We start from the raw sequence: 241,202 nt of genomic DNA on the forward strand, positions 1-241,202 counted from the left end.
TTCCACAACTGGGACAGAGCTTCACCTGTGTAAACTGAAGTAGTGCCATGAGCATCACTGCTAGATTGGCAGAATGCCTTTCTAAGAGGGCTCAGATTAATGGACCTATGGCCAAGTGATTTTTACAGAATAGGAACATATCCACTTCCACATTTAAAAAGTCTGTTTGACTTCTCTGCTGGTCCCCTTTGGGAAAGGAGCTGCCCTATTTTTAAAGAGATCTTTTTATCCTTACCATGCGCTTCAGAATTCTTGGGCAAGATCCCAGCTAGTTCCTGAAGTTTAGCCAGTCTTTAGTCTAATTCTTTGATCATTGGTGGCATTCTCTCAACATCTCTGGTGATTTTGTCTCTCTCCAGGATCTCGGTGTATCTTGCTGATGCTGCAAGATGTCTTCATTCTTTATTTTTACTCTGGAAATTTGTCTGTTCCTTGACTTCGTTAGGGTTCCCCCCTTCCCACAAACCCATTATTCTTTTGAAGAAAATTTTCTGTTCCTTTGTGTTCTTTTTTAATATATTCTCTGAAGTTTTTCTTCCTTCACTTGGTTTATCTGCTATTTCTCCACCCACCTATTTTCTCAGTAAAGAAAGAGGTTCACAGATGGGCAAACAACATGATTGGAGGGCCTTCAATAAAGAAGATGAGATCTGTTTAGAGAGAAGACAAGAAAGGAGATGATTTAGAGTCATACAAAAACAAATGACTTGTACAGAGAAGATATACCAGGAATCCCTATATAACTGCTCTCAAAACACTGGAACAATTTGATGACAGTGAAAGGTAGCAATTTAAAAGCTGCGAAAGGGTGGTTTTTCATCTGTTTTGTTGTCATTTGTTTCTGCAATAGCTAATTAACCTGCAGAACTCACTGCCACAAAGGTAGCACCGAGGCTAAGAGCGCAGAGTGACTGCATGTATAGGGATAGTGTCTATATGTCTAAATGTTAGACATTTACAGGGATGGATCGAATTTCCAGTTATGTTAAGGTAAAAAAAAATATGAAGGGTATAAACTCTCATGCTTTGGGGCACAAACTAGCCACTATTTGATGGGGGCTCAAGAAATTTCTCCTATGATCAAGTTATTCACTCTGAAGTTTCCTGTGTTTTTCCTTGATGCATATGACAGTGGCCATGGTACCATGCAGACCATGGGCAGCTTTGAGTGAAATGCTATATTGTGCTATTATACATGTGCAGATTGCATAAGATTATTAGCAGGAGTAGGTAGGTGTATTATAATATCACACAAAGGCCCCCATTGTGCAGGATCACATTGTGCTGAGTGTTGTGCAGACACCTGCCTTTATCCCATAACAAGCACCACCCCTTTGACCAGCAGGCTGGATTGCCTCTTCACGGGGCTCACAGCAGTGCACCTCCATCACTTGCAGCTTATTCCAAATGCAGCAGCACGTTTGTCCATTGTGTTGAGGTATAACACTCATATTGCACCTGCCCTGTGTTATTTACCCCACTTGCCTCTGGAGAATGACACAGAGATTTTAAGTAGGATCTGAAAAGCTAACAGTGTCCATCTGCCCAGGGCCTGCCTGCATTTGAGACCTCCTCCTTGAAGAGAAGGTGTGCTCCAGTGCCACCCGCCTTTTCATGGATGCCACTGTCATGTCTCTGATTGGAAGATGCTTGTACATTTGTTGGGATGGACTGTAGCATCTTCCACCCTCAGCGTGCCCAACATCCATTTCTCCCCTTTCAGTTAAGCCTACCAATTTAAATTATGCAAAGCTGGTAGGCTCCTTTTAATTAGCTTGACCCAATATTTATTACCTTTCCAGCCTCACATTTTCCTCCACCCCTTCTTGCATGTAGACCCCCTTGGTTCATGTTATCACTTTGCACTTTAAGACTGTGATTTTCAGTTATATTTGTATTAGGTTTTTGTTATTCTGCACAATGCCTCAAGCATTTGAGGGAGGAAGGGAACACTTTATAAACAAAACCCCTCCTTCTCAAGGACTAGCTGCATCAGTTATATTCTGCTAGCGAACAGGGAATGTTTGAGATGTATATTTTGACATGGATAAAGATTACCAATAATCCACTGTCAGGCTGGGCCCAGCAGCCTTATAAAGAGGCTAAATTGCACATAATGCCATATTGGGTTGGACACATGAAGCAAGATTCTTTGGCCTGGTTGAGTTGTGCTTAGCAGTGGATGGGGGGTGGGGGGGTTCTGAAAGTGGCTTTAATCCACCGTAGCTATCCCCAGATCCTGAAGTTTGCTTTAACTCTCATCATGGATCACAACAGCAGCTGAGGATAGTCAGAGACAGAACTGGCTCTAACTTTTTTGCTGCCCCAAGCAAAAAAAGAGTTCCTTAATGCTGCCCCACCCTGCCCTAATGCTGTGCCACCTCGCCAAAACTCCCCACCCCACCGAAACAAAAACAACAACAAAAAACCTCGAGCGCCACCCCGCCACCCCAAGATTGGCTGCCCCTTACAAGGTGCCGCCCCAAGCACATGCTTGGCCGGCTGGTGCCTGGAGCCAGCCCGGGTCAGAGAGCAGAGGCACCCCGCACCTATCCTTTCCCCCAGGAATGATCATTTGATTGGGGGAAAGTGGTTGCACAGAGCCCCTTTACTAGCGGTAGGACACTTGGAGGTTTCCTTTATGGTAGCCAGTCAAGCCAGTTCTCCATCTGCTTTGCACTGTGAGAGTAGCACAAGGCAACTGAGTGGGACCCAGACGTTTGGCTGATGTATCTTAGAAGACTAGTTGGACAGTGAATCTACTGGATCATATTTAATTTAAAATCCACTATATTTAAATACCAGGATTAGCGGAATATTAAAGTGAAAAATATTGAAGTGAAACATAAAAACTATATTTATTTGGAAAGAGGATTAATTTGTTTTAAGTTTTTATTTTATTTTAATTAGTCAATACCTTGTATAGATCCCTTTATTCCTTTCCGGAGAGAGCTGATGCCTGAAGCTAAATTGCAACAAATACATATGTAATGAGAAGTTTATTTAAAAATCAAGTCATAGCTTAATTAGGCTTCAGACCACAAATCTCTCTCATTCCAGGTCAACAGAAGGACCCCAAGCAAGAAAAACAGAAACTGATTCCAAAACCATCTGCACCCGTATGATCTGCTGTTTCACTGCCTGTTCCTGACAATGCTAATTACATCTCTCTATTAATTCCTCTAACAGCATAAATGTTTCTGCCAGGTCAGATGATCAGCCTCAGTAGCAACAGGAAAAAATCAGAGAGAGCCCTTTATGGTTTTCCACAACCAAGAAGTGACACTGAAGTCAGACATAAAAACATTACTCCTACAGCTACATCCTTAGCTATAATTTAGGATATATTGAGCTGACACACAGTATTAATCCAAAAATCTAAGACCTATTAAAGAGCACTGACAGAGAGCAATACCTTTAAAAATGGTGTCAGAACACGATCATTTAAAAGTTACAGAACTGACATCTCAGTTTGCCTCATGCAGAGCTACTTCATAGAAGATGAACCAGAGTTATACGGTTTCGAGCATGGGACTGATCCCAAGGCAAGTTTGTAATTGGCTTCAGTGGGAACAGAATCATTCTCCATACACACTGGTCTTTTTCCTTTTCCATGTAATGTTTTAAGGATCTGATCCAAAGCTCATTGAATCAACGTGAGTCTTTCCACTGACACCGTTAGGTTTGGGTCAGTCCTGAGGCAAACATACTGGGATACTGAACTGGGACATTTACCATTATTTATAGAAGCCCGCAAGCTTAAACAAAACGTGGGTCAAAGCCTGCTGTCTGTTCCATCAGTGTGAACATAGAGACATCCACTGTAGTCAGTAGCACTGCTCTGGATTTCCACCAGGGTAAGAGAGCACAATTTTAACATTTTATATAAAATATCATTTACCTGTGGCTAAATGTTGTCCTCAGATATGGACCTACGTTTCCCAATCAAGTCAATGGGGTTCACGTCCCTGTGTCCAAATTCTGCCCTTACACATGCTCAGGCTCACCAAGGGTTAAAGTCATCCCCATGTGGAGGACTAACACAAGCACTAGGCAGCACTTAAGCCTGGTTCTGTGAACTTAAGTGGTGCACAGGCCTTGTATTAGCACAAGCATGAACTTCACCCCCAAGAACTCCAACTCCCCTCACTTCCTTGCAGTATTGAAGGGTAAGTTCTCAGGGGATAACCGATACTGTAAGGTTGCTCACCCAGGGAGGGTCTTCACCTGGGTTTGTGCCTTCCTGTCTCAATCACAGCAGAGAGGTTTTATTCAGTGTAAAAGTCTCCCCCCACTGTGTAGGCCTGCAAAAAGATGTGTTTTCCCTTAAAAAACATCGTAAGGAGAAATGAACAGTTTTTTCCCAGGAATTTTCTCCAGTTTGAAGCTTTGAGGGTCTAACTGGGAGGATGGTGTTACCCTCAGAATTAAGCGGAGTTGTCGAGGGCCAGTTCCACCTTGGGTATGTCACGCTGGAGTGAGACAGCACTCGTGATATTGTCAACTGTAATTAAGTGTCAAGATACAATATATTGCTAGCAAAAGACTGGCCCTAGTAATGAGAACTCATCCCTTGAGCTGGTGTAAACAGGCCTAGTCCCATTAAGTTCAATGGCCTGACAGCAGATAAGGATCTGGCCCTTGAGATCTACATGGCATCACAAAGCTGATTTTACCAGAGTTGGGCAGCCTCAAGGCTGTTTGACAAGGATTACAAGGCATATTCCTCCAATTAGGGACCAATGAGCCCCCCCATGCCCCGCCCCCCGCCTGATACAGCAAATCTCTCCCTGCTAGCCATTGTCCTACGCAAAGAATCCATGCAGCCCACTGAACAGCTCATGTTCCTAATTAAGTACTAGACAGCTGAAATCGATGAAGACAGGATACATCCTTGCCCTGTCTTCTCTCAAAGCAGAAAGAAAGTGCATGGTTCATTTATTTGCCCTTTTGCTCTAAATTAAGATTTGTTTTATTGGCCTGACAAAATGTAAACTGTTCAGTTTAAATTACTTTCAAGTTACCCAGTGCAGCACAAGCCCAGGAGGAAAAGCTACATTTAAGACAGTAGTTTCTGGTCCATTTTCTTCACTGTTCCTGTTTTGATCACTCTCCACAGAAAACGGTAGGGAAGAGGGCTGTAATCTCTAAAAGGAGTTCTAGTACCAATGCTGTCTAGTCTGTGTGTGACATTCTGGCTCATGTGAAGTCAATGGCAATATTCCTATTGACTACAATAGGGCCAGGGTTGATCCTGTGTATTTAAGTGCCCTCTCCTGTGTATTTAAGTACTCCTCTCCTGTGTATTTAAGTGCCCTCTCAACATAATTCCTAACCCTTAACCCTTTGCTGGCTAGTGAGTTCAATTTACGAACAACAGAAAACAAATTAAAACCTGCACTGTTCTGGGTGCCTTATTAGTTTTACTAATAAAATAAAGATCTTGTGGAGTCTGGCAAATCATTCCAGTTTATTCTGGTTATTAGTTTTGGGGTACGAAGATAGAAATCAGAGACGATGTGTTTGCATTAGAGAAGGTAAACTGGCAATTTCTGTGCACCCCCACTCTTAGACGAACAATACAAAAATAATTTAACTGAAGATGAAAAGCAACACAATAGAAAAAAACCTGGAAAACATACTATTTTGCAAAAGCCCTATAGTTAACCTCTGGGATTCACTGCCACAAAGAGATCATGGAAGCCAAGAGCATAGAAAGACTCCAAAAAGGCTGGGCATTTACATGGAAAATGATGAGACTATGATAATTACATTAGATGGGGTAAATAAAACCGAGGGAACATAAACCCTAAAGGCCAGATTTTGAAAAGGCGGTGCCTAAAGATACAGATAGGAGCCAGGAGACTTCCAAAGCACCTAACTATCACGGAAATCAAAAGGAACTGGGTGCCTAGGTGTTTTTGGAAATCCAAAGCTTACCCCCATTCTTCAGCATTTAAAAACCTGTCTAAATCTGGCCCTAAGGGTTTGGAATGGGGGTGACGAGAGAAGACATTTTTTTCTTGCACAGGTTATTCAGTAATTGTCTATAATGGGGTTTCTTGAACCTTCCTGTGAAATATCAGGTGCTGATCAGTGTCAGAGCCAGGATACTGAGCTAGATGGACCATGGATCTGGCTTTCACAGCTAAGGGGGCAGATTCAGGTAGTGGTTCTACCCTTTCACTTTTCTTTATCGCTATTATTATAAAATGATCAGATAACAGTCATTCCCATTGGCCGGATATCGTGGCAGCAGAGGTACTGCTGGATATGAGTAGGTGTTAGCTGATCGTCGACATGCAGCGTTCTCATTTGTCACCAATAACAGAATGTGCTTCTGTTTCATGCTCCTGGGGAGAAAATAAAGAGGTTTCACTGTGGATAGTGTGAACATTCAGCCCATATATTCTTGTCAAGAATGAAGACAATTCTGTCCTGACTCAGACTAGGAGCTTTTCAGTAGAAAGAGGAGCAAATTGCAGTGAATTGGATCCACAAGCACCAATTCCACTTAGCATTTCAGAAGAGCCATTTTCTCCTATCTTACATCTTTACATCACCAGTTTAATGGTATTACCTGCTTGCTCTGGTAGACAACCTCCCCTCTCTCCCTGTTAATAGAGGCACATCACTGGCTTAACAGGATATTAAAGCACAGGCCTTTTGCCTCTGGAAACAGGAGCCCAAATCCAATACAGGCTCCGAGTGATAGTGACTTTGGTCATCCCCAGAGGCACTTGTGATACCGACAAGACCACTGAGCAGTCCCACATGATTGACAATCTCTGAAGAGGGGAGATGACTGGGGCTGATGCAGCTCAGGACTGGGAAGCTTTAGTACAACTGTGAGCTTCATGTTAAGCACTCAGCTCCCACTGATTTCAATATCACTCAGGGTGTGACAGGAGCAAGATCTGGGTCGGGTTAGTGAGGGACTCAGTGCTATTGTCCTGGTCACCCATTTGCAAGCTGTCCCGAGTTCTCAAGTGAAGCACGAAGGCCTCGAACCTGCAAACTCTTAACCTGAAGCATGGAAGTAATTCCATAGATTTAGTTAGGGCCCCTCATGTTGGTAAAGTTAAGCCTGGGTGTGTATTTGCAGGATCAAGGCCTAAACTCGGATTTGATGCCATTCGTTTCCAGTAGCATTTTGAGTGGCTGCCGACTAAAAAGCCGTGTTTTCTTTCAAAAGGAAATAATATTTGCATGATTAAGCAGGCAGCTATAATAGGCTTTAACCCGAACCATTTTAAATGCTTTTTTTTTGAAATCTCCACAAGAAAAAGGAAGCACTTGCTGCTTTACGGACCCTGGAGAGTAATTAACTCTGTTCATTAGTGCACAGAAATACATGTGCATCTTAACAACAATTCATACCAGAGTTCTGTGCCTACATGTGGCTGTGAACTGCTAGCAAGTCCCTGTGTAATTGTTCTCTGCACTAGCGCAGAGCTTCTGAGCCTATATTAAGTGCTAGCACAAATCCAGGTCAAGTACTGCATGTTATGCAATTATGTTAATTGTTATTATTATGTTAATTGTCAAATTTAAAGAGCAGCCAGCTCATTCTGGCCTCAGAGCTTGAACAGTGTCCAGCGGCTGGCTCAGATAAAAAGCAGGCAAGTGGTTACCACAGTTCCCTGAAATACGGGCCAAAGCCCATGAAGTCAGTGGAAGGGAGTCACGTTGACTTCATTGGTCTTTGGATCAGGACCACCAGTCAACTGTCTGTAATACATGGCTATAGCAGAGGCTGCGTCCCTGTTTATGACCTTGGGAACCTCTTGCCCAGTAGCCTTGCCCAAGGACAGAAATTCCCATTCAGTTAGCACTTATGCTGCAGCATTAAAATGAAATCCTAATTCTAGCTGCACTTCACCGCCACTTGGAAAAATTTAGATAGAAGATAGACAAAAACCAGAGAAAATCGTGCTCACCTAACAGTGCTCAATGCTAAAGCTTGCAAGGATGGATCAGGAGACTTTGGGTATGTCTATACTGGCATGGGAGGTGTAATTTCCAGCTCAAGGAGACAATCCCACATTGGTGCAGATCAAGCTAGCACACTAAAAACAGAAGTGTAGCCACAGTGGCACAAACAGTGGGTGGGGCTAGGCACCCAAGTACATGCCTGAGGTCTTGGATGGGGTTGCAGTATGGCAGTTAGCCGGTCCCACCATTCAGACCACTGTGGCTACATTCTATTTTTAGCATGCTGGCTTGATCGGCACTAGTGTGGGTAAGCTGGAGGTCACACCTTCCAGCTCCACCGTAGACATACCCTTAGTGACAAAGTTAAAGATGGCTGTTCTCAGTGTTAGGAGCAGCCTCCAGTTCTCAATCCATTGCGCACTGCCAGTGAGTCTGATTCTTGTGCTGAAATGAACATTCACCACTCATTGTTGCAGTGCCTGTCCAGCACCACTGATTAAAGACTGCAGGATTTGATAGAACATTTATAAAGATCTCTCTTGGAACTCTAAATCTCTGGAGCCATGATTGTTTATTATTTTAGTGGTTTTAGCCAACAGCAAGAGACACCGGATGCTTGTTCAATAATAATAATAAAAAAACAGGTCTTACTTCAGTGCAAGGCACTAAAATAAGAAACAACTTATCAGCCTTCCCTTTCCTTTGTTACACATTTAACAGCAGAGCAGCTTTCTTTACTCAATAGCTCCCCTGTAATGCCCAGGTTGTTAAATTCTGCAACTGGGCAAACTCTGCAGGTGATGAAAGATGCAACCAGACATGGTCAGAGATGCTTTTCATCTCCCCGTTCAGTGAGTTTGGTTTTCAGGAGGAAGGGCAGGGAACACAGAGCCTCCAGCAAGTTGGGAACGAACACTACAGAAGGGACAAAGGTTGGCTTTGTTTCTTCACCCACAGATTCAGAATAGGAGTGGAAACATCCTTTCCAGCAATGCTAGTGTTCAGAGCTCTAGAATATGGGACATGGAATTGTAACAACCACGAACCAAGGTTACAAGGAAGGATAGGATGGTCTTGTAGTTTAGGTTCTCACTAGACTAGGACATAGGAGAGCTGGCTTCTGCTGGGACTTTCAGAAAGTCACTTAATATTTCTGTTAAACTGTAAAATGGAGAAAATATTACTTCCTTTCTCCCAACCTTAGTCTACTTAGGAAGAGACAGTCCCTGCCCTGAGTAACTGACAGTCCCTGTATGTCCAGTGCTTAGCACACTGAGGGCCTGTACACCTCTGGTGCCTCCGGGCATGACAATATTACAAATAAAGATTCCATAAGCATTTCTGAAGAGATAGCTATAGAAATAGAGACACTGATATGCGCCTACCTGATGGGGGTGTTGTAAGGATAAATCCATTACTGTGCGTGCCATGGGCAGATACTATAGGGCTGGGTGCGATAGAAAAGTCCACAAGTAAAACAGGCACCAAGAAATATTTATTTTATAGCAAGTAGTTTGGGCAGAAAAGCTGTAAATTCCTAGAGGTGAGGGGAGGAGTTACTCCAAGGGATGGTACCTCATTCGTGCCAGTCTCACACCCTGTACACACCGGCGTACATGGGGAGAGCCGGATTGCTCAAGAGCAGCGTGACAACGGAAGAGTGAGGGGTAGGGGAAAGAGAAGGCTTCCCCCTGCCAGCCCACCCCGGGAGGTGAGGGCTGTAGGAGAGGGGGAGACGTGGCCAGCCTGGGGCAGTCGGAGCATTAAAATGTCTCCTCCCCAGAGTATCTGAGTCCTGTGGGAGACTGAAATGCCGTTTGCTGCGAGATCCTGGAGGGACTGGCCGGAGATGCGTTAAACGTGAGACAGCGAAGAGTTGATCCCCTGTTCCCGGGAGTTCAGCACCACAGACAGCTCCCACCCAGCCGCGCGTTCCGGCGGCAGCGGGACCAGTCCAGGACCAAGGACAGATCCCAGCGCAGGGTCACCCTCGCCAGGCACAGCTCGTTCCCTGGGGGGGCAGCTTCGCAGGGAGCGCGGCGCCAACGGAGGCAATTATTATCTTCGGGAACTTAAAACAATAACTACATACGAAGGGCTTGTCCCCTCCCCCCAGAAAGAAAGGTTCGTCCTCATCCGAGGGAAAATAAATAAATACAAATAAAATTATTAATAATAATAACAATAACGTGGGGGGGAGGGGGAATGGCTGAAAACTGAATCCCCCAAGAGAGTTTACCGCAGAATGTTTGGGTTCCAGTTTCTGATTTTTTCCTTGGAAGCCCAGAAAAGTTTGACCCGGATGGAAGTTTTCAAAGCTTGAGTTGAAATATTTCCGTGAAAAGAAAATCCCACCAGTCCTAGTGGGGCTGGAATGGCCCCCTGTGCCGATGGAGCCGTCCAAATGGAGAAGAAAGGCTTTTAGCAGTAAGGGGCTGTCCATCTCCTCAAGCCCAGAGCGGCAGGACTAAAGGTTAAGTGGAGGAGGGTTATTTCCGAGACACACACACAGATTTTATACTAGCTTCTCCCTGTTTCTCCAGGGGGCATGAATCAGTGTTCATGTCCTGCTCCCTGTCAGTCCCAGCCTGGGCCAGGGAAGCTAATGATCCAACCAGTGAACCAAATTCAGTTATGAATCCTGGTCACATGCTCCTGGAGGCACCTTGTGCACATGCTAAGAAGCACAGGGAACATGTGGGGGCGGGCATGCTGGGGCAAGTGCCCCCCTCCGATTTCTGCTTGACCTGCCAGGGTGGTGAGAGGGAGAGGGGCTCTATCCTTCTTCCACCATGCCTGCTCTTCGGCACAGTGGGCCCCTGTCTCTGGCAGCCAGGCCCAAGAAGGGAGTGGAAGGGGTGGGCCCAGCTGCTTCTCAAGCTGGCTGCACCAGGTAGCTGCTCTGTGCAGAGCAATGGCTGCCTGTGAGAACCTGCCTGGGAAGGTGGTGCTTCCATTCCCCACCTGGACCCAGCTGCCAGGAACAGGGGCCCAGCGAGCCAGAGCCCTCTCCCCTCCCCTCCCTGCTTGCTCTGCCCCTGTCTCAGGCACCCACGACGGGGTGGAGGGCGGAAGCTGGGGAACAGAGCAGCAACCCTGAGCAGCCACCTTCAGCCCCATGAGAAGTGCTCTCTCCTGCTCTCCGTCTGGCCCAGCTGCCAGGGACAGGGGCTGGATTGTGCAGGGAGGGAGGTGCAGCAGGAGGACAGAGCCCCCACCTTGCAGGTAACTGGTGGATTGTGGCCATCCCAGGCAAAGCTCAGGATGGAGGTCACTGGGGAAGGCACCAGGAGCAGGTTCCCTGGCCTCTGCTCAGCCTGGACTGGGCCGGCCCCAGCCAGGCCCAGGGGCACATGTTCCCCACTCCTGTGGCCCCAGCTCCCAGGAACCGGTGGGATGGGCTGCCCTGGCCCAGGGAGGTGGGGCTGGAAGTTCTTCCCAAAGGAGGCATGTGGAGTGGTCATATGCCCCCCCTTTACATTGTATTTCCCCCTTCCCCAGTATCAATGCCTCTCCTCCCCACAGAGGGGCATCAAGCACAAGAGACCCTTCCCTCTCACAGCCTCAGAGTGAGGGGTTCAGTTAAGCCTGCAAAGTACAATGCTGCCCCCTAGTGACTAATTAGCCTGAATGTTGTTATTCATCACAACACAGTTCCAATAGAACGTTGATAATTTTTTTTAATTTCCCAGGTGGCAGCAGTGTGCTGTGTGCGGCACAAGGCAAATGAATACCGATGGACACTCTCAAACCCTAGACACTTGCAAGCTAAGTGACATGAAGATACAGAAATGAAGGTAGAAGGGTAGCTGTGTGTGGATGAGGTAAAAGAGGTTTCATGTATAGTTTTTCAGAATGTGATGAAATGTGAACGAGTGATGTGATTGCAGTCCAGATTTCTGCTGCATTTGCTTCCATTTGAATTATTTTGCTCTGATCTATTTTTCATACGTTTCTGAACTGACACGACATATATTTGCATTAAATGGTATAAAAATCACAGCTCTTAGTGGAATATGACTCCTTGTTTCAGCACTCCAGGGCTTCTCTGTCCAGCTCTATCATCTCTTAGTTCACTTCTAAGCCCTTTTGAGAGCTCATTTGCAGCACAGCCAGAAAGTGCTTTTTTTGTGGTTTGAATCCCCTTTCTGCATGGAGCCTAATTTAAACACCTTTGTGGCACCAACCCAGATAGCTTCATGCACTTAATTTCAACCTGGTGATCTGGCATTTTAGTGTTTAATATTAAACACATGCCAGGAGTGAAGCTGTGCATGACCTATGCCTTTGGAGACTTCAGACCCAAAGCATGGAGAGAAGACAGACAGCCTGTTTAATGTACAATCTGTGAACTAAGTTTCCTATGTTCACCCATCCATGAGCACATAGGTTAGAAAGAAGGGAAGCCCTGTGCTCTACAAGCCTGTCCAGGAGCCTGAGCAAGGTCATATATGGACAGGAGATCATGCACTTCCCTCCTCCGTCCAAAACTACTCAGTCCTCCCTGCTGCCCATCTCTCATTCCTCTAGGTAACAGAAGACCCAACTTCCACCCGTTCCAGTTTCCAAGCCATAAGACACCCTCCCATACATTCCTATCACATAAGGCTCAGTTCTTCTTCCAGTGACAAAACCCTTTAACCCTTCCTCACTGCTAAGTCCCCCTCCTTTCCTTCTAGCCGATGAAATCATTTGGACCTTCTCACTTTCCATCTCCCTGAGGCCCTGCCTAACTTATTCACCACCTAGTGAATCCCAGCACTATCCCTGCTCTGGACCATTGCCCAAGCAGAGGTGCATCAGCGATGAAAGGAGCAGTCAGCACTTTCATTTCATTGAAGGAGCATATTGGGAATTTTGTCACATATCTTACTGTAGGCAGTGGGTGTAGCACCACCTATACATAAGGATGCCTGACACTTCCCCATTATAAGACCTGGTTTCTAATAACTCCACCTTTACGTAGCACTCTAGATTGTTGCTTCACAAGGGAGAGGAGATGCCACACTGGTCAAAGTGGCTGTAGCAGACACTCCCACAAGCCATAGATCTCTTTTTGGGAGGAAAAAGTTTAAGTTAATAAAATGGAAGAGATTTGGAAAACTCATTTACCTTGAGTAGATCTTTTCAATAAGTGTGTCTGGCTGAAAGGGGGAGATCTGAGGTACATCTAGAAAATAAGGGAATTTTAACATCAGCAGCATCTGGAATGGAGGATTTGTTTATCTGCTTTTCATTCTTCTACCTCAAGGTGTGCAATAAAAAAGCTCAGTCACAGGCCCTAGACCTCTGAGAGTGCCAACTTTCGGTGCAGTAAAGAAGAGCAGAAACACTGACATTATGCCATCATTAGGTTTCAGAATTAACACCAGATTGCAATCAATGTGGCAGCTCACATGTGAGCTATTCTTTCTGGCCGCCTTCTCACACTGCTGCATCAGTTTATACTTTGGCTCATGTTTTCAAAAGTTCTCTACAACCATAAAGGATGGAAATAGGAAGCGTTTTCTATTTTAAATGAAAGTTTAGATTCTAGAATATGGGTTGGTGGGAAGGAACAGCAGGTGCAGAATAATAGTGGGCCCTGCTTAAAGGAATGAAATGTGATATAGGTAGGATATACTGCCAGGTGGTGTGTTTAGCACTTCTCCAATTAGAAGAGAAAACTCCTTTGTGTTCTGTTTTGTTTTGGGGTTGTTGTTCTGGTTTTGAAAGAGGATTTTCTGGCTAATGCATCTAATTCAGAAAGTACTGACATTGCATTTCATACTTCCCACTAACAGATACAGCCCTAGATTTCTAGAATTCGATACTTTTCTTGTGGAATTTGAGTTACTTCTTTGGTGCACCAGAATGAACTCAACATGTAATTTCTGCACTATACTAACAACCCAAGTCTCCAGTGGAGTGGGTAAGTGTGACAGTCTGTACCCTTATGTTCACCATTTCTGCAAGACGATGATCATTTCTGTACAAAGTATGCTTTGTGAGGTATCGTTTGCAAGCTCAGAATCTGCTGATCATCAAATAAAATACGAGTGGCAACACTGTATGTAAAGTTACAAGATTCTACTGCATAACATTCCTGAGACATGTTCCAAGTTTAGAAAGCAGGCACAAGCCAGCTCCTCACAGGCAAAAGGCAAATTGATGCCTCAGCCCGTTGTCAACAAAATCACATGGCCTCTCCTTCCGTGGCAGGAAGAAAGGTATGAGTGAGAAATCTACATTTTGACAAACAGCTGGGGTTTCCTGTCTCCTCGGACCTTCTGTTTCCTGAATCTGAGCTGAAGATGAATTCTTGCAAAAGAGAAATGGCTATAAGAGGAGAAGGCAAATTCCCCAAAGGTTTTCTTTCTCCCGTCCTCTCTGCTAATGGCATCAATAATACCTGAAGGACAAGGAAAGGAGCATTAGGGACAGGAGAAGAGGTCCTGGTTGAAAGGCATCCAGCCAGTAAGACTTAAAAAAGCATGTGATGAGAGAAAGCTTTGCTTTTAATTCATTTAGCCTGGTCAGTTAGGTATTAGTTGCATTTTACCTTTTATTTCTTTGTAACCAGTTCTGACTTTTATGTCTCCTTACTTGTGATCACTTAAGATCTTTCCTTCTGTAGTCCATAAATGTGTTCTATCTAAACCAGTGTGTTCGGATTGAAGTGTTTGGGAAACTCCATTTGGGAGGACAGGATTTGTGCATAGCATTTTCTACTGATGAATGACGGACTTCGTATGAGCTTGTATTGTCCAGGAGGGCGCTGGAAAGTGCAAGACACATTCCTGGAGGAAAGTCTGGGACTGGGAGTTTGCTGGTGTTGCCTTGTAGTGTAATTCATGAGTGGCTGGCATAGCACTCATATAATATAACTGGGAGTGATTTGCATGCTGGAGGCTGGGTGTGAGCAAGCCAGGAGCGGTTGCTCTCACAGTGAAGCAGTTTAAAAGGTGTCCCAGCTTGAAGAAGTGAGGGGAAAGAGCAGTTCAGGCAGTACCTGGGGAATGTCACAATAAGGAAGAATTTTCATAAGGACAGTTGTTGTGCAGGGCTGCAACCAGATTATTAACCCAGCATCGGGCAATAGCTGGAGTTCTAGTGCATGTAGGTGTACAGGCATTAATATCCCTCTAAATAGTGGGGAGACCTCTCGTGGGTCTCCCTGTCTTCTCTAACAGAAGTATATATTTGTAGCTAGGTGTAGTATATAGTTAGTAAACACATGGTTGTTTGGAACCCAACTGTGTTCATGTGGTTTCCTCTTATTTTTAATGTTGTGTTGAGAGCAAAGACAACAGCGAGGCACTAATACTATTGCGGTTAATGTGGTTTAAGTAGAGTCAGTCCCTAGACTGTGTCCTCTACCTTTGGTTACAGAGCAGGAGACAGAGATGTTCCTGTGCAATATTGTTACAATGAAGTTCTGAACACTTAAGATACAGGGAGAGATACACGACTAGAGCAGGCCAGGAAATTATCCCTCCTGCACAAACAATGATGCAAAAACAGAAATTCTCATTTTTTGTTGATTTTTTTTTATGTTTTCACCAAAATAAAGCCCCTCAAACATTCAGCTCCTGAACATGGAAAATTTCAATATTTTTATGAAAACCCCAACAATTGTGATGAAAACAGAAATTTATGGAAAAAATTCTATCTGCTCAAAAAGCCATTTTCCATCAACGAAGCTTTTTGATAGAAGATTTATGACCATTCTGTCTCTGCAGATACTCCTCCCTTCCTTGCTAGGTGGGCCCCTCCTCTGCTCAGCTCTCCTGCTTCTCAGAGCAGCATCCCACAGTTGAGAAAGCTGAAGCCCTCCTGGTGACACCATGTGTGGAGCCAGGCATTCACCTCCATTCACTTCTCACATTGTAATCTCTAGGCAAATTTGATGACTGGTCTGCTAGAGTATAAGTGAAAGCAGAGTCCAGCCCATTAAGAATATAGCGAAGAAAGCTTATTTTTAGTGGCTCTGTTGACTTTTAGTACATTTGCCTTCTCCCTATATTGAGTCTGAGCCTACTAGGTCTAAGCAGCCTCTGCACTGGGTGCCTTCAACTCCCACAGACTAACAGGAATTGAAGGTGCTGATGCTGAGCACCCAACAGGATCAGGCCCATAATGCTAGGTTTCTTGGGGGTTATTAAATCTAAAACCATCCACCCACTTTGTCTCTCGTTTTAGGCATTGGGTAACCCCGGTAACTTGTGCTTTGGGGGCACTTTGAGATGTTCCATTCTGGGAGGGGTGCAGGAGTTAAGAATTAGACTGACTGGACGGTGAAATAGAAACATCAGACAGATCTGGTTTCCTCTGAATAAAGGCGGTTGAAATGATACATTCTAAAAAACCCACCCCCACAGAAGGAGACCATTCAGCTGCCACAGGTTCTGAAGGAAGTGAAACAGTCAAGAGAAAGGAAGTCTGAGACGAAATCCATTTGTCAGTATGTTTTAGATTCAAGAAAACACAGATCCCTGCCTTCATTGAGACTGCACCGGAGATGCTGACAGCTACCTTCAGTCCACATTCTCTGTCTGAAGAGAGAACCGGGACCATGAGGAGTTTTCTTGTCTGGACTTGGATTCTTCTCCCAGGTAAGACGGGATTCTTTATGTCAATAGAAATAGACTCAAGAGGCAGACCTGCTCCCACTGGGGCAATAGGAGCTGTGGCTGCTATGCGTTTCTGCAGTCAGGTCCCCTACCCAAGTGCCTGACATTAGGCATAGGTTTGAACAGATGACAGGAGAGAATGTCCTAGTTTAAAGCCAGCCTGCAGGGATCCCCATGGACTTGGAGAAAATGTCCTACCTAAAAGGCAAAACAGTTCAATGCTGCAGTGGGCTGAAGTGATTTAGAAGATCTCACAAACCAGGGCCTTTAGTACCACAGTTTCGCCATTAAGACAGGGGAAGGAATTACCTCCCACAAGTTTAATAATTGTACCCTTCCCTGCCACCAATGGGTCCGGAGGATTGTCCTCTAACTTCCCTTAACACATTTTCCTCTCCTCCCTCAACCCCATGCGGCAAGTTGGTTGGAGAAGGAATTTCACTGCAGTCAAGTGCTCTGCAGGTGGTAGTAACATCCCCAGTGCAGTCACTTCCAAGTGGGATGCAGACTGGTTATGCACCTATTTTTGGTTTACTTGCTTTTTAAATAGCATTGTAAGGTTGAGTTTTCAATGTCGCATATGTGACACAGGAGAACAAGTGGCACTGAAAGGCACTGGGACCTGGGCTCCTAAGTCAATTAGACACATCTGACAAATCTGACCAATGCAGCGAGTATTTCTATCTGAAAAAGGCACAAAAGGAGAACAATGCCATGATTTGTTGGGGACGGGTAGGGCAGGGAGGAGATAAGAAAAGAGCCAAGACACACTTACTGTGTGTAAAACTACTGCAGCCATCATTCAGATGCACCAGGGGACTCTCACAAGCAAACACCTTATTAGTCTCAATGGAAATCTCTTAGAGGTTGGCTTGGGTACCGTACTGGGAAGCGGTGACCTGCAGGTTGATGGTGGTAGCTGAACACCATTGCATACTAATGTGTAAAGCAGTCATTTGATCACAGAGATGACTGACAAGTATGATGCCCATTGCCAAGCATCAGGTGCCCAACAGAGTTTGTTTCATACTCAGTTTAGTTTCCTACTTCCTATGTAACATAGGTCCTTGTGACCTTGCCTGCTCCCTCCATCCATTCCAAAGGTTAACTAGAGCAGCAGTGGGTTCCCCTCCCTGATCAGAAGTGCTGCTAATGCCATAGTTTAGCTGATCTCAGCAATGTCAACTTGAAGGAGGCTCTCCAATACCCTGCCCAGCACAGGAGTGTCTGAGCATATGATAGGAGATAAAGCATATAGAAGATTTTCATACTCTCCTAAACTGGTTAGTCATTCTCCCCCCTGCCTCCCATACAATAAAGTTGTGGGAAAGCGAAGTCAGGGAATCCTCTGTGGCATTCTCAGGTTCACTGTCCTAGATGAGCAGGCGTTGTGTTTTAGAAGGATACTAACAAAAAAAGCAGAATGGGAATATTTTTATGTTTCTCTTTGGCTTTGGCTTTATGTGGGGCTGGGAAGACGAGGTGAGGTCCCAGATGATTCCATCTCCCCACTACCCCACACTGGGAACAAATTGTCTTACGCCTATTGGCTATTCATCATAATCTTAAGGCCCACCTCCTGCATTACCATAGCATGTGTTTCTCAGATGCGGCCAACATGGCTGCATGTGGCCACCAGGAGCTTTTTGTGCAGTCACAGCCTCCTGGGTGTTGTCAGAGGTGTTGTCAGATGCTACTGGTGTGGTGCTCTGTTCTCTCCTTGTTGGTATCACTCGGCTGCGTGCGTGTGTTCCCTCTGTGTGCTGTCCCAGATCTGCGCAGATAACTGACACAGCAGACCCGAAGAGAACCCCCAATGACCACAGAGTCTAGTAAGGTACAAAGGCACGTCGGCCAGGTTTATTGCTGTATTGGATACAGTAGTAGTTCTCCGCAGATTACTTAGTCTACCGAGCATACTACGAATATGTATCCACGGTCAATGGACTTGGCTCAGTCAGTGGCGGGATTTTCCACTGCCCCCCCGCCCCCCCGGCCGGACAAAGACATCGTCCCAGGGATACATTCTTATACACAGGTACAAACAAGTTACACATCACTCCTGACGTATTGAGGTGCAGCCCTTCTACGTAGCAAGGTACAACCCCTTTATGTAGTAAGGTGCCGCCTCTCACTTTGTACATGTTGGTTTGAACAAAACAACTCTATCCATCATATTACCCTTTTGCCCCTGTCATTGGGATGGGTCAGTCTGTTCCTTGTTATCTGTGTGGAATGTGCAAGTATGTGAATGTTCTGATCTCTAGTGTTCAGTACCTTTTAGGTACGTATCTTCTTGCAGCATCAGCCCTTTCCTTGCCAGCTTCTGTGAGCAGGGCCTGCCTCTGGCTTACAGCTTCACTTTGCTTTATGTTAGCAAAGTCTTGGCCATTATTTTAGTTCAGGCCTCAGGCCTCATACTGGGCCTTTATCAGGGCCTTCACTTACTACACTGGGCGGTGACTGGATGAGAGGGAGGGGGACGAAAGCAGTGTTAACAAATGTACAGATATCACTTTTCACGGAAACAGACTTACTAGCTAGCAAGCCCTAAAAAAAGCAACCACCCAAACAACAAAAGACAAGAACATGCAAAGCACCTGTTTTGTTTCTATTCTATTTAGGTCCAGTAAAGAATAGAGACAACTGTACATTATTTTTATCATTGAGTCTACAATAAAAACCTACCTAAATGAATGACAATGATTTGAACATGGATATGTGAATATTTATTTATTTTTCCTAAAGTTAATTAAAGTATGTGAGGAAAAAGCATCAGAACGGCCACCACTGAATTGGTGGCTGCACTCAGAGGCCACCAAAATATTTCTTGTGAAACCTGTCCTCCCTATGAGGCAGGAAAGCACCATTATTCCCAAAGGAACTGAAGCAGAGAGAGATGAAGAAACTTGCCCAGGGTCAATACACAGTCTGTGGCAGACTGGGGATTTGGATCCAGATCTCCTAAGGGCCAGACTATCAGCTTTCACCACCTTAGATCCACCCAAAAGCAGCTGTCTTCTTCCACACAGGACTATCCATGCACAAAAGGTTGATATTGCTAACTAGTTCTGAACTGTCTCTCTTTGTCACTGGTTTTTGCTCAGGAGGAAAGCAATGAAAGCAATTCTGTCTTTTGCAGGCTGTTGGGCTCTGACCAGCCCTAGGGAGGTGAGCGGCCCCTTGGGAGGGTCGGTGTCTGTGCAGTGTCAGTACAATGAGAGGTACCAGAACAATACAAAATACTGGTGCAGAGGAAAAGAGTGGTTATTCTGCTCCATAGCTGTTCAGATCATCAGTGCAGAGGCCGAGGTGAAGCAGGGCAGAGTCTCTATCCAAGACAATCGCATACAGTGCACGTTCATTGTGACTATGGAGAGCCTGGAACTGGGCGACCAGGATGTTTACTGGTGTGGAATAGAGATGGTCGGCCTTGACCAGATGTTTGCTGTCAACGTGTCTGTTTTCCCAGGTAAGTCCTTTAAGTGTGTGACATGTTGTGCCAGTCACCCAACACTGTGAGCAGCATGGCTGCTGCTAAGCTAGGAGTCAGCGCCCTGGCACACCAGCTTGTCTGCCCAAGCAGCACACTCCTGAGGACTCTGCCAGTCCAAACCTCGCTTGACAGGTAACAAAAAGTGAACCGCAATTACCGAGTTCCCAGGGTTCTTTGCAGCCACCAGGCCCTCTCACTGGACACTCACAGTAAAGTTATTGCCTTTGCTGGCTCCAAAGAGACAGAACACGCACTAGCCTGTTAGTTTAACTGAGGATTTCACCTCTCAGTTTAATACACAGCTCTGAGCTGGTTTTATAATAAAACCAGAGTAGCTTTGTTAACAAAGAGCAGATATGTAGGCGATATAAGGAAGAACAGAAGACACAAGTCACACAAAACAAAAACAAGCTTTCCAGTGACTGAAACTTAATTCAGCAAGTTGCAATCTTGGTCTAAGCAGGTTTCTCATCTATAGTCAGTTCCCAGAGACATCAACCCCCTTGGGTTAAGGATCCACGTTTGTCCCATTATCAGAGCTCTGGCCTCGTGTCCCATGAGTGATGGATGCCAAAATGGCTTTCTGCTTATATTTCCCAAAGTCTATAGTCTCTGTTTCAAGTGATAGGAAGGCAACCCAGGGGTGCAAGCTCCATCCACATTCATGATTGTTAAGCTGTCTCTGCCCCTACTCAGTCACTCGTTAAGCTTGATGGTACATTGTTTACCTTATATGTAGATGTACTTTCCATTGTCATCTGCGGTATCACCTAGCTTAGTTCAGATTGGAGACACAACCAACATTTCTTGTCTGGGACAGGCTGGGCTTATGCACGGGTTGCAAACCACTTTTTAAGAACACATTTTCCAGCACGTGTCTATAGTTCTTTATACACTGCCCATACCTCCAGCACGCAATAATATCAACGAGCAGCTTGTTACCAGTTTGCATAGGATACTATATATGCCACTGTTCAGAGAGAGATTCTGACAACAGCGTGTTGGGGCAATGAGTGATGAGAGTTAGGAGGAAGCTGCCTGTATGGTTATGTTATTTCAAAATGGTCCATAATGAGGTTTCTTGCACCTTTTTCTGAAGCAACAGAGGGAAGGGGAGGAGAAGCCAGGACCTATCTGCTCACTTCTTGGCCAATAATGCAGGATGAGGCATTTAAACACCATGTGCTCATATCAGAATAGTTCTGTCTCATTTCCTACCTCTCTGCCATCATTGATCCCTGCAGAGGAAACCAAGCCTTGCTCACTCTCCCCAGTCCCTCAATATTGTTGGAGTTCCCCCCAAACCTCTTCCACTTAGCTCCCTAAGAACTCAGTCAGACTCCTGTCTCATCCCTCAGGTTCCTTTTTTTGATATATAGCAAAGCTACGTTATCTCACTGGGGGCCATCAGCAGTTGAAGTAGGATACAGAATTACAGCTACTGTGTTAAAACACCACCACACCACCTTTCTCCACTTGGAATAGCCCAGCCACCATGAAGGCAGGTGCTGGCTCAAACAGGAAATCAATGAACAAGGGCTTGGTAATACAGCTCTGTCTGCTTTCATCTGCAGCTGTTCCTACCTCACCACTGACAACACCAAAAAAGGACGTGACCGTTGCCACCTCCCCATGGACTGTTCCTGAAGTGGAAAAATCCACCTCCTCCTTTAACAGTAATCATGCTCCTGCCGGGTGAGTGCCCAGACTCATGCTAGAGGCACTGTGAGGTCTCCTTGCACCAACTCTAGGGCAGGTTTGGGATTTCTACACTGTGCTCGAAGTCCAGGCCACAATCCCTACAGAGGCCAAGGATTTAAGTCAAACTCACGCAGATGGTGGATTCTAGAACTCTCAGGTCTCTGCACATCAGAGGCATTGAATACAAGGATTTTTAGCTGAGTTCACAAGTTGAGACAGGGGCATTTATCATCTAAGTCAGAGCCAGACAGTCCTGCTGTTCTACAGTCCTTTCTGTCATGCAAACTATTTTCTGCCATGGAAGGTGAATTCCATTGCATTATACTGTATTAAACCTGCACTTGCAAACAAAAAGAAAGCAAAACCACCCCCACACACTCACCACTCTTCCAGTCTGACGGTCCAATTTTAAAGTGCTAGCACTGCATCTCCCCTCACATCTGACCTGCAGGACCCTTGCTATTCTATTGAGCTTTCCAGTCAGGCAGGCAGGAAGATACACTGTACATGTCAATCACATGACAGAATAGCTGATATTTTCATCTTGAAGTTGTTATCCATTGTTTCCTTCACACTGCAGCAGAAGCAGTTTACAAACCCCAGCTCTGGAAGGGGTTTGTGACATTAAATTCTGTGTGATTGTCTCTAATTTTTTTAATCAGACAAAGCAAAAATTCATGGCAAAAGATGCAGTGCAAGTCTCTAACTGAATAACATCTCACACTTTTCTTTCACAGATTTCCAAGCACTTTACAAAGGAGGTCAGTATCATTAACACCATTTTATAGATGGGGAAACTGAGGCATGAGAGGTGACATGGGTCACCCAGCAGACCAGTGGCAGAGCCAGGAATAGAACCCAGGTCTCCTGAGGATGGGGCTAGTGCTCTAACCACTAGGTAACACTGCCATCCCTAAACAGAACAGGGGTTTACCCTTGCTCAGCTGAAAATAATCTGAGAGTTTTAACTTGATCATTTAATTAAATCAATTTAATCAATAAAGAGAGTTTGTTTTTAAAATGCCAACCACAGTGGCCCTGTTAGGTCACTACAATCACACTCACTGCTGTCACACTCTGTAGGTTTTTGCTGAGCTCAGACCTTTGTTAGGCACTATGCTGAGGCAAGCAAACTCATGTCTCTGGTTACCTGGGCCTTGATCCTCAGATAAATTTAGGTGTTTAACACTCATTCAGGTCAGGGGGAGTTAGTCATCTAAATGTCTTTAAAGACCTAGGCCCTAGCACATGTTTAAACCCAGCTGTGCAGAGAGGAAAGCTGGAACTGCTTTAGATTGCCAAATTTTCCTTTGCAGAATGGTTTCTGTTTATTCAGTTTGATGCTGAAATCCAACGTCACAAGGTGTCAGACTCAGCTCTGCAACTGACTCAATGTGCTTCTTTGACGCAAGTCACTGTACTTGTGCCTCAGTTTCCCAGTTGTAAAAAACAAATAGGAGTTGGCTAATACTTACCCACCCCTTCCAACAACTTGAGAGGGGAGCAAGACCGAAGCAGATTGTGAAGAACTTCAAAAAGATCTCACAAAACTAAGTGATTGGGCAACAAAATGGCAAATGAAATTTAATGTGGATAAATGTAAAGTAATGCACATTGGAAAAAATAACCCCAACTATACATACAATATGATGAGGGTTAATTTAGCCACAATGAGTCAGGAAAAAGATCTTGGCGTCATCGTGGATAGTTCTCTGAAGATGTCCATGCAGTGTGCAGAGGCGGTCAAAAAAGCGAACAGGATGTTCGGAATCATTAAAAAGGGAATAGAGATAAGATAGAGAATATCTTATTGCCCTTATTTAAATCCATGGTACACCCACATCTCGAATACTGTGTACAGATGTGGTCTCCTCACCTCAAAAAAGATATTCTAGCATTAGAAAAGGTTCAGAAAAGGGCAACTAAAATGATTAGGGCTTTGGAGAGGGTCCCATGAGAGGAAAGATTAAAGAGGCTAGGCCTCTTCAGCTTGGAAAAGAGGCAACTAAGGAGGGATATGATAGAGGTATATAAAATCACGAGTGATGTAGAGAAAGTGGATAAGGAAAAGTTATTTACTTATTCCCATAATACAAGAACTAGGGGTCACCAAATGAAATTAATAGGTATTTGTTAATAAATGGAAGTTCTTCACACAGCGCACAGTCAACTTGTGGAACTCCTTGCCTGAGGAGGCTGAGAAGGCTGGAACTATAATGATGTTTAAAAGGGAACTAGATAAATTCATGGTGGCTAAGTCCATAAATGGCTATTAGCCAGGAAGGGTAAAGAATGGTGTCCCTAGCCTCTGTTCATCAGAGGATGGAGATGGATGGCAGGAGAGAGATCACTTGATCATTACTTGTTAGCTTCACTCCCTCTGGGGCACCTGGCATTGGCCACTGTCGGTAGACAGATACTGAGCTAGATGGACCTTTGGTCTGACACAGTACGGCCGTTCTTATGTTCAAGAGCTACATCTACTCTTTATATAACAAAGTCTGACCATTAAGAGTAGAAATAAACATTCTCTTCTCCTTCGCCTAGTATACCAAACCTCATCCTCTACATCCTGATCCCATCCATGTTGCTGGTTCTGCTTTTGATTTTGTTCATTGCTGTAAAGTTTAGAAGAGCATTGCAGAGGAGGAGAAAAGGTAAAAATTCTCTGATCAATTTTGCTAGTAAGTATCACTTCATTCTCCAGATGGTGCAGCCCAATTATTTTGCTTCCTTCCTAAGGACCATACTGTCCCTGTCACCAAAATAACAGCACAAGAGAGATACTCTGTAAATTCCCATGTACTTAGTCAGTTACTCCATGCAGCAGGTCACGTGGCCATTCAAACTGGCAGATCCCCACAGCACGCCCAGCCCCAACCACAATGATGGAGCAGGTACCTAGCTCATGCTAGATACAGCAGCCGGCTAGTTAAAAAGCAAACAAGCCAGTTGTATTTGACCAAGTAGAAATCAGTTAAATAAGATTCATTAACACTCAGCATAAGAAACACAGAAATAAATTCCCCTTGATTACCTGATTTCATCAGCTGCTCCTAAGAACTGCTCCTCTGGCCTGTAGTGATTCCCAGCTTTTCCTGCAAAGCTATCCATCCACAAGCCCCATGCTGCCTCAGGTTCTGGTAGTCCTGTGACTTTCAATCTGCTGCAGCTGGGCTTGCCAAGTTCTAATGGATGCTAATAACAGGGAAACAGCTGACATAGTCTTTTCCTCTCAGCCAGAGGGGAGTGCAATTGCTGCCTCAGCAAAAAGAACTGAACCAAAGCTGCACCAGTTTAACTTAAAATTGGGTCAAGAAATGATTGAGCTAAACTGGAGAAAAGTCTTTGTAGACATTTATTTTATTCTTTATTTATAAGGCTGCTGGTGTGTGGAGACCGTGGCCTATCATGCTGGCAACTACTGTCACAGAGTTTCCTGGTCCTCCCCTGTCTATCAGAACCCATCTCTTGTCCCTCGTTTTCTACTTAGGGTCTCCTTGTTCTGTGTTTGTAGAGCACCTAGCACAGTGGGGGTCCTCTAGACACTACAATAATACAAATAACACAATCAAAGAACTGGAAGGGACCTTGACAGGTCACCTAGTCCAGTCCCCTGCACTCATGGCAGGACTAAGTATTATCTAGATCATCCCTTTTTATACAGAGATATACCTATCTCAGAGCTGGAAGGAACCTCAAAAGGTCATTGAGTCCCAGCCCCTGCCTTCACTAGCAGGACTAAGGGCTGATTTTGCCCCAGATCCCTCAGTGGCCCCCTCAAGAACTAAGCTCACAACCCTGGGTTAGCAGGCTAATGCTCAAACCACTGATCTCCTTCTCCCCCACAACAGGGGCTTGTTGAACCTGCTCTTAAAATTCTCCAATGATGGAGACTCCACAACCTCCCTGGCCAATTTATTCCAGTGCTTAACCACCCTGACAGTTAGGAAGTTTTTCCTAATGTCCAACCTAAACCTCCCTTGCTGCAATTTAAGCCCATTGCTTCTTGCCCCATCCTCAGAGGTTAAGAACAACAATTTTTCTTCCTCCTCCTTTTACATACTTGAAAACTGTTATCATGTCCCCTCTCAGTCTTCTCTTTTCCAGACTAAACAACCCCAATTTTTCGATCTTCCCTCATAGGTCATGTTTTCTAGACTTTTAATCATTTTTGTTGCTCTTCTCTGGACTCTCTCCAATTTGTCCACATGATCATCCTTCCTCAAATGTGGCATCAAGAACTGGGTACAATATTCCAGTTGAGGCCTAATCAGCACGGAGTAGAGCTTAAGAATTACTTCTCGTATCTTGCTTACAACACTCCCGCTAATACGTACCAGAATGATGTTTGCTTTTTTTGCCACAGCATTACACTGTTGATTCATATTTAGTTTGTGGTCCACTATGACCCTCAGATCCCTTTCCACACTACGCCTTCCTAGACAGTCATTTCTCATTTTGTATATGTGCAACTGATTCTTCCTTCCTAAGATGACTGCCTGTAATTCTCTGGATTGTCCGTATTTCCCTTTTATGGATTGGCATGATATTTGCCCTTTTCTAGACTTCTGGAATCTCTCCTGTCTTCCATGACTTTTCAAAGATAATGCTAATGACTCAGATATCTCCTCAGTCAGCTCCTTGAGTATTCTCAGATGCATTTCATCAGGCCCTGGTGACTTGAAGTCATCTAATATGTCTAGTAATTTTTAACTTGTTCTTTCCCCATTTTAGTCTCTTCTGATCATACCTCATTTTCACTGGCATTCACTGGTGGAGGTCCAATCAGCACTAACCTTCTTGGTGAAAACCGAAACAAAGAAGTCATTAAGCACCTCTGTCATTTCGACAATGATTTATTCATTTCAGTTTAAGAGTGGCTTATATGGATTTGATTTAAACCAGTTTCGTATTCACTTAAGCTAAACTGAAGCAAGTCATTCTCATACTGAAATACAAGTCTACCCAGAGTTCTGCCCTGGTTTATCTAAATCAGGTTTTGAACAGATTTAATTTAAACCAGAGCAATTTTTGCATGTAAATGAAGTCTAGAAGACCACATTTTATTGGACAATGCTAATCTTCCCTCTCAGCTTCATCTGAGCTGCAGCCACACTGCACTGTTAGCCCCCTATGTGGGGGTACAGCACAGGGTTCTCTTTTTTTTCTAATTCTGGGACGAGATCAGCAGGAACGCTGCAGCAGCCAGTTAGAGACAGAGATACGTTACTGACCTTTCACACCCCTCCATCTGTAGCTCTCTGTCTCTCTCTCATTTGCATGCTGCATGAAAGATGAATTCTCAAAGCAGAAAGGCCCAGATCCTCAAAGGGACTTAGGTTTCTAACAAATTAGGAGCCTAAATAACTTCAAGACTCTGCGCCAAACTGCTAATCCTGAAAGGGAAACAGTCCCCAGAGACTTGGAGAGCTCTAAAAAGACACTGGGGATGTCTCTCCTTGCCAGACACATCCACAGAGCCCTAACCTCATGGTGCTGGTGATGAAAGGCTTCCTGAGCCATGGGAACAGGAGTGTAGCCCACCAAGGAGCTGACTCTACCACCTTCCCTGGGTGCTGCAAAGCACTAGGGATCTGTGCACCACTTACAGAGCTGATCCAGAGGGCTGGGTCTGTGTTTGTCCTCAAAAGCTGACCTGGTTCATTTAGATCTACAAAGCTGGGTCCACGTGACACAGGACGGTTCCCCAGTGAGTTACAGACACACACAGTCCAATGATTGACAAATTCCTTTTCAAAAGCTCCCAGATGGAAACTGTAGTAATACTCGGTCCTAGGAAGGCTTTGCTTCCCTGATATTGCATCTAGGGTGCCGGATACTACCACAGCAAGTGCCTTAGAAAGGCCTAGCCATTAATAAAAATAGCTTTACAGCAGCTTGATACATTTCCTGTTTCTGATTCTTTCAGCCCTTGAGGACACACCAGGACAAAAGGATAAGAACGCCTATCTCTATAACCCGGTAAGATAGGCTGTCGGGTTGGTGGTGATGAGCACAGTACAATAACTTATATAGGATAGAATAGTGTTTTGTCAGAATGGTCAGTGGTTCTCTGAGATTAGAGTATTTCACACATTACTGAGCACCTGAAAAGGTGACACACCACCACCATTCACTTAGTGCTACTAAAATCCGTCCTAGGAAAGGTATAACTTCATAGGCTAGAGTCAATCTACACTAGCACAGAAGGTGTCTCCCTCCCTCTGGCAGCTGATTCACATAAGAAGTTAAGCACGTGCTACTACTACCAGCCACAGGAGTTACTATTGTAGCTCAGTGTGACACTTCCCAGCAGTACCCAGAATTGTGGGGGCACCTCGCTACCCCCTGCCCTTAGCATGAGGAAGCCCTGTCTGTGCCTGTCGTGGGGCAGCTCCCCAATCCACCAGCCAGAGGCAACATAATCCCTCCCCTCTAGGCCCCACAGGCCTTACTATTCCGCTACAGGTTAGCGGTAGGTACACCCCAAACCTTGAACCCTCCAAGCATCTCCCTGGAGTGTCCAACCCCTGATTCGCTGGAGACTTGTGCTCTCAGATTCACCATTTCCAAAGCACATCCCACCCCAGCTGGCCAGTTCCCCCTCAGGTCACCGCTCCACTGAACAAACAGGGCTTAGAGATGTTTAGTTAACAAAGCAGAGAAATTCAAGGAACAGCAAATGGAGGTATTGGAAACAAATGGTTACATATAAAACAAAATCCTAACACATTCTGGAGCTTAGACTTAATGAACAAGCTACTCTCATGTCTTGTAGAGTGTTGCTCACCCTAAATCTGTACAGCACCTTACACTCAGGTTGACTGTGTTCCCCTTTCATGAGACAAGCGCGCTGTCAGTTTGCCTCCCAGGTGAAGGATCCAGTGTGTCACTTTGTATTCCAAGAGACAATATTTTGTCTTTATTCATAAACAGGACACTCCTCTCCCCCGGCTGTTTGTTTATTCCTGTAGATTTCCTTGCTTGTAGACCTCACAGTTTCTCAGTCCTCCCCAGCTCTGGGTGTAAATGGGCACACAGTGTGCAGCATACGATATACAGTATCCAAATGGACAGACAAGGCGATAGGTGTCTATTACCTCCTGCCTGCAAGAAGCATCTCTGAGGTGTGTCACCCGCTGGTGATCTGCCTTAATTCCAAGAGTTTAAGAACATAATTTCTGTATAAATTATGAGATATACCAATCTCATTGAGCAGGAAGGGACCCTGAAAGGTCATTGAGTCTGGCCTCCTGCCTTCACTAGCAGGATCAAGTACTGATTTTTGCTCCAGATCTCTACTTGGCCCCCTCAAGGACTGAGCTTACAACCCTGGGTTTAGCAGGCCAATGCTCCAACCACTGAGCTATCCCTCCCCCCTAAAGACACATAGCTCCTTAAATATTATCCACATGCACATTTTGCAATGATTGAGGACCAATGGACAACAGGTGCCCAGCAGAGATGGCACATGCCATCCGTCAATGAAGTATCTTGCATATATCTGACCCAGGGGATCCTTGTAAACCCTCTGCACCACTGGTGCCCTCTGGAACTTGGCACCAGAGTTCCTTGGGTCGCATTCACCTCAGAGATTTGTGCTTTAAGCAGGAAATTCCCAGCCCTGCTGATTAACCGGTGTGAAGGGGGAGGGGTCATTATTTAGACTCAGACAGAAAGGGCACCATTTTTAACATGGCTGCAGCTTAGGGCAGTACAGGGAAGGAGTCACTTCCTGCCAACTCCACCCCTCTAGCTCCTTAGTGTGGCATTTTGGTCAGAGGGATCCCTTGGAGTTTCCTGTTTGCTCTGAGCACCTCCTATGTCTGTTTCAGAATCCTGGGCACAACTCTCCCTTCAGTGCATCAGATCCTGCTGCCACGGGCCAGATGGCAATCTATATGAACGAGCAACACCTGCCCAGCTCAGCCGATCTGGCGTCTGACTATGAAAACATGATCCCGCAGAGGAGTCAGGTAGGAAGGAAACCCAGTGACAGCACACTGCTGCTGGAGGGTATACTCCCCCGTTCTGAGACTCCCTCACGTCCAGGCCTGGAGGACACTGTTCCAAAAGGGAATCTGCTCCAGTCCTGGGGCAAAACCTTCCCTCTTCCTCTTTCTTACCAATAACCGCCCCGTTCAACAGCAGCAACTCGTGAACCCTTCAGCAAGGCACAACCTAATTAAAGCCAGGGGTCACTTGGAGGAATCAGCTGTGGTTTGCAAGGTTCTTGTCTTTTGCCTGGTCCTTCTCCAAGTTATTCCATCTCCTCTTCTTGTTGTTTCTTCTCTCTGATTCATGGTGTCCTTATTTCAGGTTTCAGGACAGAGAAAAGCAGTTTTTTCTGGCCCACAGAACTGCTCAGCCACAGATCAGCAGGACACCTACGTCAATATGTACTCAGTCACACCCCGTCCCCCCATGATTTGTCATCAAGCAAAGTGTGGGAGAAAAGCTGCAGGCTGAAGCCCTTCCTACTCACAGGATATTTAGCAGCTCATCCTTATTTTCCTGCTGTCCCATGAAATCTTCCAGACTGGCATTCCCTCTGCCCTCCTTCAGCTGAGCAATCTGACAGCAGCAAGATGTGGTGGGGAGGTCCCATTTCCAGCACGATTGTCTTCAGAAATGTACCGGGGGCCAACAGCTACTACAAAGTACTTCTCCTTTCCTGGACATCAGCTTGAAACAGCACAAAGTCTTGGTGGCTCCGGTTCCTCAAGGGCTGGAGGTATTCCTCTGGTGCTCGTTGTGGCATCTCTTTGCTGCACCACCACATAATTGCTCATAAAACTCACTTGGTGCAAAGGAGCTTGGTTCTGGGGTCAGAACCTTAGGATGATGAGACAACTCTTTAGCTGGAGGTGATGTGGGGAACAGGGCCTCAGGGAGGCTGAGGAACAGAAGCTTGGTGAGATGAGGGTGTGGAAATAACAATGGGAAGACGAGGCAGAAGGAAACAGCTTTGTCCTTCATTTCTCCAGCCAGCGTGGAGTTAATTGTGCTGGAATATTTTTACCCCCAATCCCGTGTTAGCACAGTGGCTTAGAACAAGAAGGGCACATGGATTCCCGCATTTTATATAGGTTATAGTGAAAAGATTGAGAGCCCATTCCCAGATGTTCTTTTTGGACATCTTCCTCTTTGATCCTAAAAACCCCGTGGGACACATCTAAAGAATCTGGACACCAGACCATTATCATTCGGGAGTGTAGGAACAGGAGTGTTGTATGAAAGACACGAGAGATAATGGTCCCACTCTACCTGGCACTGGTTAGCCCCGAGCTGGACATTGTGTCCAGTTCTGGGGGCTACGCTTTAGGAAAGAGGTGGACAAGCTGGAGAGAGTCCAAAGAGCAACAAAAATGATAAAAGGTTTAGAAAAATCTCACCTCAGAGGAAAGATTAAAACCACTAGGTGTCGTTAGTTGTGAGGAAAAAAAAGCAGGTGAGGAATCAAACTTCAAATACGTTAAGGGCTGTTATAAAAAGTATAGAAATCAGTTGTTCTCCATGTCCACTGAAGGCAGGACAAGAAATAAATGGGCTTAATCTGGAGCAAGAGAGATTAAGTTTAGCCTGTCTACACTGGGGGGTGGGGGGGGGGAGTGTAGACATACCCTTAGATAGTAGGAAACTATACGGATAGTTAAGAAGTGGACTAGGTTACCAAGGGGGGCTGTGGAATCCTCAGCATTGGAAGTTTTTAAGAACAGGTTGGACAAAAACCTGTTAGGGATGGTCTAGGTTTACTTGGTCCTGTCTCAGTGCAGGGCTTGATGACTTCTCAAGGTGTCTTCCAGCCCTACATTTCTATGACTCTATGTTACAAGGACTATAATTTGATTTGCTGGGCATGCAGCAAGAGTCACCTGTTGAATAAGGTTTGTGGAGCAGATTGAGGGCATGTTTCCAGAACAATAAAGGAGTAGAAAGGAATGTTTGCAGTTGGCTAGCTGGACAGCCAGGTTGGGTTTGCTGAGCTGATTTTTTTGTTCCTGTTTGAATGTTTGCTTTTAAATGCAGCTGGAGATGTTATGCGGTAACATTTGTTAAGTGTCTAGAGCCTTTGCAGAGGTGTCTTTTTTTATTAAACTCTAAATAAACAAGAACCACACAGCCAGTTGTCAACACACTTGAGTGGCATGGCTAAGCATTTCTGCGGGTTCATGTCAATGGCCAGACTTTGGGAGAGGAGTTCAATGCCTGGAGAGGATTTAATCTTCAGCTAATTTGCAATCATTAGGCATCAGTGTTATCCTGATGTTGCACTGGCGATCTAGACATTGCTTCAGGCCATGGGAGTGCAGCGAAGGATGCTCATGGGGGTAAAGCCCAGCACTGGGAGTCAAGAGAGCTGGGTGCTCTGCCCCGGGTGACTGAGACAGCCAAAAGTGACCTTTCTGGGCTTCATTTCCCACCATGAAAAATAGAGAGAGCACTTCCCTACCTCACAGGGGTGCTGGTAGGCTAAATTCCATCAGGTTTGTGAAGAGCAGTGAGATCCTCAGAAGCTGCTTAGAGGAGAAGACAGCACAGCACTGCTCTTGCTAAGCTGCAAGGTGAAGGTTTTGAAAGATGAAATGGTGAAAACTCCAGGCTCCCACACTTAGGAGCAGGTGGGAGCTCCTGCCCATTTGCTCAAAGGAATGAACTGTGCTTCTTCTGGGTGGTTAGAGGTGGAGGCCTATAGCCTCCTCTCACCTTCAGGCTCCATTCAGTGAGAAGTCAGGCCCCTATCCTGCACCCACTGCTGTCAAATAGCAGTTTTGTCGATGCCTATGATGAGAGCAGGCTCCAGGCCGATGCAGAGCTTGCACTGCCACTGGGTTCCTACAGCGACACAACCTGTAGACAAAAGCTAAGTAAATTCAGCCCCCTGCCTAGTGCAAAGGCAGGTGCAATGAACTAAAACCACCCACCTGACTACGAAGAACAGACTGAAAGCTGCGAAGGGCTGCAGCTGAGAGATAAGGAACTGGGCACCGAGTTCTCTGGATTTCACTTTGGACCCTTAGAGCAGAATGAGGGACCCAGAACTAGTGAGATTCTCCTGCTGGAAGGATTTCACAGCCTGCAGAGGGGCTATGCTGCTGCTGCTGTTTTAACACATTTTCTCCTTTAGTCTGCAAAACCCCGCGTGAACCTGGGATGTGGGTGCTAGAGACAGGAGAGGATGAGGAACTGGGGACTCTAGTCCTTTGCTTCCCCAGGAAAACAGGCATTGAGTTTATTGAAAGGAAGCAGATTCAAGGCACGTTGCAAACCAGAAAACTTGGGCTGCAGTTCATGACAAAACATGACATTAACGTGTAATATGAGTAAAGTTAAGCATCTGCATAAGTCTCTGCAGGATCAGGGCCTTCATTTCTTCAATTTTACTACCAGCCCTCCCACACTTCTAGCATCATACAGCAAACACCCTGTGAGAACAGGCCAGGCCGGGCGAGTGCAGTATGGAGACGCTAATGACTCTTGTCAGGAAATAGCTATGACAGGTGCTCTACCCCACAGCCTGTCCCCAGCACACACAGCCCTGGGATACAGTGTTCAAACAGCAGCCAACCATCACCATTTCCTGAACGTGAAAGTTTGAGCTGAAGAGAAACCAGCAAAAATAGCAACATTCAAAAGTTCACTAAGTGCATCATGGGATTATTTTGTTTCCAGTCCCATGACTTCCCATAGCCCTGATGCTGTCATGCCAGTATAGTTGGTTATTACTTTATAAAAAGCAGCTGAATTTCACTGAAACTGACAATACTACCACAACAACTAAAATAGCAGCCACCTCGCACCCTTCTGCACATACTGTACAAGCCTTCTTGGAAGGAAACAGGGTCCTGATCTCTCAGCTATTTCTTCATTTCAGTACTGGACAACATGACTCAGGTTATCAGTGTAGAATGCAGGGATGTGCTTGCGCCTTCTAATGCCCAGAAGCAGGATTGTTTGGAGAGAGAGTCACTTGCAGTGAGTCTCCTACTGAGAACCAGAGCAATAACGAGGATCCTGATAATGAATGAGCTGCTGTTTCCAGGTGAGCCTGAAATGGACACTGGGTGTGAGTGGAACTGGAAGGAATTAAGTTCCCCCTTCAGGTTCTTCTTGCTTCTAGGATTGGTGGGTATTATTAGGAAGAAGACTTTGAGGACTTCAGGAAATAGGGCATGTAAGACTCATTAAAAGATTTAAAAACTGGCTAAATGATAGATCTCAAAGCAAAATTATTGGCAAAGGCTCATTGTGATGGGTTCTCCCCTGGATTTGGGGTACCACTGAGCTCCCCAACCCACCAGCCTGGGCTCCCACTCCCCCCGTAATGCCGTGACAAGCTGCAGACATGCTCCTGGTCTGACACTTTTACCAGCACACAGGTAGGGCCACATCCAGCTGCAGCTTCACACAGATGCTGAGATCAGCTGTATACGAGAAGGCTCAGCTAAGGAACTGCCCAGTTACACCCCCTTTGAAAGGTAAACCCAAAATTATACCATCTTGCACTGCACAGGGAACTCCTACAAAAGGAGAAGATGTCTGATGCTGCAGAGGTGTTTAATCTAACGGTCAAAGGCTTGATGAGATCCAATAGCTGGAAGTTGAACCTAGACAAATTGAACTTGGAAATAAGGTACAGATTTTTAACAGTGATGATAATCAACTATTGAAACAACCTAGTCATTGGAGTGAGGGCTTTAAACCAGAACGGATCTCCCTCTAAAACAGTGGCTCTCAACCTTTCCTGACTACTGTACCCCTTTCAGGAGTCTGATTTGTCTTGCGTATCCCAAGTTACACCTCATTTAAAAACTACTTGCTTACAAAATCAGACATAAAAATATAAAAGTGTCCCAGCACACTATTCCTGACAAATTACTGACTTTCTCATTTGTATCATATAATTATAAAATAAATCAATTGGAATATAAATATTGTACATACATTTCAGTCTATAGTATATAGAGCAGTATAAAGAGGCCATTGTCTCTATGAAATTTTAATTTGTACCGACTTTGCTAGTGCTTTTTATGTAGCCTGTTGTAAAACTAGGCAAATATCTAGATGAATGGCTGTACCCCCTGGAAAGCTTTTGCATATCTCCTTGGGTACATGTACCCCTGGATGAGAACCACTGCTCTAAAAAGTATGCCCTCATTCAACCAGAAGTTACTTGGCTGGATGCAGGAATCACTGGGTGAAATCCTCTGACCTGTGCTGTGCAAGAGCTCAGAGTAGATGATCCCCAGGGTCCTTTCTGAACTCAAAATGTATGCATCGGTAAGATTCTCATCTTACTTAGCTAGGTGTATATAAGCAGAGTCAGGATGAGTGCTACCCTGACATCTGGTGGTGAATTGTAGAGAGTGTGGAAAGAATTTCAAAAATTTCAAAGAGTGTGGAAAGAGATTTCGAGTATTTGCATTGGCATCCACCCCCCACTTCGCATAAGTCCACAGCAGACTGGGATGATTATTTTCACAGCTCTGGGATCCCCAATTTCTTTGTTATTGGGGCAGGAGGAAAAAAAAGTTTGTCACCCTGATTGTGTGAATGGGGAGCTGTGGGACTGCTTTGTGACAGAGATGACTCAACCTCAGTTGGGTGGTACTTGCTAAACATGGGACATGGGTTCCAAAACCCCATGAATGGAGAGAGGTTGGGGATTGGTGTGTGTGTGTGCGCGCGCCTGATGGGTATGGGCCCCTTTTGAGGGCCTGGAACACCAATTGCTCATCCTCCTCTCTCCAATGTTAAAGAGTAGAGCTAATTTTGATTCCATTAGGAGTCCATCTAGAGACTGCTGAGCTGAATTCATGTTGGGCCAATGGTGCACCAGCACCAGGGCTCCCCTACTAAGAGCTGAAATCACTGAAGGGGCTGAGCTGAGATCACTGAGTGCTGTGTTAAGCAGGGGGGGAGCCTGAAGACCTATCGTTAAGCAGCTGGCAGAGCGGAGCAGTTTGCAGCGTGTTGGAGCAGCCCATGGAACAGTGAATGGAGTGAAGTGGTTTGCAGGGACAGCTGGAGGAGCGGCACAGCTGCTGTGGTGGAGTGGGTTGTGGTGAAGGCTGCAGCAAAACTCCACGGAAAGGTGCCCGTTAACATCCTGTGTGGACTCCCCAGCCATTTCCACCCAGGCTGGGGGAGTAAAACTCTGCAGATAAACTCTTGAATTCTGGGGTGGCACTGACCAGAGACTTTTGGGTTGTTGGACTTTGGGGTAAGACCTTAAGGGGAAAAGGACATTGCCAGATGTACTTGGAGGTGGGTTTTGTTTATGGTTTGTGTTATAATCCTGTTTATGGTGTTTCTCCAATGGAATGCCGCATTGTTTCCTTCCTTTATTAAAAGGATTTTGCTACACTCAGACTCCGTGCTTGCGAGAGGGGAAGTATTGCCTCCTAGAGGTGCCCAGGAGGGTGTGGTATGTAAGTGTCCCAGGTCACTGGGTGGGGGCTTGAGCCGGTTATGCATGGTGTTATTAAAACGGAACCCCTGGATACTGAACCCGGCCCTTGTTGCGGCCAACTCAGAGGGGCAGAAGGGTTACATGTAAATCTGGACTCCACTTTTAAAATCTGGACTCTGCTCCAACCGCTGAGACAGAGACCAACACCTACAAAATCTTCACCAAGCATTCTCAAAAACTACAATACTTGCAAAAGGAAGTAAGGAAACAGATCAACAGAGCCAGACGTGTACCCAGAAGCCTCCTACTGCAAGACAAATCCAAAAAAGAAACCAAGAGAACTCCATTGGCCATCACATACAGTCCCCAGCTAAAACCCCTCCAACACATCATCAGGGACCTACAACCCATTTTGGACAATGATCCCTCGCTTTCACAGGCCTTGGGTGGCAGGCCAGTCCTCGCCCACAGACAACCTGCCAACCTGAAGCATATTCTCACCAGTAACTGCCCACTGCACCATAGTAACTCTAACTCAGGAACCAATCCATGCAACAAACCTTGATGCCAACCCTGCCCACATATCTACACCAGCGACACCATCACAGGACCTAACCAGATCAGCCACGCCATCACCGGTTCATTCACCTGCACATCCACTGATGTAATATATGCCATCATATGGCAGCAATGCCCTTCTGTTATGTACATTGGCCAAACTGGACAATCTCTACGGAAAAGGATAAATGGACACAAATCAGATATTAGGAATGGCAATATACAAAAACCTGTAGGAGAATACTTCAATCCCCCTGGAAACACAATAGCAGATCTAAAGGTAGCCATCCTGCAGCAAAAAAAAACTTCAGGACCAGACTTCAAAGAGAAACTGCCAAGCTCCAGTTCATCTGCAAATTTGACATCATCAGCTCAGGATTAAACAAAGACTGTGAATGGCTTGCCAACTACAAAAGCAGTTTCTCCTCCCTTGGTTTCCACACCTCAACTGCTAGAAGAGGGCCTCATCCTCCCTGACTGAACTAACCTCGCTATCTCTAGCCTGCTTCTTGCTTGCATATATATACTGTGACTAAGTTCCTTCTCTACCTTGGTGGGTCCTGCGCTTATTGGCAGATTTGCTCACCTCAGTGATCTTCCCCACAGTCTGGATCAACTCCTCCTGTGTCTGATCAGGAGTCGAGAGGTTTGGGGGGAACCCGGGCCCGCCCTCTACTCTGGGTTCCAGCCCAGGACCCTGTGGATTGCAGCTCTTTATAGTGCCTCTTGTAAAAGCTGCATGACAGCTACAATTCCCTGGGCTACTTCCCCATGGCCTCCTCCAAACACCTTCTTTATCCTCACCACAGGACCTTCCTCCTGGTGTCTGATAATGCTTGTACTCCTTAGTCCTCCAGCAGCACAGCCTCTCACTCTCAGCTCCTTGTGCCTCTTGCTCCCAGCTCCTCACACACACTTCCTCTCCTCTGGCTCCTCCTCGCCTGACTGGAGTGAGCTCCTTTTTAAACCCAGGTGCCCTGATTAGCCTGCCTTGATTGGCTGCAGGTGATCTAATCAGCCTGTCTGTCTTCATTGGTTCTAGCAAGTTCCTGACTACTCTAGTGCAGTCCCTGCTCTGGTCACTTAGGGAACAGAAAACTACTCACTCAGTGACAAGTATATTTGCCCTCTACCAGACTCCTGCACCCCATTGGCCTGGGTCTGTCACAATACCTGCCCCTGGAAATTTCCACTACATGCATACGACGAAGCAGGTATTCACCCACGAAAGCTCATGCTCCAATACGCCTGTTTGTCTATAAGGTGCCACAGGACTCTTTGCTGCTTTTACAGATCCAGACTAACACAGCTACTCCTCTGATACTTGAAACCATTAGTTGCAACACCTAAAAGCTCAGAAATGTGTTTACTTATTATTATTAAGGATTTGGGAAACCACAACCTCCCACCAGTTCTTGGAAACTGTTTTTTGATGATTTGTTTGGGGGGCAGAGGAGAGATTATATACAGGATACATTTTATAATTTAGCTCTGCACAGCTGAATATTTAAAAGTCTGACTAACTAGTCATTTCCTGCCTCCACAGGAAGTCTTTCTCTATTGTCTGTAGACAGCTAGATTAGACAGATAACCTGACCGCATATTGCTAGTACAGGGCAGAAGGCATTTTTCCAAGTGAGGAAATAAAGCCTCTGACCTGGGGAGAAAAGTCTAATCCACAGTGACACCTCAGGCTCATAGATCAACTAGCAGCAGCAATTCCAGCATTGCATTTGCTCACAGTTTCCTTTGCCAGCTCTACAGCTCCCCCGAAGCCGCAGTTTCATCTCTTCACTGCCTCCTCAGCCTCTATATAGAAGGTCTTTCCATGTTCAAATTGCCTTTTGCCTGTGTAGGCAGGAAGCCAGAACCAGCCTTGCACTGACTTATGTAAGGAAGGATAATCCTGCAACCAAACTGCAGAAAATCCTCCCTTCTGAACAGTCAGGAAGTGAAGGTGGCTCCTTGCTACAATCCTGCTGGGGAGCTGATGGGAGGCAGGGGTTGAGGTGAATTCTCTGCCTCTGTTGGTGTCAGCTCCTCTCTCGCTTGCCAGGGAGAACTTATCCCCGAGCCTCACACCACCACCTCTGACCAGGACAGGTGAAATTCTGTGCTCTGCCTCCAGGAGGTGCAGCCCAGGGGTGGGGTGGCAAAGATGACTTTAAGCAACCATTGCATCCCCAGATTCTAAGGTGACCTTTCACCCCTGCTTCCAGGCACTAGAATACACCAATAGCCAGGAGGGTCACAAGGGAAATTGGAGACAGGAAAGAATGCTCAGCTTTGAAGAGACAAGGACTCTGGTCTGGGGAACAGGTCTTTGCCTTAGAATGTGCTTAAAATCATCCTAAAGGTCCAGAGAAAAGACCACAAGGAAGAAACTTAAGGGAGCAGAACCCCTACTGTGGACATGATTTTCACTGGTGCAGCAGATCTACACTAGCAGTTTGTATGATGCCAACTCCTGTGATTTTATCACAAGTGTCATGATATTTAGTGCTTGTCTTTAAGCACCTAGCTCCTGGAGCCATGTGATTACTAGAGAATCTCAGCTTTGCTTTAAAAGAAAAGTATGTTTTTAGTCCTTATGGTTGTGGAGAAAAGTTTGAAACAATCACAGACGTGCCTCATAAAGGTCCTAAGCCAGAAGACAAAAACAAAGATCCCAAAAGGTGTTGTTTCTTAAAAAAACATGTGATTTTTGAATGCTTGAAGTTGGCAGTCCTGGGTTTGCACCAGTTCAGCTGCAATCACTGTAGCTATGTCCGCCGCTAAACTGCAGTGTAGACAAAGTCTTAGCATGGCACTCAGAAAAACCTTTCAGAAACCTTCAAATTATGGGAACTGTGGCCCAGCTTTTCTCTTATAGATATGACACTTCCTTTAATCATGCTTCTCCTTTTTTAAAAAAAAGAAGCAAACACCAATCATCGGAGAATGCAGGTTGGGCAACTTCTTTCTACAGTGAAAAAGCAGCCTTTTCCGAGGGACGTGGGATGGCTGACACATCTAGAAACTTGACATCATAGAACTGGTCAGTGAGTCTTATCATTTCATTTTCAACTCTCACAAAAGGAAGAGGGTCCCTGCGATCTCCTGGAGAACCCAGATCTACCAGAGGAGAGATTCACCCACCAAGGGAACCAGGACCATGAGGATTTTTTCTGTTTTACTTTGGATTCTTTTCCCAGGTGAGAATGACATGGTTTTTTGTGGCTCACTAGAAATACAATTATCAGAGGGGTAGCCGTGTTAGTCTGGATCTGTTAAAGCAGCAAAGAGTCCTGTGGCACCTTATAGACTAACAGACATTTTGGAGCATGAGCTTTCGTGGGTGAATACCCACTTTGTCGGTGCATCCGATGAAGTGGGTATTCACCCATGAAAGCTCATGCTCCAAAATGTCTGTTAGTCTATAAGGTGCCACAGGACTCTTTGCTGCTTTTAGAAATACAATGTAAATATTGGGTTTGCACGGGGTTTGCCAGCTTTACCAACAGAGCTTGAAAGTCTCAGCTGTGCTCTTGCTGTGGTTCTAACTCACCCAGGAGATAGAACTTACAAAGTGGGCAGGACAGTAAAGATTTCAGCACAGAAGCTGTGTCTGTGGGGAGAAAGTTTTCTATGAAGACAAAACAAGGACATTTCAGCTGAAAAGGAGAATTTTTCAGAACCTTCTCAGCACAGCTGGACAAAGAACAGCAAACAATATTCATTACAATTATTTGATGAAAACATTGCCAGCATTTGCAGCCAATATTATTTGCAACAAATATTGAGGCTAAAAATGTAGCCAGATTCTAAAAGGGATTGGAGATTTAGATGGATATTGAGAATATGCAGTTATCAAAATTAGCATCAACCAAAATTTTGAACAAGAAAAGAAAGCACACACTTCTGGGCTTAAGGCGATGTCTAGCTATTCCAGATCAGGAAGAGACTGGTGTGGGGGGCAGATTGTCCCACATCTGCACACTGCAGGTTCTCACACTTTTCTCTTAAGCGCATGTCCCTGGCCACTGTTGGAGACAGAATACTGGATGTTGGCTCTCATCCAGTGTGGTTATTCCAATGTTCCTATAAGATGAATTCCAGCTATGAACATATGAAAACAAGACGTTATAATTAAAGTCATGTTGTAACCTTGACCATATGGGGCACTACCCATGTGATAGTTCTAACTAATTCTATAGGGTGTGATTATTTCTAGCTATAGAAAATGGGTTTGGTCACTGTAGAGTCTGAACATCTTTCAAAGAATGTTTGCAAAAGTGCACCAAATAGTACAGTTTGGAACTTTTCAGACTTTCTATGAGACAACATCACACTGTGGATGAGTTCTGCAGTAGGTGTGGCATCCCAACCTGGTACATTTTGCGGCATCACATTATAGTAGGAACTAGCTGAATCAGTGTGTAGGTAATAGTGCACTGCTTCCCCCTGCCTGGTTATTGAGGACATTCAGCACCAGTGGCTAAAGTTCCTGGTGTGTGATCATTTATCTATGTAGCACGCGCACGTGCACGCACACGCACACACACACACACACACACACAAAATGGAATAGTTATTGAAAGGGCCTATAGCCAGAAAAGGGCCCTAAAGAGATAAGAGCTGGGAAAGATTGATCAGTCACTGATGAGACAAGGCCTCTGGTTTGGGGAACAGGACTTCACCACAATATGGAGCTAAGAACAAACTGAAGCTCCAGGGTGAGGGCCACCAGGAGTGAGCTCACGGGAGCAAACCCCTAATGTAGACACGGTTTGCACTGGTGCACCCTGTCTACATTAGGTGATTGCGGTGTTGCTATTTATTGCAGTTTTATTGCAATTCTCTCAATAGTTGGTGTTTTTTCTTAACACTCCAGTTCCTAGATACCTGTGATTTGGGGAGAGTTTCAGCTTTCATTTAAAAAATGTTTCTATCTGTCATAGTTGTAGAGAAAAAGCTTGAAAACATGATCCAAGTGCAACCTAAAGACTCAAAATCTAAAAGGCAAAGAAAAACAAACACACATTAATTACTTTAAAAAAAAACAACCTTCATGACTTTTAAGCCAATCTCATTATTGAGGCAGGGGGGATGTTGACTCATGACTTTTGATTACACTTGGGTATATCTATACTTAAATTGTTATTGTGTCACAGCTATGCCGCTGTAGCACTTCACTATAGACACTGCCTATGCCAACGGGAGGAACCCTCACATTGGTGCAGGTAATCCACCTCCCTAAGAGGTGGTGTCTAGGTTGACAGAAGAATTCTTCCATTGACCTAGCTCTGTCTACACAGGGGACGAGGTTCGCATAGCTACTTCTCTCAGGGTGTGGATTTTTCATACTCCTGAGCGGTGTAGCTATGCCAATGTATGTTCCCAGTGTAGACTAGTCCTGAGGGTTGGAAATACTGAAGATATTAACCATCTGCAACAGTTAAATATTGCAGCTTTTACTCCAAAAGTTCCCACCACACGTGCATGGAATGAAAGACCTGACTCACCATATCTCACACCTTGTGTAGTCATTTACATCAATGCAAAGTGGCTGTCAAATGTGACAATCTCAGAATGGCAGCATTTTACACTCGCTTTGCATTGGTGGAAATGACTAGAGGAGGTGCCGGGCAATGGTGAATTGAGTCCCCATTCTTCATAGGTTAGGAGGTTCTTTTGTGTGTCTCTCTACAACAAAAGGGATTTCAGACTAGAGGGCGTCAGACAGTCAGGTTTATGCCTCCTGAAAGTTTCAAATGTTCAATGTACTCTTTCTGAACTAGATACAGGCCCCCTAAATAGCCCTCAAATACTTTTTTAAATGGGGGAAAATGTATTTTCAAAATGACTGAACTAAAAATCGCTGATGAGATTTTGCACAAAAAACATCGTCTCTGGTCTCACACAAACCCAGGAAAATTTTGGCTGAAGAGGAAAATTATTCAGAACATTATCAGCAGAGACAGTTAAATAATGGAAAACCTTATTCACTGATAACTACTCGACGAAAAGATAGCCAGAATTTGTGACAAATATTCACAACAAACTATTTGACTGGCTCTGGTGACAAGCATGCAAAAATAGGATGGGATAAGGTAAGCCATACTGAAACCTTGATATAAGGGACACCATCAAGTATTTGATGTAATTAGTTTTCTAGGCTGTGTTTTGTCTACCTAGTTGCTGATATGGCCCTTACCGTCAAAGTATCTTTCAAGCAACTTTCAAAGGCTGCTTTTTCAAATTAAATAAATAAATAACTGTAACAAAAGTGAACCAAACAATACCAAAGTAGGGCCTAATCCTAGAAACACTTCCACATACTTAATTTGAAAAACATGATTGATCCTACTGATTTACTCTAAGCATGAGTGCCAATGAAACCAAAAGGAGTTCTCCTGCACTTAAAAGGAAGCACATGGGTCAATATTTGCAGGATAGAGGGGTGGCACTTTTCTCACCCCTTGTCTAGACTGGCTTTGATAGGTATTATGTTAGATCAAGCTAGCGAGCTCTTTTTAACTAACACCTTCCAAACTGTATTTTAGAAAGTGCTAAGCTAGTCAGATATACATTGCTGAGATGTATGCATGTTGGAGCATCACAGTGGAGCATTGGGGGAGGCGGAGAAAGAGGGGAAGAACCCCCAAACTATGAACCTGAAATGGAAAACCAAAACAAAATGACATCTTAGATGAAAATGAAAAAAAGAGAGTTTCATTTTGAAAAGTCAGTTTGAAATTGAACTTGTCTTTCAATGTTCAATTTTCCCACACGGAAAATCCAAATATTGTTTTGAAATAGAATTTTTCCTGCCCCATTCACCTGCTCCCACGCAGCCCCGGTGGGGAGGGGCAATTGCTCTTGGTCCCTTTGCACAGATTTAAAAAGTCAGGTTTTGGGACAGGTGAACCTGGAAGCTGCAGACTCTGATCCCCCTGTCCGCCCTGCAAAATGCTGAAGCATCACTCTTCCTCCCCTGCATCCCCGGGCACATGAGGGCAGGTCACCTGGGCCTCACTGTCTCTGTTCCTCGCAGGCTGCTGGGCGGTGACGGGCCCCGGGGCAGTACACGGCCCCGCGGGCGGGTCGGTGGCTGTGCGGTGCCGGTACTGGGCGGGCTATGAGGATTATCCAAAGTTCTGGTGCCGGGAAGGAGGCTTGATAGGTTTGTTCTGTTCTGGTGGGCTTCACATCGTCGAGACCGATGGGTCGGAGGTGGAGGTGACACGGGGCAGAGTCTCCGTCCGAGACGAACGCACCCAGCGCACATTCACCGTGACCGTGGAGAACCTGACACTGGCAGATGCTGGCACGTACCACTGCGGGGTAGAAAGAACTGGGCCTGATCTCAGGGACACTGTGGAACTCACCGTCTCCCCAGGTAAATCCCAGCGCTGCCCCCTAGCAGTGTCGGGGCTGCCGGGGTCGGGGCAGGGCCGGGGGGCACTGGGCCGGGAAAGGGGGGCAGGTGTCTAGACCGGCAGATCTGCTGTAACCCGGGTGGGGCCAAATGCCGCAGCCCGCTCTGCGCAGGGCCCAGCCTGGGGCTGCAAGGGGCCGGAGGGCGGGGGCTGCTCCCAGACCTGCCATCGAGCCCCTCTGCGGCTCCCCGCAGCGCCTTTTGCCCAGCACTGCCTGGCCTCTTCCCAGTGCCGCGACGCTAATCACCCCGCTACTGAGAACCCCGCAGGCTGGGCTCCATGCTCCCCAGTGGCTGCCAGGCCCTCTCACTGGACACTCACAGAAAAGTTATTGCCTTTGTTGGCTCCAAAGAGACAGAACATGTGCCAGCCTGTTAGTTTAGCTGAGGATTTCACCTCTCAGTTTGATACACAACCCTTATTTGTAATAAAACCAGAGCAGCTTTATTAACAAAAAGCAGATATGTAGGCGATATAAGGAAGAACAGAAGACACAAGTCACACAAAACAAAAACACGCTTTCTAGCGACTGAAACTTAATTCAGCAAGTTGCAATCTTGGTCTAAGCAGGTTTCTCATCTATAGTCAGTTCCCAGAGACATCAGCCCCCTTGGGTGAAGGAGCCACCTTTGTCCCATTACCAGAGCTCTGGCCTCTTGTGTCCCATGAGTGACGGATGCCAAAATGGCTTTCTGCTTATATTTCCCAAAGTCTATAGTCTCTGTTTCAAGTGGTAGGAAGGCATCCATCCCTGGGGGTGCAGGCTCCATCCACACTCATGATTGTTGGATTGCTGTCTCCACCCTCTGCCCCCAGCAGTCCCTTGTTAAGCTTGATGGTGCATTGTTTTCCTTATATGTAGATGTATTTTCCATTGTCCTCTGAGGTATCACCTAGCTTAGTTCAGATTGGAGACACAACCAACATTTCTTTGTCTGGGACAGGCCGGGTTTATGCACGAGTTGCAAACCACCTTTGAAGAACATATTTTCCAGCACGTCTATAGTTCTTTATACACTGCCCATACCTCCAGCACGCAATAATATTAATGAGCAGCTTGTTACCAGTTTGCGTAGGATACTATATATGAAACTGTTCAGAGACAGATTCTAGCAACAGTGTGTTGGGGCAATGAGTGTGTCTTGCCTGACATGAATTATGGCCTGTGGTGCCCTGTGCCAGATGGCATTGAGGGGCTCCCTGGGTCACAAGTGGCTCTTGTCTTGTCTTGACCAAGGGCACGTATTTGGTGAATAGAGGGGGTCTTATCCAGACATGAACTATCCAACTCTGCTAATCTTCCGTCACCCCCTTCACAACCTTGAGAAACTCCCGCTTGTTTCCTAGGTTTTCCCACACAACTGTCTGATTTCCCCCCCATCCCGTCCCCCATGCAGGAGAAAGAATTAATGCTGGAGCATGCAGCCTCACATTACATCTTCCAGTTCTTACTCGGGCAAAACTCCCATAGAAATTCATGCAGAGTATGCCTGAGTGAGGACTGTGGAATCAGATGAACAGTTAGACCCAGGATCAAGACTGGCCCAGAGAGGTGGGACGGAGGTGAGATAAGCGAGTAGTTTTAAATGCCACTGATTTGAAAAGCTTTGTGCAAAGTAAGGGGGGTAAAAAGAGACTTTGCTATGAATGACAGGGTCATTATTCATGAATATTTGGCTGTCTCCTGGACACTTACAACAAAAGTCATCAATCCTAAAAAAGTGTCATGACTTTTAACAGCGATGCTTGTTAGTCCCAGAAGTCACATTTTACAGGAATTCTTCACTATTTGTTATTAGCTAGTCTCACATTGACAATTGTTAAAGTCATCCACTGAGGGTATGTCTACATCTAAAATTTTGCAGCGCTGGTTGTTACAGCTGTATTAGTACAGCTGTATAGGACCAGCGCTGCAGAGTGGCCACACTTACAGCAACCAGCGCTGCAAGTGGTGTTAGATGTGGCCACACTGCAGTGCTGTTGGGCGGCTTCAAGGGGGGTTCGGGGAACGCGAGAGCAAACCGGGGAAGGAGACCAGCTTCGCCGCGGTTTGCTCTCACGTTCCCCGAACCACCCTGCAAACCGCAGGAAAGGAGACCTGCTTGCTCGGGGTTCGGGGAACGCAAGAGCAAACCGGGGAAGGAGACCAGCTTGATTACCAGAGGCTTCCTCAGGTATGCTGGGATACCTGCTTATTCCACGGAGGTCAAGAAAAGCGCTGGTAAGTGTCTACACTTGATTACCAGCGCTGGATCACCAGCGCTGGATCCTCTACACCCGAGACAAAACGGGAGTACGGCCAGCGCTGCAAACAGGGAGTTGCAGCGCTGGTGATGCCCTGCAGATGTGTACACCTCCTAAGTTGCAGCGCTGTAACCCCCTCACCAGCGCTGCAACTTTGTGATGTAGACAAGCCCTGAGAAGGTAGGACCGAGATATTCCTGAGCTCTGTGTTAGGTAGGTTATAAAATAAATAGAGGTGGCCATTCAGCCCTACAGTGATCAGTGCAATTTCTGCCAGTGGGTGTCAGAATGGAGTGAAGAAGAACATGAACTGAGATGTAGGTGCAGAGGGAAAGAGAGGAGAAGCCAGGGCCTGTCTGCAGGAATTTCCTTTCACCATAGTATCTTTTCCCTCAGTGAAAGCTTGTCTGGTTTTTCATTGCTAACCCTATTCCTTGAGCAGTGACTAAGAAATGGACCATAATAAAATACTCCAGCGCTCTAAGATACAGCAAAGAGGAGAGAAGAGACAGCAAAATCATCAGGAGAACAATGCATTTTAAAGGCAACAAATCTATGTCTGATAAGAGGGGAATGTAGTCTCCATAATGCATAATTAACCCATGGAACTCACTATCACAAGGCATTGAGGTTGAGAGTCTAGCAGGATTCAACCTTCTTATGGATAATTAAGTCATCGAGTAGCAGCCGTGTTAGTCTATATCTGCAAAAAGAACAGGAGTACTTGTGGCACCTTAAAGACTAACAAATTTATTTGAGCATAAGCTTTCGTGGTCTACCGCCTATATCTATAGGATGCATAGAATGGAAAATATAGCGAGGAGATATATATACATATACAGAGAGCATGAAAAAGTGGGAGTTGTCCTACCAACTCTAAGAGGCTAATGAAGTAAGAGAAAAAAAGCTTTTGTAGTGACAATCAAGATAGCCCAGTACAGACAGTTGGACAAGAAGTGTGAGAATACTTAAAATGGGGAAATAGATTCAATGTGTGGAATGGCTCAAACATTGAATCTATTTCCTCATGTTAAGTATTTTCACACCTCTTGTCCAACTGTCTGTACTGGGCTATCTTGATTGTCACTACAAAAGTTTTTTCTCTTAATTAGCTTCTTAGAGTTGGTAGGACAACTCCCACATTTTCATGCTGTGTGTGTGTGTATCTATCTATATCTATATCTCTATATATCCATTATGTCACTGGGGGCCATCAGCAGTTGAAGTAGGAATATGTCTACACTACCTGCTGGATCAGCGGGTAGCAATCGTTTTATTGGGGATCGATATATCACGTTGCATCTAGACTCGATATATCGATCCCCAAACGTGCTCCCGTCGACTCCGGATCTTCACCAGGGTGAGCAGCAGTAGCGGAGTCAATAGGGGGAGCCGCGGCTGTGCATCCCGTGCCGTGAGGACAGGAGGTAAGTCGAAATAAGATACTTCGACTTCAGCTACACTATTCCCGTAGCTGAAGTTGCATATCTTACATCGACCCTCGCCCCCTAGTGTAGACCAGGCCTAGGATACAGAATTACAGCTACTGTGTTAACACAACACCACACTGCCTTTCTCCGCTTGGAATAGCCTAGCTAGTACACACGTCAAGGAGCTTTAATAGCCCAGCCACCATGAAGACAGGTGCCGGCTCGAACACGAAATCAATGAACAAGGGCTTGGTAATACAGCTCTGTTTGCTTTCATTTGAAGCTGTTCCTACCTCACCACCGATGACACCAGAAAAGGACCTGACTGTTGCCACCTCCTCATGGACTCTTCCTGAAGTAGATGTTCTTGTCGGGTGAGTGCCCAAACTCATGCTAGAGGCACTGTGAGGTCTCCTTTCACCAACTCTAGGGCAGGTTTGGGGTTTCTACACTGTGCTCAAAGTCCAGGCTACAATCCCTACAGAGGCCAAGGCTTTAAGTCAAACTCACGCAGATGGAGGATTCTAGAACTCTCAGGTCTCTGCACATCAGAGGCATTGAAGAAAAGGATTTTTAGCTGAGTTCATGAGTTGAGACAGGGGCATTTATCATCTAAGTCAGAGCCAGACAGTCCTGCTGTTCTACAGTCCTTTCTGTCCTGCAAACTATTTTCTGCCCTGGAAGGTGAATTCCATTGCATTATACTGTATCGCACTCACTGCTGTCGCACTCTTTAGGTTTTTGCTGAGCTCAGACCTTTGTTAGGCACTATACTGAAGCCAGCAAACTCATGTCTCCGGTCACCTGGGCCCAGATCCTCTGATATATTTAGGTGCTTAATGCTCATTGAGGTCAGGGGGAGTTAGACATCTAAATGTCTTTAAAGACCTAGGCCCTAGCACACGTTTAAACCCAGCTGTGCAGAGAGGAAAGCTGGAACTGCTTTAGATTGCCAAATTTTCCTTTGCTGAATGGTTTCTGTTTATTCAGTTTGATGCTGAAATCCAACGTCACAAGGTGTCAGACTCAGCTCTGCAACTGACTCAATGTGCTTCTTTGACGCAAGTCACTGTACTTGTGCCTCAGTTTCCCAGTTGTAAAAAACAAATAGGGGTTGGCTAATACTTACCCACCCCTTCCAACAACTTGAGAGGGGAGCAAGATCTATGTCTAATCTTTATATAACAAAGTGTGACCGTTAAGAGTAGAAACAAACATTCTCTTCTCTTTTGCCTAGTATACCAAACCTTGACCTCTACATCCTGATCCCATCCATCCTGCTGGTTCTACTTTTGATTTTGTTCATTGCTGTAAAGTTTAAAAGAGCATCGCAGAGGAGGAGAAAAGGTAAAAATTCTCTGATCAGTTTTGCAAGTAAGTATCACTTCATTCTCCAGATGGTGCAGCCCAATTATTTTGCTTCCTTCCTAAGGACCATACTGTCCCTGTCACCAAAATAACAGCACAAAACAGACACTCTATAAATTCCTATGTACTTAGTCAGTTACTCCATGCAGCAGGTCACATGGCCATTCAAACTGGCAGATCCCCACGGCACACCCAGCCCCAGCCACAGTGATGGAGCAGGTACCTAGCTCAGGCTCGATACAGCAGCAGGCTAGTTAAAAAGCAAACAAGCCAGTTGTATTTGACCAAGTAGAAATCAGTTAAATAAGATTCATTAACACTCAGCAAAAGAAACACAGAAATAAACTCCTCTTGATTTCATCAGCTGCTCGTAAGAACTGCTCCTCTGGCCTGTAGGGATTCTCAGTTTTTCCTGCAAAGCTATCTACCCACAAGCCCCATGCTGTCTCAGGTTCTGGTAATCCTGTGACTTTCAAGCTGGGCTTGCCAGGGTCTGATGGGTACTAATAACAGGGAAACAGTTGACAAAGTCTTTTCCTCCTTCCCCTCTGCCAGAAGGGGTGCAATCACTGCCTCAGCAAAAAGAGTAAACCAAACAAAGCTGCACCAGTTTATCTTAAAATTGGGTCAAGAAATGATTGAGCTAAACTGGAGCAAAGTCTCTGTAGACATTTATTTTATTCTTTATTTATAAGGCTGCTGGTGTGTGGAGACCGTGGCCTACCATGTCGGCAACTATTGTCAGAGTTTCCTGGTGCTCCCCTGTCTATCAGAACCCATCTGTTGTCCCTCGTCTTCTACTTAGATTGTACTTTGGGTCTCCTTGTTCTGTGTTTGTAGAGCACCTAGCACAGCAGGGGTCCTCAGCCATGACTGGCGCTTCTAGACCCTACAATAATACAAATAACACAATCATAGAACCAGAGAATTGGAAGGGGCCTGAAGAGGTCATCTAGTTCAGTCCCCTGCACTCATGGCGAGACTAAAGATTATCTAAACCATCCCTGACAGATGTTCGTCTAACCTGCTCTTAGAAACCTCCAATGATGAAGACTCCACCACCTCCCTAGGCAATTTATTCCAGTGCTTAACCACACTCACAGTTAGGAATTTTTTCCTAATGCCCAACCTAAACCAACATTGCTGCAATTTAAGCCCATTGCGTCTTGCTCTGTCCTCAGAGGTTAAGAACAATAATTTTTCTTCCTCCTCCTTTTAACAACCTTTTTCTTACTTGAAAACTGGTATCATGTCCCCTCTCAGTCTTCTCTTTTCCAGACTAAACAAACCCATTTTTTTTCAATCTTCCCTCATAGATCATGTTCTCTAGACCTTTAATCATTTTTGTCACTTTTCTCTGGACTCTCTCCAATTTGTCCACATGATTATCCTTCCACTAATCTGGCATCAAGAACCAGACACTACATTCCAATCAAGGCCTAATCAGCACAGAGTAGAGCAAAAGAATTACTTCTTGTGTCTTGCTTACAACACTCCTGCTAATACATCCCAGAATGATGTTTGCTTTTTTTGCAACAGCGTTACAGTGTTGACTCATAATTAGGTTGTGGTGCACTATGACCCTCAGCTCCCTTTCCGCTGTACGCCTTCCTAGACAGTCATTTCTCATTTTGTATGAGTATAGTTGATCCCAGAATGATGTTTGCTTTTTTTGCAACAGCATTATGCTGTTGACTCATATTTAGGCTGTGGTCCTCTATGACCCTCAGATCCCTTTCCGCAGGACGCCTTCCTAGACAGTCATTTCTCATTTTGTATGTGTGCAACTGATTCTTCCTTCCTAAGTGGAGTAGTTTGCATTTGTCCTTATTGAATTTCATCCTATTTACTTCAGACCATTTCTCCAATTTGTCCAGATCTTTTTGAATTTTAATCCTATTCTCCAAAGCACTTGCAGCCCCTCCCAGCTTGGTATCATCTGCAAACTTTATGTGTACTTTCTATGCCATTATCTAAATCATTGATGAAGATATTGAACAGAACCAGACCCAGAACTGATCCTTGTGGGACCCCACTTGTTATGCCCTTCCAGCATGACTGTGAACCACTGATAACTACTCTCTGGGAACTTCTTTTCCAACTAGTTTTGCACCCACTGTGACAGACCCAGGCTAGTGTGGTACAGGAGTCTGATAGAGGGCAAATATGCTAGTCACTGGCTTAGTAGTTTTCTGTTCTCTGAGTGACTAGAGCAGGGGCTGCACTGGAGTAATCAGGAACCTGCTAGAACCAATTAAGGCAGACAGGCTGATTAGATCACCTGCAGCCAATCAAGTCAGGCTAATCAGGGCACCTGGGTTTAAAAAGGAGCTCACTCCAGTCAGGGAGGGGAAAGCTAGAGGAGAGGAAGTGCGTGTGAGGAGCTGGGAGCAAGAGGCACAAGGAGCTGAGAGTGAGAGGCTGTGCTGCTGGAGGACTAAGGAGTACAAGTGTTATCAGACTCCAGGAGAAAGGTCCTGTGGTGAGGATAAAGAAAGTGTTTGGAGGAGGCCATGGGGAAGTAGCCCAGGGAGTTGTAGCTGTCATGCAGCTGTTACAGGAGGCACTATAGACAGCTACAATCCACAGGGCCCTGGGCTGGAACCTGGATTAGAGGGCGGGCCTGGGTTCCCCCCAAACCTCCCAACTGCTGATCAGACACAGGAAGAGTTGATCCAGACTGTGGGGAAGATCACTGAGGTGAGCAAATCTGCCAATAAGCGCAGGACCCACCAAGGTAGAGGAGGAACTTTGTCACATCACTTTATAGTAGCTCCATCTAGGTTGCATTTCCCTAGTTTGTTTATGAGAAGGTCATGTGAGACACTATCAAAACCTTTACTAAAGTCAAGATATACCACATCTACCACTTTCCCCCATACACAAGGCTTGTTTCCCTGTCAAAGAAAGCTATCAGGTTGGTTTGACATGATTTGTTTTTGACAATTCCATGTTGACTGTTACTTATCACCTTATTATTTTCTAGATGTTTGCAAATTGATTGCTTAATTATTTGCTCCATTATCTTTCCGAGTTCAGAAGTTAAGATGACTGCCTGTAATTCGCTGAATTGTCTTTATTTCCCTTTTTATAGATTGGCACAATATTTGCCCTTTTCCAGTCTTCTGGAATCTCTCCTGTCTTCCATGACTTTTCGAAGAAAATTTCTAATGACTCAGATATCTCCTCAGTCAGCTCCTTGAGTGTTCTCGGATGCATTTCATCAGGCCCTGGTGACTTGAAGTCATCTAATTTGTCTAGTAATTTTTAACTTGTTCTTTCCCCATTTTAGTCTCTTCTGATCGTACCTCATTTTCACTGGCATTCACTGGTAGATGTCCAATCAGCACTAACCTTCTTAGTGAAAACCGAAACAAAGAAGTCATTAAGCACCTCTGTCATTTCCACATTTTCCACAATGATTTATTCATTTCAGTTTAAGTGCGGCTTATATGGATTTAATTTAAGCCAGTTTCGTATTCACTTAAACTAAACTAAAGCAAGTCATTCTCATACTGAAATACGAGTCTACCCAGAGGTCTGCCCTGGTTTATCTAAATCAGGTTTTGAACTGATTTAATTTAAACCAGAGCAATTTTTGCATGTAAATGAAGTCTAGAAGACCACATTTTATTGGACAATGCTAATCTTCCCTCTCAGCTTCATCTGAGCTGCAGCCACACTGCACTGTTAGCCCCTATGTGGGGGTACAGCACAGGGTTCTCTTTTTTTCTAATTCTGGGATGAGATCAGCAGGAACGCTGCAGCAGCCAGTTAGAGACAGAAAAATGTTACTGACCTTTCACCCCCACTCCCCATCTGTAGCTCTCTGTCTCTCTCATTTGCATGCTGCATGAAAGATGAATTCTCAAAGCAGAAAACTCCAGATCCTCAAAGGAATTAGATTTCTAACAAATTAGGAGCCTAAATAACTTCAAGACTCTGCGCCAAACTGCTAATCCTGAAAGGGAAACAGTCCCCAGAGACTTGGAGAGCTCTAAAAAGACTCTGGGGATGTCTCTCCTTGCCAGACACATCCACAGAGCCCTAACCTCATGGTGTTGGTGATGAAAGGCTTCCTGAGCCATGGGAGTAGGAGTATAGCCCACCAAGGAGCTGATGCTACCACCTTCCCTGGGTGCTGCAAAGCACTAGGGATCTGTGCACCACTTGTAGAGCTGATCCAGAGGGCTGGGTTTGTGTTTGTCCTCAAAAGCTGACCTGGTTCATTTAGATCTACAAAGCAGGGTCCACGTGACACAGGACAATCCCCCACTGAGTTACATACACATACAGTCCAATGATTGACAAATTCCTTTTCAAAAGCTCCCAGATGGAGACTGTAGTAATACTCGGTCCTAGGAAGGCTTTGCTTCCCTGACATTGCATCTAGGGTGCAGGTAAGATGACCAGACAGCAAACGTAAAAAATCAGGACGGGGGTATGGGGTAATAGGAGACTATATTAAATAAAAAGATCCAAAAATTGGGACTGTTTCTATAAAATCGGGACATCTGGTCACCCTAGGTGCAGGATACTATCACAACAAGAGCCTTAGAAAGGCCTAGCCAAAAATAAAAATAACTTTACAGCAGCTTGATCTATTTCCTGTTTCTGATTCTTTCAGCCCTTGAGGACACACCAGGACAAAAGGATAAGAACGCCTATCTCTATAACCCGGTAAGATAGGCTGTCGGGTAGCTGGTGATGAGCACAGTACAATAACTTATACAGAATAGAATAGTGGATTGTCAGTGGCTCTCTGAGATTAGAGTATTTCACACATTACTGAGCACCTGAAAAGGTGACATACCATCACCATTCACTTAGTGCTACTAAAATCCATCCTAGGAAAGGTATAATGTCATAGGCTAGAGTCAATCTACACTAGCACAGGAGGTGTCTCTCTCCCTCTAGTGGCTGGTTCACATAAGAAGTTAAGCACATGCTACCACTACCAGCCACGGGAATTATTATTGTAGCTCAGTGTGACACTTCCCAGCAGTACCCAGAATTGTGGGGCATCTCGCTAACCCCTGCCCTTAGCATGAGGTAGGCCTGTCTGTGCCTGTCATGGGGCAGCTCCCCAATCAACCAGCCACAGGCAACACAATCCCTCCCCTCTAGGCCCCACAGGCCTTGCTATTCCGCTACAGGTTAGCAGTAGGTACACCCCAAACCTTGAACCCTCCAAGCATCTCCCTGGAGTGTCCAACCCCTGATTCGCTGGAGACTTCTGCTCACAGATTTGCCACTTCCAAAGAACATCCCACCCCAGCTGGCCAGTTCCCCCTCAGGTCACCGCTCCATTGAACAAACAGGGCTTAGAGACGTTTAGTTAACAAAGCAGAGAAATTCAAAGAACAGCAAACGGAGGTTTACAAGGGTTAGCCGGGGCTCGACCCGCTCTGGGGCGGTGGGGAGTCAACCCCCCTCACTACAGCAGATATTGAAAACAAACGGTTACATATAAAACAAAATCCTAACGCAGTCTGGAGCCTAGATTTAATGAACAAGCTGCTCTCATATCTCGTAGAGTGTTGCTCACCCTAAATCTGTACAGCACCTTACACTCAGGTTGGCTGTTTTCCCCTTTCATGAGACAAGCGCACTGTCAGTTTGCCTCCCAGGTGAAGGATCCAATGTATCACTTTGTACTCCAAGGGACAATCTTTTGTCTTTATTCATAAACAGGACACTCCTCTCCCCCGGCTGTTTGTTTATTCCTGTAGATTTCCTTGCTTGTAGACTTCACAGTTTCTCAGTCCTCCCCAGCTCTGGGTGTAAATGGGCACACAGTGTGCAGCATATGATACATAGTATCCAAATTGACACACAGGAAGATAGGTATCTATTACCTCCTGCCTGCAAGAAACATCTCTGAGGTGTGTCACCTGCTGGTGACCTGCCTTAATTCCAAGACCTTAAGAACAATTTCTGTATAGATACATAACTCCTTAAATATTATCCACACGCACAATTTTGCAATGATTGAGGACCAATGGGCAACTGGAGTTCAGCAGAGATGTCACATGTCATCCGTCAGTGAAGTATCTTGCATATATCTAACCCAGGGGATCCTTGTAAACCCTCTGTAAACCCCAGTGCCCTCTGGAACTTGGCACCAGAGTTCCTTGGGTCACACTCACCTCAGAGAAACTTGTGCTTTTAGCAGGAAGTTTCCAGCCCTGCTGATTAACTGGTGTGAAGGGGGAGGGGTCATTATTTAGACTCAGACAGAAAGGGCGCCATTTTTAACATGGCTGCAGCTTAGGGCAGTACAGGGAAGGAGTCACTTCCTGCCAACTCCACCGCTCTAGCTCCTTAGTGTGGCATTTTGGTAAGAGGGATCCCTTGGAGTTTCCTGTTTGCTCCGAGCACCTCCCATGTCTGTTTCAGAATCCTGGGCACAAGCCTCCCTTCAGTGTATCGGATCCTACTGCCACAGGCCAGCTGGCAATCTATATGAATGAGCAACACCTGCCCAGCTCAGCCGATCCGGCGTCCGAGTATGAGAGCATGATCCCGCAGAGGAGTCAGGTAGGAAGGAAACCCAGTGACAGCACACTGCTGCTGGAGGTTGTACTCCCCCATCCTGAGACTCCCTCACGTCCAGGCCTGGAGGACACTGTTCCAAAAGGGAATCTGCTCCAGTTCAGGGGCAAAACCTTCCCTCTTCCTCTTTCTTACCAATAACCAGCCCTGTTCAGTAGCAGCATCTCATGAACCCTTCACCCAGGCACAACCTAATTAAAGCCAGGATTCACTTGGAGGAATCAGCTGTGGTTTGCAAGGTGCTTGTCTTCTGCCTGGGCCTGCTCCAAGTTACTCCAGCTTCTCTTCTTGTCGTTTCTTCTCTCTGATTCATGGTGTCCTTATTTCAGGTTTCAGGACAGAGAAAAGCAGTTTTTTCTGGTCCACAGGACTGCTCAGCCACAGATCAGCAGGACACCTACGTCACTATGTACTCAGTCACACCCCGTCCCCCCATGATTTGTCATCATGCAAAGTGTGGGAGAAAAGCTGCAGGCTGAAGCCCTTCCTATTCACTGGATATTTAGCAGCTCATCCTTATTTTCCTACTGTTCCATGAAACTTCCAGACTGGCATTCCCTCTGCCCTCCTTCAGCTGAGCAATCTGACAGCAGCAAGATGTGGTGGGGAGGTCCCACTTCCAGCACGATTGTCTTCAGAAATGTACTGGCTACTACAAAGTACTTCTCCTTTCCTGAACATTAGCTTGAAACTGCACAAAGTCTTGGTGGCTCCAGTTCCTGAAGGGCCGGAGGTATTCCTCTGGTGCTCGTTGTGGCATCTCTCTGCTGCAGCGCCACATAATTGCTCATAAAACTCACTTGGTACAAAGGAGCTTGGTTCTGGGGTCAGAACCTCAGGCTGATGAGGCAACTCTTTGGCTGGAGGTGATATGGGGAACAGAGCCTCAGGGAGGGTGCGGAAATAACAATGGGAAGACAAGGCAGAAGGAAACAGCTTTGTCCTTCATTCCCCCGGCCAGCGTGGAGTTAATTGTGATGGAATCTTTTTACCCCCAATCCCATGTTACCACAGTGGCTGAGAAGAAGAAGGGCACATGGATTCCCCCATTTTATACAGGTTATAATGAAAAGATTGAGAGCCCATTCCCAGATGTTCTTTTTGGACATCTTCGTCTTTGATCCTAACTACCCCGTGGGACACATGTAAAGAATTTGAACACAAGACCAATATCATTCTAGAGTGTAGGAACAGAAGTGTTGTATGAAAGACACGAGAGATAATGGTCTCACCCTAGACTTTCTAGCCTCATCTCCACCATGTGCACCACTAGGGTTCCTCGTACCATCCACCCCCTAGCACCTCCAGTAACCCCACATTGAGTCATGATGCTGGAGTGGTGGGGAGTCGGGAATTGGCTCCTTCTCTCTATTTTGCCCACAGGAGCTCCACTCTTCTTTAAACTCTGTCGCCCAACACCTCCATGATAACCCTCCTCCCTGCACAGCTCCCACCAGATCTGCTCGGCTGCGCCAATATTACCAGCTCTCATGGTTTTACTGCAAGTCTCACAATGTTCGCTGCTTTGTTCAAAGCCTCAACTCCTGGATTCTTGGGATGATGGGAGAATCTCAGCTTTCCTTAGAAAAGAAACAATATGTTTCTAGCCCACCCCACAGCAGAGAAAAAATTGAAAGGTGACCCAAGTGCACCCTTAGGTTTCAAAAAGTGGAAGATTGAAAAAAGAACCCCAAAGGCATCTTTAAATGAACAAAAACTCTTGAGATTTTAAAACCAATCTCATGGTTGCTGAGGCCCTACACATGATTTTTGAATGCTTGAGGGGGAGGGACAATATCAGTGCTGCCTTATAGAAATAATTAGTGATGTAGATACACAGAGAGCTGAAGCCTCAGTGGATATGTCTACACCAGTGGTTCTCAACCTATTTACCACTGTGGGCCTCATATTCAGCTCTCTGTGTGCTATGTGGGCCACATCCACACAATATATATACTACTTGTATGGCCCTAAGGATCAGGGGTGGGGCTGACTTGGGAGGCAGAGGGGAACCACCCCCAGCACTCACCGGTGGCATGGCTGAGGCCTGGCTACTGCACTCTCCTTTGCCAGTGAGTGCAGGCACGGCTCTGCTGCAGTTCTCAGGGGAGCAGAGGAAGGGGAGTGGCGGACCAGGGGCAGAGGCTTTGGCGAAGGAGTGGAGTGGGGGCAGGGCTGGTGTGGCACAGGAAGAGGTGGGGCTTGGGCTGGAGCAGCTGCATACTTTGTTTATGGGTAGGGACAGCCCTGCTGAGGATGTCAGATGGGCCACAGCTGATTGGGCCAGAAGCAGCCTGTGGGCCACGGGTTGAGAACCACTGGTCTCCACTGCAATTAAAAACCGTGCCAGCTGACTTGGGCTCGCATGGCTCAGGCTAAGGGTCTGTTTAGCTGCACTGTGGGTGTTCAGGCTTGGGCTAGAGCAGGAGCCAGGGTTCCAGGACCCTGCAAGGTGGGAGGGTCCCAGAGCTCAGGCTACAGCATGAGCCCACATGTTTATACCATAATTACACAGCCCCATAGCTATGCTCCTTAGCCCGAGTCACCTAGCACAGGCCAGCCACAGCAGCACTGACCATCAGGAAAATGGCACCCTAGGCAAACTTGTATTTTGCACCCTTTGAGTTGAAGTATGTAGTAGTGTTAGAGAACATTTCAAAAATAAAGCTGCAATCTCAAAAGTTTTTATAATTTACCAAAAAAAACACAAAAGAGGAAATGACACAAAAAATGATTCAATTGCATTCAATTTTATTCAAATAATGAACTATGTAAGTGTAGACGTGTGGGCTCACCCCTGCAGTGCCTCCTGCTGGTTGTCCTCAGGAATTAGCTCAGTTCCAGCTCCAGAGCACCCTCTTCAGGCCGGTGAGCCACCTGTCCTCTGGCCCCCATGTCCCTCCCTAGACCCAGTGCCCTTTTACCTGCCCCTAGCAGTCAACCCTCAGTCTTAGGGTCTCCCCTCCTCAGGGAACCCCCACCCACCGTTCCCACCTCACCACAGTATCAGGCTATTGCCAGTCATTGTCTAGCCCCTGCGCCCTGGGGCAGACTGCAGTATCAGCCTACTCATCACTGGCAGGGAGGGTTTGGACCTGCTGTCTTAACCTACTCCTGGGCTGCCCTCTGCAACCCCCAGTAACTGTTGGCCTTATGCTACGCTGCAACCTGGGGCTTTCCAGGCTAGAGCTCCCCAGCACTCTGCCTTTCCCCAGCCCTGCTTCACTCAGGTACTTTGTGTCTAGCTCCCTGCAGCCAGACCCATCTCCCTCTACAGGCAGAGGGAGCCTGCTGGGCTTCTGGCTCCCAGCCTCTTATAGGGGCCAGCTGGGCCTGATTGGAGCATGGGCACAGCCGAGCCTACTTCCCCCAATCAGCCCAGGCTTCTTGCCCCAGCCACAGCCCTCTTCTGGGCTGTTTTAAGCCCTTCAGGGCAGGAGCAGGGGACCACCCTGCTACAGTAAGTCATAAAAACTATAGCTAAGTGACACATAAACTAAATATTAAATTAAATTAAACACTAAAGAAATGAATAACAAATAAAATATTTTGTTCATCAAGAGTCTAAGATTCAGAAGGCAAAACCCACGTACCTTTGCTGCTGATATTGCTGGGGATAGGTCTATATTTTTAGCCAAAGCACTCTTGATAGACAGGGTGGCCAGTGAAGATAGCCTGTCGTCTCCCATGGTCAATTGCAAATATGTTTTTATGAGCTTCAACTTCAAGGAGCTCCATTCATTGCTCACCACTGATACAGGCATGGCTAACAGGATCATAGTGGGGGGTCAGAGTGGATCACAAGCTAAATATGACTCAACAGTGTAACGCTGCTGAAAAATTACCAAACATCATTCTGAGATGTATTAGCAGAAGTGTTGTAATTAAGACACAAGAAGTAATTCTTCCTCTCTACTCTGCGCTGATTAGGCCTCAACTGGAGCATTGTGTCCAGTTCTGGGTGTCACATTTCAGGAAAGATATGGACAAATTGGAGAAATTCCAGAGAAGAGCAACAAAAATGATTAAAGGTGTAGAAAACATGACCTATGAGGGAAGATTGAAAAAATTGGGTTTGTTTAGTCTGGAGAAGAGAAGACTGAGGTGGGACATGATGAGAGTTTTCAAACACATAAATAGTTGTTACAGGGATCTTCTTAACCTCTGAGGATAGGACAAGAATCAATGGGCTTAAATTGAAGCTAAGGCAGTTTAGGTTGGACATTAGGAAAAACTTCCTCTCAGAGTGGTTAAGTACTGGAATAAATTGCCTAGGAAGGTAGTGGAATCTCCATCATTGGGGATTTTTAAGAGCATGTTGGACAAACACCTGTCAGGAATGATCTAGATAATACTTAGTCCTGCCTTGAGTGCAGGGGACTGGACTAGATGACCTCTCGAGGTCCTTTCCAGTTCTGTGAATCTATGATTTCTATGATCCTGAGCGCTATCAATCTGTTTGGGAAATTGCCATGAAGTTGATTGTTGTAAATAAATTGCAGAACTTCCTGAGGAGCGCTACAATCCATTGGAAGCAGACTTTTGAGATAGCAAAGTTCTTTGTAGAGGTTGACGCCATTAATGCCAGAACTCCTTCCATATGTCAACACACCATGAAGGTCTCTACAGTGCTTCATCAAAGTTTCTTTATCAGGGAGTCTGGTCAGGTTTATAGAAAGCCCCAAAGGTTCACATATTTATTCATTTGCTCAAACCGTTCTTCCAGAGACACTTGCACAGTGTCTAAAAGCTGGTTGAAAAATTCAATTTTGAACTTGACTTCTGGATTGTTAACTGTTCCATCTTCACATTCATAGCTGAACTGAAGCTTTTTACGATGGACATGTCGGGCTTATGTGAACATTACATCAACATCAAGATTTTCAGCTATTTCCTTAGCTGTTGTCAGAGCTCCTTCGTACCCGACTTCCCTGTATTTTATAATATAGTTATGACAGGCATTTAGCAAGTTTGTGGCTGCAACAGTGCCAATGTTTTTCTTGCTTTGCATGCTTTTGCTCACCACAGTGACTTGAAAAAGGATATCATACCACACCACAATAGAGACAAGAAAGTTGAATTCAGTAAGATGACATGTCAGGCTGAATGCCTCATGACGGACACCAGCAGGTACTTGCTCTAACTCAGCCAATGCGATGAGGGCATCGTAAACTTCAGCTGTTTGATATCGAACAGCTTTAATGCCAGTAATTCTGCACTCTCAGCATGTTTCAAATACTGGCTTCACAGTGGTATTGACGTGATCTGTGAGAATCGTCCAAAGATGAATTGAGGCAGAGAACAGAACATAGATCCTTTGCAGAATGCCGAAGAGGGACATGGACTCCACTGAAGATACTGCAGCATCCCGCACCACAAGACTGAGTGAGTGGCATCCACATGGAATGAAAAATGCTCTTGGGTTTTAATTAAGGATTCTTGCCTGTACACTCTTGGTTTTCCCCTTCATGTTTGCACCATTGTCATAACCCTGGTCTCGGCAGTCTAGGATATTAATGTCAGAGTCCTTCAGAGTAGTGAGTATAGTATCAGTTAGTCCTTTCTGAGAGGACTCGTCCACTGTTTTAAAACCAATAAAGTGCTCCTGACTTGTCATTTTGCCATCCAAAGTATCAAGGAACCTAACAGTGCAAGACATCTTTTCAGAATGGCTCACGTCTGAAGAGCAGTCCAATATCTCGGAGTAGTACTTGGCACTCCTTAACTCATAGACTCATAGACTCTAGGACTGGAAGGGACCTCGAGAGGTCATTGAGTCCAGTCCCCTGCCCTCATGGCAGGACCAAATACTGTCTAGACCATCCCTGATAGACATTTATCTAACCTACTCTTAAATATCTCCAGCGATGGAGATTCCACAACTTCCCTAGGCAATCTATTCCAGTGTTTAACTACCCTGACAGTTAGGAACTTTTTCCTAATGTCCAACCTAAATCTCCCTTGCTGCAGTTTAAGTCCATTGCTTCTTGTTCTACCATTGGAGGCCAAGGTGAACAAGTTTTCTCCCTCCTCCTGATGATACCCTTTTAGATACCTGAAAACTGCTATCAGGTCCCCTCTCAGTCTTCTCTTTTCCAAACTAAACAAACCCAATTCCTTCAGCCTTCCTTCATAGGTCATGTTCTCAAGACCTTTAATCATTCTTGTTGCTCTTCTCTGGACCCTCTCCAATTTCTCCACATCTTTCTTGAAATGCGGTGCCCAGAAGTGGACACAATACTCCAGTTGAGGCCTAACCAGCGCAGAGTAAAGCGGAAGAATGACTTCTCGTGTCTTGTTTACAACACACCTGTTAATGCATCCCAGAATCATGTTTGCTTTTTTTGCAACAGTATCACACTGTTCACTCATATTAAGCTTGTGGTCCACTATGACCCCTAGATCTCTTTCTGCCATACTCCTTCCTAGACAGTCTCTTCCCATTCTGTATGTGTGAAACTGATTGTTCCTTCCTAAGTGGAGCACTTTGCATTTATCTTTATTGAACTTCATCCTGTTTACCTCAGACCATTTCTCCAATTTGTCCAGATCATTTTGAATTTTGACCCTGTCCTCCAGAGCAGTTGCAATCCCTCCCAGTTTGGTATCGTCCGCAAACTTAATAATACTTAATAATGGTACTTTCTATGCCAACATCTAAATCGTTGATGAAGATATTGAACAGAACCGGTCCCAAAACAGACCCCTGTGGAACCCCACTTGTTATACCTTTCCAGCAGGATTGGGAGCCATTAACAACTACTCTCTGAGTACGGTTATCCAGCCAGTTATGCACCCACCTTATAGTAGCCCCATCTAAATTGTACTTTCCTAGCTTATCTATAAGAATATCATGCGAAACTGTATCAAATGCCTTACTAAAGTCTAGGTATATCACATCCACCGCTTCTCCCTTATCCACAAGGCTCGTTATCCTATCAAAGAACGCTATCAGATTAGTTTGACACGATTTGTTCTTTACAAATCCATGCTGGCTATTCCCTATCACCTTACCACCTTCCAAGTGTTTGCAGATGATTTCTTTGATTACCTGTTCCATTATCTTCCCTGGCACAGAAGTTAAACTAACTGGTCTGTAGTTTCCTGGGTTGTTTTTATTTCCCTTTTTATAGATGGGCACTATATTTGCCCCCTTCCAGTCTTCTGGAATCTCCCCCGTCTCCCATGATTTCCCAAAGATAATAGCTAGAGGCTCAGATACCTCCTCTATTAACTCCTTGAGTATTCTAGGATGCATTTCATCAGGCCCTGGTGACTTGCAGGCATCTAACTTTTCTAAGTGATTTTTTACTTGCTCTTTCCTTATTTTCTCTTCTAAACCTACCCTCTTCCCGTAAGCATTCACAATACTAGACATTCCTTCAGACTTCTCAGTGAAGACCGAAACAAAGAAGTCATTAAGCATCTCTGCCATTTCCAAGTCTCCCGTTACTGTTACCCCCTCCTCATTGAGCAGTGGGCCTACCCTGTCCTTAGTCTTCCTCTTGCTTCTAATGTATTGATAAAAAGTCTTCTTGTTTCCCTTTATTCCCATAGCTAGTTTGAGTTCATTTTGTGCCTTTGCTTTTCTAATCTTGCCTCTGCATTCCTGTGTTATTTGCCTATATTCATCCTTCGTGATCTGACCTAGTTTCCATTTTTTATATGCCGCCTTTTTATTTTGTAGGTCACGCAAGATCTCAAGGGTAAGCCAAGGTGGTCTTTTGCCACATTTTCTATCTTTCCTAACCATCGGAATAACTTGCTTTTGGGCCCTTAATAGCGTCCCTTTGAAAAACTGCCAACTTTCCTCAGTTGTTTTTCCCCTCAGTCTTAATTCCCATGGGACCTTGCCTATCAGCTCTCTGAGCTTACCAAAATCCGCCTTCCTGAAATCCATTGTCTCTATTCTGCTGTACTCCTTTCTACCCTTCCTTAGAATTGCAAATTCTATGATTTCATGATCACTTTCACCCAAGCTTCCTTCTACTTTTAAATTCTCAACAAGTTCCTCCCTATTGGTTAAAATCAAGTCTAGAACAGCTTCCCCCCTAGTAGCTTTTTCAACTTTCTGAAATAAAAAGTTGTCTGCAATGCAGTCCAGGAACTTATTGGATAGTCTGTGCCCCGCGGTGTTATTTTCCCAACATATATCTGGATAGTTGAAGTCCCCCATCACCACCAAATCTTGGGCTTTGGATGATTTTGTTAGTTGTTTGAAAAAAGCCTCATCCACCTCTTCCGCCTGATTAGGTGGCCTGTAGTAGACTCCCAGCACGACATCACCTGTGTTTTTTACCCCTTTTAGCCTAACCCAGAGACTCTCCACCCTTCCGTCTCCTATGTCCATCTCCACCTCAGTCCAAGTGTGTACATTTTTAATATATAAGGCAACACCTCCTCCCTTTTTCCCGTCTATCCTTCCTGAGCAAACTATACCCATCCACACCAACATTCCAGTCGTGTGTATTATCCCACCAAGTTTCAGTAATGCCAATAATGTCATAGTTGTATTTATTTATTAGCACTTCCAGTTCTTCCTGCTTATTACCCATACTTCTTGCATTTGTATAAAGGCATCTAAGATACTGGTTTGATCTTGCCTCCCAGCTTTGCCCTGACCCTCCTTCCTCTCTGCTATTATAGCCCGTGCTCCCTCCTGTTTCCAACCCATCTCCCAGGTCTTGTTCCCCACTTACCTGTGGGCTTTGCTCACCTGTCCCCGTCGAACCTAGTTTAAAGCCCTCCTTACTAGGTTAGCCAGTCTGTGCGCAAATAAGGCCTTTCCCCGCTTCGAAAGGTGAACGCCATCTGTTCCTAGCAGTCCTTCCTCAAATAGCATCCCGTGGTCGAGGAAGCCAAAGCCCTCCTGGCGACACCATCTTCGCAGCCAGGCATTCACCTCCACGATGCATCTGTTTCTGCCCGGACCCCTACCTTCAACAGGAAGAATTGAAGAGAATACCACCTGCGCTCCAAACTCCTTAACCCGTACTCCCAGAGCCCTGTAGTCACTCTTGATCTGCTCAGTGTCACACCTCGCAGTATCATTTGTGCCCACATGGATGAGTAGCGTGGGGTAGTAGTCAGAAGGCCGGATAATCCTCGACAATGCCTCTGTAACATCTCGGATACGGGCCCCTGGCAGGCAGCATACCTCCCGGGATGAACGGTCAGGGCAACAGATGGGTGTCTCCGTCCCCCTCAGCAGAGAGTCTCCAACCACCACTACCCTACGTTTCTTATCAGTGGTGGCAGCAGACCTCCCAGCCTTAGGGGTACGAGGCTTCACCCCCTTAACTGTTGGGGGTGATTTCTTCTCTCCTGTATCAAGAAGAGCATAACGGTTATCTTTTACCACAGCAGGAGGGTTCGCAGCAGCGGTGGAGCACTGCCTGCTGCTAGAAGTAACCAGCTGGCTGTGTCCACCCTGAGCCTCCTCCTCCACTGGTGTGTCAGATACACCCTGAGGCATCTCCTCCTTCACTGGAGTGTCAGTAGTCCTGTCAACTGGGACAGCACCATCAGCTGTCTCCACATGGATACTGTCCAGGAATTGCTCATGGACATAGATGTTCCTCAGCCTGGCCACCTCCTCCTGTAGCTCTCCCACCTGCTGCCTGAGAGATTCCACCAGCAGGCACCTTTCACATTGGATGCCACCCCCAGCCTGGATATCAGTAAGTGAAAATTGCAAATTACAGTGTTTGCAAGCCCACACCAGAGTCTGGGTAAAAGCATCCATGCTTTGGTGCTCTGTCTGGCTACAGGCGCAGGTGGAGGAGACAGAAGCAGTGCTGGCACAGGTGTTGCGGGTCCTCCTCACCATTGTAAGCCTCCCTCTGTCAAACACTCTCAAATTCCTGTCTACAGCTCCCTATCCGCTCCTCTCTGCTGTAAACAGAAAGGTTTACACCTTACATCTTCTTTTTAGCTACTGACGACATTTTGTTTTCTTCCAAGTTTCCTGAAATACAACCCTCCTCCCCTACACACACATTTTTCACACTATGACACATCACATGATTTGGGCAAAAAACCTTTTAATAACGTCTTGCAGCCCTTTCTTCACCAACAATTCAATTATCTCACTCTGGATTGTTTTTCTGCAGCAGTGATCCGTCACCTCCCTGGAAAGTATGCGGCGGAAATGTCCCTTCATTACTTCGTTGTACTTTCCTAGTAACTCCACCAAACCCAGGAAGTTCCTGTTGTTCCCGTGGAGAGCCTGTCAGATAACCTCAGAAAGCCACATTATTTTTAGAAAGATAAACTATTATAGTCATGAGTCTCTTTATAACGTTCTCCCACTGTTTTGTCTCTTGTTTAATCACACGTTGAAGCTCCCTGTCAATGCAATTATTCTGTTTTAACCTTTGTTCTGTGTTCACCCACGTTCGGAAGGAATTGAAATGACTATGGACTTTTCATAACACATGAGAATCTAGATGTATGCTTCCAATCGTTTGACCCTCTCAAATACTAGGAATGATTTTGGATTCAAGTCAAGGATCTTGCAGCAGAAACAGAAAGCCATGTCAGTGGATTCTGGGTAAATCTGCCAGCGCTGCTTCAGAACTTCACCATTTTCAAGCATAAAAACTTCATAGAAAAATGGCAATTCTACTTATTCAGAGGAAAGTCCATGTCCTTTACTTTTGGTGGACCGTTGGTCACTAACAGATCTCAAATTCTAGGCGTTAGATTGGACTATAAAGCAGGACCAGAAATGGCATCACCAGCACCTCTAGTGGGAATTGTTTAATCTCTATCACTAGTTGAATCAGTATTATTCTTGTCTAGATAAAGAATTTCATTTTGTTTGGGTCTCTTTGTTTCTCTTGCAATGATTCTTGAATGTTGAATTGTGGATGACCTATGCATTTCTGCTCTGATGTCTCCACTGTGACCATCTCGCTACTACTGCACGGGTTGCTGTTTACAGATTTCAAGTATTTTTTCATTGCGTCTGCATCTTTCTTCATTGCAGTCATTCTCTCTGCTTTTGGTTCCTGTTCTGTGCACCTTACATCTTCTTTTTAGCTACTGACGACATTTTGTTTTCTTCCAAGTTTGCTGAAATACAACCCTCCTCCCCTACACACACATTTTTCACACTATGACACATCACATGATTTGGGCAAAAAAAATTCAACTTCAATATGCTATACAGAACAACAGATCTTTCTGGTTTTCAGATATTTATTTTGTACATCTTGACATGTGATATTGACACTTAGTGGGTTTTGCTGTTTTGTTGTGGTCATGTTGGTACCCGGATGTGAGAACCACAAGCTTGAACTCTTTGATCATGTGGTTTTTGAATGTTTGAAGTTGGCAGTCCTGGGTTTGCACCAGTTCAGTTCTAATCTATGTCAGCCACTAAACCACAGTATAGACAAAGTCTTAGCATGGGACTCAGAAAAACCTTTCAGAAACCTTCAAATTATGGGAACTGTGGCCCAGCTTTTCTCTCAGTGATCGTCACATTTTCTTTAATTATGCTTCTCCTTTTTTAAAAAAGAAGCAAACACCAATCACCGGAGAATGTAGGTTGAGTAACTTCTTTCTATGGTCAAACAGCAGCCTTTTCAAAGGGAAGTGGGGCAGCTGCCCCAGCTAGACACTACACACCATACAACTGGTCAGTGAGACTTGGGGTTTCATTTTCAACTCTCACAAAAGGAAGAGTGTCCCTGCAATCTCCTGGAGAACCCAGATTTTCCAAAGGAGAGATTCACCTGCTGAGGGAACCAAGACAATGAGGATTTTCTCGGTTTTGCTTTGGATTCTTTTCCCAGGTGAGAGTGACATGGTTTTTTTGTGGCTCACTAGAAATACAATGCAAGTATTGGGTTTGCATAGGGTTTGCCAGCTTCACCAACAGAGCTTGAAAGTCTCAGCTATGCTCTTGCTGTGGTTCTAACTCACCCAGGAGATGGAACTTACAAAGTGGGCAGGTCAGTAAAGATTTCAGCACAGAATCTGTGTCAGTGGAGAAAGTTTTCTATGAAGACAAAATAAGGGAAATTTCAGCTGAGAAGGAGAATTTTCCAGAACGTTCTCAGCACAGCTGGACAAAGAACAGAAAACAATATTCATTACAATTATTTGATGAAAACATTGCCAGCATTTGCAACCACTGCAGGGTTCTCACACTTCTCTCTCAGCTCTGGTCACTGTTGGAGACAGAATACTGGACGCTGGGTCTCATCCAGTCTGGTTATTCCAATGTTCCTATAAGATGAACTCTAGCCATGAACATATGAAAACAGGAAGTTATCATAAAAGTCATGGTGTAAGCTTGACCATATGGGGCACTACCCATGTGTTAGTTATAACTAATTCTGTAGGGTGTGATTATTTCTAGCTATAGAAAATGGGTTTGATCACTGTAGAGTCTGAGCATCTTTCAAAGAATGTTTGTTGCGGGGAGCCACGGGCCCTTTAAATCACCACCGGCGCTCCGGTCGCTGGGCTCGGGCAGGGATTTAAAGGGGCCAGAGTTCTAGCTGCTGTGGGGAGTCACGGGCCCTTTAGAGTGCTGCCCGAGCCCTGCCACCCCAGGGTAGTAGTGGCAGGACTCTCGCAGTGCCCTGGGCCCTTTAATTTGCCTCTGAGCCCTGGGGCTCCCAGCCACCTCTGCAGCAATTTAATAGCCCTGGGGCTCCCAGCTGCCTCTTCCAGCTGAGGCCACATCCCCGCTCAGGATGCTGGCGTAGCGTAAGTCCTTTAAGTTACTTTTACCCCAGCAGGAACTTGCCGAATCAGTGTTTATGCCTCCTGAAAGTTTCAAATGTTCAATGTACTCTTTCTGAATTAGAGGCCCCCTAAATAGCCCCCAAATACTTTTTTTAAATGGGGGAAAATGTATTTTTAAAATGACTTAACTAAAAATTGCTGATGAGATTTTGCACAAAAAGATCATCTCTGGTCTCACACAAAGCCAGGATAATTTTGGCTGAAGAGGAAAATGATTCAGAACATTATCAGCAGAGACAGTTAAATAATGGAAAACCTTATTCACTAATAACTACTTGATTAAAAAAATTGCCAGAATTTGTAACAAATATTATTCACAACACACTGTTTGACCAGCTCTGGTGATGAGCATGTGAAAATAAGATGGGATAGTGGAAGCCCTACTGAAACTTTGATAGAAGGGACACCATCAAGTATCTGATGCAATTTATTTTCTAGGCTGTGTTTTGTATACCTAGTTGCTAATATGGCCCTTATCGTCAAAGTATCTTTCAAGCAACTTTCAAAGGCTGCTTTTTAAAAACAAATAAATAAATAATAACTGTAACAAAAGTGAACCAAACAATACCAATGTAGGGCCTAATCCTAGAAACACTTCCACATACTTAATTTGAAAAACATGATTGATCCCACTGATTTACTCTAAGCATGAGTGCCAATGAAACCAAAAGGAGTTCTCCTGCACTTAAAAGGAAGCATATGGGTCAATATTTGCAGGATAGAGGGGTGGCACTTTTCTCACCCCTTGTCTAGACTAGCATTTATAGATATTATGTTAGATCAAGTTAGCTAGCTCTATTTAACTAACACCTTCCAAACTGTATTTTAAAAAGTGCTTAACTAGTCAGGTTTATATTGTTGGGATAGCCCAGCATGGTGCACGTTGGAGCATCACAGTGGAGCAGAAAGGGGGTGGGGAGAACCCCCCAAATATGAACCTGAAATGGAAAACCAAAACAAAATTACATTTTAGGTGAAAATGAAAAAAGAAAGTTTCATTTTGAAAAGTCAGCTTGAAATTGAACTTGTTTTTCAATGTTCAAGTTTTCTCACACAGAAAATCCAATATTGTTTTGAAACAGTAAAAGTTTCTACCGGCAAATATATTAGTCGAAAATATAATTGACACCTACATTCACTCTAAGCATCTCTGCACTGCCGGAGTGGTGCAAAGGGCCTGCATGTAAATAAGAATCAAGCCTAATTTTGAGCCCCTTTTATAGTTAATTAACCTGCTGAGATCAGCCCAGCCCCCACACTGCCCATTCCCCCCCCCCCCCCCGCAATTCACCTGCTCCCGCGCAGCCCCAGGGGAGAGACACTATTGCTCTTGGTCCCTTTGCACAGTTTTAAAAAGTCAGGTTTTGGGACAGGTGAACCTAGAAGCTGCAGACTCTGACCCCCCTGGTCGCCCCGCAAAATGCTGCAGCATCGCCCACAGCTCCCCCCGCCCCTGGGCACGTAGGATCATGTCATTGCTCGTGGCAGACAGAAGGGCGCCCCGGGTCTCACTGTCTCTGTCCCTGGCAGGCTGCTGGGCGGTGACGGGGCCCGGGGCAGTGCGCGGCCCCCCGGGCGGGTCGGTGGCTGTGCCGTGCCGGTACCGGGCGGGCTATGAGGATTATCCGAAGTTCTGGTGCCGGGAAGGCGGCTTGTTCTGTTCCAGCTGGTTTCACGTCGTTCAGACCGATGGGTCGGAGGCGGAGGTGACGCGGGGCAGAGTCTCCATCCGAGACGATCGCACCCAGCGCACATTCACCGTGACCGTGGAGAACCTGACACCGGCAGACGCCGGGACGTACCTCTGCGGGGTAGGGAGAACTGGGTTTGAGCTCAGGGACGCCGTGGAACTCACCGTCTCCCCAGGTAAATCCCAGCGCTGGCCCCTGGCAGTGTCAGGGCTGCCGCCCGGGGCAGGGCCAGGGGGCACTGGGCGGGGGAAGGGCGGCAGGTGTCTAGCCCGGCAGATCTGCTGTAACCCGGGCGGGGCCAAACGCCGCAGCCTGCTCTGCGCACGGCCTGGCCTGGGGCTGTGACGGGTCGGGCGGTGAGGGCTGCTCCCAGACCGGCCATCGAGCCCCTCCGCGGCTCCCTGCAGCGCCCTTTGCTCAGCACCGCCCGGCCCCTGCCCAGAGCCGCGGCGCTAATCACCCCGCTACTGAGACCCCAGGCCGGGCTCCACGCTCCCCAGTGGCTGCATGAGCCCGAGCAAGGGCGGAGGCAACCCCAGGCAGGGGCTAGGCGCCTCCCCGACAGGCGGGAGGGAGGGGGAGGAGGAGAGACGCGGGGCCCAGGGGTGTAGAAGGACCAGAGGAGGGGGAGCTGCCAGACTCGAGACACCTCCCCCCTGCACTGCAGACAGGGGCAGCTCTAGGCACCAGCTAAACAAGCAGCTGTCTAGGGTGGCAAAATGTATGGGGCGGCATAATGCTGGGGCCCCAGCTCATCCTGAGCGCCCCGGGGGGCGGTAAGCAGCCTGTTCTGCCGTCGAGTGCAGCGGGGCAGGGAGCCGGCTAAGTGGGGAACGTGTCCCCGCAGCAATCCCACGGGCAGCGGCCACCCCCGACCCCTCAGGCGGGAGCCGGGAGCGTGGCCCTGCCCCGGCTGCAAAGGACAGGCCGCTCCCCCTCGGCTTCCCCCCGCCGCTGCAAGCCGAGGAGCAGCCCGTCCTCTGCAGCCGGGGCAGGGCCCACTACCAGCTCCCGCCTGGAGGGTGGCCGCTGACCGCGGGAGAGGGAGCCAGTAGCGCGGCCCTTCCCTGGCTGCAGAGGATGGGCCGCTCCTCCTCGGCTTCTCCCGGCCTCTGCCGCCTCCTCCTCCTCTCCTCTGCCCCGCCTCCTGCCAGGGGAGGGGAGAGGGGAGCAGAGCGGCAGCCCGGGCTGAGCCCAGCTGGTGCCAGGGCCAAGGCGAAGACCAAGGATGAGCGGGGCTGGGATCCAGCAGCAGCCCCCAACCCCTGACTCTGGGAGCGGTGCTGACTGGAGCTGAATCTGCCTCAGGCCAGATCCACAGCAAGGTAAGATAAGAGTTGGGCCGGGGGGAAGGGTTTGTTAAAATTACACTAGTAGGAAATTGTTTTGTTTCACTAACTACAAATTCTTTGTTTTCTTTTTTTTTTAATTTTAAACAGTCAAAACAAAACTGCGAAGTACAAACATGTAAAAGCAAAAAAAAAAAAAAAAAAGCCAGAGGTGTGGCAGCCAAAAATTCTTTTGCTTGGGGCAGCAAAAAACCTAAAGCCGGCCCTGACTATAGATATCAGTGTCCCACATATTTTCGGGGGGGGGAAGGGGGAGGGGGTGTGGATAGTGTGAGGTCGATGATGTCCTGAAATATCCCTTTCCTTGAGTTTTAACTGCCTGTGGTTTGTAAGGGCGGTGACAGGTAAGTCATTCTCTGGCCCTTGGTGATTCTAACTGGTTTCTGAAAGGAAGGTTTTACACATTTATTTTTTTCTCATGTGATTGGATGAAGACAGAGTGGTGTGTTCTTTTGTTTAAATAACTGAGGTGGGATCCATCACTAGGGCAGGGGAGGCAAACTTTTTGCCCTGAAGACCATATTGGGGTTCCAAAACTGTATGGAGGTCTGGGTAGGGAAGGCTGTGCCTCCCCAAACAGCCTGGCCCCCACCCCCTATCCACCCCTTCCCACTTCCTGCCCCCCTTAGAACTCCCACTCATCCAACCCCCTTTGCTCCTTGTCCCCTGACTGCTCCCACCAGAGCGCTGGTGGGTGGTGAGCTGAGGCTGTGGGGAAGGGGGGACAGCAGGGGAGGGGCCAGGGGCTAACATCCCCAGCCAGGAGGTGAAGGGCTGGGCAGGAGAGTCCCACAGGCCAGATGTGGCCCTTGGGCCATAGTTCTAGACTATTAAATTAATGGAGAGAGTGATGCTGGCCCAGCTAACAATGGAGTCTCCAGATGGACCTGCCTCATTTAAAGCACACCCAACGAGTGTGTACATTCACAATCTGGCAAAGCTAGCCACAGAAGTTAGCCAGAATTAGAGGGAAGATAACGTGCTTAGTCCTTAGGAGCAATCCATCCTACACAACGTTACTGCCGGCAGCAAACAAAAGCTTGGACTGGAATGTGGGCCAGGATTAAGAGTGAAGGTTCTGGGACAGCAATAGATTCAATAATGATCAGATTTATGTCAAACATTTCAGGTTGGGTTGATTTGTAGAGTAGACTGGATCTCTGGTTTTCTCTACAGCTAATTCTTCCCCAAACCTGACTGCAAGGACACCACAAGCAAAAAAGCAGCCAGATTCGCCTGCACGGTGAGTGCCATTACCTTTGTGGCATGTCGCTCTCATCACTTCTCCTGGTGCCCTAGCAAGATCCATCTCCACAGGCACAAAGAATAGTGACCTCATTGGTGATAACATCCCACAGAAAAATGAATGTTGCTTTTATCAGCAAGAACTTATCCAGTGAGGCTGGATTCACGTGAAGGAAAATGGCAATTCTAGATGCAGAGTAGCACTGGACAGGGATTGTCTGGATCCAGTCACATCAGACTGTACAACAGGATGAATGAATCCCCAAGTAGGTGCTGTGGTTCCCTGTTAGGGTAGGGTGCTGAGGCTCTGTGTGTTGCATCTTTTACAATGAAACTCTGTGCACATCTTCAGCCTGAGAGCAACCCTGGAATGTTTTAGTGGGAGGAGTCTGGTCAAATTTACAGAGCTTTAGAGTTTCTATTTTATTTCAACTGCACAGATTCCAACCCATCATCCTCTGTTTCCTGCTCCTGGGCTTATCGAAAGGTCTCCTCTTGCTGTGCATAGTCTCTGCTGGGATCTGGATGAGCATACGCTACAGGAGGAGCCACAGGGAGATGGTGCCAGACAGACAAGATGAGAGCATCTAACATTCCCACTACAGGGTGACACGCTCCATGGGAATGTTCTCAGTCTTCTCTTGAACACCAAGGGCTCAATCATAGCTTTACTGTGAGCAGAGTAAGGGGCAGGGAGTTGTTGCATTCCCCCTGGAGCACCCTGGGAGGCAGATTATTGCTGCCCAAGTTACATTGTCCCTTCTGTTCTCCTCCCCGCCCCGTCCATTCCCCACCCCCCAGCTTCAGGGATGGAGCAAACTGCCAGGTCTATAACCGATGCGGAGAACTTGCAGTGGTGAATCAGATCAGCTACACTACCAGGTTCATTGAGGAGGTGGAGCCAATGATCCACCCAGTCCCCAACCTTTACCTTCTACCTGTCCTGTGCTCTGCTGCATCTGCTTCCTCTCCTACATGGATACCTAAGTTGCACCCCTTAATGGCTCTCTGGTGTACTAGCAGGGCCATGATTTGACCAAAACCTTTACATAGAAGTGTGATGAGTCTGTGTGTGAATAGGGAGACATCCTCGCTGCTCTGTAGCCCTGGTCAGGAATTCCTAGGATCAGACTCACCCTGCGATGGCTATGAACAAAAAACTCCCAGCATGAAGTGTTTCTCCTCCAGTCACCGGTGGTGTCATTGTTTTCCTTGCAGCGCATGAACTGCCTCTTTGCTAGTTCTTAGAAGCAGATCGGCAGCAGCAGCAGGAGGATTCATTTTCCAGCTTTGCACAAAGTATCCCACACCATGATTTTCTTCTCATGTCAAATGAAGCTATTTCCCTCACGTTCTCAGAGGATGAAGTCTGCTGGAGGTGACTGTCTCTATGTTTCCCAGGCCAGGGTATCTAGGTTCTTATCAGAGTGTTGGAGAGCCCAGGGCCAAATTCATACCTGGTGTAAGCAAATGTAACTCCACTGAAGTCCCAGAGCCAAACACAGGGTCAGAGTCAGCAGTGACAGAGGCAGCCCCTGCGTCAGCTGGGCTCTAAATAGTCACAGTGACCTCAGGTGAAATGTGGGAGCTGCCAGCAGGTGTTCTCCAGAAGGGATCCTGTAGGTGGAATTCCCTTTCTCCCTTGATCCAGAGTATCCCCGACCTATTGACACTGCAAAGGCCATCTCATTTACCAGGCTCCTGAGGAGATGGGGTACTAAGAACTAGGATTTGTGCATTGAGGCTCGGGATCACACTAATGGTATCACATTTTTTTCTAAATCAAAGACATTTATGAAAGAAAACAGACAATTGCGCAGGGAGACAGACTTCGACACAGCCTGAGTCCCAGCTTGTCTGCTGCGAACCCAGCCCCACACCCTCTGGGACAATGTACCGTTCACACAGACACCTACTGGATGAATGATGTAACTGCAAGCACACGTTGTCAAATATTCTTTTCAACCCCTTCCTAGATTTAGGGAGGTTGCTGTGTTTATTTTTGTCTGTACTAGTTTGTTTGTATGTTTAGTTTTCGGCAAATGCACCTGGAGCCCTGGATAGAATTTTTTATGTTTGAGATAATGTGAAATAGTCCATGTATTTATTTACTTAAATTACTGGAACATTAGTGTGACCAAAATTGTTACACATTGAATTTTAGTTGTGGAAGAATAACAGTCTTTCATGCTTGTTCTGGTTGCAAAATGTCAGAGGCAGTTCATTCTAAAGCAATATTGCAAGGGGAAGAGTTCACAATGGCAAGTCTCCCAAAAGATAGACAATTAAGGCAAGCATTTACACCTTGTGTTACAGTAATGATCAACAACTGCATTTTGTTTATACATATTCCTTCCTGATATCACTTTTCTCAGCAGTTCCTTCTACAGTATGCGTTCCATTCGTATCTAACACAAGGTCAAAACAACCTCTCTTATCGTTCTTTTCCATTCGCCCAGGCCCTGCCTGGAAGTCTCGCGTTATTAGCTGTTAGAGTTAGCCTGACTCTTGCTCTTCCTCAAAGACTAAGATGTCTATGCTTTCCCCCACCCCCACTTCCACCCTCCCCCCTTTTGTGCTTCTAGCACAACTATCAATCTTAAACCTTCATGTTCATCAAACTTTGTATTTCTGATTCTAGATCAAATAGTTCAACCTTATGGGTTTCATGGGATGCAACAACAATGCATGGTTAATATGAACATAGAAGGTGTTAGTATTATTACATCTTTTACAACATCAGTAACAATCCTAAGCTAAACAGCAATAAAAACATTAACATTCCCATGGTAATAATATGATAGGGTTATTGTACAATTTTAGTCACAAAGTACTACATAAAGTAAACACTCTATAAACTGTATGAAAGGCATTTTTTAATTTGATATATATATTTTGAAGCATATGAATTTGCCCTTGTAATTCAGAGATTCTCTGAATCTCCGGTAGCAGCAAAAGCAAATTTTGAAACCGATCAGATACTAAAGTAATCTAAGAACTGGAATTTGTGCATTAAGGCTCGGGATCACGCTAATGTTATCACATTTTTTCCTAAATTAAAGACATTTATGAAAGAAAACAGACACAACTGTGCAGGGAGACAGACTTCCACACAGCTTGAGTCCCAGCTTGTCTGCTTGTTTACCCAGCCCCACACCCTTTCTGGGACAATGTACTGTTCACACAGTCACCTACTGGATGAATGATGTAACTGCAAGCACACATATTACTGTTGAATATTCTTTTTAACCCCTTCCTAGATTTGGGGAAGCTGTTGTGTTTATTTTTGTTTGTACTAGATTGCTTGTTTGTACTAGTTTGTTTGCTGTGACCATCTCGCTACTACTGTACAGGTTACTGTTAACAGATTTCAAGTATTTTTTCATTGTGTCTGCATCTTTCTTCATTGCCGTTGTTCTCTAAGCTTTTCTTTTCCTGTTCTGTGCACCTGACATCTTCTTTTTAGGTACCAGCAACACTGTTTCTTTCCAAATTTCCTGAAATATAAAAAACTCGGCATTTCTCACACTATGTAACATCACATGATTGGGCAAAAACAATTTCAGCTTCAATATGCTACACAGAACAACAGATCTGTCTGGACAGAACTTGTCTTTGATCTGCTCTAGCCAGCTGGTTTAATAAAATGCCATGAGAAAGGATCATTTATGGCTAGGCTTTCCTTCTTGCCCATCTGTTACTGCAGAATTAAACTGCATAAAGATTTATTTTACAAATCCAAAAACACGAGTAATTTTTTTTTAAAGGAGGTAAGTGATCTAAAGCAGAAGTTCTCTCCCTCCAGCATTCCAGTAAAAGAGGACGGACTCTGAATCATCTGCTACAGGGATTTCCACTCTCCATAGCCATGGAATTGGAGTCTTGAGAGATTAGGGGACAACGCGCATTCTTGGGGCACATGAAGGAAGCTGCTCAGTCCTTTGCAGGGCCGGCTCTCGTCTCTGCCCCTTGCAAAGGGACCTATCAATATCAGTCCTTGGCAAAGCACTTCCTTTAAGAGCTACATGGGGAATGGGTTATTTTAGATTAAACATTTACCCTAAGAGATGATGCGCAGAAGGAAGACGCAATTTCTGAATGGCATCAGATTGTGAAATGAAACACAGCAGGTAAAACAATTGGGTGGGTCACTCACCCATTGGTGGGGTTCTTCCTCCCCAATCTGAGCTGCTCTGCAGAACCACTGGCAGCTCCCTTAGCTTCTGACCCAGCTGCACTTGCCCCTTATGCCTGGTGCTTGGCCTGCAGCTCAAGGCAGGCTCTGTGCTGTCGGAGGCTGCATCTTGCCCAAGCCCATGGCCCTTCTGCAGCCCTCTGGTCACTTCTGACTCAGGGGGGCCAGTTCAGATTTTGGTGCGGATAGGGGAAGCAACTTTCGCCATGGTTCCAGGGGATACTTAGGCACCTGAAAACTCTAGGGTATTTTTGCGGATAATTTAGAAATTAGCTGTTGATTTCACTGTACACACCCAAATCCACAAATATTTCCATCAGTAATAATTACATTATTTACAACTAGGGAAAGCAAGAAAAATGCTGCTTGAGAACTTGTTAGAGTCAAAATTCAGTAACACAAACTTCTGAATTGGGCTTGTTACAAATGGACTAGTGAATGAGTAGTTAAATCAACAAATCCTTTCTAGTTTTAGGATATTTGTTTTGTATATCTTGACACTTAGTGGTTTTTGCTGTTTTGTTGTAGTCATGTTGGTACTTGGATATGACAGCCACATGCCTGAACACTTTGATCATGTGATTTTTGAATGCTTGAAGTTGGCAGGCCTGAGTTTGCACCAGTTCAGCGCTAATCGCTGTAGCTATGTCAGCCGCTGAACTGTGGTGTAGACAAAGTCTTAGCATGGCACTCAGTAAAACTGTGACCAGCTTTTCCCTCAGTGATCGTGACGTTTCCTTTAATCATGCTTCTCCTTTTTTAAAAAAAAGGAAGCAAACACCAATCACCTTAGAAGGTAGGCTGAGCAACTTCTTTCTGTGGTCAAATAGCAGCCTTTTCAAAGGGAAGTGGGGTGGGGCAGCTGATAGATCTAAAAACTTGACACCGGAGGTCAGTAAGCCTTGGGGTTTCATTTTCAACTCTCACAAAAGAAAGAGGGTCCCTGCAATCTCCTGGAGAATCCAGATCTACCAGAAGAGAGATTCACCCCCAAGGGAACCAGGATCATGAGGATTTTCTCTGTTTTGCTTTGGATTCTTTTTCCAGGTGAGAATGACCTGGTCTTTTTGTGGATCACTAGAAATACAATGCAAGTACTGGGTTTGCACAGGTTACAAGCTTTGCCAGCTTCAAAGGTTTCAAAAAATGGAAGATTAAAAATAAGAACCCAAAAGGCATCTTTAAATAAAGAAAAACTCTTGAGATTTTAAAGTCAATCTCATGGTTGCTGAGGACTACACATGATTTTTGAATGCTTGGGGCGGGGAGGGATAATATCAGTGCTGCCATAGAGAAATAATAAGTGATGTAGACACACAGATAGCTGACACCTCAGCTGGTACGTCTACAACAGTGGTTCTCACCCTATTTACCATTGTGGGTTGCATATGCAGCTCTCTGTGTGTTATGTGGGCTGCATCCACACAATACATATACTATCTGTATGGCCCTAGGATGTCACATGGGCCACAGCTGTGTGCTGATTGGGCCACAGGTTGAGAACCACTTGTCTCCACTGCAATTAAAAACCTGTGGCTGGCCTGTGCCAGCTGACGTGCACTCGCAGGGCTCAGGCGAAGGGTTTGTCTAAATGCAGTGTAGGTGTTCAGGCTTGGGCTGGAGCTGGAGCCGGAGCCAGGGTTCCAGGACCCTGCAAGGTGGGAGGGTCCCAAAGCTCAGGCTGTAGCATGACCCCCGCATGTCTATACTGCAATTACACAGCCCCATAGCCACGCTCCTTAGCCCGAGTCAGCTAGCACAGGCCAGCTGCAGCAGGGTCTCTATCGCTGAGGATCCCTGCAGTGGCACCAGCGGTGTCTAATTGCAGTTTGTGACCCAAACCTTAGGTTGTGTAGCAATTAGCAACAATTTTTTCAGAGATCTACCAGCATATAATCTGTGTATTTTGTGGCTAAAGTTTTCCCATCAGCCTCTGGTATAAGTCACATTTCATGCTGGGTGTCCCCCCACCCAAATGCAAATAGCAAACATCACCATCGGTGGGGCAATTTCCTTCCCTAGTGAAACACCAGCCTCTTCAAAGGGAAGTGTGGCAGCTGAGAGATCTAGAAACTTCAGATTACAGAACTGGTCAGTGAGGCTCCAGGTTTCATCGTCAACTGGCATAAAAGAAGAAGGGTCCAGAGGTCTCGGAGAAACTTTATTTTCCCAGGGAGCGAGTCCTGTGCAGAGAAAACCAGGACCATGAGGATTGTCCCCGTTTTGGTTTGGATTCTTTTCCCAGGTGAGAATGATGGGGGTGCTGTGGGGTGTGCTAGAAATACACTGAAGTGATTGGGTTTGCAGTTTACAGGCTCTGTCAGAGCTGGAAAGCCCCAGATAGGTTTCTGCAGTGGTTACAGCCTACTGGAGATGGAGCTTGCAAACCGTGCAGGGAAGTAAAGATTTGAAATCTGTATCCTAAGAAAGCTTTCTGTGGAGAAGATACAATGGGGTCTAGTCTTGTGGTATCGGTTTGCTTTCTTTAAGACTCAGCCCAGACAGTCATGTGAATGTGTGAGAATCTCAGAGCTCTTTGAGGAAAAATTGAAACTGTTTCTAGCCCTTGTGGTTGCAGAGAAAAACCTTGAAAAAGTGCCCCGAATGCAGCCTAAAGACTCAAATCCAGAACATCAAGAAAAAAGACCCACCAATGTATTCTGTTTAAAATCTGCTGATTCCTAAACCCTTGTTATGCTTGGGGGGGTGGGGTGGAGACTGACCTGATTTTGGAACGCTTGGATTTGGCAACACTGAGATATTAACCGATGGCTGCAGTTAAGTATCCTAGCTCCTACCATTAGCTAATGTGGGCACCAGTGCACGGAATGACAGGCCCACTTCACCATAGCCCTGCCCCTTGTATAGGCATTTACGTCCATGAAAGGGGGTATAAAAGGCTACAACATTAGCATGACAGTAGTTTGCGGTACTTTGCGCTGGTGTAAATTCCCGTGCCGTGGAGCACGCAAGTTGCTCTTGCTCCCAAGTCAGCTTTTGAAAAGGTTAGAGACGAACTTCACAGGGCCACCCAGAGGATTCAGGGGGCCTGGAGTCTTTGGTGGCAGGGGGCCCCCACTGCTGAATTGCCACCAAAGACCCAGCACTTCGGTGGCGGGTCCCAAGGTGGAAGGACCCCCTGCTGCGGGTCTTCGGGGCACTTCAGCGGCAGGTCCCGGAGTAGAAGGACCACTGGCTGTCAAATTGCCACCGAAGACCCAGAGCAGAAGAAGCTCTGGGGGCCTGGGCCTCGCGAGAGTTTTCCTGGGCCCCTGGAGCAAGTGAAGGACCCTGCTCCAGGGGCCCTGAAAAACTCTTGTGGGGGCCCCTGTGGGGGCCCCTTTGGGGTCCGGGGCAAATTGCCCCACTTGTCTCCCCCCCCCGGGCGGCCCTGGAACTTCAGAAGCCAGACCCTGCGGAATCTGCAGTCCCTGTGCAGAGACGCTTCTTCCCCTTGATTCAGTAACTGTCACTGGTGGTGGGACAAGCCAATGGTTTGTCTCTCTCCCCGGAGAATAGAGAAGGTAAAGCTAGATATGAGCAACCTGTATGGAAGGAGTGACTTCCAGCCAGTCTCCAGCCATAAATAATGAGAGATCTGTTTTTTTTCTAATTTACTTCAAAGACAAAGCAAATCTGAATGGCAATCCCTGCTCCTGCAGGGTTCCAGCACATCCTTCCTTGAGTTAAAATAACCCCCAGCCAACAGGGGCTAGGAAGGACCCTGCCCCTGCCAATTTTCCCAGCTCTGCCCCTCCTGCTTTTCTCTCTCTCTCTCTCTCCCCTCCCCCCCCCCCCAAATGCTCAAGCATCACTCACAATCCACTGCCTCCCAGCACTGGCTACATTGCATTACTATTCGCAGCTAGAAGGATTCTCAGTTTCTCTCTTTGGCTTTGTCTCTCGCAGGCTGCTGGGCAGTGACAGGACCTGGCACAGCGCATGGCCAGCTGGGTGGCTCGGTGTCTGTGGAGTGCCAGTATGGGGCAGGCTATGAGGCTTTTCCGAAATTCTGGTGCAAACGCAAAGTTGTGCTGTGTTTCAATCACCTCATCTTTGAGACAACAGGGTTGGAGGCTGAGGAAACATGGGGCAGAGTCTCCATCCGTGACAATCACACCCAGCGCGTTATCACAGTAACCCTGGAGAACCTGACGCTGGCAGATGCGGGGACTTACCTCTGTGGGGTAGCCAGGATTGGCCTCCCTAATCCCAGGGACTCCGTCAAAGTCATCATCTCCCCAGGTAAAGCCTTCCTCTGCACCCCCATGGCAGAGCCAGAAGAGGGGGAGCTGGAGGTGGGATGGATGGGGTGGGGAAGAGTTGTCTGTAGCTCTGACGACATTCCTCTAACCCAGGGGAGACAGACACTGCTGCTGCCTCCTTCAAAGGGCTCCAGCTGCAGTTGAGGACAGTGGTGAAGGAACTCCAGCCCTGCAACACCTTTCATGCAGCGCTCCGCCTGACCAAGGCCCTAAAGCCATTCAGAACCAAGCTCCTCTTTCCTGCCAAACCCCCACCCGCAGTTCTGCCTTAGCCCGAGAGAGAGGGGGCAGGAGAAAAGGGGGGTGTGATGATGTGGTTCTGGCGGGACCCAACTGAGAGTGCCAGTTCAGGACCAATTGCTTAAACAGGGCAGTTACAGCCCTAAGCTGGGGGTTTTTCACCTTAAGGCAAACCAAACCAGTCAGACAAAGAGGACTTTGGTTTCACCCGTTTCCCAGTATTACTGCCAGTGCCACTCGTCCTGGGGATGAATGGTTATGAAAACCAACTCCTCAATAAAAGAAAATGGTTCTCTCGATTCAAAAGGACCAAGCCCCAGACCCAGGTCAATATACACATCAGATCTTACCCACAAATCACACTGTTGCCAATCCTTTAGAATCTAAAATCTAAAGGTTTATTCATAAAGGGAAAGAGATAGAGATGAGAGCTAGAATTGGTTAAATGGAATCAATTACATGCAGTAATGGCAAAGTTCTTAGTTCAGGCTTCTAGCAGTGATGGAGTAAACTGCAGGTTCAAATCAAGTCTCTGGAGTACATCCCCCACTGGGATGGGTCATCAGTCCTTTGTTCAGAGCTTCAGTTTGTAGCAAAGTCCCTCCAGATGTAAGAAGCAGGACTGAAGACAAGATGGAGATGAGGCATCAGCCCTATATAGGCTTTTCCAGGTATAAGAACACCTGTCCTTACTGTGGAAAATTACAGCAAAATGGAGTCTGCAGTCACATGGGCAAGTCCCTGCACACCCTGCTGAGTTACAAGGCGTATCAGCCTCCTCTCAATGGGTCAGTTGTGTAGCTGATGGTCCTGAATGGGCCATCAAGCAGGCTAGGCAGAGCTAACACCAACTTGTCTGAGATGTCTCCCAGAAGCACAGCACAAAGTTGAAATACAGACAGTATAGAGCAGGGGTCGGCAACCTTTCAGAAGTGGTGTGCCAAGTCTTCATTTATTCACTCTAATTTAAGGTTTTGCATGCCAGTAATACATTTTAACGTTTTTAGAAGATCTCTTTCTATAAATCTATAATATAGAACTAAGCTATTGTTGTATGTAAAGTAAATAAGGCTTTTGAAATGTTTAAGATGCTTCATTTAAAATTAAATTAAAATACAGAGGCCCCTGGACCAGAGGCCAGGACCTGGGCAGTGTGAGTTCCACTGAAAATCAGCTTGTGTGCCGCCTTTGGCACCCGTGCCATAGGTTGCCTACCCCGGTATAGAGCCAATACTCATAACTTCAACTACAAAATGATACATACAGACAGTATAATCATAACCAGCAACCCATAACCTGGTCTTAGACACTTTATGACCCCTTTTACATAAGATTTGGTGCCACTACAGGACCTTGGTTGCAACCATGTTCTATATGGTCCCAGATTATATCAATAACGTCACGGAGACAGGGAGGAAATTCTTCAAAGGAAGGGGGAGTCATTCTCCAAGGGGGTGGGTGTGTTGGGGGTGGGGACAATTCCCCAAATGGGAGAAAAGAGACATGGAGCACATAAATGAGATGTGGGGGGGAGGGAAAATCACTAGATTATAAAAAAAAAAATTATTGGATCAAACTTCGGTTGGGGAGAGAAGCATCCGAGCTACACAGAGCTCTTCCTTGGGGCTGGTAAAGGTGCTCCGAGTGGCACAGCTACATACAAGGACCGGGAATGCCTGTCCCAGACCCGAGAACAAGCTCTCTGTAGTTCAGAAGCTTGTCTCTCTCACCAACAGAAGTTGGTCCAATACAAGACATTCCCTCCACTCCCCTTTTCTCACTAGTATCCTGGGAGCGACATGGCTACACCACCACTGCAGAGATTATTAAACGTAAGGAGTGCTGTGGCTCCTGCGGATGCCAGCCTCACTGAAAACACTTCAGAGACACATTCCCAGGCTAGCTAAGTGAGCCACACAGGCATACACAGCTCAGCCTCCCTTCGCTCCAAGTGTTGGTACAAAGGCCTTAGATCTCAGGAGCCCTGACAAAATGCAACACTTTGGATTCTGACATGGGTCAGGACTGTGTTGTTTCCATGCCAAACATACTCCATGATGATGTGCATTGAAGGCTCTGTGTAGGAAGGAGGAGACATTGTCTGTGGTTGTGTGTGTTTTTAATTGTGTTGAATTTCTGGTTTTAGCTGCAGCTCTTCCTTCTTCAATCTCAACTGAAAAGGCACCACAGGCAACAGACCAGCCGGCTGCTCCTGCCTTCACATGGATTTCCACTGGAAGCCACGTATCTAGCCCATTTATGGCCTCAAGTAACAGCTGCTTGGACAGAAGTGACATCCAAGCACAGTACGTTCCAGAGCTCATACTTCAGTGGGTCTGTAGGCTTCCCCCCCGGTGCAGTCAACGGTTGTGTGTAGGGTCCTTCAGCTCTCTTCCCAACCTCCAAGATTTCTGCAGCATCTCAGGAGTTCCAGCCAGTGAATGCTAGTGAGGTTTTCCATTGGATCCTAGTAACTTTCCAGAGTATTCTGTGGGTGCTGGGATCCAACTTCCCTTACATGATCTTACTGAAACCCACTTTGTTTATTGTCCCCTCCCCAACCCCCCAAATAATCAACTCACAGACCTATCAATGAATTTTAAGATTTCTATGGCCAGCTAAGAGATCACAAAATGTGACCATTACATCATCTCCCCGTGCGCAGAGGAACAAAGAATAATGGCATGACTGGTGATAACATCCCATAGAAAAACTAACATTGCTTCCATCAGCAAGAACCTGGAGGTCCAGTAGGGCTGGGTTCACAGGAAGAACAATGGCAATTCCAGCTGTAAAGAAGCCCTAGACAGGGACTGACTGAGTCCAGTCACATCAGGTTGTTGTTGACTGGATAAATGAATAACTAGAGGTGGGTGATGGGGTGCAGTGTAAGGACAGGGTGCTGAGGCGATGGGTGCTACCCCTTCTCACCAATGAAGCTTTGTTTGCACCTTTGCCGAGACAGCCCCCAGGGAACGTATTAGTGGGAGGAGTCGCATCAAATCTACAGAGCTTTATAGTCTCTATTGTATTTCTCCTGCACAGAACCCAACCCAACATCCTCTATCCCTTGTTCCTGATTGTTCCCATCTTCCTGTGCATAGTCTGTGCTGTGATCTGGGTGAGCATACAGTACAGGAGGAATTCCAGGGAGATGGTGCCAAATAGACACGGTGAGAGCCTCTGACCTTCACACCATGACACACTCCATTGGGTGGCTCCCAGTCCTGTCTTGATCACCAGGGGCGGTCACAGTTTTATCATGAGCACAGAGTAAGGTGCAGTGAATTGTTGACTTGCCCCACACAGACTGGGAGGGAGATTGCAACTGCTCAAGTTACATAGTCCCTTCTAGTCTCCCCATTCTTCCGGAGATGGGGCAAACTTTCCTTGGTCCAGCATACTTTCCTTGGTGCATCACCACAGCTTTGCTGCCAAGTGCATTGTGGGAGGGGGAGCCAACAGTCCACCCGTTCCTCAACCGTGGCATCCATCTGTGACTGGGGTAAGGTAGCAACTCTGCTGAGTCCGCTTCCTCTCCTTCATGGCTACCCAGAACACAAGCCCTAACACGTCCCTGCTCCACCAGCAGGGCGCTTTGACCCAAAACCTCCGTATATGACTATGGTGAGTATGGTTGTGAATATGGAGACATCCTCACTGCTCTGTATCCCTGATCAGGAACATACACAGCAGAACAGCTTAGCATCCTGACAGGTATGAACAGAAAGAATCCAGCATCAGATGTTTCTCATCCTGTAACTGGTGATGTCTGTGTGTTTTGTTACAGCTGAGGAATTACCCCTCTCCCAGCTAAGGAATGGGTCAGAATCCACAAGAAAAGAATGCATCCCTCAGCTCTGCCCACAGCATAAATCCATGGAGGGAGTCTGACTTTCCTCTCATGTAAACAAACTATTTTCTCCACATTCTTAGGGGACAGTCTCCTGCAGGTATCTGTCTCTGTGGTTCCCATGTCTAGGCTTAGTTCAGCATCATAAACACAATGAATGGCTGGCAAGAAAAAAGAGGGAGGTAGATGTTCTTGCAGCCAACTTGGGTGGCCCAGCGCTGATGGTGCTTAAGAATTTACCCCCAGAAAAAAAGATGGAGTTTTCCAAACCTGGCACAAGCCCTTGACACGTGGTTTGAAGCTAGCCATCAATCTGAGCTGGCTTGGACACAGCTAAGAGCTAGGAGAGGGAAAGAAGTAACCTCACCAGAAGTGGAGGAGGACCTGTGGAGACTGGCATTCCTGACATACTCAGCTAGCACTGTGGCCTTCCAAGATCAATTGGCAATGGACCATTTATAGATGCTCAGCAGGACTTGGACTTGACGATCAAGATGAACAAAAGGAGGCCAGAGACACTCCAACAGGCTCTGGGCTTAGCCACAGAGTGTGAATCTTTTCTTGGAGCACTGCACCAGAAGAGGAAGCAGCTGCTAAAGAGGAAGGTGACTGCCATGCACCCTATAGGTGCAGCTTTGTGTTTAACAAGTACGATGGAGAAGGAGATTCTAACCTGCTTGATGACATTTTTGAACAATTGGGAAAAAAATAATAAATTTAAGTTAAAACAAAAGGAAATTTGTCAATAATGCAAATATTATGGGAAGCCATTAAGATAAATGCTGCCTGTGATTGGATTGGGACTCACCATCATGGCACCTCCCACTGGTCGCTCTGGGAATTAGCTCAGTCCTTGGTGGAGCACCCTCTGCCGGGGGTGTCCCATCAGTCATCTGTTCCTCGCTGGTATCTGGTCAGCAGTATCCTCTTCAAGACACGGCCCTCCAGCAGTGCCCACTGCTCTGGTTTCACTCCATTCCAGGGGTCTCTGCACCCCAGCCACCATGGCCAACCACACCCTAAAATCTAAACCCTAGTGTCAGGGGTCTGGTGCAGTCCACTATCACCATATCCACTGCCTGGGTGGGGGACCCAGGCCCACCCTCTATCCTGGGTCCCAACCCAGGCACCCTTTGGTGGCAGCCTTCCTGCCCTCATTCTCTCCCCTTGTGTGCTTCTCTCCCTGGGCCATTTCCCCTTCGACCCCTTTGCACCAGCTAGCCCCTTCCGTAAGGGTCTGCAGCCTGGAAGGTAGCAGGCTGGAGTTCCCTTCTGCTCCTCCAAGCCTACCTAGCACTGTGCTGTCCCAGGCGCTGGTCTCCTCACTCAAGACAGGGACCTTCCCCTCTGAAGGTCTGGGAGAGAATACCTGCTCCTCTCTTAGGCAGACCTTTATATAGGGCCTAGCCTAGCCCTCATTGGTTGGGTCTAATCTTGGCCCTTATTGGCTCTCAGTATGCCCTTTCCTGATTATCTGCCAGCCTGCACCGCCTCTCTGGCCTACTCTAGCCCCCTTTCACGTGGGGGAAGGGGCCACTGCCCCACCACACTGCCACTGTGGGGAAATTAGCCATTAAAAGAGAGACTACTATAAATACAAAGCAGGCCAAGACAGAGTGTCATAAGTGTCTAATGAAAGCCCCTCTCTCAGGCTGGAATCCAGGGGAACGCCAGAGCTGAATAGACAAAGGTTGGAGGTACAAGTGTAACACTGACAGACCTGGTTGTGGGTGGGCGCGATCAAACCTGGGGCCTCTGGAGCTTATTGCATGACCTGATTAGGTCTCTGCTTCTGTTTAAACCGAGTAGCAGAGGGGTAGCCGTGTTAGTCTGGATCTGTGAAAGCAGCAAAGAATCCTGTGGCACCTTATAGACTAACAGACGTTTTGGAGCATGAGCTTTCGTGGGTGAATACCCACTTCCTCAGATGCATGTAGTGGAAATTTCCAGGGGCAGGTACATATATGCAGGCAAGCTAGAGATAATGAGGTAGTTCAATCAGGGAGGATGAGGCCCTGTTCTAGCAGTTGAGGTGTTGCCATCGAGGATTGGTTCCTGAGCTAGAGTTACTATGGTGCAGTGTGCAGTTACTGGTTACTCTAGCTCAGGAACCAATCCATGCAACAAACCTCGATGCCAGCTCTGCCCACATATCTACACCAGCGACACCATCACAGGACCTAACCAGATCAGCCACACCATCACCGGTTCATTCACCTGCACGTCCACCAGTGTAATATACGCCATCATATGCCAGCAATGCCCCTCTGCTATGTACATCGGCCAAACTGGACAGTCGCTACAGAAAAGGATAAATGGACACAAATCAGATATTAGGAATGGCAATATACAAAAACCTGTAGGAGAACACTTCAACCTCCCTGGCCACACTATAGCAGACCTTAAGGTGGCCATCTTGCAGCAAAAAAACTTCAGGACCAGACTTCAAAGAGAAACTGCTGAGCTTCAGTTCATCTGCAAATTTGACACCATCAGCTCAGAATTAAACAGAGACTGTGAATGGCTTGCCAACTACAAAACCAGTTTCTCCTCCCTTGGTTTTCACACCTCAACTGCCAGAACAGGGCCTCATCCTCCCTGATTGAACTACCTCATTATCTCTAGCTTGCCTGCATATATATACCTGCCCCTGGAAATTTCCACTAAATGCATCTGACGAAGTGGGTATTCACCCACGAAAGCTCATGCTCCAAAACGTCTGTTAGTCTATAAGGTGCCACAGGACTCTTTGCTGTTTAAACCGAGCAGAGGAAAAGGAAGTCACCCATGCAACTGGGTTTCCCCAGGGCTACCTGCTCCCACTGCAAGATGTCTGGCTCTCAGGCTGCCCTCTGATCTCCTGGTAGCCGTGATCTGAGCTGCCTCCTGCCTCCTGTTCTGACCACATCCACTCATGATAAGTGGGCAGAAGAGTGTGATTGAGCATTTTCAGAGTTGAAAAAGACTCTGATCCTTCCTGTCTTGGCCTATGTCAAAAACCCCTTTCACACTGGCCACAGATGCTAGTGCTTAGCGTTTGGAGGGAGTAGTGACACAAGAACATGAAGGACTTGAGACTGATGGCTTATTACTGCAAAAGTTTACATTTTCCTGAGAGACGTTATTGAAAAAGCTGTCAGGTCCTGTGGGAAAGAACTCAATTGTTTTTAAACCGCAGATGTTTCAGTAAGAGTCACCTTGCCGTGAACTGGGTTCTCACTGCCTGGAGAAGGAAGGCTCAGAGGAGCCTGGCTGTTCTCTTGCTCTCCCCGGGCTCTGAGGTACAGTACCTGTTGCTAGAATGTTTTAAGGGCATATAAGCTTATTTCCTAATCAGAGATAATCGCACACCCTTATTAGCATGTATTTAGAGAGCCCAGAGTGACGACAGGGCTGTATGGAAAACACAAATGGACAAATTCTGATCAGCTCTCTGATTGTACTGGGGAAGGCCCCTGGCAATTGCTGAAGACCGCTGCTGTAAGCAGCAGAGTTAGTGATGGGGGATATCAGCCCAGTGACTGAAAGGGAGTGAATGGCACAGGAGAGACAGACAGCCCCGAAGCCAGAGGGGATCAGGCAGCAGAAGCTGGGGAAGAAAAATGACCTAAGCAGAAGCTCAAAGAAGCTGGATCAAAGTGGCTTCCTTGAGCAAAGGGCAAAAGCGAGGGTGCTAGGCCAGGAACCGTCTCCCAGGCCCTTGAGAAGGCCCTTAGGCAGGAGCTTCCCTAAAGATATAGCAGCTGGGGAAAATGAAACACTCTTGAAGAGACAAGGCCTCTGCTTTGGAAACAGATTGCACCACAGCAGGCAGCGAAGACAGGCTTGCTCAAGGGTGAGCACCACAAGGGACAAGCTTAAGGGGATGGGGATTTCCGCTGGGACAACTGGTCTACACTGGGGGGAGGGGTAGCCGGGCTGCCAACTGTCATGATTTCATCATCATTTTCATGATATTTGATGTTTTTCTTTGAGCCCCAGGTCCTGGATTCCAGTGATTATGGGAAGCTCTCAGCTTTCATTCACCAAAACAAAAACAGGTTTCTACCCCTCACGGTTATGGAGAAAAATATTGAAAGTGTGACTGAAGCGCACTTTAAATGTTTAAACACCGGAAGGCAAACAAAAAGAACCTAGGTGGTTTAATTTTTGCTCAGTGACACATTTGGGGTTAGCCATGGGGTACAGGGTGACTCACTACTGCTTGCTTACAGCAGGAGGGAGCTTTGTTGTCTGTGCCCGCTGAGGGGAACTCGCTCAGAAGTACCAGCTGCTGCCAAAACAAGTGCCCCACTCTGGGCTCTGTGAGCCCTGCTCTTTCCCTCTGCAAGCTAGCGATTTGCACACCCCAGCCCCGAGGATCCCAAAGTGAGCCCTTGGGGTAGAGCAGACAGAACCTGTGCAGATAGTAACCTCTAGAGTTCTGCTCTGCCCCTGGAGCACAAGTCCCTGCAGCCTGTCTGCTCACCCCACTTCATTACACTTGAGTATGCAGTCCCTCGACCTCCAAGCACTCACAATGCACACAGATTCGTTAACTCCATGGAAGCAGTGCCCCCCAGTTCACTAGCTTCCCCTCCATCCTGCACTCTCCATAGCACCTAATCACGTCTAGAGTAAAACCAAACAGTTTAACTGGCAACACAATGTAAAGATTCAAATAGAAGCAAAAGACAAAAGAAAAATATAAAATATAAAATGCACTCCAGAGCTTCTGCTTATTCATCAATTCCTTTCCCATCTAAGAAGGTATTTGTCACCCAATGGTCATTCCATACAGTGCTTGTACAGTTGATAAAGCTGGGATCCACCTTTCACAAGATGCTTCTGCTGGCCGAGTGTCGCCTCTGTAATGGCCACCATCTTGTGTCCTTCTTTTTCCTTTTATACAGTTCCAGAGAGTCTCTTTTCATAACCTGGGTGGTTTTTACAACTTCATTGTGCCCACAATGTTCCCCCTACTCAAGGTCATTTTCTTGAGTTCTTTTGTGCTTGGCAAAGGCCCAAGTCTGCAGCGGGGCTAGAGCGTGAACACCTGGTTGGGCCAAAAGATGTCACTTGTTCTCACTCAACTGAGTTAGCTGCAAGAACCACAACGATCGGAGAGTTTTTAGATTTTGGCACAGGCCAAATGTGGCCCCCTTGGGTGAAAGTTTGAAGATGGTGATCACAGGGAGAACACGCCTGTTTAGACAAGTTCCTGAGAATAGACTTGTAACTATGTACCTCCATCAGTTGCCAACATGGGGCATCCAGGTCACACGTACTCAGGACTTTTAAGCCAGACTCATGACTTTTGGGGGCCTGACTCATTAATTTTTGAACACTTGAGGTTGGCAATACAGGGTTTGCACCTGTGCAGCTACATCGCTGTTGTTACCCCAGTTGCCATAAACCTCAGCGTAGACCCAACTTTTCAGAGAGACCTGTACAATCACACAGCCATCTTAGAGAAGTGAGGCAGCTGAGAAATCTGGAAACTCCAAATTGAAGAACTGGCCAGGGAGCCTGAGGGTTTCATTTTTAACAATGGCAACAGAAAGAAAGTCCCCGCACTATCTTGAAGAAACTAGATTGTTGTGGCAAGAGATTCACCTGCCGAGAGAACCAGGTGGACAATGAGGATTCTCCCTATTTTGTTTTGGATTCTTCTCAAAGGTGAGAATGACATGGGCTCTGTGGGGGAGGGGGAGACAGGTTCCCTGGACCCCCACAGGTCTCATTGTCCCTTATTTACCCGCTCTTCTCCCCCAGTGGGCAGCCTTTGGGGAAGCTCTCTGCAGGCTAAGCCAACAAGCTGGGGTTCGCTCCTGTTCTTTCCTTCCCTTTCCAAGGTGGGGAAGGTCTGGCTGGACCAAGGACCAGTCTCTCAGGCAGCCCTAGAGCAGGAGTAGGCAACCCATGGCACGTGTGCCAAAGGCAGCACACAAGCTGATTTTCAGTGGCTCTCACACTGCCTGGGTCCTGGCCACCAGTCTGGGGGGCTCTGCATTTTAATTTAATTTTAAATGAAGCTTCTTAAACATTTTTAAAACCTTATTTACTTTACATACAACAATACTTTCATTATATATTACAGACTTATAGAAAGAGACCTTCTAAAAACGTTAAAATGCATTACTGGCACGCAAAACCTTAAATTAGAGTGAATAAATGAAGACTAGGCACAGCATTTCTGAAAGGTGGCCGACCCCTGGGGTAGAGAGTCATCTCTAAGGGCTGCCTCTCTCAGAGTCTATTGCCCCCTTGCAGGGTTTGCCTCCTACCCCTCGTCCCAGGGCATGTTGCTTTACCAGCGGTCAGTGCAGCTTCGTGAGCAGTGCGCCTCTCACCTGTCTCCTCCTCAGCTGGACTCTCTCCATTTCCAGCAGTCCCTGGACATAGCTGCCTTCCTCCTGTTCACCCCCCTTCCTGTGAGGAGTTCCTGCCTTTTAAGGCCCTCCCCCTCCAGGCTGAACAAACCTTGCAGGTGCATCTCATTAGCATGGAGCACGCCCGGAGGAGCTATAATAATATAATAATGGTTAACCTCCTCCATAACAGGGTGAGGGTGTGCGCCTTCACAGGCTCTTTGTGGATCACTGGAAATACACTGAAGTTACTAGGTTTACACAGTTCGCAAGCTCTTCTGGCTTCACTATGGGAGCTTGAAAGCCCCAAATATGCCCTTGCAGTGATTATACCCTACAACAGATGGTGCTGACAAGCTGTGCAGAATCTGTTCCTACATCAAAATCCGTCTCCTGAGAAAGTTGCCTGTGAAGAAGATAAGAGGTTGCCAATTCTTATCATTTTATTGGGAGTCTTGTGATGTTTGGTAGTTTTCTTAAATCCCTAGGTCCTGGAGTCATGTGATTTGTGAGACTCTCTGTTTTCATCTTTTAAAAAGTGCATTTGTAGCCTTAAAGTGGTTTTTTCTCTCATTCGTAGTCTCCTGCAGGAGTCTCTCTCTCTCTGCATCCTGTGCAGAGATAAGGGTATGAATCCTTTGCAAAATTCCCTAATGAACAGTTTGTGCCAGTGAGACAGGAGAGTCTGAATGTGAAGAACATACAGAGAAGGGGGCAGGGCGAGCAGAGAGGAAACTTGTCTTGAGATTTAGGAGTGACAGAGCAAGAGCCAAATTAACATATGGTGTAAGGAAGCACAATTCTACTGAAATCATGGGGTCAAACACAGAGTTGGTGTCAGAAAAGAGTCTGCATCGAGGACAGTCACCCTGTCCACATACTCACAGTGACTGCAATGTATAGTGGGAGTGCCAGAACAGGGACCCATGGGAAAACCTGCTTCATGGAATTCACTCTCACGCTTAGTCTAAAATAGGGAACTGTTGGGCCAGTACAACTTCTGCCTCTGGTCCAGGTTTCTGGAGAGGAAGGGGAGCACTGAGAGCAGATATTTGTGTATCAAAGGCTGGGATCGGTGGCTGGAGTGTGTTATCACCTCTCTTAAAGATAAAATGTTTATTAAAGAAAACAAATAACTACGGGGACAAACAGGTTTCCACACTGCTTGAGTTCCGGCTTTCTCACTTTTGTTTACTACCAATCATACCCTGTCTAAGGACCTATAGAGCACACAGCACTTGCTGGCTGACTAGCACAACTACAATGACACAGAATTCAAGAGCAGGGGGCTCCCCTTCCTTATTTTGAGGAGGCCAGTACATTTATTTTTGTTTGTATTTTCAATATATGGCAAAGGCACCTAGAACCCTGCACAGGGGATGTTTATGTTCTCATTTATTACATCATTGATACATTCCAGTACAGGGGTTTTCAAATGTCATTGCGCAGTGACCTCCTTCTGACAACAAAAATTACAACATGACCCCAGGAGAGGGGACCAAAACCTGACCCTGCCCAAGCCCCGCTGCTCCGGGTGGGAGGCCAAAGCCTGAGCCCCACCACCCCAGGAAGGTGGAGGCAAAGCCGAAGCTCAAGGGGCCCAGCAAGCATAAGCCAGCCTTGGAGACCCCATTAAAACAGGGTCACAATTCACTTTGGGGTCCAGACCCACAGTTTGAGAACTGCTGTTCTAGTACTCAAAACTCGTATCTTCCAAAATCTCCTGTCCCCAAAGGCCCATTGTCTCTCTCTTTATTTTATCTTCTTATTTATCAAGTGTACAAGAGGGATGTGAAATTAAAACACAGCAAAAGGAAACAAGTTATTGGCTAAGAGTAAAAGAAGCAGAAGTTTTTGGGTGTTACAAACACTGGAGACTTTGCAAACTCCACAGGGAAACGACACCACCTCAGAAACACTACTCATGTTTTGGGGCATTTGGAAGACAGTGAGCGAGAAAGGAGCAGCTGTCAGGAAGATGCAGCTGCCTTTTGCTGGGGTGATTCTCTTACTTCCAGGTGCAAGGTTCACGTTCATCCATTGATGCCTGAGAGATTAATTTAATTTAATTTAATTTAATTCATTCTCTTCCCTTTTCTCTCTGTCTGCTTTAGACAAGAGACACTCACACGTGCAGGGCTGGTGGATATTCTGATCTCTGTATGGTGGTTCATGCCGTGCATCCCGGGCCGGCACTTCCATTTAGGCGGCCTAGGCAATCGCCTAGGGCGCCAGGATTATTGGGGGGCGGCATTTTGCTCCACCGGAGCTGCGGACCAGCAGACCCTCCGCAGGCACAACTGCGGCAGGTCCACCGGAGCCGCAGGACCAGCGCAAGGGGTGGTGAAAAGGCTGTGTGCCTAGGGCGCTAAAAACACTAGCGCCAGTCCTGCGTGCATCCTTAGTACTAACACTGTGGTTATTGTGTTTATACTCCCCTGGGTGTCAGAGACTTCCCCTACCAAATACATTTCTTATAAGGTTTCCCCTGGTTCTTCGCATGGTGTCGTGCCATCCAGTGCAAGGGATAGTAAGATGGAGAACGCAGTGACCACTCTGGGCTAAGGGACAGAAGTCACTTGAGTTGCTGCTGACTTGTATTCTCGACCTTTCTGTGTGGGACAGAGATGACAAGTTTTGCTTTATTTTGTTTTTCAGGTTATTTCCATAGGCTGGCTGCCCTTGAGCTGACTGGCCCAGGGGCAGTGAGTGGGCTATGGGGCAGGTCAGTGTCTGTGCCATGTCAGTACCATGAAAGATATCAGGAAACTCCAAAATATTGGTGCAGCGGAATAATCTGGCAGAGCTGCTCTAAAGTGGTTGAGACCACAGGGTCAGAGGCCGAGGTGAAGCGGGACACAGTCTCCATCAGAGACAACCACACCCTGCACATGTTCACTGTGACCTTGGAGAACCTGACACTGGGAGACACTGGGATTTACTGGTGTGGGATAAATCTAAGAAGCAAAAGTGATTTTAATTTCCCTGTTAGCGTGACTGTTCTCCAAGGTGAGTCCTTGCTCCCATCTCTTTGTGGCACAGCAGAGCCCACATATAGCTCAAGGTGAGGGAGGGCAGGGTTAGAGGCCAATCTTTGCTATGCCTGACCCCTCTCCTTGGTCAACAAGCTAATGGGGTAGGGGAGGATGGATTTGAGAAAATCAGAGTGAGGCCTGGGATCCACAGGTAATGATTCATCACATCACATAGGCACCACCCTGGAAGGAAGATAGAGGTCATTCCCCTCTCCAAACCTGGCCCGATCTGCACCAGCTCCCAGGCTGGCTGCAGCTAGGAGATGCTGAGTCCTGCTTTGCTCAGTTGCCGTTATTGCTGCCAGCCACTAGGCATAACTATGTAGTAGATCAGCAATGAGCCAGCGCTGCTCAGAGACAGAGGCTCCAAGGTTGTCTCTAGCCTGACCCCTAGCTCTGGTGTGGGGGTAGCAGCCTCAGTAGCTTCTCTCCCAGCAGGGTAGCTGCTGCCCTACATCTGTCAATCAGCTTCCACAAAAGACAGGTGAGAGGGAGACTGCATTCAAAGGATAGTTCCTCCACTCTACTCCAGACTTGCCTGCTACAATCCGGTGTTCTCATTACAGTGGCTTGGAGGGGCACCTGCCAGGAAGCTTCGGGATCTTGCACATCCCCATGCCAGGACATCAGTTGACTCAACGGGAGTGGTTAAGTTTGGTAGCTCCTAGTGAATGTTTTTCTAATCAGAATGGATGCTTTCCTCCACATATAATCCTCTACTTGATAAGGGCTAGTACCCCGCCGTGGCTGCCGGTTTGTAGTGGGATTCTCGGGATGTTCTCGCTCGTTCCTTTTTAACCTACTGCACATGGCTTGGGAATGAGTTCATTAACATTTGTGAAGTGCTTCCAGTTCAGCACACGAAGCCATTGAAGGAAGGCTGAAGGAATTGGGTTTGTTTAGTTTGGAAAAGAGAAGACTGAGAGGGGACATGATAGCAGTTTTCAGGTATCTAAAAGGGTGTCATCAGGAGGAGGGAGAAAACTTGTTCACCTTAGCCTCCAATGATAGAACAAGAAGCAATGGGCTTAAACTGCAGCAAGGGAGATTTAGGTTGGACATTAGGAAAAAGTTCCTAACTGTCAGGGTAGTTAAACACTGGAATAGATTGCCTAGGGAAGTTGTGGAATCTCCATCTCTGGAGATATTTAAGAGTAGGTTAGATAAATGTCTATCAGGGATGGTCTAGATGGTATTTGGTCCTGCCATGAGGGCAGGGGACTGGACTCGATGACCTCTCGAGGTCCCTTCCAGTCCTAGAGTCTATGAGTCTATGAGTCATGGTAGAAGGGCAGCGGAAGCGTTAATATAGCATAAATCACATTATGCTATTGTGTTTTCTGTCAAACAGAATTTTTCTATTCTACTCCATTTCCATCATCACCCGCTGCACCAAAAACAGAGACGTCACATCCTGCACAGCCAAGTACTAACTTCTCCTCAGGCCCAGAGCTGGACTCTAGAAGGTCTGTTTGCTTCAATCTCAGTGCAATCCATGGCACAGGGAGCTTCTAGGGCATCCTTACCAATATCATTCAGTGAAAACGAGAGGTGTCTCCAGTGTGCGCCTATGCTGGAGACAACACTCCACATAAATGTCTCTTTTGCTAAGATTTATCACCACCCCCCAAAATTCTCTCAATGAAACCAGGTTTCAAAGTGGTAGCCGTATTACTCTGTATCGGCAAAAAGAATGAGGAGGACTTGTGGCACCTTAGAGACTAACAAATTTGTTACTCTCTAAGATGCCACAAGTACGCCTCGTTCTTTTTTCAATTAAACCAGTTTATCATGTTGCACTATAGAAACCCAGAATCAGCATTTCTTGTGATGAGGCTGAAGTTTGTTGTGGTCCTTCTAGACAGAGGAGACCCCCCCATCATCACCTTCTATTCCTCTGCTTTCTACCACGTCCCTAACAAGAGCAAAGAATTCTCACATATATTGTCTGCCATAAGAAAGTCTATTCTCAGGACAGCATGGATTCGGAGAGGGTAGGATTGATTTGTAGGTCAACAGGGAACAGCTGAAATGTTGAAGCATCTGTCAGGTCTTCTCTGGGCCAACACTAACCTTCCAGATGATTTTGACTGCTGCTTTCAAGTAAATATTGTGAGCAAATGGATGATCCCAATGGATGGAGTTTGCTGAGGCCTCCACTTCACTGGGAAATCTTGCTCAAACATTCAGACAGAGTAGCCAGGCCTTCAGACGGGTTTACTCTCTCACACAGAGCCTTACAGACCAGGTGCCATTTTCTTTCTCCTACCTAGATACCAACTCAGCAACCATTTCATCCCTTTGCTACTCCTGGGCTTCTTGAAGACCTGCATTTTCCTGTGCCTCGTCTGTGCCGCAATCTGGGTGAACATACAGAACAAGAGAAACTCCAGGAAGCTGGTGCCAGATGGACATGGTGAGAGCCTTTCCCATGGGGGTTATACACTGCATTGGACTACTTTTAGTCTAGTTTTATTGCCCATCATATGAATGAGGAGATCTCTTCATACACTACTCCGTAGCCCTGCTCAGCAGTTCAGAAAGACACATGGGAGTAGACTAATAGCAGATGGGTTGGAAAAAGCAACCAACATCGAGTGCTTTGCACCCAGTAACTGGTGGCTTCTGTTTTTCGTTTCAGCTCATGACCTGCCTCGTTCCGAGGTTAGGAATGGATCAGAACCAGCAGAGGGACCTTAAGCTCAATTTTCCTCTCACGCAAGTGAGAACATGGAACAGCTCCAGTGAAGTCTATCAAGCTACACTGGTGTAAATCCAGTGCCAGTGATACAAGAATGAGAACCAGACTCTGCATGTGGGAGGAGGGAGTGGCATTTCTGCCCTAATTTTGAGGAGTCTAGTGTCCTGACTCTTGTTTGTACTAGATGAGGTATTTTGAATATATGGCAAAGGCACCTAGAACTCTGGAGAGCATTTTTTGTTATTCTCTGTACATCTAAATAGATAAAATATTCAAATCACTAAGATCCCAGTAACCAAATCTGCCATCCCTCCTAGAGCTTCCATACCAAACTGCCCATTCGCTCTCTCCGTTCACTTCACCCTCTTGTTCTGAAGTGTGTAAGGGGCACATGAGGTTAGCACCAGAAAGGTATCAGATAAGAAAAGAAGCAGAAGCACTGAGGTGCCATTGTTGCTGCAGGATGTGAGCAGTCACATTATGTCATGTGCTAAAACCCAAACCAATAAAACCTTTTAAGTGAGAATATGGATGTCTGGGTGGGCTGGATTGGTCTGTGGGTCAATTCGTGACAGCTGAAATGCAGAGGTATCTGTAAGGCCTGGGGGTGGGGGAGAAAAGGGGCAATCAATGAGTTCAAGTTCTAACTGATTACACTTGCTGCTTTCCACAGTAAGTGGTGCACATGGAGAGAAGAAATACAGCACTAAGATGGGAGGCTGGTGTGAAGATTCACTAAACTGTCCCCAATTTATTTAAACTGAGTTACAATGAAACCAGACCATGAGAAAAATGTATGTTATAGTTAGATATACACACAAATGCAAACTGACCATCATACTTTTAACCAGACAAAAATCTCAGGATAAATCCCCAATGATGTGTTCACCGCTACACTTTCAACTAGTTAGGAGTGAAAGAAAAGTTCTTGGTGGTTTTTTGGTTTATTTGCTTGGTGTTCTAAAAAAAAAACAACAACATACATATAGTTTGGCCCATCCTGACCTTGATTTCATTGTTCCATAACACTTCCTTTATAACAGACGTCGTTCTCTATTTGTAGAAGGCTTGCGGTATTTGAGTTCCTCTTTTCCATTATTGCAGACTAGACGAGGGCTCATATTCAATTCCTGTTGTTACTTCACTCCCAGGCTAGGCCTCAGGCGGGAGGGAAGGAGGAATGTGCAGCAAGAATTGTCATCTTGACAGATGATGCCCAGGATTCTATCCCCATCACTTGAAGTGGGCCATGGAGGAATGATGGACCACTGACCTAGAAATGAGGGTTTGGAAGGCTTTCGGACCAAGATAAAAAAATATACCCATAGGGATTGTGTGCGCCTTGGGTTCTGTGGAGCCAGTTTTCAGAATGTGCTGAGCATTCACTCTCTTTAGGAGAAAATGCCTCAACAGCTTCCACAATGGTTTAAACAGAATCAGTCCCTAGGACAGAGGTCGACAACCTTTCAGAAGTGCCGTGCCAAGTCTCCATTTATTCACTCTGATTGAAGGTTTCGCGTGCCAGTAATACATTTTAACATTCTTAGAAGATCTCTTTCTATAAGTCTATAATATATAACTAAACTATTGTTGTATGTAAAGTAAATAAGGTTTTTAAAATGTTTAAGAAGCTTCATTTAAAATTAAATTAAAATGCAGAGCCCCCCGGACCAGCAGCCAGGACCTGGGCAATGTAAGTGCCACTGAAAATCAGCTCGTGTGCCGCCTTTGGCACGTGTGCCACAGATTGCCTACCCCTGCCCTAGGAGATGAGTGTTCTGAACTTTGGGGCAGCCAAAGAGAAACCTCTTGAGTAGTTGTGTATTAAAATTGTAGAGTTAGTCTGAACACCTAAACAGGAACGAAGAAGAGATGCCCAACCAACCACCTACTAGAGTTACAAGGGGTTTATGCTGCAATCGTTTCCCAGGTTAAACTGCTGGCCAAAGACTCACATGTGAACACCTTTCCTGTTCCTTTTAAGTCCTTTTTCAAAACCCATTTAAGGTTGAACCCAAAGTACAGCTCTACTAAAATAATACTAGATAAACAGTTTGCACATTAGTGTATGCGTCTGGGTAGTCTCCCTAGTGAGGTCTGAGGGGGCTTCCAGCCAAGCAAGAGGATCCCCTCCCGCAGCTAAGGCAGAATGGCTGTGTTATTGTAGGGTCTCTCGGGCGGGTGGGTGCATTGCTTGGTTATTGTACGGTCTCCTGAAAGGGGCCTGCACTCCCTGTCCTTTCCTGAAATCTCTGCCCCCCCACCCCGTATTCCCATGGCTACCGTCTCAGCACAGCCACCCTTACAGCAACACCCCTGCTGGGGCAATCGGCCATAGCTCCACTGCAGTCAATGGGGGCAGATCCCCAACTGGCCCCAATGCCCCAGCGCAGTGCTAGGGGGTGCTGTGCTGCAGGGGGCAGGGTTGGGGGGCGATTCTCCTTGTAGTTCTCCCCCCAAAGCCCCTGAAAGCCCAGAGGTTGCTAACACAGACCCTGTCCCACCCCTGCCCCACAGCGGCTCCGGCTCATGCAGGGATCTTGGCGTGATGCAGACCCACGGACGAGGCCTTTCTCAGTCTGCGGGTGGGTCTAAGCTGGCTTGTGGGGCTTGGGTCCAGCCATGTTCCCTGGCTTTTGGGGGGCAGCTCTGAAATACAGGGGGGCCTATTCTGCAGGGGGCCCCTGACAGTCCTTGAAAGGGGCAACGTGTGTGTGTGTGTATGTGGGGGATCCTTCCACAGCTCTGCTAAGAATGTCCGTATGGGATTGTACAGCAACTAGCGCTACCATAACACACCTAATAAATAGCAATCATGATGTACCACAAAAAAAAAAAAAAATCACAATCCTACTCAATTTTAACTTCCCCCTCCTCAGTAGTGCCACCTCCTCCTATTGCTTTCATCTTGATGTAGATTGATTTCCTGCCTAGAATAGTTTTCAATCTTTGTTGGCATTTATACAGCACCATGCACATCTGTGGTGTGCTATAAAAAACATCTCCCCGGTATTTGAATGCATCATTGATAGAGTGTTTATCTAGAAGATATCCCGTGAAGGTAAACAAAGTAATAAGCAATTGAATTTCACATGCACATGAAGATAATCCCATAAGAGATTATGGGCCTGGGCTGGTTAAATTGACTCTGGTGGAGCTTCACTGATTTCTGTTCTGCAGTCCTGGCTCAGTGTGTCTTGTCTGAGGTGGATTTAAAAAACAAAACAAACAAAAAACCAGTTTTATCCAGCGCTTTGTTTCTTATACTGTAACAGGAGACCTGATCCGGCTAATTACAGCCAGCCAAAATTCTTTACAATCCAAGACTCAGATGGACATCAAGAGATTGGCAGCTGGTTTTGGGTCAGTGGCTGATCTGCCTGCCTGCCAACCATTAGACATACACTTAGTCAATGGGTTGTAAGTGTTTGAGAGAAAAATTCAGCCTAAGTCTATAGTGAGGGAAGTGGTCAGTTTATTTTAGAGGTGGCGGTGACATTCCCCTTGTATTATCTAGACAAATGATCTGCTAGATCACTCCAATCCTCTGCTCTTAAAAATCTCCAATGACAGAGATTCCACAACCTCCCTAGGCAATTTCTTTCAGTGCATAACCACCCTGACAGGAAATTTTTCCTAATGTCCAACCTAAACTGCCCTTGCTGCAATTTAAGCCCATTGCTTCTCGACCTATCCTCAGAGATTAAGGAGAATAATTTACCTACCTCCTCCTTTTAAGAACTTTTTACATACTTGAAAACTGTTACCATGTCCCCTTGCAGTCTTCTGTTTTCCAGAAGAAACAAACCCAGTTTTTTCAATCTTCCCTCATAGGTCATGTTTTCTAGACCTTTAATCATTTTTGTTGCTCTTCTCTGGATGTAATCCAATTCAGCCACATCTTTCTTGAAATGTGGCACCCAGAACTGGACACAGTACTCTAACTGAGGCCTGATCAGCATGGAGTAGAGCAGAAAAATTACTTCTTGTGTCTTGCTTACAATACTCCTGCTAATACATCCCAGAAGGATATTTGCTTTTTTTTGCAACAGTGTTACCCTGCTGACTCATATTTAGCTTGTGATCCACTACGATCTTGTTTTAGGCCTCATGATGTAAGTACCATACACAGTTACTGTTCATGCTTTTGGGGCATGATTAGACATTCCATTAAGAGAACAGGATGCAGGAGTTCAAAAAACAGGCCCGATTGTGAAGAAAATATAAACAGAAGTTTAAAAACAGGTGACGTGACACTCCCTCCCAAAATAACCCAACCACAAAGAACAGAGTGAGCAGCATCTACTCCTCTCAGAAGGAAGCGAAGCGGTCAAAAACAGGAACTCATAAACTAAAATTAAATAATTGCCCATAAGGGGTCATGCTTTTACTGCAGCCTATAAGAGGAAAAAGGTGGTCCTGGCTGGCCTAGGCCCACATAGAAAACTCAACTTATTGCAGAGCGCGTTACTTTCCATTTGGCTTTCTGCTGCTCGGAGAAGGAACCAGGACAATGAGAATTTTCCCTGGCTGGGGCTGGATTGTTTTCCCAGGTGAGAAGGAGTTCTTTAGAGGTCAGTGGAATGAGGGCAAAGGCCTAAGAATCCTGCTATGGGATTTTTGTCATCAATATCGGTGGGAGGAGGATATTACTAGGAAGGGATTGTTGGAACCAAGGCAATGGTTTCAAACCTGCGTACCCAAATTTAAACCTGCATTTAGATGCTTAATTTTAGACACACAAGTTTGAATATTTTGGCTACAGAATAAATTCCCAGAAGCTGTCTCCAGATAGGAACCCAAACTGCAGAACTCCACCTGGAAATGGTTTTTAATCTAAGAGCTGAAGCATTAAGGGAAAGTTTTCAATACTGCTCCAGAGACTTTTCAAATGGGACTCTGGCTGTAAGTGACTTAATCCAAGTGCTGAAGTCTCATTGAAAAAGTCAACAGGACTTAGGCACCATGTGGGCTTTACAAAAAACATATAAGCAGCCTACGCATCTAGCCCAGGGGTCAGCAATCTTTCAGAAGTGCTGTGCCGAGTCTTCATTTATTCACTCTGATTTAAGGTTTCGTGTGCCAGTAATACATTTTAACGTTTTTAGAAGGTTTCTTTCTATAAGTCTATAATATATAACTAAACAATTGTTGTATGTGAAGTAAATAAGGGTTTTTAAAATGCTTAAGAAGCTTCATTTAAAATTAAATTAAAATGCAGAGCCTCCCGGACCGTTGGCCAGGACCTAGGCAGTGTGAGTGCATCTGAAAATCAGCTTAGGTGCTGCCTTCAGCCCCCATGCCATAGGTTGCCTACCCCTGACCTAGAGTCACATTAGGCACTTTTGTAAACCCCACTAGGAATCTAGCTACAGCTTTACTTGCTGAAATACCTTTGTAAAATCTGCCCTTTGATCTGCTGTAGATAAGGTAGCATTTTTTAACGTGATCTAAGTGGTTTGGAAACATTCAGGTACCATAGAATGTTAATACTTGCCTGTCAATGATCTTCGAATATTTCCATGCTTGCCTGCTGCTGAAAGGTCAGGAGGTTTGAACTGTGGCATTAACATCTCTCCCCTACTCTAAGCTTCATGCACTTTGCTGGGTTGATAATTTATTGTTAGCAATATGACTGATGGCAGTTCTGTCCCTAATGCATACAACCAGTGTGCATATGCACCTTGGGATATACCGTTAGAAAAATTACTTTGGGGGTATTAGGTTTACTCACCTGCTGATATATCTGATCATAAAAGAAACGTTTGGTGCAACATGCCTGTAGTCTAGCACAATGATAAAAACGACTGGAAAATTGTTAGGATAGAAAGGCATTTCCCTTGATTATAAATGAACATGTTCATTTCTGTGACATTATTTTGGTTGAGGAGTATTGCTTTTGGGTACAGCATTGGCTAGGAATTCCCGATTTGGAGCTTAGCTTGGGTAACACAGTCAGCTGGGGTAGTTAGCGAGTTGTCTTCCAAACTGGTCTGTGCGGATGTTTGAGAATCCAGCCCAAGGTTATATAAAGTCACTGGTGATTTTGAGTATCTTGAAGGCCTCCCCCCTATGCAGCAATTGTGAGGTATGGGTGCTCAGCACTTCTTGAAAATTCAGAACTCTTCAAAGGGGTTGCAAATGGGGTACTCAAAAATCACAACTCTTTTGTGAACTCTTGGCCTAACTTTAGTGAGAAGATACAGGTTTCTTGATGCTCATTGTTGGGTGTTCTTCAAAGATTAGGAGCATACAAGTGGATGTTTAAAAATTGTCTATATTTGTTTCTTATTCATTTTATCATCTTCTGTGCAACATGGATGTAACAAAGCCCTGCTGAACAGCCTGTTCCCCCTCCTTCTATCACCTGTCCTGGTGGCTGTGTAGTAATGGAATTTCCTCTCCATGCTCAGACCTGTCACAGCAGTAGAAACACTTCTGACTAATAGCAATATGATCCTTAAGGGAAGAAGTGTCCCCCTCCCCTCTCCAGGTTTCTAATACTTACTGCACAGCGAAGGAATTAAAAGGAGTTTGGTAGGTAGTTCCTGGTGATTACTTTAATGCTACTTGCAATCTTATTAGTAATGATGTGTTAGGGTACCTACAGCCATGAAGAGGCATCTTTATATCATCTAAATCTAAATAAATAAAATGCTAGATAATGTCAGTGCATCTTACATATATTAGGTTAAAGGACACACTGGTGTTTTGCACTCCTGGCCATTGATTTTTTTTTTTTAAATAATAAAAGATTTGGAAAAGCGGAGCCAAAGAGGCAGAATGTTTGTGTCACTATCCTAGATGAGGGTGTGTGTGTGTGTGTGTGTGTGTGTGTGTGTGTGTGTGTGTGTGTGTTGGGAGATTTAACACAGCACTTTGGAACTAAGGTTATTAGTTACTTTCAGAGAAGATATTTAGGTAGGGCTGGAGGAGGAAGCTATAACTGACAATCCCATCTTCCCCACACAAATGAGAAGAAAAAAAAACCTGAAAAAGGAAAACATTTAGTCTATTTTTGGACAGCCAAGCCTCTGTTTTCTTTTGATACATGGGAATTTAGACAAGATAGGAAGATACAGCTAATTAGTTCTGAACTGTCCAGCTGTAAACATGCAGACAGTACTACCAGCCAGTCAGATTGTTTCCTCGTCCTGATGCTATTTATAAATCTTCTCTGCTTCCAAAACCAAAAATTATTAATTATTGGGCTGCTGGATGATTGAGGTGCTAAAGAAGCACTCAGGGAAGACCAGGCCATTTGCAGAGAAGCTGAATGAATTCTTTGCATCAATTTTCACTACAGAGGATGTGAGGGAGATTCCCACACCAGAGCCAGTCTTTTTAGGTGACCAATCTGAGGAACTGTCCCAGATTGAGGTATCCGTAGAGGAGGTTTTGGAAAATATTGATAAATTAAACAGTAATACGCACCTTGGACCAGATGGTATTCACCCAAGAGTTCTGAAGGAACCTCAAATGTGAAATTGCAGCTAGCAACTGTGATATGTAACCTATAGCTTAAATCAGCCTCGGTAACAGATGACTGGTAGATAGCCAATATGACACAGATTTTTAAAAACAGGCTCCAGAGCAATCCTGGTAATTACAGGTCAATAAGCCTAACTTAAGTACCAGGCAAATTGGTTGAAACTACAGTAAAGAACAGAATTAGACACATATGAACACTATGTTGGGGAAGTGTCAGCATAGTTTTTGTAAAGGAAAATCATTCCTCATCCTCTTTGAGTCAACAAGCACTTGGACAAGGGTGCTCTAACAGATATAGTGTACTTGGACTTTCAGAAAGCCTTTGACAAGGCCCCTCTCCAAAGCCTCTTAAGCAAAGTAGGCAGTCATGGGTTAAGAGGGAAGGTCCTCTCATGGATCAGTAATTGTTAAAAGATAGGAACAAGGATAGGAACAAACATCTTTCACAGTGAAGACAGGATCTGTACTGGGACCAGTGCTGTTCAACATCTTCAGAAGTGATCTGGAAAAAGGGGTACACGGTGAGATGGCAAAGTTTGCAGGGGATACAAAATTATTCAGGATAGTTAAGTCCAAAGCCCACTGTGAAGAGCTACAAAGAGATCTCACAAAACTGGGTGGCTGGGCAACAAAATATCAGATGAAATTCAATGTTGAAAAATGCAAAGTAATTCACACTGGAAAACATAATCCCAACTATACACACAGAACAATGGGGTCTAAAATAGTTGTTACCCCTCAAGAAAGATCTTGGAGTCATTGTGATAGTTCATTGAAAACATCTGCTCAATGTGCAGCAGCAGCCAAAAAGAGCAAGCAATGTTAGGAACCGTTAGGAAAGGGATAGATAACAAGACAGACAATAACATAATGCCACTATATGAATCCATGGTGCTCTCACTCCTTCAATACCGTTTGCCGGTCTGGTGACCCCATCTCAAAACATATATTAGATTTGGAAAAAGGACAGATAAGGGCAACAAAAATGATTAGGGAACAGCTTCCAGATAAGGAGAGAGTAAAACGATCATGACTGTTCATTTTAGAAAGGAGGTGACTGAGGCGGGGTGGGTGTGAATAGGGATGTCTTACTTACTCCTTTATATAAACACAAGAACATGGGGTCACAATGAACTCAACAGATAGCAGTTTTAAAACAAACATAAGGAAGTACTTCTTCACATAGTGCACAGGTCAACATATTGCCGGGGATGTGTGAACGCCAAAAATATAACTGGGATCAAAATAAGAATTAGATAAGTTCAGGGAGGATAGGTCCATCAATGGCGATTAACCAAGATGGTCAGAGATGCAACCCAATGCTTTAGGTGTCCCTAAATCTCTGACTGCCAGAAGCTGGGCTGGGAAGACAGGATGGATCAGTCAAAAAATTGTCCTGTTCTCATAGACTCAGACTTTAAGGCCAGAAGAGACCATAACGATCGTATAGTCTGACCTGCACATTGCAGGCCACAGAACCTCAGCCACCCACTCCTGTAATAGACCCACAACCTCTGGCTGAGTTACTAAGTTCTCAGAATAACTGTTTAAAGTCATCCAGTGACACAGAATCCACCATTCACACTAGTTTAAACCTGCAAGTGATCCATGCGTCATGCTGCAGAGGAAGGCAAAAAAAACTCCAGGGTGTCTGCCAATCTGACCCAGGGGAAAATTCCTTCCCAATCCCAAATATGGCGATCAGTTAAACCCTGCACATGTGGGCAAGACCCACCAGTCAGACACCTGGGAAAGAACTGGCTGCAGTAACTCAGAGCCCTCCCCACCTAGTGTCCCATATCCAGCGGTGGGAGATATTTGCTAATAGCTGGCACAGATCGGCTAGATGCTGTTATAGGCAGTCTTGTCATCCCCTCCATAAATTTATCAAGCTCAGTCTTGAAGACGGTCAGGGTTTTTGCCCTCTCTACTTTAGGAAGGCTGTTCAGAACTTCACTCCTCTGATGGTAGGAAACCTTCATCTAATTTCAAGCCTAAACTTGTTGATGGCCAGTTTATATCCATCTGTTCTTTTCATTCCCTCTGAAGCATTTGGCACTGGTCACGGTAGGAAGACAGGATAATGAGCTAGATGGACCTTGATCTGACCCAGTATGGCTGTTCTTATCTCCATTTCTTTCTGGATTTTTTTTTGTAGGATGCTGGGCCTTGATTGGCCCTCAGGAGGTAAGAGGTCCCCTGGGTGGAGTGCTCACTGTACAGTGTTGGTATAGCAGAGGCTACGAGAATTATATTAAATACTGGTGCAGAGGAACAACTTCGACATCCTGCCTTGTAGTTGTTACGACAGGGTCAGAGGCAATGGTGAAGCATGACAGAGTCTCCATCAAAGACATTCACACTTTCTGCACGTTCATAGTGACCATGAAAAACCTCACAGAGGGAGACTCTGGGACTTACTGGTGTGGGATAGACAGACTGGGATGGGATCTCATGTTCCCTGTGAAAGCGAATGTTCTTCCAGGTAAGTCCCTGCATGAGTCTTCTTTGATTTTTACTGGCTTAAGTCTGCACACAGACTTATGCTGGAACAAGGGGTGTGAACTGTAACCAGTAGTAATTATTGCAGTGCACATTTGTATGTAGACCAGTCTGAAGATGTAAGCTAAACTGATTAAAAACAATTTTAAACCTGGGGTCTAGGAGTGTCCATGCACAAAGTTGTACCAGTTTAACTAAATTGGTTTAAAGTCACGTGTAGTTAAATCAGTGCAACTGTGTTTTTAGACCAGGCCTAAACTGAAGAGAAATGTATAAGAGATACAAACCCTCCTGCTTCAGGGCAAAAACCAACTACCAAATGAGGGGACACTTCTTCCAGCTCCCCTATGAGCAGATTATTCCCTAATTATGGGAATCTTGCCCCTTCCTCGAAAGTAGCAGCCACTGTCAGAGGCACATCGACATGGGCCACTGGTTTGATCCAGTACGACAATTCCCATGTTCCAGTATAAATAAGTGCCAGAGACCGCTGTAAGAGAACAAATACTAACTTGAGCTAGGATGGCCTGGGGAAGAAGAGAGGAGGCTAGAAACAGCCGGCAGATAGAGAGCCTAGTAACAAAACAGAACATTTAAGGCACACGTGCAGCAGCAACTTGACTGTGTCCGCCTTGAGCTGAGATATTTTTGCTGAAAGTCAAACTCTCGTTACAAGTTAACTGGAGCTTTGCATGCGTCGTAGTCAGGCCGTTAATACTGTATTTGTAAGGATGTGGGACAGGGCAGCGATCACTGCACAGGAAACCAAGCTTCATCTTTCTAAACCTTTAATAGCTATTTGAGGTTTCAGTCCACAAGAAATAAACCAGGAGACATAAGTAGAGCCACAGGGTTAAAACCAAAGCGCTAGACGTTGCTGCTATGTAAGAGCTAGGTATTATTAATAGGAGTCATCCAGCAAATGCAGAAAGGCAGGTACATACTCAGTTAATATGAAGCCAAAATATTCTGCAAAAGTCAGACGACTGTTAACGCAGCTAAATCTGCCTGTTCACAGCTGTTCCTGCCTCGCCACCGCCAGCACCAACGAGAGAGACAACAGTTCATGCTGCTTCCAATGAGGTTCCTTTCAGATGGACTGCCCCTGAAGTGGCTGAATCCACCTCCACCGTTCACAGCAGCAACTCTCATGCAGAGTGAGTGTCCAGAGACATTCTAGAGGGGTCATGACCAGGATGTGGGAAGTCTGACCTAGTGGTCAGAGTAGGAGCCAGGCCAGGTCTGGATACCAGGAGACCTGTATCTGAGATAGGCCAGAGGGCAGACCAAGAGTAAGGCGTTACCAGGAGATCAGAGTCCAAAACAGACCAGAGGCCCAGGCTCACAGGGTGCCCCAGATCAGGATGTCAGAGTCAGGTATCATGGACGTTGACTTCTGCTCCCCCACTTGCCCCCGGCCCTGCCCCAACTCCACCCCTTCTATGAGGCCCCACTCCCTCCGACCCCAAAGTCCCCACCGCAACTCCACCCCTCTCTGCCCCTATTCTGACTCCTTCCCCAAATCTCCACCCTGGCCCCCTCCTCCCTGCCTCCTCTCCTGAGCATACCACATTCCCATTCCTCCTCCTCCCGCCCCCCGACCCCGGAGTGGCCTAACAGCTGTTCGACAGTGGCTGAGAAGCACTGGGAGGTAGGCAGAGGAGCAGGGATGCGGCACGCTCAGGGGAGGAGGCGGAGATGGGGTGGGGGGAGGGGAGCGGAGCTTGGCTGCTGGAGGGTGCAGAGCACCCACTAATTTTTCCCCATGGGTGCTCCAGCCCTGGAGCATCCATGGAGTTGGCGCCTATGTCAGGTACCAGGAGCTGGTAGCCAAGGGGAGGCGGACCTAAGCATGGAAAAACCCAGTTGCACAGACCATTTCCTGCACCTCTGCTCAGTTTAAATAGAAGTAGGGAACCAATCAGGACCCTTTGGGTTTTCTCACTCAGATCCCCAGACTGGAGTCCTCGGTCAAAGTTCAGGTTTGTGTTCTGGTGGCACATTGGAACATATTGGCTGTTAAGACCCACAGCCCCTGACAAAAAGGCACTGTGGGGGAGCCTGTTTCATGGAGCGTTCTGGCACAACCGGGGTTTCTACCCTGCCCTCCGAGGGCAGACACTCCCTTCAGAGGACACCTGGAGGTTTAGAGACAAGCTCAGCTCCAATAGCATCTGTCTACACTGGCAAGCTTCTGCGCAGTAAAGCAGCTTTCTGTGATGCAACTCCTGAGGTGTATACACTGCCAAGCCACTTAGTGAACAGAAACTGAACTCTACTGCCCTGCTCTCAGGTAACCAACCATGAGTCCCACCCCTTAAATTCCTTGGGAATTTTGGAAGTCCTCTTCTTGTTTGCTTGGTGATGCATGCAGTGGTCTCAGCGCATCTTTCCAGGTGACCATGCCTGCTCCATGCACCAGGAGATCCCCCACCTGGAGCAATGCCAAGCTGCTGGACCTCATCAGCATTTGTGAAGAAGAGGCTGTCCACTCCCAGCTGTGCTCCAGCTATAGGAATTATGATCCCTGTGGACAGATTTCACAATGCATGACAGAAAGGAGCCATGACCAGAACACACTACAATGCAGGGTCAAAGTGAAGGAGCTGCAGAATGCCTACCACAAGGTGCAGGAGGCAAACCTCTGCTCTGGCAAACCACCGCTCTGGTGCTACACCCATGAACTGCCAGTTCTACAAAGAGCTGGACATGATACTCAGTGGCGACCTCACCTCCACTGTGAAGGCCGCTGTGGATACTTCGGTGGCTCGTGTGCCAGTCGAGAGGGGACTGAGACAGGAGGAGGAAATCTTGGATGAGGACGTGGAGAGGGACCCAGAGGCAGAGAATGACTCAGAGGTCAAAGATGCATGCAGCCAGGCTCTCTTCTCTACCCCAGAAGAGACTAGCCAGTCACAGCAGTCGGAGCTTAGTGAAGTGCAAACAGGAGAGGAGGCCCCTGGTAAGTAGCTTTGATTTTGGGAATTGCTGAAGCAAGTTGTTGGGGGCAGGAGGGTTGCAGAAAGCAGGCTTGTGTCTGTATGATGCACGTACCACCACATGCCTAGTCTGAGCAGCAGAACAGGCTGTTGATTGACTCCCTCACTTCACGGGAATCTGCCTCAGATCTCCAGGAAACTCTCATGGAGATACTGGGCAATCCACTGCCGCAGGTTCTTTGGCAGAGCTGCTTTGTCTCTTGCCCCATTAAGGGTAACTTTCCCATACCACTCTGCCGTCACTGTGGGAGGGACCATTGCTGCACACAGGCAAGCTGCATAAGGGCCAGGGCGGAAGTTGCAGTCTTGGAGAAGACCCTCCCTTGACTCCTTGCTCACCCTCAGCAGCGAGATACCTTCCAGATGAACGCAGCCTGTGGAAAATGTGGGGACAGAAATGGTTATAACGCACCCCCCTACAGTGCTGGCTCTCCCCAAGAGCCATATGCCCAGTGTACAGTACAGTCCTGGATCACTGATTTCCCCTGCCCCTGTGGTTACTCACCATTGTGGGGGTCTTGTGGCTCATGGGTGCTTGCCTGGGATCGACCAGTTAGTGACAGGTATGTGAGCAGTGGCTGTGTTTTAAATCACTGAATCAGTGGTCTGTGTGTTGTAACCAATACTGCTTCTGTAAAATGTTGCATTTTGGCTTCACAGAGATGACCTTGGGAGCCCAGCCTCCCTCTTTCTTATCGCTGGCTGAACAGCTGCGCAGAATTAGAAAGCGGCCATGAAGAACTAAAGAGGACTTTCTGCGTGATGTCATGATGCACTCTGTGGCCGAAAACCAAGAACTGAAGGAGTGTCAGGACAGCAAGAAGAGGGACCGAAAGGAGAACATGGTGTGCCAGAACAAAAGCCATGGAGTGTTATGGAGTGCCAAGCAGACACACTCCGGGCGCTGCTACACCTGCAAACCAAGCAGCTCCGTGCCTGCCCTCCCCTGCATCCGCTGTTGCGAAACTCTTTCCCATGCGCCCCCACAGACACCGCCAACATACTGTTACCAACCTCCTGGCTCCAGTCTGTACCCGCTGCATCCCACTCCTGCCCTGTCACAGTCCAGTCCTGCAGACCCCTAGTACCCACTGCACTCAACACCCGTCCCTCTGCAGTTTAGCCCTGCTGAAGAACAGTACCCACTGCACTATAATCCAAATGACAAGGTTGCATATGATACCTGGACATACACAAATCTTTAACTGTCCCCGGACCCCACCTCCTCCTGGGGCCCTCCCTTCCCTCATCCCCCTCAGTGCTGAGGTGGTTTTTTTGTCTCCCCCCCCCCCGGTGGTTGTTTTTGTAATAAAAGAATTGTGTTGGTTTGAAAGCACTCTTTATTCCATTCATTGAAAGCAAACAACCCTGCAAAGCAACGGGCAATTTTCTTAAACTTTCACAGTGCATCGTCTGCACCAATCACAATCACCTCCTAGCATTACAAACACTGTACTCCCAAGCATAGTAACAAATATTAGTGGCTTTCAGCTTCAAATTGCTGCCTCAAGGCATCCCTGATTCCTACTGCCCCATGCTGCACCCCTCTAATAGTCCTGGTCTCTGCCTCTTCAAATTCAGCCTCCAGATGCTGAGCCTCAGTGATCCAGCCCAGAGTGAAGCTTTTACCCTTCCCATCACAAATATTATGGAGTGCACAGCATGTGGCTATAAGCATAGAAATAGTCATCAGCCAGGTCCATATAGGCAGCGCCAGCAGGCCTTTAAATGGCCAAAATCACAGTCAAAAGTCATTCTGCACTTGCTCAGCCTGTTGTTGAACTGCTCCTTGCTGCTATCAAGGATCCTTGTGTATAAGCCACAGCATTAAGGGGTAGGCAGGGTCTCCCAGGATCACAATAGGCATTTTGACTTCCCCTACAGTGATCTTCTGGGCCGGGAAGAAAATCTCTGCTTGCAGCTTCTGAACAGGCCAGTGTTCCGAAAGATGCATGTGTCATGCACGTTTCCGGGCCAGTCTGTGAAATGCCCCCTGTGATTCACAAGGGCCTGGCGAACCATAGAGAAATACCCTTTCTGATTAATGTACTTGGTGGCTAGATGGTCTGGTGCCAGAATTGGAATATGGGTGCCATCTATCACCCCTCTGCAGTTAGGGAAGCCCATTTGTGCAAAGACATCCAGAAGGTCACATACGTTGCCCAGAGTCATGGTTTTTCAGACCAGGACGTGATTAATTGCCCTGCACACTTCCGTCAACACGAGTCCACCAGTCAACTTTCCCACTCCAAACTGGTTAGTGATCGATGGGCTGCAGTCTGGAGTAGCCAGCTTCCACAGTGCAATCACCATGTGCTTCTCCAGCAGCAGGACAGCTCTCATTCTCTTGTCCTTGTGCCACAGGGATAGGGCAAGTTCATCACATGGTCCCATGAACGGTTTGCTCATCTGAAAGTTTTCAGCCACTGCTCATGATCCCAGACATACATCACGATGTGATCCCACCACTCAGTTCTTGTTTCCAAGCACAAAAGCAGCATTCAACTGTGGTCAGCACCTCCGTGAACATGGTGAGATCAATGTTGAACTTCTCCTGCCTTTGTAGTTTAAGGAATAACTCCATTGCCACTCATGATGTGTTAGTGAGAGCGAGCAGCATATTGGTCAACAGTGTGGGATCCATTCCTGCAGCCTGAAGAGACAGACCGCGCAGTGCACAAACCGTTGAAAGATGGCACCAAATGTGGATGGAAGCACAGGGATTGCTGGGATGCGAAGCAATGCACCATGGGGCATTGGGACAGGACCCAGGATGCCCAGCGACCCGCTCTGCTTTCCCACAACTCTTAGCGGCAGAAGAGGAAGAGATGCTCTGTGGGATAGCTGCCCAGAGTGCACCGCTCCGAATACCGATGCAAGTGCCGCAAGTGTGAGCACACTATTGCGCTGGTAGCTGACAGTGTGAACACAAGTATCAGAGGGTAGCCGTGTTAGTCTGGATCTGTAAAAGCAGCAAGGAATCCTGTGGCACCTTATAGACTATGGGCTTGGCTACACTTGAAACTCCATAGTGCTGCTGCGGGAGTGCTCCGGCAGCAGAGCTTTGAAGTGCGAGTGTGGTCGCGGCACCAGTGCTGGGAGAGAGCTCTCCCAGCGCTGCAGGTCTTCCACCTCCCCGTGGGGATTAGCTGCGCTCCCAGCGTTGGGGCACTGTTTACACTGGCACTTTATAGCACTGTAACTTGCTGTGCTCAAGGGGCTGTTTTTTCACACCCCTTTGAGCGAGAAAGTTACAGTGCTGTAAAGCACCAGTGTAGCCAAGGCCTAACAGACGTTTTGGAGCATGAGCTTTCGTGGGTGAATACCCACTTCTTCAGATGTTGTGAACATACAACAGCAGTTTCCCTTCATCGCTCTCTGAGCAGCGCTGTAACTGCCGGCCATGTAACTCTGCCAGTGACTCTGAGTCTAGGACAAATACTATCTAGGGTCTGCCAGAAGGCAGCACCAAACACGACTGGAGGCACATGAACTCACATCTTTGGGCTGAAGCAGCGGCATTGAAGTCAGGACTAGATTAAAGGAATTGGGGCCTCAGTGACATCACAACACAGGATCCCATAGCTGCCTGCCCCCTCCCAACCCATCCCTGAACCACTTCCACCTGAAGGCTGGAGCAGCAGGGGAAGTGGCATTGGACCCCACTTATCTCCTCCCCCTGGGAGGATCAAGGTTGCATGAGAAGTCACCTTTCCCCCCGGGCAGGCAAGAGGGGCAGCATCCCAGCAACCACGCTGTAACTGCTCAGGAGGGACTCACTGCACTCTTCTCCTGCAGCACACAGAGCTCTCTGCTAGGGGGCATGCAGTAGGCAGGGCCCTGCACAACAGTGGCTCTTGAAGTGATCTTTTCATTGAGATGCCTGGGGCAGTTCAGATCTACTTTCACTGCCACACCCAGGTCACATCAGCAAGCCTTTCCTGGCAACCACAAGGGCTGGAGACTTTTTAAAAAATGAAAGCTGAGACTCTGCCCTCATCACGGGACTCCAGGGGCTGAGGCCACAGGTAATCACACCCAGAGGTTTTCTAGACACGAGACAAAGCACGCATATCACTGGCTGCCAGTTCCCATCTGAACCCAGCTTTGCCTCGCTGAGCATTAGGAAATTAACTGGCCGTGGAAGTCAAGGGACTAGCACTTAGACTATATGGCAGGGAGTTAGGAGATCCACATGCTGTTCCCAGCCCTTCCACTGTCTCACTGTACCACATTGGAGATGGTCACTAAACTTCCATGCCTCAGTTTCTCTCTCTGCAAAATGGGGGTAATACTCAAACATCTCAGTCAAAGAAAAACTCTTTGATTAAAATTCTGCCTAAACAAAGTGCAAGTATCAAGCAAGGTAGAAACAGACTCTCTTTTCCTCTTGCTTTTAGTACAACGGACCCAGTCCTCCATATTCTGACCCCATGCATCCTGCTGGTTCTACTTCTGATTCTGTTCATGGTTGCACTGTTTAGAAGGATGTCGCAGAGGAGAAACAAAGGTAAAAAAAAAATCACTTTCCCAAGTAATGAGCCATTTTAATCTTTGCTCAGTGCAACCTGCATGTTCAGTTTCTTTTCTCTGACCCCCAGTGCTCCTTGCACGAAATGTAACTGCAGAGAAACTGTCTCCAAACATACCACAAGCATCTAGCCACAGTCACTCCCACCCCAGCAACTCCTCACACATGTGAAAACTGGAAGGCAGCAAATCTTGACAGGATCAAACCCCAAGAACCCCCAATCCCAGTCTTAGCATAGGCACCTACCACAGGCTAATTGGATGGGTGGGCATGTTTATTTCTAAGAGGCCTGCAATTTTTTTTAAGTGCATACGTTCCAATACAAATCAAAAGAAAACAATTGAGAAACACAGCAGTAGGGGGTCTTTCACTAACCAGATGGGGAATCTCCAGTTCTTTGCCAGTGGCTGCTACAAAGGCTTTCTGCGCCTCCAAAGCCCCGAGCTGGTTTAGATTTTGCATGCTGGGAATTGCTGAACCTCTGACTTTATTAGCCACAGCTGGGCTAACCAGACTGTAATAGCCAGAAGCAAAGAGACAAATTCCTTCCTTCCTGGAACAACCTCTGTAAGATCTCCTTGTACTAAGTAACACTGATCTTTCCTCTTAGTTTCAATGACCTGCAGCTGGGCTTTAATGAGCCTCATACATGGGGGTAAAACCCTGGAGTTCTCTTTTACCAGCTCTGGCACACGGTAAGAAAGAACCCTGCAGCTGTTTAGAAAGCAAAAGGAAAGTTAATGATTTTCCCCACCCTGCCTGTATCACACACAAAGCAGAAGAGCCAGAGGTTGTCTACATGAGAAAGCTGCACCAGTTTAACTTCACTTTCTTCCGGCAGGAAATGTCTTGTGTCCACACACAAACGGTCTTATATCAGTTTACCCTGCACCTTCTTTCAAAAAAATTAAACTTCTATGGAAGCAACTTAACTATTTTGGTGGGGGTTAGATCAGGGCATCCCCATTCCACTGGACCCACAGCCATGGCATTCGCCTCCAACTGCTATCCTATGGGTGTCATTCACACCCAGAGTGACTTACCTGGTTACCTGTTTGCACTCCATGACCCTGGAGCCACATTAACCACATGAGCCTGCTGGGTTTAAATGCTGCTGGTGCAAGTCCAAGATCTTCTATTTCCATCTCCAGAGCCGCCCAGAGGGGCAGGCAAATGGGGCAATTTGCCCCAGGCCCTGCAGGAGCCCCCACGAGAGTTTTTTGGGGCCCCTGGAGCGGGGTCCTTCACTCGCTCTGGGGGCCCTGGAAAACTCTCGCGGAGCCCGGGCCCTGGAGCTTCTTCCTCTCCCAGGCGGAAGGACCCCCCGCCACCGAATTACCGCCAAAGTGGGACCCGCCGCCGAAGTGCAGCCGGGTCTTCGGCGGTAATTCGGTGGTGGAGGGTCCTTCCATTCCGGGACCAGCCGTCAAAGTTCCCCGAAGACCCTGCTGCGCTTCGGTGGCGGGTCCTGCTTCGGCAGTAATTCGGCGGCGGGGGCTCCCACCGTGTGTCTTCGGGGCACTTGACGGCGGGTCCTGGAGCAGAAGGACCCCCGCAGCCGAATTACTGTGGAAGCGGGGTCCCCTGCAGCCGAAGACCCCAGGCCCCCGGAATCCTCTGGGCGGCACTGGCATCTCACACTCGTTACAAGTACACAGAACCTGAGGCCACCTTGTCCCAATGTCTCTCTGCATTGCTGGTGGCAGCCGACTCTCCTTTGGCAGCACGACTGGTTCCCAAGACATGCTCCCAACGCTGAGCATAATGATCCCACCATGCGAAACTGAGGCCAGTCGGACCAGTGTTAAACTCTCTGGCAAGTTTCTGCAGTGCTTAACTATGGGAAGTCCTCCCTGGGTAGTGTTGCCTGGCTCTGTCCTCTTCTTGCCAAACATACCCGCAGACTCTTAACCTCTTGGTAGCAGGAAAGGAGCTGAGCTGTGGAAGAAGGGCAAACATGCTGTAGTGTCAATGTTACCCCTTTCCACGTGCAGTGAAAAGCAGAGTGGCTCTGGGGATCCACAGACTTAGAACCACTTCTGTACTGCGAGGTTCACCTGGTTTATTTAGGCGAGTGGTTCTCAATGTGTGGCCTGCAGGCCGCTTGCAGGCCAATCAGTACAGTGCTGCAGCCCATGTGACACCCTCAGGGTCATCCAGGTAGTATTGGATGCAGCCCACAATGGTAAATAGGTTGAGAACCACTGGCCTGAGTCCATGTTAGCACCACCGGGTCACCCAAGTTCAGTGGGTTACATAGGTACCCAGACAGTCCAGTGTTTACCAAACTCATTCTCAAAAAGCCCTTAGATGATGAAAATTGCTAAGTGTTACGCCTTTTCCAAGGAGAGCTTCATTTACGTGGCACTGCATCGAGGTGCTCAGCTATTGGTGTGCAGAGGGCCTTAGAAACACCTAGACGTACCTAAAAATAGCTTGGCTTCTTCTGATGCACTTCTCTTTCTGGTTCTTTCAGCTCTTGAGGGAGCATGTGGACAAAGGCAAAAGAACTTCCATCCCTATCGGCTGGTAAGACAGACCCGAGGCAGATGCCTGAGTTTAGAATATTTCACACATTGCTCAAAAGCTGAGAAAGGCAGGATTCCAAGGATTGGTCACCTAGTGCTGAATATCAGCTCTCGAAAGGGGGCATCTGTCTCCCCTGTGCTGAAGTAACTGCAGATGTGACCCACACTAGCACAACGTGTGACTTTCTCCCCCTCTAGTGGCTGGTCCACATAAAAGAGTTTACTACAACTACCACTTGGCAGAGTTAAGTGGTGGTGTTTAATGCTGAAAGTGTCGAATTCAAGCCCCACTGATGACTCTGTTTAGGGATCGTTATTCAAACACATTCAGCAAAGATGCAGAGGAGAAACTGATCCTGGCTTCTCTAGCCCTATAGTGTGACACTTTGGGAAGAAGGGACTCAGAGTTTCTCTTTGTTCTGAACACCTCACATGCCCGTTTCAGGTACCTGGAAACACTCCGTCGCCCTTCGTTACCAGTGATCCTGTGGCCTCTTGTAAGGCAGCCATCTGCATGCCCATGGAGGAGACACCCGACTCAGCAGCCAATGAGGATCTCTATGAAAATGCCATCCAGGAGACCTAGGTAGGAAGAAAGCCCAATGGTTACCACTGTTAGCTGAGTGCTGCTGGAGAGTGTAAGTCACCAGCATGAGAATTCTTCATGAGACCAGAGCAGGGGATAAGGCTGGTCAGATATTTTCCATCACCATTTTTCCAATGGAAAACTGGATTTTCAACAAAAGAATTCATAACATCTGGCCTCCTCACGAAGTTTTGATTTTTCATCAGAAAACCAAATATCCAAAAACGAAAACATTTTGCAGTTTGGGGCAGTTTTCAACTGGAATTGTTTTTGGTTTTTGTTGCTGAAAACAAAAGAAAATTGGTTTGGGGTTATTTGATTTTTTTGATGACAAGTCCAAGTTTTCCATGGAAATGGCAAAAATATTTGAGTTTGTCCTAATTTTCCATGGAAAAGAGACATTTTCCCACTAGCTGATGGAGTAATTAAGTAATTAAGAGAATCTGTGGGCAAATTCTTCCCTCTGGCCCTTCTTGCACCAATGTTCCCTCTAATTTATGACAGGTCGTGTGCCCAAAAAAATTCTTCTGTGCAAACTTGTGTGCGCGGTGTTTCGCCGTGTGCGCGGTGCTTAGGATCTGTGTGCACATGCGCAGAGCTTAGAGGGAACAGTGTCCTGCACAAAGCCTTTTCCTCTGTCTTAAAAATCACTAGTCTCATCTAGTTGCAACAGCTAATGAACTCTACAAGAAAGTGCAACAGAATCAGTTGAGGTCATTTTTCAGGGGGGAGGGGATAGCTCAGTGGTTTGAGCATTGGCCTGCTAAACCCAGGGTTGTGAGTTCAATCCTTGAGGGGGCTGTTTGGGGATTGGTCCTGCTTTGAGTAGGGGGTTGGACTAGATGATCTTGTGAGGTCCCTTCCAATCCTAATAATCTGTGATTCACTGGTGCCTGGAGTCACTCCAGAATAATCTGCATCCTCTGATTCATGGTGCTTTTGTTTCAGGCTTCAAGATCGACAGAAGAGGTTGTTCCTGGTACAGTGAAATGTACAACCTCACATCAGCAGACCATCTATGCCAATCTGAATCCAAACACACACAGTGGGACAGCCCCCTCTCATCATCAAGGAAAGCCTGGGGAAAAAAATACTGGATGAAGCTCAATGCTCTTGGAACATTCCCCCTCCTACTGTTGGAATTTTTAGCAGCTTGTTCTCATTTCCCTGCAGTTACACAGAAGCTTTCAGGTTCCTGTTCCTCCATTATTCTTCTTGTACCAGGTCCCCCTGTACTGAGATGCTAGTGTTGCTGCTGATTGTGTCCCATTGCCAGCGAGACTGTTTCACAGATTTACTCACCACACAGTGCTTCTCGTTCCTCACATCATCTGGAAACAGAACATATTCCTGGTGGTTTCACCTTCTGGATGACTGGGAGCATTTCTAGAAGGATTTTGTATGGGTTTGCAGGTTTGTCACACTCCCCCTCTGTCTGCCAGAATTTCCTGCTTTAAAGTTAGACAATTGCTAATAAAAAGCTCTTTTCTCTCTTCTGGACTGCGGTCCTTGGAATGACTCAATAAGAGGGTGTCAGATCCAGGTGTGTTTTGGTGGGATGCGTTCTATCTCATACACCGAGCTCTATATATTTCTCTCTGTCTACACAGTTGCCAACTCTATACCATCTATTTCTGTTTGCTGGTCCTCTTGAAAACTCCAGTCTTGCTTTGCATTGTCTGCACTGGGATCTGGATGAACATACGTTACAAGCAGAGATCCGGGGAGATGCAGCCAATAGATGTGGGGAGAACTGCTGCCAACTTTTACACCACAGGCTTGACCCCTTCCAGCTGACAACTCTCAGTCCAGCGTTACCCCCTAGCCCTCCATATGTGATGTATAAAATGGCTGCTCTGTTAGACAGGCTCTAGTTCAATCACTGGTGCAGGAATTACTGCGTGAAGAGAGATGGCCTGAGCTAGGCAGGAGGTCAGACTAGATGCAAGAGGGTCAGCTTGGACTGGGATGGCATGAAGTGCTTCATGCTTCAGTTTCCCCTCCGGATCAATGGTCCTTCACAGAGGCCTACAAGCCTGCGATGCTATTGACCTTCTGGTCCAAAGCTCAATTCCTCCCCTTCTAGGGATCTGTCCCAGTCCAATGGAAAAATCCAAACCAAAGAATGGTGCACAGCCCTCACTGGGCTCAGAAAGCTGCAGCCCTATTCTTAGGCTCAAATACGCCTTCAGCCCCTAGCGCAGGATCTTCCAGAGCCTTCCACTTCCAGACTAACAAGTAACCCTTCACCCTTCTGTCAGGGAGCCTGGTCCCTCCCCTTGAACTGAGCTAACTAATGAGACAGCTGCCTGTTCCAGCCCACACCTCCACCCCATATCTTTATTCCCACAGGGCTATCTCAGACCTCCCTCAGTTGACCCTCTTGGGCTTCTAACTCAGCCCTTCCTCAAGTCTCTCCCACCCTCTCCTGCCTAGGCTTCCCTGCAAGCTAAGCCTTTTCTGGCTCCATTCCCAGAGCTCTTGCACAAGCACTGTAGACAGCCACCACTTGACCCCTACTCTGCTGCCCCAGACTGCGTTGTATGGCAGGTACTGCCTGCAGCCACAGGGCCTTCAGTTGCCTGATCCAAGGACAAGTCAGAGCTGGCCTTTGAACCCCTTTGAGGCTCAGCTCACCCTGTGACATTAGGTGATCATTCCTAAGAGACCGTTAAACTCAATGAGTGAGGTGAGTGCATGCAAACAGGGAGACATCCCATGCTGGTTCTAAAACCCTGATCTGGCATTCCCATAAACACACATAGAAGCAGGCTGTGGGAAGTGGGGCAGCTCTGCAGTGTCCCCTTCAAGGCCACACGTGGTACTGCAGCCACTCCCTGCCTTAGTCTGTAAGATTTGGCTGCCTGGTTGGGGAAGAGCAGCCTACTCCATAGGCTTGGTTTCAGTCTCTAATCCAGTACCCTCACGTTTCACCTCACTTAAAAACCACGGGCTTACAAAATCAGATATAAAAATACAAAAGTGTCACAGCACACACACTGAAAAATTGCTTGTTCTCATTTTTGACCATATAATTATAAAATACAACAATTGGAATATAAATATTGTACTTACATTTCAGTGTATAGTATACAAAGCAGTATAAAAAAGTCATTGACTGTATTAAATTTTAGTTTGTACCGACTTCGCTAGTGCTTTTTATGTACAGTGTTGTAAAACTAGGCAAATATCTAGATGAGTTGATGTACTCCCTGGAAGACCTCTGCGTATCCCCAGGGGTACACATACCCCTGGTTGAGAACCACCACTAATCAATTAATAAAATAGCAACTCAGGTGTGATGTTACTCTCCATATGTTAATGGAAATATGCTTATGAGTGTAAATATAATGTAACTGGAACATGCTTTATGCAAAAAGTCTCTTGTAAGGTATCATCACAAAAGCTTATAATCTACTGAGGGTGTTCATCCTATTTGTATGAATGTATCATTCTTGTATCTGAAGCTAGAAATATGAGGTATAACTCTGAGGTCCTATTGTAATTATGCAAAGTGTGGGCCATTAGTGGTGGTTTAGAATCTTGATGGCTCCCATTGACCAGGACAATTGGTTGTAAATGGCTCTATTTACCTGTAAGCCTTCCTGTGTTCCTGTGAGTCAGGCTGGAAAGAATGGAGGCTTGGGGTCTCACAGGACAGGTGACCAGGTCACCTGGTACTGGAATCCATCTTAAACCTGGTGCTTTTCCATTTAGAAGAAGGGGTGGGGACCCAGAGAGACAAAAGATTCCTGCTTTGTTCCAAAGCCATAAAAGGGGGTGGAACAGAAAAGGGCGGCCAGTCATGAGAAATCCCCTAGTTACCACCTGAGCTGGAACTAACAAGAACTGCATCAGGGGAAAGGATCGGGCCCAGATTAGGAAGGAGTCTAGTCTGTTAAAGAAGCTTATTGGAACATCATTGAGGGTGAGATTTACCTGTATTCAGTTTCTTAATATATTAGGCTTAGACTTGCATGTTTTGTTTTATTTTGCTTGGTAATTTACTTTGTTCTATCTGTTATTACTTGAAACCACTTAAATCCTACTTTTTATACTTAATAAAATCACTTTTGTTTATTAGTAAACCCGGAATAGATGATTACTACCTGGGGGAGCAAACAGCTGTGTATATCTCTCTATTAATGTTATAGAGAATGGACAATTTATGAATGTACCCTATATAAACTTTTAAAAAAGTAAAACAGATTTATTTGGGGTTTGGATCCCATTGGGAATAGGGTGTCTGGGTGCTGGAGATAGGTGACTTGCTGAGCAGTTTTTGGTTAAAGTCTGCAGCTTTAGGGGCATGAACCAGACCTGGGTGTGTGTTGCAGCAGACTAGAGTGTCTGGCTCAACAACACAGGGTTCTGGTGTCCCAAGCTGACAGGATTCAGCTGTCTTCGCCTCTTGAAGAGGACAAAAGCATGTAGTTATAGCACTAAGATTCTGGGCTAGTCCTGAGAAGCTCCTCCTCTGTCCCAGTCTCACTCAACTCTGCCCCTAAGCAAATGCAAGCCAGCCTTTTTAACTGCCCTGCTGAATCGTAATTGGTCAGTCCTTCCTTCCGGCCCTTCTAGACCTCTGGAAGATTGTCTTGCTGGTCACCTGATCCAAGTGGATTTCCTGTGGGCGGGGAACATCAGGGTGCTGATGCCTCCAGCAGGGGGCAGAGAAGGCCTGATAGACCCCATCACACAGACTCACCCCATGAGGGGTCTATATAAAAATGCATATCAAGTGTTTCACATTCAGTCATGAGTGGCTTGTGAGTTTTGTTGCAGCTCATTAACAGCCTCATCCCTAGATTAGAAACAGCTCTAAAGAAGGGTGCAGCTCCTAGCTCTGTGCGCAGCATCTATCCCCACCTAGCATCCCCATGGTTCTGCAGAAATGAATATCACGTAACACTGAGAACTTGCTGAAGGTTTTGGTGCATCCAGCATGAGCAGTTTGACCTCTGTCTAAGAAAGGAGGGCCTGAACCTTAGGGACTCCTCTTCTGCAGCACCAGTGTGGGGCAGGGGGAGTGTCACACCCTCATCAACACTGGAGGGAGGATCTTCCTACAGTTGGAATTTTGTCTCTTCCCACACAGATTGCACTGGTTGCAGCTTCTTCTCTTTAGCGCTCATCCTTCCTCTGGGCAGAGCTCCTAGGAATGATTCAAACACAACATGGCCTAAGGAATGGGCATACGGGAGGTAATGTTAACTTGTATTTGTAATAAAGGAGTGTCGCATCACTACTCAACTGCAGACATACCAATACAAGAGGCTTTTGCATTGAAGCTTGTTTCCCATTGTCTGAAGGGATGAAATCTCTGGCAGGTGTTTTTTGTTTGTTTGTTTTGTCTATTTGCACTTTGTGCTCAAGGACACCCGACTCCTTTGCTTGTATTACCACCAAAGAGAAAATTCACTATGGAAAAGTGCTTGTGAAGGTATGATGGGAAAGGTCTACTGTGAAGAACACATGCACAAAGAGTTTGTTTGGAGAAGAGGAGGTACGAGAACAAAGAGCCAAATTCACTAAATTAGGCCAGGTCTACACTACAGACGTACTTTGGTATAACTATGTATCAGAGGGGTATCCGTGTTAGTCCATATCCACAAAAACAACAAGGAGTCCGGTGGCACCTTAAAGACTAACTTATTCATATGACCATAAGCTTTTGTGGGTAAAAACTCACTTCTTCAGATGCATGGAGTGAAAATTCCAGATACAGGCATAAGTATATATTGGCACATGAAAAGAAGGGAGTTACAAGTGGAGAACCAGTGCTGAAGGCCAATTCAGTCAGGGTGGATGTGGTCCACCCCCAATAAGTGATGAGAAGGTGTAAATAATTCACACCTCTGAGCACTGTAGTTATACTGACTGTGACAAGATTCCCAGGATGCAACCTGGAACTGGGGTACCGGTCAGCCCTCTGTTTTACCAACCTGGGCTCTCTCTCACACTGTGATGCTGGGACAAGCTGCAAATGTCCCCAGGTCCTACACTTACACAGCCAGGAACACACCCAGATGAGTTACATGAATGCTTCTCCTAGCCACTCATGAACTAACAACAGAGAGGCTCCAGCCAATTCCCCCAGCTCCCCAGCCTAGAATCCCATAGCTGTACCATCCTGCCCTGGTGAAAAGTCTGACCAGTGTAAGTTTATTAGCCAGTGCGCCCCTCCCTCAATGTGGAGAGGACACACACCAGCTCTTGTTCCTGAGCAGATTTTCCAAGCACTTCAAGCAAAACCCACTGTTTCAGGTAAAACATAAAACAGATTTCTTAACTACAGAAAGACAGATTTAAAATTATTATAAGTAGTAAGCGTACAGATCAAAGTTGGTCACCTAAAAAATAAAAGTAAAATCATAATCTGAGTTCTATCAACTAGACAGGCTTTGAATCAAGCAGTGTCTCACTCTGATGGTATAGTTCCTTCACACACAAACTGGGAGTCGCCTTTCCAGCCTGGGACGACCTCCCCCATTCAAAGTCTTTGTTCTCCAGATTTGTTTCCAGGCGTTGAGTTGTGAGGGAAGTGAGGAAAAATGATGATGTCCCTTCCCCTCCTTTATAAGCTCTTCCAGCTTGCTGGAAAGATCTTTCACTATGATGTGCATCAAGCAGTGTCCATTGATAACATGCTCCCTCTGACAAGTCTTCATTGTACACAGATCCTGTGATAGTCCTTGGTAGTGTAGATTCCCCTTAATGAGCCATCAACACTGTCCGGCTTTTCCGTTATTGTACCTCAAAGGCTGGTTGTGAGTGTTTCCAACCTCACAACATATTTCAGTAACACACACATAGCATTAAGTTTAGACCTGCCCTAAGTAACCCCACTGAAGTCAATGGAACTGCACCTATTTACACCAGAGTGAAAGGGAACCAGCACTGCATTGTATATCAGCATATCTCTCGTGTATCAGAGAAACGCAGGGGAGAAATTTGTCCCCCTGTTTTCTGAAGTGTCCCAAGTGTCTGAGCATTTGAGAATCGGAGCATTTCAATGGTACCCCCTAGGTCCCTCCCCATTTATTATTTGTATTACAGGGACTCCAATCAGGATTGGCTTCCATTGTGCTGGATGCTGCAGAAACAAAATAAACAGCCCCTGTTCCATGAGGCTCACAGACAGTGATAAGACAATCACAGTTGAGTGTTAAAAAAAAAATTAGAACTGTCTGGTGATGAATGAGGTTCTAGTGGGAAGGGTTGTTGTTTTGCTGCTGGCATCATTTGGGAAGACTGTTTTCTGCAAGACTAGGATGTTCCACAGGGCATGGGTTTGTGCTGCAGAGGCCGGATCTTCCCCAAGGAAAGGCAAGACAGGTTGTTGTTGAGTAGCGTTAAGGCTCAGACTGCAGAAATGAGAAGTGCCACGGGCACCCTGCTACTTCAGTCTCTGTTTTCCAGTGAACCCCTGCCTGCCAATCTGAGGTTTTATGCTGTAAATATATTCTTCTTCCTCAGAATAAAGAAGTTATGCAACCCATTGCAAAACATTAACTGCAAGCTAGGACACTGACATGCAGAGCAGAATACACGAGAAGAGTGGCAGTTACGCTTGCCTTTAGAAGTTCATGTCCTTCAGAAATAAAAGTCTGTAAGTACCAACTTTATTTTTATTAATTAAGAAATAAGATACATAGTTATGAGATTCCTTGAGTATCTCTCAGACTGACTATTCAAAGCAGTCAGCAACTCAGAAATAAAAGCAAAGATCTTAACATGGAAGTGCTAGGTAATGTAAAGATTTCTTGAAACTAAAGTTGAAGCCATGATAAAATATAATCCAAGGCAGTGAATAAACTGAACTAACAAAGCCAGTAAATTTTTTTGGATGCATCCACCCCATCACGTTTTGGAGCTTTCTATGCCAAAGAGCCTGTTTTAAGCTGATGCATATCTCCCCTGCCCCCCTTAGCTTGCTGACTTATGGTTAATGAGGGTGGGGAAGATCCCTCCTTTCTTAGTTTTCCATCACTAGATTTTTCTTTTCCATTGCAACTTGTTTCAGTGTTGTCCCATTAACTTTAATGGTCCACCATCACCTTTCCCTGGGGTGCATAATGCTAGGGACTTGGTGCTCGGTTCAGCTGGTTGGAGATGCTGCTCCTCCCTGACTGATCACTACAGCTCCTCTCTGTAGTAAGGTGTAGCTGAATGCTGCAGCACAAATTATGAGCAGTTTTATAGATATAAATTCATACCCACTGTTTGTAAACCTCTCTCATAATGGCCGGCAGGCTCAAAACATTACAAGCTTTCATGAGAGACCTTACCTGACATATTTATACACAATAATATTGTATACAACCAGTTGATTCAATTGCATATTCTTTGGGTTTCAGATCCCTCTGCCCTTCCCTTGGGGTGTCTGGACCCTGATGGTCACAGAAATGTAGAAATAGCAGGAATTACCTGTTGCGCCTCTTTTCCTGGCTGCAGTCCAATCAGCCACTGCATTCAAGTGGACTAAGCAGTTTTCATGTTTGATTCAAACTTTGCCATGAGAAAGTGCATTTTTTCAACTGTAAAATCCAGATTTGATAAAAGCCGTATCAGCTCTCATTCCACGAGGGCATGCATACCTCTGAAACCATGTCAGCTTTAACAGAGATGGTACCTATAACCCTGTTGTCTGTCAATTTAGGCATTCCCCCTGATTCTGCATTAGCATCACAGGTTTGTCTGGGCTCTAACGAAGCATTTCAGTTCTAATCAGCCCACCCATACTCCACAAAAGGAACTCTCTTCTCTTCCTTCCATACACATAGGCCGGGTCTGGTCACAGAAATTTCTCCTCTGATACCAATGTGGTGCCATCGTTAAGGCTTCAGCAGCACACCCTCTGTTAATGATACTGCACTTCTTCCACAGTGGGAGTGAGCTGGGCCTGCATTATATAAAACCTCAGATTCTGTCCACTCCCTGCAGGTTTTCCTGAGGATTAGTAGTTAATGGGAGGCTGCAGGACCACACCCTAGTTCTAATTCCTTGGGGTAGTCAAGCTTCCCTGCTAAGTGTAGCTTCTTAAAGGACTTTTCTTTCCTAGCCAACAGTTTAACTTGTCAAAGAAAACATGGCAATACAAGAGTCTTCTGCACCAAAGTTTTTTTCCCCATGTTCTCATGGGATGGAATATGCTGGAGCCGGGCATTTCTCTGCTCTTAATGTGCTGGGAGTGTCTGAATCTTTAGCACTTGTTAGTAGCAAAAGAAAAATTCATGCTTTAAGATTTTTTCCTTCTTTCCCAGGAGTTGGAATCTCGTGGAGATGTCAGTCAGGCTGGCTCTTTGCTCTCTATGGGGAAGGGTATCTCAATCTGTATTATGTTAGAAGAATGTTATGGTTGTACAGCAAGTACCCCAAAATTAGGAAATGACAGAATTAAAGTTGCCCTTAACCCAGTGCTCGAGTGTATGCATTATGACAGCCTTTAGTTACATCTCACCTACTGTTTTCTATATAGGATAAGGAGACATCTTTTGTGGGTGCCCTTTGTTAAGCCGTTAGCAGCACATCAGTGTTCCCAAACTAGGGAAGTTTGAGTTAAATAAAAATCAGCCCAGGATTTGCCATACACTGGTGCAGTCACATTTCATGCTTCTAGGATTTGGAAAACAGGATGGTCCCTAGAGAGGAAGAAACTGGGGAAAGCTGCTCAGTCTTTGAGATGATAGGACCTTTAGTTTAGGGACTACATCAGCCTGAAAACAGGTCCCTAGTACAGCAAGGATCTGACATTAAGCCAGGTAATGGCCACAAGGAAGAGGCCATAGGAAAGAGTTCAGAGCTGTTGGTCATGGCTGGGCCCTGTAATTTGTCACCAACAGAAGCTGTGGCCAGACCAACAATGCAGCAAGATGCCAGGGCAATGACACAAGTATGTCCCCAGCTCATGGCCAGATTCTTGGGAGCAAAGCCAAGCCCAGGCCTGTAAGACCCAGGGTCTAAGACTCTCTCTCAAAAGGAGAAGTCATAAAAGACAAAGATCATCTAGTACTTTCCTACTGATTGCCCTTATTTGCAAACTAATGTGAATTGGCTCCTTTTCTACTGGTGTGGCAGTTGGTGCAGTTACAGTTTGCCAAGTGATTTTGTTCCCTGCTTCATGCGTGCCAGGGTTGAGTTAGTTTTGGTTGTGTAAGGTTCTGCACAGAGTGGGCTGTGTGAGTGTAATCCACACACCTTCTGGGTGCGGCATTCTGTCCCACCTAGTGACACCAAGACCACTTAGAAAGAGAGAGAAAATGAGTCTGCTCCACTGCCTTAGCTAACAGTCAATTGGCTTTTAACTCATGTGGTAGAGGCTCATGCACTAAACTCCAGAAATCCCCAGTTCGATCCCGCCCGCCGATGACCAGGGTCTGTAGCTGTTACATGAGCAGCCTGGCCCAGATCCATAAAGGTGTTCAGAGTCCTGACTTCCATTGCAGTCAATAGATGGTAGGAGCCTACATACCTTTGTGGATCTGGGCCTGCATCAGTAATTTTTCCTTCTCTGGGAAGCTGAGCTACAAGGCCCTGGACACCTGTTACTGCTCAGAAGAGGAGCAATGCTCTTCCGCCAGCACTAACGAGGCACCAGTGTTACTGTTGTCCAGTTGGGCAGTTTTCTGCAAGGCAGGAGTCACAGGCCGCCAGTGCATTGGTTCCCATTGGGAAGGCTGCTCACAACTGAAGAGAGCCAGGGCATTATTATAAAGGAAGCTTAGATTCTTTGGTAGCTGGGAAGATATTTCAGAGAAACCCTGAAACAGCAGGATGATATATATGCCATGTCTCACTGTCCCTCTGCTTGCTTGCTTAGGGGAATGACCGAACAGGAAATATGACTTTTAAAAAACCAAAAAAAACAAAAATTGTTTTAGAAAAGGGAGGAGGAGCCTCCTTCAGAGGAAGTGCGGCACCCAGCAGATTTGGAAAACTCAAACTAGAACCTGGGTACGTGGATCTCCAAGTTCCACGTCAACATCAAAAAATACACGAGGCGGTGGTGCTAGCTTGAAGAAAGGTGATTTTCCTGGAGACACTCACAGCAAGTGACTTTCGCCCAGAAGGAGTTGCAGCAATGAGGATTTCCCCGGTCTTGGTTTGGATTCTTTTCCCAGGTAAGAATGACATGGGCTCTTTGTGCATCAGTGGAAATACACTGAAGTTATTTGGCTTGCACAATGTACACGTTCTGATGGGGAAGCCAGCAGAGTTTGAAAGCCCCAGCTAGGTACTGTAATGATTAAAAACTGCACTGGAGGAAGGTTTCCACCTCTGGAGCTTACGAGCTGTATAGGAGAATAAAAGTTGCAGCGCAGAATCTGCTTCTCCATTGACAGCTGTCTAGAGAGCACGGTTTCCATGGTACAAACTTTCTACACACAGTAAATATTAGCTACAATATTAAGTGCTACTGTTAGCTGTGTCGCTGACTGTATTTCCGTGGCCTAAACAAAATCAAGGTTTTAAATGTTAACAAGTTTATTTTCTTTGGAGGTTGTTTTTTTTTGCTGGGGGGACGGGGGAGGAGTGTGTGCAACCAATGGAAGGCCAGTGCTTTAAGTGTCACACCTTGGCTGAAGAGTGTCCAGCTGAACAATTCACTGCCCGATTTTTACATTTAAATGAACATTGTTATGTTCATTTAAAATAGGCAAGTATAGATTTGATAAATATAGTTATCCATAGAGTCTCCCTTGTGGATCTCAAGCCTGGCTTAACAAAGTTTGCTAACACTTTCCAAAAAGAAATTCAACTGGGGGCTGAGACCAGGCACTGAAGTTTTCAGGCAGGAGGGAATTGTTTCAGAACGCTAGGGGTATGTGAACAGGATGTTTTAATGAAAGCCCTGATGTGAGCTTGACTATGGCAGTTGTGACCAGGTGCTGCTATAACAGCATCAATACTGCTTTTTAAATACAAAAAAGTTTGCAACAATCCTAGAAAGTAAGAAGTTGCATTTCCCTGACTCTCAATGGGCTGGAATGGTGCTCAATGTGAATTTCTTCATAGCTCTGATACAACAGCCCGGTGCACGCTGAGTCATCACATCTGAGCAGGAACAAGCCAGCTGCACTGGGGATAAGAGCCTAGCAGGAGAAAAACAAAGTCAATGCATAAGAAGATAAAAATGGCCCTACTGGGTCAGACCAAGGATCTATCTAGCCCAGTAGCCTGTCTTCCGACAGTGGCCAGTGCCAGGTGCTCCAGAGGGAATGAACAGAATGGGAATCATCAAGTGATCCATCTCCTGTCGCTCATTCCTAGCTTCTGGCAAACAGAGGTAAATCAAAGGAACTGAATAGAAGGAGTTGAAAAATTGTCCTCCTAATTTGTGAGGCAGCTTTTATGAGACAAAGCTCTGCTCCCCACTCTCCACCTCTGCCTGCCACTGCGGGCACTAATATACAAGGAATAAGCCAAAGAACAGGATGTCCATGTACAGTAAGATGAGAAAATCACTCAGTACATTGTAGTGGTTAAACCAAGTCTAGATTGGCTGAGCCACAGGTGGAGGAAGTATTGCTACCACTTTGGACCCCAGCGGTCAGCCACATTCAGGCTGTTCAGTGATGAGGAGAAATTGACGGGAGAGTCAGGTATTTCCTTTGATGCGATCTTGTTTCAATGTACAAAGTCCCGTTTCCCTGCACACAGGAGGAACCCAACAAACAGAAAGTACTGTAGTTCCTTTGCTTACAGCCCCAAGCTTCTCTAACCAGACCCAGAAGCTCACCCCCAGTTCTGTCCACACACATATGCAGAGGGAGTGGTGTGAACAGCAGGAGAGTTGTTCTCTGCCTTGGTGCCTAATTACAGTCCACTTCTGAGTGGCTCCCTGAGAGCCAGGCACTGCTGCAGGGCGGAGAATGCCAACAGAGGGGATTGCCTGCACTCTGTTTGCTCCAGGACAGGTGTAGAGGTATAAACGAAGTTACACTTGAAATATACTGGATACTGTGTCACTGATTTCGCCTCCATTGGGAAGCCGACCTGGCCTGTGAGATCCCGGACATCTACAACTGCTCAGGAGAAGGGCAAAGCTAATCTGCCAGTCCTAGCAAAGTACTGCCACTACTGCTGCTATTGGCTGACTGGAAGCAGTTTTCTGCACCATAGGGTTGACAAGCAATGCGTGGGTTAGCTGGGGAAGGCTCCTCACCACAGAAGAGCTCAGTAAACTTGCACTAGAAGTTTTGATTCGGTGGTAATCAGCAAAGCATTTCAGAGAACTCCTAAGTGGGTGGAGGCCCTGCATTTTGTCACTTTCCTTTTCCACTGACCGATGTAGCATGATTCAGCACATAACAAGAAATGTCACTCTTCTTCAAGGAAACTATTTTCATCACCCGTGAACGGAGGCTAAGAGCAACCTCTGACAAAGGAAATGAAGCAGCGAAGCGATTCAGCGACTTCAAAGTAAAGACCAGGTCACTGAACCACAGGCTTTCATATAAAACTGTAAAATCAAATAAAATTAAATTTTAAAAAATGGTCCAGGTGATGTTCTGGAGAAACCTCATTTCCCAGAGCCACTCACAGCAAGTGATCTTCATCCAGGAGGAGAAGGCAGCATAATGAGGATTTCCCCCGTCTTGCCTTGGATTCTTTTCCCCGTGACAATGACATGGGCTTTTTTTGAAACAGTAGCAATACACTGAAATTACCGGCTTCACCCGGTTTACAAGCTCAGCTGGCTTCTCCATCAGAGCTTGAAAGCCCCAAATATGTTCTTGTGGTGATTAAAAACTGCCTGAGAGAAGGGCTTCCACCTCGGGTGCTTACAAGATTTGCAGAAGAATAAAAATTTTGAGTACAGAATCTGTGTCTCCATTGACAGCAGTCCAGAGAGCAAGTTTTCTCTGTTGCAACCTTCCTGTTTACAGTTAATGTGAGCTACAATACTCAATAAGAACCACTGTTCGTATTCCATGGCAGCTGATTGGGAATGTACCATGCATGAAATCAGTTTTGAGTGCTAACAATTCACTTCTTCCTTTTGTTGTTTTTGGGGAACATTGATTTTTTTATTTTGGTTTTGGCGGGGGTGGGACAGGAAAGGAGGGATCAGGGTGGTTGTAAATTATGAAGAGGAACAGTGCTCAGTGAATAACACATGCCCTAAGAATATCCAGTTGTATAGCTCAAACGTGATTGATATGTTTACTTGGTACATTTCCAAAACAGCTTCACTGATTTTGCTTAAACTTTCCACAAAATATTCAGCTCTGGGCTGAAACCAAGCACTGAAATTTACACTCACATGTACACTGAAAACCCGACATTTTAACAAAATCCCAGGGACAACCTTGATTATGGAGAATGCTACCAGGCACCTCCTATACCAAGGTCTATACTTCCTCCTCCTCCTCCAAAGTTTACTTAAATGACATGAAAAACTTCTAAAGATCCCTAGAAAGTAAGAAGCTAGGCTGGCGTGGTGCTCAAGATGAGTTTCTTGGGAGCTCTGTTATCACAGCATGGGGCATGCTGAGGCACCACATCAGAGCAGGAACCAGCCAGCTGTCCTGGTGATAAGGGCCAAAAAGAAGAAAACCAAAGCCAGAGGGTAGGTAACAGCACGCTGCCTGCCAGGCTACCGGGGGCATTCAGCACCTGGTGGTGAAGTTAATGGAGCTTGATTGTATATTTGCACAGTTTGATCAGAGCTGCTGGGCACCTAAACCTGGACACATTGTATTCAGTGTCTGCACAGTTTGTTCTACCACCCCCAGTTCATCTGTCTTTCCCTCCACCTAGGACAGGGGTGGGCAAACTTTTTGGCCTGACGGCCACACCGGGGGGAAAGAAATTGTACGACGGCCATGAATACTCACAAAATTGGGGTTGGGGTGCAGGAGGAGGTGAAGCCTCCGGTTGGGGGTGTGGGCTCTGGGATGGGGTCAGAAATGAGGAGTTCAGGGTGTGGCAGGGGGCTCTGGGCTGTGGGGGGAGGGGGAGGGCTCTGTGGTGGGGCTGGGGATGAAGGGCATGGGGTGCAGGAGGATGCTCCAGGCAGGGATTAAAGGTTCGGAGTGTGGGAGGAGGATCAGAGCTGGGGCAGGGGGTTGGGGAGCGGGGAGAGACTCAGGGGTGCAGGCTCCTGGTGACGCTTTCTTCAAGGGACTCCCGAAAGCAGCAGCATGTCCCTTCTTGGCTCCTATGGGGAGGAGTGGCCAGGCGGCTTGCCTGCAGTTCCCGGCCAATGGGAGCAGAGGGGCCGGCACTTGGGGAGGGGGCAGTGTGCAAAGCGGAACCCCCTGGCTGCCCCTATGTGTAGGAGCTGGAGCGGGGGGACATGCTGCTGCTTTTGGGAGCCACATGGAGTGGCCCCCGAACCTGCTCCTCAGCTGGAGCACTGGAGCAGGGCAAGCCCCAGACCCCACTCCCTAGTGAGAGTAAAGGGCCAGATTAAAATGGCTGGTGGGCTGGATCCAGCCTGTGGGCCATAGTTTGCCCACCTCTGGACTGAGAGGCCTGAACACAAAATCCTCCCTAGGGCACTACCACGGTACCACCTAATGTGCAACGACAAGGCTTAGAAGCACAAGCCAAACTCCCTCACCTGCCCTGCAGCCCGGCCTCCTTCACCTCATCTCTCCCAGCTGCAGTCGCTCTTGCTCCCAAGTTGACGCTGAACAAATCAGTGTTATAGACATGGGCCTATTTATACCCAGACACCGTGGACTCCGTAGTGTCCATGCAGAGGTGAATCCTTCCCTGGAGTCAATGACTAACACTGCAGGCAAAAGCCACCACTTTTCATCTCGCCCCTGCAGTTCCCGCAGGAAGAGTTTAGTGTGAACAATCTCCAGCTCGCCTGGTGTGCACAAAGTGGGGAGAGATCAGCATCTAGCTTGCTTCATTTACGGCACCCGTTCAGGAAGAAACAAATGAAATGCCCTGTTCCCTGCAGAGACACACTGGTTTCTAGCTTGAGTTTTAATAATCAAAGCCAAGAGGATGCTAAATTCAGCCAGTTTTCTCTGCTCTGCCCTTCCTGTTCTCCCCACTCCATGCACCCCCCTTGTAAAGCCTCAAGTAGCAGCCTCAATTCCCTCCCCTCCTCACCCTTCCTTCCTACCCCCCCAAGGACACGGGGTGCATTTTATTGATTTTTGAAGTAAGAAGGATTCTCTCTCTCTCTCTCTAATTCTCCTTGTTTCCCCATAGGCTGCTGGGCAGTGACAGGCCCTGAGACAGTCCATGGGCCCCTGGGCGGGTTGGTGACTGTGCGGTGCCAGTATGAGAGAGGCTACAAGGATTATCCGAAATTCTGGTGCAGAGCAGGAACCCTGCTCTGGTTCCGGTGTTCCAGTGCTCAGATCATTGAGACCACGGGGTCGGAGACAGAGGTGAAGCGGGGCAGAGTCTCCATCCGAGACAATCACACCCTGAGCACGTTCACCGTGACCATGGAGAACCTGACACTGGCAGACGCCAGCATGTACCACTGCGGGGTAGACAGAACTTTGCTTCCTGATTCCAGGGCCACTGTGGAACTCACCGTCTCCGAAGGTAAATCCCTGCGCTGTCCCCCAGCAGTTCCAGGGCTGCCAGGCTTGGGGCAGAGCTGGGGGGCGCTGGGCGGGGGAAGGAGGACTGGTGTCTAGACCAGCAGATCTGCTGTAACCCAGGTGGTGCCAAATGCAGCAGCCCACTCTGCACAGGGCCCGGCCTGGGGCTGCAAGGGGCCAAAGGGCGGGCGCTACCCCCGGCTGCACACCGGCCATCGAGCCCCTCCGCAGTTCCCCGCGGCACCCTTTGATCAGTGCTGCCTGGCCCCTGCCCAGCCCCGCAGTGCCTGTGACCGTGGAGAACCTCACACTGGGAGATGTGGGGACTTACAGGTGTGGAGTAGCGAGGACTCTTCTTCCCCATCTCTGGGACTCTGTGGAAGTGTCCGTCTCCCCAGGGAAATCCCTGCTCTGCTCCCCCATGCTAATGGCAGGAGTGTAGGGGTTTGGGGAGCATTGGCTGGTAGGGAACGTGGGAGTGCTCCTTAGACACAACTATTTACTGTATGCCAGTACGTCCAGAAACTACATCCACCTGCCTTAAGGGAGCTGGAGAGAAGACTTCAAACATGGTCAGCTGAAGGAAAACAACATGCGAATAAGGACAGCAATCTGCTGTGGATCTCCCCAGCGTTCTAGAGAGCACTGGAGGGGGGAGGGAAGGATCTTGGTGCACAAAGTAGTTTCTGGATTCTAAAGAGCTTCGCTTGCCTTGTGTGTCAGCCACCTACAAGAGTCTTAGTGCTGTACAGGGCAACACCACCAAAATGAAGACAGGGCGAGCTGAGCTGACTAGGAGAGCCAGTAACTTGGCTCACTTCTTGGGAGTGACCTGGAAGAAATGCCTTTTTAGGAGAGAGACCTGCATGTGGGGCGGGGGTGGGTTGGGAAGTTGGGTTAGGGGGTATTCCATGGATAGGGGCTGGCATGGAACCAGACACCAAGCCAGCAGTAAGACAAGGGGACAAGGAACGGTGGCAGAACAGGGAGGCTCATCTGGTCCAGCATTAGGTTCATCTGCTGCCTCAGTTTACCTTCCTTTAGATCACTCAAGCCATCACATCACTGGTGCTACTGCATCAACTCTCTCTCCTTCAGTGCTCTGGTTTATTCACATACAACAACACTCAAAAGTAAATATTCCAGCCTTCTTACTTCACATTAAATTGTCTTTTCAATGTGAATCAGACTCACCATCCTCCTCGCCCTTCCTCCAGGGCCACCCAGCTAAGGCAGCTCCCTCTTTCCCCACAGCTCCTCCCACATCTCTGAATCATTCACTGACAACCTCCAGGCTTGCTTTATATACCATGGGCGGCTGCAGGTCACATGCTCTGTCATCTGACCCCCAGGACTACAACTCCCAGATCCTTCAGGTAGCTACATATCCCAGCCTGGCTACTTGTTACAGGGCTGAGCCTCCCTCTCTACTGTGGGAATTCCCTGCCAGCTAGAGAGATTTGATTATTAGATCTCTGCATACTCGAAACTCAAAGCGAAGATCAGAGTTGTACTGGTTCGTGTTTAATTCTGATGTTCAAATGGCAGTTATTGGTGAACCTCTTAATACTTCCTAAACATCATAAAAAAGGGGGCCTGGCCTTGGGACAGGGTTAGCTGGCCCCAGGCTTCCCTTAAAGGGGGCAAGCCACCCTGTTATATGGGTGGAGGGAGCCGTGATAAGATCAGAGATGTGGACTGGGGTGGAGCTGGTCAGAGCCTTGAAGGCCTGGACAAGAAGTTTCAACTTGAAGTGAAAACCAGAAACATTTTTCTTCCTGTAATTCAAGAGCAATCTCTCCTTTAGCTTCCAGAGGCTGGTCTGGAAGCCAAGCAGTCTTATAGGTACCAGGCAGTGTCTCTCTGCAGTGATCATCCAGCTGAGTATGTTAGATATATACCAGGACAGTGCTTTCAGAGGGTGATCCCTAGAAAGCACGGCACCCAGCTCATCCGCATCCCCCAGGGAGAGGAGAGTCACATCACACTCACGTAGGAAAGTTGTGTGTATACCTATGGTATCTTCCTTGTGTCTGTCACACTCAGTTCTGGCATCTTCCTGTAAATTAGATTGTGAACTCTTCCTGGCAGAGGCAACCTTATGCTGAGAGTGTCTGTCTATAAAATGCCTCCACTGCAAAACAATGCCATTATCATTGTTATGGGAAAGCCCACTAATCCCAACCAAAATCACAGCTCATTTGTGCTGGGTGCTGCACATACATACCATGTCTACACAGTGTGATGGGTTGGGTCACAGAAACCCCACACAGCCCCTGCCCCAAATAGCTTACAACCAGACAAAGCAAGCAGTGTTCCCCTACTTTAAAAGGTGAGGAACTGAGGCACAGAAAGATTCATGACTTGCCCAGGGTCTCAGGAAGTCTGTGGCAGAGCTAGAAACTGAGCCCAGATCTCCTGAGTCCTGGTCCAGTGCCGTATCCACCAAGCCAGCCAACCATGCTGGAATGAATAAGAGCAACTGCCTGGAAAAAGCTAAAAAAATGTTCTAATAATTTACAGGTTCTGATAGTTTTACCAGACAAAACTCTGTCCCCCACCCCCCTTTACTTTTGACTATTACTCTCAATACTAAGATGAAGATATAAGCCGGAGAACAGGGGGCCCAGATATACTAAAGGGAGTAAAATCCCTAAGTACATTGTAGGAGTTAAACCAAGTCTTGCCCTACTGAGCTGGAGACGGCGGTGAGGTGAGTACCTTCCCACTGAGATCTGAACTCCCGAAACACGTAACTTTACTCTCTTGGTAACAGTGATTCAGGTTGGGGTTTCTGCAAGTAACGCTGGCTCTCTGTGTTTTTATCTGCAGCCATCCATACCTCCACCTCCACTGGAAGGCCCCCAGCGACAAGAGAGCAGCCCAGCGGGGCTGCTTCCACGCCCATTACACTCTCTATAAGCAGCAACGACACTCATGCACTGTGAGTTTCAGGGATTCACTGGACTGAGTCTCACTCTTATTACCATCATGTGATCCATGCCCAAGGGCCCTTACCTATCCCCCCAGCCCACTCAGAGGTTTCTGCTGCATCTCTGCCCTTCCTGCCCATCAATGTTACACACAGTCCCTGTTCCATTCTACCCTAACAACACGCCAGCTGATTTTCTCTCTGATGCTGGTATCCAAATCTCTTTAACACAATCTTATCGAAACCAGATTTGCCACATCGAGAAACTCCCAAATATCCATCACATTGGATGAGAGCTATAAGATATTTATGGTCATCTAGAGCAGTGGCTCAACCTTCCCAGACTACTCAAACCCTTTCAGGAGTCTGATTTGTCTTATGTACCCCAAGTTTTGCCTCACTTGAAAACTACTTACTTACAAAATCAGACATAAAAAATACAAAAGTGTCCCAGCACACTTTTCCTGACAAACTGCTGACTTTCTCATATTACCATATAATATTAAATAAATCAATTGGAATATAAATATTCTACTTACAGTTCAGTGTATAGTATATAGAGCAGTTTAAACAAGTTGTATGAAATTTTAGTTTGTACTGATTTTGCTAGTGTTTTTTTATGTTGTAAAACTAGGGAAATATCTAGATGAGTTGATGTACCCTCTGGAAGTCCTCTGAGTACCCCCAGGGGTAAGCAAAGCCCTGGTTGAGAACCACTGGTCTAGAGAAAAAAAGGGGACACACTTAAGCAGAGAAGCAAAGAATTCTCACATCCTTGGTGATAGGGTCCCACAGAACAAACTAAAATAGGAACCTCGAGAGGTTAGATTCCTTGCCAGGCAGCTAGCAACTCTTCTTGTGGGGAAGCACTGGGCAGAGCCTGTCTGGGTCCAATCACTTCAGGGTCTAGATGTCTGGATGACTGTCCCGTGGGTCAAAGGCAGCTAGTGAGATTAATTGTGGGATGTCTAGAAAGGGAAGGTGCTGCGGCCTGTGTCCCTCTCTCCTCCTTGTTCATACTGTCACACTCAGGCAGAGCAGCCAGAGAACTCACAGTTGGAAGCAGTCAGGTCATATCTACAGGGTTTCACAGCTTCTACTTACTCTCTCGCCATAGATCCCAGTTCAGCAACGTCCATTTCTTGCTCCTGTTCATCTGGAAAGTCCCCATCTTTCTGTGCATCATCTGGGTGAACATACGGTATAGGAAGAACTCCAGGGAGATGACAGACAGACATGGTGAGAGCCTCCAAATTTAATACCTTGGACTGACATATTCCATCTAATTATGCCCAGTCCTGTTTCAGTCAGCAGCCCTCCCTCTGTGACTGTTTGTGTCAGTGTGTGTGTACATGGTGGACATCCCTTCCCTCCTGTTCTATCGCTCTGATCAGGAACTCACACATGCAGGAGAACAAACATGCTCCATGATGGGTATGAACAAAAAGATACTAGCACCAAGCATGTCTCATCCACTAACTGGTGGTTTCTGGATTTTTGTTGTAGGACCTTCCTAGTTTAGGAATGGCTTGGAACCAGCAGAAGAAAGATTGAGCTCCCAGCTCTGTGCACAGCAACTGCTCCCACCTAGAGCCTACATGGATCTGTGTAAATGAAATCCTCTAACAGTCAGCCCTGCTGAAGGGTTCAGTGGATCCAGATCTTACTCCAGAGTGAGGACAAAGGCGAGGATGAGCCCCCAGGGGCACAGTTCCCAGGAGCGGCGCCAGAGTTTCTGGTGCCCTAGGCAGAATTCGAGAGGGACGGCATTTTGTGCGCTCCCCACAGGGCGCATGGGACCTTCCAGTTCCACTCCCATCGTGCCACTGAAGGACCCTCCCCCAAAATGCCGCAGGCGACAGCGGCAGTCATTGAGCTGCTCAATTGCCTGCCGCTGTTTTCTGCGGCATGTCGGCAGAAGGTCCTTCTTCTGTGGTGCGATGGGAGTGGAACCAGAAGCTCCCGTGTGCCCCGTGGAGAGTGCACAAAATGCCACCCCCCGAATCCTGGCACCCTAGGCAACCGTCTAGGGTCACCTAATGGAAGAGCCGGCCCTGACAGTTCCCTATCACAAACATAGAGGAAATATAAGGTGTAAGAGCCTGAGTAGTTGGAAGGAGAGACTCATCCCCTTCCCGCAGTTTGAGTTTGGCTCTTTGCAGCTGGATTGCACTTTCTACAGCTCCTTTTCCATCATTCATCTTCACCCCTCCGGTCTCTTCTACAGCAAGCTCCTGGCAACGACTCAAACATAATCACAGACATGCACACAAAGAGATTAGCCTCAGATTGTATCTCAAAAGTGGTCATCTCATTTACTGCTAACCTGTAACACATGGCACCAATGAAATGTGTTTTGCAATAAAGCTTCTTCCTAGTGTTCTGCAGAGAGGCTCTCCTGGATATATCTGTCTGGCTCTCTGCCCCTCTGGCAGGCAGGTATCTGAACCCTTAGCACTTACTGGGGTCAGAGAGAAAAATCCCTGCTGGAAGCTGCATGAGTGTGACAGGAGAGCCCTACTGAGAAGAACAAGTGAGAAAGAGCTGCCCATGGGAGAGAGGGTGGGAGAACAAAAAGCAAAAGTCACTGCATGTGTACGCCACCATGGCTCCAATGCAGAGGTGAAAGTGAGCTGGTAGGGTCTGGTCCGGCATACCGGTAAGGAACTCAGCTGTCCGTACTGACAGGGCTGCTGATGGTGGGGGAAAAAGGGGCAGCTGCCCTGAGACCCAGTGATTTAAAAGGGCCTGAGGCTCCTGGCAGTGGTCGGAGCCCTGGGCCCTTTAAATCGCTGCCAGAGCCCCAGGGCTTACAGTCACCGTGGCTACCTCAGGCCTCCGGTGGCGATTTAAAGGGCCAGCAGCTCCAGAGCCTTTAAATTGCTGCCAGAGCCCTGGGCGGTGTGGGCCTGACAGCGCTGAAGGGCTGGCTCGTGGAGTCTGTCCCCAGCCCCTCCCCTTCTGTCCAAGGGCCAGAGTCCCTGCCCCAGCCCCCACTTTGCCCAGGACCCCGGCTGCCCTGCATACCAGTAAGTCCCTTAAGTTACTTTCACCCCCCAGGAGCCATGTGACAGTCAGAGGTGCTGAGCTCTTGATAGAAGTGCATATGAGGTCACTGTTAAGGGTGCAAGTTTGCTGATATTGGGTATGTGTTGCATTAGATTGTTTCGAAATGGAAGTGGAAGCCTCGAGGGCTGAAGTGCGGAACTCCCAGCCCTACAGGAAATACAGATGTGGGAAGAAATGCCAAAGTCTTTCCTGTTCACTCTTTATTTCCATGCGTTAACAGTTTTGGATGGAGGTGTGTGTTGGGGTGTAACCTTGGCTGCCATTTTTCTTGCTAATTATTTCTAGTTCTGCAGTACCAAGAGGGCTCAATAGAGATCAGAGCCCAGGTGTGCTGGGAGCTGTACAAATACCAAATAAGAGACTGCCCCTGCTGCCAAGTGTTTCCAATCTAAATAGGAACAAGAGACATGACAGTTGGAGGTAAGACAAAGCCGAGCTGGCCAGAAAACAGACGTTTCCCTATGAGAAATTACCAAAAAAACAATAAAATAAAAATTAAAAAATCTTTGTTCAAAATTTCAGTTGAAAAATTTCAGGTTTTCCCAGAAGTTCTGAAGTTATTAAAAACAAGAATTTTCATTTTGAATCAACTTTTTGAATTGAATAAGTATTGTTTCACTTCATTTCCCCTCCCAAAAAAAAAACTAAAGGAAGCAATCCACATCCAAACAAAACTACTCCAGGACAGAACACCACTAGCCATCACCTTCTGCCCCCAACTAAAATTTCTCCAGCTCACCATCAAGGATCGACAACCTATCCTGAATGACAATCCATCACTCTCTCAGATCTTGGGAGACAGGCCAGTCCTTGCTTACAGACAAGCCCCAAACCTGAAGCAAATACTCACTAGCAACCACACATCACACAACAAAAATACTAACCCAGGAACCTATCCTTGCAACAAAGCCCCTTGCCAACTCTGTCCACATATCTAGCCCACAAAAGCTTATGCTCAAATAAATTTGTTAGTCTCTAAGGTGCCACACCTGTTCTTTTTGCGGATACAGACTAAAACGGCTGCTACTCTGAAACCTGGGAATATTTGCATGTTTAATATGAAGGGTTTCATGGTGGAAATCCACACACATTTCAGGAACTCCTCCCTAAGGCAGCTTCCATTTTCCACCAGACCCTGTAATAGGTCCTGGTACAAGTAGCAGAACATCCCAACCACAGTAATCAAACCACCATGCACTGAGTAAGACACTTCCCCCTTAGTGTTTCTGAGGGAAGTGAGGTAGGGTAGCTAAGAGGAACCCCTGCAGTGAAAGAACTAGTTAGAGAGGAAAAAGAACAGGAGTACTTGTGGCACCTTAGAGAGGCTGTTTCATTGCAAACGCCTACAGGAGAAACCCGGACCCGGGACTCCACTAACACAAAGGACGGATTCTCCTGGAGGCTCACCTGGAATCGACGTCCCACCAGGCAGTGGGGAGAGGCGGAACAATGAGGATTTTCCCCATTCTGGGTTGGATGCTTTTCCCAGGTAAGGCAGCCATGAGCTGCGTATGCACCAGCAAAAACAGGCAGCGTTGTTCCTTCTCGGGCCCCTCGCACACCCACGTGTGTGTTATGGGGAGCGGCTGCAGAGGAGCGATTCCAGGAACGGCCCCTGAGCCTGCAAAAGCCTCCGAGCACCGCTCCCAGAGACTGGGATTTTGTGCCTTTGCTAAAGTACCTGCTTCTCGGTCGGGGCAGGTATCATTTGAACGGCTCCTCGCGGTTCGCTTAGCTGCTCATTCAATAGGAGCTTTTTTCGCAGCGATCCCCTGTTGGTAAAGCTACTGCAGGTTGGTGCTTTACATTTGTAAGTTACCAAAAACTTCCCAGCTCAGAAGCGGACAACGGGACTGTCCCGGAGTCTCTCTCTGAGGCCGTGAAGGGTTTGTGTGAGGTTACATTTGCCCCCACATTGGCCCCGTGATGCTCCATCAGGGGTTACGGGGTGTCCAGACTTGCAGCAGCCCCTATGATCCTGCAAACATGTTTTCTGCTGTGGGTTATTCTGAGCGCCAGTGACCCGCTGCGCTTCCTGCAGAGCGGATAATTCTCCCTGCCCCGGCTCAGGAACCGGGAGAGGGGAAACTCCCCTGGGGTGTCTCTCTCCCAGGGGATTAGTGATGACGGACCCAGCCTGAAGGAAGGGGACCAGGGATCCCGCTGACCCAGTGTCACATCACGGACTCTGAGAGCAGGGAGGTGTTAGCGGAAACCTGGGGGGGGGGAGTGATTGTTTGGGGGTTATTGCCCGGCTGGCCATGAAGCGGGTCCCTCCATCTTCCAGCAGTGCCAGGCCCTTCCCCTCGGGTCACGGGTCAGGGGCTCAGCTGGCGCCAGCACATCCCCCGGGGCGTGGGGGCGTTTTGTGTTTGTTCAGACGGAAGCGGCGCCCCGGCTCTCACTGTCTCTGTCCCTCGCAGGCTGCTGGGCGGTGACGGGCCCCGGGGCAGTGCGCGGCCCCGCGGGCGGGTCGGTGGCTGTGCGGTGCCGGTACCGGGCGGGCTATGAGGATTATCCGAAGTTCTGGTGCCGGGAAGGTTTGGTAGGAAATTTGCGCTGTTCCGACGGGCTTCGTATAGTCCAGACCGATGGGTCGGAGGCGGAGGTGACGCGGGGCAGAGTCTCCATCCGAGACGATCGCACCCAGCGCGTGTTCACCGTGACCGTGGAGAACCTGACACCGGCAGACGCTGGCAGGTACCACTGCGGGGTAGGGAGAACTGGGCCTGATCCCAGGGCCACTGTGGAACTCACCGTCTCCCCAGGTAAATCCCGGCGCGGCTCTTAAAGCTACCGCGGGGGGCTGGACTCGCAGCCAGGCAGGCCGGTGTCCGGCGCTCTGGACACACAAAGCCTCTGGGCTCCGCGGGGCTGCAGCGCTGGGCACGTGTGTGCGGAGGTGGGGGGGGGGGCACCGGGGTGTCAATCAAGGCGCTGCCCTCGGGAGTCCGGTTTAGATCCCGGCCAGTATCCTAGTGCCTCGCCCAAGGGAACATGGTGAGCGCCCCTCGCCCAGGCCGGCTGCTAACACCTGTGAATAACGCTGCACGGCGGTTTCCTCGTGCACTGGGTCATGTCCCGGGTGTGGAGGGGGGGTTGCAGCGGGGAAGGGGCTCTGCTTTCACCCTGGGCAGCTCTCATCATAGATTGTGTGTGTCCCTCCCACTGAGCTTCCAGCTGCTCGTTTAGGTTGAAGGGGGAGCCTTGATTGGGGACGCAGCGTTGGTTCCCGAGGCGGCTGTTAGTGGCCCGTGGGACTCCTCCTGAACCAGGATAGGACAGGGGCTGGCAGCAGCTGGGGCTGGGTGTCATTGTTGCTGGCAGGAATGGGGAAGTTCCAAGTGAATAAAAGACTCACGGTGTGAGCAGGTGGAACTCCTCGCTACTGGATGTTGTGGAGGTGAACGCTATAACAGTGTTAAAAAAAAACTAGATAAGTTCATGGAGGACATGTCCATCAATGGCTATTAGCCAGCATGGGCAGGGATGTCCGTAACCTCTGTTTGCCAGAAGCTGGGAATGTGTAACGGGATAGATCACTTGATAATTACCGGTTCTGTTCATTCCCTGTGAAGCCCCAGGCATTGGTTGGTCACTGTCAGAAGACAGGATTCTGGGCTAGATGGACCATTGGTCTGACCCCTAAGGCTGTTCTTACGAGAGGGATGATGTTTTGTGGGGACCAGCTCCCCGCCCCTGCTTTATGGCCCTGCCCTTTAGTCCCCCCCTCCATACACAAATCTCACATTCATAAAGAATTCCCATTAGTAGAGTCCAATTGCAGCCCTGAAATCTACATGGATTGACTTGTGATTCTTGATCCTGCCAGGCTGCATCCCCCAGTGCAAACAGTGCCCCCAGGAAGGAGCGTAGCAAGGTGCATTGTTTACTTACTGTGGCAGGGAATCAGTAACCAGTGTCTCTGCCAGGCAGGGAGGCTCTGCCCTGATTCAGCATCTGGACGCAGAGACTCCTCACTGCACTTAAACCAGATAAAGGGGCACAAGCGAAATGCAGAAACCGTTTACACATTTTCTAAAAAGCTGTTGATTCTGGCAGCTTTCACCAGCTGAAGCCCTGTTCCCTGGCTTCTTTCATCTTGCAGCCACTGCCATGGGTACAGAGAGAGAGAGGGGCAAAAAGAACAGCAAAGGTGGATGCACTAACTCTGTTACTGGAATGTTAGTTCAGCAAAGCATGGGCTGGCCAGACGTTAAGAATCTGTGACTAAAATTCTCTGCTCTGCCTCTGGGTGGCACACCCTGGGGGAGAGGGGCAAAGATGGCTTTAAGTCGCCCTGGCATCTTTCCAGGTCTGAGCTGTCACGTGCACTAGGTGGAGGAGCAGCTGCTCTAATTTCCCACCACCTGCCCCCACGGTCTGCCCATGTACTACTCTGCATCCCCCAGAAGCAGAGAGTTTCTATGGCCCTGAGTGACAGAGAGAGACATGCCCTCCACCCCCCCAGCCTGGCATACCCCATGCCAGTGTTCTCAGTGGTGGGAGGCAGCATGGGGCCACTTGTTGCAGCCTGATGCAGTTCTTCTGCTGGAGCAATTCTGCCCTGGTGACTGCAGGGCTTTCATGGCCCCTCTACCCCATGGGAGCAGCCTGCAGGGGCCTCGGCAGAGAGGAGGATCCCTCCCCTGCATCTCTTGAAGCCTAAACCTTGTTTTTAGGAACAAGAATCTTTAGTGCCATTGAGAAACAGCATTTCGTCCCAGGGAATCTGATTGACTGAGTCTGTTTTTATTCACAGCTACTTCTTCCCCACCCCCAACAGAAAGGTCATCATCAGCGACATCATCAGCGACAGTGCAACCAGCTTCTTCTTCCCCCTCAGTATCTACTTCCCCCTGGACAACTACTGAGGAAGGGAAATCCAGCTTCTCCACTAACCAAGACACCATGTCCCCTGTGTGAGTACCACTGCTCCAGCCAGAGTCACTTATGGGTGCATCTACACTGCAGCTGGGGGCGAGCGCCCAGCCTGGATAGACACTTGTGATGGTGGGGCTTGCGATAATGTGCTAAAAATAGCTGTGCAGACATTGGAGTCTGGGCTCTCAAGCTCACACCTGACCCCTAGGTGTGATGACAGCGCAGACCACAAAGTCTAAGCAGCAGCTATGCAGCTACTTTTAGCACACTAGGGTGAGGTCCCACTACACAAGGAGGTCTGCCTCAGCTGGAAGGCTCGCTCCCAACTGCAGAGTAAACATACTCCATGGGCTGCCAGCTCACTGGAATCAGAGCAACGTCAGGGTGTATATACCCCCTTATTCTTCCTTCGAAGTCCAGTATTGCATTTCACCAGACATCATGTCCAAGACTGGAAAAATCACAACTTGCCTCTGCACATGAGCTCTCTGATCTGTGAGACCAGGACACTAAACCCTGCTCCTTTGTCTTCTGTCATTTCCTCCTACAGCCTAAACCATGAGCTGTCTCCTGGGATGTGGAGCTGCCTGGGCTAAACCCTACAGAACAGTCATTCTGCCTGGGCTGCAGGAACAAGTGAAGCTGTTCTGGGCTCAGGGGCAGCTCCAGGCACCAGCACACCAAGCACGTGCCTGGGGCGGCAAGCCATGGGGGGCGCTCTGCTGGTTGTCGCGATGGCGGCAGGCAGATTGCCTTCGGTGGCATGCCTGTGGAGGGTCTGCTGGTCCTGCGGCTTCAGCAGACCTCCCGCAGGCTGCCGCCAAATCCGCAGGACTGGGGACCTCCCGCAGGCAAGCCGCCAAAGGCAGCCTGCCTGTAATGCTTGGGGCTGCAAAATACCTAGAGCCGCCCCTGGCTGGGCTATAACCGTGACCCCTCTTCCTTCTCAGCAGTTTCTGGGGCTGCTCATGTGCTTAAAATGATGCACGTGGTTAGCTCTGTCAGGTCACATCTGATTACAACCTTCCCCCATTAAACCACTAAGATGTGCCCATCCCTGCTGGGAAGCGATGTGGTCACACTCTGGTAACCGTCCCCCTTCCTCATTCATTTCCCTCCTTACAGCTTGTTTCTCTCACTCCTGTACCACCCCTGAGAGTCTGCCCCTGCCAGCACATAGGCACATGGGCCATTTGAGTCACATGACTAGTCCCAGGGACATCTACATCCTGGTGTATACGATCTGTTCCTGACAAGGGGAGTCAGCAAAGGGTGTGGCTGAATCAGTGCTGAACAAGCTCCAACTAGAGAAGCTTCAAGAACTACAGCCAAAATATTTCAAACTAAGAATTTTAAAAATCGAACGACCTTTTCCCCGTATATTTTGTTCACTTTTTGAGCTCTGTGCATGTTCCAGAATGAAACCAACTGGTCAGTTTCACTTTTGCTTCTAATTAATTCCACTCCAGCCCATGCACCGACTAACATAATCCTGCCAGGTTTGGGTTGCCAGATGCCAGCGCTGCAAGGGGCATCCTTACTTATTTATATTGGAATTTAAAACAATGCATGGAAACATCACTGTTGGTCTTAGATTTTTGTAAATGTTTTTACGACCTGCCTGCAGAAGTTTCCTCCAGAGCAGGAGAGAGGGTAGTTCCCCCTCTCACCACCTCTGACAGCAAGTTAAACCGGAAATCTATCAGGATGTGGAATCAAATCAGGTCAGGCACCTACATCCCAGCCTGATTTCATACAGAAACTTAAAACCCATGGAACTGAATTTTGAACTGGTTGGACATAGGGCTATCACCAGCTACAGAGAGGAGCAGTGCATGGGGAGGAACGTGGGCCTCGGAGCTGTATCTATGCATTATTGAGGGAGATGGTATTATTAAGGTTGCTTCCCCAACACTTCCCATTAGAAGACCCCGTTTTAGTTGCTTAGAACTTTGCCAAAGTTGAATTTTAAATTTTCCATGCCAGGTGTCTACCTCAGAATGATTTTTGTTTTGTTTGTTGTTGGGTTTTTTTTAAGTTTCAACCAAACAGTTCAGATATTTCTGAGAACAAGGCCAGGGATAAATAGGCTGTGTTGCAATGTTAAAAAAATTCTCTAGCTTTTCTTTGAGAAGCTCTATTGCCTCCACACTTTGGAGCTGGGACTTGAAATCTGGCAGATGGTGGCCTGTGTCAGAGACGGGCCTTTTGCTGTGAAAATCCAGCCAAATTAATTCCGGCATCTCCAATCTTTTCACTGCTTGATTTTGCAACTTTGATATTCTTTTAATGTAGTTTTTTGCATGTAACATGTTATGCAAGGAGGGCCTTCTAACCCCCATATTTCCCTCACCCTGCAGTATGGATTGAAGGCTTAGAAATTTTATTTATTTTTCTTGCAGGTTTAAGCCTCTTTATTCTTGTAAAGGGAATTTGTGACCATCCAGAAACAATGGATTATTATAAATTCTGTTTCACTGGCAACAATCATTTACACTCCATGTCTAGTGTTAATCAGGCTTCCTATAGAAAACCCAATGAGGGTGAGAGGGTCACTGCCCTTCTTAATAAATATCTGGAGCCAGCGATGAATTGCATGTGTTGCCGTGAACCGCGGGAAAGAAAGGACCCTGGAAACAGAAAGCATAATAAAAAAAGAAGATCTGGCTTGTATTTGAGGTGCTGAGCTAGGGTGTATAAGATCTAGATTCAATTCTCATCTCTACCACACATTTCCTGTGTAACTATGGGCAAATCGCTTATCTCTGTGCGTGTCGGTTACTCATCTACAAAACAGAAGTAATACTACTTCCCTACTTACCAAGAGTTTTCTGAGAGTAAATTAATTAATATCTGTGAAATGCTCACTTACTATAAGGAGTGGGGTTATAACAGTGTCAGCACCCAGTTCTTGTGAGCGCCCCCTTCTGGCTGATGCGTGCCAGCAATTACTCAGTTTTTTCACGGGGCAGCACTTACCTCTCACAGGCAAACAATTTTTAGTTGGGTTAACAGTGTTATCCTCATTTTACCCATTTTAAGAATCTGATTTGTCTTGCTTACCCCAAGTTTCACCTCATTTGAAAACTACTTGCTTACAAAATTAGACAGAAAAATACAAAAGTGTCCCAGCACACTATTCCTGACAAATTGCTGACTTACTCTTTTTTACCATATAATTATAACATAAATCAACTGGAATATAAATATTGTACTTATAGTTCAGGGTATAGTATATAGAGCAGTATAAACAAGTCATTGTCTGTATGAAATTTTAGTTTGTACTGACTTTGCTAGTGCTTTCTATGTAGCCTATTATAAAACTAGGCAAATATCTAGATGAGTTGATGTACCCTCTGGAAGTCCTCTGTGTATCCCCAGGGGTAAGCAAAGCCCTGGTTGAGAACCACTGGTCTAGGGGGGAAAAAAAAAAGGTCTCACATTTTACACAGAGAAGCAAAGAATACTCACATCCTTGGTGATAGGGTCCCAGAGAACAAACTAACATAGGGACCTTGTGGGGTTACATTCCTTGACAGGAAGCCAGCAACTCTTGTTGCAGGGAAGCACTGGGCAGGGCTTGTCTTGGCCCAGTCACTTCAGGATCTAGATGTCCAGATGACTGACCCGTGGGTCAAAGGCAGTTAGTGTGATGATTTGGGGGATGTCTAGAAAGGAAGGTGCTGCGGCCTGTATCCCTCTGTGTTCCTTCTTCATACTGTCACCCTCAGGGGCGGCGCTTCCATTAGGTGACCCTAGGCGGTCACCTAGGGCGCCAGGATTCGGGGGGCGGCATTTTGTGCGCTCTCCACGGGGCGCACGGGAGCTTCCGGTTCCACTCCCATCACGCCACCGAAGAAGGACCTTCTGCCGACGTGCCGCGGGAAACAGCAGCAGGCAATTGAGCATCTCAATGACTGCTGCTGTCACCTGCGGCATTTCAGCGGAGGCTCGTTCTTTGGCAGCACGGTGGGAGCGGAACCGGAAGCTCCCACGTGCCCCATGGGGAGCACACAAAATGCCGCCCCTCGAATTCTGCCTAGGACGCCAGAAACCCTGGTGCCGCTCCTGGTCACCCTCAGGCAGAGCAGTCAGGGAACGCTTAGTTGGGAGCAGTCAGGTCATATCTACACGGTTTCACAGCTTCTACTTACTCTCTCTTTCATAGTTCCCAGCTCAGCAACGTCCATTTCTTGCTCTTCCTCATCTGGAAAGTCCCCATCTTTCTGTGCATCATCTGCATGAACATATGGTACAGGAAGAATTCCAGGGAGATGCCGGACAGACATGGTGAGAGCCGACAAATTTCACACATTGGGCTGACACATTCCATCTAATTATGCTCAGTCTTGTTTCAATCAGCAGCCCTCCCTCTCTGACAGTGTGTGTGTGTGTGTGTGTGTATGTGTACACAGTGGACATCTCTTCCTTCCTGTTCTATCGCTCTGATCAGGAACTCACACATGCAGGAGAACAAACATGCTCCATGATGGGTATGAACAAAAAGATACTAGTACCAAGCATGTCTCCTCCACTAACTGGTGGTTTCTGGATTTTTGTTGTAGCTCCTTCTTAGTTTAGGAATGGCTTGGAACCAGCAGAAGAAAGATTGAGCTCCCAGTTTTGTGCACAGCAGCTACTCCCACCTAGAGCTCACATGGATCTGTGTAAATGAAATCCTCTAACAGTCAGCCCTGCTGAAGGGTTCAGTGGATCCAGCATTACTCCAGAGTGAGGACAAAGGAGGGGATGAGCCCCAAGGGGCACAGTTCCCATCAGAAACATAGAGGAAACATAAGGTGTCAGAGCCTGAAGGAGAGACTCATCCCCTTCCCACAGTTTGAGTTTGGCTCTTTGCAGCTGGATTGCACTTTCTACAGCTCCTTTTCCATCATTCATCTTCACCCCTCCGGTCTCTTCTACAGCAAGCTCCTGGCAACGACTCAAACATAATCACAGACATGCACACAAAGAGATTAGCCTCAGATTGTATCTCAAAAGTGGTCATCTCACTTACTGCTAACCTGTAACACAAGGCACCAATGAAATGTGTTTTGCAATAAAGCTTCTTCCTGGTGTTCTGCAGAGAGGCTCTCCTGAAGACATCTGTCTGGCTCTCTGCCCCTCTGGCTGGCCAAGCCTGGGTGTAATGTAAGAAGAAGAGGGGGAAGGGTGGACAGGAGTTCTGTCTTGGACCCAGGTTGTCCAGGGTCCGCTCTAATCTCCGAATTGCTCCAGCCCTCAGGAGGGTTTTTAAGTCCAGGCTTCCTTTGGGGTTGTTTCGTTCCATGACCTCTGTTCCTGGTGTTCTTTGTACCAGTCCAAACCGGCTTTCTGTGGTCTCAACTTTCCCAAAACACACCAGCTCTAGGGACATGCAGCTCTGCTTCCCCACCCCTCGTTGTCTCACCTGTATTTTCATCGCTGCAGCCCTAGTTCAGTTTACGGTTTCTTTTCTCATGGCTGTCTGTGGCTGAGTGAGAGATAAGCACTGAAGATTTCTCATCTGGAGCCGTGGCCTTGGACTGGAGCCAGCATAGCATCTTATCATCGGACACAGTGAACTAGCTACAGTGTTGAGTTAGTCCATTCTCTGTTCTCTTCCTTCTTCCCCCTCTGGCCTCTCGTGACCTGCAAAAGAATCTTCCATTCCACACTCACTCACACCTTTGACCCTCCTCCGAAATGCCTTGCGATGCTTGCAACCGCGTTAGCAACATACAATGCTGATCTGCCTCCCCATGGGGAGGTAGTCCTTGGGCGTGTGACACAGGAGGGGTGCGTGGTGCAGGCTGGGGGCTTACGGCAGGGAGTTGAGGGGTGGGGCGCAGGAGGGGTTTGGGCTCTGGCCTGGCACTATTTACTTAAAGCAGCTCCGGGGTGGCAGCGGCGCACACTGGGACCAGGGCAGGCTCCCTGCATGCCTGCCCTGGCCTTGGCCCTGGCCCTGGCCCCGCCCCGCTCCAGGAAGTGCTGCGGCCCCTGAGGGAGGGAGGACAGAGGGCTCCACATGTGCTGCCCTTGCTGCGCCTCCAGGTACCTTCCCTGCAGCTTCCATTGGTCGTGGTTCCCCGTTCCTGGCCAATGGGAGCTGCGGGGGGTGGTGGCTAGAGGCAAGGGCAATGCAGGAGCCCTCTGCCCCTCTGCCCAGGAGCCACAGGGAAGTGGTGCTGGCCGCTTCTGAGAGCAGCATAGGGCCCGCAGCACCACAGGGGGCAATCCCATGGGCTGGATCCAAAGTCCTGAAGGGCCGGATCCGGCCCGCAGGAAGTAGTTTGCCCAGCCCCCTCTACACTGAAGTGCTACAGGGGCACAGCTATACCGGTGCTGTTGCAGCCTTTCAAGTGTAGACAAGCCCCCCGTCACTATCTCCAAACATAAGACCTTAACAAGCACCGGGTTGTGTTAGGGCAAAAGGAACTTGCCAAGTGCATGGGCCATGTGACAGTCAGAGGTGCTGAGCTCTTGAGAGAAACATATATGAGGTCACTGTTAAGGGTGCAAGTTTGCTGACGTTGGGTACGTGTTGCGTTTGGTTGTTTAGAAATGGAAGTGGAAGCCTTGAGGGCTCAAGTAGGGAACTCCCAGCCCTACGGGAAATACAGATGTGGGAAGAAATGCCAAAGTCTTTCCTCTTCAGTTTTATTTCCATGTGTTAACAGTTTTGGATGGAGGCGTGTGTGGGGGTGTAAACTTGGCTGCCATTGTTCTTGCTAATTATTTCTAGCTCTGCCATACCCAGAGGGCTCAACAGAGATCAGGGCCCAGTTGTGCTGGGAGCTGTACAAATGCCAAATAAGAGACTTCCCCTGCTGCCAATAGTTTCTAATCTAAATAGAGACAAGAGACATGACAGTTGGGGGTAGAACAAAGCAGAGCTGGTCAGAAAACAGACATTTTCCTTATGAGAAATTACAAAAAAAAAAAAAATTAAAAATCTTTGTTCAAAAATTCATTTGACAATTTTCAGGTTTTCCCACAAGTTTTCATCTTATTAAAAACCAGAATTTTCATTTTGAATCAACTTTTCGATTTGACTTAAAGCATCGTTTCATTTCATTCCCCCCCGACCACAAAAGCAAACAAAAAACACTAAAGGAAGCAATCCATGTCAAAACAAAACTAAAATTTTCATTTCATTTTCAAACATTAATTCAAAATAATATAAAAAAAATCATCCCTAATTTGCCTGCAGGAAAACAAACACATTTCACTGGAATTTTCCCACAAAGTTTTCAGTTTCAATAACACATTGTTCAGCAGTGGGAAAGCTTTCCACACTAAACCTTTCAACCAGATCTAAGAAGGAAGTTAAAAACTTAAGAGGCATGTGGTGCCACTGGATGTGTTCATTTTCTGCAATGCGAGGCTGGGTCACTGGGCAGCAGGAAGCTGGTTACACACCTCCCAGGATCTGCCAAATAAGAGAAGGCTGGGAATGCTTAGGTGATTAATATGAAGGGTTTCATGGTGGAAATCCACACACATTTCAGAAATTCCTTCCAAATGCAGCTTCCATATTCCACCAGGCCCTGTAATAGGTCCTGGTAAAAGGAGCAACAAACAAAAACAGAACATCCCAACCACAGCTATTAAACCACCATGCTCTGAGTAAGACACTTCCGCCTTAGTGTTTCCGAGGGAAGTGAGGTAGGGTAGATAAGAGGAACCTTGCAGTGAAAGAACTAGTTAGAGAGGCTGTTTCATTGCAAACGCCAGCAGGAGAAACCCAGACCCGGGACTTCCCACTAACACAAAGGACAGATTCTCCTGGAGGCTCACCTGGAATCGACGTCCCCCCAGGCAGTGGGGAGAGGCGGAACAATGAGGATTTTCCCCATTCTGGGTTGGATGCTTTTCCCAGGTAAGGCAGCCATGAGCTGCGTATGCACCAGCAAAAACAGGCAGCGTTGTTCCTTCTCGGGCCCCTCGCACATCCACGTGTGTGTTATGGGGAGCGGTTGCTGAGGAGGGATTTCAGGAACGGCCCTTGAGCCTGCAGGAGCCCCCGAGCACCGCTTCCAGAGACTAGGATTTTGTGCCTTTGCGAAAGTAGCTGTCTCTCGGTCGGGACAGGTATCATTTGAACGGCTCCTCCTGGTGCGTGTAGCTGCTTATTCAGTAGGAGCTTTTTCGCAGCGATCCCCTGTTGGTAAAGCTACTGCAGGTTGGTGCTTTACATTTGTAAGTTACCAAAAACGTCCCCGTCCAGAAGCGGACAACGGGACTGTCCCGGAGTCTCTCTCTGAGGCCGTTAAGGGTTTGTGTGAGGTTACATTTGCCTCCACATTGGCCCGTGATGCTCCGTCAGCGGGTTACGGGGTGTCCAGACTTGCAGCAGCCCCTATGATCCTGCAAACATGTTTTCTGCTGTGGGTTATTCTGAGCGCCAGCGACCTGCTGCGCTTCCTGCAGAGCGGATTATTCTCCCTGCCCCAGCTCAGGAACCAGGAGAGGGGAAACTCCCCTGGAGTGTATCTCTCCCCGGGAGTTCGTGATGATGGACCCAGCCTGAAGGAAGGGGACCAGGGATCCCGCTGACCTAGTGTCACATCACGGACTCTGAGAAGAGGGGGGGTGAGCGGAAACCTGGGGGGGGGGAGTGATTGTTTGGGGGTTATTGCCTGGCTGGCCATGAGGCGGGTCCCTCCATCTCCCAGCAGTGCCAGGCCCGTCTTCTCGGGTCACGGGTCAGGGGCTCTGCTGGCGCCACCACATCCCCCGGGGCGTGGGGGCGTTTTGTGTTTGTTCAGACGGAAGCGGCGCCCCGGCTCTCACTGTCTCTGTCCCTCGCAGGCTGCTGGGCGGTGACGGGCCCCGGGGCAGTGCGCGGCCCCGCGGGCGGGTCGGTGGCTGTGCGGTGCTGGTACCGGGCGGGCTATGAGGATTATCCGAAGTTCTGGTGCCGGGAAGGTTTGGTAGGAAATTTTCGCTGTTCCGACGGGCTTCACATCATCGAGACCAATGGGTCGGAGGTGGAGGTGACGCGGGGCAGAGTCTCCATCCGAGACGGTCACACCCAGCGCGTGTTCACCGTGACCGTAGAGAACCTGACACCGGCAGACGCCGGCAGGTACCACTGCGGGGTAGGGAAAACTGGGCCTGATCTCAGGGCCACTGTGGAACTCACCGTCTCCCCAGGTAAATCCCGGCGCAGCTCTTAAAGGTACCGCGGGGGGCTGGACTCGCAGCCAGGCAGGCCGGTGTCCGGCACTCTGGACACACAAAGCCTCTGGGCTCCGCGGGGCTGCATCGCTGGGCACGTGTGTGTGGAGGTGGGGGGGGCACCGGGGTGTCAATCAAGGCGCTGCCCTCGGGAGTCCGGTTTAGATCCCGGCCAGTTTCCTAGCGCCCCATGCTCGCCCCAGGAACACGGTTAGCACTCCTGCACTGGGTTGTGTCCGGGGTGGGGACTGGGAGGGGGGTTTGCAGCGGGGGAAGGGGCTCTGCTTTCACCCTGGGCAGCCGTCATCGTAGACTGTGAGTGTCCATCCCTTCGTCTGGAGCCTGCTGACTCCTGTTTGCTCACTGAGCTCACAGCCGCTGGCTCAGGTTTAAGGGGGAACTTGGATGGGAGACACAGCTTTGGTTCCCGAGGGCGGGGCTGTTAGTGCCCCGTGGGACTCCTCCTGAACCGGGAGAGGACCGGGGCTGGGTATCACTGTTGCGGACAGGATTGGGGACGTTCCAAGTGAATAAAAGACTCACAGTGTGAACCGGTGGAACTCCTTGCCATGAGATGTTGTGATGGTCAACACTATAACAGGGTTTAAAAAAGAACTAGATAAGTTCATGAAGGACAGGTCCATCAATGCCTGTGAGTCAAGATGGGCAGGGATGCAACCCCATATTCTGGATGTCCCTAGCCTCTATTTGCCAGAAGCTGGGAATGTGCAACAGGGAATGGATCACTTGATGATTACCTGTTCTGTTCATTCCCTCTGGGGTGCCTGGCATTGATCACTGTTAGAAGACAGGATACTGGACTAGATGGACCACTGGTCTGACCCGTATGGCTGTTCTTATGCTCTTAGGAGAGGGCTGATGTTTTGTGGAGACCAGCCCCCTACCCACACTATGCCCTACCCCACTGGTTAAGGAGAAATATAAATATTGACCCTGCCCTTTGGTGTGTCCCCCCGTACACAAATCTCACATTCAATAAGAATTTGCATTAGTGGAGTCCAATTCCAGCCCTGAAATCTACATGGATTGACTTGTGATCCTTGATCCTGCCAGGTTGCAACCCCCACTGCAGATGCACAGAGAACAGCAAGGGTGGATGTACTAACTATGTTGCTGGAGTGTTAATTCAGCAAAGCATGGGCTGGCCAGAGGGGAGGAATCTGTGAATAAAATTCTGTGCTCTGCCTCTGGGTGGCACAGCCCGGGGGCGGGGGGGGCAGGGGGGGGCAAAGATGGCTTTAAGTCGCCCTGGCTTCTTCCCAGCTCTGAGCTGTCACGTGCACTAAGTAGAGGTGCGGCTGCTCTAATTTCCCACAACCTGCCCCCATGCACTGCCCGGATACCACTCTGCATCCCCCAGAGGCAAAGAGATTCTATGGCCCTAAGTGACAGAGAGAGACATGCCGCCACCTCCCCAGCCTGGCATACCCCATGCCAGTGTTCTCAGTGGTGGGAGGCAGCATAGGGCCACTTGTTGCAGCCTGATGCAGTTCTTCTGCTGGGGCAATTCTGCCCTGGTGACTGCAGGGCTTTCATGGCCCCTCTACCGCATGGGAGCAGCCTGCAGGGGCCTCAGCAGAGGGGAGAATCCCTCCCCTGTGTCTCTTGAAGCCTAAACCTTGTTTTTAGGAACAAGAATGTTTAGTGCCATTGAGAAACAGCATTTTGTCCCAGGGAATCTGATTGACTGAGTCTGTTTTTACCCACAGCTACTTCTTCCCCACCCCCAACAGAAAGGTCATCATCAGCGACATCATCAGTGACAGTGCAACCAGCTTCTTCCACGTCAAAATCTACTTCCATCTGGACAACTGCTGAGGAAGGGAAATCCAGCTTCTCCGCTAACCAAGACACCACATCCCCTGTGTGAGTACCAGTGCTCCAGCCAGGGCCGCTTAGGGGTGCGTCTACACTGCAGCTGGGGGCAAGCGCCCAGCCTGGGTACACACACTTGTGGTGGTGGGGCTTGCGATAACGTGCTAAAAATAGCTGTGCAGACATTGGAACCTGGGCTCTCAAGCTCACACCTGACCCCTAGGTGTGATGACAGCGCAGACCACAAAGTCTAAGCATGTGCACAGGGCTGCTGAGAAAGCCATGTGGTCACACTGCTGTAACCGTCCCCCTTCCTCATTCTTTTCCCTCCTAACAGTTTGTTCCTCCCACTTCCTACACGACCCCTGAGAGTCTGCCCCTGCCAGCACGTAGGCACATGAGCCATTAGAGTCACATGACTAGTCCCAGGGACATCTACATCCTGGTCTATACGATCTATTCCTGGCAAGGAGAGTCAGCAAAGAGTGCAGCTGAATCAGCGCTGAACAAGCTCCAACAGTAGACAAGCTGCAAGATCTAGAGCCAAAATATTTCAAACTAAGAATTTTAAAAATCGAACGATCTTTTCCCTGTATATTTTGTTCACTCTGTGCATCTTCCAGAACAAAACCGACTGGTCAGTTTCACTTTTGCTTCTAATTAGCTCCACTCCAGCCCATGCACTGACTAGTTTAATCCTGCCGGGTTGGGCTGCCAGGTGCCAGCACTGCAAGTGACATCCTTACTTCTTTACATCGGAATTTAAAACAATGCATGGAAATATCTCTGTTGGTCTTCGATATGATATGACGCTGTCCCTTAAAACACAATAAGATTTCCATCGTCTAATATAAAAAACTCCAAAATCCCTGGCACCAGGAAAAAACCTAAAGGAAACCAAAATGTCTAAGGCCTTCATCATGCAAACCCTTCCACATGCTTGCTTAACTTTAAGCATGTTTATAACATTAAACACTTGCTTAAAATGTTTGTAAGATTGGAGCTGAAAATACCAAAGAATTAACAAAGGTCACCACAAGTTAGTTAAAGCACATATTTATCAGCTGTACCAGAGAGGCTGCTGCTCATTTCTGCTCATCTCTAAGACAAGACTAAAAAAAGGGGCAGAGGAAGTTAGTTAAGTATCTGACTGTGCACATACCCATGCAGCATGTGATAGTGTCCAGATACAATACTGTGCATAAGAAATGAGCCATGTGATGGGGGAAATCACCAGACTAGCGCAGCTTTGGACATCCTTAAACTTGCCCTACCCAGCATCAGCTACACATTAGTGTCAGCTGGGCAGGAGGGGGTGGCTGCGTGTGACCAACCTACCCGAGGGGTCCAGACAAAGCTTCAACCTCAAAGTTACTATGACTTGGGCAGACAACAAAGGGCCAGGTGGGGGTGGAATAATCTAATCTATGAATAAAGGTGCCGTTACAGCTAGGGCAGGTTAAAAATAAAAGTGACATTTATCTCCTCCAGTGCACCAAGCCCTGGCCTGTGTCTCGCTCCCCTACATGCCCAGAGCACAGAGCATGCCTGCTGCATCAGACTCTTTCTACAGACTGCATGATCTCGCTGGCTACTCACATTTGTATTTGATACAGGTGCCAAACTCATTCTATAGGTGACCTGACTTAGATTTAGCCCAGACTAAGATATTAACCTGCTGGACCCCATGGGCCAGGTGCACAACAAACAACTGCTCTTGGCTGAATTAGCAACTGAAGGAAAAAGACCTTCTCTCTTTTTCCAACAGGCCCCAAGACTCAGACATCACTTTCTACATCCTGCTACCATGCATCTTGCTGGTTCTCATTTTGTTTCTGCTCGCTGCTGTGATGTTGGTGAGACTGTCCAAGAAGAGGAAAAAAGGTAAGTGAAATCCTGCATGTGTCCTCTAATGAGTTGTGTTGCTGATCCTTGCTTCCCTCTCTCTTCCCCAAACAGGAAAGTCCAGAACTCCACTAAGTGCAGGGGCTGGAAATAGGGGAGCTGCCGCACCCCTTGGCTGGAAGTGGTTTCCTTCATATACAGGGTTTACAGTTTGGTTCAATGGCTCTCAGCACCCCGACTATACACATTGTTCCAGCGCTTCTGCCACTAAGTGACTTCTCTGCTTATTGCACCCTGCTGAGCTCAACAGAGCATGTCTGAAATGCATGAGACCCTCATGTGCAACGTTGTCCAAAACTGCAAAGAACTCTGGTTATGGTGTTTGTTCTACATGTTGATTGGAGCTGGGCAAAGTTTTACCACCACAACTATTTTTCAGAGAAGAATGCAGACTCAGCAGCACCAAAACGTTTTGCCAAGTCATGTCAAATTGTTTCAGGGGGAAAAAAGCAAAACCTACACATCCAAAAAAATTGTTCTATTTCATTTAAAAAAGTCAAAACTAAACATTTGGGTTTTTCACTTTGAAACAAATTCTTCTTTCAAAAACTGTGTATAAACCAATCAAATATTGAAAATGGTCAAAACCGAAGAAAACATTTCAATTTTATCTAAACAAACATTTCCTTTAACCTGAAAAAAAAAGTAATTTCAATGTTTTGAAGTTGTCAGCTCCCCTCTCTCCGTTATTTGCCCAGCTCTAAAATGCACACATACTCACACTCACACATCACTCATGCTGGGTAGCTGCTTACTCCATCACTGAAATCAGTGGGACTACCTTTGGAGTAAAGGTGCTACCCTAAATCTGACCCTAAACACCAAGGTCTCCTTCCTTTTCACTCACTGTGCCCTCGTCCAGACTAACCTGCGGCATCGGCGGGTTAAAATCGATTGCTCGGGGATCGATATATCGCGTCTAGTCTGGACGCGATATATCGATCCCCGAGCGCGCTTACATCGATTCCGGAACTCCATCAATCCAAACGGAGTTCCGGAATCGACACGGAGAGCCGCGGACATCGATGCGGCGCCGTCCAGACTGGTGAGTACCTCGATTTTAGAAATTCGACTTCAGCTACGTTATTCTCGTAGCTGAAATTGCGTATCTAAAATCGATTTTAATTCCTAGTCTGGATGTGGCCTGTGTCACTACGTAGGAGCCTGGCTTGAGAGCTCAGGTGACCTCTGATCAGTCCAGGATCTGGCAGTGTGTGAATAGTGATGGATCAATTAAGGGTCAGTCCGTTGCACAGGATCAGCTATTACTAAAAACATTACAGCACTCTCCGGTGATTGCCTCAGACAATGGAGTGTAGCTGTTGTAAACTGTGGCGTTTTGGACCATTGCTGTAGAAAAGACCATTTTCATGGGGGAGCTTTTGCTAGCACTGAAGGATCTTTTCAAGTTTGGTTGTATTGATTGGATGGATTTATGCTGACTTGGTTTGGTTCAGTAGGCTAGGTCTACACTGAGTCTAAAGAGAAGCTGGAGTTCGGTTCAGAGGCCTGTATGGTGCAGGTGATGGAAAGTGGTCAGTGATTGGTGCAGTCGGCCGTATCTCAGCACCTAGAGAACAGACTCATTTCCTTTTGGATCAGTGGCTGGGCAGCATGGAGTTAACCTGGACTCAATGTGTGTATCCCCTGAAAAACAGTTACAGATCAGCCCTGCAACTTGGAAACTGCAAACCTATGAAAGCCACAGTTACCCCATTACCTGTTGCTGTAACTTGGCTCTAATTTGATCTCTTTTCTGTCTAATCCAGCGCTTTCAGGAGCATCTGTGCAGAGGGACAAGAAAATCAACCTGTCTAATTTGGTAAGGCAAATCATAATATGTCCTGGTAACATGACCTCTGAAATGCTGTCCTAGGGAGGTGTAATATCACAGGAGTCTGGGAGGGGAGTTTGATGGATTGGGTCACAGAGACCCCCTTGGGACTGCCACCTGATGTGCTGAGACTATCTCTGAGCCAGCTTTCCCTGCCAGCTTAGGACTTCAGCACCCTGTCTTGTTGAGCCAGGCACACTAGCCTGCTGCAAACACAGACCTAGGTCTGAACCCCAACCCTCAAAAGCTGCAGGCTTAACTGAAAACAGCTTAAGAAGTGCTCCTGTCTCCAGCACCGAGCCTCCCAGTTCCCAATGGGGTCCAAACCCCAGTTCCAAGTGAGGTCCAAACCCCAAATAAATCCATTTTATTCTGTATAAAGTTAAGTCAGACTAGCGACCTAGGGCCTGGGACAGCCAACGGGCAGTTGGGTTTCAGTTCCCTATTCTCCTCCTTGCTTCCTGTTCCTCTTTATATAGCTCAGCCACAGGGCAGGGCTTCCTGATTGCACCCAGACTGCTCTGGCTGAAAGGGGTAATACACCCATCCACAGATAATTTAGGGATCTTAGAGACAAGTCCTCAATACACAGCCCAGACAAGTCACTTGGTTAAAAGGGACCCACTGAAGTTCATTAAGCCAGGGTCTGCTCAGATGCAGATACTTGGGCTCCTATTCTAGCTTCTTCCCTCTGATCAATGAAGTTTTCATTTCAGGGGTCAGAAGAGACAGAAGAGGTTTCTTATGTCACTGTGATGATTTCCACCCCCGACCAGCAGCCCATCTATGCCAACGTGGAGCAGCGCCCCAAGACAACACGACCAGCCAAGCCCCCTGAGGAAACCCTGTACAGCACTGTGAAGTAGCCGCCCAAACACTAACTCTGGATATGAGGCAGAGTGGGGATGGGGGCTGCATAGTCCTTATCCAAGCTGCTTGATCCCAACCTGGCAAAATTTGAAGCAACAGGGTTTAGCACCAAATCTGACCTGTTCAAACTCCGGCAGCTATTGTAGGCACAGGATTTACGGACACACTCAGCCTGGAACTGGAGTCTGTGGTTTGTCCAATGGACAGGTGGCCTGATGGAATTAATCAGTTGCTGTTCTCTTGTGAGGAGTGAGTTCAAAGAGCCAACGGCTGAACTTACAGACAATGAAACTCCCCAGGATCTGGTCAACAGGACAGGAGAGAAACCTTGTGTCTGTGTTTGAATTTCATGCACTTGGTGCAAAAAGGGTGCTTAGCAGGACCACGAAGGAAACCTGCCTGCAGGAGGAGTTTCCTCAAGATCAGGAGAGAGGGTGGTTCCCCCTATCACCACCTCCGACGGCAAGTTCACCTGGAAACAGACCCAGGCATCCAAGAGATGGATGAAAATATAATTTATATGTTCACAGGTGTCCTTGTGATTAAATCTATCAGGATCTAGAATCAAATCAGGTCAAGCGCCTACATCCCAGCCTGATTTCATACAGGAACTTAAAATGCACAGAACTGAATTTTGAACTAGCCAGACATAGGGTGATCACCATCTACAAAAAGAAGAGGTGCATGGGGAGGAACATGGGCCTCGGAGCTGTATCTATGCGTTATTGAGGGGGGATGGTATTATTAAGGTTACCTCTCAACACTTCCCATTATAAGACCCTGTTTTAGTTGCTTAGAACTTTGCCAAAACATGAATTTTACAATTTCCATGGCAGGTGTCTACCTCAGAATGATTTTTGTTTTGTTTGTTGTTGTTGTTGTTGTTGTTTAAGTTTCAACCCAACAGTTGAGATATTTCTGAGAACAAGGCCAGGGATAAATATGCTGTGTTGCAATGTTAACAAAAATTCTCTCCACCTTTTCTTTGAGAAGCTCTAGTGCCTCCACACTTTGGAGCCAGGAGTTGAAATCTGGCAGTCGGTGACCCATGTCTCAGAGACGTGCCTGTTGCTGTGAAAATCCAGCCAAATTTGGCCAATTTATAAACCTTTGAAAAATCCAGGTTTGTACATGCTCAGGAAGAATTTCTTCCAGTTGCACAGGCCACCTTAATTCCTGCATCTCTGAACTTTTCACTGCTTGATTTTGCATCCTTAATATTCTTTTAATATATTTTTTGCATGTAATATGTTATGCAAGGAGGGCCTTCTAACCACCGTCTTTCCCTCACCCTGCAGTATGGGTTGATGGTGTGAAAATTGTATTTATTTTTCTTGCAGATTTAAGACTTTCTTCTTGAAAAGGGAATTTGTGATCATCCAGAAACAATGAATTATTATTAATTCTGTTTCACTGGCAACAGTCATTTATACTGCATGAGCAGTGTTAATCAGGCTCCCTACAGAAAGCCCAATGAAGGTGAGAGGGTTGAAAAGTGACTGAGCATTGCTGCACTTCTTAATAAATACGTGGAGCCAGCCATGAATTTCATGCATTGCTGTGAACCATGGGAAACAAAAGGACCCTGGAAACAGAAGGCTTAATAAAAAAGATCTGGCTTGTATTTGAGGTGCTGAGCTAAGATCTAGAGTCAATTCCCACCTCTACCACAGACTTCCTCTGTAACTATGGGCAAGTCACTCACCTCTTCGTGTGTCAATTCCTCATCTGCAAAACAGAAGTAATACTACTGCCCTACTTCACAGGGATTTTGTAAGAGTTAATTAATTAACATCTGTGAAATGCTCACTTACTATAAGGAGTGGGGTTGTAACAGTGTCAGCTCCCATCTCTTGTGAGCACCCCCTTCTGGTCGATGCATGCCAGCAATTACTCAGTTTTTTCTCAGGGCAGCACCTACCTCTCACAGGCAAACTCTTTTTAGTTGGAGGTGAACCTGCTTTTCTTTGGGTTCTGGTGCCTCCCTGGCCACTAGTTGTTCAGCAGGTCTTCAGCAACTCAGCCCTTCCGGGATATACAATCTCTCCTTCTCCCAGTCCTGGTATGGGGAATTAGCACCAAGTCTTCCTCCCAAGAGGCACTGCCTTCTTTAACAGTCTAACAGGGGCCCATCTCAGGCCTGGTCTACACTACGCGTTTAAACCGAATTTAGCAGCATTAAACCGATTTATCCCTGCACCCGTCCACACAACAAGGCCCTTAATATCAATATAAAGGGTTCTTTAAACCGCTTTCTGTACTCCTCCCCGACGAGACGAGTAGCGCTGAAATCGGTATTGCAATGTCGGATTAGGGTTAGTGTGGCTGCAAATCGACGATATTAGCCTCCGGGCGGTATCCCACAGTGCACCATTGTGGCCACTCTGGAAAGCCATCTGAACTCGGATGCACTGGCCAGGTAGACAGGAAAAGCCCTGCAAACTTTTGAATTTCATTTCCTGTTTGGCCAGCGTGGAGAGCTCACCAGCACAGGTGACCACGCAGAGCTCATCAGCACAGGTAACAGTGCAGTCTCCTGAGAATCGAAAAAGAGCTCCAGCATGGACCGCACAGGAGGTACTGGATCTGATCACTATATGGGGAGAGGATTCCGTGCTAACAGAACTCCGTTCCAAAAGACGAAATGAAAAAACATTTGAAAAAATCTCCAAGGCCGTGATGCAGAGAGGCCACATCAGGGACTCAGTACAGTGCCGTGTGAAAGTTAAGGAGCTCAGACGAGCCTACCAGAAAACCAAAGAAGCAAACGGAAGGTCCGGGGCAGGACCGAAAACATGCCGCTTCTATGCTGAGCTGCATGCAATTCTGGGGGGGGGTCCGCCACCAGTTCCCCACCCCTGTCCGTGGATTCCAAGGTGGGGTTGGTAATCTCAGCCATGGCCGAGGATTCTGTGGATGGGGAAGATGAGGAGGAGGAAGAGGAGGATGAGCTTGCAGAGAGCACACAGCACTCCGTTCTCCCCAACAGCCAGGAGCTTTTTCTCACCCAGACGGAATTACCTTCCCAGCCCTCCCAAGCCAGTAGCCCAGACAATGAAGCCATGGAAGCGACCTCTGGTGAGTGTACCTTTGTAAATATAAAACATGGTTTAAAAGCAAGCGTTTTTTAATAATAATTTGCCCTGAAGACGTTGGATGCATTCACAGCCAGTACAGTTACTGGAAAAGTCTGTTAACATGTCTGGGGATGGAGCGGAAATCCTCCAGGGACATCTCCATGAAGCTCTCCTGGAGGTACTCCAAAAGCCTTTGCAGAATGTTTCTGGGCAGGGCAGCCTTATTCTGTCCTCCATGGTAGGATGCTTGACCACGCCATGCATGTAGCAAGTAATCTGGTTTCATTGCATGACAAAGCCTAGCTGCATATGGTCCCAGTGATTGCTGGCATTCTAGCAACATCCGTTCTTTATCTCGCTGTGTTATCCTCAGGAGAGTGATATCGTTCATGGTAACCTAGCTGAAATTCAGGAATTTAAGTAAGGGGACAGACATGGCCATTCTTACTGGGCTGTTTGCCTGTTGCTTAAAAGAAATCCTTCCTTGCAGGTAGCCAAGCAGGGGGTGGGGGGATTGGCGCTGAGCTTTTACGTGTTTGGCTAGCAGGGATCTTTCCTGCTACCAGTCATGCGGTGGGAGGGGGGGTGAAGGGAGCTGTTTAGCAGTGATCTTCCATGATACCAGCCACGCGGTGGGGGGGGGAGAGGTAAAGCGATCCTCCCAGAGAATTGGATGTGGGAGGGAGTGGTTTCTGCTGCTGTATGTTAACAGGAAAGAAGCAGCACTGAATGGGATTTGCTTGGTATTTGGGAAAGGAGAGCACTGTGTATATGAAGGCTGCAGAAGCCGAAAGACAATGTCTTACCATGGACGCATGCAAGCTAAATTCTGCTGCCTAGATCTGCGTCTGTGAGGTCTCTAACACCAGAGCCGCAGGCACTCAATATTAAGATGCAAAATGCAACCTTGTAGTGAAATCACATGTGCTATGTAAAGTGAATAGTGTTGTTCACCGTGAAAGAGTATAAGCATTGTTCTGTAAAATGTATCTTTTTAAATACTTCTCTCCCTTTTTTCCCTCCCTCATGCAGCTGCAATTTTTTCAAGCCTCCCTACTCCATCCTGAAGGCTATCTCAGATAAGGCAGTGGAATAAAAAAGACGCGAGACGAAATGTTCTCGGAAATCATGGAAGTGACCCGCAATGCAAGAGCTCATCTGAATGAGTGGAAGGACGTGGTATCAAATTACAGGAAAGATGCCAGTGAACGTGAGGACAGGAGGGATGCTCGAGATGAGAGGTGGCGGCAGGAAGATCAGAGGAGGCATGACGCAACGCTGGGGCTGCTGCGTGATCAAACTGACATGCTCCAACATCTGGTGAAGCTTCAGGCTCACAGAGTGCCGCTGCAGCCCCCGTATAACCACCCTCACCATGTTCCATATCCTCCTCACCCAGACATGTAAGAACACGTGGGGGAAGGCTTCGTGCATCCGCCCACTCCACGCCCGTGGACAGCCCAACCAAAAGGCTGTCATTATTTTGAAACTTTTTTAGTGGCCTTTTCCTTCCCTCCTATCCTCCTCCCAAACCACTCCTGGGCTACCTTGTCAGTTCTCTCCTTTTTATAATGAATTAATAAAGAATACATGATTTTTAAATGATAGAGACTTTATTTCCTTAGAAAGCAAGCTGTAATTGAAGCAGGAAGGTGGGTTGCTTACAGGAAATGAGTCAATCGGGGGGAGGGAGTTTCATCAAGGGGAAACAAACAGCAGTCAGACCGTACCCTGGCCCGTGATGAAACTCATTTTCAAAGCTTCTCTGATGCGCATCGCTTCCTGGTGTGCTCTTCTAATCGCCCTGGTGTCTGGCTGCGCATAATCAGCGGCCAGGTGATTTGCCTCAGACTCCCACCCTGCCATAAAGGTCTCCCCCTTACTCTCACAGAGATTGTGGAGCACACAGCAAGCAGCAATAACAAAGGGGACATTGGTTTGGCTGAGATCTGAGTGAGTCAGTAATGTGCGCCAGCGCGCCTTTAAACGGCCAAATGCACATTCTACCACCATCCTGCATTTGCTCAGCCTGTAGTTGAACAGCTCCTGACTACTGTCCAGGCTGCCTGTGTATGGCTTCATGAGCCATGGCATCAAGGGTCCCCCAGGATACCTACAGGCATTTCAACATCCCCAACTGTTATTTTCTGGTCTGAGAAGTAATTCCCTTGCTAGAGCCATTTAAACAGAGTAGTGTTCCTGAAGACACGAGTGTCATGAACCCTTCCCAGCCATCCCACGTGGATGTTGGTGAAACGTCCCTTGTGATCCACCAGTGCTTGCAACCATTGAAAAGTACCCCTTGCGGTTTACATACTGGGTGCCCTGGTGCTCCAGTGCCAAGATAGGGATATGGGTTCCATCTATCGCCCCACCACTGTTAGGGAATCCCATTGCAGCAAAGCCATCCACTATGACCTGCACATTTCCCAGATTCACAACCTTTCGTAGCAGCAGCTTAATGATTGCTTTGGCTACTTGCATCACAGCAGCCCCCACAGTAGATTTTCCCACTCCAAATTGATTCCTGACTGACCGGTAGCTGTCTGGGGTTGCAAGCTTCCAGAGGGCTATTGACACTCGCTTCTCAACTGTGAGGGCTGCTTTCATCTTGGTATTCTGGCGTTTCAGGGCAGGGGAAAGCAAGTCACAAAGTTCCATGAAAGTGCTCTTACGCATGCAAAAGTTTCGCAGCCCCTGGAAATCATCCCAAACCTGCAAAACTATGCAGTCCCACCAGTCTGTGCTTGTTTCCTGGGCCCAAAATCAGCATTCAATGGCTAGAACCTGCCCCATTACCAGCAGGCTCTCCAAAGCGCAGGGGCCCGCGGTTTGAGAGAATTCTGTGTCCATGTCCTCATCACTCTCGTCACTGCACTGCCGTAGCTGTCTTCTCCTCGCCTGGTTTAGACTGCACAAGAATGCGCGAGGTGTTTACAACGTCCACGATTGCGGTCTTGATCTGAGCAAGGTCCATGCTTGCTGTGCAATGGCGTTTGCACAGTTCACCCAGGAAAAAAGATGCAAAACGGTTGTCTGCTGCTTTCACGGAGGGAGGGGTGAGGCTGCACCCAGAACCACCCGCGACAATGTTTTTTGCCCCATCAGGCAGTGGGATCTCAACCTAGAATTCCAAGGGGCGGGGGAGACTGCGGGAACTATGGGATAGCTACCCACAGTGCAACGCTCCGGATATCGACACTAGCTTCGGTACATGGACGCACACTGCAGAATTAATGTGCTTAGTGTGGCCGCGTGCACTCAACTTTATACAATCTGTTTCACAAAACCAGTTTATGTAAAATCGGAATAATCCCGTAGTGTAGATGTACCCTCAGTACTCATAGTTGGTGTCCTCACGGAAGCCCTCGCCTAGCCTCAGTCTTCAACCTGGCCTGGCTAAGTTCTGGGCTCAGTTCCCTGAGTCCAGCCTGTCCACAATGATCTGTCCATGGTCCTGCTGCTCTTCCAGGCAACCAGCCCGCCATCTTCAAGCTCTGGGCAACAGACTGCTCTGCCTCTGCTGCTTCCTTTTTTATGGCCCTTGGGGCCTCTGATTGGTTGATCCAGCAGCCCTCTGATTGGCTACTTCTCCACAGCCACTCTAGGCCACCTGGAGGACTTCTCTGCTTTTTTTTGCGGGGGGGGGGCAGGAGGTGGAGGCAGGGCCATGAGGTCTTCAGCAGGGGTCCTCCAGACCTAGCCCATCCCATCACAGGAGTCAATACAAGTATCTAGATAGATATTTGCATGCCATGAGGGATTAAATTAGTTTCATAAACTAAGAACCCCTCAGCAGTGTTAAAGCAAAAATAACTTATCAAGTGCATGAATCATGTGACTGTCAGCAATGCTGATCTCTTGATACAACCTATTTTTTTTTAAAAAGCATATGAGGTCTCTTAAGGTTTTGCATTAGGATACAAGTTTGATACATATCACGTCCTTGGTACCTCTTGGAGATGGAAGTGAAGTGTGTTATTGGCAGTGTTCTAGGCAATGTGAAGGTGGAAAGGAATGCAAAAGACACCATTTTATTTCCATGCTTTAAAGGTTTTGATAGGAGGGGAAGATGTCCTGATGCCATATTACCTGCCACTAAATATAGTTTTTCTTTGCTAATTATCTCTGGTACAGCAGCACTCAGAAGCCCAAATCAAGATCAGAGCCTAGTTGTACTGAAAGTTGTACAAATACAAAATAAGATCCTGTCCCTTCTCCAAAGTGCTTACAATCCAACTACGGATAAGATGTGATAGGTGGACGTAGGACAAAGCAGTGCTGGTCACAGAACAGACATTTGTCCCCATGAAAAATTTCAAACAGACTTGGTTTGAACTTCTCCAATTTTCCCACAGGAAGCTTCAAACTGACTCAGACCAAGAATTTTCATTTTCTATCAACAGTTTGTTCAACTAAAAGTGTCATTTGTTTGGTTTTTTTGAAAAAAAAAAAACCTAATTGAAATGACATTTAAGTAAAAGCAAAACTAAAATTTCTCTTTTCTTTTGAACTGTCCATTCAAAGTAAAAAAATTAATTTTGAATTTTACTGAAGAAACTGAAATCTTTCATTGGAATTTTCCTGTTACAAAACAGGATGTTAACATAACCCACAGCCATCTTGTATACTTAGCCATTACAAGCTGGAAGCGAGGACACCACATAGTCAGGAATAATTTGACCTAGCTATAAGCAGAAAAAAGCTGCTCATTCACTAAGAGTTTTTTCCAGAGTGCACTTGTTGGTAAATTTACTGCAGGTTGGCCCTTTACCTTGGTAAGGTCACCAAAACGTCCTAACCCAGCAGGGGAGAACAGGAAGGTCCTAGAGTCTCTCTGTTTGGCAATGAAGAGTTTGCCCACAGATTTCTTTCTACAATGCTCTATTTTTGTCAGCAGGAGTCTGGGGACATCCAGAAAGGACAGCAGCCTGCAGGCCCATTTTCTGCAATAGCTCTAAGCACCAGTCACCAGAAGAATGGGATGTTCTCTCATTGCAGAGCAGATACTTCTCTCTGGCTCAGTAACTAGGAGTTGGCAGTGTCTCTCTAGTGTCTCTCTAGTGTCTCTCTTCCCTTGAGTTAGTGATGATGGAACCGTCTCCAACCAGCATGAAAAAACGGAACCAGGGATCCCACTTACCCAGTTTCACATCACGGAATCGGAGAGGAGGGGAAGAGTAATGGATGTCTGCTCTCGACTGTGTGGATGGCGGGGGAGGAGGAGTGATTGTCTACTTAGGGTTTTTATTGCCCAACAGGCAAGGATTTGGGTCCCTCCATCTCTCAACATTGCCAAGCTCTTCTCCTCTGGTCACACATGTCAAAGGCTCAGATGTCACCACAACATTCCCCAGGGCATTGAGGGCATTTTGTGTTTGTTTAGAAAGAAGTGATTCCTTGCGTCTCTCACTGTCTCTGGCAGGCTGCTGGACAGTGATAGGTCTCAGGGCAGCACAAGGCCCCGTGGGCAGATCAGTGTCTGTGCTGTGATGGTATGAGAGAGATTAAGAGGATTGTGCAAAATTCTGGTGCAAAGCAGGAATTCTGATCTGTTCCAGCAGCATCAGAAGCAAGACCACAGGGTCAGCAGATGAGGTGAAGCAGGGCAGAGTCTCCATCAGAGACAATCACACCCACTGCACATTCCCTGTGACTATGAAGAACCTGACACTGGGGGACATGGGGACCTACTGGTGTGGGGCCCACCCTCTACTCCAGGTTCTAGCTCAGGGACCCTCTAGTCTAATCAGAAGCCAAGGTCTGTTCCCTCCTGAGCCCTGCTGTCTTTCCCTGAGCTCTCTCCTACCTTCTCCAGGCTAAACTCTCTCCACCCAGGGAGTGACTGACAACTACTTCCCTGCAGTCCCCTTCTCTGGCTTTGTAGAGGCCCTGCCTGTCCCTCACAGGTGATCTTCTCTCAAATTAATTGCCACCAGCCTAAATCTCCCCCAGCCTAGCTGGCTGATGGGGCCCCACCTGTCCTAATTCAGCTCTTGCAGGGCCAATATGGGGAGTATACCACATCACACATCCTGATTAGCTAGGCAGAAAGACAAGAGCATGTCTGGCATAATTGAGTGACCATGTGCAACATTGTCCACAACTGTAAAGATCTCCTGTGATGGTGTTCAGCCTACATCCCTGCAGGAGGGCCAGATTCAGGTACCCTTACTCAACAAGTAGCTCATCATTGATTTCAAAGGGCCTACTTATGGAGGAAGGTGCTACTCAATGTGAGTAAAGGCACCAAACTCTGGTCCTGAATTTGTTGCACTCCTAGAATTTCACTTCCTCTGCACTAAGTGTGTCACTACATAGAAGCATGGCTTGAGAACTTTGGTGAGCCATCTCAGCTCTGATCAGCCTGGGATTAGTTATATATGGATACAGTTGGATCATCTCTGTGTCAGTCAGTCCCATGGGACCAGCCCTTACTCTGCAGTCATTTCCCCAAATATTCCAGCACAGCAACTGTAAGCTGTGGTGCATCAGACCACTCCTGTGCAATCGGACACTACATTTCCTATGAGTGATTTTGCTGACAATTAAGGCTCATTTTGAGTGAGGCTGTTGTGCTGGGTGGCTAGCTTTAGCTGCGGTTCCAAGTCAGGTTCCGTTCAGAAGGCTACATCTGCACTAAGTCGAAGGAGAAGAACAAGATTAGTTTAAAGGGATGTGTCTGGGAGGCAAGGGAAAATCGTCACCGACCAGATTAATAGATGGAGTTTGGGTTGGCATCTAGAGTTGCAGATGAGTCTTACAATTTAGATCTGGGGAGCTATTAAATCAGCAATTGCCTCCTTACCTGTCCCAGGGGCTCTCAGCCCAGCAGCCCACAGGACCTTACATCAGGTGAGAGATGCTGGAGAATTCAGCAGGGAACATTTCCCCATAGCTTTACTGAATTGCATCAGAGCACCCCGCTGATCCATTTCCAACAAGAGAAATTGCAGAATGGAGAAGCTCAGATTCACACAGGGAACAGTTTGGTTATTTGGGTTCCATGGTGACAGTACATGTGAAACAGAACAGCAAGCCACAACAGAGTGCATATGGAGGCTACTGCTGTACACATGTTGGGCGTGTAACTGGTTTCATGCTGTCAGTAACTCACTGATATAGCCCCCACTGTGGCTTATTGCTATTACCAGCCCGCGGGGCTCAGGGAATGTACCTTTCTATTGTAAGAAGCATGCACTAGGAACTGAACACCTTAGGCTCAATGCTCCACTCACCCCAGTGTAAATTCAGGGGGACTCTATTAAGATCAGTGGGCAAGAGTCTCCCCAGCAGTATAATATCTTTGTCCTCCTCCGTCAGAGCAAACCTGCCCCAAAGTCAGCTGAGCTCACTATTGGAAGGTCATCCCAGCACAGGGGAATTGTTAGATGATAAGTGCAAGTTTATATTGAAGTGTTCTTATACAGTGGCCCTGTAACAGCTCTCACCCAGGGGTCTGGTTGGGGAGCATGGCCTAGTAGTCATGACTACAACCCCTGACTGCCAAGGGCATTGTAGGGAGGGAAGCCCAGGCCCTCTCACTCCACTGGGCTCCAACCCAGGGCCCAGGTTACCAGTAGTCTAGCAACCAAAAATTAAGTCTGCCCCCCACAACCTTTTCCCCCTCCTGGTCAGCTTAGTTCCAGGCTTTCCCCTGATGGGGAAAGCCAAACCAAATAAGTAAGAGGGGGTTACCAATATCCAAGGTCCACAGGATACTTCCCTCTTGAGTTGTCTCTGGGGTGGGTCCTCCCTGAGGGAAGGGAGGACCCTTATGCACAGCTATGCCAGAGCCTTTTAGGCTTTGCCCTGCTGGAGCTATGAGCTGCAGACCTGCTTACCTCCAGTTTTGGCACCCAAATAAACTAATTTGCTGTCTTTTAATTCCTCCAGCAGATGGAGCATTTGCTACAGGTGTGGCAGGGCCGGGCTGACTGAGCCCAAAATAATCCCTTAACCCCTTGTTGCCCAGTGTGGGGGTTTTACACCCCATCACAAGCTCTTATGTCAGCTTCCCCCCATGTCATCAGCATTTTTATCCACCTATGAATCACAATGGACTGGACTATCCAAATCTTCCCGTGGCATTTGCCTGAACAAGGCAGCAATTGTGCACACAAATTAGGTACATGCATGGGCAACAGTTGGATGAGTTGTGTAAGCAACTGTAGTATGGCAAGCACAATGCAAGCGCACAATCGTGCCTGCCTTTTCACGTGTGTGCTGCCTGGAGGATTTAACCATCGCTCAGACCCACAGGGGGCAGGGATTTAGGGGTTCTTTGAGGATGGTGAGATTCTAGGGCCACCCTGCTGAGAACTGCTACATGGCTGTGTGACGAACTGGGAAAGTTCTTAATGTTTTCTCTGAGTACTGTGTTGGTGCCTCAGTGTCCCCATGGCAGTTCTTAAGTATCTGGCAGAGCAAAGGGCCAGTGCACCTAAATGCCTGACACTCTGTCTCCTAGCAACTGATGGCCTGGGCCCCTCCTCTGCAAAGGTGCCAGCTGAAGGTGTTGGAGACAAAGGGATCAGGTGACCTCCTGGCCGGGGAAAGGAGCTGAGCAGAGAGGAGGGGCTGGGAGGGGTTGTTAGTCTGGAGCTGGCTGGGGTCAAGGGTGGAGGGCAGACCTGGGGGTCTGGCTCACTGCCCCCCAGAATGGACCCGGCCGAGGGGTCCGGTTCGCTGTATCTACAAGCTCTGTTTTAGACCCTGTTCCTGTCATCGAATAAACCTCTGTTTTACTGGCTGGCTGAGAGTCACGTCTGACTGCGAAGTGGGGGTGCAGAACCCGGTGGCTTCCCCAGGACCCCGTTGGGGGGGACTCGCTGTGGGAAGCGCACGGAGGGGCAGAGGATTCTGAATGCTCCAAGGAGAGACCCAGGAGGTGAAGCTGTGTGAGCTTCTTGTCCTGAACAAGTCTGCTCCAAGGGAGAGGAGGCTCCCCAAAGTCCTGACTGGCTTGGTGGGGAGCAGTTCCAGAGCATCGCCCGGTGACTCCGTGACAGGCTGTATCTTCAATCAGAAGCCCAATCCACTCAGCATGTGGATGGATAGAAATACCTGAGTCCTGTGGGCAGATCCATATTTATTTAAGCTAGGTGTGTAAGAACCTATGCACATTCCCTTTGCTGCAAATCAACCCCTTATGACCCAGGACCAGCTGCCTGACAAACCAGTGACTTTATTATGATATGAGGAAATTCCTTGCCTTTAAAATCTCTTGCAGCTTTTAACTGCCCTCATCAGGTGGACGGGTCCCATAAGGATCACTCGTTTCCAGCCCAGCATCCCGCCCAACAGCAGCACTTACGGTCTGATTCAGGTGGGCTCCGTAGTGTGTCTGTCTCTTTGTACTGAACTCAGCTCATCTTTGTCTCAGGAGGTTGAGAACATTGCAGTAGCCAGCAGCCCAGAGTATATGGTAGTAGATCCTTCTGTCACTGGCCAAACCCACATCCTTCCTAATACCGTGAACCCTGGCAGCAGCTAGGAGGAAATCCAGCCCCACAGTTGCATAAGAAGAAAATGTAACAGCTGCAGTGAAGAGCTCAGGGCTGCAGCTAATTTAATATCCCCCACTCAGGGCTGGAGGAGTCTAACACTTAATGAGGGCATAGCTGGAGGTTTCTTCCCAGTGGAACCCTCCATTGAAGTGGGGGATGTGATTGCCTTTAACCCTGCAGTGAATACTTTGCAAACAGGAGCGGCTCCAGGCACCAGCATGCCAAGCGCATGCTTGGGGTGGCAAGCCACAGGGGGCGCTCTGCCAATTGCCGTGAGGGTGGCAAGCAGGTTGCCTTCGGTGGCATGCCCATGAAGGGTCCACTGGTCCCACAGCTTAGGCAGACCTCCCATAGGCAAGCCGCCGAATCTGCGGGACAGGGAACCTCCCACAGGCAAGCCGCCGAAGGCAGCCTGCCTGCCATGCTTGGGGCGGCAAAATACCTAGAGCCGCCCGTTTGCAAAGCACTTGGACTAGTTCTTTGGATGTTAATAAGCAGCCCTGGGAGGTCTCTTTTAGAACAGCTTCTCCCTCATGCTGCGGATGCTTCGTGTTTAGTGCTCCCCCACCCCCACCCCCCTCGCACTATAGACTCTGGCAATACGATCCTCGCCTGGATGTCATCTCTGAATTTTAAGGTGGCCAGGTGTCCTGAGTTTCTGAAGACAGATCCATTTTTCAGCAGTCTGCCCCAGAAACATGTAGCCCTCATAAAGATGCACATAAGCTTTACGCTCATCAGTTGCCCTCACACCTCCTGGCTAGCAAGGGGAGATGCTGCAGACTCTGGGAAGCTACTCTCCTCAGCCCCTGGGAGAGCAGAGGCACCAGGTTGGTACCACAACTGCCATGTCCCTGTAGGCAGCACCCCCAGGCTGTAGGAGCAGGGCCTGCCCAGCAGCACCAGCGCCACCAGGCCAGCAGCATGGGGCCAGGCCAATGGTGGCATCAGTCCAGGAGGCGGTGCATTTGTACATGTGCTTCCAGGCTGGCAGGTGGCTGGGTCCATATTGGTTCTCAGACAGAGCCCCTCGCCACAGGATCCGAGGGTCCCGTTCACATGCAGATTGATAAATGAAGGGCTGATTCTATGCCCCGCAATTACTCCCTTTGAGTAGCACCTCATTCAGTGCATAGTCCCATTGAAATCAATTGGAGTAGCAAGGTACTATCTGGCATGGGTGTGGGTAGCAGACTCTAGTCCTAACTAGGTCCTGCCAAGTGAGAGACCCTGGCTGCTGACCATGTTACCAAGAGGCCAGCCCCCTGCCTCTAGGAATGGAGAAACACACGCTACAAATGAACACGCACACAAAATATATTATTACACATACACCCCTGAATATTCCAATCTCCCAGCACTCTTAGGAGACAAGATGCAAAACACACAGTCCAGAAGAACCCCTGACTACAGAGCTGGTGTTTTAAATCCCCTGCGTTCTCTCCACGTTAGCTACTCCCTCTGAGCTCCCACAGCAGCAGGCCACTCCCAGACAGTGGGGCCTCAGGAGAGCTGAGAGATCTGATGCTCCAAGCCTCTTCTAGCACCAGGGAGCTTCTGGAGGATCTTCACAGCTTTCGCACATTCTCTAAAACCAGAGAGAAAACAGAACAATGAGTGACTGGGATGGAAAGGAGGGGCACTGGGGAGAATTTCCCTCCCTTGGTCCCTGATTAGTCCTCTACCCACACCGCGGAGATGTGTACCCTGCCTTTGGGCCACTCTTTTCCTGTCCTTCATGTGTTCCCTGAAGCAACATGGACTTCTTCTGAGCTGGCATATGCCTTGCCCATTTCTTATCTAGCTCAATCCAGCTGAGTTTGTTCACTTCAATCCTAGTGCTTCACAGACCTGCCTAGCCACCCCAAAACAGGCAGAGGTGACCTTGAGAAGCATTGCTGCAGAACTCCAGCAAATCAACCCCCGTGGCACCTCACTCCCCAAAATCTCAACCCACCTTGGTCATTACCTCCGATCCCTCAATCTGCACTGTACCTGGCTAGAGCCCCATCTGTCTGTTCCTTGAGCATCAGGGTTTTCAGCACGTGCGTATTGTTCATTCCCAAGGTGCAAAACGTCCTAATGACCTGCAGTGAGAAGTGACATGCACACAGGTGATGCCTTTGCTCCTGGACACCAAGAACCACACACATCGCTGGAGAACATCACTAACCTGGATGCGAACGGCCAGACTGCTGTCCACCTCCAGCATTTCCAGCAAGGTAAAGAACACATGCTTATTGCGAAGACCAAGGACCCCCTAGTGACAGGAGATGTGGAAGCAGAACGTCACGGAGCATTTTGAAAGATCAAAATCCAGAGTGGTTTGAAAAAAATCTGACATGACGATTTGTTTCCAAAGCTGATTAGGCACCACCCTATGGTTATAACTGGCACAAGTCTACAGTGCACAGTAACATTACACCAGGGCTATTTTAATGAGTGACTGTAATGCTGGCATGAGGCATGAGATGGCCACCTCTGGGGACCAAAGTCTTCTGTTTGTTCCCAAAACAACTACAGCAAGGGCTGCATCTGTGCAAGATCCCCCCACGTTGCTCCACCAACGCACCTCAGTCCTGACCAGGAATCACCTCCAGGGCAGAGGGGGTCAGCCCATCTCCATGTCCAGGCAATATTTGGATTCTGTCAATGAGGGTGAACAGTTCTGGAAGCAGTTTGAGGTGTGGACAGTGTCCAGCAGAAAATGAACAGCCAGCCAACCGGCCATTGGATGGTAACAGCTTTCACTAGCCAGCTGCCTAGGCTGTATTTTGTACCCTCAGGATGCTCCACAACCCAACAGGCCATTTCTGGAGTCATTCAGCCTTGGTGTGGTCCAGCTGAGCTGCTCTGAAAGCAGACAGGCTGCAGGCCAAGATAAAGAGGTGGCAATGTACCAAGAGATTAATGCATAGCTCCCAAGTTAAAGGAAGTAACGTAGGGAGGGTGGAGCTCTAGTCTGAGGAACCTAAGAGAAAGGCAGAGAGAGGCAGAATAGACTTGACAGGAAGTAGAGAATGGATTGGAGCTGGAAACACAAGGCAGGTGGGGATCCAGCCCATAGAGAGATCACACAGCCCACTCCATCACCCACATACTGTCTCTAAGGTAATGCTTGTCTCACACATCTAGTGGTTCAGGACAGAACGTGACTTACCAAGGAAACCACAGCCTGTCTTCGGCTCACCTCGATCTTCTCCTTCAGCTGCCTGCCACGATGCACACCACATTACTGGACAGAAATGAGGCTATTTCTCCCCTCCCACAGGGTTTAAAGGGAGCCACTCCCACTACGCTTTTGTCTTCTGCCGCCACTGTGAGGGGATGCAGATCCTACCCTCTCTGCATAAGGGACCACTGTGGACCTTTAAACCCCTGGTTTTCCAGCCTATGCTGGCTACTCTTCAGATTATAGCGGAGAGTTAAAGGCCTGAGAAAGTCTGCTCCTTTCCCCAGCCTTGTGCATGGAGGAGAAGAAATCCGCTTAGCTGTCTCCAGCAATCTCAGCCCACTTTCTGTGGGGTTTCTGGGTCCAGGCCTTAGGTGGCTCCTTGTTTTGGGGTAGCTTCCAGCCTCTCTGGCAGCCACCCCCCTTTGGCCTAAGCTGTAGCCTTTCCTCCCACTGTTGTTAGCCAGGTAATTAGGAGCAGGTGAGGAGGTAGCTGCTCTGTACATTAAGCCCTTTGGGAGGAGAGGCTTGGGAGGGGCGTGTCTTGAAAGTGATCTCAGATCATCCCAAATGAAACTTCCCTGAATCACGGTGGATGTCAGCAAACTGAGGGATTTCCCCAGCCCCAAACCTGAGGGCTTGTGCTGTAACTCTGGGTGTGGCTAAATTTCACCACACACCCACTGGGGAAAGAGGAAGATCTTGGGTGGAGGGCCAAAGCTGTCCCACCCAAGCGATCATGTCTGTGCCTTCCCTGGGCTTCTGCCAGTCACTGCTAGCCGCCATCCGGCCTGGAGGAAAGGCTAAGCCTTGGAACCGTGGGAACCAGGAGAGACATGAACAAGCCAGTGAAAATTAGCGCAGCAGGCAGGTTCCTAAAGATGTGGGCCCAGGGAAAATATCCTGAAATCCAACCCAGACCACGCCACCGGCCTTTAGACTTTATTCAACGCGCATGGTGGGACAGAAGCAGTAGAGAACTGGGTCTCTGGCTCTTCTACTGGCCACTTACTTCTCCACAATATCCCAGATTCGCCCCTTCATCTGCAGAGCTGCCGCAGTCATTGCCACAGTCTGTCTCACTACCTGTGAACGAGAGACAGATGTGAATCGGGAAAGAGACGCAGTGCGGGCCGCGGTGGGAACATTTCAGAGCAGGTGGGGCTGTGGGGTGTGTGCGCATGCGGGGAGTCTTTATCGGTCAGCCTCAGCCCCAACATCTTTTCAGTGTTTTGTTGACCTCACATGAATCCAGAGTGAAGAACAATAAGATCACGACTAAGATTAGCCTGAACCAAAACCTGGCTCTGGGTTCTGGTGATCTGGATCCAAACCTCTTGGCTGGTCTCTGGCTAAACACCAGATTCAAATACTGTTGGATTTTGGATCCTGACTGTGTCTTGGGCTCATGTTTAAATGGAAGTGAATTCACTAGCACATCCTCCATACTGATGGCCCATCAGAGTGGGAGGTAGTTGGGGTAAAAGCTCTATGAATGTCCCTTTTTTTGGAGCAGGGAAAGCCTGGAGGTCATGACCCTGACGCGCTCTCTTGGAAAGGGAGTCTGCTATTCCGTTTCATTGTGATTAAATCCTCCATGTCCCGAGCCTCACCAGAAACGGCTCCTGGTGCAGCTTTTCCACCAGCAGCTGGAACACCTCCTCTTCCAAGCCTTCCCATCGGATTGGCTCCAGCCCAATGGTGCTCAGCAAATTGGCGGCATCAGCGCGATGCTGTGAGGAAGCAGCATGAAGAGAGCACGCTGGGTCAGCCACTCGTCGTAAGCCCTCCGTGCAACACAAGCAGGAAGTGTCTGTGTGCGCGTGTTGGGGAAGAGGGAGGAGCAGGAGAGGCTCTGTGTTACAAGTGAGGTCACTCCACGTCTCTCCAGTGCTCAGGCTAGGGATCCTTGCTGGCAGTGCCACCAGCCAGAGGGGGCATTGCTGTGCCTTTAGCCCAGAAGGGGAGCTGAGGTGGTGCCATCCTAGGAAGAATTGAGGCCCGCTCCAGGAGTCCCACTAAAAGAGAACCCAAGAGTCTCTCCGACTACAAAAGACTAGGAGATGTGGATGCTCCACTGGGCAATTAGGCACCAGGACAACAGCAACCAGATTTTAGGCATGACCCTTAGAGCATGTGGATAAAGATACATAGACGTGGGGACAGGCCAGGTTACACTGGACACATGGCCAGAGTAACCAGGCTCCTATGGACACCTGGAGGCTGGGAGTGGGGCTCCTGAATACAGGGCCATGGAAATGGGCAGAGTGGGAGGGAAAGAAACACTGGCAGTGGGTTAGCATTCCTGTCCCCACTCCCACAGAATAAGGATGGTGGTAGCTTTGCCTCCTTACCTTGTACACTGGAGAATGGCGAAGCTGATCTATAAGGGCCTGGATGATATCAGCGTGGACAACATTCACGTGCTTTACCAGCATGAGCAAAGCCTGCAGGGAATCGGGAGAGAAGGGTCACAGACTCCGAGGAAGAATTTGGGCCCCATGTCTAAACCCATGTATCAATAACACCTTCCCCCCCCAAGTTTTGTACTCTGCACTGTAACAGATTCTCCCATACAAAGCTGGGGCAACTATTGGCAAAGGGAGACCCTTTGGTAGGGGAGCAGCTGCACATCTGCAGAGACTGCAGAGGGGGGCACAGCTGAGCAGATGTGCCTGTCTAGACAGACTGAGAGACTTCGAGGGCAGTGGTGTCTCTGGATCACCATCCTGAACCAGGTCGTGGGTGAGGGAACAGTCTGGGACAACCCTGCCTTTGTTTTTATCTTCCCCAGGTAATGGAAACCAATGGGCAAAGCAGCTGGGAAAGGTTCATGGGTGGCCCTGGAGTGAAGTGGAGAGGATGGAGTCATCTGTGATCAGGCAAGATCCGCACCTGCATTTTCTTCTTCATGTTCTCCTGGGTCAGGCACCTCAGCAGCGCCTCCAGGGCAGCGGGATTGGATGCATCCAGATACACCAAGCAGGTGGCTCCCAAGAGGACCAAGTCATCTGTGCGGTCCTGTGAGGCTGCCAGCTGCTCTAGGGTCCCAATGAGCCTGGCCCGGGCACCCACCACACTCCGCTGGGACAGAAAGGAAGAGCAGTGGTGTTGATTGCATTTCATCTCATACTGGGGCTGGCGGTACTGGCACCAGGAAAAGGCAGACCCTGAGCCCTTTGGTCCAGTTTCAGCAGGAGCCGGGACCTTGGATTCGGGTCCTGCAGCCCACGCGTGCAAAGCCACCACCAGAGCAGCGAGGAGATCTTTTCTCTGAGTCGGGCTTCCCTTCTTTAGGTGTCTGATCAGCTCCTTCACCACAGTGGCATCCAGGCAACCTGCCCCAAGCACAGCACAAAACCAGAAGGCAATGACCGACTCTGACCACCAGAGCTCAGACAGCTGGCCGCTTGCTGGGAACTGGGTGCCAGGGGTAAACTCAGCAGACCAGCAGGATGGCACACTGCTGATTGCTGCCCATGAGCCATCTGATGCAGTAGGCTCTGGATGGCTCCTTGTGCAGGAATATTAAAAGGACCTAGGAGCAGGAAAAAGACAAGAGCCTCTCCAGCCTGGGGTGAGGAGGTGTTGTCTGTGGAGAGAGGCTTCGGCTTGAAGGCTAGAGATAACCCAGGGAACCTGTCAGATTTTGGTGGATGCAGGCCTCTCTCCTCCTCAGTCCAAGCCTGCCTGGCAGCATAGACCCCATTTCCTTGTATCACTTTTCTCCAGAGATGGGCCCAGCGGTAGAATGCACTCACACCTGAGCCAAACATGGTGGCTCAGGCCTTTCTCTGTAATTAAACAGTAGCCACCAGAGAGAGGGAACAGGCCAACCTCAAGGCTGGCCCCTTTCACAATTCCCTCCTTTCGTGGGCCCAGTCTGCATCAGGGGGAACCCCAGTCAGATGAGGTCCCTGCATGATCTCCTCAGGGATCCCCTCAAGGAGAAGAGCCATCATCCTGCACATTTCTTCCACACATAGACTCCTCCTGCCCCTTCTGTGTTCTCCCTGCATCCCTCCTTCCCTTCCCCCATCCATCCTATCCTTCCCTGGGTCCCTTCACCCATCTCCGTGCCCTGTCACCAGCTGGCCAGGTTCTATGCACACATATTCCCCTCTGTGCTCCTGGCAAGCAAGGAGTTAAAAGCAGCACGGCTTGTCCTGTCCTGGCTCTCTAAGGGCAGGAAGGGAGGAGCCCTGCTTTGAGCCCCCCACTGGCTCCCGGGTTATAGTCTCCGAGCCAGATCTGATCCCACAGAGCCATCCTGTGGTAAGGATGCATCAGCTCACTTCCTGGGCCCTGCTCTGATGTGCGGCTCCTCAGCCAGCACAGCCTCTCTCTCTGTAACACAGTAATGGAGAAATCCTCCCATTCAGTCCCACAGGGCAACGAACGCTCCAGCCATAGGAAGGTGTGAGGGCAGGGACCCCGACCTGTGCAACAGCACCAGGGGCTGTAACACAGGCCAACAGGACTCACATTCTGGAGCAAATAAGATCACCTGCCTCCCCTCTCAACCCCCTGCAGAAGTTCTCCTAACCCACTCCAGCGGCTCTTCCCTCACCCGCTGACATCCTGCTCTCCGGCTTCCCCTTGTTACTAGCAGAAACTCTGCTACGGATCCTGCCCCATGACCCTTTGTATTGCAGACCTCCTACATCCTAGTCCACAGCTCTCCTCACTCCCCCTAACAGGTACCACGGCATTCACACACCCCATCACTACACCTGCCTATTCATGTCTCCTGGAACAGACCTCTGGGAGCCACAGACTGATACAATATCAAGGATTCTACATGCATATAATGTAATTTATTTAGCCTAAGAGATGTTCCTGAGGTACCTAAACCTCTCTTCCCTGGTCTCAGAGATAAGGCCTCACTGGATGGAGTATATGCAGAGAGAAAGCGTAAGACATGTTATGTTCTTTACGGATGGCTAATCACAACCAGCTTCTCTTTGCCTCTTGAGAATTTTGTGGCAGATCCCTGATCCACACAAAAAAAAAAACCACATGCCTTTGTCCCAAATTCACACATATACACCTCTATGCTTAACACCACTTAATACTTGCATAGCTGTTGTGTAGTGGGGTGACCACCTGCTCCAACCCGGAAGGGGGTTGGAAAAGCCCTGCAGGGGGCTGGGGCTGGGTAAGGGAGTAAAACCCTGACTGATTGGGGGAAGTGGCTGCAACAGGAGCCATGCCCCAAACTAGGCAACTAGGCCTTATAAGAAGGCCAGGGAAGCCAGAAGCAGCAGTCTCTCTTTGACTGGAGAGGGAGACAGGCCTGGCTGCTGGGGAACTCACCTAGGGGCAAGGAAAAGGAAAAGCCTTAGGAGCTGGAAAGCCCCAGGCCAGCAACTCCCCAGGCTGCAGGACCTAGTTTTAGGCCTCCTAGGTATTGGGCTTGCAGAGGCACAGCTGGAGGGTGGGTAAAGGCAGCCAGTCCAAACCCCTTGTTGCCTGTGATGATTGGCTGATAGACTGCAGTCTGCCCCAGGGCATGGGGGCTAAACAGAGACTGGCAGTAGCCACAACTGAGGTGATGTGGGGATAGGGAGTGGGGGGGGGGTCCCCTGGGGTGGGGAAACGCAGTAAAACTGTGGGGTACTGCAGGAGGCAGAACATGGGGATAAGGGCACTGGGGTCCTGGGAGGGACATGGGGGCCAATGACAAGTGGATCACTGGCCTGCAGAGGGTGCTCCTGGGTCCAAGAGCTAATTCCTGAGGATGACCAGCAGGAGGCACCTCCAGGGGTGAGTCTGTGCCAGCTTACATGTTGTCATCTTCAAAGCACTGTATGGACAGTAACTAATTAACAGGCACAACACCTCTGGGAGGAAAATGTTATCCCCATTTTACAGATTGGAAAAATGAGTCCAGGAATGATTTGCACAAAATCATACAAGGAGTAAATGATGGGATTAAAAAGGGTTCCTGGCTCTTGCCCTTGTGTTTAGGCAACTGCACCATTCTACCCAATGTATTACAAAGAGACTCATCTCTCCAGAGTGAAAGGTGAAATCAGAGTTCAATTATAAGCCCAATTTTTACCCCCACTTCTCCAAACTCGGAGAGGGAAAGCACTGTTAGCTGAAAAACATGGCTGATCGGAGACAGGGCAGAGTAAAACTTTGTCCATGAAGGCCAAATAATTTAATGAGACAATATTCAAATTACAAGTAGATGAAAGTTGGTCTCTGCACAATTGCATGAATATCTCATGTTTCTTCAGCCCTGTAACTTCCTAACAGAAATGTTTACACAGCAGTTGCAGATCTCATTTCAATAACAGTTCAGACTCATTTTCCCTGGTAAAAAGGGCTGTTCAGAAATATCGTCTAAAACAGTGGTATGACATAGGACAGGCTGGGTGAGAAGGATCAATAATACAAGTTGTTATGTGTTGTTCTATGGATACAGGGATGGAGCCGCAGTTGGTCTGAATCCTCTCCCCCAGAGAGAGGCTGATTTCCACCTCCTGTATTCTCACCGCGGTAACAGGAAGATATATTAGTTACACAGCAGTATTAGGTACCAGGCTGTTCTTTATGTGATGTCTACTTAATCTAATAATTAAAATGTTACCATTCTGCAGTTAGAAGAGGTGTGTGTGCAACAGACCTTGAAGGGTATTGTTCTGGAGCTTGGTGCCAGGCAGCTGTAGTTGCTATAGAGATATCAGTGCCGTGTGTATGGAAATAGGCCTTTGTTAAAAAGTTTCTTGCTGGAACTCAGAGGCTGAAGTACTGTACTGTGCTTTTAGTGGCTAAGTTTTCAGGGTCAGTGTAGAATTAAAATGTTCACATGTCACTGCATATATGAACTATGTGGACTTTAGGGACTAAATGTGTCTTTATAATAAAACATAGCTCAAACATAAGGTTATAGTATGCCATCACTCCAGGGCAGAGTTAAGATTGTGTGCCTTAACTGTGCATTTCTTTTATGTGTAACCACCACTGAATTTCCTGCATTTGTAATGCTTGGTTGCACAATAAGTACCATGTACGTTCCTATATTTTATATCTTTAATTTACTGACACACACTCTCAGCCTTAACCCCATCTTAATGTAGTTTGTTTTTATCTTGGAATTGCTGTAAGTTTTCATTTCCAGACCTTTGCAATAGTTAAGTGTTGCTGATTGGATTTAAGCGAACATTTCTTGGTGTTCATGATTTGACATTACTTACTGTAACAATCTTAATTTTAAGTTACCTATGTTTTTTGGCTGGGCACATTGGCCCTATACTGTCTTGCAGAGCACAGTAACATCATTAGACACTTCACCGACATCACACACAGCTTCGTTAGCATGCATAGCAAGTTAAAAGGGCAGCACTCCTTTGCATGGTTACAGATATGTATTATAACCATTGAGTATTACACTGGAAAGCCTGAGACTGTGAAGACTGATGCTATCAGAGGGAATGAAAGAGCCGGCAGATCTTCCTCTCGATATAGAGGGATTTACACCCAGTAGGTGCCAACAGGCCAATACCGCAGCGTCTAACTACCTTCCCCGATCCATGGGTCAGAGAGCTGGGAGCTGCTGCATTGACAAGGAAAAATGACTAGAAGAATCACTCACCAAATAAAACCAGGGTCCTAGTTACTTCATATCGCACGGGCTGACTCCTGGATACCTGGAGCTAGAAAAAAGATTCCCCTTAGCAGGCCGGACAAAAGCCACTTAGCACCGCACTTCCTACCCCTGCAGTTCTAACTTTTTTACACAAGCTTTCTATATTAATTTGGGCATCATTATCCCAGTGACTGAATCTCTCCCCACCCTAATAAATCTAGTCTCCGTGCCATCAGGTCTGCTGTCTCTCTTTCCCTGATAAATCACTCTCCCGTGTCCTGAACCCTGGACTAATCTAGTCACCAGAGAGCAGCACGCGCACCAGCCTGGGAGATCCAGCGTCAGCTCAGGGATGCTGTGGATAAGCGATGCTGGCTGAGCCATCTTCCTCACCGCGGCCCTGAGTTTCAGATCATCTCCTGCACAGCGCGCCTCCCCTTCCCACCCCAGCCGTGTCAATCCCATGACTTTGCAGTGAGTGCCATGAGTTCGTTCCTCCAAACCAGATCCCCATTATGGGACGAGCAGCAGAGTGCGTGTGAATGGCACTTTAGCCATGAGTCTGCTCTCAGGAGGAGGAAAAGGTCAGGCCTACTTCTTGGTAATGCAGTGACAGCAGGAGGCACTAAAGCTCATTATTAAACTCATTATTAAAAACACATTATAAAGAGAAGGAATGTCCCTATGGGTTATACCTACGGTGTTGAGAAGTGCAGACAGCACAAACTCATCAGTGATCCTAAGGCAGCCCAGGGCCTAAAGAGACAAATGGCAGAGACATAAATCTTCAGGTCGGAGCAATCATTAGAGACGTCTGACCCAACGCCCAATGGCACTCAGCCCAGCCCAGTGTGAAATCAGAGACGACAGACAGTACGACGGCGCGGCAGCCTTGAGATGAGCACACTGCAGAGCAGGTCTCTCAAGAGGCCCAGGGGATGGGGAGTCAAGGGTCTCCTGGCAGTCATCGTGGCCTAGGTAGAAGCCTTGGGAGTGGGGTAACATTCAGCAGTTACCAGGACCTTGGAGAATGCTTCCAGGGGTATGTCTACATGGCAATAAAAGACTCACAGTGTGGCTGTGGCTGGCCCAGGTCTGCTGACTGCGGCTGAAAGGGCCCAGGTTGCAGGGCTAAAAATATCAGGGTAGACATTTGGGCTCAGCCAGGATCCCAGGCTCTGAGACCTCACAAGGTGGGGGGGGTGTCACAGAGCCTGGTCTCCAGCCCGAGCCTGAACATCTACACTACAATTTTTAGCCCTGTGACCCAAGTTCTGCGAGCCCCAGCCGACTGACCTGGGCTTTGAGGGCGCGGTACGGCGAGTGATTTATTGCAGTGTGGACGTTCCCCAGGTAATTGCTGTGAGTTACTGCAGCTAAGCCACAATGAGACGAGTGTAGGAGGGATTCTGAGCATGGAAATAGTATTGTTAGTGGGGATAACGATACTTCCAGCCTCGTGGGGGTAAGGGAGGTTATTTAATAATTATGAAGGGCGGCCTTCTATGGATTGATGATTGACACATTGTTCAATTTGAGTCCTCCAGCCTGTCTTTGTGCCTGGGATTTCTCCTGCTAGCTGGGGGGAACCTAGCAATTGCCAGCTCCTGCTGGGTGAATGATCTTACATGCTACTTGTAGGGCCACGAGAGGGATCTCCCTGTCTCAGGGCCACCTGCACTGGCAACTTCATTACAATGCAACCGGATCTATATTAATGGCACAAAGAAAGAAGTTCTGAGAGTTCCAGGGCTTTACTCAGCACTGATAAGGCTACAGCTGGAGTATTGTGTCCAGTTCGGGGCACCATGTTTCAGGACAGATGTGGAAAAATCAAATGAAGTCCAGAGAAGAGCAACAGCAATTTAAAGGTCTAGAAAACATGACCTATGAGGGAAGATAGAAAAAATTGGTTTGGTTTAGTCTGGAGAAGAGATGACTGAGGGGGGACATGAAAACAGTTTTCAAGTACATAAAAGATGGTTACAAGGAGGAGGGAGGTAAATTGTTCTCGTTAGCCTCTGAGGATAGGACAAGAAGCAATGGGCTTAAATTGCAGCGAGGGAGGTTTAGAGTGAACATTAGGAAAAACTTCCTGTCAGGGTAGTTAGGCACTGGAATAAACTGCCTAGGGAGGTTGTGGAATCTCCATCATTGGTGACTTTTAAGAACAGGTCAGACAAACACCTGTCAGGGATGGCTAGATAATACTTTAGTCCTGCCATGAGTGCAGGGCACCGGCCTAGAAGAACTCTTGAAGTATCTTCCAGTTCTACACTTCTATGATTCCCCCTCTCACTGCCTGGAGGCTTGTGATTTGCTCCAGCCATGGCTTCTATCGGATTCAGCTGGAATGGTTTATGAAACACGACTGAGGTTAGTTACATCCTAGACAGTGATGAACGAAGTCCTGTACGTCACCTGAGCAGCGTAGATTTGCTCTTGTTCCACAGAAGAAGCCAAGCTCTCCATGAGCTCCTGTGGGCACACAAAGGCAGGAGAGCTCTGTGTTGATGGATTCAAAGCCCTCCTGCAAATGTTAGCTACATGCTGCAAAACATCTCATCCCTTCTCTGTGGAGTATTTGTACCCCGGGTGCAGCATGGTCATTCGCACCACCAAGAACTAGTGGTGACTGGTAAGGAGAGGAAGGAAGGTCTGGTGGCTAAGACATGAGACTGGAATAGGGAGACCTGGCAGGCACCCCTTTTGTAAATTATGAGTTTTAGCTCCTGACCTTTATCCTTTCCAGCTGCAGCATCTTGATCCCAGGATCTGTGTCCTTCCATTTAATCTTCGCTGGGTATAAGCTGTGGATGGACTTTAGCAACTTTGAGAGGAGGAAGTCAGGCCTGGCCACAAAGAAAAGGAGAAATCACAGGTTATTTCTCCTCTGAATGTCAAACACATGTAACACCTGTTGTGTTTCACACCTGGCTTATGGAGTCATGGTAGCTGGATGATCCATGCAGCAGAAATCCTTACCTGTCCTGGATGCAGAGCTCCTAATTACATCCCATCTCATACATCCATGATCTTTGGATGGGAAGCAGTGACTGGAGGCTAAGATCAAGCCTCTGTTGTGCTAGGTGCTGTACATTCATATAATGAAGAAAGAATCCCTGCCCAAAGGTAAATAGCTGAGACAGAAAAATGAAGTCTTATTCCCCCCTCCTGTCTGTAGAATGGGAGAGCATCTCCCGCCGACATAGCTACTGCTGCTCATTGAGGGTGGTTTAATTATTTTGACAGGAGAGCCCTCTCCTGTCAGCATAGAGTGGCTACACGAGAGATCTTGCAATGGCACAGCTGCATCGGTACAGCTGGGCCTCTGTAAGCTCTTGAGTGTAGACATGGCCTAAATTAGGAGGCACGTTTGACTAGACAAGTGTCCCGTTAACATCTGTTCCATTGCCAGAAGAGCCTTGGGATTTTTAACCCCCACAGGTATGTTGACTTCACATCAGATCCACCACCAGCAGCAGCAGCAGCACTCTGGATCCCCTTAATGCCAGGTTGGAACAGGGACGGAGTATTGACTCTGAAGGAAGAATGCTACCCACCAAGTTCTCTCACAGCACGCCACAAACCAGTCCCCAGAACAGCTCCAGCTGCTGAGGCACTAAGAACTACGCTCCCAGAAATGCTAGTGGCAAACTTGTGTTGCTGCAGTACCAGTGTGGGGCATGGGTATATGGGGTTTGGAGGGTGTGTCTCAGTCAGCAACGTGGATTTGGAGAGGCAGGCTTGGCTAACACATCCCTGCCAGTCAGGATGTAGGCACACATTGCAGTGTAGATACACTCTAGGGGCTTGGCTACACTGGAGAGTTGCAGGGCTAGTGGTGGGTTTACTGTGCTGAAACTTAGTAACTGTCCACACCTGCAAGGCACATCCAGCGCTGCAACTCCCTGGCTGCAGCGCTGGCTGTACACCTGGTCTGCTTGGGGTATAACGATTGCAGCGCTGGTGATGCAGCGCTGCTCGTCAAGTGTGGCCACCGAAAGCGCTGTAATTGGCCTCCAGGGTATTAGGAGGTATCCCAGAATGCCTGTTCACAACAAACCGGAAGAGTGGCTGCACTCCGGGCTCCCTGGAGCTGCTTATCTAAAAAACAAACACAGCTCCTGTTTGCTGGAGAAGAGGCAGTCAGGGGAATTGCTTTGGAAGGTTCACAGCTGTTTGCTTGAGGAGAGAAGCCACACAGCGGAGGAGGAGGGGGGAGTCCGTTTTGGAGCAGCTGCTTATGTGGTCTGAAAGCTATTTAGGAGTGCATAATTTGCATTTAGTGAATAAGAGAGGGGTGGGGGAAGGGGTCGAAACTTTTAAAATGATTGAATGTAGGTGCTGTGTATCTTCCAGTCCTTAGAACTTGCAAGGCAGGGAGCTGACAACAGTGTCAGCTCCAAAAATCCATTCTCTCTGTCTCCCCCACGCTCCCTGTCACACTCCACCCCACCCCCTCTTTTGAAAAGCACCTTTGCAGCCACTTGAACGCTGAGATAGCTGCCCACAATGCATCACTCCCGACAGTGCTGCAAATGTGGCCACACTGCAGCACTGGTAGCTGTCAGTGTGGCCACACTGCAGCGCTTTCCCTACACAGCTGTACGAACACAGCTGTAACTCCCAGCGCTGCACATCTCCAAGTGTAGCCAAGGCCTAAGTCACTAACATTATATCCTGTGGTTCATAGCAGTTCCCTAGTGCAGTGTTTCTCAACCTTTTTGATACCAGGGGCCGGCTTGCTGCCTTCCTAAGCTGGGTAAGGGAGAGCTCAGCGATTGGCATTGGACTGGGCTCAGGGACTGGGCATTGAGAAACCCTGCCCTTGGGGTCTCCTCTCTAAGTACAGACCCAGCCTAACTGTTCTTAGCTTGCGAGAGCACTTGGTAGTATGTGAAAGACGCTGGAACCGCAAGGGGAAGTTAGACAGGCAGAATGTAACTGCTCAGGCTGGAATGGGTCCAGAGCACAGGGCAGATAGACTGAGCTCTGCTGGAAAGTTAAAACCTGCATTGTGTGTCTTACTTTTTCTTCTCCATCATTGACTTCTTCCTTTGGGCCATAATCTCGTATGCAGATCGCTGCCTCTGGCTAGTCAACCCAGGCTGCTCCACTATGGAAGGCTGGTTAAAGCCATGCTGCAGGGGGCTTTTCCTCCACACGGATGGGGGAAGTGGGAGAATTTCACAAGGAATCTGAGGAAGGAGAGAATGTTGTTTAATAAACCCCCAGTCGATCTCAGCACCGGGATGACGAGCTGCATGAAAATGCCCAGTTGAGTCGTAGGAACAAAGCAAACAGCCCCAGTTGTCTGAAATGTATTTCACAGGCTGGTGCAATATTTCTGCATCTGTGACTGTGGACTGGGGCTTTTAATACTTAGCGCTTTTATAAATTCCTTCCGCCTGAGGCTCTAAGAGCAATTTACAGACAATAACTAACTCTAACTCTCCCAATACCCTCAGGAGGGAATATGCTGTGCTCATTTTCATGGTCCCCCCTGCCCGGAATGCCATCTGGGATCCTCTGGACCTCTCGGCTTCAGTCTCCTCCTTTAAATCCCTCATCAGGACTCGCTTTCTGAGTCAGCTTTTCCACACTGATCTCAAACATGGGTCATCCACTCCTGCTTGCTGGCCAGAGTTTACTCACTTAAAATTATAAGCCTACATAGATATACAGAGGGCTGAGTTCTGTTGACTTCCAGTGGGACCACACCTCTTCCCACCAGCTGAGGATTTACCTTACCGTATCTACAAATCCTATATACCAGCCACGGATATATATTTTAAGAGACACTACTAGGATGTAAACGTAACAGGTGCTCCATTCCCATGATGAAGAGCTGAAAGTAAATCACTAGACAGATACCAAAGCCTGCCTCGTGATTTTACTATCATAGTGTGTCCTTCTCACTCGCCTTGCCCCACACGCTCCTTCTGTTTGTCCTCCCTTGCTGTGTTAAGTCTACCCAGCTTGTAAGTTTCTCAGGGTAAAAACGTCTCTTTTCTGCATCTGTGAAGCACTGGACACTTGTGGTGCTTTAGAAATACCACCAGGATTTAGGTGCAGGTAAACTGTGGCACAGAGTGGCTAAATAACGTGCTCAGTCATTCAGCAAATAATTGGGGCAGCAAATTGGCGGGGCAGAAATGGAATTCAGGAGTCCTGTCAGTCCCTCTAATCGAACAAGTCTGCGCCCATGGTGTTATCACTGCATGGGAGAAAACGAGACTCACTGGTACACTATTCTTTGCTCCAACCCCCACCAGGAGGGAAGCCTGAGAACTCTTCCTGTGGGTAGGGAAGGAACTTTAGGAAGAGACCCATGACAGGCCAGTTCCCTTCTCTGCAACCATGAGATCTGAGCAGGCACCAAGAGCAGCAACAAGGACCATACCTGGTGGTAGGAAGGCTTTGATACCCTGAACTCCAGCTCCTTCTTGTCAGCTGAGAAAAGGAAAAATATTAAATTACCAGGCTAGGGAGTGGATGTTGGGCTCTTCCCACCCCTCATCAAGACTGATCACATGACTTCCTGGTCCTCAAGACCTCACCTGCTCCGGCCTAATGTAGCTAATCCCCACAGGAAATGACAAAGGTATACATTACATGAAGTAGCTAAGCAAATACACTTGTGCTAAGACTAGCACATGAAAGACCACACTGGTTCTCTCCATCCCTGGCAGAGTCCAGCCCTGGGAATTTACTCCTCATCTTTATTTATCTATACAGAGGAAATCCAGCACCTCTTCACAGAACAACCTTGGGTCTCATCCATGCTCTTTCCCCAACACTGTAATTCACCTGTTGTCTCTTCTTGCTCAGTCATGGGGCTCCAGGACAGCATTCTTAAGCTACCAGCACCTTGAAGCCTCTTTAAGGGCATCTTTATACCCCCCATTTCTAATCCTCTCTGGGATCCTCAAAGCAGTTCCAGAGAAATCCCTGCCATTGATCTAGTGAGCCATAGGCTTATGCTGTGGGAGAGGCAACTGATGGATGCAGTGACGGGACCCCATAATGCTGCTGGGGATTCACTTCCAGGTAAGATTCCTCAGAGATGGCCTTAGGATGATGTCATAAGCAGTGGTTGTGATGACATCATCAAATTCCTCCACCTCCTTAGTCTCATCCAGCAGAGTCTCTTCCAGGCACCATGCAGGCAAAAGTTGTAGGCAAGTAATAGCAGATGGAGGAGAAAGAGAAGATCCTAAATAACTAGGGGTCAAGGAGCAGTCAAAGCAAGAGGAGGGAGGCATAGTACCACTAGGATTTTGATACTTATCAGATGGGATGTGTTCTCACAGCTCCCATTGTCATTTGCCAATATGAGGGGGTCTAATACAATGGTATCTATAGAATATAGACATTTAGAGGCATCACTGTCTAGGAATTACACATGGGACTGGAAACCCTTGAATTCTAACCTTTTGGGCAAGTAGCTGCACCTCTCTGCAACTCAGTTGCTCTATGTTTAAAAGAGGAATATGGCCCATGAGAAGCACGTTCTAACAGCATTTCTCTTTTTTTGCAACAGCTTTGGAATGCCAAAACTGATCGATTCCAAAATGTCCAGGAATGTGGTATGCATCAGTGGGGACAAACCTATTGATCAGAGTGCTGGAAAAGCCTGATTCACCAGCAAATCAGGGCCCCCAGACAGCTTGGTTCTGCAGGCAGAGGAATCTCTGCTGCCCCCTACATATTCAGAGGCAGCAGTTGAACTTGCAGCATGGGGAGATTATCTGTTGCTTGAACTCTGTAACAGAAATAAGGGAGCCTTACAAGGAGGATTTGTAGCCTTTTATACCCACTTTGCACTTGCTTTGCTCTGGTGCAAATTACTGCATTAAGGGCAGAGCACCAGAGGATCAGGCCCCCATCTGTAACACAGCCAGCTTCTCATGCATGCTTTCACCAGCCCCATCACCGCACCCCCCTCACAGTAAGAGACAGCAGGCTCTCTTGCCCTAATCAGGATACTCATTAGCCCTCTCCTGACTCAGCTTCCCCCAGGTCAGAGCCCAGTCCATGTCTCTCCAAGGGGCTAATTGAGGGCAGTGAGTCTCCAGCCTACAGCTCTGGCTCTGAAGCAAAGTAGAGTATTGGCACAGTACAGAGGAAAGCACACGGCGAAGTTAGATAAACAGGAACAGGCCTAACATGGGCTCTGATCCAGTTCCCAGAGAAGTCAGGGATGGGGGAAGCTACAAGTGACTTCAATAGGCCCAGGCATGGGCTGTGGAAACACGACACCCTTAAGACTGCCCCCAACCTGTGCCACAGAACATCGCTTAAGAAACCTGAACACCTCAGATAAGAGCGACTCCTCTTTGGAGCTCCCAGCTGCAAGCCCTTTGTAGGGGGTCGTGAGCCTCACATCCCAGGCTGCATCGCAACCCCCCTGGACATCTCTCTGCATTCCTCCAAGCTCTCTCCCGGTCCCAGGGCAGAGAGTTTTTTGTTTGTCCAGCAACCCAGCTGGGCTCCTGAGGTGACTGGTTACATGTTACATCACCTCTCCTAGAGCTTCTCTCTGACCTGTGCTTTACCATCCTCTCCTTTCCCTTCTCCCCTGGAAATAGCTTCTTCCAGAGGGGTTCTCTTAACGGCACTCCTCCTCTCCCACGCTTTTCCCTTTCTCCCCCTGCTCCCTGCCTGGCTTCTAGGGTCTTAACAACCCTACCATAACACCTCTGAGACCGGCTTTTGTTTGACATAATTATTCTCAAACCAAGCTTGTCAGGGCTTGTTTCCATATATTAGCCTTGGAGACAGCCTGCTGTTGCAGGATACTAGAGAAGCATAACCATAAATCAGCAAGTATTTGTAAGCAGGAAGACAGGTCTGTCAGCATAATGAAAGCAGTACCCTAGAGCAATGATCCACCCCAGTAATTCTCATAGGGAAAAGAGCCCCACCCACTGATGGTGGAAAGATATGGGGGCTAAATCCAAGCTGTCCATGTGCACCTGAATAAATCAGCTGCAGCCGAGCCTACTTAGAATCAAACCCTTTAAGGCACTGGGGGCTCCTTTCAGAAACAAAGCAACAGGTGTCTGCTAATAAGAATGGAGGTGAGGGAGTGCTGGGAATATGAGTTGTGCACTGGTGCAGAATATCCTTGTTTGCTGTTTATAGACTGTTAAATTGTATGAAGGGCTTGTAATGAGAGTTTGCTGCTTTGTGTAACAGTGAGTATAATAGAAAAAGATAATCTGGTAAGTAAACCTGAAACCCCAGGTTCCTGTTGGCCAGACTAGTCAGTGCTCAGTTCCCACAACTGGGACTAGCTTTGCAACCGCTCTTGGCTTCTGTTGTTGGGCCCCATCCCTTCTGAGTGCACCCTGCCAGGTCTTGGGCCCTGAGAGTCTTTACCTTTCTGGGGCAGAATCCTGTGAGTCTCCCATTCAGACTGGGCCCAGCCCTCTATGTAGGGACTGTGATTGCTTAGCAGATCTGAATGGGTTGGCTACCTGTGGTTCTTCCCCTTTAGGAACTGTGACCCAAAACTGCTGCCTTAAAACAAATCTTAACGGTGGCAGCACAGCGTAACAAGAGCAAAGGACTTTTTAAAACATGCCGTCTGTCTGCATCTCTTACCTAAAGGTTTAGGTAGGCTTATTTTACCCCTGGCCTTTAAAGACTGGGGGGTGGGGGGCAGATAGTCAGACCGTTGGAGAGCAAAGTTTCCCTATTAATTGCCTGCCCTTCTCAGGAGACGGTCTGTATCTTTAAACCCTCATGAGGCTTTTCATTCTCTTCCCTCTGCCTCACAGGGGTTGAACTCTCCTGGGCAAAGCTTGTCTGGCAGGCCATGCAAGGGACCAATGTGAATCTCTTCATTGTTTGCCAAGAGCTGTGACTATCCAGCACCATCCCACTTCCTGGGGGCATTTCCTGGAAAACCTGACAGAATTAACACAATGCATACAGTAAACAACAAGCACCCACATCAGATGCAGGATTCATGATGTATAGCCAGCTCCAAATCGATCACATTCTCAATAGCCAGTGTGCATGTATATTTTTTTTCCCCAGTGATCTTGTACCCACCCAGTAAACTGTATATGGGCCAAGTGCTCTTATTTTGAGCAGACAGCAGAGGAAAGTGAATGCCAATGTCAGAAACCATGGTGGAGATGCCTGAATGTCTTGCTATCTAATATGCTTATCACCATAGCATCTAGGCTGCAATGTGCAAATAAGGCAGGATCAAGCAGAACAAAATACACAGCAAGCAGAGGGTGCTGGTATGCAAAGGGGATGGTTGCAAGAATCCAGTCACAAGTCGATGCTCCGTTCACTTCTGATCCCTACACTCCATGCTTCTCTAATGCACAGTGCAAACAGGATCAATGGCTGTAGGAGGGCTGTTACGCACTTTAACAAGTGGCGTGTTGGGTTCCTTAGAGACGTGAAGACTCTGCATCATTTTATGCTCTGGGCTTCTCCTGTGGAGGGTGTAGTACTCTGCCTCTTCCCTGATAACATGTCTGCCCCTTTAGCCTTGAAGCCATCCTGCTGTGGATTCAGACACTGTGAGCCAAATCCTGCTTGCATCTACATCAACGGAAACTGGGAGTTACTTCACTGAGTTCAGTGGCATTAACCCTGGTACAAAGGTGATGGGACTGAGAGGAGAATCCAGCCCACTGGATCTAAACACTGTGATTTGTCCTATGTTGTACAAGCTGCTTCTCATGAATATTTCTGTGGGTTTTGGCCATTTGCACATGTTTCTGCAAAAGGTTGTGATAGGGTTTTGTGACTTTTCAAAATTAATTGCCACTAGCTGGGTGTCTTGCTGAACTAAAGTTCAGTAGGTTCATTAGCTAATTCCCTAGAGGGAATGCTTCTTAGACAGATGTGCTGATTGGTAGATAGTCAATTTTTCCAATTATTCCCTTACCTGCTGTTCATCAACACCTCCTCTGACACAGTCTTCATTACTCCTGTGCTTTATTTTTCCTGTTAAGAAACAACTTTGACAAAGTCTCTTGCAGCATTTGGCCTCACAGTGGTTGAGGACCAATCCATGCCCTGCTAAGTAAAAGCTCATGGGAGATCTACCCATACTGGAAATGTTCACTTCAGGAGTTTGACAGATTGTTCCAGCAAGGAGCAGAATCTGGAATGGAGCCAGGAATTTGACTTCCAGACAGGGGTGGCTCCAGGCCCCAGCACCCCAAGCACGTGCTTGGGGCAGCATGCCGTGGGGGGCGCTCTGCCAGTCACCGGGAGGGCGGCAGGCGGCTCCAGTGGACCTCCCGCAGGTGTGCCTGTGGAGGGTCCACTGGTCCCGCGACTCCGGTGGTCCACTAAAGCCGCAGGACCAGTGGACCCTCTGCAGGCATGCCTGCGGGATGTCCACCAGAGTCCTCTGTCGCCCTCCCAGCGACTGGCAGAGCGCCCCCCGTGGCATGCCGCCCTGCTTGGGGTGGCGAAATGTCTAGAGCCGCCCCTGCTTCCAGACCCCTGATCTAACCTGCAGTCAACTCTGTTGCTTGTTGGTCATTATTACTCTGGAGGAACAGAGTGGCCCTGCAACTCCAAAGGTAACCCAAGATCTGCAGAAAAATCCCACATCTCTCAGGCCACCAATCTAGGGTTGGAAAATCCATGCAGAGGACCCATCTCTCTATGTTGGTCTTTATTTACCTCCTCCTCAGGCAGCATAGCTCCCTTAGGAGCCAAATTTGCATTGCCCCTCACCCAGGAGTGCACATACCCACCCCATCAGAGGGGCTAGAAGGCATGGAGTAGGTTTGCAGGGAAGTAAGGGCTGCCAGTGCCAGCAATGGGTGAAGAAGTGCACAGATACTGCCCTGGGATGGTAGGGAGGGGGATGATACCATATACAGCAGCTCCATCCCCCTTGGAACCCATTGCTCCAATAAAGGAGCTCCCTCTGCTTCATGGGGGAGATGCTGCTGCTCCAGTTTCTCTCTTGTTACATAATCACCAGTCAATCTTGGCCATTACCCCGACCCATTTCAGCCTTCCAGGGGCTAAAAGTAGAGGGGATGATTCAGCTTTAAGATATCTCCTGATCTGTAAAAATCCATGTTATGCTGGGCTTTTTATTCCAAGCACAGATAACTGTATGTGTTGATCTGTAGCGAGTTTCCCAACGGAAGAACCACTCCCCTGAGAAGGAATTCCTCACTAAGCTGAGACCTGGCTGATTTTGGACAAATTTGAATCCGCTTACCCCTTCTAGTGAGGTCAGAACTAAGCTCCAGTTTGGTTTGCAATAGTTAAGAAAAGTGAGATTCTAAATATTTAATTTCTAGTCTCATCACAAAACACATGAAAAGTGAGTGGCTGGCTTGGTGGTGGGGGAGGGCTGTGATAGGGAACCTTCCACCTCCAGTTTGTGTCCAGTCAAGGTCAGTTACAGTTAAAATATATTAACAGAGATAAAGAGGAAGCAGGGATAGGAAAGAGAGCAGAGAAGCACTTGCATGTGAGATTGGGGGGGGGGGGGTTGTGTTCTGACATTTTTGTTAAGTCATTGGACACATGGTACATAGGGACTTGTACTACTACAAATATGGGGCCGCCTTAAGGAGCCACCATGCTCAAACCAAAAGCCCGGCAGGGACTGTGGAAACAGCAGCCAGAGTTTGTTACTGTCTGTAGCATGTGCCATGCTGGTGAGTTAGTCCCTACAATCACATGCAGCAGTCTGTAAGCACGTCTACACAGCTAAACCAAGCCACACAGAGGAGGCATAAGGGAACTGAATTCACATCCTACAGACCTTTGGCTATGAACCCTATTCTATAGATGCCACTAGAACTAGTGGAGGTAGGTAGGTGGGATGGAGGTCAGTGATCTTTCCACACAAGCCATAGCCTGCAGAGGCTACTAAAAAGAGGCCAGGGAGGAATAAGCAGAGGAAGAGTCAATGCAGAAAGCATCCCACAAAGATCCTATTTTGTGGGTGCAATTAGATGCACTGCTATCCAATAAGGAATACACGTCTCAAAGGAGGGCTAGGCAGGGGTGCCGGAACAGTTTATATAGTCGGGGTGCTGAGAGCCATCGAACCAAACTGTAAACCCTGTATATGATGGGGGGGGGGTGCAGCAGCCCCCCTCGTTCCAGCCCCTATGGGGCTAAGACACCCTGCAGCTCCGGAGCCCAGCAAGGGGCAGGCGGTGGGGACGGCCGGGTGACATCGCCCTGTGATTACACTGGAGCTCTGGGAGCTGTTTCCCCCTGGGGGTGAACCACGGCACCGCCACGTGGCGGTCGCCCCCTAGGGCGCGTTACTCGCCATGGCTCCAGCCAGGCTGCGGGGGCCCTCCCGGGGCTGGGCGGAGAGTCACGGCCAGCGAGCCTCGCCTGGGCCAGCCCCTAACTCGCTCTGTCTCCCTGGGACAGCCAGGGGCTCCGTGTATCCGCCGGGGCTGGCTACACCGCCCGGCAGAGCCTGATCCCGGGCAGGACTCGCCGGCCCCTTTAAGGCCTTGGGGGAGGAATCGTATGCATCCCCCCCCCCAGCGTGCTCGCGCCCGCCGGCCGCCACCGCTGTGCGTGCTCGCGCCCGCCGTCTGCAGGGCTGGCTGGATCGCTCGCGTGCCCCGCTGCCGCCGCTCGCAAGGAAGATGGTGGCGAGCGCCCGGGTGCAGAAGCTGGCCCGCCGCTACAGGCTGGCGATCGCCACCGCGCTGGCCATCCTGCTCGTCCAGGGCCTGGTGGTGTGGAGCTTCAGCAGCCTGGAGGAGGACGAGCACGGCGAGGTAAGGGGGGGCTCGGCTCGTGCAGGAGGGCAGGGGAATGGGGCGAAGCCTGGGGGAGCGGGGGTCGGGGCAGATATGGGGTGAGGGGTGCATTCGGGGCTGGGGGGGATGTTGCTGTGCATCAGGGCCAGGGGGTGGGGGGTGACCGTGCATTAGGCACTGGGGTGGCTGATGTGGGGGAGATGGTGCATCGGGACCTACGTTGTCTGCTGGGGGAAGAGAGCACTGTAGGGTCTGGATGGGTGAGTGGAGGGCTGCAGTACATTAGGATCTAGGGCTGTCTGGCGTGGGGTGATTGTATCAGGCTGCTGAAGGTTGGGTGTTAGAATGCCATGGTCTAGGTGGGTTAGATGTTACAGTGCATTAGAATATAGGGGTGTCTGAACTGGAAATGTCTAGTACCCCCCCCCTAATATTTTGTGGCACAATGCATCAGGGTCTGGGAGCTCTGATGAAGGGGGTTGACCGTGCGTTAGGATCTAGGGTGACTAGTATGGAAACTTGCTTTAGTGCATTAGGTCTGGGGGGTTCGATGGGGTGCTGCTGCTGTGTATTAGGATCTGACAGTGTGAAATGGGGGAAGGATGCTTTAGTGAATTAGGGTAAGTGGGTGGGGACCTGGCTGGGGAGGGTAGTATAGAGAGTCTGGCATGGAGTGTGTGTGTGTTAGGGTGCAATAGGATCTGGGGGATATTACAGTAAGTTAAGGTTTGATCCAGAGAAATATTGCCATGTATTATGATATAAAGGATCAGATGTAGTGCAACTGTCAGAACTCAGGGTTCTGATGTAAGACCAGGGTTGTTAATATACCATTAGTTGGAATCTTACATTTTCCAAGCAAAGAGAACATTCACCATTAATCTTGTTCTGAGAGGCTCATCTGGGGAAGAATATTAGTGTGCATCATGATGGCATCATAATACCTTGCAGTTATATGTTGCTTTTCATCTGAGACAGTCAAAGTGCTTTACAAATCCAAGTAAGCTTCCTCATCCCCTTTTTACATACTGGGACACTGATGCAAGGACAGGTGAAGTGATTTGCCCAAGGTCACGTGCTGAGCTGGCAGGGAATAGAAGCCAGTTCTCTGGACCAGACTGTCTCATCCTTCACATGAAGGTTTTGACCTCTGGGTCACTCATTCAGATGGGTCTATTTGTTACAAGCGTATGGAGTGTGTCTCTGCCTGTTATATCTGGTTAAACCCAGATCAGGTCAGTTGCGACTAAATCCCATTTCTGTCAGACACCTGTGATTGAGTTGATGGTCTCATTGTAGTTTCTCACAGCCAAGGGTCTGCCTGACAACTGAGCCCCTCGTGGGCCGTCTCATTTGAGAGGCCTGGAACCTCTTCCCCCTTTAGATCTAAGGCTGAAGCATATCTGGGTCAACATGAGAAAGTGCTTGTACTTGCTGTCTGTTGTGTTCCTCTTTTACAGCTGATTAGAAGTTGTCTGTCCAGGCCTGTCAATCCAACACCTTTTAGAAGTACTAAATTCACTGTGGGGAGGACCCGTCTGCTATGATTTAGTGGTAAAATCTGGGATGGGGGAGATTTGAGGGAGGGCAGGCTGAAGAACGGTATAGTGCCCCAAGGATGAAGGGCGTGAGCTGGGGAACATGCATGTGTACTGCTGTTGCATTACAGCAAACAGCATTCTGGGGATAGCAGAAATTTAAAAGTCGAAGGGGGCACTAGGATTCCACTTTTTTTCTTTAGGGAATGGATTTTATGCCTTTTCTAGTGCTTGGCAGAGGGGAAATTTTCCAGGATTCTACAGTTTTTCATGGGACTAGCAAAGACGTGGTCAGCTGTCCTTGGGCACTGGGCAGAGATGCAGAAATAGCTGCTGGATCTGAAATGGTACATGAGAGATGCATGGAGCAAAGTATTTTTGGATGGTAAGCATGGCTTACAATTGTCACGTTCCCAGCCACGTGTGCCCTGTTGTGCGTGATGCTGGTTGACTTGATGAGTGAGTGGACAGGAAGTAAGACCCCTTCATGTGCTGCACCTACCATGCATTATCATCTCCACGTGCCAGAAAACCAAGTGGTTTCTGGAGCCTTATGGCCCAGAAAGACTTAATTGAAGCTATAGAATAAATGTTAGTGAAAGAGAAAAATCTCCCATGATACTAAGACATTAGGAGCCTTGCGAGGCGGGGAGGGGAGAGATTGGGACAGAATTGGGAGCCAGGAATTCCTGAGCTGCAAATTTGGCTCTGCCACTTTCTCTCTTCTCAACTGGCTAATGTTTGTAAAGCACTCTGAGAGCTCCCTAGTGTTAGTATAGCCGTGTCTGTCTGTCCTGTGCCTTTCTCCAGAAAGAAATGTTTAGTCTCTATTCCTTCCAGAAGCCTCATTCCTATACATTCTCTCCAAAATTCAGACTGGGAAATTGGCAGGTTTTGCTGATGCCCCAGGTCATCTTGTCTGGAAATGTGAGGTGTGGTTGGCTCATTGGTCTGGTGTTATGGACATTAGGGGATAGGTGATCTAGTTCAGAGGAAGCAAAAGCCGTCCTGAGCCTTTGCTCAAAACCTGAAGCAGGTTCCAGGGAAGTTCAGTTAACTTTTCTTAAAAAATAGCTTTTCATTTTCACACGCCTCTGCACTTCCTGACTGTGGCTGGCGCTGGAGGAGCTAGAGTACCAGGGTATTTCTGACAAAGCTGGAAGCAACAGAAATCTTCCAGGAGATCCAGTGCTCCTAAGATTACCAACCAATTTTGCATCCCTGAAGGGCTTAGATAGTATGGGTCCTAGTTGCTTAATCAATTAGAACGTTTTCATTCTCCCAGTCACCAATGAATTGTTCTGTCCCAGTATTGCTGGCCCTGCCTGCATCTGCCAGTTGTAGTTTGCTTTGGAGACTCGAAGGCAGACACTAGTCCTTAAAATGCCATGGAGCATCTGGAGCTTTTAGTCACTCAAGTCAGCCTTATCCTTTCCCTCAGGGGTCATTGCATTCAGCTGGGGCTGCTGCTGTTTATTGCAGCCGCAAGAATTGAACTTTGCAGCCTAAGCCTGAATGTGAACCAATGTCTCCCAAAACGAGTCTGAGTTTACCCACTGTGCCATCTAACTGCTCTCAAAGCAGCTGCTTATAGCTGTGGTTGTTCTGGCAGGAATCTTCCCTTGATGTCTGTTTCCGCTCTCCTTCCTTCCCAGCTCTTTCTGTTCTGTTTTTCAGAGAAGGTGTCACACAGATAACAAGGAGACTCTAAATCCGGAACATGGGGGAGGCCTCAGCCAGAGACTCAATGCGCAAACAAGGTCGCTGGCTTTTACTGAATCTGTCTGTTCACAGGTCCAGTACGGCCGCTGGCAGGGGTGCAGGTGTGGGCGGCTGTGTAGGCAAAAGGGAAGGAGAGCAGCCCGGCCAAGACATTCTCATAAAGAGTTTGCCCAGAGAGAGAAATAGCCCTAACCTCAAAGTCACTTGCCCAAATGAGCCAAGGCCTTGGCTGTCTGTTGGCTTCTGCTGGGGAGAACAAGAGGGCAGCGGCTTTTGTTGTTGATCCCAGGGATGCTACAGCATAACCACTAAGTGTTCAGTTCTTGTCTATGTCCAAAGCAACCGATAAAGCACAGCCCCCTAGTATGAAGGCCCCACGTCACCCAGGAAGCCAGTGGACCTCTTCTCAGGGGCTTTGTTCCCACTCTGGCTAGATGGCCGCTGCATTTACTGTCTCGCTCACCTTTTCCAATCAGACCCAGAGTACGGTTTTGTCATTGTTGCCCACCCTGAAGTTGCAGCGCCCATGGAAGGCACTGGATTGACAGCTGTGGGCGCTGAGGGGCTCTATGCACAGAGCAGGTACCGTACAGTGCTGAAAGCAGCAGTGACAGCTTCCTCCAGGCCACCTTGCCTGCATTTCTCAGCCCTGGGTTGGAACAACTGTAAATTGAAAAGTTAGCTCAGCCTCCATAGCACGTACAGTCCTTGGTTTCTATGCAGGGCCTAGCCACAAGGGATTGCAGAAATGACTGTCGTGATGTGGGTATCTGTCTGCTAGGACCTGGGCCAAGACCAGCTCCTTTCACATGGGCCACTGAACAGCCTGGGCTGCGTACAAATGAGAGGTTTTGAGATGAAAAGCTCTGTACTCTGTTCCTATTCCCTGGAAAGCTCCCTGTCACATTCCCAACCCACTGAGTATCTAACCCACTCAAGTATGTATCCTTCTATGGGCATCACACAGCTCTCTGGATTATTATATTTACTTGGGATTCCTCCAAATTGCAATGCAGATGCAGCTGAAGTATTACTCTTAAAGTAACAGTCTGCCCTTGGACGCACATACACGTTTCTCGTACAGTTAGCAAGGGACTGTGTGCATACAGGTCGACAGCAGGGTAGCCCCTGTAGGAGAGTTCAGGCTTGAACGTGTGGAAGGATTGGGGTAAGCCACAGAATATCCTTGTAAATGCGGAGGAGGAAATGTGATTGGGAAAGGTCCATTATGTCTGATTCATTTATTTAATCTTCCCTCTTGGTTTGATAATCCTCAATCCAAATGGATCTAGGCTCTGACTAAACAAGGTATATGTCTCACACCCAGCACAGTGAAATCAGGACAAAGCTCCTTTAAAATGTCCTTCTCTTTCAGTGCACCTATAACAATCGCACAGATCTTCGCCAAAGAGCTTGCTTTTAAAGAGACACAGCTGAGTCCATTTTAGGCATAAGATTCAGGGGTTCAGAGTCACATACATTAATGGAATTGGGTTTTCAGATGCCCTTGATGGCTTTGAAAAATGTCGGCGTTGGATTTTAGTTCTGTAGTGAACCCCCTGCTCCTGCCTTTGTGTTTAATTCTTTCCCTGTAGTGGCTGTATCCCAAATGCAACAACATCACAGGAGGCTTAGAAAGCAAAATGGACCAGTCCTGTTTTTGTTGCCTAAACTGAAGGAAATGTACCAAATAAATTGTCATCAGTAGTGAAAAGTAAATTAAATTTGAAAGCAAACATTTCTTTAAACTAGAGTGATGTTCGTAATCTAGGGGAGGAAATGTGTTTACAAATGGTTTTCCAAGCTGACCGTTTTCCTCTAAGTCTCAGAATGCAAAAGACCTTTTCTAGGAATATTTCTGCGTCAGCAGCTGTCAGCAATTCTCATGAGATATTTGTGAGTGACCTGAAGAAATGCAGAGCAGAATTGAATTGCTCCCCTGCTCTGACCATATGCAAATTGTTTAGCATCTAGAACCCACAAGCTGTGGAACAGATGAGGAATGTGAGTTTTGTGCAGGTTCTGGAATCTGGGGAGTTATCAGAGCAGGTGTGCCCAGCTAGTAAATGTCTTCTGTGGTGGATCTTTAATCCTCATCCAATATTAGCTTGCCTCGTGGGGGTACGTATTTCAAAGCAGGCAGGCTCAGAAGCAGGAGGGCAGAAGTCAATTGTGCTACTGATACCAGGACTTGTGAAGACTGAAGAGCTGTAATTGTCGTCTTATATTCCAGTAATGTCTAGAGGCCTCAACTGAGATCAGGGCCCCATTGTGTCAGGTGCTGTATGTACACATACAGTAAGAGACAATCCCAGCCCCAAAGATCTTACAATGCAAATAGGCTAAACAGACAAAGGGGAGCAGAGTGATTATCCCTTTTCCTGTTCTCCCAGGAACAGAGGATGATCAGAAGGGAATGAGACAAGGAAAAATCAATCCTTTGAAGTACCATGTTGAAACAAGATATTTATTTCCTTAGTCATTTTGCCACGTCAGTATCTTTTTGTCGCTCTGGAGAAGGGAAGGGGAGTCCCTTGGAGAAGGGATGGGGAGTCCCTTGTGGGCAGTTTCCATGCCACTCTGGATTTTGTAGGTGTCATGTAGAGTCCTTGGCAAGAGATTTGCTAGAAACATGCCTGAGAGACTGTCCCTTTGTCAGCCTGTCATCATACCGGTCTCACTGGTATGGTGGGTCGTGATGTACTACAGCACCAAGCACTCTGCTCCTTTACATGCTGTGAGGCTGGTGGGTGTGTTGATGAGAAGGAAGTCTAGATCCAGAAGGTGGGGGAGATCATAGGGAAATAACCTCCTGGCAGGGTACAGGAATTGGGTGCCTGGTGGAGATGGGGGGCATAGACCAGGATCTCATTCTGGGAACTGTGCAGAAGTCCTGCAGAAGTTTTAAATACAGTTGAGTGACATGACTGGAGTAATCTCATTTTCACTTCCTGGCTGGGGTGGAAGGATCGCTTCAGTGTGGTGCAGTATTTAGGGACTGTTGGGTTCATTAACTGGCCCCTCAAGGAAGGATAGGGGCATTTCTTCTTATTTCTGCTTTTGGGAAGGAGAGCTGGGCTCACTCCATCAGCCGCGGGCCAGACCACAGGCTCCTTCTGGGAGAGATGAATCCGACTGTAACTAGGTGGTGGCATTTCATGTGGTCTGTGCTGAAAGCACAGGAGGAGGAGAGGAAGAAATAGGCTCAGCAACATCTCCCCTCCCCTGGCCATGTCACTGAAGCTCCAGTTTGCATGGTATGAAAAACAGCTCTGTCCTGAAGGACATAATCAGTCGGAAGGTGATACTCAGAGCCCAGGGGTGAGAGAGTGAAGGGGACATGACTGGGAACAGAGATGTTTCCACAGATGCTGCTGGGAGTTCAGATCTCAGAGTAAACCGAATGACTTTGCTCCTGATGCCTTGAAGGGGAAAGGGAAAATTAGAGCCAGTCTGGGCAAGGAGTTCTGAAACCTGCCCTGCACGCATTCCTCTGCCTTATCCTCATCCCAGCCAGTTCCAGGTGCATCTCCTTCCCCACCTGCGGGGTGCCAATGCTTTCTCTGGCCTCCTGGAAGCAATTCTGCCTGAGCGCCAGCTCTAGAATGTGGAACACGTTTGTTCTTCACTTGTCACTCTCCTCCTGGACTCTCCGCTCCTGTGACTCTTGTGCAGAGAAAACAGATTTTTAACTCTCCAAACAGATGGTCCTGCGTGGTGACTAATGAACTGTTCTCTCTGCCCATTCTGGGCTCTCCGCAATGCATGCTTGGAGTGGGAGATGGAGAAGTTTTAAGCCTTGTCATGCTCATCTTGCTGAAAGAGCACCGCCGACAAAGGCATGTTAGAACTGACCAGTCGGTCGGCACCTCTGATCTTTCGCTAGCCATGTGATCCCTGCGTGGCTGAGGAGCAGTCTCGCTCACAGAGCTGGTTAGAGAAGCAGAGTGGTTTGTTGATCCAGTGAGACCTTGGGGCTTTACTTCAGCTAATATAGGAACTGATGTGTGCACAGCCAGGTCTTGGAAGCTGCTCGGGTTTCCAAGCCCCCATCTTTGTGCCCCCCGATCTCCCTTGGGCTGGCCCTTCCTAGCGGACTGTGCCAAGTAAGGAAGCTGTTGAAGGACACTGCTTGCATGAAGTAATTTGTTAGATCTCTCACCCCAGTGGTGAACCAATGCATCAGTTCAGCAATGCTCTTCCTGCACATCAGCATGCAACACGCCCTGTGACTGTAGCTGCCCCACTGTATTCTGGATCTCCTGTCCTGTAGCACCTAGCTCTGTGGGTGGGAGATGCAGCATGGGGGTAATTTTTCAAATACAAAGCAGTGCCTTGTGGGATCACACAGGGACTGGCGGAACTAGGGCAGCTGCAGCACTTCAGGCTGCCTGTCCATGCCCTTATCCGCAAGGCTTGAGCTCATGACCTTACTCTGAGATGCAATCAATACTTGTCAAATGCTGAGGCAGCTACCATTGTGGGTGGAGCTGAGGCATTGTCCAGGCACTGCAGATTCAGCATGTTCCGGCCAAAAGGCTTCAGCAAAGCTCCCTGGCCTGCGGTAGCCAAGGAAAGTGTGTCCAGTTGTGACTCTCCTAACACAGCAGAGCTCGATGGTGGAGCGCTAGGAGGTCACTGTTTCACTTGCGCGCTCTCTCTCTCTCTCTCGGTGTACACCGGCAGTCCAGCGTTTCCTTGGCACAGGAAGTGTTGCTAACAGACGTGTTTCCCCCGTCCGCATCCTGCACTGACATCCCTCTACCTTGCCCCACGCCTGCCCCCCAGCCTTCAAATGCCGTTCAGTCTCTCCAGACCTGATGGCTCCTGCAGTATCTTGCTGCTTTAGCATTCACCTGGGAATGGCCCTGCTGGATCAGCCCAGTGGTCCGTCTACTCTGGCGGCAGCTAATACTGTAAAGGAGAGAGTCTGCCGCGGTTCTGGCTTCCCAGTCCTGACACCTCATCCCCTGTTCTTACCATCAAACGGCCCTGCCTCCAGGAGCAATTCCCTCCTCTCCCCAAGGCTAAATCATGTCTGCTAATCAGCCAGCGTGGCAGAAATAACTCGGTCTAATTAACATCGCCCTTTACTCATCAGCTTGGCTCCTTGGGAGAGTTTACTCTGGGGATTTTCAAAGCAGCTGGAGAGCCTAGCTTACAAATGAGGAAGTGAGGTTAAAGCACGTGGGTTCTGATCCAGCATGGACACACTGTGTGACCTTAGACACAGAGATCAAGTAATTGGCCCTCTAGCCCATTGGTAAATTAATAACCCTTTGACAGGGCTTTGCACCTGGAGATCTCCAGGGCCACACTGCACGTTAGTATTATCCGCATGTAGACTCAGACTTTAAGGTCAGAAGGGACCATCATGATCATCTAGTGTGACACAGGACCTCACCCATCCAATCCTGTAATAGACCCCTAACCACTGGCAAAGTTACTAAAGTCCCCAAATCATGATTTAAAGACTTCAAGTTACAGAGAATCCACCATTTACTCCAGTTCAAACCAGGAAGTGACTGTGCACCATGCTGCAGAGAATGGCAGAGACCTGAGGGATTTTCGCCCTGGGGGAAGATTTCTATGGTGATCAGTTAGACTCTGAGCATGTAGGTGAAAGCCGCATTTGAACACCTGGGAAAGAATTCTCAGTAGCTCAGAGCCCTCCCCATCCAGTGTCCATCTCCGGCTGCTGGAGCTAGCAGTCTCAGATGGGCCATATGCCATTGTAGACAGTCTTGTGATACCATCCCCATAAATGTATCCATCTCAGTCTTGAAACAAGGTCGGCTTTTTGCCCTTCTATTCTGCTGGGCAGGCTGTTCCAGAACTCCACTCTTCTGATGGTTAGAAACCTTCATCTAATCTCGTGTAAGAGCTGAGGAAACTGAGGCACAGTAAGAGTTGACTTGCCTGAGGCTCTCCTGGAAGTCATGGCAGTGTTAGTTAGGAACAAAATCCACGCCTGCTGGTTCTCAGCTCTGCATGCCAATTCTGAGACCACAGTGTATTTATAGTGTGTCCACCACAGCGGTTCCTGAATGCCTGCCTTCCCTGGCCCCGTCTCCCTTCTGATGGGATTGTAGGGGATGAGTAATGTCTGTACAGCACATGGAAAATGCAATTGCTATTTATGTGCAAAGCTATGGTAGTGGAAGTGCTCAGACGGGGAAGGTGGGCTTGTGGGTTTGCACTCGACTGGAACCTGAGAGATCTGGGTTGTGCTCCCGCTTCTGCCACAGGCTCCCTGTGTGATTTGGCCTAGCCTCCATTCCCTTGCTGTACAGTGGGGATAATAATACGTTCTTTGGCTAGCTGGATTGTAAGCTGTTGAGGGCAGGGAGCGTCTCTCGCTGAGGCCGGGTCTGCACTATACACTTACTTAGGTATAACTGCATTGCTCAGGGGTGTGAAAAATCCACACCTCTGAGCGACTTAGTTATACGGACATTAACCGCCCATGTAGGCAGCTCTGTGTTGGCAGGAGAGCTTCTCCCGACAACACAGCTGCCGCCTCTCACAGAGGCGGCGTTACTAAGCCGACAGGAGAGCAACCTTCCATCAGCTTAGAGCGTCTTCACAAGAAGTGCTGCAGCGGTGCCAGTGCACGTTTGTCGTGTGGGCCTGCCCTGAGAGTGCGTACAGTATCTTGCACAATGAGGCCTTCTAGGGGTATGTCTACACAGCACTGTAAACCCAGTTCTGTGGGACCCGCCTTTGTTAAGTTGGTGCTTCCAAGCCCAGGCTTGAGCATCCACATGGCGTTGTACACCTGGCTTCCAGCTGTGGGACCCCAGGCCTTGCAGCTTTGCTAAAGAATCCACGCTGCACTACACAGATGTTCTGACTAGGGCGTGCAGTTGGAGCTGCATCCGTGCTGCAGAATGACCCAGGTCTCAGTGCCTTGCAGGGGGGTGAGATAAGCACGTGTCTGTAGCATGTGCTGGGGTGGAAGGCTCTGTAGCAGGATGAGCTGCTGCGGCTGCTAACAATAAGGAAGGTGTTACTAGAGATGTGGTGATACCCAAGTTAACATTTTCCCTCTGTTTTGTGTCTGGAAAAGGGACGGCAAAAAAAGGCCAGGTTGCCTGAAAACAGCGAAGGCTCCAAAGATTCGGATAGCTCCGCCGGTCGCCGGGGGAGCGCGAGCCGGAAGCATGGACGGTGGAAGGGCCGCCCGGAAAGCCCTGGAGTGCTGGTGGCCAAGGTGGTGAGAGCCGTCACCACAAAACACAAACCTGGGCGAAGGCTCCCGGCAGCCCGGGACGACTCGAGCAGGAGGAACCGGACGGAGCTGCGTGGGGATGCCCAACTGGCCATCTTCCAGCACGGCGACACGGGCAGCGTGGAGGGGGCTCCCCAGCCCACCGAGAACAGCTTCGCCCCCAAGTGTGAGATCACGGGCAAAGACGCCCTGTCGGCGCTAGCGAGAGCCAGCACCAAGCAGTGCCAGCAGGAGATCGCCAACGTGGTGTGCCTGCACCAGGCAGGGAATCTGATGCCCCGCTCTGTGCCCCGGCACTGCCAGTTGTCAGGTCAGTCTCTCCAAGATTGCCACTGAACATCAGCAGTGCCCCCAAAGGTAATCCCTTGGCATCGGACAGATGCCCTGTTAGTGGGCCACAGCCTGTTGTCCAACCCTAATCTGAGGCGGAGCAAATGTCCTGCCCCATAACCCTGTCTCAGCAACCCCTGACCTGTGACTAATACCTGCAGAGGTAATCCAATCAAAGCCATGCCAGCCTATTCGCCTAAGGAATCTCTCTCCTCAGCGAGGCTACTTTGTCTGGGTGGGTTCAGTCACTACAAAGGAAAATCACAAATGCAGCCCACTGTGTTTCTGCCTTGTGCCCCTCTTCCCCCACTGTTAATGGCGAAGATTATCCCGTGGAGATTACACATCCCAGCAGGCCGTGTTGTACTTACTCAGCATTCTGGCCACACTGGATGTTAGCACTGAGTCTCCTTGCAGCCCAGTGGAGATGGGAATGATTGCAGTCTGCTCTCCTGGCAGATCAGGTGTGTCCCTGGGGCCTGTGGCAAGGTGAACGTGCAGCCCTACGTTGGGAAGACGCTAACAGCGAAGCTGAGCAGTATGGGGCCTCTGTATTCTGCAGTAAGAGAACAGCTGGCAGAGGGATCTTGAGCGATGGCTGCTTCCCTCCCTCCCCCAGCGAGCGGGCGAGCTGAGCCCAGCTGCTGGCTCAGTGAGTATCTGCTCTCTGTCCCTCCAGGGAAAGTCAGCCCTGTGATCCAGTGGGATGAGAGCAAGACGCACCAGACCTCCATGAGCAAGCCGGTGCGGATCGTGTACATGCTGGTCGTTCACGGGAGGGCCATCCGCCAGCTGAAGCGGCTCATCAAGGCTGTGTACCACCAGCAGCACTACTTCTACATCCATGTTGACAAGGTAAGAGATGGGGGAGGGTGCAGCGCTTCGCGGAAGGTCATGCTGCAGTGTGGGGTGGAGCTACTCAGGTGTAGTAGCTGTGCAAGCGGTGGAGGATGTGCCAGAGGTTGATAGGAAGCAATTGTAATGACACCCCTGCTTGGATTGTGTGTAGGGGCTGAACCCTGGACGTTGGGCTCTGAAAGCGTCAGCCTCTATTGCTGGAGTTAAGGGTCAGGTCTACTAGCGAGGGGGCAGAACAGACTTGGCTAAGCCTCTGTGCATAGCCTAGCCAGTAGAGGAGGACAGAGAGCCCCCCGTATTAGAAGGGGTCACGCAAGATGCCCCCAGGAGCACCCTTGCTACGGAGACATCTGTGGGCGAACATGCACCATGGCAGGGGTGAGTGAGGGTAGCACATTGGTGGCAGAGCACAGAATCCTGCCTGTGGGGGAACATTGGTGCAGGAGAGGGTGAGGAGGATGGGGACCTGGGGTGGGCACAGAAGGCATTTTTGCTGAGTGGGGAGGGGAGGAAGGAAAGGGTGAGGAGCCTGTGTTGGTAACGCGCTGTGTCCGAGGTCCACGTCTGAAGGACATGGTGCCCTGGACCTTACAGGAGAGGGAGGCCTGGCCATGTTCTCTTGCTCGTGATCGCTTGTAAAGCAGACTCTTGTGGGCAGATCCATGGCAGGCCCCTGGCTGACTGGAGGAACCAGCTCAGCAAAGCAGCAGTGTAGGAACAACCCGTAATGCAAATGAAGATCGGAGCATGTCTGAACAGAGAGAGTGCCATGCAGGCCCCGCCTCTTCCCCGAACACCCCATGAGACTACGACAGCTCCCCGGGAAATGAATTCATGGGGAACGTTCCTTGATCTGTCCTATCCTGTCTGCCCCAGATGCTGGGATCCATTCCTCTCCCCACATTTGCACTGGGGGCTGGATCCATTCCTCACCCTGTGTTCCCCCCACTCCCCATCTGTGCCAAGGGGCTGGATCCATTTCTCCCCCATCCCCCTATGTTTTCCCCCTTCTGCCTTGGGGTGCTGGGATCCATTTCCCCGTCCCTCCTACCTGCCTTGGGAGGGCAGTGATCTGTTCCCTGCCTCTCTCATAGCTGACCCTCCATGCTCTGCTCCCCTTCCACAGATCTGGCTGCCTGTCCTCACCAAACTCCCCTCGGGTGTCCTGTCAGCTTGGAGGGAACATTCCACCCTGCCTTCCCCAGTGAGCCTGCGGGAGCTGACTGAGGGACTCTTCCCCCCTTCCCCATCTCGGAGAGGAAGCATTTTCTCCCTCTGATTCCTCTCCCCAGCCCCGGCAAAATCCGATCAACATGCAAAACACTGGGCCAGAGGTGAAACACTTCCCCCACCCTCCCATCCCTCGTCAACCGCAAATGAACCGAGCGGCTCAGCTCTTAGCACTGAGATGGGAGGCAAGAACTCCTAGGGTTGCAGGGAGGTTATTGCAGCATCCCCGCCTTGCTGCTTCCTGGCCCAGGGTGTCTGGAGGAGCTGACTCGACCGTTGCTCCCATCCTTTCTGGGCTACCCCAGTGGGCTGTCAGACCTGTCCTAGCCTCCCAGTCAGTTGTTTGTGCCCTAAGTCCAAGCTCCACCACGAGACTTCTCCAAGGCCTGGTCCTGCTTCTGATCATGGGGCTGAGGTTTGGAGCTGCCCCGAATGTTGCTGCTGATTAGAGCGTGCCCAGGGGAGTAGAAGGCAGGGCTCAGTGGCCCAGCAGGGTCCAGTGCAGAGACTTGTCATGAAGGCAGGCTGGGGGGCCCATGGTACCAACCATAAGAGACTGAAGTACTAAGCAGGCAAAATTGATCTAATGGTTGAGCAGGAGTCAGGATTCCTGAGTTCTATTCCTGCCTCTGCTGCTGGTTCGCGGCGAGACCTGGGGCAAGTCACTTAGTCTCCGTGTGCCTCAGTTTCCCCATCTGTACAATGGGGCAGTAACACCCGTTTTGGTGATGCGCTTGGATTCTCAGAAGCACTGAGCAGCTCTGGTGGAAGCCAGCGGGAGCTTTAGGTGCTCAGCACCTCAGCGAATCAGGTCCAGCATAGCTAGGCAGTACAGTGCAGAGTCCCAGCATTGTTGGGTGCCAGTGCTCTAGAAAGCCCAATTGCACAACCAGTTCCTGAGCTGCAGCCTCTGCCCTTGCAGCGCTCCAACTACCTGCACCGCGAGGCCCTGGAGCTGGCCCAGCACTACCCCAACATCCGGGTCACGCCCTGGCGCATGGTCACCATCTGGGGCGGCGCCAGCTTGCTGAAGATGTACCTGCGCAGCATGAAGGACCTGCTGGAGATCACGGACTGGCCCTGGGACTATTTCATCAACCTGAGCGCCACTGACTACCCGACCAGGTCAGCAGGGGGAGAGAGGGTTCCTGGGGTCGGTGGAAGAGATACAGGAGGGAAGGAGCCATTTGCTGACGTAGCACCATGGAGCAGGAGCTGGGATCTCAGCACCCTGCCTGGTCTCCCCCACAGAAAACACTGGAGATCTCCACTGCCGCATAGGGGTAGAGGGGGAAAGAAGGAGAGAGCTAAGGGACAACGAGGGGTGGAAATGGAACCCACGTGTCCGAGAAGGGGATTGGGGAGCCCTGTCTGCACAGACCCTGCCAACTGGTGAATGAGAAGCCATGTGGGGTGTGGGAGGTCAGCAGCATGCGATGGGGGAATGGGGCAGTTCAGCTTTGCTCCAGCCCCAGGCCTGGTCCCATCTCTGCAGGAGAGCAGAGGGTCCAGCTGGAAGGGCGGTACCTTTGCTGGGAGTCTCAAGTGTGACTCAGTTTATCCTGCTCCATCCCTCACCCTATGAATGAAACACCCCAACCCCACCCCTGCTCGCCCTCATTAGGCACCAGGCAGCGGAGCAGGCGGATTTGCATCTTGCCAGCGCTGCGATAAGGTTTTGCATCTGTGCCTGTCAGCCAGCTTTGTGGCTTTGCAAATCGCAGCCTCAATATGTAAGCGTTTAGCCCTGGCAGCTTCGGCTCCCGCTCCAGCGCTGCTAACACACTCTTGTTCGTATCCCTACAGGACCAATGAGGAACTGGTGATGTTCCTGTCGAAATACCGAGATAAGAACTTCCTGAAGTCTCACGGCCGAGACAATGCCAGGTAACCCGGGTGTGGGGACAGAACGGCGCTTGGCACCGGGGTCGGGATAGAGATCAGCAGGGGGATGAACTCTGAGAAGCGGGCACTAGCACAATTATACCAAGCAGCTGAAAGAACAAGTCCTGCCTCCATGTATCCCTGTAATAGCGGCACAGACAATGAGCCGGATCAGCCACCGTGTAAATCAGCGGTGGCTGTAATGGAGCTCCCTTGAGTCACGCCAGCTGAGGATCTGCCCTTGACCTTGTCCCCGCACACTGGGAAGTGCCCCTGCTCCTGTTAGAGAGGGGACCTCTCAGCAGTCGGGAATGTGTGTTCCTCTAGAGACCACACACTGTTGACCCCGCCCCATCCCTATGCAGATTCATTAAGAAGCAGGGCCTGGACCGCCTCTTCCACGAGTGCGACTCTCACATGTGGCGGCTGGGCGAGCGGCAGATCCCGGAGGGCATCGTGGTGGACGGCGGCTCGGACTGGTTTGCGCTGACGCGGAGATTTGTGGAGTACGTGGCCTACACGGAGGACCAGCTGGTGTCCCAGCTGCGGCAGTTCTACACCTACACGCTTCTGCCAGCCGAGGTGGGTGGGCGGGGACGTTCCCTGGGGCCAGGGGCTCAGAGCTGGCTTCACAGGAGTCTTTCCCATTTTGAATCATGTTCTTCCTCTTGGGGACATTATCCTGCCTTGGGGCCCGATCCTGTTCTCATTGACGTCGAAACGCCCAGCGGGATAAAGCCCTTTAACTGCTTCTCGTTAATGTCCTACCATTGGAAGACCCTTTGTGTGTGGAAGTTGAGGAGACCCAGCCAAGTACAGCTGGAAATCCCCTGCATTCCCCCATTACTAAGCTTCCCCTGGTGCATTGGGCCCTGGCGGAAGTGACATAGGCCCCAAGCCCTCTGGCTCTTACTGGCAGCAGGCTGGGCAGGCTCGTAGGCTCCATGGCTGACCCATCTCGGTTACCTGTGTTAGGTGCCTCCCGCCACTGCTCAGCAGCTCTCATGGCGCTGAGGATCTTGATGCCTTTTCGCACAGAAAGCAGAGCCGCCCCGGCCAGACCAGAGACTGTGTAGCTGCCGTTGGGAGGTTTCACGTTTCTAACAACCTCTCAGAAGCAATGAGCTGGCCCCAGAGCCGGAGCTGCTTTGTGTTTTGATTTGCCTGCCTGCCCGCAGCACATGCAAAGCCTGAGCCCTGGAATAAAGGCCCTGCCAGGGGAGCTCCCACACAGAAGTTGCTGGGGATAACTCTTGAGGTTTACTGGAATTCAGCTCCGCTGGCTTTTCTGGAGCTTTGCTGGCTCCGCAGGGCGAACGGGAGTCAAGGCTTGTGTGTGTCAGTGAAGCACCAAACAGGGTCTGATTACCCAGGTCCCACACCTGTGCAGCTGTTGATACCTTTGCAAAGAGAGTGTGAAGTGCTGCCCTCCTGTCTTGCACGGGTATCCAGGGCTGCACAGCGTGTGGGGCAGGGGAGAGTCAGACCCACAACAAGCAGATGTGCTGAATAAGAAAGGGCCTTTGTTTTTTCCAGTCCCTTTTTTAAACTCCTAGCCACCTTGCATGATACGAGACCCCTGGATACGAGCCGCTGGAGGGGCGTGGTTTGGGGGAGCGTGCTGGGAATATATGTATAGTGAGTGTGGAACAGCCTGCCCCCTGGGTCCCTTATGGGAGGGAGCCAGCTAGGAATCCCAGGGGTTTGCAGGCAGAAAATATTAAGGGCTTTTGTCCCATTTAAACCCACAAAGCTCTGTGTAAACAGCTGATGCCTGAAGTCTCCTCCTGCTGGGAAGAGGCACAATGGGGTGGACTGGAGGGGTGGGGGGGAACTAGCAGTGATCTCCATCATCCGGGCTTGCTGCATCTCTGGTGCTCTTTGCCCTTTTCTCTGTCTGTGCACAGTCCTTTTTCCACACCATCCTGGAGAACAGCCATGCCTGCGAGACTCTCGTCGACAACAACCTCCGAGTGACAAACTGGAACCGCAAGCTGGGCTGTAAGTGCCAATATAAACACATAGTCGACTGGTGTGGGTGCTCCCCAAATGACTTCAAACCCCAGGACTTCCTGCGGCTACAGGTGAAAATCGCACTCTCCCTCCCGTCTGCTTCTGTCCCCTAGCACACCCCCTTTCTTTAGTCCTACAAGCAGTTCCCTTCCCAGTTCTAGATCTCCTCCTTCCCTTTCCTTCCCTCTCCTCTCCAAATAGATCTCATGCTCAAGCAGCAGCCCATCTTTCCGTCCCCCACAGGCTTTGGTTAAGCAAAATAATCTTTTAAAACCTTAATTGCTCTTAGGAGAAATTTTATTCAATGCGGTGCTGATGTGTCTCCTTTGCAAAAGTGAGGCAGACCAGGGCAAGTCTCAGAGGTCTTCTGAAGCAATGCACGCAGTCATCCCAAGTGCAGTTAATCTCCGCTAACCATACACTAAAGTCCTGACTCTGTGCTATCGAAGGTCCTGATCCAGCCATCTGAGCCATGCAGGCAGAATTTTGCACCCAGGCAGAGCCCCATTAGGGCTCCGAGGGGAGTTCACCTGTGGACTCATAAACGATGGAAATAAGGCCTGTCAGTAACAGGCTTCTCCAGGTTGCAGTATTTCTGGAAAACAAACTGATCTGCCTTACAAGCAGCGTTTTCATTGATTCCACTGGGACGGATTTTCATCAGTCTAATTCATGTTTTAGGCCCTTGGCCCTTTGCCTTTCTCTTGGCTTGTTGTGCAGTAGAAATAGACTGGCTGCATTTGCTGCTGTTTGTCAGCCGCTAGTCAATTTCTCTGCCGCTCTAGCCATTGCCAATGGTGTCGGGAACGCCTGTCTCTTTGCAGCAACTCTCCAGACCCACGTTCTTTGCCAGGAAGTTTGAGTCGACAGTGAATCAGGAAGTTCTAGAGATCTTGGACTCTCACCTCTACGGTAACTACCCGCCCAACACGCCAGGCCTCAAGGCCTATTGGGAGAACATCTATGACCGTGTGGATGGGCTGAGCGGGCTCAGTGATCTCATCCTGACTGTGTACACATCCTTCTCCAGGCTAGGGCTGCAGAAAGTGACCTCATCCCAGATGCAGAAGGGAGAGAAACTCTGCAGGTAGGAGGCCCTGAGATCCCGGATCTGGGCTCTGAGCAGTAGGGCCGCCTCCACACTGTGGGATTCGTGAGTGTGCCAATGGTCTCTTCTCTCTAGATTTGAGCCCCATGGCTCCCCAACCAGCGTGCACCTGTATTTCTACGACGACCGTTTCCAGGGGTACTTGGTGATGCAGGAGGTGCAGAACCCCGGGGCAGGGCAGGTGGAGTCTCTGGAGATGTGGATGATGCCGCGCGGGGCTCTGAAGCTGGCAGGTCACGGAGGACAAACTAACCGGCTACAGAACCTGGAGGTAGGACACCTACCCACTCCCCTCTCCAGCCTTGGTCATCCCTCTCCCTTCCATAGCCACCAAACCCTCCAGCTCCCCAGTTCTGCCTTGCGCTAACTTTGCCTACCTTGGATTTATCTTAATGTTTAAACCAAGACTGGATGTTTTTTCTAAAAGTTCTGCCCTAGGTATTATTCGGGGCATTCCCTGGCCTGTGTTTTACGGGAGGCCAGACTAGATGATGACAATGGACCTTCTGGCCTTGGAATGTGTATCTGTTAACAACAAGGGGGGCAGGGGATCAGCTGGAGGTGGCCTTATAAAGTCATACGCTCTGATCTGGGAGCATCTCGCTGGAAGGGAACAAAGTAGAAAGACTCCAGTGTGGAAATACTGAGCCAGGGACTGGGAAACGGCTGCTTGGGCAGCAGTGGGGTCTGAAGCCCTCTGGGGAAGGGGCTGGGGCTATCGCTGCCCAGCTTTGTGAGTTTGTAGCTGATCGGCAGCTTTGTTGCAGTGTCTAATGCAGTCATTGTCTGTGGCCACAGCTCCTCTCAGGCAGGCAGGGAGCGTGGGTAGGACAGCTCAGTGCAGGGGTAGGTGTGGGTTTCCTGCTGGGGCTCTACCGGAGCAGAAGGGAGGGCACAGGAGAATGGGACGTGGCACCTGAAACCCATTGGCAGTGCTGTCCCACGGTCATGCTCTCCAGCAAAGGAAATGGTGGTGGCCATGCAGAGATGGTGTCCCTAGCCTCTGTTTGTCAGAGGATGGAGATGGATGGCAGGAGAGAGATCACTTGATCATTGCCTGTTAGGTTCACTCCCTCTGGGGCACCTGGCATTGGCCACTGTCGGTAGACAGATACTGGGCTAGATGGACCTTTAGTCTGACCCGGTATGGCTGTTCTTATGTTCTTAAATGCCCTGAGGTGGAGTGGCTGAGGCAACACACCCTATTTAATAAGGGGCTGGGCTGGCAGCTGCAACTGCTGTGAGTTTGGCTTCTTTCTCTGAATGTTCAAGCTCCTTCCGGCGTCTGTGGCCCAGCCCAGGCTGGCAGGGGAGTGACTGTGTTGTCTTCTCCTGCTAGGCGGTGGAACATGTCCTCTGGAGTGTGATGTAAGAACAGAGGTGGCCGGTGCCTCCTCATGCACTGGCTGACTGTGACCTAGTGCCTCCCCATCCTGACTTCTCTCCCTTTCTCCCCTTGCAGGTGGGCACGGAGTGGGATCCCAAGGAGAGGATCTTCCGAAACTTTGGAGGCCTGATTGGGCCTTTCGACGAGCCAGTGGCCATGCAGAGATGGTCCCGGGGGCCTAACCTCACCGCCACCGTGGTTTGGATCGACCCCACCTACGTCATCGCCACGTCCTACGACATCACTGTGGAGGCGGAAGCGGAGTTCACGCAGTACAAGCCCCCTCTCAATCGGCCCCTGCGCCCCGGTGTCTGGACCGTCCGACTCCTCCAGTTCTGGGAGCCCCTCGGAGAGAACCAGTTCCTGGTGGTGCCACAGACCTTCAACCACAAACAGCCCATCGGGAAAGGTAAGGGGAGTGGCTGCCTAGTCAATCCAGCCCAGCCCAGGCTTCCTCAGGCTGCTCCGCCTACAGCAGGGAGGGAGGCTCAGTCTCCGTGGCCTGCGGGACCCTTGGCCTCTGCTGAGACTGGCAACAAAATGGGATCAGTTGTACCCAGTGGCTTTTCCTTGACCTTGAAAACCACCAAACCTGTTCCACATGGGCCACCTAGCAGCCACTGGTGGACGGATCTGCATCAGGATCTTAGGGCTTGGTCTACCCGGCGAGTTACTGCGCGGCAAGCCACAGTGTGAATCTACAGCACTCCAGCTTGCCGCACACGAATGTCCCATGTGGACGCTACTACAGTGCAGTGAAAGCCCCGGAGGGCGGGGCGGGATACTGCAGGGTACTCCGGACCTGTCACTGCACTGCCCACGTGGGACATTACTGTGCGGCAAGCTGGCGCACTGTAGATTCACACCCTCGCTTGCCGCGCAGTAACTCGCTGTGTAGGCGTGATCTGAGCCCATGACCTTGTGACGCAGCCTTCCCCACCTGTCACTGGGGAAATCTCGAGCCATACTCTCAGCTGCTGCAAATGGGAGAGACTGACGTCAGTAGAGCTGCATCCATTTAGGCCCTGCTTCCCCCGTCCTGACCAGCTCTCCACACAACCACAGCCCAGCCAGTTATTGAGGAAATAGCCAACAATCACCATGCAATGGCCAACTGCAAATGCGGGCCAGAGAACTATGCCATGTGTGACCTGTGGCTTCCTCTTACTGTTAATGTGGAGCATCAGCCAATGGAGACTACAGGTCCCAGCATGCTGTGCTCCATCTTGTTCTGAGCATCCTGGCCTATCCTGTCTCCCTGTTCCTCTCCCACCCCTGTAATCTGTCGTTGTGTGTCTGGCGGGGCTGGTCTCTCCTCCAGTTGGGTGTGACATGTTAAGGGACCGGCTGGTGAGCGCCTCTCCGCCATGTTCAAGGGGCGATGGTGGGAGGTTTGGGGACTGTCCGCCTGTCTCTCAATCACCTCTCCCTCTGTGTTTTGCCTAGATGACAGCAGCTGGTTACATGGGGGTCCCCCCCGCAATGAGTATATGGAACAAAGCTTCCAGGGGCTGGGTGGGATTTTGAACCTGCCGCGCTCCGATGAGGTGGAGAAGGAGGCCCTGCGGAATGCGCAGCTGACGGGCAAGGCCCTGGAGGACTGGACGGACAGCAGCATCAGCAGCTTCTGGTCGGTGGCGGATCTCTGCATGAGCAGCCCCTCCAGCTGCTCCTCCCTGGACATATGCAGCAAAACCTCCTGGAGTTCGCTTTCCCCAGACCCCAAATCAGAACTGGGGGCCATCAAACCTGATGGGCGACTGAGGTAGCAGGGGCAACCTGGGGCAGATAAAATGGAACAAGGGAGCGTCCCCTGCTGCGAACGTGGGGGGGAGCGCACGTGCCCCAGGGGGGATTCTCTTGTCTGTCATCCTGTGAAATGGCACCTTATTCACTCGGAGAGAGAGAGGAACCTTCAGGTGGCAGAAAAACTTTCCCGTTTTGTTTTGGGGGGAGGTGCTGGAACAGGAGTCCCACCCCATCTCTCCCAGGAATGGGCACTGAGTGGCTGGAGAGACCATGGAGAAATGCCCGTCATCAGGGCACACGGAGGTTGCTGGCAGATGGGAGAAGCTGTGTATTTATTGAATCCGTGCAGGTGTGACTCATATGTTGCGAGGGGAGGGGAACCCAGCTGATCTGCCAGTTCTGGGTTACCCCTGGTACACCCCCTGCCCTGCCCCTCCCCGTCCATGGCTGAATCTCTGCGGGATCAGGACTCCTGCTGCTGATCTTCCACATTCCTGAGCGATTGCTGGCAGAGGACTGTGGGGACAAGGGTCTGTGGGGAGCACCAGAGACAGGGGCTGTCCTGCCGGTGTCCTTGGAGAAGCTGCTGCTGGCTTGATGCCTGCATCTCATCCCCCTCCACTCTATCCCCTTAGTTTGTATTTTTATAAATATATAGATAAATATATATGAAGCAAAGTGCAATAGAGACACAGGCCCTTGTTGGTCAGGGAATCTGTGACTCATTTCCCCTTCGCTGTAATGTACTTTGTTCTCTTGGTGGCTCGGGAGGGAGGGGGTTGAGTATTGCATTTCCTTGTGGTGGCTGCTGGGACTCAAACCTTGCTGTCCCTGGGTGAGGTCAGTTCCCCTCCTGCTCGCCATGGGGCAGGTTCTCTGTAGCAACCGAGTGCCAAGGCTTCCTAGAGTGGGGCTGCCAACTGTGCCAAATGTTCACACCTGCTGGTGTTTCTCGTGCAATGGCTGGAGCTTGGGAATGGGAAAGCGAAGCCCCCGAGCTTACTCAGGTCACTCCTCTAGTGGCTGAAGTCTGAGAGGTCCCATTGACTCCATCGGCTTAGAGGGAGGTCCACCAGGGGCTGCGTGGGAGGATGAATTAACCCTCTCGCCCCTATGAAGTTTCTGCCCTGTCCCAGATGGGTGTTCAGAGCTGTATTCAGTTAGCCCACTCGCTGGGCTCGGTGTGAATTTCCCTCCCCGGGTTGGCAGAAACCCATGGCCTCTCCCCATACCTGCCGTGGCTTCTACCACGAAGAGCCAAGGCTTAGGCCAGCTTTGCCCAATCTCTTCCTCTCGTTCAAGCCTGACTAAACAGAGTGCGACTTCCCCCTCTTCCATGGGGATTAGAGACCAGTCTTCAGAAGCTGCCCAGATACTATGGGGATGGGGCCTCATAAGTTACCTACGTGACATCCTCCTCCAAGGCCAGGGGGGCGGGGGCTCGTAGGATCCTCCTCCCACAAGGTTCACGCCACTTTCAAGACCCCCCTTTTGTTCAGTTCCTAGCCCTGGGCTGATCTCAGCACGTGGGTCCCAAAAGCTGAGACCCTGCTTGAATTCGCCCAGTTGAATGGTGGTGACGGGAGCTGGGGTAAGATGAATTCTCTGCCCTGGGGGTGAGCCTCTGTGTGCCATATTATACTGCAGAGGGAACTCACGGACTGACTGAGTCAGCGTATTACCCCTGCAAAGGAGCTGGGGAGCTGGATGCTGTTCAGTGGGAATGAGCCCGTTTTTCAAAGTTCTGTCCCAGATACGAACTTTCCCAGCATCCGGGAATGTTCTGCTAGGAGGTGTCGACGTGACCTATTCTAGGGCACGAGCTCACAGGTGTTTCTCCATAACCTGGGGCGTTTCTGGATCAGAGGGGCTGATGTGGGTTCATCTCTGGTTTTAATTTGATCATCTCCCCGGATCTGGTTTAAGTAGTGTGAAGGTGCTGAAGGGAACATGTTGTAAGATAAGTTCCTTCTCTAGCCAAATATGTCTCTTCAGACCCACAGCGGTCAGAGACCTCTGTACCCCTCTGACAGATGATCCCAGTGGGGACTGAGATGACGCGTGTGCTTATGCCCCACCGCCTCTGTCCCCTCACTTTTAGGTGGGCACGTAGGTCAGTAGCACTATGGCTGGGAAGGGACTTGGTCTGGAACATGTTCTGTGTTCACAAATAAACCTGGGAGTTGGAAATAAGTGGGAGAAACTATGCAGAGCTTGGCCCCTGTTCCAAAGAGGTAACGCTGAAAGCTTTGTGTCAGAACCATTATGTACAGTTCTCTTAAATATGCAAAACCACCACAAATACAGCTGTATCTCTATGGCACTGTGCGTCAGTTCTTCCCGTGCAGCCTGGAAATGCTGCCAGGGTTCCTATGGAGATGCAATCCAGAGCCAGATCAGCTGGCCCCATCCATCCTGCTGTCCTGGGGAACCCCTTGAGGGACTGACACTCACTTCCTCTGTTTCAGGCCCTTTTTCTAAACATCTGCTCATTCTCTTGACTGAGGCTGTAGGGGGGCACACAAGAAAATGCAAGTCTGGAGCAGCTTTGCGCAGCAACCTCTGTCAATGCCTTCCTCAAAGACTGGAAACTCACTGCGTGTTATTTAGGGAGTTTCAGCATCCATCAGTCACCCATTTCAGGAAGCCTCCTTCTGTAGCTCTCCCTGCTACCCACCCACTGCTGTTTGCCTCTCCGATTTTTTTTTTTTCATTACAGTTTTGTTCCCTGGGCACCTGCTGCTTCTGCATCTGGCTGTTGCTTGAGGCCTGACTTGATCCCAAGAGGCAAGCTGCATGTGGGGTTGGGCGCTTTGGAAGTGGTGGGATGAGAATTGCTGGCCCAGAGTGCCTCTGGGGGAAGAGGTGGAGATTTGACGCTGTGTAGTGTTTCCCTGCCACCAATTGATCCCTAATAAGATTTAGTGGGGACAAGGGCCACATAAAAACATATGTTCATAGAGTTGAGGATCATTGGCAGGACCTTGGTAGCGTTGGGTTCTATTCTGCGCCATACACAGACTCCTTGGGACCTTGTACAGGTCATTTCACACATTAGTGACTTGGTTTTCCTGAGCGTAGACTGGCAATAATGCTCCTGACTATTTCACTTGCAAGTGTGGAGTGAGGCTTGATTCCTGAATGTTTATCAGCAGGTGGAACTTGTCCAAGGGAAGTGCTGGCTCCTAGTAATACATTCATATCCCCTTTCTTAGCCACCCTATACGTTGCTACACCCAAGGGTGCATAGAGCTGGCTGCCTGCCTGAACTGTTGCAGAACCGTATCTTAATAAGTCTGAGGAGAGCTGATAGAGGAAATACTCTATGGTTTCAAAGCATTCAGGAACCAGACTGTGTAACAGCACCACAGAGACCATTCCCATTGAATGGGTAAATAACACCAGATGCATTAAACAAAAGCTGCTTCTGTGTTTTTCCCACGTATTTGCTTGATCTTCGGTGCTTAGCTACTGCCGAGCCTACTCTGCCCCAGCGTATCCTTGTATTCCTTCCTGGTTTTGAATGGGAACTAGTTCAAGAGTTGGTCCTTTAAACATGCTGCCCACGTTCACTCTGGCTAAGATGTAGAGGAAGTTTCTTGGGTGGATTTAAAAGCTGTCTGGTGTGAATTTTCTCTGCCAGTGCTGTGACTTCATTTTTATTATTTGTGTTACAGCAGCACCAAGTGGTTTTAACTGAGATCTGACCCCCAGTGTACCAAGTGCTTTAGTGTGGGTTTGTACAAGCAGACGCTGCCCTGAAGATCTTACAGTCTAACTAGGCAGACACAGGGTGGGAGGTGAAGCAGAAGCACAGAGAGGTGAAGTGACTTGCCCAAGGTCACACAGCAGATCTGTGGCAAGCCAGGAATGGACACTAGGTCTCCTGAGGTCTGCTCCTGTTCCCTGTGTGCTGGACTCGAAGACTTCTTCCATGCTGGCACTTGTGTGGAAGGCTCTTCCTGAACTGATCTGTCAGGTCATACCTCTCTAAAGCGCTCCACACTCAGCGCTGTTGTGAAACCTCTAAGAAACCAGCCAGCTAGTGATAGGGGTAGATGGGGACATTGGCACTTAATTTAATTTTGTACTGCAAATGCATCTCTTTGACTGTATCTTCCTTTCTCCCACTCTTTGTGTTTTGCTTGCTGGCTTTAGGCTGGAAGAGCTTCAGTGTGGGGATCTGGATTTTGTACGCATTTGTAAAGGACCTAGTACAATGGAGCTTCTTTCCATGCTGGGGTCGTTATGTGCTACTGCAATAGAAATATGAAATAATACCGAGAATGTGGAATAGAACATTGTTACTTCCCTTTCTTTCCTCTTCCTCAGGAGCATCTTACAAACATCAAGATACTGCTGTGAGCTCAAGGAAAATAATTAGGGTATTTAGTTTTTGTGAAACATGCTGGTATAGACTAGATACAACTCGGGCACCATCCTTAAGACATTTCCCCAGCATCACCTCCTAATTGACAGGGACTCCTTTCTAGGGGCAAGAGGGAAACTCAAAATCTGTTGCAGACATTTGGAAAGAATCTTGTTCTATGTGCAACGAATGGGCTGAGTTTACAGTGGTGGCAACTTGTAGCAGCTGATGGCTCTTTTTTTGTTTGTTTTTTGTTTGTTTTTTTCTTAGTCATGCAATTTCGTGAACCTCTCACTTTTTTGAAAAAGAGAGCTAAGTTTTCTAGCCCTTGGGTTTGTGGAGAAAAGCTGGAGAATATGAATCCTGGAGGAGAAGCCACACTATTTATAAAAACAAACTCAAAGAAACAACCCTCATGATTTGTGGGGCTTGACTCACAATTTTTAAATGCTTGAGGTTGATAATATACATAGCAGGCAGCCTTATTCGGCATGTAAGGCCATTTGCAGAAACAGTGACCTGTACACCTGATCTGATCGTGTTACTTAACGTTTGTGCAGCACTTGTGTTCTAACGTTAACCAGTGACCATTTCTGTCTGTTCTCATACCCGTACGGCGTAGCTCCAGCAGAGGGAGCCCCTTGCATCATTGCAAACCCTGAAATCACTTTAAAGGCGCAGCCTCAGATCCAAGGGCATTGAGGTTTTCTGGGTGTGTGGGGGATGGATTAACATCGAAAAGCAGCTCTTAAGAGTCCTGTGGAGACTTCCTCATTTCCTTTCCAATACGGGTGTAAGTTAAGGGCTCGTCTGACGGGTCTCATTCAGCTGGAGAGAGAGGGGTATTTTAAAGCATCTCTCGATGTAGGAAGATTTTGTCGTGGGTTTCAGTGAGACATTTAGTGTCATGTGTTTGTTGTATTTTCTCCGTTATTTAAACAGAGCTTGCACTGGGGAAGGTCATTATAGAAAGGGGAGCCAAAGTATATGAGGCAAGGAGGATAATATATTTAGATGTTTCCAATATAGCTGCAGCAGACTCTTCCTCTCGAAGCCCTGCATGGGCTGAAGAGGTGCTGCTAGCTGAGCCTGCATTACACCTAAGGGGAGAGCAGTGCAGCTCTAACCTACAGGCTGGTCGCTGCGCCCAAGATGCGCAATAAAATCCATTGATAATAGGGAGCTGGAGGCGTGGAACAGCTTCTCTCTTCCCCACGTGCTGCGTCTCCACGGCAACCGCCGACACAACGTTCCATTGGGAGAATGTAGCAATTTTCACTTTGAACCAATGAAAGCCCAGAGGGATGATTCAGCAGCCAATGAGAAGAGAGATGGGGGGGCAGGCGGTGGAAGGTGCAAAGATCTACGCGTGAGCCTGGCGGTACCTGGTCGAGCCTGACTCGCAGCCCGGGAGGCTGGTTCAGGCCGTGAGGTGTCAGCTGCCGGTGAGTCTGACTATCCCGAGACTGATCCAACGCCTGAAGTTCGGTCATGTGGGAGAGAGATGCGCTGCCCGCTCCAAGCTGAGGTGCCGGAACAAATCGGCCCGGCCCAGAAGTTATTGAAGGGCTGCCCCAAGGACGGACTCCCGGTTCCGAGCCGAACCGGGCCGTATAACATTCTTTGGAGGAAGGAGATGAGGCCCAGTTCAAACACTGCTGACAACAAATAACTTTCTGAAGGGAAAGGGGAATCCAGAACCCAGCAGACCCAGGGGAAGGAGAGATCAGAGGCAGCGCACCAAGAGGAGGAGACTCCAGAAGCCGTTAGAAACAGGTCAAAATACAGAAAGGGAAAAGCAGCTGGAATCCACCAGAAACGGGTCAAGCTACCAAAGGAAGAAGGCACCAGAACTCAGCCGAACCACGTTCGGGGGTCAAGGAAAGGAGAGAGTAGAACCCAGCCACCCGTATCAAGGAGACGTGTAATTAGGGCCCACCACAGACCCAGGTCTGCTTATCAGAGGAAGGGAAAAGCAGGACTCAAGAGGACAGATGAGAACAGAATGGATTGAATGGCGGAAGACAGGAACAGTTGACAGAGTTGATTGTTGTGGCGAAAACAAGGCCAGATCAACTTGCTTTGAGGGACTGGATTCAGCCAAGTGAGTAAGACTAATTAGGAGGTGGCTGAGCCAAGGCTAGAGGGGTTTGTTCCAAAGCCTGGTTGGGGCTTCTACATGTAACCACGTCTGGTTTGTGTGAGGAGCCAGGAGACGGAAGGAGAGATAACAAAACCGGGCAATGCCAGAGATGACCCAGCCCAGCGATGTGCTAACACCTCCTCCCACTGCCAGCGCTTCCATGGATGGCAATGTAGTGGCCATCATCATAGCTGCAAGTGAGTACCCGGCCTGTCTCTTTGTGTTCCCTTCACTGGGGTGGGAAGTGAGGAGCTGTTCTTACTGCATGCCCTTGCGGAGGACAGCAAAATTCTCAAACCTGCCCCCTTCCCCTGAGTAAAACTCCCTTTTGTTCCCCTCTTCCTGGGCTCTCCAGGCTCCATTGTCATCTCTTCAGCACTGGGGAGGGGGGGACTCATTTCTCCCCTAGTGCTGCATTTACCTTATTGTGCCATGTCTGTGCAATGAGGGTCAGGAATGCTACTTTCTTGAGTTGCTGTGAAAGGTACTTGGGGGGGAGAGAGGGAGAGCACCCACCCCATACAAAGCCGGATTTTCAGAGGGACCAGCACCCCTCACTCCCATTGACTTCATCAGAACTACAAGTGCACAGCACCTCTGAAAATCTTGTGATGTGCATGGAGCGTGTGTGTGAGGAGCGAGCTCCACCACGTGCTTTTCTATTGGGAACATTCAGGTTTTTTTCCCCTTTCCCTGATAGACTTTTTGAGAGGCCCCGGTTGAGGGGGAGAACTTGCCTTTCCCTATACCAGCTTGTGGCAAATGAGCTTGCATTAACTGGTCTGCCTTGAAATGACCATCTGCTTACCTGGGTTTTATCATGTGTCCATCACATACTGTTCAGAACAACTATCATTGAAGTGCCTGGTTTCCAGGTGACCCATTAAATGGAGACATACTATTCCAGCCCATAAAGAAAAGGCAGGCAGCCTGATCTGTCAGCCTGTATTGACTCCAAATGTGGAGCGGGAAATAATTCTCTTGGGCCAGCTGGCATGTTTCATAAAGACCCCATCAGGGAGGAAGATTGGATCCTTTTGTCCACGTGGGAGTGTGATCTCTGAGTCAGGGGGGTCTCACCTGAAATGTTTCACAAATGAAATCAGTTGCAGATCCCATAGATAGACTGGATGCGATGCTACACTTTCTAAACCTTGTATGTGGAAATAAATCCCTCTTTAACGTACCTGCCAAGACCCGAATCCTGAATCCCATGTTTTTGCTACTACATTGGCAAACACACACCTAAAGCTGCTTAATAGCCATACTAAGCCCTTGTAGGGCACCCTTCGCCAGATGATCTCACAAGGGCTATACAAACACAACTGCATTACGGTAAATTTCACAGCACCCTTCCCCGGTAGGGAAATATTACCCTCTGCAGCCACAGAAGAGGAAATGTGAGGCTGGGATGGCGGAGGGGACTAAGTGACTCACTTGAGGCCACGCAGCCTGTCAGTGTCAGAGCTGGGACTAGAACTCCAGGAGTCCTGCTCTAGCTGTTTACCTCTCTGGAGGACTGTAGGAAATGCCCCTTCTTGCGCTGCCCTTTGTGTGTCAAGTGATCTAGCCAGGGAGACACAGAACCCTGAGCTCTGATCCTGGCCAGTGTGTCAGTTCTCTACTAATGTACTGTGCTAGTCAGCCTGTCTTGTGACATCAACCCCTTTGCCCCTGTGTAATTAACACGAGATTTCACCTTCCAGCCCTCTCCAGGTTGCAGGCATGGAAGTAGGGGAGAGCGAGAGAGCCCTTGTGGGAAAGGTAGAGCAGGAATGTGGTCTGATAGAGCAGGGGACTGTGGGTCCACGCCCCGCTCTTCTACTCTTGGCTCTCTTCTGCTGATGCACTTCTTGACTTTGAGTAACTTGCTCATCTCGTTCCCTTGTATGCACACAGACTATACATAAGACCCACCTCTCAAGAGCTGGGGGAATGAATGAGAGTTAATAATAGTAATTAATAATAATACCTAGCTCTTATACCGTGCTTTTCATCAGTAGCTGAAGCGGTGTGAGATCCTCAGCTGAAAGGCAATGGTTTATTGGCTTGTTCTGATCCATATTAGGGCTGGTTCCGTTCTGCCCAAATGAAGGGTAAGTGGGCACGGAGTCCGTTTCAGTACAGAACAGCTGCTGTACGCCCCAGCTGCACAGAAGGGATATTTGCAGACAGAGATACCACTGCCCAGTGGGGTTTTAAATGTCCTTGGAAAAGAGTGAGGCAGCTGCTCTTGGGAAACTGGCTGGCAGATGGTTACATGTCAGCCACCTGGTTCCCTTCCTGGAGTGCCAGACAGTGAAAGAGGGGCAGGTTTAAGGAGCATCCAGGTAAGTTGTGACCTGCTGGGCGTCCCAGGCTGGGTGGTGAACTTGCTTGTTCTCTTTTATCTTGGCAGCAGTTGCTTCATCTGTATTTGTAGTGGCGATATTGGTGCTGCTACTACTCTTGTACCACCGGGACCCTCTGTGCTGCCAGTTCCTCTGCTCCTGCCGTTTCTTTCAGAGTCCCAGCCAATATGTAAGTATCCTGCCCACCTGTCTGGCTGTCCATCTAATACTCTGTGCCCTAATCCTCGCTTGAATATGGGCAAATCGCTTTAATCTCCATGATTGGCTGGGTTGGTGTTGAGCTGCAATTTGGAAACCACGCAGTAGCCTGGTTAGAGTACCCTGGTGTGGCTGGGTCTCCCAGCCAGTGTGGAATGGTCTCATTTTTTGCGTGTGATGCCGGATGGTGGCTTGACCCAGTTCATAGTCCTCTCTTGCTGAATGATAGTGTAGGACTCCCAGCCTCTGTTGATCATTCATTCTCTCTCCAAACTAGAGGCCTTCGCACCCAAACCTGCCTGACTGTACAGTTATTAATCAAATGCAGCCAATCTGGGGCACATCATGGAGGTAGGAGATGAGTATCAGAGAACGCTCTGAGTGATCAACATCTGCAGTAGTTGAATTTCACAGAGTAACAGAGAGTTCTCTCCCCTCTGTCTTTCATGCATTCGTGCTCAGAGCCAGGCTTTGCTGCACTCTTCCTCTTCACAGGGAAAGGGCCACAGGACACGCTACTGTGAAGCACAGTGGAACTAGAAGACAGGGCCACTCTCTGCCACTGGCATGTCAGCAACTTCCTCTATGCACTCCACAGCTTGCGCTGAGGGAGCCAGCCGGAGCTGGAAACCCGTTGCTCAAGTCTTCCGTGTCCTGGCTTCAGGGGACGGCTTTAGGTCGTGGAAGTTGGTAGTAGAAAAGGCCAGTTAGATCATCCAACCCATCTCCCTGCCTCTGCGGGATTGATTCCTGCCTGTGAAGGACTTGGCAGGGCTTGGGACTCCAGAGGAGGGCAGTTTGGAAGGGTACGAGGCCTATACATACAGGGGAGGATGCAGATACGCATCTGGGGACCATGTGCCAAGCAGTAAGTGGAATTTTCTCCTGTCCTAGCTCCAAAGGAATATTAGCTCGGGGGGAGGAGGCACTAGACTGAGAGAGAGAAACTTCTTCAGACAATGAAAGGCGCAGATGTCAGAATCTGACTGAAGTAAGTGCCCTTACAGGCTGAACTCCCGCTAGCGGATCATACTGGAAACAAGGGCTGCTTTGCCGACTTTCCCGACACAGAGGGGGCCAGGAGACCCCAGCTGGATCACTTCACCCCTTTCCTCTCTATTGTTCCGAGGAGGTGCGTGCCACGGTCACATATTTAGGGGAACAGCCAGAAGCTCCCAGCAAACGTCTTTACTCCTGCTCATGGAGTTTGGCCTCCTGTTGTCAGTGAGATGTGCGTATGCAGCAGGCTTCAGCACACTTACCTGTCACACCTGTTCTTTGTGGAGTCTCCACATTCCCCTGCAGGGGAGAGTCCCCAGGAGAATGGGTTCCTCCCCACAGGTAGTGAGCAGCTCCCCTCATGCACGTCAAGCAGATGCCAGTGCAGTTGTGGTGAGAAAAGTGACCATGGCACCATCTTACGCCACAGATCTGCTCTTTCTGGCGATTCAGAACCCTGGCTGCCACTGAGATGGATTAGGCTGGGTCATAGTTTCCCAAAGGAAGTGGTGAGAAACCCTCTCTTTGGGAATTGTAAAACCAGTGTATTGCAGAAACAGCCCTGTGTTTGCGGGGACAGGGATCAGGTGACCTGTTTGGCTTTGGGAGAGTGAGCTGGATACTATTCTGTCTTGTGCATAATCTAGAGAACTAAATTCTATTTCCTTCTTCTGTTGTCACTGCAGAGTGGTGATATGCAAACGAGATAGAGCGGATGTGAACCACAAAGGCAAAAGGCCCTCCTGTGTCTGGCTCCTTTGCTGCTCCTTTGTGATAGTTAAGGACAAAAGGGTGGGGCTGTTTGTGGTTTACATTTGAAATGTCACATCTTTTGCAAAAGAACCTTAGAGGATCTTTGGAGGACCCCCAAATATGAGGCTGCACCTCTCCTTACCCATCTACTAAAAGGGGATGTGGATTCCTTTAGTCTGTATATGGCCCTGTCTTCACTATAGGAAAGGTGTGTCCTTATCTCCGGGTAAAAGCCTAGTGAAGACAAGGCTGCACTTCAGTTACCAGGTCAAGTTGGTGACTAAGGTTTATCTTGATCTCCTAACTCATGTGAAAACTGCAGGCTGCCTTCTATGCACTAGGATTCTACATCCGGTTAATGACACCCCACACACACATACTCTTTTTATGTAGTGAAGACAAGGCTTGTATTTCTTCAGCTCTCCATGCAGTTTGTCAGGGTCCTCCTGCAGAGACAGCAGAAGTGAGGAGCTGATATTTGCATGTAAACAAACAAGCAGGGGAATGTCTGGGGTCTTGTCCACACACACAAGTGGTACCACTTTAACTCTACCACTCCGGTTAAAGCAATACCATCCATCCCCCTTCTCCTAGGGGTACGTCCAGACTACCCGCCGTATCGGCGGGTTAAAATCGATTGCTCGGGGATCGATATATCGCATCTAATCTAGTTATTCACGTAGCTGAAGTTGCGTATCTAAGATCGATTTCCCCCCCCCCCCCCAGTCTGGACGAGCCCCTAGTGTGGACACAGTTACATTGGTAGAAAGGTACTTTCACATCAGTATAGCTTATTGCCATATGGGAAAGGGGAATAATCTGTATGGGTGTAATGCACCTTTACAAGTGCAACCAACTAGGGGTTGAACCAGTTTAACTATTTCAGTTTTTAAACAATTGTATCCTGTACCAACATAGTTAAAGTGGACAAAAAGTATGCATAGACCAGGTGAGCTAGTCTTTATAAGCAGTAGAGAGCAAAAGTAAATCTTTGGTTTGCTTTGCAGTTCACCTTCACAGCTCCAGGGCTGATCTTGCAGGCCAGGCAATTAGGAGAAAAAACCATGTTGACTAGTAAAGGATCAGATTTTCTCCAAAGTCATTAAGAGACAGTGGGATTTCCACAATGCCGTTGCTGCAGAGGCTTACGTTGGAGAGAGAGCCATAAATACGCTGATTCCAACAGGAAGAGAAACAAAGAGTGGATGAAACATAAAACACTTGTAATGGGTAAAGATCACATGACACTTTTCACACGAGTGTGAGTGATTGGCCTTGGCCAAATTCCAATGAGGGCAATTACAGTCTGCCTCCTCGCTTCACCTGGAGATTGTGTGGAGGAGTTATTTGCTGGAAGAGATGGGTATAGTAGTTGGAGCACATATCTGGGAACAGTAAACTGCTCAGAGCTTTAATTCTGGCCCTGCCACTAACATCTTGTTGGGGAAATTGACCAGAGTAGCTATTGCAGAATGGCTTCCCATGCCAATGTTCTTAGTCCAGAGTAAGGGTTTGGCTACACTTGAAAGTTATGTCACAGTAAGGTAGGGTGTGAATTTAAAATGCAGTTGCTATTATGGAATAGCACTACATGTGTGGACACTTACGCCAGAATAAGAGTGCCTCATTCATGTTTTGTTTAATCCATTTCCAAAGTGGATTAAGGAAAAGGAACTCTTGTTCTGGAGTAAGTGTGTCTACACCTGGAACTATTCCAGAGTAACAATTGCACTTTAAATTCACACTGTATCTTATTTTGAAATAACTTTTCCTGTGTGAACAAGCAAATGACTTATCTCTCATACTGGTTTTATCTATGCTAGGAGAAAGGTGCTTCCCCTTCTCTCCCCACCCCGGGTAGCTCAGTCAAACTAGCTTAACTTGATTGAAAACTCCATTTGAAAACTCCATTTCACACTAACGTACTAGACACAGGGCTTGTGCCGATTCAAGTTGAGTTAATCTGCTTCTAAAACACTAGCATACGCACACTGCAATGCACCACAGCGCATTATCTCCACACTTACCACAAACTCTGGAGTCCCCTTGCAAATGGACGAAGTTTGATGCAAATTGAATTAGTTCGGTCTGTGGGTCATGTGCACACAACAGCTGTGCATCGCTGTTGGCGTTCTTCAAGCTATCCTGTGCTGCTTTGCCATCGACCATTACTGACCTGTCTGTTTACCTGTGTGCCCTCCCCTGCCCTGGTGTCAAGTTCCCAGGATGACCCCTCCCTTGTTTAAAAGTTGGCGCAGGGCTAGATTTTGCCCATTTGTTCCTTTATTGGAGTGCATCAGCGTTCTTGTGACTACAGCGATTCTACTCCACAAACCCACCACATGCCCATGTTGCTGCTTGGAGGCCTGAGACCATGGATCTCATCACCACCTGGGGAGACGCCTCAATGCAGGAAGCAATTGGGGCCGGTCACCACCATGAAAAGCTGTTTGTGGAGGTTGCCAAGCAGATGTCCATGAGGGGTCATGACCAAGATGCCTGCCATTGCTGGGGAAAGAGCAAACAGCTCAGAAGGGTCTACATTAAAACAAGGGATGCAAGGAAAACATTGGGCGGGGGCCTTGTGATCTGCCAATTTTGTGAAGAGCTGGACAGGATTTTACCCAGTTTTATATAACCCCCAACCCAGACAGTGTGTGGCTCCTGCTTGCAGCTCTCTCACCCCCTGCCCCAAGGCCAAACAGCCGGGCTCATTGGAGAACGAGACAGATGGACACCTGAGAGCCAGGATCTGGTTGGGACTCAGGACTGTGACTGAAAACCAGGCCGCATTGCTGCAGGGCAGGACTTCAGCTGAGTCCCAGCCAGCAACTCAGGCCAGGACCAAAGTGGGAAGAGCCTCTGGAGTGGAGGGAACTTTGGGGTGTAAGTACCTGCCTGTCCAACGTGGTGGTGGTACTGTGTTAACTGAGTTAGCGTCTGTTCCAGGGGCCCCATGGCTGCAGTCATGTTACACGTATGTGAGCTAGGAACCATTCCAAGTCTCCAGCCCCTGCCCCCTTTCTCCTTTCTGCTCCTGTTCTCCGCTTCCCCTGCCCCAGCCCCCCACTAGATTCCCAAGGTGACAACTGCTCCATGCAAGCCCTTGGCCTCTGTTACATGCTAAAGCCCTGACCATCTGCCATTCGCAGGTCCGTGCTGTGGAGGGCACATACCCATCTGCCTGTTTTCCTTTCCCCTTCCCTCCACTGTCCGGCCTGAGAAATTCCTGCCCCGCTCCCCCCAGAACACCTGTTCCTCATCTCAAAATGGTGGCTGGTAGCATTGCTCAGCCATAACCTCTGCACCACCCCTTCCCACAGCAGAGTCAAATAATGAAAACCCAAGGTATGGGGCCCTGCATGTTGGTACGCTGTAGCTCCATGTATTTCAGCACATATCTCAAAAGAAGGACCCCCTCCCCTCCTGAAATTCTCTTGCTGGTCATCCCAGGTCTGCAGAGTGCCCCTCTTCCTCTGATCCAAGACCAGAAACGGCCTTGGCCAGTGTGTGGCTGATCCAGGAACTGCTCCTCTAGTACCAATTGCTCAGTTTCCTTCTCTTCTTCCTCACCTTTGACCAACTTACGCCGCTGCCACCGAATCTCCTGCTGCTGCTGGAGGAGCTGCTGCTGCTGCCACATCATACACTCAGCAGTGAGCGAAATGTGTCCGGCTTTGAGTTCTGAAATACAGCCCAAGCAGCCTCTGTGTACTCGGGGCTGTCACCACAGCGAGTGGAGCAGTGCTGGGTCCATGCTGGCCAACAGGAATCTGAACATGGTGCTAGCCCAACCGCAAAGAAAACGGGGTGAAGACATGGGAGTTTTCAAAAGTTTGAAGCCACCTGGCTTCCCACAATTCACTGCGAAAACAATCCCAGGATGCACATTGCTGGGCAGTGAAGCGGAAGACCACAGGATACCCTTCAAGGATCATAGAAGTGTTAAACTGGAGGGGACCTTGAGAGGTCATCTAATCTAGTTCCCTGCACTCGAGGCAGGACTGAATAATAACTAGATCATTCCTGGCAGGTGTTCTTAAAATCCTCCAATGACGGAGATCCAACAGCCTCCCTAGGCAATTTGTTCTGGTGCTGAACTACCCTGATGGTTTAGGAAGCTTTTCCTAATGTCCAACCTAAACCTTCCTTGCTGCAATTTAAGCCCATGGATTCTTGAATACAACACCCTCAGTTCACAGCAAGCTGCTGCTGTGGGTCCATGTGATGCAAACTGAAAAACCCAACAGGCGTTTCATGTGCACATTACTGGCGCAGTTTGCGTGCAGCAGTTTATCAGACACACTGCAAAAAGCTTTTCATTTCCCCTCCCATCTCCTCCTTCTCCCCCATGTAGACAAGACCACACATTAACACCTTTCACTTCATTTTAGTAGATTACGTTATAGCCTAGGGTAGCAACGCCCATTACATTGTGCAGGCGTGAACGGCAGAGAAATTTTGGCCAAGGGTTCTAGGGAAAACTGCTATTTTTTGTTAAGTGCCTTAAGGTCTCTAACATTGATAGAGAACAGACTCCAGGCTTTCAAAGTCTTCTCTGAAAGGCCCACACAGGGAACTCAACCTCTCTCCCTTGTAAGGACAACTACGTTGAGTCCGCCTTGCTGAGGTGTGAACCAGAGGTTCCAGGGAGGCCAGATATTTCCACCCAGGAGACGATGGCTTAATGGTGTAGACATCAGGCTTAAAAGAAATAGGCATCTAGTTTCCTATAAGAAAGGACAAGCCTGTTGCCAGCCCTAATTCTGCTGGCCTGACCAGATGTGTGAATGCTGCCAAAGGGAACACACTTGTGAACGGTGGACACAGGGAACAACAGCATATACTGAGCTAGGGGTGAGGTGGAGGGTAACTGGGCAGGAAAGCCAAACAGAATGGAAGACCTAGAGAGGAGAGCTCAGGACTGTTTACAAAGCTGCATTATTTCTTGCTGGGAGCGTGGAATGCAACCAAGCAGGGCTGTTTCCAACTGCTATTGATGGCAACTTCAGCACCCTCCTAAGCCACACACCATAAGGTCTCTCAGTACTACAGTAGAGAGGGACATGTTATTGCCCATTGGCAGCAATCTGCTGACTGCGTTCAGCACACCGCACGCCTCCCTAACCCCCAGCACGCACCCCAAATGCCAGAGATGGGCTCTCACCTTGTATTCATTTCTCTTCCTTTCCCTTCCCCTCATGCCATATAGGATTGTCCTCCTCCATACTTCAGCAGTAACCAGAGGCTGGTGGGACCCCAATCGGGAGCACAGCAATTGGAGAGCCCTGCCGAGAATCCTGGGGTGCAGGTGAGGGTACAGTGTCTTCCCTGATGGGGTGCGTAAGAGCGCTTTGGGGAGAGGGCTGTCGAATTAATTTTGATGGCATAAATGGGCCCAGAGAGTCCAGGGTCTTAACGTGATCTATCGCTGCCCATTAACATTTTAAACAGCGTTCAGGGTTTGGTATACAGAGACCTCCATCTGCTTAGTACCACGGCAAACACACCATTACAAAGCTTTTTAACCCTTTAGTGAAATACAGAAAAGGAAAGACAGTGACAATATTTGCAATGTAAAGAACTAAGTGAGGCTTCCATTTTTACACCATCCGTTTTTCCCTTTCCCGTTAGCCACAGATAGATTTTGGAAGGACCCCCTCCTATTTATGACAGCCTTTGAGGTGGTATGAAAGATGATCGTAACTGGAGCGGTTAAAGTCTGACCATTTTCTTGAAAGACAAAACAAGATACACACACACCAGAGAGAGGAGGAAAAGCCCAACAGAGCTAGAAAAGGCAGTCATCTGGGTCCCTCTCACGTCAGGATGGTTCTCATGGTCAGGACAAGGCAGGCCCAGCAGTCCCAGGAGAAGGTGGAGGTTGCAGCACGATGGTAAAGCTCACTTCCTGTCCACCCATCTTCCAGCCAACAGCTTCTGATTTCCCTCCCAAAGTCTTTGTCTTTTTAAGGACCCCAAAAGGGAGTGATGGGTAGAATAGTCCAGCTTCTCATTATTTGGTTCAGCAATTAGGCCTAATTTCCAACACACCAGTTTTGGCTCATTGATTTCCAGTCCCACACTCTGTGTGTATAATAATATATGGAGATATACCTCTCTCATGGAGCTGGAAGGGACCTTGAAAGGTCATTGAATCCTGCCCCCTGCCTTCACTAGCAGGGCCAAGTACTGATTTTTGCCCCAGATCCTTAAGTGGCCCCCTCAAGGACTGAACTTACAACCCTGGGTTTAGCCACCCAATGCTCAAACCACTGAGCTATCCCTTCCCCTAGCATGGGGGAGATGTGATCATAACACAGTCCTTGGAGGCCTTTTTGTTTGTACTAATTCAGCCTGTTTCCATTTTGCATCTTTTCCCAGCAACTCTTACGGGTTATTGTGGCATTTTATGCACTTTACTAACTTTTTACACTTGAATTTACAATTAAGGTAAATTCATAGGCCCAGTTATTACAACAGGGCTGCAAAGAGATTGTGTCATGTAGTGGAAGATGCTTTGGGTATGGAGGCCAGGGGAATCCTGGGATGCAGGGGAGGGTATTTGGGTGTGGGACAATTCCTAGGTGTAGTGGATAAAATCCCCTTAGACGTGGGTGCAGGATGCCAGAGAGAATGGTCCTATTGCAGAACTGATTTGGGCATGGAGCTCTGGCCAGAATCTCCTTGGTGTGGGTGCTGCAGGCCCAGGGTTGCAGTGAGAACTCGAGGACACCACCATCATGGGGTGCTGGTGGAGGTGCGTTAGACACAGGGTTCCACAGACACCTGTCTCTGGGGTGGTACGCTGAGCATTGGCATCCTGAACAGAATTCCTGGGCTGAGGAGTGTTGGGCCATGGGGTTCCCAGCAGACTAGGTGCGCTGACTGCCTCAGACGATCATACAATGTTTTTCCATGCTGGGCGGCTTGGGTATTTCTAGGGAGATGAACTATTCTGCGTTGGACCCCCCAGCAGCTATCAGCTCCCTCCCTGGGAGCACCTCCGCTTGCCAAGCTACGAGAGCGTGCGGAAGAAGGATCGGCAGCGGGAGATCCATCAGCTGATTGCCGAGAGGTTTGGACTGTGGGTAGACCCCTCCCAGGAGGTGAGTGGAAAGCTGCAGAAGCACAGCAATGGTCCTATCCTGTTTGCCTATAGGCCATCCCACAGCACTCTGCAGTGCACTAGCAGAGGACTCTGTTCTGTCTCTGCAGTTGCCTTTCTCTGATAGCATGTCTCTCTGGGAAAGCACTCCCGGGTTCCAGGAAATTCCCTCTGGTTACATTTCTGCAGGTTAATGATTGATCCCTCCCCATTGCATCTGCAGAGCGCTAGGAGACGGGACAGGGCTGCCGGGCTGAACCATCTGTTTGAAGACTGGAATGTGACTTTGGGATCTAACAGGATTCCAAAGTCGTCCTTTCCCCCCACTTCTTATGCTGGCAGTCTTCCTCCTCGCTGCTGCTGCTCCCGTTGAATGTCTTTTTCCCCTGCTTGGGCTTGTTCAGAAGTTACTGGATTGTGAAGCTTTGCCTGGTGCTCACCTTCGAACCCGTAAGCCTCCCGCTCAGTAGACTAGTGAAAAGCAGTGTTCTGTCTGAAGTGTCCACATCCAGGTGAGGTCAGTCCTGGGGCAGCCCCCCAGGCGGGATAAGTCTGCTGTACCAAATGGCATCCTCTTGGTCTTGCCACACCCAGGGCTGATTGGGGCAGAATGGAAACCTGTGACTCTTTCAGTACAGTGGGATTCCTCTACTGACTTTCTTTCTTTAAAGGTTGAGCCATTAAGACTGTCTCCAAAAAAGTCTGTGCAGTTGACACTGTAACAACACTTAGTCCTGCCTTCCAAGGGCAGTTTGCATGCGCAGAGTGCGTTACATGCACTTAGTAGCTTAGATCTGATAGGCTGCCACCAATCAGGACTTAGAGTAGAGCACCTGATAGACTCTGGTCTCCCCCAGTACCTTCCCTGGGGACCCCAAGACCCAGATTCCCTGAGTCTCACAACAAAGGAGAATAAACCATTCCCTTCCCCCTCCCTTCTTCCTCCCAGCTCCTTCCCGCCCTGGGAACACTAGGAGATCGCCTGATTCAACTTCTTGAATCACCACACCGAAAGGAGTGTTACCTTCCCCCTCACCCAGAGGCACTACAGATTCAAGCTGCATGAATCTAACACAAAGAGCAAATTTATCCTTCCCTTCTCCCCACCAATTCCCTTGAACCTTAACTAGGAGAAAAAGATTAACAGGTCTTACAAGCAAAACTTTTAATAAAAAGAAAGAAAAAAAGTAAAAGGTTTATCTTTGCAATTTAGATGGTAAACAGTTACAGGGTTTTTTAGCTTATAAACAATAGAAAGAAACTTTTTTCAGCAGAAACACAATTCAAGCTACTTTTAGCAGGTACACATATGCAAATGGAAAAACAAATTAAAAAGACTATGACCGCCTTTTTTTACTTACAATTCTGAAAAGATAAGAGACTGTAGCAGGGAGATTGGCAAAAACCTGGTTGCACCTCTAGCCCCATCCAGGACCCAGAGAGAACAAAGCCAAAGCCAAACCCAAAACCCACAAACAAAGGCTTCCCTCCACAAGATTTTAAAGTATCTTGTCTCCTGATTGGTCCTCTGGTCAGGTGTTTGCAGGTCACTGTTTGTTAACCCTTTATAGGTGAAAGAGACATTAACCCTTAGCTATCTGTTTATGACACGCCCCCACAAATCACAGACAGTGGGGAACCTCACTGGCAGTGATTTCTTCCTATAACTTTAGAATAAACAGGTTAATACAACACATGTACCTTTACATATACTACTAAGTATGTAAACTACAAGACTTTTTACATTTTAAGGACAAATTTTAACCAGTGGATTTTGGGAAACTTTCACGAGAGAGTGCATCAGCTACTTTGTTAGAAGCTCCTGAAATGTGTTGAATTTTAAAATTAAAATCTTGGAGAGCTAAACTCCATCGAAGCAGTTTGTTGTTGTTTCCCTTGGCAGTATGAAGCCACTTTAGCGCAGCATGGTCAGTTTGTAGCTGGAACCGCCGTCCCCAAACGTATGGGCGTAGCTTTTCCAGGGCGTACACAATGGCATAGCATTCCTTTTCACCGACTGACCAGTGACTTTCCGTCTCAGACAGTTTCTTGCTGAGAAACATGACAGGATGGAAGTTGTGATCCGGTCCTTTCTGCATGAGAACTGCTCCTATACCACGCTCAGATGCATCTGTGGTTACTAGGAATGGCTTGTTAAAGTCCGGGGCCCTGAGCACAGGGTCAGACATGAGCGTCGCCTTAAGCTGGGTAAAGGCCTTCTGACACTCATTAGTCCACTTGACTGCATTTGGCTGGGTCTTTTTGGTTAGGTCGGTCAGTGGGGCAGCGATTTGGCTATAGTGTGGTACAAATCGCCTGTAATACCTGGCCAAGCCTAAGAAGGATTGGACCTGTTTTTTTGACTTTGGGACAGGCCACTTTTGGATAGCATCCACCTTGGCCTGTAGGGGGTTTATGGTTCCTGGACTCACCTTGTGTCCCAGGTAAGTTACTTTGTTTTGGCCTATTTGACACTTTTTGGCCTTAACAGTTAGTCCAGCTTGCCTGATGCGCTCAAAGACCTTTTTCAGGTGTTCGGGCCAGGAGTCAGAAAAAATGGCCACATCATCGAGGTAGGCAACTGCATATTCGCCCAGTCCTGCTAGTAGACCATTTACCAGCCTCTGGAAGGTGGCGGGTGCATTTCGCAGCCCGAAAGGAAGTACATTAAATTCATATATCCCCGCATGGGTGACGAATGCTGACCTTTCCTTGGCAGGTTCATTTAGCGATACTTGCCAGTACCCGTTGGTTAAGTCTATTGTAGATATGAATTGGGCACGTCCCAACTTTTTCAATAGCTTATCGGTGCGTGGCATTGGATAGTTGTCTGGACGAGTTACCGCATTTAGCTTATGGTAGTCCACGCAAAAGCGTATTTCCCCATCTGGTTTGGGTACCAGAACCACTGGAGATGCCCATGCACTGGTAGATGAGCGGATTATACCCATGTGTAGCATGTTTTGGATCTCCCGTTCTATAGCAGCTTGGGCATGAGGAGACACTCGGTAGGGTGGTGTTCTAATGGGGTGAGCATTACCTGTGTCAATGGAGTGGTATGCCTGTTAAGTCCGTCCTGGGGTGGCTGAGAACAATGGGGCGAAGCTAGTGCACAGCTTCTTGATTTGTTGCCGCTGCAGACGTTCCAGGGTGGTTGAGAGGTTCACCTCTTCCACGCCACCGTCTTTTTTCCCTTCGTAGTAGCTATGACCGCCTTTTTTTACTTACAATTCTGAATAGATAAGAGACTGTAGCAGGGAGATTGGCAGAAACCTGGTTGCACCTCTAGCCCCATCCAGGACCCAGAGAGAACAAAGCCAAACCCAAAACCCATAAACAAAGGCTTCCCTCCACGAGATTTTAAAGTATCTTGTCTCCTGATTGGTCCTCTGGTCAGGTGTTTGCAGGTCACTGTTTGTTAACCCTTTATAGGTGAAAGAGACATTAACCCTTAGCTATCTGTTTATGACAAAGGGCCTTGCCCAGGGGTGGCTCCAGGCACCAGCACACCAAGCATGTGCCTGGGGCAACAAGCCGCAGGGGGGCACTCTGCAGGTCGTCGTGAGGGCGGTAGGCAGGTTGCCTTCGGCAGCATGTCTGCAGAGGGTCCGCTGGTCCCACAGCTTTGGCGGACCTCCTGCAGGCATGCCACCAAATCCGTGCGACCGGTGACCTCCCGCAGGCAAGCCGCCGAAAACAGCCTGCCTGCCATGCTTGGGGCAGCAAAATACCTAGAGCCGCCCCTGGCCTTGCTTCAGAGGGTGATGGCAGTAGAGCGTGGGTGTTCTGGCTCCTAGCTCTGTACCACGCACCTCACCTCAGACTGATTTCTGTGCAGAAGTGGAGATTTATAGGTGGGGGAGGGGAACATGTAATGGCTAATCTTATTTTAACAGGAAATTAATTGTTTCATGGGGAAGATTTCCTGAGAAAAGGCTTTTAATAGAAACACTGACAGATCCCTGAACTTACCAGCAAATGCCATAGCTGGGGATGAGGAGACAGGCTGTAGGAGTGGGTGGGATGGGCTGTAATAGCCACACTGGATTTCCACCGT

The 241,202-nt window shown here is 48.3% G+C and overlaps 11 protein-coding genes across 16 annotated transcripts; 10 read left to right on the forward strand and 1 right to left on the reverse strand.

The window, feature by feature from the left end:
• The first annotated feature begins 16,418 nt into the window (after positions 1 to 16,418).
• On the forward strand, positions 16,419 to 31,512 carry LOC115635508 (CMRF35-like molecule 3). The gene is made up of 8 exons (XM_030534393.1): positions 16,419 to 16,529; positions 19,690 to 20,019; positions 21,618 to 21,738; positions 22,482 to 22,505; positions 24,292 to 24,401; positions 27,677 to 27,729; positions 29,583 to 29,723; positions 30,067 to 31,512. The coding sequence occupies exons 1-8, from the start codon at positions 16,436 to 16,438 to the stop codon at positions 30,214 to 30,216; spliced, it is 1,023 nt and encodes a 340-aa protein (XP_030390253.1). The 5' UTR covers positions 16,419 to 16,435; the 3' UTR covers positions 30,217 to 31,512.
• Positions 31,513 to 33,760: 2,248 nt separating this feature from the next.
• On the forward strand, positions 33,761 to 58,382 carry LOC115635527 (CMRF35-like molecule 7). 2 transcript variants are annotated; one of them, XM_030534425.1, is made up of 7 exons: positions 33,761 to 33,790; positions 43,755 to 44,099; positions 48,097 to 48,187; positions 49,051 to 49,160; positions 53,809 to 53,861; positions 55,581 to 55,721; positions 56,066 to 58,382. In XM_030534425.1, the coding sequence occupies exons 1-7, from the start codon at positions 33,769 to 33,771 to the stop codon at positions 56,213 to 56,215; spliced, it is 912 nt and encodes a 303-aa protein (XP_030390285.1). In that variant the 5' UTR covers positions 33,761 to 33,768; the 3' UTR covers positions 56,216 to 58,382. The 2 variants fall into 2 exon arrangements, with proteins under 2 accessions (XP_030390285.1, XP_030390283.1); XM_030534423.1 differs by lacking the exon at positions 33,761 to 33,790 and adding an exon at positions 39,728 to 39,912.
• An 8,926-nt stretch (positions 58,383 to 67,308) lies between these two features.
• Positions 67,309 to 76,466, forward strand: LOC115635436 (protein CD300H-like). Its single transcript, XM_030534177.1, has 4 exons — positions 67,309 to 67,537; positions 70,029 to 70,364; positions 72,715 to 72,781; positions 73,224 to 76,466. Exons 1-4 carry the CDS (start codon positions 67,498 to 67,500, stop codon positions 73,372 to 73,374), a joined length of 594 nt encoding a protein of 197 aa, XP_030390037.1. The 5' UTR covers positions 67,309 to 67,497; the 3' UTR covers positions 73,375 to 76,466.
• Positions 76,467 to 77,937: 1,471 nt separating this feature from the next.
• On the forward strand, positions 77,938 to 86,035 carry LOC115635432 (CMRF35-like molecule 2). 2 transcript variants are annotated; one of them, XM_030534170.1, is made up of 6 exons: positions 77,938 to 78,025; positions 79,152 to 79,223; positions 80,888 to 81,223; positions 83,630 to 83,789; positions 84,529 to 84,656; positions 85,274 to 86,035. In XM_030534170.1, exons 1-6 carry the CDS (start codon positions 77,986 to 77,988, stop codon positions 85,375 to 85,377), a joined length of 840 nt encoding a protein of 279 aa, XP_030390030.1. In that variant the 5' UTR covers positions 77,938 to 77,985; the 3' UTR covers positions 85,378 to 86,035. The 2 variants fall into 2 exon arrangements, with proteins under 2 accessions (XP_030390030.1, XP_030390031.1); XM_030534171.1 differs by having other exon boundaries at positions 77,990 to 78,025; positions 79,001 to 79,223.
• A 15,840-nt stretch (positions 86,036 to 101,875) lies between these two features.
• LOC115635433 (CMRF35-like molecule 2) lies at positions 101,876 to 121,044 on the forward strand. 2 transcript variants are annotated; one of them, XM_030534172.1, is made up of 7 exons: positions 101,876 to 101,996; positions 107,072 to 107,398; positions 108,434 to 108,572; positions 114,815 to 114,924; positions 117,422 to 117,474; positions 117,919 to 118,059; positions 119,008 to 121,044. In XM_030534172.1, the coding sequence occupies exons 1-6, from the start codon at positions 101,936 to 101,938 to the stop codon at positions 118,057 to 118,059; spliced, it is 831 nt and encodes a 276-aa protein (XP_030390032.1). In that variant the 5' UTR covers positions 101,876 to 101,935; the 3' UTR covers positions 119,008 to 121,044. The 2 variants fall into 2 exon arrangements, with proteins under 2 accessions (XP_030390032.1, XP_030390033.1); XM_030534173.1 differs by having other exon boundaries at positions 101,876 to 101,975.
• Positions 121,045 to 125,583: 4,539 nt separating this feature from the next.
• On the forward strand, positions 125,584 to 139,292 carry LOC115635435 (CMRF35-like molecule 7). 2 transcript variants are annotated; one of them, XM_030534175.1, is made up of 6 exons: positions 125,584 to 125,671; positions 128,882 to 129,182; positions 134,239 to 134,583; positions 137,415 to 137,526; positions 138,632 to 138,753; positions 139,021 to 139,292. In XM_030534175.1, the coding sequence occupies exons 2-6, from the start codon at positions 129,143 to 129,145 to the stop codon at positions 139,029 to 139,031; spliced, it is 630 nt and encodes a 209-aa protein (XP_030390035.1). In that variant the 5' UTR covers positions 125,584 to 125,671; positions 128,882 to 129,142; the 3' UTR covers positions 139,032 to 139,292. The 2 variants fall into 2 exon arrangements, with proteins under 2 accessions (XP_030390035.1, XP_030390036.1); XM_030534176.1 differs by having other exon boundaries at positions 125,626 to 125,671; positions 128,943 to 129,182.
• Positions 139,293 to 141,680: 2,388 nt separating this feature from the next.
• LOC115635434 (CMRF35-like molecule 3) lies at positions 141,681 to 151,317 on the forward strand. Its single transcript, XM_030534174.1, has 5 exons — positions 141,681 to 142,072; positions 143,007 to 143,351; positions 145,346 to 145,505; positions 149,636 to 149,757; positions 150,033 to 151,317. The coding sequence occupies exons 1-5, from the start codon at positions 142,033 to 142,035 to the stop codon at positions 150,041 to 150,043; spliced, it is 678 nt and encodes a 225-aa protein (XP_030390034.1). The 5' UTR covers positions 141,681 to 142,032; the 3' UTR covers positions 150,044 to 151,317.
• Positions 151,318 to 152,645: 1,328 nt separating this feature from the next.
• LOC115635431 (CMRF35-like molecule 4) lies at positions 152,646 to 162,700 on the forward strand. The gene is made up of 6 exons (XM_030534168.1): positions 152,646 to 153,331; positions 154,264 to 154,608; positions 156,363 to 156,519; positions 158,237 to 158,352; positions 160,143 to 160,195; positions 160,924 to 162,700. Exons 1-6 carry the CDS (start codon positions 153,292 to 153,294, stop codon positions 161,071 to 161,073), a joined length of 861 nt encoding a protein of 286 aa, XP_030390028.1. The 5' UTR covers positions 152,646 to 153,291; the 3' UTR covers positions 161,074 to 162,700.
• A 12,305-nt stretch (positions 162,701 to 175,005) lies between these two features.
• HEATR9 (HEAT repeat containing 9) lies at positions 175,006 to 191,342 on the reverse strand. Its single transcript, XM_030534628.1, has 16 exons — positions 191,246 to 191,342; positions 190,839 to 190,888; positions 189,464 to 189,633; positions 187,170 to 187,284; positions 186,854 to 186,910; positions 185,132 to 185,188; positions 184,439 to 184,499; positions 180,043 to 180,173; positions 179,710 to 179,919; positions 179,190 to 179,285; positions 178,449 to 178,568; positions 177,848 to 177,921; positions 176,824 to 176,875; positions 175,837 to 175,923; positions 175,659 to 175,750; positions 175,006 to 175,251 (listed from the first exon to the last, which is right to left on the reverse strand). The coding sequence occupies exons 1-16, from the start codon at positions 191,340 to 191,342 to the stop codon at positions 175,167 to 175,169; spliced, it is 1,554 nt and encodes a 517-aa protein (XP_030390488.1). The 3' UTR covers positions 175,006 to 175,166.
• A 6,715-nt stretch (positions 191,343 to 198,057) lies between these two features.
• Positions 198,058 to 221,547, forward strand: XYLT2 (xylosyltransferase 2). Its single transcript, XM_030534436.1, has 11 exons — positions 198,058 to 198,192; positions 208,504 to 208,975; positions 209,675 to 209,850; positions 212,006 to 212,208; positions 212,890 to 212,970; positions 213,333 to 213,549; positions 214,875 to 215,051; positions 215,805 to 216,067; positions 216,164 to 216,359; positions 217,551 to 217,884; positions 218,922 to 221,547. The coding sequence occupies exons 1-11, from the start codon at positions 198,058 to 198,060 to the stop codon at positions 219,242 to 219,244; spliced, it is 2,577 nt and encodes an 858-aa protein (XP_030390296.1). The 3' UTR covers positions 219,245 to 221,547.
• A 3,013-nt stretch (positions 221,548 to 224,560) lies between these two features.
• LOC115635779 lies at positions 224,561 to 237,921 on the forward strand. 2 transcript variants are annotated; one of them, XM_030534972.1, is made up of 4 exons: positions 224,561 to 225,933; positions 228,135 to 228,256; positions 235,250 to 235,348; positions 236,982 to 237,921. In XM_030534972.1, exons 1-4 carry the CDS (start codon positions 225,837 to 225,839, stop codon positions 237,267 to 237,269), a joined length of 606 nt encoding a protein of 201 aa, XP_030390832.1. In that variant the 5' UTR covers positions 224,561 to 225,836; the 3' UTR covers positions 237,270 to 237,921. The 2 variants fall into 2 exon arrangements, with proteins under 2 accessions (XP_030390832.1, XP_030390833.1); XM_030534973.1 differs by having other exon boundaries at positions 228,138 to 228,256.
• Positions 237,922 to 241,202: the final 3,281 nt, after the last annotated feature.

Source organism: Gopherus evgoodei, chromosome 15, assembly GCF_007399415.2.
Source record: "Gopherus evgoodei ecotype Sinaloan lineage chromosome 15, rGopEvg1_v1.p, whole genome shotgun sequence".
NCBI lineage: Eukaryota > Metazoa > Chordata > Testudines > Testudinidae > Gopherus > Gopherus evgoodei.

What these genes read in the sequence shown, in the direction of transcription:
- XYLT2 (XM_030534436.1), top strand. Translation starts at nt 198,058, where the DNA reads ATGGTGGCGAGCGCCCGGGTGCAGAAGCTGGCCCGCCGCTACAGGCTG. An exon ending in CCGGCACTGCCAGTTGTCAG is followed by an intron (nt 208,976 to 209,674) that starts GTCAGTCTCTCC and finishes CTGTCCCTCCAG; the next exon opens with GGAAAGTCAGCCCTGTGATC. An exon ending in GCCACTGACTACCCGACCAG is followed by an intron (nt 212,209 to 212,889) that starts GTCAGCAGGGGG and finishes GTATCCCTACAG; the next exon opens with GACCAATGAGGAACTGGTGA.
- LOC115635434 (XM_030534174.1), top strand. Translation starts at nt 142,033, where the DNA reads ATGAGGATTTTCCCCATTCTGGGTTGGATGCTTTTCCCAG. An exon ending in GGAACTCACCGTCTCCCCAG is followed by an intron (nt 143,352 to 145,345) that starts GTAAATCCCGGC and finishes TTTTATTCACAG; the next exon opens with CTACTTCTTCCCCACCCCCA. An exon ending in CAAGACACCATGTCCCCTGT is followed by an intron (nt 145,506 to 149,635) that starts GTGAGTACCACT and finishes TCTCTTTCATAG; the next exon opens with TTCCCAGCTCAGCAACGTCC.
- LOC115635435 (XM_030534175.1), top strand. Translation starts at nt 129,143, where the DNA reads ATGAGGATTTCCCCGGTCTTGGTTTGGATTCTTTTCCCAG. An exon ending in GGTTTGGATTCTTTTCCCAG is followed by an intron (nt 129,183 to 134,238) that starts GTAAGAATGACA and finishes GTTTCCCCATAG; the next exon opens with GCTGCTGGGCAGTGACAGGC. An exon ending in GGAACTCACCGTCTCCGAAG is followed by an intron (nt 134,584 to 137,414) that starts GTAAATCCCTGC and finishes TTTTATCTGCAG; the next exon opens with CCATCCATACCTCCACCTCC.
- LOC115635433 (XM_030534172.1), top strand. Translation starts at nt 101,936, where the DNA reads ATGAGAATTTTCCCTGGCTGGGGCTGGATTGTTTTCCCAGGTGAGAAG. An exon ending in GAAAGCGAATGTTCTTCCAG is followed by an intron (nt 107,399 to 108,433) that starts GTAAGTCCCTGC and finishes GCCTGTTCACAG; the next exon opens with CTGTTCCTGCCTCGCCACCG. An exon ending in ACTTCCATCCCTATCGGCTG is followed by an intron (nt 117,475 to 117,918) that starts GTAAGACAGACC and finishes TGCCCGTTTCAG; the next exon opens with GTACCTGGAAACACTCCGTC.
- LOC115635779 (XM_030534972.1), top strand. Translation starts at nt 225,837, where the DNA reads ATGCCAGAGATGACCCAGCCCAGCGATGTGCTAACACCTCCTCCCACT. An exon ending in GGCCATCATCATAGCTGCAA is followed by an intron (nt 225,934 to 228,134) that starts GTGAGTACCCGG and finishes TTATCTTGGCAG; the next exon opens with CAGTTGCTTCATCTGTATTT. An exon ending in TTCAGAGTCCCAGCCAATAT is followed by an intron (nt 228,257 to 235,249) that starts GTAAGTATCCTG and finishes CATGCCATATAG; the next exon opens with GATTGTCCTCCTCCATACTT.
- LOC115635508 (XM_030534393.1), top strand. Translation starts at nt 16,436, where the DNA reads ATGCTGACAGCTACCTTCAGTCCACATTCTCTGTCTGAAGAGAGAACC. An exon ending in CAACGTGTCTGTTTTCCCAG is followed by an intron (nt 20,020 to 21,617) that starts GTAAGTCCTTTA and finishes TTTCATCTGCAG; the next exon opens with CTGTTCCTACCTCACCACTG. An exon ending in TGATCCCGCAGAGGAGTCAG is followed by an intron (nt 29,724 to 30,066) that starts GTAGGAAGGAAA and finishes TCCTTATTTCAG; the next exon opens with GTTTCAGGACAGAGAAAAGC.
- LOC115635436 (XM_030534177.1), top strand. Translation starts at nt 67,498, where the DNA reads ATGAGGATTTTCTCGGTTTTGCTTTGGATTCTTTTCCCAG. An exon ending in GCTTTGGATTCTTTTCCCAG is followed by an intron (nt 67,538 to 70,028) that starts GTGAGAGTGACA and finishes TGTCCCTGGCAG; the next exon opens with GCTGCTGGGCGGTGACGGGG. An exon ending in CAGCCAGATTCGCCTGCACG is followed by an intron (nt 72,782 to 73,223) that starts GTGAGTGCCATT and finishes TCAACTGCACAG; the next exon opens with ATTCCAACCCATCATCCTCT.
- HEATR9 (XM_030534628.1), bottom strand. Translation starts at nt 191,342, where the DNA reads ATGGGGGGTATAAAGATGCCCTTAAAGAGGCTTCAAGGTGCTGGTAGC. An exon ending in TCAATGATGGAGAAGAAAAA is followed by an intron (nt 187,285 to 189,463) that starts GTAAGACACACA and finishes CTTTGTGGCCAG; the next exon opens with GCCTGACTTCCTCCTCTCAA. An exon ending in TGCGGATCTTGCCTGATCAC is followed by an intron (nt 179,286 to 179,709) that starts AGATGACTCCAT and finishes CCCGATTCCCTG; the next exon opens with CAGGCTTTGCTCATGCTGGT.
- LOC115635431 (XM_030534168.1), top strand. Translation starts at nt 153,292, where the DNA reads ATGAGGATTTTCCCCATTCTGGGTTGGATGCTTTTCCCAG. An exon ending in GGAACTCACCGTCTCCCCAG is followed by an intron (nt 154,609 to 156,362) that starts GTAAATCCCGGC and finishes TTTTACCCACAG; the next exon opens with CTACTTCTTCCCCACCCCCA. An exon ending in AAATCAACCTGTCTAATTTG is followed by an intron (nt 160,196 to 160,923) that starts GTAAGGCAAATC and finishes TTTTCATTTCAG; the next exon opens with GGGTCAGAAGAGACAGAAGA.
- LOC115635527 (XM_030534423.1), top strand. Translation starts at nt 39,873, where the DNA reads ATGAGGATTTTTTCTGTTTTACTTTGGATTCTTTTCCCAG. An exon ending in ACTTTGGATTCTTTTCCCAG is followed by an intron (nt 39,913 to 43,754) that starts GTGAGAATGACA and finishes TGTTCCTCGCAG; the next exon opens with GCTGCTGGGCGGTGACGGGC. An exon ending in TGATCCCGCAGAGGAGTCAG is followed by an intron (nt 55,722 to 56,065) that starts GTAGGAAGGAAA and finishes TCCTTATTTCAG; the next exon opens with GTTTCAGGACAGAGAAAAGC.
- LOC115635432 (XM_030534170.1), top strand. Translation starts at nt 77,986, where the DNA reads ATGAGGATTTTCTCTGTTTTGCTTTGGATTCTTTTTCCAG. An exon ending in GGTTTGGATTCTTTTCCCAG is followed by an intron (nt 79,224 to 80,887) that starts GTGAGAATGATG and finishes TGTCTCTCGCAG; the next exon opens with GCTGCTGGGCAGTGACAGGA. An exon ending in CAAAGTCATCATCTCCCCAG is followed by an intron (nt 81,224 to 83,629) that starts GTAAAGCCTTCC and finishes TTCTGGTTTTAG; the next exon opens with CTGCAGCTCTTCCTTCTTCA.